At 42.6% G+C, this 288358-nt stretch overlaps 9 protein-coding genes across 16 annotated transcripts; 4 read left to right on the top strand and 5 right to left on the bottom strand.

Annotated features, from left to right (window-relative positions):
* Positions 1-7770: 7770 nt before the first annotated feature.
* LOC139415595 (basic leucine zipper transcription factor, ATF-like 3) lies at positions 7771-11073 on the bottom strand. The gene is made up of 3 exons (XM_071163707.1): positions 10999-11073; positions 10050-10169; positions 7771-7979 (listed from the first exon to the last, which is right to left on the bottom strand). Exons 1-3 carry the CDS (start codon positions 11071-11073, stop codon positions 7785-7787), a joined length of 390 nt encoding a protein of 129 aa, XP_071019808.1. The 3' UTR covers positions 7771-7784.
* A 1014-nt stretch (positions 11074-12087) lies between these two features.
* On the bottom strand, positions 12088-15640 carry LOC139415597 (NSL1 component of MIS12 kinetochore complex). Its single transcript, XM_071163712.1, has 7 exons — positions 15616-15640; positions 14571-14765; positions 14017-14089; positions 13336-13466; positions 13072-13126; positions 12858-12925; positions 12088-12732 (listed from the first exon to the last, which is right to left on the bottom strand). Exons 2-7 carry the CDS (start codon positions 14736-14738, stop codon positions 12490-12492), a joined length of 738 nt encoding a protein of 245 aa, XP_071019813.1. The 5' UTR covers positions 14739-14765; positions 15616-15640; the 3' UTR covers positions 12088-12489.
* On the top strand, positions 14850-20540 carry LOC139415596 (TatD DNase domain containing 3). 3 transcript variants are annotated; one of them, XM_071163708.1, is made up of 10 exons: positions 14850-14965; positions 15235-15267; positions 15396-15469; positions 15767-15851; positions 16039-16101; positions 19164-19273; positions 19505-19560; positions 19664-19776; positions 20146-20226; positions 20316-20540. In XM_071163708.1, the coding sequence occupies exons 1-10, from the start codon at positions 14900-14902 to the stop codon at positions 20451-20453; spliced, it is 819 nt and encodes a 272-aa protein (XP_071019809.1). In that variant the 5' UTR covers positions 14850-14899; the 3' UTR covers positions 20454-20540. The 3 variants fall into 3 exon arrangements, with proteins under 3 accessions (XP_071019809.1, XP_071019810.1, XP_071019811.1); XM_071163709.1 differs by having other exon boundaries at positions 19697-19776; XM_071163710.1 differs by lacking the exon at positions 16039-16101.
* Positions 20541-20639: 99 nt separating this feature from the next.
* LOC139415598 (spermatogenesis associated 45) lies at positions 20640-21341 on the bottom strand. The gene is made up of 2 exons (XM_071163713.1): positions 21104-21341; positions 20640-20659 (listed from the first exon to the last, which is right to left on the bottom strand). Exons 1-2 carry the CDS (start codon positions 21339-21341, stop codon positions 20640-20642), a joined length of 258 nt encoding a protein of 85 aa, XP_071019814.1.
* A 658-nt stretch (positions 21342-21999) lies between these two features.
* On the top strand, positions 22000-33294 carry LOC139415599 (FLVCR choline and heme transporter 1). The gene is made up of 10 exons (XM_071163714.1): positions 22000-22909; positions 23093-23237; positions 25338-25478; positions 26070-26137; positions 28404-28507; positions 28976-29086; positions 29767-29872; positions 30477-30588; positions 30772-30839; positions 31527-33294. The coding sequence occupies exons 1-10, from the start codon at positions 22238-22240 to the stop codon at positions 31611-31613; spliced, it is 1614 nt and encodes a 537-aa protein (XP_071019815.1). The 5' UTR covers positions 22000-22237; the 3' UTR covers positions 31614-33294.
* Positions 33295-34016: 722 nt separating this feature from the next.
* LOC139415152 (vasohibin 2) lies at positions 34017-68780 on the top strand. 3 transcript variants are annotated; one of them, XM_071163018.1, is made up of 8 exons: positions 34017-34313; positions 34557-35007; positions 40654-40742; positions 46240-46296; positions 46838-46912; positions 51485-51866; positions 54710-54828; positions 64375-68780. In XM_071163018.1, the coding sequence occupies exons 2-8, from the start codon at positions 34693-34695 to the stop codon at positions 64442-64444; spliced, it is 1107 nt and encodes a 368-aa protein (XP_071019119.1). In that variant the 5' UTR covers positions 34017-34313; positions 34557-34692; the 3' UTR covers positions 64445-68780. The 3 variants fall into 3 exon arrangements, with proteins under 3 accessions (XP_071019119.1, XP_071019118.1, XP_071019120.1); XM_071163017.1 differs by having other exon boundaries at positions 34043-34351; XM_071163019.1 differs by lacking the exons at positions 34017-34313; positions 46240-46296; positions 46838-46912 and having other exon boundaries at positions 34461-35007; positions 64375-67523.
* A 2788-nt stretch (positions 68781-71568) lies between these two features.
* On the bottom strand, positions 71569-78180 carry LOC139415153 (angel homolog 2 (Drosophila)). Of its 2 annotated transcripts, none has more exons than XM_071163020.1 (9): positions 77393-77572; positions 76657-77138; positions 76265-76494; positions 75940-76009; positions 75117-75538; positions 74681-74789; positions 74484-74553; positions 73766-73923; positions 71569-73303 (listed from the first exon to the last, which is right to left on the bottom strand). In XM_071163020.1, exons 1-9 carry the CDS (start codon positions 77440-77442, stop codon positions 73155-73157), a joined length of 1740 nt encoding a protein of 579 aa, XP_071019121.1. In that variant the 5' UTR covers positions 77443-77572; the 3' UTR covers positions 71569-73154. The 2 variants fall into 2 exon arrangements, with proteins under 2 accessions (XP_071019121.1, XP_071019122.1); XM_071163021.1 differs by lacking the exon at positions 77393-77572 and adding an exon at positions 77959-78180 and having other exon boundaries at positions 72921-73303.
* Positions 78181-79347: 1167 nt separating this feature from the next.
* On the bottom strand, positions 79348-198750 carry LOC139415154 (UDP-N-acetyl-alpha-D-galactosamine:polypeptide N-acetylgalactosaminyltransferase 14 (GalNAc-T14)). The gene is made up of 15 exons (XM_071163022.1): positions 198349-198750; positions 179827-179996; positions 147213-147311; positions 137517-137584; positions 137205-137270; positions 129099-129220; positions 124003-124090; positions 122320-122404; positions 111035-111138; positions 109305-109431; positions 107499-107591; positions 105710-105793; positions 104409-104553; positions 82255-82374; positions 79348-79798 (listed from the first exon to the last, which is right to left on the bottom strand). Exons 1-15 carry the CDS (start codon positions 198478-198480, stop codon positions 79640-79642), a joined length of 1662 nt encoding a protein of 553 aa, XP_071019123.1. The 5' UTR covers positions 198481-198750; the 3' UTR covers positions 79348-79639.
* Positions 198751-201313: 2563 nt separating this feature from the next.
* Positions 201314-236384, top strand: LOC139415155 (EH-domain containing 3). Of its 3 annotated transcripts, XM_071163024.1 has the most exons (7): positions 201314-201499; positions 201920-202117; positions 210741-210917; positions 214078-214175; positions 228657-229069; positions 233422-233586; positions 234171-236384. In XM_071163024.1, coding segments are annotated over exons 1-7 (1584 nt in total). In that variant the 5' UTR covers positions 201314-201497; the 3' UTR covers positions 234702-236384. The 3 variants fall into 3 exon arrangements, with proteins under 3 accessions (XP_071019125.1, XP_071019124.1, XP_071019126.1); XM_071163023.1 differs by lacking the exon at positions 201314-201499 and having other exon boundaries at positions 201742-202117; XM_071163025.1 differs by lacking the exons at positions 201314-201499; positions 233422-233586 and having other exon boundaries at positions 201742-202117.
* Positions 236385-288358: the final 51974 nt, after the last annotated feature.

A 288358-nucleotide genomic window follows, 5' to 3' on the forward strand; every position in this document is an offset into this window, starting at 1 on the left:
ACAGTCTTGAAGGAGTTCCCACATATGCTGAGCACTTGTTGGCTGTTTTTACTTCACTTTACAGTCCAACTCATCCCACACCATCTCAATAAGCTTGAGGTCGGGTGATTTTGGAGGCCAGGTCAGCACTCCATTACACTCCTTCTTTGTCAAATAGCCCTTACACAGCATGGAGGTGTGTTGGGTCATTGTCCTGTTGAAAAACAAATGATAGTCCCACTAACTGCAAACCAGATGGGATGGCATATCGCTGCAGAATGCTGTGGTAGCCATGCTGGTTAAGTGTGCCTTGAATAAAAAAAAAATTCACAAACAGTGTCACAGCAAAGTACCCCCACACCATCACACCTCCTCCTCCATGCTTCACGGTGGGAATAACAAATGCAGAGATCATCCGTTCACCTACTCCGCATCTCACAAAGACACGGCGGTTGAAACCAAAATTCTCACATTTTGAGAATCAGACCAAAGGACAGATTTTCTCCAGTCTAATGTCCATTGCTCATGTTTCTTGGCCCAAGTAACTCTCTTCTTATTATTGGTGTCCTTTAGTAGTGGTTTCGTTGCAGCAATTCGACCATGAAGGCCTGATTCACGCAGTCTCCTCTGAACAGTTGATGTTGAGATGTATCTGTTACTTGAACTCTGTGAAGCATTAATTTGGGCTGAAATCTGAGGTGCAGTTCATTGACGATTTCTGAGGCTGGTACCTCTAATGAACTTATCCTCTGCAGCAGATGTAACTATGGGTCTTCCTTTCCTGTGGCGGTCCTCATGAGAGCGATTGATGGCTTTTGCGACTGCGCTTGAAATGTCCTTGAACATTTTCAGATTGACTGACCTTCATGTCTTAAAGTAATGATGGACTGTCATTTCTCTTTGCTTATTTGAGCTGTTCTTGCCATAATATAGATTTAGTGTTTTACCAAATAGGGATATCTTCTGTATACCACCCTTACCTTGTCACAACACAACTGATTGGCTTAGACGCATTACGAAGGAAAGAAATTCCACAAATTAACTTAACAAGGCACACCTTGTTAATTGAGAGAATGCCAAGAGTGTGCAAAGCTGTCATCAAGGCAAAGGGTGGCTACTTTGAAGAATCTGAAATATAAAATATATGTTGATTTGTTTAACACTTTTTTGGCTACTACATGTTATTTCATAGTTTTGATGTCTTCACTAATCAAATCAAATTTATTTATGAAGCCCTTCTTACATCAGCTGATATCTCAAAGTGCTGTACAGAAACCCAGCCTAAAACCCCAAACAGTAAGCAATGCAGGTGTAAAAGCACCTAGGAAAAACTCACTAGAAAGCCCAAAACCTAGGAAGAAACCTAGAGAGGAACCAGGCTATGAGGGATGGCCAGTCCTCTTCTGACTGTGCCGGGTGGAGATTATAGCAGAACATGGCCAAGATGTTCAAATGTTCATAAATGACCAGCATGGTCAAATAATAATAATCACAGTAGTTGTCGAGGGTGCAACAGATCAGCACCTCAGGAGTAAATGTCAGTTGACTTTTCATAGCCGATCATTGAGAGTATCTCTACCGCTCCTGCTGTCTATACAGAGTTGAAAACAGCAGGTCTGGGACAGGTAGCACGTCCGGTGCTACCTGTCACGTCCAGGGTTCCATAGCCGCAGGCAGAACAATTGAAACTGGAGCAGCAGCACGGCCAGGTGGACTGGGGAAAGCAAGGAGTCATCATTCCAGGTAGTCCTGAGGCATGGTCCTAAGGCTTCAGGTCCCCCGAAAGAGAGAAAGAAAGAGAGAGCATACTTAAATTCACACAGGACACTGGAGAAATACTCCAGACATAACAGACTGACCCTAGCCCCCACTATTATTCTACATGTAGAAAATAGTCAAACATAAAGAAAAACCCTTGAATGAGTAGATGTGTCCAAACTTTTGACTGGTACTGTATAAAAAAAACTACAGAAATATCACATTTACATAAGTATTCAGACCATTTTCTCAGTACTTTGCTGAATCACCCTTGGCAGCGATTACAGCCTGGAGACTTCTTGGGTATGATGCTAAAAGCTTGGCACAACTGTATTTGGGGAGTTTCTCCCATTCTTCTGTGCAGATCCTTTCAAGCTCTGTCAGGTTGTAAAGGGAGCGTCGATGCACAGCTATTTTCAGGTCTCCAGATTGTAATGAATACTCAGGGAGAAAAAGGTGTAGATTCACGCACAGAGCACGGCAGGTGTTTATTTCGCCTTCACAGAAGGCAATGGTCATACACAGGAAGGCAAACAGGCAGGTGAATCAAAACTAGGACTGAAGGCTAACTGGTCCTCACAAACGAGCTAAGAAAAGGCATAGTAGAGTCAAAACGATCAATACCTCACAAAGGCACGAACAGAATGAACTGAACTAAATAAGGAGCTGATGAGACCAGGTGAGACCAGGTGACTAACACAGGTGAAATCAATGAACAAAAAAGAAAGACAGGGCTACGTTCAAGAACACAACGAAACAGAACACAAGGTTGACTAAGAAAATAAAAACAAACACTTACACAGAGATGTTTGATCGGGTTCAAGTCCGGTCTCTGGCTGGGCCACTCAATGACATTATCTTGGCTGTTCGCTTAGGGTCATTGTCCTGTTGGAAGGTGAACCTTCGCCCCAGTTTGAGGTCCTGAGTGCTGTGGAGCAGGTTTTCATCAAGGATCTCTCTGTACATCTTTCTCATCTTTCCCTCGATACTGACTAATCTCCCAGTCCCTGCAGCTGAAAAACATCCCCACAGTATGATGCTGCCACCACCATGCTTTACCGTAGGGATGGTGCCACGGCACTTCTCCCCTGATTGCTCAGTTTGGTCGGGCGGTCAGCTCTAGGAAGGGTCTTGGTGGGTCCAAATTCTTTCATTTAAGAATGATGGAGGCCAGGGCCTCCCGAGTGATGTATCGGTCTAAGACGCTGCATCGCAGTGCTTGAGGTGTCACCAAAGACCCGGGTTCGATCCCAGGCTGTGTCACAACCAGCCGTGATCGGGAGTCCCATAGCGATACACATTTGTCACAATTTTAGAATAAGGCTGTAATGTAATAAAATATGGAAAAAGTCAAGGGGTCTGAATACTTTTCGAATGCACTGTAGATTTATCAATAATGGCCTTGAATGGCCTTTTCTATTCAAAACTTTGGAAGCTTTCAACTTTCCAGCGGAAATAATACATTTTATAAAAATATCATGTAAATGTACTAAAGCAAAAATCTACACAAATAAGACATTCTTCAATGAAATTGCATTAGAAAGGGGCACAAGACAGGGATGTCTCTTCTCTCCCCTCCTGTTTGCACTGGCAATTGAACCACTAGCAGAAAGAATTTGACAGGACCCAATAATGAACAGGTATCAGTATTGGTAAACATGAATATAAACTAAACTTATTTGCAGATGATCTCCTAATAACCTGACCAATATTGAAAACGCAATGCCCCCTTTGCTAAACAATATTAGCAGAATACTCTAAAATCTCAGGATATAAAATGAATGTGGAAAAAAACAAAATGATGTTAATAGGAAAAATAAAATAACTCATGATCTCAACAATCCTTTAAGTGGACCACAAAAATATGAAATCCTTAGGGTGCTTGGTAAGTGACAACAAACAACAAATATATAAAGATACCTTTATTCCATTACTCAACAATATGAAAGCAGATCTATTTAATCAATCTTCCCATATATTTTACAGGTAAAATAAACCTCTTCAGATTGGCATGGCTCCCAAAGTTTATACCAATTACCCCAGAGAAGACATTCTGTAAAAAAGTAGTCGGTCATGATAGACTTTATTGGCATATAACATTCATAGAAAAAAAATGAATGTTTTACATATTTCTAAGTCTGAGGGTGGTTTTAACATTCAAGACTTGGAATTGTATCAACTCGTTACCCAATACTTTTTTATTTGCGGCATATAGTTAAATGCACTAAAGAGGAACAATGGGTACATAATGAAGATGAGCAAGCTCATCCCTAGAATAATTGTACGTGTCTACGCAGTGTGGTAAGTGTTCATATCGTTTTTAATAACAAAAACACTGAACACTATGAAATACAAAAACCATAAACGAATACATGAAATGACAAAACCGAAACAGTACCGTGTGGTGAAAAACACAGACAAGGAAACAAACACCCACAAACCAACAGTGAAACCCAGGCTACCTAAGTATGATTCTCAATCAGAGACAACTAACGACACCTGCCTCTGATTGAGAACCATACTAGGCCGAACACAGAAATAGAAAAACATAGAAACACAAACATAGACTGCCCACCCCAACTCACGCCCTGACCATACTAAAAAAAGACAAAACAAAGGAAAATAAAGGTCAGAATGTGACAAATATGGAAGAAAGTGAAACATTCTACAAAACCAATATCACTCCCTAAAAACACAACTCTATGGAACAATCCTTGGATAGCTTTTCAAAATTCACCTATAAATTGGTCCACATGGAAAACTAAAGGCATAGACAACGTTAATGTTAACAGGAAATACATTTATTTCCATGACAGAATTAAAAAACTATTTTGGACTGACCTATGTACAGTTCCTTCAGAAAGTATTCACACCCCTTGACTTTTTCCAAATGTTCTTGTGTTACAGCCTGAATAAAACGTTTATTAAATTGAAATATTTTGTCACTGGCCTAAACACAATACCCCATAATGTCAATGTGGAATTATGTTTTTCAACATTTTACAAATTCATAAAAAATTCTTATGACAAGCCTAAATAAGTTCATGAGAAATATGTGCTTAACAAGTCACATAATAAATTGCATGGACTCACTCTGTGTGCAATAATAGTGTTTAACATGATTTTAGAATGACAACCTCATCTCTGTACCACACACACACAGGTAATTGTAAGATCCCTCAGTCAAGCAGTGAATTTCAAACACAGATTCAACCACAAACACCAGGGAGGTTTTTTAAAATGCCTTGGAAAGAAGGGCACCTATTGGTAGATTGCTAAAAATAAAAAATCAGACATTTAATATCCCTTTGAGCATGGTGAAGTTACTAACTTTGGCTGTTATATAAAATACACCCAGTCACTACAAAGATACAGGCGTCCTTCCTAACTCAGTTGCCGAAGAGGAAGGAAACTGCTCAGGGATTTCACCGTGAAGCCAATGGTGACTTTACAGAGTTTAATGGCTGTGATAGGAGAAAAATTAGGATGGATCAACAACATTGTAGTTAATCCACAATACTAATTTAATTGACAGAGTGTACAGAATACAAATATTCCAAGACACTAAAGTAATGTGGCACAGCAATTCACTTTTTGTCCTGAATACAAATATTTAGATATTTAAAAAAATATGCAACTTAAAAATTACACATCACAAAATGTATATTTGAAATCTTTTGGACATCAAAGCAACCTTAAGGGAAACGTATTTGAGACAGAAAAGGATGATCATATGATGGGCAAGATATGTAAAACCTTGCAGAGAGCATATCCAATTGACAATTAGAAAAATATATAAAATATTGGAACTAAGACATAAAAAGAACACATCTTGGCACAAGATGGAGGGAATGTCTGAGCATAACTACTGAAATTACAGTAAACGAAAATCTACGCCGAATCCAATACAAACTAATATATCGTTTTTATTATAAATGTCACGCCCTGACCGTAGATTGCATAGTATGTTTCTATGTTTCTATTCTGTTTTGTTTGGTCAGGGTGTGATGTGGGTGGGCATTCTATGTTTGTATGTCTAGGTTTTATATTTCTATGTTTTGGCCGGGTATGGTTCTCAATCAGGGACAGCTGTCTTTCGTTGTCTCTGATTGAGAACCATACTTGGGTAGCCTGTTTTCCCCACTGTTAGTTGTGGGTGGTTATTTTCTGTTTAGTGTTTTCACCTTGCAGGACTGTTTTCGGTTATTCCTATTGTTATTTTGTATTTAGTGTTCAGTTCAGTATATTAAAGATGAACATGTACCCCGCTGCATTTTGGTCTGACGATTCCTCTTCTTCTTCCGATGAATGCCGTGACAATAAAAGACACAAAAATCACAGATTCTACAGCACAACGGCAGAGTCATGTCTTGAGTGTAAAATGAACTATGACTCAATAATCCATGCTTTTTGGGAATGCTATAAAGTCCAAAGTTATGAGTGGAGCTAAAAAAGTTGGCTGTCAGAAGAAGTATTACACTGTAAACGTACATTTAATCTGTCTGTCTGCATATTTCAAGACATTGCATATGGGAGTGTAGTGAGATACCCAATGGGCTGGACGATTCTCTTCTCATCACTCATCTTGAAAAACCGTATACTAAAAACGTGGAACTCAATCAATCCGCCATCACGAACATAATGATTTATCATTGAAATACTGAAATAGCATGGGCGACCAAAAAACCGAATTGGTACAATTGAAGGCCACGTGGCAATAATCCAGGCACTAGGGATGGGGGTGTGAGCATGCGGGTCTGGGCAGATGAGATGTAGTCATTGTTTGTGGGCGTCTGTACAGTAAGTTGTTGTTCGTATGTGTATGTTTGTATCTGGTGTGGGGAAAACATTATTTCTTAAAGAAAAATCAAATATGAATGTGTATACTAATATACTAATGATATACCTCATTATGCCCTAAAATCTACTGGCCTGAAAGTAATATCATCTGTGTTGTGTGGTGGAAGTCCAAGCAGTCTGTGCTCATTTGAAAGTGAGAAGAGAAAGTTCGAAGAGAAAATAACTAAGAAGAAGTGCATACCGGTATGAAGAAGCGATCCACACAAAAGGCTTTATTATAATCACCACAATCCCCCTCAAATGCAGAATGCAGAAGTCTATAAATCCTTTGGTATGAAATGAACTGTCTGTGTGGCTGAAGAGTCTTTCACATTTCTCAGTGGTCAGCCTGCATTTAGTAGAAGCCTTGCCAGTTACTACTGTGAATGTATCCATCCATTCATAATAACATTTTAGAGAAGCCTGCAGTCATGTCATCAAGATAGACCATACATACTGTAGATCATTGATGGGGACAAGAATTCCCAAAATGTTCCCCCTTTTATTGAGTTAGTGAATGATAATGGCTTGCTTCAAACGTATTTAATTTTTTTAAGTTATGAGACGAAGACGTAATGAGGTTAGTGAGTATTTACCCACATTATAGGGAAGAGAGGGTACACTCTATAACAATGTCATAACATGAGCTAACAAACAATAATAATAAAACTGTACATATTATAGTTGGATTAAGTGATTTGATTATTTTATTTTATAAATTAAGCATTGAATTGCATGAATCCATTGGTAATAGCCAGTGTATTAAATGTTTTAGATTAGGGACTAAGAAACCAGAAACCAAAAACCTTTAAATTGTTTCTTTTTTTCTGGTAAAGTATAAGTAAGTTCCCACATGGTCAATCCCAGGTACTGGTAAACCAGTTTGGTTAACCAAAACACACGTGATAAGAGGTGTGGTAACCACATTTATCAGAAGCAAAGGGAAATGGTCTCATTGGGAAAGGGATATGCAATTTATGTTCAATGTATTATACGAAACATTTAAACAGGAAAAGCAACTTGAACATCTGAAACAAAGCTCATTACCTAAGCCTATAATTATTAAATTACAACTTGATTCAAACAGTACAAAAACAATTGACGCCGAGAATAAAAAGGACAGATGAGGACATATAATCTGACCTGTTAACTCTGTTTACAAGTCTCCCACGTTGGTTTGTCTCTGTGGTCCGTGCATGGTATGTTGGCTATCTGGGCAGATAGGAGGGGACCCCTACATCCCTGGGTCCCAACGTCCCTGACCCCAGGTTGGCAACACAGTGCATGATGGGACAGAGAGGCTCATGGGCCTTGAGGGCCTCCGTTAGACGCCTCTGCTCCTCAGACAGAAACTGCACATCCTTCTTCAGCTGTCTGTTCTTCTGCTCCAGACACTCATATGCCTGTATAGGACAAACTGGGCTCAGTTACTTTATAGTCTTACTTTCTGAGTAGAGTACAATATTAATCTACTTCAGGGATGGGCAACTGCCGCATGAAGGTGCTCAGATCTATTACACCCCCCACCTCCCATTTCTTACATATGGCAAAATATGTAGAATTGCAGGAAATTTGCTTTAAAACAGCCAATTTTCCTCTCCCCTCCATGGCAAAATGAGTAGAATTGCATGAAATTACACTGAACAAAATATAAACGCAAAATGTAAAATGTTGGTCCCATGTTTCATGAGCTGAAATATAAGATCCCAGAATTTTTGTATAAGCACAAAAAGCAAATTTGTCTCAGATTTAGTGCACACATTATTTTTACATCCCTGTTAGTGAGCATTTCTCCTTTGCCAAGATAATCCATCCAACTGACAGCTGTGGCATATCAAGAAGCTGATTAAACAGCATGATCATTACACAGGTGAACCTTGTGCTGGGGACAATAAAAGTCCATCCTAAAATGTGCAGTTTTGTCACACAACACAATGCAACAGATGTCTCAAGTTTTGTGGTAATTGGCATGCTGACTGCAGCATTGTCCACCAGAGCTGTTGCCAGAGAACTGAATGCTAATTTTTCTACCATAAGCCGCCTCAAATGTTGTTTTAGAGAATTTGACAGTACATCCAATCGGCCTCACAACCGCAGAGCACGTGTAACCACGCCAGCCCAGGACCTCCACATCCGGCTTATTCACCTGTGGGATCGTCTGACACCAGCCACCCGGACAGCTAATGAAACTGTGGGTTTGTACAACTGAAGAATTTCTGCACAAACTGTTAGAAACCTTCTTACAGAAGCTCATCTGCATGCTAGTAGTCCTCACCAGAGTCTTGACCTGAATGCAGTTCGACTTCGTAACTGACTTCAGTGGGAAAATACTCCCCTTCTATGGCCACTGGCACGTTGGAGAAGTGTGCTCTTCACGGATGAATCCCGGATTCAACTGTACCGGGCAGATGGCAGACAGCTGATGTTGTGAGCAATGTTCCATGGTGGCGGTGGGGTTATGTTATGGGCAGGCATAAGCTACGGATAATGTAGTTTATGGCAATTTGGGATGGCAATTTGAATGCACAGAGATACCATGACAAGATCCATTGTCGCTTGAAACTTGTAATTTGAAAATTGAAAAGATCCTGAGGCCCATTGTCGTGCTATTCATCCGCCGCCATCATCTCATGTTTCGGCATGATAATGCCCCATGTCGCAAGGATCTGTACACAATTCCTGGAAACTTTCCCAGTTCTTCCATGGCCTGCATACTCACCAGACATGTCACCCATTGAGCATGTTTGGAATGCTCTGGATCAACGTGTACAACAGTGTGCTCCTGTTCCCGCCAATATCCAGCAACTTTGCACAGCCATTGAATAGGAGTGGGACAAAATTCCACAGGCCACAATCAACAGCCTATGTGAAGAAGATGTGTTGCGTTGCATGAGGCAAATGGTGGTCACACCAGATACTGACTGGCTTTCTGATCCATGCCCCTACCTTTTTTTAAGGTATCTGTGACTAACAGATTTACTGATTTCCTTATATGAACTGTAACTCTGTAGAAATTGTTGCGTTTATATTTTTGTTCAGTATAGACCTAAAACTGCTAAATCGTCTCTCCGCCCCATGACAAAATGTATAGAATTGCAGCAATCGTGGTTTAAAACGGCAACATTTTCTCTACATCACATGGCAAAATGTGTAGAATTGCACGAAATAAACTCTAAACTTAAAAAATGTATCTCTGCTGTCAAGGGGGAGGGGCACTAAAATTATTTGCTTGCAGTTCGGTGGGTGGGGGGGTACACAGACCCGCAAGCCACTGCGGCCCCTCATGATGAGTTCAGGTTTTTTTGTGGTTCCCACCCACTTCAAAGTTGCCAAAATCCCTGATATACTTGATCAAGAGAATGAGTGTGACATTGATAGCTGTGTCATTACCGTCATATAACAGAAAATGTTAGACTATGCCAAAATAGGAGTTGTGTGATGATGAGGAGTCTGTTGTGCATGCACTGACCCACCTCATGCAGCTCATCTGCTCTTTGTGTCTGCTTTTTTCGGCTGTTCTTCGCTGCCACCCTGTTCTTTTCCCTTCTTTTTAGCCTCCTGTCTTCATCACCATCATCACCAGAGCTCTGCAGCTGAGGTACAGTTGGTCTGTATTACGTTTGTCACTATTAGAATATCACATACAAGCTGTTGCTCTTTAGCTTTGACTGATCTCTGTGTGCACTCAACACAATGTTGCTGGTGTAGATTATATTTTATCATACAAAATATTAAACAATATAAAAATACAAGTGAAAATTAATAAGTGGTAACCAAATAGGCCTAATACCAGTTGTGGAATAGGTTCCCAATTATTATACTTGAGTAAAAGTAAAGATACTTTAATAGAAAATGACTCAAGTAAAAGTGAAAGTCACCCAGTAAAATACTACTTGAGTAAAAGTCTAACAGTATTTGGTTTTAAATATACTTAGGTATCAAAAGTAAATGTAATTGATAAAATATACTACTAAGTAAAGTATAAATCATTTCAAATTCCTTATATTAAGCAAACCAGATTGTATTGTTATTTATGGACAGCCAGGGGCACACTCCAACACTCTGGCATCATTTACAAATGTAGCACATGTGTTTAGTGAGTCGGCCAGATTAGCAGCAGTAGGGATGACCAAGGATGTTTTCTTGATAAGTGTGTGAATTGGGACATTTTCCTATCCTGCTAAGCATTCAAAATGTAACAAGTACTTCTGGGTGTCAGAAAAATGTATGGATTAAAAAGTACATCATTTTTCTTCAGGAATGTAGTGAATTAAATGTTGTCAAAAATCTAAATAGTAAAGTAAATATACCCATAAAAACGACTTAAGTAGTACTTTAAAGTATGTTTACTTAAGTACTTTACACCACTGCCTAATACATTATTAAAGTAATTAAAGTCTATTTACGCTATTTAACACTTACCTCACATATTTCAAGTAATAACATGTTTTGATTCTTGCTGTGTAGAAAGCTGCCAGAAATATCGCTGTCAGACATCACAGATGCGATAACAATGCATTGATAGATTAGTTAAATACAAAACGTCAAAACAAGTCCTCCTCAAATTTTATTTCAGATAGCAAGATCCAAGGTATGTACAAGTGAGACCGGGCGTATGCGAGACAAACAGTTTCACTTGTTCAAACTGCACATGCCGCTTCTTTTCAATATTTATTTTAAGTCACGTGCTAAAAAGCGTCAGATGCCCTTGAGTGTTCAACCAGCAACAGAATAAAGTGCGGTGGTGGTGTGATGGTGCTTTGCTTGTGACACTGTGATTTATTTAGAATTCATGGCTACCACAACATTCTGCAGCGATACACCATCCCATCTGGTTTGCAGTTAGTGGGACTATCATTTGTTTTTCAACAGGACCATGACCTAACACACCTTCAGGCTGCGTAAGGGCTATTTGATCAAGGAGTGAGAGTGCTTTATCTGATGACCTGCTCTCCAAAATCACCCGACCTCAACCCAATTGAGATGAGTTGGACCGCAGAGTGAAGGAAAAGCAGCTAACAAGTGCTCAGCAGATGTGGTAACTTCCAAGACTGTTGGAAAAGCATTCCAGATGAAGCTGGTTGAGAGAATGTCAAGGGTGTACAAAGCTGTCAAGGCAAAGGGTGGCTACTTTTGAAGAATCTGAAATATAAAATATATTTAGATTTGTTTAACACTTTTGTGGTTACTACATGATTCCATGTGGTATTTCATAGTTTTGGTGTCTACACTACTATTCTACAATGTAGAATGAGGTGTCCAAACTTGACAGGTACTGTATATTTCCACACTATGAGGTTGGAATAATACTGTAAAAATGCTTCCCTTTTAGTGTGAGAGCAGTTTGTTTTGGTGGAATGGAGTTTTGGCCTGTCTGATGACATCACCAAGCAGTAAATTGGTTAATAGACCAATAAGATAGTTCCAAACCTCTCTGCCAATTACTCAGACCACCACCAGACAGTCCTAATATTTTAATTGAAAACAATAACACTAAGGTACTGCATTGTTACCCAGTAATTATTTGATATTGAGATAAAAAAAATAAAACAACAGCTGCATTGGACCTTTAAACCTGGCTGTTACAGCTTGTTTAAGTAGCCTTTATTCACATAAGCCTACAACCTGTGCGTTTTCAACTGTGACAAATGCCAAACAGCAAAGGGAAAAAAAGAACACCCAAGCTAAAATATATATTTTTCCTTCTAAAGCCATTTAAATATACAGTATAAAAACAATGTACACTACTATTGGGTGCATTTCCCATTATCCATCATGTGAGGGCAGTATTGTATCACAGACAGCTGCAAACATAGGCCTTATCACTGTGGGGAGTACTACAGTATTGCATCATTCCAATCACAAATAAGAGTACATGTTCCATGATTAGGAAGCATTTATGTGGCATATATTTCACTCAAGTTTGTCATTGCTGTTACAAATGGCTGGCCTCTTTAGACCAGGAGCATAGTTGTTTCTGAGCTCTGTTTGCTCCATGGCTCTCTTAATGGGTGGTCTGGTCCTACTAGCTGTCTTTTCCTCTCCATTGGGCCTGCTGCCCATCACCTCCCTGAACACCTCCTGGGACTCCGCTGTGGGACACATGTTCAGCACCTGTCCCAGGCCCTCGGCCCTCTGCTGCACTACCTGGAGAGACTGGACAGCAGAGAAACATCAGTCATTCAAGACCATGGTCAAAGAATTAAACATAAACTTGTGTTGCATAGAAAAGGGTGTAGTGGGTGGGAAATAACAGAAAGCTACATAGACTGTCCTGTTACCTTCATTACTGCGCTGGCTTGCTTAAACATACGAGGTGCAGCATCCAATAAGGTGGTCATGATGGTGTCTGAACAGGGGAAAGTTCACCGACTATCAATCAAAATCATGGGAACATAACATTTCATGTTCCAGTGTCATGCAAAGCATGACATTTCCAGTACACTATTCTGTAAGCGTTTCAGTTGATTAGATCTGATTGGGCTAAATGCTTGCCTTGTACTGGGTCCTTTCCCATTTCTTGTGGCTTCACTACTTCTTCATACATTCCCTAAAAATAGAGCATACTTTCATTTTGTGAACACATGGTACATGCTATATTTTCAAATGTATAAAATTTCAAACTGCAGTATGAAGTATGAGAGTGACAATCATGGCTATGCAAAAAAGTGAGTGGTCCCATTGAAAATGGAAGCATTAATCAGACATAATCCATAAATTCAGACGTGAAAAACAAAAAAAATAAAACGTGAAACCAACCATGAGTTTACGCTCCGCCTTTAGTGAGCGTACGACATAGGGGAGGATCTCTTTAGGACCTTTACGTCGTTTCCGAGAAGTTCCCACAATGTTCTCATCCAGCAGGTCGTCAAGTGCACTGCATTCATCTTCTAAGAAGTGATATTATACTGTTGTAAAGCAATTTAAAAGTCTTTCTGAATTACATTTCTTTTAATAGCATTAATGTGGGAACTAAACATCTACCTATCGTACCAATAATTGTCATTAGACTGAGCAACAAACTCGCCCAGTTCAATCTTTACTTGATATCAACTCACCGATGACACCAAGTTCCTCCTCCCTCACTGAATAATCTTTACATTGATGTCCTATTGTGCCTTGAGCTGCTTAATAAGAATCAAAACGATCTGTGCTCACATTTACAGCAGGCTACATTTCTAATAGTTTAAAATCACATGCATCTAGCAAGAATAGATGGTTTCCAGAAACAGCCAAATTATGGAGTTAATGGTGCATTTAACAGATATTCTGGTTTACTATAAAACATGTTCACTATCTTCAAAACAACTGATCAAACGGGATAATAACAAACTCATTGCAGTGTGGTTGATAGTACACAGATGTCTTCTTTTCAACTGAAAGGCAATAGATGTATAAAAAAAAAATAATAATGTAATAGGAGACAGGAGAAATGCTCACCCTCTTCATCAGGAGCCTCCTCCCACGTCTGATTATTGATCAACACGTTTTCTTGAACAGCAGTCTCGAAGTTCTAAAAATCAAGATATCAAGTTAAATTGAGACTCCTCCGTATAACGTTGCCACGAGCAGCAGGATGAACTGCACATATTGCAGAATAATATGCATTCTTTTTTTATTTAACATTTAACTAGGCAAGTCATTCACACCAATGATGTGTATAAACCTGGTTGCTGATGCTATGTATTGGCCATTGAGAGGCTTTGAAGTAACCAGTCGGCCATATTGGAATTTCCCAGTCGTCCTCCAAGGGAATGAATTTAATTCTACAGTATTTAAATTAAATGTTTTATGGACAAAGATACATGTATTGAATAAAAAAATATTCAATACACACACATATATATATATATATATATATATATATATATATATATATAGCTAACGCTAAGTATCACATCGCAAGCTGTATTTTGATTTGTCTCCGCAAGTTAGTAGTTATACATCTTACAACAAAAAAAAACTAGACAGACGTAAACAATCGATCGACTCACCGCCAGCAACTCTTCCTGTAACAGTTGCTTGGCTTCCTCGGATAGCTGAGGTTGGCCATTCAATACCTTCTTCAGTAGTTCTTTGTATTTCTTAATTTGTTCGACCACATTTTTTTTCGACGTAAACTTCACCCTATATTCTTCCTCTTCATTCAAGCAGATCTCCATCTTTTGCGCCAAATGTTTGAAATGATTCTGCAATGACCGGAACCGGAAATTAAATGTGTGGTTCTAGGAATAAAGGCGCGTAGGGAAACAAAACGGTGTAAAAAAAAAAAAGTTCCACCTCACATAATTCACTTTGAATTTCAACGCTATTTTTTTTGTCTATGGCTTCAATGGATGGTGGCTTTGTTGATTGCCATTGCCACATCACAGCATGTGAATTTGCCGAGGTATGTGTACACAAATGAGTGGGTATGTAGCAAAAGGTCTGTGGTATGTAGGCTAATGTAACAGAAGCGGTTATTATTCAACTGTTACGCAAGCGTGGGTGCTTATGTGTGCTGCCCACCAAAAGGCAGTCTCGCAACTAGGAAGCGTGAAAAATGGTCGCATCGAGTCCACAGCAATACTTGCAGACAGCTGACTATGCTATGACAATACATTATTCAAGGGTGAATGTTAAAAAGTGACAGTACAAAAGTGTGTGTCTATTCTGCAGGATTTAGAGGATGTGATCAAGAGAACCAGAGAGGTTAGTTATAGCTATTATATAATATATGTAAAATGTTTCATGATATTAAGTTAATATGAATCAAATCTTGATTACTGTATTTATTAACAGTTGTATTGTAGTCTACATCAGATGTTGTGCCATTTCAGGCTGGAGTCAAAACACTTATTTCTGTCACTGAAGAGCCCAGTGAGTTTGAAAGAGTTATCCAGCTGTTTAAAAGGTTAGTATCATACACAACATATCTTATTTGCAGAACATAATAGCCCATATTCAGAAATGTCATAGTTTTATAATAGCAATTTCTGTGCCTTGTGATATCCTGCTCAAAATGCATACATTATAACACAAAATAATAGTTCAACTCACTATCACAATGTTCCATTGGCTTCCAGCAGCTTTTGACTGTGAGTTTTTTTTCTCTCCAAGAGACATTTATCTGTTCTTGTAGTACATTGAGACACTGTGAAACGGTTTTATGAATGTTGTCTTTGAGTTACTCTTACTGTTGCTCTTTCAGCTACCCAGATCTAGTTGCACCATGTTTTGGAATCCACCCAGTCCAAGGCTGTGGGTCCCATGACCAGCGCAGCGTGAAGATTCAGGTACAAACATTCACACACAGTTAGCAGACACACTCAATTAATAGACATCAAACACATGTCAGACAGTCAGCCTTATGTTAGATATTATGGTTATAAACTAAATGTAACTCTATAACATCATGTTGATATTGTCTCAGGATGAGAGGAACAAGCATGCTGACTTTTCCCAAAACATCTCTTATTACAGGACTTGGAGCCTGCCTTGCCCTTGTTCCAGAAGTACAGAGATGACATTGTTGCAGTTGGAGAGGTATGTACTAGAGGTCGACCGATACAACAACAAAAAACGCTGATACCGATTATTGGAGGACCAATAAAAGCCGATACCGATTAATCAGCCGATTTTTGAAATGTATTTGTAATAATGACAATTACAACAATACTGAATGAACACTTATTTTAACTTAATATAATACATCAATAAAATAAATTTAGCCTCAAATAAATAATGAAACATGTTCAATTTGGTTTAAATAATGCAAAAACAAAGTGTCGGAGAAGAAAGTAAAAGTGAAATATGTGCCAAGTAAGAAAGCTAACGTTTCAGTTCCTTGCTCAGAACATGAGAACATATGAAAGCTGGTGGTTCCTTTTAACAAGAGTCTTCAATATTCCCAGGTAAGAAGTTTTAGGTTGTAGTTATTATAGGAATTATAGGACTATTTCTCTCTATACCATTTGTATTTCATTAACCATTGACTATTGGATGTTCTTATAGGCACTATAGTATTGCCAGTGTAACAGTATAGCTTCCGTCCCTCTCCTCGCTCCTACCTGGGCTCGAACCAGGAACACATCGACAACAGCCACCCTCGAAGCAGCGTTACCCATGCAGAGCAAGGGGAACAACCACACCCAAGTCTCAGAGCGAGTGATGTTTGAAACGCTATTAGCGCGCACCCTGCTAACTAGCTAGCCATTTCATAACGGTTACACCAGCCTAATCTCGGGAGTTGATAGGCTTGAAGTCATAAACAGCTGCTGGCAAATGTACGAAAGTGCTGTTTGAATTCATGCTTACGAGCCTGCTGCTGCCTACCATCGCTCAGTCAGACTGCTTTATCAAATCATAGACTTAATTATAACATAATAACACACAGAAATACGAGCTTTAGGTCATTAATATGGTCGAATCCGGAAACTATCATCTCGAAAACAAGACGTTTATTCTTTCAGTGAAATACGGAACCGTTCCGTATTTTATCTAACGGGTGGCATCCATAAGTCTAAATATTCCAGTTACATTGCACAACCTTCAATGTTATGTCATAATTATGTAAAATTCTGGCAAATTAGGTTGCCAAACTGTTGCATATACACTGACTCTGCGTGCAATGAACGCAAGAGAAGTGACACAATTTCACCTGGTTAATATTGCCTGGTAACCTGGATTTCTTTTAGCTAAATATGCAGGTTTAAAAATATATACTTCTGTGTATTGATTTTAAGAAAGGCATTGATGTTTATGGTTAGGTACACATTGGAGCAACGATACGCACCGAATCGATTATATGCAACGCAGGACACGCTAGATAAACTAGTAATATCATCAACCATGTGTAGTTAACTAGTGATTATGATTGATTGATTGTTTTTTATAAGATAAGTTTAATGCTAGCTAGCAACTTACCTTGGCTTACTGCATTCGCGTAACAGGCAGTCTCCTCGTGGAGTGCAATGTAATCAGGTGGTTAGAGCGTTGGACTAGTTAACTGTAAGGTTGCAAGATTGAATCCCCCGTGCTGACAAGGTAAAAATCTGTCGTTCTGCCCCTGAACGAGACAGTTAACCCACCGTTCCTAGGCCGTAATTGAAAATAAGAATGTGTTCTTAACTGACTTGCCTAGTTAAATAAAGATTAAATAAGGTGTAAAATAAAAAATAAAACAATCGGCCAAATCGGTATTTTTGGACATGTTATGAAAACTTGAAATTGTCCCTAATTAATCGGCCATTCCGATTAATCTGTCAACCTCTAGTATGTACTGTACTGTAGGCCTACTCATAGAATTCTATGTAAAAGCCAGTTATAACTTTTCTAGTCCTATGCAGCAGGTCTGTCTGGCCCCGAATCATGCTTAATCTTACGTAAACACACGTGTCATATCCTGGTGTAAAAACTGTGAAATGGTATGACTTCTGTAAAGCAAAAGGATTAGGCTTATTAAGCCTGAGCTCCGACTTGCTAAACTGAAAGTGCACGCTGCAACAATAACTTCTTAAATCACTAACAATTCACCCTGCCGGCTAATACCCTTAATGATCTATATCCTTCGCTAGAGCTTTGGAAGGAATGCATGTCTGGCAGAAGCATTCTTTCACAAAGTTAATTTGGTTGAGCCCAGAGAGGCAGGTATTGGGACTAAGTCAACCATGTCTCCCAGTCAGTAACAGCACAGAGTAAGCTAGTGGGGACAGGGTGCTCTAGCTGGACATTCCCAGCATGTGTTTTGTTTGGAACTGACGGTTGGCCTGGACTGGGAAAGCTTTGACTAACCGCCCACTGTTCAACTGGTTTCCATTAAGCTGCCCAGTGACCATCTCAGATTTGTGCTGAGGGGCAATTCCATGGATAATGGAAAATTTTCACAAACCATAAAACTCTATACACACAATGACTACTTTTAATAATTTCCACTGAACCTTTTAATTTAAAAAAAAATACAGGAAGAACTGTGTACATACAGTGCCTTGTGAAAGTATTCGCAAGTGGGAAATGGGAAAAAATTTCAGTCTCTCGGTGTGCAAAACTGATAGAGATATATCCCAAGCGTCTTACAGCTGTAATCGCAGCAAAAGGTGGCGCTACAAAGTATTAACTTAAGGGGGCTGAATAATTTTGCACGCCCAATTTTTCAGTTTTTGATTTGTTAAAAAAGTTTGAAATATCCAATAAATGTCGTTCCACTTCATGATTGTGTCCCACTTGTTGTTGATTCTTCACAAAAAAAATACAGTTTTATATCTTTATGTTTGAAGCCTGAAATGTGGCAAAAGGTCGCAAAGTTCAAGGGGGCCGAATACTTTCGCAAGGCACTGTACAATGTTTTGTAACGGAATCAAACTGAGGGAGATTTTACCTTAATTCTGTTACCAAACTTTGCATCTGCAAAATGTTTCCAGTAATTTATTTATGTACTGTCTAAATTGTTCAAAGTAGTAATTGTGCATAGAGTTACATGGTTTGTTAAAGATTGAAATCAATGGTTTTTGTTTAGCATACATTCAGTCAATAGACAATCAATGCAATTATAATGTTTTTCTATTGCCCCTCATCCTTTAAACAGTCTCTTTTTCTTCTTTTGATGACAGATTGGTCTTGACTACACACCTTGGTATGCCCCCACTTCTCAGGAGAGAGAGGAACAGCTGACTGTTTTCACCAAGCAATTACAAATATCCAAGGATCTGGATTTGCCAGTGTGAGTTTATCGTGGATAGCCTTGGTGCATAGTACTGTGTGTGCTAGGAGACACGTTACATTCATGTAATCAGACTGCGAGCAACTGCAACAAGCCATGTCCTTGGCAGAGACAAGAACAGGCTTTGCATGGAATGTCTCACTACAACTGGATATTAAGGAGTGTTATTATTTGTTACCACTATATTTCTCCTGACACTTTCTTGTTGTGTGCATTTCCTCTTTGACGCAGGAACATCCATTCCCGATCAGCTGCAAAGGTCACCATAGCTACTCTGAAAGAACAGGGTGGGTGTCTTAAAATCAGGATTACATAAGAGGACAGCCTCATTGCTGAAGTGACTAATTTTTCATTTTTAGGAGGCCTTAACTATTTTGGCTATCCTATCAGGTATCACTTGTGCTTTGCTGCACAACTTTGCAGGGAAACCATCAGTGGCCATGGAAGGAGTGCAGGCAGGGTACTTCTTCTCCTTCCCTCCAGCTGTCTGTAGGAATGACCAGGTGAGCGATACAGTTGTTCATTAACCTGGAGTCATTCAGTAATCTCTCAGTACATTTTCTATAGGTATTGTGGAGTCACCAACAGTACTGTTATGTCCTCATTGTTATGGAAATCCCTTATCTTTTCTATAGAAATACCTTATCTTTTCTAACACCTTGATCTTTGAACAAGCTCGTCTCAAGTTCAAGTTTTAAAGACTGATTAAAGACTGGTGTAAAGGCTTCTTTTACTGGGCCAGAAATGCTCACTATGCATTTCTGCAAAACAACTCTGAAACGGCCATATGGCGTGATAAAACCAGACATGATTTGTGGTGGTTGCTTGTTGAGTCCCCTCATAATGACTGTGTTATTACTGTGTTATAACAGAAAGCCAAGCTGATCAAACAGATTCCATTAGAACACATCTGTCTGGAGACAGACTCTCCTTCCTTAGGACCAGAAAAACATGTGGGTCATCATTTGGAATGCATCATTATGTAAAGCAGAAACCTGATAGTTTTGTATAAGTGTTCATATTCTACGTCTCCCCTCTGCAGGTAAGGAATGAACCCAAGAACATTTCACTGGTCTGTGAGTACATTGCTCATGTCAAAGGAATCACACCTCAAATGGTAATTCATGCCACTACAGATAATGCCCTCAGATTGTTCCCAAAAATTAAGAGACTTGAGTGACGCGTTTTGTAATTAAATTAATGTTGTGTTATCTCATGCTGTGTCTCTGAAAATGAAATGGAATTGTGAAATAAAATGCTCAATCAACAGGTGTTTTTGCATATGTGATGGACACTTCTATATATAATGTAAGTGCCATTTATTTCAGAAATATTCCACTTGGTGCTGAAGAGTTCCTCTGCCTCATTATACCAGATGGGCCTTGTCTGAAAAAAAAAATAAAAAAAATAAACCAATATATGTATCCATAGCTTGTATTATTAACCATTAGGGGCGACATGGTTTCAATTTGAGGAACATTTTTAAAAACCTCAAGTTCATGGACGGGGCGGCTAGTGGTTAGAGCATTGGACTAGTAACTGAATGGTTGTAAGATCGAATCCCCGAGTTGACAAGATAAACATCTTTCATTCCGCCCCTGAACAAGGCAGTTAACCCACTGTTCCTAAGCCGTCATTGAAAATAAGAATTTGATCTTAATTAACTGACTTGCCTGGTTAAATAAAGGTTTAGAAAAAAGGACAAAAGAAAACATGTAATAACATCCAGAAATCCTGTTTCTGTTTGGTCAGGTTCACATCAGCAGACACTAACATCACTATCTATGGACACACTCAGCAGCCATTAGCTATGACGTTGGTAATGCTTACGGCTTTCTTCGAAGTGTTTTCGCCCCGGGTATTTGGTGACATGTCCTGCAGCTGTCCAAGCAGACCGTTGCTCCGGAGTCACTGCCTGGAGCGACTTGAAGTCGCAGGTGTTTTGCAAATGACAGTCAAAATGTCTCTTCTCTGCTCTTTCCCAAAACTTACTGTCAATCTCTACTCGACACCACGTTTCTCGTAGCATGTTTAATTCGAACAGGGCACCCTCTTTATATTTTGACATGTTTGATAGGCTTTACAACACCACAATAGCAAGTAGCAGCCAAATGACTTGGGGCGTAATGAGCGCATTGTTGTCTTTAGCCGAGCCGCGGTTTCCATGGATCTGGAAACCTGAGAATTTCACGCAACAATGCAAACTGTGACAACGTGGAAGTGTAGTGATGTAAGCCTACGTGTGCCAGTGCATCTTGAAACGTATTTAATCGTGGTAAATCTGAAGATCCGCATTTTCAAAAACATAATGAATAAAAGGGTAAATTCACCTCCCATCTACAAATGTAAGGTCTACAATTAGCAGAGAAAATTGACTTGTTAGGCCTATGTCATTGAGGTGGATGATTTTATTACACATTTTATGCATAGATTGTCTCAATCGTTTGTTTTTTCAGTGCGAGTATCCTACTGTACAGTATATGCTAGGCAGGTATATTAGGTTAATCTAAGATTAGGATTAGGGAGAGATAATGAGGAGACCATGTGTCACTAATGAACACATACACCTTTGAACAACCTCAATTCTATTAAGGAAATTATACAGTTTATTTGAATGCATAAAGAGGTCGGTGAGCACTTCTTCTTTGATTGGTCGGAGTCATCATCCGAAGGCCTCTATATTTGAGTTGTCTGATGTAAATGCGCCCTGCCTTACAGTACTCTCCACTCCCATGCACTGAACAAAAGCGGCACGGACATACTAGGCTACAGCAGGACCATGCGAAAGAAGAGAGAGCGAATACAGATAGATAGCCTACAATATTTTAAAATGACTTATTCATAAAACGGTGTGAATAGTTGTATTATCTACTAACTGAATGTTGGATCTGCCCTATTTTGTGTAAACGTGCTTCCTGACTTTAGGGTATAGGCTATAGCGATAGGCGACGTTGGCGCAGCATCATGGTGGCTGGCGAGTTGGTACCGGAGCATCTGCGACGTGACAACGCACCTGACGAAATAGACATCTCATGCAAGCGTTCGGTGCATAACGGGGCAGTCCCAATAGGGGATCAGTACACCGATCTAACGAATGGATCGGCACATCTGACAGAACTGGACTCGAAGGCTTTGGAACAAGAGATCCCTCCAGATGAGAAGCAGGCTATGCTTCCTGGAGAGGAAACATGTATCGAAACGAAACTCTATTGGAGAAGATTCTCCGTTTTAGCTGTGTTCAGCTTTTACTCCCTTGTCAACGCATTTCAATGGATCCAGTACAGCATCATCACCAACATTTTTACCCACTTCTACAATGTATCCAGCGACAAGATCGACTGGCTGTCAATTGTATACATGGTCGCGTATGTGCCTTTGATCTTCCCGGCAACATGGTTACTGGATAAAAAAGGACTGAAACTGACAGCCCTTATGGGCGCGGGTTTGAACTGCGTCGGTGCCTGGGTGAAATGCGCCAGCGTCCGGCCAGATCTGTTCGGTGTGACAATGACCGGACAGATAATATGTTCCATAGCCCAAGTCTTCATCCTCGGGCTGCCCTCTAAGATTGCATCAGTGTGGTTTGGCCCGAAGGAGGTGTCTACTGCATGTGCCACTGCCGTGCTGGGTAACCAGGTGCGTGTTTGTTGAGTCATGATATGGGTGGCACCTATTGAATCCTTTAGCCTAATCATATTGTAAACTGTAGGCCTGCATGCTTATGATGTACATGTTTATGCTGCTGTGTAAAAATAACAATTTATTTCTGTATTTTGATGGAATATGTGACATTGATGTATTTGTCTGATCCCCTTCTAGCTGGGCACTGCCATTGGCTTCCTGCTTCCACCTGTCCTGGTCCCCAACACTGTGGAAGACATAGAGCTGATGGGACACAACATCAGCATTATGTTTTATTGGACAGCTGTAGTCTCCACTGCTCTCTTCATCTTGACTGTAATTGGTAAGTAAGTTGACACAAGCCTCATCATGCCATCTGGAATAGTGTTGTGCAGAAATGGATCCGATGGATAGCACATCATTTAGTCCAGGGCTCTCCAACCCTGTTCCTGGAGAGCTACCGTCCTGTGGGTTTTCATCCCTAATAATTAGCTGGTTATTATTATTATTCTTAACTAGCTTATCAACCAGCTATAATTAGCTGGTTGATAAGCTAGTTACAGCTGGGGTTGGAGCACAAATCTACAGGAGGGAAGCTCTCCAGGAACAGGGTTGGAGAGCCCTGATTTAGTCACTGTAGAAACTAACTCCATAGGTCCAGACGACTGCATTTACAATGCCTTCAGAAAGTATTCATACCCCTTGACTTGTTCCACATCTCTGATGATTCGTTGAAAAGCGGCGAGACAAAAGTACAAAGGTCTTTTATAGCCAAGATCCACCCCCTAGTCGACATATCAAACCACAGATGTTTTGAATGGGTCACAGGGTGAGACTTTTTAAATGAGAAAGGAGTGTCCTGCAGCCAGATAGAATTCGCTATAAATTATCGTTCATCTTGGTCCCTAAGAAGAGGTTCCAATCTCGTTCCTGGTACTTCATAGCACAAAAACACCAACTCATCCAATGGCATAAATCAATTGTCAACTCCAGATACTTCCATCTCAAGTAAAACCCCTTCTTGACCCCACTCCTGGACAAGCTCACTGAGGGGAGTGAGCCTCTAGGTCATACACTAACCCAGGATAAGTGCAACATTAGAGATGACATACAATGGTTCCAGACACTACCACACACATCCCCCAATGCCAAACGAGGAAGTGACTGGTGCACAGACATTGTTGAGACAAGTAATTTGTTCCCCATTAATCACACCATCCCTTCACATGGTTTAAGAATAGGTAAAGACACATTCACATATGAAGACAATGTTCCCTCCTGTCCTCTTCCCTTTCTGATATTCTGCATAGCACCAAGGACATGTGAAAGACAAGCCTGACCTCTCCCCTCTCTGGGCCCCAGGTGACTGAGCCCCAGCTGAGGGAAGAAATGCAACTGCCAACACCAGAGTCCGAAGGGATACATTCTAACAACAAGTATATCACATAAGTATATTATGCAGATAAGACATCTTAATTAGCTATGTTACACAACTAATTCTGATTCTTCCACCACACAACCTATTGCTCGATCTCCCGGACGACGTTACTAGCCTTTTCCCTGCCTGTACTGTTGCCTTTTTGGACCCCCTGTGTTTGACCTTCTGCCTGCCCCTGGACCCAGCCACCTGCCTCCTCCTGTGGTCCTTTTATTCATTTCTAAAATGTTCTACATACAAAATTACACTTTCACATTATGGGGTATTGTGTGTAGAACAGTGACACAAAAATATAAATGTAATCAATTTAAATTCAGGCTGTAACACAACAAAATGTGGAACAATTCAAGGGGTGTGAATACTTTCTGAAGGCATTGTAGATGTTCTATAGGCTACACATTGCATACAACTATGCAAATATACCACAATAAATCTAACCCAGTATCACAGATTATTGTGAAATAGACACAAATTACTTATTGGACATTTTTGACAGGCACAAGAAAATGTGTAATTTTCTGTGTGCAGTACAACATTTTGTAACCAGTGAATTTCAATCACAGATAAAGACAGTAGGTTACTTAATTAAGACAGAAATGATAGGAAGGAGGTTGGTCATTGAGGATGGGTGGGCATATAATGCGAACGTCTAGCAACGTCTTGCCGAGCTATAACGTTAGCCGTCTAGTTAACGTTAGCCACCTAGCTAGCCTAGCTAAAGTTAGCCACAACAAATTGGAATTGGTTTAATGTACACGAATGCATTATGAAGAAAGAAATACACACAAAATGCACTGTGAAGAAAATTGTGCCTGTCACGAATTTCGAGTAAGTAATTTGTGTTTATTTCACAATAAGCTGTGATAGTGTTTTGCAAAATCAGGAATGAGTCATTGCAGTCATAAGCTACTGAGTGCATTTGAAGCAGGAAACAAACACTTCGCCATTATGTTGTAAAGCTGTAAATACAGCGTGTTAGTGTTGACTATGTCTTTTCTCTCCTAGTCATGAAAGACAGACCCTCACTACCTCCCAGCCAAGCTCAGGCGGTCCTACCTAACTGTGCTCCTGAAGACTACTCCTACAGACAGTCCATAATCAACCTGTTCAAGAACAAACCTTTCATCCTACTGCTCATCAGTTATGGTGAGACACCAGATTTATCATAATCGTACCTTATTTTGCTCCTTATGTCGTTACTACACTTACTATAACCATGTTATTACCACTGTAACATAAAGCTACCTTAAAGTTATGGTGAGACACCTGACTAATTGCCAGGTCTGTGCTTTAGCAAACTCATCTGTTGGGTTTGTTGTCATGCCAAACGTGTTTTTACATGACAAGTAAAGTTAGAGGTGTTGGCCGAAGCGCATACAGATCTGGGGCCAGGCCAGTTATCCTGAGTGCGGACCCAAGTCTCTTCTTATTGCATTCTGTTCATTCACTGACTGTTTGCTGGGGGATATTTGTTCCATTATGAGATCCATCTGTCTTTAACCCCATACAAGGCAGATGAGATCTGTCCTTTAACCCCATGCACCCCAAGGCAGACTGACTGCCCAGTGCTCAGTCCAGTTACATATGTTTCTTGGATTTGACCTCTAGAGAGTTTATTTTGTTGGTGTTCAGCAATTTCCATGGTTTTGTGTGTACTACATAAATTATTGGAATTGATATCACTATGTCGGGATGAAACATTGAAAGAAATCATTTTTTCCCCCCATTTTCTTTTAGGTATCATGACTGGTTCTTTCTACTCTGTGTCAACACTTCTCAATCAGATGATTATGGCTTGTTACAAGGTAAGTGGAGTGCAAAAGATGCATGTTTCAATGACTGAAAATTAAGATGATTCGATAAGTTGATTTACTACATGCATAGCTAGATCAAACACAAGCTCTTGAACAGGACAGTAGTAAAGACTTAAGGGAAAGGCTTTCTCTATAAACAGATGGAGTTAAATGAGAGCGGGAACCATGACAGGGCACGAATCCATTGTCTCCCGCTTTGAAGTTCATTATCCGCTTTTTACGCATGCCTGCTACCCATGGAGGAGAGAGTCAATCAGGGTTGGCTAAAAGACTGAAAGACAAGCAACTTTCTGTGAACTCTAGTAGCAGCCTTCTCTCACTTTAACATGTCAGATGACATAAACATCCCTTTCCCACCAGACTTTCCATAAATCCCGGAACTGTACCCCCTAAACCGATTCACCGTGTACAGTACAAGTCAAACGTTTGGACACACCTACTCATTCTAGGGTTTTTCTTTATTTTTACTTTTTTCTACATTGTAGAATAATAGTGGAGACATCAAAACTATGAAATAACACATATGGAATCAAAAAAGGTTTAAACAAATCTAAATATATATTATATTTGAGATTCTTCAAAGTAGCCACCCTTTGCCTTGATGACATCTTTGCACACACTTGGCATTCTCTCAACCAGTTTCATCAGTTTCACCTGGAATGCATTTCAATTAACAGGTGTGCCATGTTAAAAGTACATTTGTGGAATTTCTTTCCTTCTAAATGCGTTTGAGCCAATCAGGTGTGTTGTGACAAGGTATGGGTGGTATACAGATGATAGACGTATTTGTTAAAAGACCATGTCCATATTATGCCAAGAACAGCTCAAATAAGCAAAGAGAAACACAAGTCCATCATTACTTTAAGACATGAGGTCAATCTGGAAAATTTCAAGAACTTTGAAAGTTTCTTCAAGTGCAGTCGCAAAAACCATCAAGAGTTATGATGAAACTGTCTCTCATGAGGACTGCCACATGAAAGGAGGATCCAGAGTTACCTCTGCTGCAGAGGGTAAGTTCATTAGAGTTACTAGCCTCAGAAAATTGCAGCCCAAATAAATACTTCACAGTTCAAGTAACAGACACATCTCAACATCAACTGTTCAGAGGAGACTGCATGAATCAGGCCTTCATGGTCAAATTGCTGCAAAGAAACCACTACTGAAAGACACCAATAAGAAAAAGAGACTTGCTTGGGCCAAGAAACATGAGCACTGGACATTAGACCGGTGGAAATCTATCCTTTGGTCTGGTGAGACCGAATGTAAGATTTTTGGTTCCAACCACTGTCTTTATGAGATTCAGAGTAGGTGAACAGATGATCTTCGCATGTGGGGTTCCCACTAAGAAGCATGGAGGAGGAGGTGTGATGGTGTGGGGGTGCTTTGCTGGTGACACAGTGATTTATTTAGAATTGTAGGCACACTTAAACAGCATGCCTACCACAGCATTCTGCAGCGATACACCATCCCATCTGGTTTGCAGTTAGTGGGACTATCATTTGTTTTTCAACAGGACAATGACCCAACACACATCCAGGCTGTGTAAGGGCTATTTGACCAAGAAGGAGAGTGATGGAGTGCTGCACGAGATGCCCTGGCTTCCACAATCATCCGACCTCAGCGGTTTGGGATGAGTTGGAGTGAAGGAAAAGCAGCCAACAAGTCGGCATATGTGGGAACTCCTTCAAGACGGTTGGAAAAGCATTCGAGGTGAAGTTGGTTGAGAGAATTCCAAGAGTGTGCAAAGCTGTAATCAAAGCAAAAGGTGGCTACTCTGTATACCACCCCTACCTTGTCACAACACAACTGATTGGCTCAAATTAATTAAGAAGGAAAGAAATTCCACAAATGTACTTTTAACAAGGCACACCTGTTAATTGAAATGCATTCTAGGTGACTACCTCATGAAGCTGGTTGAGAGAATGCCAAGAGTGTGCAAAGCTGTCATCAAGGCAAAGGGTGGCTACTTTGAAGAATCTCAAATATAGAATATATTTTGATTTGTTTAAAACTTTTTTTGGTTACTGCATGATTCCATATGTGTTCATAGTTTTGATGTCTTCACTATTATTCTACAAAGTAGAAAATAGTTTTAAAAAATAAAGAAAACCCTTGAATGGTACTGTATGTACCATTCATACATGCATCATACATGCATCCAGACCATGCTCTTAGCCATGGGTCTTCATGTGAATATGGCACATGTCCCTTGAAAAGCCTGCTTTACCCTACACTAACATTAAACTCCTCACCCCAGAACCAGGAACTGAATGCAGGCAGGATTGGTCTCACCCTTGTGGTGGCTGGAATGGTGGGCTCCATCATCTGTGGACTGTGGCTGGATCACACCAAAACCTACAAGTAGGTACTGTCCCCAAGCACAACTGCCAATGACATGAATCACTACATAATTTGTTGACACAGTCATGAATCTATGTTGCACATGATGCAATCTTGAGCTACAGAAGGCAGTTACGTGTATGTCTATTTAAATTGGTATAGTTATTTCTGGAAACTTTGTGCACTGTGGTAGCAGTTTTGCAGACAGATTCTGCTGTTACTAGAAAGGGAAGTTCTGTAAAGACACAAACTCTGACGTTTATGAGTTTTAACTCACCCTTTAAATATGCAGCCTACTGGACATTCCAAGAATTATGTCCTGCCAGTTCAGACCATAATAACGCAGGTTTGTAGTAAATTGCTCTTAATGCATTTAGGGAATTCCCTGCCCATGGTACCTCCCTATTGCCTCTTTAGTTGTGAAACTCTCGGTATTGAATGTATCCACTTGTATTTACATAAATGTTCTGTCCTGTGATTGTTCTTCAGAATGACCACTTTGATGGTCTACATCCTGTCCTTCATTGGTATGCTGGTGTTCACCTTCACTCTGGACCTCAACAATATCTACCTGGTGTTCTTCACTGCCGGCGTGCTGGGGTAAGGCTGGAGATAACCCCTCTGGAACTAGATTTTAAAAAAGACTGTCATCATTGAGAGACGCTTCTCATTTGTAACTGACATCTTTGTAACCGGAAAGGATCCTCTAGCCACAAAGGAAATGGTTTCCTATCAGATTGTAAAGAATTTATTGAAATGATAATTATGAAGTAAAATAGTTATGATAGCCCATGTTGCACATTGTTTTTACATGACAAGGTAGTGAACAGTAGGGTGTCATTCAGGACATTTCAAATGCAAGCCTCTTATTTTATTTTCCATGCCATGGTCTAATGACCTTTTGGACATCAGCTTCTCGTTCTCTTGTATGCTCTGAGGGTAAACAGTCACTCATGCAATGTCTCTATTATTTATGTATTGTTCAGGGGCGGACTGGAACCAGACATCTGCCCTGGCATTTCTAACACACCGGCCCATTTTATTCCTTGAGGCCCCCATTATTAGCCAGATAATGATATTTTTGTGCAAAAAAACCTAAGCTGGACAGGCCCACTGGGCTAAAAATGGACCAGCCCATCTGGCATTTTCCTGAAGTACCATATGGCCAGTCCGGCCCTGGTTATGTTCAAAAACTATAAACGTCAAGGGCATCAAGATAAAGCAGTGTGTTTTCCCTGAGGGCAGGCATGGTTCACTGATATGATATTGTTATTCTGTAGGTTCTTCATGACTGGTTACCTGCCGCTTGGCTTTGAATTTGGGGTTGAAATTACGTATCCTGAATCGGAAGGGACATCTTCTGGTCTTCTTAATGCATTTGCACAGGTAAGCGTCAGACACATGATCATCTAAACAATCATGAATATTTTTATTGTTCGTGGAACCATGCTCGACTGCCTCCAGGGATATTTTCAGGCAAATACATTTGGGTATTCTCGTGTACCACAGCATGTGTCCTCCCCTCAACAGTGTATTATGTAATATTTGCCTACCCCCACAAAGTCTGCATAGTACATTTACTTTCTATTCTAGCTCTTCATAAAATGATTTAGCTTCTTTGCCAAGTGGGCGTCTGAGAAGTTTTTTGTTTGGTGATCTGTTTCGTTAGTCACTATAAATTTGTATATACGCTCTTGGGGAAAAAGGGTGCTATCTAAAACCAATAATGGTTCTTCGGCTGTCCACATAGAAAAATCCTTTTAAGAACCCTTTTTGGTTCCAGGTAGAACTCTTTTGGGTTTTGTGTAGAACCTTTTCCACAGAAGGTTCTACATGTAACCCAAAATAGTTGTACTTGGGACCAAAAATGGTTCTCCTATGAGGACAGCTGAAGAATCCTTTTGGAACTCTTTTTTTCTAAAAGTGTACCCTTGAGGCACTACAGGTGTATAGTGTGTTGCTCACCTCCTATGTCTCCTTCCTCCCTCAGATCTTTGGGATTATTTTCACATTGATCCAGGGAAGACTAACAACAGACTACAACCCTCTGGCTGGGAACCTGTTCCTCTGTGTCTGGATCTTCATGGGCATCTTTCTCACAGGTTGGTTGGCTCTCTGATCTGTTCTGTGGAGTGTGGGGGTCTTCCATATGATCCACTTTCTGCTATGAAAACTGATACAGGCTGATAAAATACAATGCAATACTATGTAGGCTACACCACAATGTTGTATGTTTATATATTTTTGATGAGGCTCTCTTAATTACTTTCACTTGTTTATTTCAGCCTTAATAAAATCAGAACTGAAAAGAAACAACGTCAATATGGGCATGAACCACAGAAATCTTCAAGCAGTAAGTCCCATTCTGTCCATTTACCTCAGAGAGATTTTCTATTTTCCTGTTCTTTCTCCTGAAAGGTCAGCCTCCTCTTAATCACTTTTCCTTGAATGACGCAGATGTCAGGTCACTCGTCCGTTTGTTCTTTCACATTGACAGCCATTGTGAAAGCTGTCTCGTATCTCATGAGATCCCCAACATCAAGGGCCGGGCAAACCTCAAAAGACAGAAAAGTCCTGCTGTGTCTCAGCCACTGACCTCTCTGCTGGGCTCATCTAATGTGAATTTTTATCATGTCGAGAGCTGCGTGCTGGGCAAAGCAAATGAATCCTTTAATACATTTGTTTTCCATGGATTCTTTTTTAATAGTCTTCAGGCAGTCACTAGACAAAATATGTATAGTAGATGTATAGTAGTAGTCATGTTGCATATCTATTGAAAAGATGTATAGTTTTATAGTTCCCAGGAGCATTGCTGACGTCAGTATAGGGCATCTGAAAACTTGTGCTGTAGGATGTTGTTATGGGATACTAGAATACTATTTGGCACTGTGATTATGTACCCCACTATGTTGGTTTAATATACAGCTATTGGCTTATAACATTGTTACAACTAGTTACTTCAGTGATGAGAAGACTCTTTGTCTCATGAAAGGAGAATAGAATACTTTAATTAAAGATATATTTCTCTCTGCTGTCTTAGGTCCCTACCGAGTGCCCTTCAGACAAGCCAACCAATGGCGTCAAGATGGAAACTTCAGGTAGCTTTTCCCATGAGACCTCACTTTAATCCAAAAAGGACAGGGGGGTCAGGTCACTCAACACTACTGAACATTTCAGAGGCCTACAACGCATTCAACAACATTTCCTGAGGTTACTTGAAATCTCCTTTTCTTTGGATTGTAAACTGTAACGTGTTATAATGTTTGTACTGTAGTGGTTTTAGCCAAGCCATGATTTGTTTATACATAGGTAAACTATAAGCACCTAAATACACCTTTTAACTTCCAATAGTCCTCCTTCTTTTGCTTGATGAACCACTTCTGTCTCTACAATTGTCATCATCGCTGGTTCATAAAGTGCTGCTTATTTAAACTTATTTCTAGGCATTATACAAAACCAAAAGGGAAATACAATGTAGGATCTCTGACCTGCCTTAGCCTGTGAGGAAGAACATTGTTGTCATTATGGTGATGTTATTATTGTGACGCTGCATTATTTGCATGACAATGCAGTTTAACAGTGTCAGTTTTGTTCTCTACAACATGTCAGCCATTCATACAAATATGGACCAAATATGACGCACTAAGATGCACAATGCATATGACAAATGTGCAACATGCACAATCTACTTTTCAGTGTATCACTTACATGCATGCTTTTGAAAGTGTTCAAATGTTGACAACTTTGTTGAATACATGGCACACATAACAGTTCTGCCGAGATAGGTAGCTAATGGTATAGCAGCGCCACCCAGAGGGATTTTGTGGAAATACTAAGAAAGCTGTGTGGATGATGAAGCACAAACAGGAGTGATAATGACTGCAGCGTTACAATTAAAATAGCTCCAAACCTTCACAGTGGATTATATAGCTCAAACTGTGGCTATAAAGACTATGCGCAGTAGGTGGTCTAGTGGTTAGAGTGTTGGGACGGTCACTCCCACCTTCAAATCCCCGAATTGACAAGGTAAAAAATATGTTGTTCTGCTCCTGAGCAAGGCAGTTAATCCTCGGGTGCCGAAAATGTGGATTTTGATCAAGGCAGCCCCCCGCACCTCTTTGATTCATAGGGGTTGGGTTAAAAGCAGAAGATACATTTCAGTTGAATACGTTATTTAGCTTCTTATGACCGTAGAAAAAAAACATTTATTTGGTTGCCAGATGTATTCCTCTCTTTTCTAGCGTTTTATGTAGTTCTGAATAATGATGAAATAACATTCGAATATGGACATTCATAACATTTCCTTGCTTTTTTTTCTCGAAATTTGATAGTTCACTTATACCAATGTAGTTATTTGTTTAAATTCTTTATTCATCTTCATTTCAATGTATTGCATTTACCAAGACCACTGAACTGAATCATTGTTCCCAACTGAAAATGAGTACATCCGGACCTTGAACTATACTTACCTATTGTTCAATACAACATATGGCTTTGACACACCACTGTCTAAAGTCTCGACAGCCTGATTTATAATTTCGCACAGTAATCCACAGTATAGTCAATGCCAACACTGTTACAATACAGCTGCTATAGAATGTGTCTGCTAGACAATCCCTTCAAGGTGCCCCAGATTGTACTGTAAAAATGTGGTTTTAGTTTTGCCTCTGTAGTTTGTCTTTGGGCTTTTCTCGGTGGTAAGGAGTCGCATGTGTACTTGCTTATCTGCAGATAATGTAATGTGGCAATCAAAACATAAAACACAGAGTGTAAACAATACAATAAAATGGTTTTTAGCTCAGCTACTATAGTCAGTGGATGTTGTAATTCTGTATATGTTTTATTAATTGTAGTCATGAGGTGTCATAGAATACTTTTAGCTAATGACCTAGATATTGTAATAGTGCCCTCAAATACATTTTCATAAGCATATAGTGTATTATAATAATGGTTTTGTGACAGTATCCTAAGTGATTGAAATGCTAGCATTTAGGTTATCCCAATACTGGAAAACGTGTAGAGAAAGTTAAACCAATAGAGTTGGAATATGCGTTTGTCTAACATTGTCCAGAAGAGGGCATATTTGGCAAACTAACCTGTTACTGGAGTGCTTATTCTCATATTTCTAAATGAGTAACCTTGATATCCCACTTTTGCAATTTGATAAACACATTACATTTATTTGTCCCCTGCATTAATAATTTGGCCCTTGATACCTTGATAATCTTGGACAATATGTAAACATGTACATTGCTTGCTGAAACAAGCCAATATATTTTTTTAAATAGCCACTGACAATTTCACGTCAGACACCACTTGTTAAATTGAATCGGGGGAAGTTGTTACATTGTTTACTGTTATAATAACAGTATAATTTAAAAAATATTCACCTAGACAATACCGGGCGTTGAGAAAAAAAATCAATTTGTTGCAAATTTCACTTGTTGACGCCCTCATCCGCAATCACCACCAATCACAGCAAGGGACTCGTTCCTTATTTGCTATGGCTACTTAAATCCGCTTCTCTTTGTTGGTACAGCCAATGAAATCATTCAGAACACGGCTGGCTGCCGGGGTTACGATAGGCAGAATAAAATAGTGAAATCATTAATCCCAAAATATTAACCATGTGATGGAGGGTTAAATTACCAAAGAGGAGTTTTCATCATGAGGACGAAGCTTTCGAATAGACAGCCTACTCGATATTGGGGAAATATGTAGTAGACTACGAACGGAACGGAATGCATAGCAGAGGTCAGCTGTGGGAGTCAGTCGCCCCCGCAGTTTTCTGAGCAAAGGATGAAGTTACAGAGGAGGAAGCCAAACGGTGAATATTCCACTACGGGCAACTAGCAAACTACATTGGTATGAATGGTCCACACACAATGCGGTATTTTATTCGGCTATGCTTTGGGGTTTGAATTCTTGCTAGCCTATATCTTTCAGACTTTTTAATGGCTAAAGATTATGCTTAGATAAATATATGAAATGCATATTTTTTCTGGTGCATTTCTACCTATAAAGCTTCACACGTGCCCCCCAAAATAATTTCGTTAATATGTGATTTCAGTATCCTTTATATGGATGTACGGGAGTGGATATTGGTACAGCAAGATGTTTGTTTTAGCAAACCTGTGTTATTGACAAAGGCTAAGCAAATCATCACGGGCTGCCATCTGCCAGGACCCCCACTTTTGAATTGAACAATGACTGGACCCAACGCCACTAGCACTAGTTCACCTGCAGCTAAAATGGGGAGGCACCGATCCAAAAGTACCAGTGGCAGTACGTACTGCATCTCGAGCCCGGGTGCTGAATCTGCCTCCCTTAGCACCCCCAACAACGCTGGACGTTCATCGGGAGAGGAAGAGGAGAAAGATGGGGGGGTGCTATTTTACGTGAACAGAACTGGTTTTCCCATTGACGGTGTCACTTGGGAGAGGATGTGGACTCATGTGGCCAAAGTACACCCTGATGGACAAGACATTAGCAAGATAAGGAATGCTGCATACCTTCCTAAAGTAAGTATAGCTTTAAAGCCAGACAAATAAGCAGTTATATTGACATAAAATCCGGGGAAATTACCATGTTATAACCAACAGACATATGCTTCATATTGCAATTCAACAGACATAATTAGAAATTCAATCTATGCAAAGAATCCATCAACAACTGTTGACAGGACAATAGCAGGATGAGTTAAAGTTCCTCCTGAAAGTCTCCTGAAAGTCTCTTTCCTAATTATCCTGAGGAATGAAGAATGAATTTAAGGCATGCAGACTATTTCAGCCTACCCCTGGCCTCCAATAGGACACTACATTGTCTCTGAGTAATTTCATCAGAGGCCAGATATAACTGGGACTGAAATGTCACCAAGCGGGGACCAGTGTTGAGAGCCTTTCTCTTGCTGTCATTGGTGGGAGTGGGAGTGGGCTGAGAAAGGAGACTCTGGAGCATCACTAATTGGTACACTGGAAATTAGTACATGTGATGGCAAAGCCCAAGTTCATAGCACACTGTAGGCAATATAAATAGCAGAGCATATGACAATGCACACAGGAATCTTTGTATTTGCCCCAGACTGTGTCCTTTCTTGATACTGCCTCTGTACTAGTTATTGGAATTATGACCAGAGGCTGCTTTAGTGTTGTATAGTATCACCAAAGGACAGTGTCACTTTCTTTTATGTTCAGGGTGTTTTATCAACTACCTTTTGGCAGTCCACAATAGCAGTCTTTAGCTGATAAACCTGTAGGCCTGCTCAGTGCTGTGGGATTTCACGCATGTCATATCATACCGATGTCCACCACACTGCCTTAATTGGGGCAGCAGGTAGCCTAGTGGTTAGAGTGTTGGGCCGGTAACTGAAAGGTTGCTGGATTGAATCTCTGAGCTGACAAGGTAAAAATCTGTTGTTCTGCCCCTGAACAAGGCAGTTAACCCACTGTCCCCCGGTAGGCTGTCATTGTAAATAACAATTTGTTCTTAACTGATTTACCTGGTTAAATAAAAAATAAAAAACACTATTTATAGACTACAGCTAAGTGAATAGGAGACTGTAGTTGTATTCCACATTACTACGCCATACTACACTGAACAAAAATATTAACGCAACAATTTCAAAGATTTTACTGAGTTACAATTCACATAAGGAATTTAGTCAATTCAAATAAACATATTAGGCCCTAATCTATGGATTTCACATGACTGGGAATACAGATATACATCTGTTGGTCAGAGATACTTTAAAAAAAAAGTAGGGGTGTGGATCAAAAAAACAGTCAGTATCTGGTGTGACCACCGTTAGCTTCATGCAGTGCGACATCTCCTTCGCATAGAGTTGATCAGACTGTTGATTGTTGCCTGTGGAATGTTGTCACTGAAGTGGCTGGATATTGGTGGGAACTGGAACATGTGGTTGTACACGTCGATCCAGAGCATCCCAAACATGCTCAATGGGTGACATGTCTGAGTATGCAGGCCATGGATGAACTGGGACATTTTCAGCTTCCAGGATTTGTGTACAGATCCTTGCACCATGGGGCCGTGCATTATCATGCTGAAACACGATGTAATGGCGGTGGATGAATGACACGACAATGGGCGTCTGGATCTCGTCATGTTGATGTGCATTCAAATTGCCATCGATAAAATACAATTGTGTTCGTTGTCTGTAGCTTATGCCTACCCATACCATAACCCAACTGCCACCATGGGGCACACTGTTCACAACATTGACATCAGAAAACCATTTCACTCACACAACGTCATTCATGTTGTCTACCATCTGCCCGGTACAGTTGAAACCGTGATTCATCCGTGAAGAGCACACTTCTCCAGCGTGCCAGTGGCCACCGAAGGTGAGCATTTTCCCACTGAAGTCGGTTACGATGCCAAACTGCCAGTCAAGACCCTGGCGAGGACAACGTGCACGCAGATGAGCTGCCCTGAGACGGTTTCTGACAGTTTGTGCAGAAATTCTTCAGTTGTGCAAACCCACAGTTTCATCAGCAGTCTGGGCGGCTGGTCATAGATGATCCTGCAGGTGAAGAAGCTGGATGTGGAGGTCCTGCGCTGGCATCGTGACACGTGGTCTGCGGTTGTGAGGTAGGTTAGACATACTGCCAAATGTATATTTTATTTCAGCTCATGAAACATGGGACCAACACTTTACATGTTGCGTTTAAGTTTTTGTTCAGTATATTAGTCTGTAACCCAAAACTGTTTTGAGAAACACAAATGACCTGAAAAGTGTGAAAGGAGAGTGGAGTCATTAATATCCCAGAAGTAACAGTGAACCCTGCCTGACCAGTCTGTGATCTCCAGGTGCAGGTTTTGGGCTACCTAACTCATTAAGGAGATTGGGCAGAGTTACAGCAAGGCAGCTCAGGGACAATCTCAAATCCAGGGCCAGCGTCTGGGTGACTGTGTGGAGGAATGAGCATTGCAGTGCTGTCTGTGGAGCTCACATCTATTCATATAGAGCTATAGGCTACAGAGAGAAACCTGTGAAATCTCAAGCTGTATCTTCCTGCTGCACTGAATGCAAACTAACACACTCTGAGGAGTTGTGATCAAAGTGTGTCTCGTGATCCATTCATTGCATCCATTCATCTTGCATTAAGAAAAGGATAGGATTTAAATGATTTTGTCATTCATTGTTTTGTAAATTTGGTTCCAGTGTCCCATCAAAATGGCATGTTGGTAAGAATTTAGCAGATTTTACTCTCCTGAAATGCTGTATTCCTCTGTTATTCTCTATTGATGTTGTCAGGAATGGTAACACTACTGCTTGAGCTTTGTGCCTGTCCTTTGCCCTGACTATTTGAAGGGGTTGGTTGTGAGTGAACTAATCCACCATCTGGGATTTGAGTCTAGGATAATCTTTATCGCCTAATTGTTTCCATAAAGCTTTGTACAGGAAACTAAACAGGCTTTCAGACCAAAGCCTTCCTTTCTGTTTCAAACGTACATTATATACACCTCACCCTTACCAAAAAACAGGCTTCTGGAAAACAGTTGAGGCAAATCTTTGGCCAATTTGATGCAAATTTGCAGAAAGCTCTTATAACTAAATATAGCAAAACTTTGCGTCAACTTGTGAATTTCTGGCAAATGATTCTGGGAAACTTGTGGCGAACATTCTACTGTGTGCTGCAAATTTGTTGCAAAATTAGATCAGGTTTTTTGTTACTTTGTGTGTTAACAACATTGAAAGGTATTTTCTACAAACACCAAATCACATTGCATCACCACAGGATTTGGTTAGAACTGAACTGATCTCCAAACGTGGTGCTACTGTATGAAGAATCATTTTTATTCTAATTTTATTAAACCTTTATTTAACTAGGCAAGTCAGTTAAGAACAAATTCTTATTTACAATGACGGCCTACCAAAAGGCAAAAAGCCTCCTGCTGGGACCGGGGCTGGGATTAAAAATACATTAAATATAAATATAGGACAAAACACACATCATGACAAGAGAGACAACACAACATTACATAAAGAGAGGTATTTGTTTTTGTTGCATTCCTATGGGAGAAGGTTCAAGCTAATGTTTTCTGGTAACTGTAAATAAGTAGTTACACAGGCTCTGCTTACATGCACACCACATGAAAACCGCAAGCTATCATGCTCTAAAGATAGTCTCTGACCAATGCCCAACTGTCTTCTGGAGAGAGACAAATGACCAGGGTGTTTGGTGCTGCAGTCACATCTCGGCTGTCTCTCTCAAGTTTCACTGATGTGCCCTGGGGATGTAAAGTTAGATTAGATCCACCGCACAGGGGGGCAGGTCGCCCTTTTCACCCACAGAAGACCTCTCTAAAGCTGGGGAAAAGATTCAGAAGGGGTGAGGGACAGCTGGACGGAAAGGGAGAAAGTCCCTCTTTGAACAATCTTTTAATTCCTGCAAGTCCACCTGTGAGGAGCATACAGTACAGCTACAGACAGACCATGAATTGTCAGCCTCAACCTTGCTCAGTGAGTTCACCAGGTGTTATTACTATCCAACTTACTGCAGTGCTGAGGCTGAAATTCAATCTACTTTCAAAGCTTGTGCCACTGCCACAAGCTTTCCATATCCCTCTGCGTGATTGTCCCCCTTTTATAAAAACCTCTTTCACACCGTATAATGAGGAATAAAGATGTGAATCACACACTCGTTCGTTCAGCTCCAGTAGTTCTCTGGGCTCCGCAAGGCGCCCTGCTCTTCTCCAGAGGGAAGGAGAGAAAGAGGAGAAGGATGACAGCTAATTACACAGGGTGATTTGGGACTGTGTGTTGCACTCAACTAAACACTCTAAACAGTAACACTGTGTCTAAATAACTAAATCAATGTTTTCATCAAATGTACATTGTTCTATTAATTATCAATGAAGTGTTATTACATTTCTATAAGTGGTGTGGTAGGCTACACTTTGAGAAAATGGCTGATCCCAAGACACTACGAGGTCCCTTCCTCAGTTAGCACTCATCCTCTCATCCCTCTCTATGCTGTCGAGAGAGAGAGAGAGATAAAGAGAGGGAAAGGAGAAAGGAATCACCCCATATTCCTTCCCTGACCCAGCAGAATTCTGTTCTATTCCAGGCTCTCAGAAATTGAGATAGGTTTGGCGGGGCGATTGTTTGAGGGATTATTGAGAAATAAGACCCAATGCCACTGACTGCTGAATATTCCATACATTTTTCTGCTTTTCATTTCACTTGCACAGCTTGAATGTGATGCTTTTAAAATGGGCCTGTGTGCGGCAGGCAGGTAGCCTAGTGGTTAAGAGCATTGGGCAAGTAACCAAAAGGTTACTGTTTCACATCCCAAGCCGACTAGGTGGAAAATCTGTCAATGTGCCCTTTAGCAAGGCACTGAACCCTAATTGCTCCTGTAAGTCTCTCTGCATGAAAGGGTGTCTATTACTAAGAGAGTTTAGCCCTATCCTTTAGGGGTAGAGTGCTGATGAAGGAAAAACCTAATCTTATTTTCATCTCACCTTGATTGGTTTGGGGTTTATCTTTTCCTCTCACATTTGCTATCTCTCACTCTCTCTTTGCTTATCAGCCCTTTGATCCAGTGGCTGTACTGACTCAGATACCACATAAACCTGATTGGTAGGATCAGTGTGTATGTGTGTGTGCCATTGACTCACTAGAGAAATAGACCAAAAAAGGACTACCTAGAAAGCCTAATACCCTGGAAAGGAAATGTATTGACTCTGGATTGAGGGCATGGTACTCGCTCATTAGTTTGATCTATCACCTCAGGCTTTGCAAATATAACGTAGTAGAGTTGTGTGACTGAGCCAGAGGGCTAAACTGTTTGTCTTGAGCATGAGACCAGACTCTTCAGATAAGCTAATTCTAGCTCTTGTTAAGAGAAACAACCCAGAGGAAATGACATGGCTTTATGTCTATTGTGTCCCCTGGCCTCCTTCCTGTACACACACACCACATATACAGTACATGTGTTTTTCTGGTTCTGACTGAGTCAATGAATGTACAATAAAAAGGAAGCCAAACATTTTATGAGCCAAATTCTAGGACATGTCAGAGGAAGCACAGTATTAGTCATAGCAGCTGTTTTACAGTTTCTCCCAAGACCTTCAATATTGCCACATGTTTATGTATCCACCACCAAGATAAACTCTAACAGTCTTTTTTTGTCAACCTACAGCACCCTGTGCCATCGGTCCCCAACTTCAAGCCCACCATGTCTGTCCCTGATTGGCTGCTGGCCATCCAGAACTATATGAAGACACTGCAGTATCCTTTCCCTGCTGAGCCCGCAACCTGCCACCAACCCTCCCTTCCACCCCTCTCTCATCCCCTGTTCACAAAACACTATGAGAAGAGCAGCCTGGCCTCAGAGTCATATGAAACATACTGTACGTAGTTCTGAGCACCTCCAAGATGTATGACACCTACTAATGGTCTAGTTGCTTTAGACAGAAACAAAAGTAGGGAAGTTAGTCGGGGAAGATGGGTGGGTGTAATCCGTGACCATCTAGTAATCCAAAGGTTGGGGACAACTGTAGTATTTTAGCTAAGCCTTAACCCTTATTCTAAACTTAACCCAATTCACCTAACCTTTGTCGTTTTAGTTCTCATAACCTTTGTCGATAGTTCGCCTAAGCACCAACATAAATTATCTCCGTAATTCTCCTCTGTTGTTATGATGCAACAAGCAACCTGGTCACAGACAAAGATGTATAATGCTATATGCCCTCCAGGATGTAAGTTAAACTATCCAACTCGTATGCTGTTGTATGACCGGATAAGGTGTATGAAACTATACATTCTCCTCTAATTTGTATGATATTGTATGACCGCAATACCATTCATCATTTAACATAACATACTAATTGGAGTGTCACAGATTTACATACAGAATAATACGAATTGTCCTGAGACCACGTTGCACCTGTTAGCACACATTGTCCTCCTATAGTTCATTACAGATTCATGTGCACCGCTGCTCTTTTCACACTGTTTTAATTCACAGTGGAGCCCTGGGGGGTTGTACTGTATGCATGCAGTGTGTTAGCTAGCTAACACTTTCAAGGTTTTCAGATGGGCTTAATTTGTTGTCATTATAGCCAGGGGAGTGCAGTTGCACCAACTGCCATAACAACAGGGGCTCCCTGGGTCTGTAAACAATGTCACAGTACCTTTAATGCCCATAGTAAATATGATCCAAGATGCACCACTGTGGGGTCAAGAAGAGGGTCAGCACTTTACAAAAAAACATCTGCTGCCTCTCTTAAAATGTTTTTTAAAACCAATTAACTGTCAACTCTGTTAACTAGAGTAGACACAATCAGGTGGAGCTTGGACATAGTCTTCAAATTCATTTCAGTTCATCTTGACACACATCAGTGAGTAAATACATCAACTAATTAGGTCTTCAAGGTACAGTTACATTTCTCTCAAACATTGATAGCCTACATTACATGAACCTGATCTCAGAAACGTCCACCATTCCCCTCTCATCCACACTTATATAATCTTCCAGACCCCTATAAAGGCCCCTTAGGGAGCAGTCGAAATGTGCACAATTGTTACCCGGAGGAAAATGGGGGAAGGTCATGCTTTTTCAATTTCAGTCCAGGGGAGGGTTATGTCATTTGTATTTGATTAAATGTCATATTGCTCAGGGTTGGAGAATGAGTTGCTTATTGTAGTATCTCGATGTGTGCCCGATGATGCCCCTCATCCCTGATTCTCTGCTGGGCGCGCAATATCAAGTGCATCTAGTGTGGTCTCAATAAAATGATCCATAGCCTATACTGTAGACCTAGGCTGTATGAAGAGCATGCTCGGAAAAGCACAAGGCAAAGTAATATTTGAAGAAAATATACTTCCTTCTTGAGTTTTTGCGCTGCTGGAATTGTGTATATAAAACCAGGCTGCACTGCATTACACACTGCAATAGATAGGCTATCCTAATCTGAAGCCCTGGCCTGCCCTGCTCATGCTGAGGTGAACCCTTTTGTGCTGCCTAACCAATGACTGTGCTGTGTACGGTGGCACTTTAGGAGGCGAGTCAAAGGCGTCTTCAGATTTTATATATATATATTTATATATATATATATATATATATATATATATATATATATATATATATATATATATATACAGTTGAAGTCGGAAGTTTACATACACTTAGGTTGGAGTCATTAAAACTTGTTTTTCAACCACTCCACAAATCAGTAAGGACATCTATTAATTGTTTACAGACAGATTATTTCACTTATAATTCACTGTATCACAATTCCAGTGGGTCAGACGTTTACATACACAAAGTTGAATGTGCCTTTAAACAGCTTGGAAAATTTCAGAAAATGATGTCATGGCTTTAGAAGCTTCTGATAGACTAATTGTTATAGTCTGAGTCAATTGGAGCTGTACCTGTGGATGTATTTCAAGGCCTACCTTCAAACTCAGTGCCTCTTTGCTTGACATCATGGGAAAATCAATGGAAATTAGCCAAGACCTCAGAAAAAGAATTGTAGACCTCCACAAGTCTGGTTCATTCTTAGGAGCAATTTCCAAACGCCTGAAGGTACCACATTCATCTATACAAACAATAGTACGCAAGTATAAACACCATGGGACCACGCAGCCATCATACCGCTCAGGAAGGAGATCCGTTCTGTCTCCTAGAGATGAACGTACTTTGGTGCGAAAAGTGCAAATCAATCCCAGAACAACAGCAAAGGACCTTGTGAAGAAGCTGGAGGAATCAGGTACAAAGTATCTATATCCACAGTAAAACAAGTCCTATATCGACATAACCTGAAATACCACTCAGCAAGGAAGAAGCCACTGCTCCAAAATCGCCATAAAAAAGCCAGACTACGGTTTGCAACTGCACATGGGGACAAAGATCGTACCTTTTTGGATAAATGTCCTCTGGTTGGATGAAATACAAATAGAACTCTTTGGCCATAATGACCATTGTTATGTTTGGAGGAAAAGGGGAGGCTTGCAAGCCGAAGAACACCATCCCAACCGTGAAGCACAGGGGTGGCAGCATCATGTTGTGGGGGTGCTTCGCTGCGGGAGGGACTGGTGCACTTCACAAAATAGATGAAATCATGAAGGAAAATGATGTGGATATATTTAAGCAACATCTCAAGACATCAGTCAGGAAGTTAAAGCTTGGTCGCAAATGGGTCTTCCAAATGGACAATGACCCCAAGCAAACTTCCAAAGTTGAGGCAAAATGGCCTAAGGACAACAAAGTCAAGGTATTGGAGCTGTCACGTTCGTCATAACGAGGAGACCAAGGTGCAGCATGAGATTAATACATTCTTCTTTATTTAAACAAAGACCACTAAACAAACTAACAAAACAACCGTGACGCTATAAACACAAGTGCTGACATGCAACTACACATAGACATAACAACCCACAAAATAACCAAGAAATATGGCTACCTAAATATGGTTCCGAATCAGAGACAATGATAAACTGCTGCCTTTGATTGAGAACCAATCTAGGCAACCATAGACATATAAACCCCTAGACTAGAAAAACCCCTAGACAATACAAAAGCTAAACACACCACCCTTGTCACACCCTGAGTTTGCGGACGACACAACAGTGGTAGGCTTGATTACCAACAACGACGAGACGGCCTACAGGGAGGAGGTGAGGGCCCTCGGAGTGTGGTGTCAGGAAAATAACCTCACACTCAACGTCAACAAAACTAAGGAGATGATTGTGGACTTCAGGAAACAGCAGAGGGAACACCCCCCTATCCACATCGATGGAACAGTAGTGGAGAGGGTAGCAAGTTTTAAGTTCCTCGGCATACACATCACAGACAAACTGAATTGGTCCACTCACACAGACAGCATTGTGAAGAAGGCGCAGCAGCGCCTCTTCAACCTCAGGAGGCTGAAGAAATTTGGCTTGTCACCAAAAGCACTCACAAACTTCTACAGATGCACAATCGAGAGCATCCTGGCGGGCTGTATCACCGCCTGGTACGGCAACTGCTTCGCCCTCAACCGTAAGGCCCTCCAGAGGGTAGTGAGGTCTGCACAACGCATCACCGGGGGCAAACTACCTGCCCTCCAGGACACCTACACCACCCGATGTCACAGGAAGGCCATAAAGATCATCAAGGACATCAACCACCCAAGCCACTGCCTGTTCACCCCGCTATCATCCAGAAGGCGAGGTCAGTACAGGTGCATCAAAGCTGGGACCGAGAGACTGAAAAACAGCTTCTATCTCAAGGCTATCAGACTGTTAAACAGCCACCACTAACATTGAGTGGCTGCTGCCAACACACTGACACTGACTCAACTCCAGCCACTTTAATAATGGGAATTGATGGGAAATGATGTAAATATATCACTAGCCACTTTAAACAATGCTACCTTATATAATGTTACTTACCCTACATTATTCATCTCATAGGCATACGTATATACTGTACTCTATATCATCGACTGTATCCTTATGTAATACATGTATCACTAGCCACTTTAACTATGCCACTTTGTTTACATACTCATCTCATATGTATATACTGTACTCGATACAATCTACTGTATCTGCCTATGCTGCTCTGTACCATCACTCATTCATATATCCTTATGTACATATTCTTTATCCCCTCACACTGTGTACAAGACAGTAGTTTTGGAATTGTTAGTTAGATTACTTGTTGGTTATTACTGCATTGTCGGAACTAGAAGCACAAGCATTTCGCTACACTCGCATTAACATCTGCTAACCATGTGTATGTGACAAATAAAATTTGATTTGATTTGATTTGATTTTGATTTGACCTAACCAAATAATAAAGAAAACAAAGATAACTAAGGTCAGGGCGTGACAGGAGTGGCCATCATAAAGCCCTGACCTCAATCTTATATAACATTTGTGTGCAGAACTGAAAAAGCGTGTGCGAGCAAGGAGGCCTACAAACCTGAGTCAGTTACACCAGCTCTGTCAGAAGGAATGGGACAAAATTCACCCAACTCATTGTGGGAAGCTTGTGGAATGCTACCCGAAACGTTTGACCCAAGGTAAACATATAAAGGCAATGCTACCAAATACTAATTGAGCGTATGTAAACTTCTGACCCACCGGGAATGTAATGAAAGAATTAAAAGCTGAAATAAATCATTCTCTCTACTATTATTCTGACATTTCACATTCTTAAAATAAAGTGGTGATCCTATCTGACCTAAGACAGGGAATCTTTACTAGGATTAAATGTCAGGAATTATGTGAAACTGAGTTTAAATGTATTTGGCGAGGGGGAAGGAAACTTCCGACTTCAACTGTATGTTTTTGTGCGCGCGGACTAGGCCTCCTGATTTCCTGTTCAGTTTGAGAAGGAGAGCGCGAAGATGAGAAGGAAGCTTGCTGCTGCTATAATTGATTTTAATAAGAACAATATGTTTAGTTGCCCATAATAAAGCTATTTAGCAGAGTTATTGACCTCACAAAAAAGCCATATTCAAGTAATTCATTTAAACAGTCTTCATTTTAATTTGACTTTAGGCTACTGACAACAAAAGGGCTTTGTTGGAGTTAGTGTCTGTTCTCTACTATCCACTTTCTGTTTTAAATATTATTTTGGGTATAATGGAGGGTCACCTGTTTTTTTTTTTCATGCATTCAGGGAGGGTTGGGTAAAAATATATTTCACTGAAGGGAGGGCCATCCATTTAAATTTCAGAGGTTCTCCAGGTATCCCTCATTATAAATAACGTACATTCCCTTAACTGTCTGTTAGATACAATCACACAGGAACTCAGTTCTTTGAGATAAGGAAAACTAGACCATTGTGTGGGTAAGTGAGGCTGTGAGGCCATTTCTGTGTTTTTTTCCCATTGGCTTGTCTTTGTGTGTCTTTACTGTCTGCTGCCGTAACTTTACAGAGCCAGGAGAGAGGTCCCACTACTCTGGGAATCCACATGTGTCTGTATTTATTTTGTTTTTATTCAACCTTTATTTAACTTGGCAAGTCAGTTAAGAGCAAATTCTTATTTACAATGGCGGCCTACCCCCCTGTAGAAGAATATAGGCCAGTTCAGAGGTTGTAAATAGCCGTCCTCTGTCTGTGTTCTTCACCCTGAGTACACATGCTAGGTACGGCATGTACTGCAAAAACAACCAGAACATTTGACATTGTATAGAAAATAAGTAAAAGGGGTCATTGTCTTTAGAAGATGGTGCTTTCATTAATGTGCTTGGCTTGTCCTTGACACTATTTGTTTGTTGTAATCCTGTTTGATGAGATTATACCATTGTGTCACTTTCTGCATAAAGCACCGAAGAGGACTTGGTATGAAACAATAATATTCACAACAAACATCTCTGTTCCCTTTTAGGTTGATGGAGACTGCGAGGGAAATGATCAGGGAATCTCTTCCAATCAAATGCCTTGAAGCTGTCATCCTTGGAATGTATCCTTTCATCGTCTGTAGGCACATTCAGAGATACACATTAACCAGTGGGAGTTGGAGCCGATCTGTTTCAGGTCACGATGTGCCCGATGAAACTCTTGAAATCAATGAGATATGTAGTCTAATGTTCCCGCTTAGGCTCAATAAGGCTCACAGATTTCCCTGTTGCTAGGAAACAAGAGTCTAAAAGTTCAAAGCATGTAGTCAGACAGGCAGAGCAAAGTTTCTGCAGTGTCTCACACATTGCCATTTAGAGCAGCTTGGCTGCTGGGCCTTTTCACAAACGGTTACTGTCAAGCTTAGGGGCACACAGGTTTATCCTCGGTCAAGGTTGTAGGCAGCCTGGACATTCACACTGCAGGCTCGTCTCACTCATGAAGAAAGACCGGCTTTTCTCTAGGTTTATGTCATAGGCTTAAAGTTGTAATCCTTAATGGTGAAACTGCCACGTCCGTTTGCAAAGTTACTGCAAACAACGAAAACAGTTTTCTCCCTTGTACATCATAGCACACGTGACAGAACAGCAGCGTATGTAATACAATTTGTTTTGACACGGCAACAGCGCTCCTCCTAACCTCTGCTTCATAAAAAAAACAAAAAAACAAAACAATAATGGCCGTGGAACGGACAGTGGCCCTGTTTCCCCCCCACTGCGGATTCCATCTTTATGTCCCAGTCTGTCATGTGGGACCAAACCTGTTAACCCTCATTGACGAAGATGATGAGCTCAACTTGCAACCGACAGGGTCTCATCTCCGAGATCGGAGTCAGCCAAGCTGTATGCTAAGATAAAAAACGAGTTGATATGTTCAGATACTCACTGACTCACTCTGTTCATGCATCATTAACAGGTAGATAAAGACATCCTCAACTGTTACAGCATGGCTCGTAGTTCTGTTCTGTTAATGGCTGAGTAAATGGAGCGTAGTATACTCATGTTATCTTATGATACAACCTCTGTTGTCGCTCAAATTCAACCACCACAGCCGTTTCTTTGTGTTGAGCTTAAACCACCAGTAGCATTAAACCACCAGTAGCATTAAACCACCAGTAGCATTAAACCACCAGTAGCATGCTGCATTATTAGGACCCACCAAGGCAGGTTCCTCTACTACCGATAAGAGATTCCGAGTATCACAGAGAGAAGAAACAGAGTTTATGATTTTTTTAAATTACAATAATCTAACTGTTTCATTAGGTCTTGGACATGTATTCTTCAACCTTTTGAAGCAGCACCATTAACCAGAGCCTGGATTTAGAAGACATGAAATCATGTGATTTAGTACATGGAAAGAGGAGTTCCCTTTAAAAGTTCCCTTTAATTCAACTCTGGATGCTCTTATCATTGTCACAAATGTTATACCTATTCTTTAGGCCAGGGTTTCCCAAACTGGGTCCTGGGGCCCCACCTGGGTGCTCATTTTGGTTGTTGCCATAACACTTCAAATAATCAAAGCTTGATTATGTGTAGTACTAAAGCAACAACAAAAAACGTGCACCCGGGGGGGGGGGGGGGGGGGGCAGGAAACCCTGCTTTAAGCTGTCAGGAGGATTGTCGGAACATCAAAGAATTAGGGCAAGTGAGGGGGGATTAGTTTAATACTTTAGAAAACAGTGAAAGTAATGGATCGGGGTTAATGTCCGTTTTAATTCGGACTGCAGACGGTTTTACTATCGTAAAGCGCTGACCCTCTTTTGGATCCCACAGTGGTGCATCATGGATCATATTTACTGTGGGCCATCTCCCAGAGCATCATGGCGACAGTGCAAGCGGTTGTCTTAATCTTCTAAACACTGACAGTGTTTGTCGTTTAACTGGAAATATGCTGTTCGGTTGGAGAAGGGCTCGGTGGGCAGTTAACAGGCATGTAATTAATAATTGCAACGTCTCCCTGGAGTTCACCCAGCTCAGTGCTCAGGTGTCAAAGCAGCAGAGAGCTGCTAGAGCTAGTAAACACAAGCCTTATAGAGTCATACGTCTCTTAGCTTGGTTTCCATGGTAACATTAATCTTACCCAGGTGACGGAAAGAGTGCTTGCCTGGTGGCAGATAAGAGGACTGGAAGTATGCTACTATTGGGGTGGATCACATGCCTTGCATCATGGGTAATGTGATCTTTTTGTAGTTAATAGCCCATTAATTATAGAGAAGCAGTGTGTGTGTGTGTGGACCCAGCTGCCACAGGGAGGACTGAGATTCTTTCTTTCTTTTTCAGAGTGGCTGCGGTTCCAGATTTTCTGGGACCTGCAGAGATTTCTGCACTCCGGGTCCTTCCAGCTCCTGCTCAGTGTTCACTCATGCCGTGACTCCGCTGCCGCTTGTTCTAACAATTTGAGTTATTTTTCTGTTGTAACAGTAATCAATGCAAACATAAGCACGACATAGTTCATGTTCTTTTTCTGGAGGGGAGTTAGCCTACATGCAGCTACAGTATTTAGGTAAGCTATATGTACACAGCATACAGTATCAACAAGCAAGACACACAGGCGGTAAATCGTTTTGAGAAAGAGGTTTCCAGGGGGGTGGCGCGGGGTTGAAAACTCCTCATTCGTAGCCTCTGGCTTCTTTTTTTCTTCTCTAACTGCCACCTCAATGAATAATCACACCAACATTCTGCAACAGACGCCGCGCTGCGCTTGCTACTCTGTGAAGAAACAAGGTGTCAGAACAAAGTCTTCTTTCTGAGGGAGATTATTTCTGCTGCCTGGCTGTATTCTCCCAGTGCAGGTTATTTCTCATGTGGAAACACAATGTGTGACTCATCAACATGTTCATGTCAACCATAACCTCTACTCATGGTGCTTACTGTCCTGTGGGGATATTAAATAATACCTGTCACCCTTCTCTCGAACCTCAAGAGCTATGTTCACTTGATTTACTTGAGGCATTCTCTGTGAATATCGCTATCCAAGAATCTTGCTTGTGAAACACGACTCATAAACGTACACGAGCGCTACAGAGATGCCTTTTTTAAATGATGAATGTTGTGTTCATTGTCATTGCGGCAGGAAAAAGAGAATCCCCAAAGCAGCCATCAAACTGGTGGTGAGGCTCTGTCGGCTGGCCTCTATGATTATCTAATGAGAGGACTGTACTGTGCTGTGGCTGGTGGGGTGTTGAGATGACGGACAGGCGCTCAAGCCATTGAGAGGGCTCGGTGTGTGAGAGCTTGAAACAGATGGTTGCTGGTAGCTGAGGAGAGACAGAGCCAAACCACAAACCAGTCAGTGTGTCCTGAAATGTGCTCCATCTCTCAGATTCATTGTGTTCTCTCACCCACAGTAGCAGCTTGTGATGATACTGCACAACACTGCAGAGTGTTGAGTGCAGCTTAAACGGCCTGCTTACTGAAAACATGAAGCATCAATAAAAAGGATGGTGATACGGATGATTAGATCATAGATGCATGATAGATGTATGGACAACAGTGATATAAACATCAGAGTGCTGCTCAGGCTAGAAGGTCTCAAAGTCTTGTGTAAAGGGTTCACACTCCAGTATCTGTAATTGACCTAGTCAGTCGGGTTGAATTCGCCAGTCGCTCGTTACTGGTCCTTAGGTCACTGACACGCACAGTGGAGTTTCCTGTTCCTGTGTGTGTCACCATATAGTGCCTCTCCTGGTCCTAGATAACCCAGTTCCACCATCCACCAAGTCCCCTTCCGCCCCCTTCTTCCCTGGGCAGGACAGATTAGTCCAGTCTGCCTCATCGTGTGTCATCCAGACATGCTGTAATGGGTCCACAGGCCAGTTACATAAAGGTTCTGGGGAGCCACTACCACAAATAGAGTATATGTCCCAGGGAGAATGAGGCTAGCCTGGTGTGCTGTGTGAGAGTCCACGTTAGGACACCACAGCAATGTATTCCTGGGACTTTTAGGAAAAGCAGTCTTTGAGCTTGATTTATGAGTCTGGTTGCTTAATAAAAGTCCCCACTTTTATTGGAAATGGGCCTTAGTCTTTTTGTAATGGTATCCTGTCCTATGATGCGCTGATTTGGAAGGAATTCATGTTAAGAATGCGAATGTCTTGTGAAAGATGTATTGTTTCTGCAGAGATATTCTATAGTCTGTACTGGGTCTGTTATAATGAAAACGCCTCCTCTCAGCTTTGAGCCCTCTCATTGACTCCCTCCATTAGCTGATTGATTTAGAGATAGTGTGGGTGTGTTTTTGCGTTCAAAGCAAATGCCAGATAGCTAATGAGTTTATGGAAATATAATGAATTTCTGAGAGAGGCTTAAAACTGGCCTCCATACGCCCTTCTCTCTCTCTGATGCTGCTTGTCAACAGCAGTAAACATCAAGTAATCACGATTTAGGAGATAATTAGAAAGTATTAAATCTCTGAAAACTTTTAAGTTATTGTTGATGATGCTAATGATGCTAACACCATTGACCATGGGGCTTAAGCTCTGTCCTCGCTCCCTCTTTCTCTTTCTCGCTCCATCATGCTCTCTCCGTCTCTCTCTCTCTGTCTAAATAATAACCATTTAGTAGACTGTGTTAAATTCCATGAAACTGTATTTTTTGCTAATGATCTCAGTTAACGTCCTTGACCCAAGCTGCGTCAGCTACCTGACCAATGGGCTGACCTCGGTGGAGCGTTTTCCCATCAGCTTCAAGACCCAGTTCTCAGGTAACCACTTCCACCATGTGGTGCTGGGCGTCTACTGCAACGGACGTTATGGCACACTGGGCATGAGTCGCCGCCAAGACCTCATGGACAAGGCCCTGACCTTCCGCACGCTCAGCGACCTGGTGTTGGAGTTCGAGGACTCGTACCGCCGCTACCAGCACACCCTGAAGAAGGTGAAGATCGGCCTGTACGTGCCCCACGACCCGCACGTCTTCCAGCCTATCGAGTGGAAGTACCTGGTGCTCAATGCCGCCCGTCTGGGGAGAGAGGACATGAGGAAGGAGCTGGAGAAGCATGGCCGAGACATGAGGATGAAGGTGACATGTTGTCGTACTTTCTCACATGGGCAGACATGAGAGGTCACGTGTCAAATTTGATTGATTACTTGACGCCTCACTGCCATCCGTTCATACATTTCCTGGGCTTAGTATCTACAATACTGTAACTTTGAAAAATACTATGACGTTTAGGGTACAATATTCAGTTGAAGTCGGAAGTTTACATACACCTTGGCCAAATACATTTAAACTCCGTTTTTCACAATTCCTGACATTTAATCCTAGTAAAGATTACCTGTCTTTGGTCAGAAATGTCAGAATAATAGTGGAGAATTATTTATTTAAGCTTTTACTTCTTTCATCACATTCCCAGTGGGTCAGAAGTTTACATGCACTCAATTAGTATTTGGTAGCATTGCCTTTAAATTGTTTATCTTGGGTCAAACGTTTCAGGTAGCCTTTCACAAGCTTCCTACAATAAGTTGCGTGAATTATGGCCCATTCCTCCTGACAGAGCTGGTGTAACTGAGTCAGGTTTGTAGGCCTCCTTGCTCGCACACGCTTTTTTAGTTCTGCCCGTAACTTTTCTATAAGATTGAGGTCAGGGCTTTATGATGGCCACTCCAATCAATACCTTGACTTTGTTGTCCTTAAGCCATTTTGCCCCAACTTTGGACGTATGCTTGGGGTCATTGTCCATTTGGAAGACCCATTTGCGACCAAGCTTTAAATTCCTGACGGATGTCTTGAGATGTTGCTTCAATATATCCACATAATTTCCACCCTCATGATGCCATCTATTTTGTAAAGGGCGCCAGTCCCTCCTGCAGCGAAGCACCCCCACAACATGATGCTGCCAGCCCCATGCTTCACGATTAGGATGGTGTTCTTCGGCTTGCAAGCCTCCCCCTTTTTCCTCCAAACATAAAGATGGAACCGTAGTCTGTTTTTTTTATGCCGGTTTTGGAGCCGTGGTTTCTTCCTTGCTGAGTGCGCTTTCAGGTTAAGTCGATATAGGAATTGTTTTACTGTGGATATAGATACTTTTTTACCTGTTTCCTTCAGCATCTTCACAAGGTCCTTTGCTGTTGTTCTGGGATTGATTTGCACTTTTTGCACCAAAGTACGTTCATCTCTAGGAGACAGAACACGTCTCCTTCCTGAGCGGTATGACGGCTGCGTGGTCCCATGGTGTTTATACTTGCGTACTATTGTTTGTACAGATGGACGTGGTACCTTCAGGTCTTTGGAAATTGCTCCCAAGGATGAACCAGACTTGGGGAGCTCCCAAGTATGAACCAGACTTGCGGAGGTCTTAACAAGAAATTTGTGGAGTGGTTGAAAAACAAGTTTTAATGACTCCAACCTAAGTGTATGTAAACTTCCGACTTCAACTGTACATTTTGAACTCTGTTGGGGTGAAAAAGTTTTCCACAGTAAATTAACTCTCTAGTCTACTGTCCCTGGGTCATCCCCGAGGGAACGTTTAACTTGTTAGCGTTGCTTTGGCTTGACATCCGTCTGGAACGGCGTCATGTCATAAACCCCCCCCCCCCCCCCCCCCCCCCCCCTCCCCCCCCACAATTCAGGTCTGAAAGCAGAGCAGCCGCCACAGAGAGGCGAAAGGTGTAATATGAATCTTCAGGGATAATTAAGGCTGGAGTTACCCTCAGTGGAGCAGAGAGCGAAAGAGAGAACGAGAGAGACAGAGATTAGGGAGATAAAGAGAAATGGATAGAGAGCAAGAAGCTGGTTGGACTGTGTATCCCAGACTCCCTTGCATCAGCTGTTGCATGGTGGTGATAGCTAGTGGTGCTGGGGGATGGTCATAGGATGGTGCGTCTGGAGCTGACTATAACAGCAGCAGTAAATGTAGGTCAGTTCCCAGCTGCCCAGTGCTGGAGACACAGCCTTGACCTCTGTGTTTCACCCTCGTTAGCCGTACATAGTTCATGTCAGTCATGTGAATACTGTAGAAATTTTACATTCTTACAGTGCATACCAAAAATGTGCCAGTGTATAAATAGATATCACTGTATTTCTGGAAGGTGAAAAACTCACAACCACCTTTTCACTTGCTCAAAAACCAGTTGGGAAATTCCTGTAGAGTGTTTCCTATGCACAACTCAGACAGAGCTTGCATTTCATATAGGAGATCATTGGCTGTGCTTATAACCCTCCTCCACTACAGCACATACTGTATATCCTTACATGTATCACCAACCTTATGACTAACATCCTGCCTATGCTTTCAGCTGCATGTGGTTACTGGAGCACGGAATATGAGCTACTTCCTGTGTGTTCATTCCAGGAATTCATGATCCCTCTCCTGTCTCTCCTCCAAATGTCGGTCAGGAGTGAGCTCTTATTAGGTGACCATGAAACTCAAATTCTGCTAATCGAGTGGCGGACGTCAGTAGTATTCCAGTACAAGTCCTGCGTGTCTCTTAGTGTGCGTGCCTGTGAGACAGATGGGTGCTGCGTAATTGAGTTTGCAGAGGGAGTTGACTAGTGGGCTGATTGGGTTAATGGGGTACCATTGTGTTGCCTGGGAGGCTGGCTTCATTACTATCTTGTTAGTCTCTTCTCCCTACATTGGCTCACAGTCGACTCTTTTACACTCTTTGTCTCTGAGATCCAACTGTGTCATTAAAAGTGAACGTCTTCGACTGCTCTTTTTATTGAAGTGGAACCTTTCATTTCCCCAGCACATGGCCTGCGGCAAATGGGCCCACTGAATGATGAACATGTCTGCAGCGCCTCCTCTGAAGCTTGCAGCTGTAAACAAAATCACTTAAATATCAGTGCAGTAAAAAAACTGCAGCTCAAACCGTCTCTTATCATGTAGACTCCCTATCTGTTCTTTTTTTGTTTTCTCTCAGATCCTGAAGTCGTCTAGTGCCCAGTCTCCCATCAAAGAACGGAGCAGAGGCAAGTCTCTCTCCCCCCGCCGCCGACAGAGCAGCCCCCAAAGACGCCACATCCACCGGAGAGACAAGTCGTAAGTATCCCTGGGAATCAATCTCGAGTTATTAGCATCACTTAGACAGAAGCTGGAAGATGGAATGGCCTTTCTTAGGTAGTTTTATATTGACATCTCAACACTTCCTAACAATTAGGGAGAGTTCACATCAGGTTACTTTAAAATATAATTTGTTTCATGTTCATTGGTCACAAATTGTAATATATATAATACAGATCTGATTGGATATGCATGAGTAAAATGTATAATTCATAGAAATCAACTGTTGATCAACTATAAAAGCTCTCAATGCCCCATCTTGATTACTTGGCTTGATGCTATTATGTTAGAGAGAGATGAATTGGCTGGAATGTTTTCCATCTTGTTTTTGTATTAACGAGGGCTGGCACACTTTCTGAAGTCGCTGAACTCTAAGGCGTTAACAGAGTCTTTGTTTTCTGTAGATTATTGCAGTTCTCTTCTTCTATCAACCCCCTTTCCCTGTCTTGCTTCCCGGCTAAGGAACCCAGTTCATGTAGAGTTCAGTCTATCACACTCTTGTCAGCTCCAGTTAGAGGAAACTGTGAGGACTAAGAAGCAGGACTAGATCAGATACTGACATTAGCTAATCTGGGTGAACTTGGAGTACAGAGTTAACTTTAACTTTAACTTTTAAGCACACTGGCTTCAGTGTGTAGGCGAGGGAGTGAATGTGTGCAATGTGCATGCCTATGGTATGTAGCCTACTCGTGAGTGTATACTGGGTTGATGGTCCATTCTGACAGCACAGCAGCAGAATCACAGGGAAAAGTATTTGTTTTCTGAAAGCCCCAGCCAGGCCAGCATAGTGTCTCTTATAGAAGGAATGTGTTCACTCCTATTATCACTCACCAGCACACTGGGAGGATTCAGGAAGACCCTGCCCTAACAAAGAGGCTGCTGGGATATGTGCACTGTTGAGTGGAGTTGGAAGATGTTGCCCCTCCCCACAAACCACTGATACAGAGTCAGATCTTGTCTCATCCTCTATTGGTTAAGTTTAGGAATGGGGCTAGTGTAATCCTAGATCTGTGTTGAAGGGCAACTTCTACCTCAATTCTGTGCAGAAGGCATCCTGGGATTTATGCATGGACTCTTAGGTCATTTCCCATAATTTCTCTGGGCTATGCTTAAGTCTGCTGTTGACTGAGCATGTCACACAGAGATAGACAGAGTAACTGGACTGGAAGTGTTGTCAAGGCGGTTTCTCTGACAAGATGGAGGCTCGGAGAGAAACTCTGGAGAGTCACCTGTCTCCCACTCTCACTGATACTTTATTTAAAAACAAACGCAATTTTTTTTTAGCACACACACACACACACACACACAAGCACACACACACAGAGTGCCCTGTTGCTATCTTGCGAGATGAGAGCCCTCTTTTCCCATCCTCCTGGCCTGGTTTGGTCTCCTCTCAGCTGGCAGAGGGCAGGCAGAGGCTCTGGGGCTGACTCAGTGCAGCAGCTGCAGCGTCGCTCAGGGAACACACACGGAGAGGAGGATCCACATGCATGAGACAGATGCCTTCTGGTAATCCCCAGCCTATCTCCGACAGAGAAGATAGGCTTGATACTTGGTTTTTATCATAGTACCAATCATCTCAGCAACCCAAAGCCTAATGATGTAACCCACGCCCCTGTAGGAATGGACACCTGGGGATTTCTGTCATGCCTGCATTACGGATATGTGTGATGTGATTTGACATGATAGGAAACCTTTTATCCTTTGGCATCTGGTGTGTGTGTGTGCGTGGTTTTGTGTGTGTGCACGCTTGTTTGTGTGTGTGCGTGCATGCTTACGTACATTTATATGTGTGTATGCGTTTGTGAATGTGTGTCCGTGCGTGTGCGTAATCACCACTTGAAGTGGCTTCTACACCGTAGTAATTGAGAACAATGAAGTACATTGTCTATCCTGACAGACCAAAGGAGTGGGAGGGGGCTCTTCTAAGAGAACAACAGTGACATTTAAAGAGGGGCTTCAGGCCAAGGTCTATGTGTTCAGCACCACCCCCCAATCTGACAGAGTTATTTCGGGCCTGTTCTTAGACACCCACTTCTCTGCCTGTCGCCTCCTGTGAGATGTTAATTATTGAGGAAGAGTCTTTTCCACCCCCTGATATGTCCTCGTGTCCCATGTCTTACCATGTCGCCCCCTAGGGAGCAGTGTCCCTCTGTCACAACATATTCAATAATTCACCTCAAATCCAGACGCAACCGACATAGTCTATCCATGTTATAGAAATGTTTATTCAGCCAGCGCCTCAGAAAATGTCATCAGCAGTCAGAGTTTGTGTACAAAGAGTGGAGAGTAACTCTAACAGATCTCTGGAAGCCTGCTAATGCCCTCCCTCCATCCACTGCCTGCTCATCGAGTGGCGCCGCTCGGAGATTTGTAGATATGGGGTTTGTTTAATGGGGCGAATGTGCGCTGCCAAATAACATTGATTTGTGAAGACTGGATGTTTATTCCCACAGTGGTTTATGAACGTATTAAATCTAATTGGTTAAATGGTGAATAAAAGCTACACTGAGAGCGTGATGTATCCCTGAATAGCTTGGAAAATCCCCTCTGTTGTGGATGAATGCTTCAGTAGATGAACCCATAGATGTGTTAGCAGTGCCGTTAAAAAGACTGAATCAGGAGGTAATGCACTCTATGCAGTTATCCAGAGCTCTGCTCAGCAGGTGGTTTCAGCTCATAGGGATCCTTCTCATACACACAGACATGTAAAGCTGAGAGAAAGGCTGAAATGAACTTCACTTAATAGACAAAGACTTTGCAGGAGATGCAAGTTGAAGATAGAGGTGAACTAGTCTCCATGGCGATGAAGGTATATGATGGGGTATGTATGAATATTGTATTCTTCCTTGGGATCTTCCTCTCAGGCAAAGGAAAGCAGCAGTCAGACAGGGAGACAGAATGCTCCAGGGCAGCGCTCTACTCTATCACTCTGTGTCACTGTCATCTGGCTTTATCAATTAGAGGTTTAGCCCACTCTCCAAGAAACCTTTGCTTTTGAAGGAAATACATTTTAGAGTCTCTAGACACACCCGGTTTCTTAATATCAAATGCAAGGTCATTCTAATGGACTACAATACTGCATGTAAACCTGTTTTCGGAGAAGTTAAATATTCAGTGATGTTGTTGAGGCAAGGAAAGCTAAGAGTGGTCAGACCAAGGGCCTTGTCATTGTCATTACTGTTTGTATCTCCTACTATCTTTCCTCTGTAGCTGTACATTGTAGCGGCAGCCTGTACAGTAGATTGGCTGGCTGTTGTCGGTTCTGCATGGGCTGTGGTGGGCTGGGTGTTGTCTATTCTGTGGTGGGCTAGGTGTTGTCTATTCTGTGGTGGGCTAGGTGTTGTCTATTCTGTGGTGGGCTGGGTGTTGTCTATTCTGTGGTGGGCTAGGTGTTGTCTATTCAATTCAAATTGTATTTGTCACATGCGCCGGATACAACAGGTGTAGGTAGACCTTACAGTGAAATTACTTACGAGCCCCTAACCAACAATGCAGTTAAAAAATATATATGAATAAGAATAAGAAATAAAAGTTACAAGTAATTAAAGAGCAGCAGTAAAATATCAATAGCGAGAGTATATACAGGGGGGGTACCGGTACAGAGTCAATGTGCGGGGACACCGGTTAGTTGCGGTAATATGTTCATGTAGGTAGAGTTGACTATGCACAGTTGATAACAACAGAGTAGCAACGGTGTAAAAAAAGGGGGGGGGGGGCAATGCAAATAGTCTGCATGTCCATTTGATTAGATGTTCAGGAGTCTTATGGCTTGGGGGTAGAAGCTGTTTAGAAACCTCTTGGATCTAGACTTGGCGTTCCGGTTCCGCTTGCCATGCGGTATCAGAGAGAACAGTCTATGACAATTTTTAGGGCTTTCCTCTGACACCGCCTGATATAGAGGCAGAGAGCTTGGCCCCAGTGATGTACAGTACTGGGCCGTTCGCATTACCCTCTGTAGTGCGTTGCGGTAGTAGGCCGAGCAGTTGCCATACCAGGCAGTAATGCAACCAGTCAGGATGCTCTCGATGGTGCAGCTGTAGAACCTTTTGAGGATCTGAGAACCCATGCCAAAACTTTTCAGTCTCCTGAGGGGGAATAGGTATTATCGTGCCCTCTTCACAGCTGTCTTGGTGTGCTTGGACCATGTTAGTTTGTTGGTAATGTGGACACCAAGGAACTTGAAACTCTCAACCTGCTCCACTACAGCCCCGTCGATGAGAATCTTTTTCCTGTATTCCACAATCATCTCCTTTGTCTTGATCACGCTGAGGGAGAGATTGTTGTCCTGGCACCACACGACCAGGTCTCTGACCTCCTCCCTATAGGCTGTGTCGTCGTTGTCGGTGATCATGCCTACCACTGTTGCGTCATTGGCAAACTTAATGATGGTGTTGGAGTCGTGCCTGCCCGTGCAGTCATGAGTGAACAGGGAGTACAGGAGGGGACTGAGCACGCACCCCTGAGGGGCCCCTGTGTTGAGGATCAGTGTGGCGGATGTGTTGTTACCTAACCTTACCACCTGGGGCGGCCCGCCAGGAAGTCCAGGATCCAATTGCAGAGGGAGGTTTTTAGTCCCAGGGTCCTTAGCTTATTGATGTGCTTTGAGGGCACTATGGTGTTGATCTCTGAGCTGTAGTCAATGAATAGCATTCTCAAATAGGTGTTCATTTTGTCCAGGTGTGAAAGGGCAGTGTGGAGTGCAATAGAGATTGCATAATCTGTGGATCTGTTGTGGCGGTATGCAAATTGGAGTGGGTCTTGGGTTTCTGGGATAATGGTGTTGATGTGAGCCATAACCAGCCTTTCAAAGCACTTCATGGCTACAGATGTGAGTTCTACGGGTCGGTAGTCATTTAGGCAGATTACCTTAGTGTTCTTGGACACAGGGACTATGGTGGTCTGCTTGAAACATGTTGGTATTACAGACTCGGACAGGGAGAGGTTGAAAAATGTGAGAGAAGACACTTGCCAGTTCACATACTCGCAGTACTCGTCCTGCTAATCCGTCTGGCCCTGCGGCCTTGTGAATGTTGACCTGTTTAAAGGTCTTACTCACATCGGCTGCGGAGAGCGTGATTACACAGTCTTCCGGAACAGCTGGTGCTCTCATGCATGTTTCAGTGTTATTTGCCTCAAAGCGAGCATATAAGTAGTTTTGCTCGTCTGGTAGGCTTGTGTCACTGGGCAGCTCTCGGCTGTGCTTTCCTTTGTAGTCTGTAATAGTTTGCAAGCCCTGCCACATCCGACGAGCGTCAGAGCTGGTGAAGTATGATTCGATCTTAGTCCTGTATTGACGCTTTGCCTGTTTGATGGTTCGTCGGAGGGCATAGCGGGATTTCTTATAAGCTTCTGGGTTAGTCCCACTCCTTGAAAGCAGCAGCTCTAGCCTTTAGCGCAGTGCGGATGTTGCCTGTAATCCATGGCTTCTGGTTGGGGTATGTACGTGCGGTCACTGTGGGGACGATGTCATCGATGCACTTATTGATGAGCCAATGACTGATGTGGTGTACTCCTCAATGCCATCGGAGGAATCCCTGAACATATTCCAGTCTCTGCTAGCAAAACAGTCCTGTAGCTTAGCATCTGCTTCATCTGACCATTTTTTTATTGATTGAGTCACTGGTGCTTCCTGCTTTAGTTTTGCTTGTAAGCAGGAATCAAGAAGATATAATTATGGTCAGATTTGCCAATTGGAGGGAGAGCTTTGTATGGGTCTCTGTGTGTGGAGTAAAGGTGGTCCAGAGTTTTTTTCCCCCTCTGGTTGCACATTTAACATGCTGATAGAAATTTGGTAAAACAGATTTAAGTTTCTCTGCATTCAAGTCCCTGGCTACTAGGATCGCTGTCTCTGGGTGAGCGTTTTCCTGTTTGCTTATGGAGGAATACAGCTCATTGAGTGTGTTCTTCATGCCAGCATCAGTCTGTGGTGGTATGTAGACAGCTACAAAATATACAGATGAAATCTCTCTAGGTAGATAGTGTAGTCTACAGCTTATCTTATACAGCATACTCTACTTCCTTAGATATCGTGCACCAGCTGTTATTTACAAAAATACATAGTCCGCCGCCCCTTGTCTTACCAGACGCCGCTGTTGTATCCTGCCGGTACAGCGTATAACCAGCCAGCTGTATGTTGATAATGTTGTCGTTCAGCCACGATTCCGTGAAACATAAGATATTACAGTTTTGAATGTCCCTTTGGTAGTTTAATCTTCTGCGTTTGCTAGCAGAATGAAAGGAAGTGGTGCTTTATTCAATCGCCTACGAAATCTCAGAAGGCAGCCCCGCCCTCTGGACCATTTTTCTCTGCCTTCTCTTCAAGCAAATGACAGGGATCTGGGCCTGTTCCCGGGAAAGCAGTATATCATTCACGATGTGCTCGTCGGACTTGTTAAAGGAAAAAAAGGATTCTGCCAGTCCGTATTGAGTAATTGCAGTTCTAGTGTCCAGAAGCTATTTTCAATCATAAGAGACGGTAGCAGTAACATTATGTACAAGATAAGTAAAAAAATACATTGCAAATAATGCAAAGAAACAAATAAAAAACACAATTAGTTAGGAATACTTAAAACGTCAGCCTTGTTCTCAGGCTTCATCTTAGTTCGGCATTATCTTTATTCTGTGGTGGGCTGGGTGTTGTCTATTCTGTGGTGGGATGGGTGTTGTCTATTCTGTGGTGGGCTGGTTGTTGTCTATTCTGTGGTGGGCTGGGTGTTGTCTATTCTGTGGTGGGCTGGGTGTTGTCTATTCTGTGGTGGGCTGGATGTTGTCTATTTTGTGGTGGGCTGGTTGTTGTCTATTCTGTGGTGGGCTGGGTGTTGTCTATTCTGTGGTGGGCTGGGTGTTGTCTATTCTGTGGTGGGCTGGTTGTTGTCTATTCTGTGGTGGGCTGGGTGTTGTCTATTCTGTGGTGGGCTGGTTGTTGTCTATTCTGTGGTGGGCTGGGTGTTGTCTATTCTGTGGTGGGCTGGGTGTTGTCTCTTCTGTGGTGGGCTGGGTGTTGTCTATTCTGTGGTGGGCTGGGTGTTGTCTATTCTGTGGTGGGCTGGGTGTTGTCTATTCTGTGATGGGCTGGGTGTTGTCTATTCTGTGGTGGGCTGGGTGTTGTCTATTCTGTGGTGGGCTGGGTGTTGTCTATTCCGTGGTGGGCTGGGTGTTGTCTATTCCGTGGTGGGCTGGGTGTTGTCTATTCTGTGGTGGTATGGGTGTTGTCTATTCTGTGGTGGGCTGGATGTGGTTTATTCTGTAGTGTGCTGGATGTGGTCTATTTTGTAGTGGAATGGGTGTTGTCTATTCTGCGGTGGGATGGGTGTTGTCTATTCTGCGGTGGGCTGGGTGTTGTCTATTCTGCGGTGGGATGGGTGTTGTCTATTCTGCGGTGGGATGGGTGTTGTCTATTCTGCGGTGGGCTGGGTGTTGACTGCTGTGTCTGTCCTTCTGCTGCCCCTAGATTCTCCTCTTCAGTCCAGCCCTCTCTCCTCTCCTCTTCTCTCATCTCCTCTTCTCTTATCTCATCTCCTCTCCTCTTCTCTCATCTCCTCTCCTCTTCTCTCATCTCCTCTTCTCTTATCTCATCTCCTCTCCTCTTCTCTCATCTCCTCTCCTCTTCTCTCATCTCCTCTCCTCTTCTCTCCTCTCCTCTCCTCTATTATTCTTTAACAAAGCTCTTTGTTCAACAGTGTGTAATCAGCTGTGAAAGCCATGCATAGGCTGTGATCCTTACAGGGGCTCAATCAACACAGTTGTAATTGTTTTGATCAGCACTGAAACAAAGCCTACCAACAGGTAATTTGTGCCCTCCCAGAGGACTTAGTGAAGTCTACAGGCTTTAGTCTGAATAGTTAAGCAGAGTGGTGTTTCTCTGTGTTGAGGAATGATGTTAATTCTGTGGCCTGTGGTGAAGGATGGGCTGTTAAGCAGAGCTGCTTGGAAGCCACTGTGTGAGAATGGTGTACTCAGAGAAATTTGACGCCTTTCTGGCTGACTGATCGACTGACTGGGTGCGCTGGGTGTTGAAATCCTGGGCTCTGTGCTCCCCCTCTCCCTGGAAGACAGAATGCTGTTGATTGGATCACCAGGGGAGGGAGTAGGTGTGCTGTCCAGGGCACTGAGGAAGTAGTCTTAGATACACATATACCAGCATACACACACACACGCACACGCTTACACCGCCTGCATTGTTGGACTGGTTTGATGTTGAGATGAGTTCTTCTCGCGCTCTCTCTGGCAGAGGGAGCTGGGGGAGATGGAAATCAATGAGAAAGGATGGTGAGCAGGAAATACACTCTGAGGGAGGGAATGGAGTGAGAGGATCACAGGCAGGAGAAGTGCTTTCAGGGCTTCATGTCAAGCAGAATATTGAACACCGAAGACATTCGAAGGGAAATAGGAAACCTTTGTTACTTTGGAGAGAGCTTATTTATGAAGGTCTAACCCATAAGCCTCTATAGAAATACCTCTTCTCTTTGATCTCTGGACTGAAAAGTATTTTTGTCAGAGGGAAGGTGCTGTGTGTGTGGTTATTTAGGGCTTGAGAATGCAGGTGTGTGTGTCTGTGTGTAAGCATGATAGCAGTGACAGGGGAAGTGGAGCAGTGCGGGGCTGAGCTGACGGGACACCACCATCACAAAGCAGGATTAAAAAGAGATGACTGGCTGACTGAGACTACCCCGCTGCTTCACACTTCAAACCCTTCTCTTCTTTCTCTCTCCCTCTACTCCCTTTCTATCTGCCCCCTGCCTCTCTTTATTCCACTCCATCTTCCTCCATGAAGTTATTGAGTGGGTCTGAGGTGTCCAATACTGTAATCACTTCAATATGAAGTTATAGAGTGGGTCTGAGGTGTCCAATACTGTAATCACTTCAATATGAAGTTATAGAGTGGATCTGAGGTGTCCAATACTGTAATCACTTCAATATGAAGTTATAGAGTGGGTCTGAGGTGTCCAATACTGTAATCACTTCAATATGAAGTTATTGAGTGGGTCTGAGGTGTCCAATACTGTAATCACTTCAATATGAAGTTATAGAGTGTGTCTGAGGTGTCCAATACTGTAATCATTTCAATATGAAGATATAGAGTGGGTCAGAGGTGTCCAATACTGTAATCACTTCAATATGAAGTTATAGAGTGTGTCCAGTGGTGGAATAAGTACCCAATTGTCATACTTGAGTAAAAGTAAAGATGCCTTAATAGAAAGTGACTCAAGTAAAAATGAAATTCACCCAGTAAAATACTACTTGAGTAAAGGTCTAAAAGTATTTGGTTTTAAATATACTTAAGTATCAAAAGTAAAAGTTTAAATCACTTCACATTCCTTATATTAAACAAACTAGATGGAATATATATATATATTTTTTAAGGATACTGTAATCACTTCAATAGGAAGTTATTGAGTGTGTCTGATGTGCCCATACAGTTCCTCAACTGAAGTGACTGGGTCTTACTTTGATTGTCTTCTTGTCTTTTACTGCTCTACATGATGACACTACATTTGTCTTGTCCCTCTCTCTCTCTCTCAGTCCTGCGGCTCTGGATCGAAAGCCTGCAGAACTCAGCACTTTGACCGACGGCTACCAGATCCGCATCTGAGACTCCTTGGAACTGGACTACATTCTCCTGGTCTCCACTCTGACCACCCAGTCCACCTCCCTCAAATATATTCACCTGACATTGTGTATATCATAATTATAAAGTATTTATAGGGTTTTGCCAGCCTCTTCTGTAGGGGGAAGATGATGACATTATGCTCAGTGCTAAACTGGAGGCTGACATCCAGTAGGAACAAATACATTGAATATATCAAAGGTATATATTTCCTGTCCTTCATGACCAGACGAACAAAAGCCTGAACAAGAGGTGTGTTTCATTATACACCTCCACACATGCATTAGCCACATTATACATTTGCATACATATCTATTATGTTTTTAATGAAGGACTGATGCCTAAATTGCATGAAGACATCATATCAAGACCTCTCATGCGTTTAGAGAAGTACATATGTTGGATTCTCTACATCGTTTTTAAAAAAATCTGTTTTTGAATAGCCTGTGTGCTTTTGTGTAGGAGAGCAACAGTCACATTTCGTTTACTTTTACAATGTGAAGATTCGTTTTTAAAAACAGAGTCTGTGGGTTAAAAAAATAGCCGACAGTATGTTGACATTATGTAAAAAGGATCAAATAGTGTGACTGATCATCTATTTTTGTTTTCTATATAATTCATATATAGACTGAACGGTTGTTGTAATGCCTAAGCCTGTAGAGGATGTTAAATAGTTATCTGCTGGGCTGAGCTGTAGTCCGTGTGATGATGTGGGAAGTGAAAGGGTGAGAGAAGAGTTGGAGGAAACAGGAGGTACTGTAGGCTTGAGGTGAGGGGAACAGAGAGGGGCCAAAGACCAGGGCAGTCAAGCAGAGAGCCTGCTGAGTACTCTGCTAAACCCCAGCCCTGACGCTGACTCTCGGTTAGATTATCCCCCCTGTCTCTGTCTCTATAGACCCTCCTCTCTCACAGATACAGTGCTGGGCCCGGTTTCCCAAAAGCATTTTAAGGCTAAGTTCAACGTTAGAACCATCGCTTATGATGCTTTTGGGAAACCTGTCCCAGATCAATTCATCTTTTAAGGAAATCAAAGCTTGTGACAATGATGCTTTGGAGCTTAGCCAGAACATTACCTTTTTAATCCCAAGACAATTTGACCGTGACGTGTTGCTTCAAAATGTCAACTCTGTTACACCTCAGCATACAGACGTATACGAAAACATGTCTGATAATATTATGTAGCTCCTAACCTGAGGCCTTTCTGAATCCTATCACAGAATCTTGAAGTTAAGAATGCAAATACTGAACTGAACACCACAAGACAGACACATCAGTCAAATCAAGGCTTCTATGCCATCTCAACTGCCATGATGCGGTGTTGAAGATTGTTTCCATTTTTTTTGTAGTATTCAAAAGTCATCAGATATCCAGGAGGGTGCCAACTGAACAATATAACATTTTATAGCTTTTGGTTAAACAAGCTATGCACATCAAAGGGAAATGATAAATCATTGTATGTCTTCCTCAATCTAAATAGTTTCGAGATTGCAGCAGAATTGAAATCCAGTCTCATTTTCTTGAATCCTGAACGAGCTGAGAACATATCAGTTCTTATGTTTCTAATTAACATTTTTTATTCTAACGATCAAATTGTGAATGGTGCTGCTAGTCTGAGAGTATACCATCAAGGCCAACACTATTGGCACCAGCCGTCTGAAAGACTATAAGCACAAAATAACCAGCTTAATATACATGGCCAAAAGTATATGTATTGGTGAATTCGGCTGTTTCAGTCACACCCGTTGCTGACAGGTGTATAAAATCGAGCACACGGCCAAGCAATCTCCATAGACAAACATTGTCAGTAGAATGACCAATACTGAAGAGCTCAGTGACTTCAATGTGGCACTGTCATAGGATGCCACCTTTCCAACAAGACAGTTTATCAAATTTCTGCCGTGCTAGTGCTGCTCCGGTCAACTGTTAGTGCTGTTATTGGGAAGTGGAAATGTGCTGAAGCGCGTAGCACGTGAAAACCGTCTGTCCTCGGTTGCAACACTCACTACCGAGTTCCAAACTGACTCTGGAAGAGGCATACAGTATACAATGACATTCTAGACGATTCTGTGCTTCCAACTTTGTGGCAACAGTTTGGGGAAGCCCCTTTCCTGTTTCAGCATGACAAAGCGAGGTCCATACAGAAATGGTTTGTCAGTGTGGAAGAACTTAACTGGCCTACACAGAGCCCTGACCTCAACCCCATCGAACACCTTGTGGATGAATTGGAACGCCGACTGTGAGCCAGGCTTAATCGCCCAACATCAGTGCCGACCTCACTAATGCTCGTGGCTGAATGGAAGCAAGTCCCCACAGCAATGTTCCAACATCTGACGGAAAGCGTTCCCAGAAGAGTGGAGGCTGTTATAGCAACAAAGGGGGACCAACTTCATAGTAATCGCCGTGATTTCGGAATGAGATGACGAGCAGGTGTCCACATACTTTTGGCCATGTAGTGTATGACTTTGGTTTTGCAATCCTCTATAGAAGCACAATGTGCTTCACTTTTACACAATACAATTGTTTGTCTAATCTATACGGGCTAGGTTTAACATTCTTACTGTTAAGCACTTACTGTTAAACACTCTTTTCAATATGCATTGCGGAAGTTCAGCTTTACAGCGTGACTGAAATTTGAAGGCAATGTCAGCTTTAGTGGAGACTGCATTTACCATACCCACTGCATATCTAACGCTTCAGCTTTCCTGGGAGGAAAGACTGCTTTCACTGCTGCAAATCTGGGAACTGAAAGATAATACTCTTAAGTGATGTAGCTAGATTAGAGTTGTGCTCTTAACTGTTTAGTGTTGAGCTAAATTGTGTTGTGGCTGAGTTCTATTGGTGATTATTCGTTGTTTCTTGAACACATCTGTTACTGAGTGCAGTGTTTAATCGTGCTGGTTGTTGTTTTTATGACGTGGTGAAAACACTTTGTTGTGACGATGATGATGACGATATTCTTTGGACGAGGTGTGCTTTTTAAAGAAGCACACCACATTGTAGCAGTATCATTTTTCAAAGGTCTTGCTATGTTTGTGCTGTTTGACCACTGAATAGGCTTGAAAAATGAAGTACCATCCAATGGGATAATGGTTAAAGAAAAACAGTACCACTCATGACTGTAGATTTCTTTTATCCATTTTGTATTTACCAAATGGTGTTTAAAAAAAAAGAAAAGAAAAACAGAATCAAGTTATCTGAATAACGAGTAACATGAGTAATATGAGTAACCTAAACCAGCTACCACCACTATAATATACCACCACCTTCTGCATTTAGTGGTTGATAACTTGAAAGGCAATGATGTGCTGTTGGGACTAAGTGTTACTGAATATTTAGCTGTTTTCAAAGCAAGCTTTTTAGATGAGACTGCTTTTCCTGTATTAAGGTACGTTTCGTGAGGAGTGTTCTCTTGGCCTCTTCTCGTAAATGGGAGTGTACTAGGACTCTGGGTGTTAAGAGTGTTCTCTTGGCCTCTTCTCGTAAATGGGAGTGTACTAGGACTCTGGGTGTTAAGAGTGTTCTCTTGGCCTCTTCTCGTAAATGGGAGTGTACTAGGACTCTGGGTGTTAAGAGTGTTCACTTGGCCTCTTCTCGTAAATGGGAATGTACTAGGACTCTGGGTGTTAAGAGTGTTCTCTTGGCCTCTTCTCGTAAATGGGAGTGTACTAGGACTCTGGGTGTTAAGAGTGTTCACTTGGCCTCTTCTCGTAAATGGGAATGTACTAGGACTCTGGGTGTTAAGAGTGTTCACTTGGCCTCTTCTCGTAAATGGGAATGTACTAGGACTCTGGGTGTTAAGAGTGTTCTCTTGGCCTCTTCTCGTAAATGGGAATGTACTAGGACTCTGGGTGTTAAGAGTGTTCTCTTGGCCTTTTCTCGTAAATGGGAATGTACTAGGACTCTGGGTGTTAAGAGTGTTCTCTTGGCCTCTTCTCGTAAATGGGAATGTACTAGGACTCTGAGTGTTAAGAGTGTTATTTTTTATACTCATGCCACTGGTGCTGCCAGTTGGCTGGTATTATTCTCATATCTTTCTGGAAAGGGCTGATCTATTTGTCCCATTGGCTGAAAAGGAAAAGTACTGATGGAAGATCAATAGCAGAACAAATGGTAGCATTTCTTACAGCACCACTATTCTATTGAAATGAGACTTTAGAATCCGCCCCTGGTTTTCTCCATGTATGATGATGACAGGGTGATTTTTGTATTTTGACCGCGGGTGGAAGATAATGTCCTCCCAACTCCTACTGTTACACTGATCGGTTGACAATGGTTTTTATCAACTCTACCATGTGTTGTAATAAAAAATGATTTATGTTTCTATTCGGTCTTTGCTGTAATTTCTTACTCAACAGGTAGGACAGAAAGTAGGTAATGAAATAATGTGAAAATACATTTCTTCATGGGGCACAGGCATAATGGATGTACAATTATGGTATTCAATCAAATCATTCCAGATTTGAATATATCACACAACTAGACCAGGTAGATTTGACCCCATCGGAGTAAATATAAATTAATAATGTCATAACATTCCCTAGTAGGCTATGGTCTTACTAGTTCTTTGGGATAGTGCTGTACTGATATCGCTCTGTATATAGTCCGGTACAGGATTCCATATCTCTATTAATCTGTTTTACAGCAGCTGTGACATGCAACGACACAGAGAGCAGATTTATACTGAACAAAAATATAAATGCAACAGGCAACAATTTCAAAGATATTATTGTGTTACAGTTCATATGAGGAAATCAGTCAATTGAAATAAGTGTATTAGGCCCTAATCTATGGATTTCACATGACTGGGAATACAGATATGCAACTGTTGGTCAAAGATATCTTACAAAAAATGGGCCTCTGGATCTCTTCACGGTATGTCCATGCATTCAAATTGCCATCAATAAAATGCAATTGTGTTTGTTGTCTGTAGCGTATTCCTGCCCATAAAATAACCCCACCGCCACCATGGGTCACTGTTCACATGATGCCATACATGTGGTCTGCGGTTGTGAGGACGGTTGGACGTACTGCCAAATTCTCTAAAATGACATTGGAGGCGGTTTATGGTAGAGAAATTAAAGCTTCTTGATATGGCACATCTGTCAGGTGGATGGATTATCTTGGCAAAGGAGAAATGCTCACTAACAGGGAAGTAAACAAATTTGTGCACAAAGTAAGCTTTTTGTGCGTATGGAAAATTTCTGGGATCTTTTATTCAGCTCATGAAACATGGGAGCAACACTTTACATGTTGCGTTTATGTTTTTGTTCAGTGTATAAAATTAATCCCTCATTTCTCATCTCTCAAGCAGCTCAGGGAATGCCTCCCTCTCTCAACTCAGAAATTAAACTGTAGTAGATTTCAAAACATTCTCACCTTGTTTACTATCCCTCATTCCAACTGATCTAAATTACACAATAGGCAATAACTAACAGGAAATTAGGGTAAAGGACAAGAGCTAAGGAAAGGAAGCATCTTCAAAGTATTGGGATTCATCCAATATCTAAGCAAGATCCCCAATGAGGCTGGATCTCACCAACCATCAAATGATAAGCCTGTAAACGCTCTCATCCCAGAAATCCCACAAAGCAGCAGTAGCAGCAGAGACTTTGCAGATGTCAGCAGAACATCACTTAACTCTAAGACCAGAGACTTGAGTCCTAATGGCTTTCATTCACACCATCAGCCAGACATGTCAGCCAGGAGTAGGTGGTGAGGAACCAAATGAAATGAATACTTTTGGCACACAAAAAAGACAAAAGTCAAGAACAGCATCATCTTAGAGATTCAAATTTAAAATGAGTCAAAGGAGATGCAATAAATCAAGTCCAGAGAACATATTTGAATGGGACGTGTGTATGAAAGGGCTCATCTTTTTATTTACAACCGTTGGCATGTCACTGGCAAGGCATCATAGGCTAATTCAATTTGGCTTCAGACTTTATCATATTTTATCGAGAATGTGAGCAATGTCAAAACAGAAGCAGGGCCAATTAGTGAAACAAGACTAACCACTTGATATTCACTACATCTAATTCAATGGTCTTCACAGCAGCGGTTTGTGTGCTTGAGAATGGCAGTTTATAGCACTAATGTTGCCATTATATAAGGCAACCAAAATAATACACATTAGAGAGCTGATTCTATGCCTAAGGAAATCCAAATTCAATGTCCTTAAACTCTGACTTAGTTTCGGTCTAAAGAAAAAGATTGATGTGCAATATTGGGAAGAGGCTTGAGGAATCTGCAGTGTGGTCTTAGAGAAGTGTGTAAAATATTAAAAACACGACTACATGTTGAGAGAAGTTGTCTTGTCAGGGACTGACTCCAATGGTTCCTCATCTAAAGGCAGAGATGGCTGTTCTTATCAATGAGCTGTTCATACTCCCAAGGTTCTGCACCCTGGTTTCACCTTCATTCCTCTTCAGGGGCCTCGTTTATCAAAGGTGCGTGCACGCAAAAAGGTGTGCCTATCTCTAAGCCTATCTCAAACCATGTGTGCACACAACTTCTGGAAGCTTGATCAACTGTGTTGCAAGCAAATAGGCGTATTGTTCATTTGAGGGAAATGGGAGGTGTTTGAGCCACACATCTATAGAAATGTGATTAAATTTGCCATTGCGCTTTCTTTTTGGAACTATTAAGGCCCAATTACATCTCCAAATCATACAGCAAATTAGGGCACTTTTCTTAGCATAAAAGATGAATGGTGTGCGTTGTCCGGGCGGGGTTGTATCGTTCACGACTGCACAAATAGAATATGGCTGTGATTTATCAATGAAGACATCAATGTTGCAAATCCCAGAATCTCCATGTACCCCAGAATTGAGTATGAAATTGACACACAGTTGATAAATGAGGCCCCAAGTGAGAAAGATACATTTTCTCTGATCATCTCTCCATGCTTCTACATCTGCGTCGCTTGCCGTTTGGGATTTTAGGCTGGGTTTCTGTACAGCACTTTGTGACATCGGGTGATGTAAAAAGGGCTTCATAAATACATTTGACTGATTGATTCTCTGTCCACCAGTGTGCCTTAATCTCTGAGAGGTACTGTTCATACAATCCCTGGAACTCATTCAATGTAATGTGACATTATTACAGAGAGCTGAACAGGTACAGTGTGTCTTTAATTGCAGGTCTATTATTGTGTTACATGCAGTACAATAGCTGTGACGGACATAGCCCTCATTTTCAATACTAACATTATTTGATTTGAATCTCCTTTAGCTCAAAGGCTAGTCTTCCAAGAGTCCTTAAGAAATGTAAAAAAAAACGTCCAGAAATTAGAAAAAAAAAAAGCTAAGTAAAAGCACAAAGATCCACATTCCTATTACGAGTTACACCCCCCAGCCCGTGTGCATATATGAATTGAAATACAACATAGCATACAGTGTTACAATAACCTTAGACCGACTCTAGTTGTTCAAGATTTTTTATGAATTCTCGTAAATCTCGTAAAACAACTATTTGGCAAGTTTTTTAAAACTTTCTGCCAAGGAGTTCCGGACTTCACTGCTCTGAAACTAAAAGCTATTTTGCCCTGCTCTAATTTGGGTTTTGGTGGTCTTGGTTCTGCTTCATGTGTTTACGTCTTTGACCATATCCATTTATATAGTGGTTGGTCTACCAGAGTGGTGAATTTCTTAAAAAAGGCTCTTACATTACTCCAGACGACAGAGCAGTAGTTCATTTGACAATGGATGATTTTCTTTATTTAACCAGGCAAGTCAGTTAAGAACAAATTCTTATTTACAATGACGGCCTACCCCGGGCCAAACCCTAACAACGTGGGCCATTTGTGCACCGCCCTATGGTACTCACAATCACCGGTTGTGATACAGGAATCGAACCAGGGTCTGTAGTGACGCCTCAAGCACCGAGATGCAGTGCCTTAGACCGCTGCTCCACTCGGGAGCCCGATGATAGCTTGTGAGATTTATCTGAGAATTTGCGCTGGCATATATTTTGCAATCCTTCTGAGATTACAGGAGGTGCCGATGATTTTGTTGCAGAGCTGTGAAATGTATGATGACAAAGAGACTGTTGTCTAACAGTACACTTAACAGCCTAGTCTATAAAACCTCTTCTATGGTGTCCCGCCAGCTGCAAGGTAGTTTCTTCCTTCTCTTCGTATATATATATATATATATATATATATATATATATATATATATATATATATATATATATATAAATACTTCCTTGGTAAGTACTTTGCATTCATTTTTGCTAATTATCAAACCCAATAGTACTGTATGCATGACATAATTAAGATATATATATATTTTTTTTAAATGAATTTATCAACATTTATAAAATCATTCAAATCTAAAAATGTCTATTTTCATATCTTCAACCAATGTAAAAATAACACGAAAAAGTTAAAATGTGTAAACATCTTGATGCAGTAGCCTAGATCTACACACTAGAGTCAGGCCACTGCAAAGCTCCAAATTCATCAATAATGTCTTTGAAATTAAAGTTCAACATCTACCAGTGTCAGTGTTTGTACCTTTCCAACATTTCCTGGGGATATGAGATCTTGAGAGATGAGAAACAAAAGCCATGGTGAGCTTGTGTACAATTGGTGTTTGGCTGCTGGTGAGCGGTATGGATGGATTTATGGGTCTCCCCAGGTCTTTGACCCCCAGTTCTGTCCAAGGCGCTAACCCCTGAACCTTAACATCCAGCCTCAGGGGCAGAGGCGGAAGCAGGCCAATATGGGCAGGTGGTCGGAGGAGTTGTGCTCATTGGGCAGCCCGTTGACGGCCTCCAGGTCTGTCTGTCCCACCAGGGCCAGTCTGGCCAGCAGCTGCAACCCGTGTCTTGGCAATGGACCCTCTGGGAGGAAAACAGACATGGCTAAAGGGATACTTAGCATGATAGCAGATACCCATAGACTTCCAGTCATCGCGCTAACACTAGTTAGTTTTGTAAGCTAATGCTAACTAACTTCCTTTATACTGGAGACATAAAAATGGTATCCACTAGTTCATCTGACTATGGGGAAGTAGATAAAGGGTCTCTTTGCTAAAATCCCCAAGTATCCTTTAATTCCCTGAGTTTTTCCAGATGCGATCTTGATCAGGGAAAATGTAGTCATAGTTCCATTATGCAGCCTGGAAGTCTCACTTCACAGCACACTGCACTGCAGCATCTACAGAAGTCACATTGCAGGATCGATCTTATTATAAACATTGATTATCAGATGCCACCCTGCTCCAAGATCCGTGTAACAATCAATCAACAAATCATATGTGATGTATATAGTGTGTGTGATGTTATGTGGTATACTGTGTGTACCTGGCTGAGTGGAAATGTCCCCAGTTCCTGCAGAGTAAAAGATGTAGTCCACAGTGATGGCTGTCCTGGAGTGACAGGTGGTGATCTCAGGCCTGCTGTCCTCTGTCAGGTAGTGGGAGTAAGCTGACGTCAGCCTCAGACTGTGCTCTATACTGGGTCTGGACATGGGGAGAGACAGTCACACAAGGCACTGGCGTCACTTCAACCGCTAATTAAGACAGACAGTTGCTGCTTGTAGTTCGGACTACACTGGACAAACAACAAATCATCCAGACATAGACTTGTCACTTCTCCCTATGAGCAGTTCCACTTGCTTCAAATTAACATTGTAGGGGAATGATGTAGCTAACTGCTGTCTCCTCCATTCTCCAAGGCATGCAAACGAGAGAGCGAGAGAAGGGGGGGGGAGAGAAGAAGGTGAGAGACGGGGAGACAGAGGTGGAAATAAAATCAGCCTCAGCTGTCAGATGTGCAGACGCCAGTCAAAACAGATTACAGTGCTGTTGAACGGCAGAGACTCAACTGTTTGAAAAGCATTAATATTGAAGGCTGTTAGTCAGAGGAACTCCTGATGTAGCACCTCTGACAGGATCAGATCTCTTACAGTTACGTGACAGAATTAAGAACTAACTGACTGTAAAACAGCAGAGACTGGAGAAATCAAACTGTCTCAACTAAATGATTATTTAACCCAGAAATCCAACCGGAGATAACGGACCTGTTCATAGCTGCCATAGGTGGTGCTGCAAAGTCCTGCACAGACAGGTTGGTGATTCCCCTGTCAACATCTGGGAGGAAAGAAGAGTATTAACGTCATATGCAGATCAGAAGAAAGAAAGGTGCATTTCCTCAGTGTTGGTAACAGCCAGAGGCCCTTCACTGAGCCAGTGTGGTGGATGGACTGTGATAGGTCACCTGTAGGGGCAGTCGCATACTGGCACTGCTGGGTGACGCCCAGGCTAAGGGGCCAAATGGGCACGGTCAGGATCCGCTGGCCTCTGGGATTCTCCTCCTGCCCTGACACCTGCACACACACGGTTGCTTTAAAATAGGTTCACACCGTTTTGTCTAGCGCAGTAAATCAACTTGCTGTACACTAATGTGGTTATTTGGTGGTAAGCATAAAAATCATACTGAACGGGCATTCAAACCGGGTTGAAAATGAATGAGAAATACTAGAGCATGTCTGACAGAGAAGAGCGCAAGGAACATTTCATAGCAGCTCACATTTTATAGCAGCTCTCTCTGAACATTATGTTCCCTCTGCAGTAATCAGGTTCAGCCACTGAGCTTCTTATCTCACTGCAGAAAGTGACAGAAAGAGGCTGGGTTTGTAGATGATGGCCCTCACCTTGCCTATGGGAATACCGTCGTACTCCAGCCTGCTCTCCCTAACAAAGCTGTACAGGGGAGACCAGGGCACAGAGTTAAAGTCCCCACAGAGGATGATGGGACAGGAGCTGCCGTCAGGGAGGCGGGACACTGTACTGATCTCTGCCAGCAGCATGGCCAACTGGGCCAGCTTAATGTCCCCGCGCCGGGGGTTGTACAGGAGGTGTGTATTGGCCACACAAACGCAGTCCTCCGGCCTGGAGGATCCTGTGGGGCGCAGTAACAGCACCAAGCCCACGTTATCCCGGTCTAGCAGGGGGATGCCCCGGCGGAAGTACTCCACTGGGTGACTGGACAGCAGGGAGAAGCGGTCCTTCTTATAGACCACGGCACAGCCGTCAGGCTTCCTGCCTGTCCTCCTCTTGTACTCACACTGGTAACCTGGGGAAAGAAATGTGAAATTAATCACCACATCAAAGAAAATAGGACACATTTCTCAAACTGTGATGAAAAAAATGTAGATTTTTTATGTTTTTTAATTATTGAAAGAGGAAATATGTTTTGGAATACCTGAAGCGCTGGTGCTACTTAATTTTCTTCAGGAAAACTAAGTGGTTTGAGAAAATATTAATTATCTATGCCCGTGGCTCCCTCTAGTGGTCATATCATATGTAACCTCCAAAAGGCAATATCACTTGCAGTATTGTTGTTGTATTATTTGACAGGCTTTCAAATTTCAATAGGCAGAGCTACAGCTCTGTTTACTAAGAATAGGCTTAGTAAACAAAACAATATGGGCACCACCGAATACAAAACAGTAAGGGACCAACAGGGTGAATTACCTAATGCTTCTAGAGAGGGTTTGATCTGTTTTTCATAGTGGTCCTCTTGAACCTCCTGCAGACACATTATCTATAGAGACAAAGTTTGACTTCATTTCACAGTACACATCTAACATTAAAACAATCGGTGTCATCACTACTTTGACTTGCTCTAAGGGAAACAGACTTAAACTAGTCAAAACAGGGCCACTATGTTGTGTTTTCTGTTCCTTGTGATGATAATCAATGTTGGTAAATCTGAATCGATCACAAGCCAATAGATCATGTAAATGGTGGGAGATACTTTCTGGTACCATCAGTAATGATTCATAAACCATTCACTTACATCTGCGTTGTGCTCTTTGAGCTCTTTCAGGATGTTGGAGAGCCTGTGATTCCAGTTGAGGATGGAGGAGCTACAGTGTTTGTACAGGTAGTTATTGTCATGTAGTAGGTCCTGGGAGAGGATGTTATACGACATCACAGAAAACTCAAAGGGTGGTTCTCGCCTCCCACCACCAGACTGGGGTCTGGACTTATAGCAGTGTGAAAAGTCCTCCCATTGTCTCTTCAGCACTGCAAAAGCACAAACAGCACAAAACAATATGGTTAGAAAGTTAATGACACTGCTTGACAGGGCCCATATTGGACTAAATCTAATCCACCTCAGGTTCATTCCAGATCAAAGAATAACGGTGTTCTCAAGAAAAGCGGCAGTTTCTGAAACTGAAGTATTACCCAATGCCTGTCTTGGTGGACTTGTCCCAGGAGGCGGTGGTTTCCCGTCTTTGAACCAGCAGTTGGGGCTGGTTGTGGCACTGCGAGCCTGTCTTGGTGCGTACTCTCGTTTGGGGGAGCCCTTGGATCTATCCCCTGGAGCCCTCTCATCTGAACTCCTCCTCCGCTTGTATGGAGGCTCCTTGTCTGAGCACTCCATCAGTCCAAGTTGGAAGTGTCGATGAGGAAAACTGTGAAAAGGGAACCCTGGTGGGAGGTGTTGTTTGGACTGTAGTCTTGCCCAGTTGGTGTTATGGGTATCTTGAGGTTGGAAGGCCCCTGAGAGGTGCCTGGTGGGATGGGAGAGTTGAGGTGGAGGGGGCACACCCGGCCGACATGGATAACTGGGGAAATGTACGTTCCTCCAGCCGCCCAATGGGGCCTGAGTTGGGGGCAACCAGTGAGAGCCAAACGCGGTCAGGTGTCGAGAAAACATGGGTTGACTGCGGGAGAGAAATTATATGCACTCAGATCAAGCAAGCAGCAACGCATAGCGTTTTCTTTACAAAAGCATATCCTGTCATTCAATAGCATCCTGTCATTCAATAGCAAGGATTTGCATAGGCTAACGAACTACCTGTGTTAGTGATTATGACCACCAACCATACTAGCTGGCTAAGCTAGGTAACTAGCAAGATAGTTAGCATAATCACAACAGATAGCTCTTTAGTTGTCTGAAATGAGCGTTACAACTTACTTTTGTTGGGCGTTTGGATAGACATGGTTTAGGTTTTGATGTCGAGACATGGAATATTATCTGCAAACATCACAGTGTATTCTACAACACAGCGAACAAGTGTTTCTGCCCAAAACAAATCTGAATCTAGTGCTTCAGCGAATTTCAGTAGGCCATCTTCGAGTCCTCAAATTATGACGTATGTAAACATGACGCAATAATAAAGCGCTCCGTTCATTGTCATGGGATATGTAGTGTTTTTCATTATGAATCTCCAATCCAACATAATAAAATGTTCCGGAAAAAACTACATCTACCATTATGTTCCAATACGATGCAGACAAAAATGTCATAACGGAGGACATCGAAAACTCAACAAATGTCACTTTCAAATTGTAAAGAATTCAGTCGACTATACAATTATATTATTGGACAGATTTCAGAGCAACTAATCGTAATTGATTAGCAAAATATGCTCGACAAAGACTAGTTTATTTAGAAAATGTCTTACCCAAATAACAAGGGCACTAGATAGCTATTGCTAACATTACACCGGCCGGTATATCTGATAGCGTGACATAACATACCTGCGAATGATCGTTTACCCATAGAAGTTAGCCAGGCATTTCCTTTGAGTGAGTGGTTATTAGGCTATTTATTCTCAAATCCTTCCCTTTAAGCCGTGTTGTGGTCAACACCTCTTGACGTTCGTCTGTCTTTGTAAATCCATTGATATGTGGTACATTGTGGTCAATTCCTCACTGGGCTGATGTGTCGCTGCACCGCACTGGAAGATGCTGGTAATGCCGACCGAGCTGCCAGTGCTGTGCTGGAAACAGTAGCATCATACAATATTTATATAGTTGAATAATTGAAGAACATTTATACTAATTATACTGAAACTGTAATTCATCAGGTAAGGGGCCATTCCACCTTCATCATTATAAAATGTTATCAATATTCTTACATAGTTTACATGTATCACTGACGAACACAAAAATAATAACAAATGTTCTGCATTTCTTTTATTTCCAGGTTTGACATCGCAGCACTGGCTATTACAGTCTCTCTGTGTGTGTCTGTGTGTTTTCAGGATCATAGACATTTTGTGTAAAGATCATCTCCATTTCAATGAAAAAGAAATGGGAATCATTAAATGTTTTTCACAAATCCTAAATTAGGATATAAAAATATTGTCATTTGACATGTGCATTAAATTTGCTGTCACAAATTCCACCATAGCTGCAAACCATCCCATATTAGATCACCGTTGAAATGTCATTACGAAGACAGGATTTCTACATTTGAAGTAGCAGTTAGAAAAATAGTTGTGAGTGACAGACCACATGTGTTTCAATGACAACAGCAATGAAAAATTGTTTCCATTGTATTTCCATCTACAGTATATTAGCCCACAATACATGACTTCAGCCCTGCTGAGTAGTGGTGTAAAGTACTTAAGTAAAAATACCTTAAAGTCCTACTTAAGTCGTTTTTTGGGGTATATGTACTTTACTTTACTATTTATATTTTGGACAACTTTTACTTTTACTTCACTACATTCCTAAAGAAAATCATGTCCTTTTTACTCCATACATTTTCCCTGACACCCAAACGTACTTGTTACATTTCGAATGCTTAGCAGGACAGGAAATTGTCAAGAGAACATCCATACTGCCTCTGATCTGACGGACTCACTAAACACAAATGCTTCATTTGTAAATTATGTCTGAGTGTTGAGTGTGACCATGGCTATCCTTAAATATATATATATATATATATATATATATATATATATATGTTTTAAACAGTGCCATCTGGTTTGCTTAATATAAGGAATGTGCAATGATTTCTACTTTTACTTTGGATACTTAAGCATATTTTAGCAATTGCATTTACTTTTGATACTTACGTACATTTAAAACCCAATGCTTTTAGACTTTTACTCAAGTAGTATTTTACTGGGTGACTTTCACTTTTATTTGAGTCATTTTCTCTTTCTTCTTTACTTTTACTGAAGTATGACAATTGAGTACATTTTCCACCACTGCTGCTGAGTGTCTTGTTGAACCATTGAATGTGCTGACGTCAGTCCAAGTCCATGCCATCTTATAAAGACTAATCTCAGTGACCAAAAATACCCCTTACGCCGGTGTCCAACCTCCTCCATCTCTTTCTAAAAGCTCTTGGCTACAGTAAGCACTGCGGTAGGTCGTGAGTGCTCGTAGGGTAGTCCTCCTCTACAGGAAGGCTTGTGTTGTGGATGGATCATGAGAAGGGCATCTCCCATCTCTGGGTGTAGGCTGTCAGTTCACAGGGGCTGATCACCAGCATCTTGCTGCTCTCGATGCCTTCCAGGGCCATCTCACTGTCCAGGCAGAAGTGGGAGACCAGGTGCTCCAGGTGGGTGCCTGACTTCTGCCATCGCTGGAACACAACAGGTCATACAAAGATCAAGAAACTATACTGTACACAGAGACAGGCATTCTAATGTAATGAAACTGTTATTGTCCATTAATTGTTTCTGAACGCCATCGGTTCAAATAAATACTGTAAAGAAAAGGAGTTTGGGCAACTATTGTCCAATATTGACCCTGTAATGTTGACTTCTTATTTAGCTAATGATCTTTATTGCATGGCATGTGCATGGATGGCACTGTTATAGTATGGGATGCCATTATCTATCGTTGCTACTTCCCACTACTCACCACTAGATGTCCCTCTTGACTTAATTTCTGCCGAGTTACAATAATCGTTCAGAGCAGGGAATTAAGCTACTCTTTGCTCAGAATTGCTGATACCGTTGAACTAATTAGCATATAAACAAAACTACAGGATATTAACAAACATGCAAGGAATTTGTCATTGTCTCACGCATCCATCACTGGTTAGATAACTGACAGGCAAAGTCTGTTGCCAAGACTAGTGGGGCATATCAGGATCATGTATCCCTCCTGAGTGGTAGAAAACAATACATTGAATATGTGACACTGAGATACAGCTGTCTTTGTTCCACTGTATTTAGACTCAGTGAACAGAAACAAGCGCTGTTCCATTGTACCCCTGATCAAAGCAGCAAAGACTCAAATTGCCATGACACATTTTTTCCTTTTTTTTATGAAGCAAAGGGAGACTACACTTTTTAATTAAAAAAGAAAATAATTCAAACTAAATCAATTAGTATTCAGTGCCTGTGGTGCCTTGAAGTCATTGTTCTTGTTACTGGCTGTTGAAGCACAATTGATAGTAAAGCACATTCGTGGGATGCTGAGAGCCTCTCTGCTGTAGCCTGCAGTGGCCTGAGGGAACACATGAGCACGGTTGTAATTATCTATCTTCATTGCACAGTTTCCGTCTTGTGCGCCAGGGGTGGAACATGCTGCTCTGGGAGCCTTCTTAGCAGGAGGAAGTAGTTTATACCTGAGCAACTTCTGATAGCGTGAGGGCTGGGGCTACTGTTAACAGAGCACTGTTAATATACTGAACAAAAATATAAACGTAACATGTAAAATGTTGGTCCCATGTTTCATAAGCTGAAATAAAAGATCCCAGAAATGTTCTATATGCATAAAACGCTTATTTCTGTCCAATTTTGTGCACAAATTTGTTTATATCCCTGTTATTGAGCATTTTTCCTTTGCCAAGATCATCCGTCCACCTGACAGGTGTGGCATATCAAGAAGCTGATTAAACAGCGTGACCATTACACAGGTTCACTTTATGCTGGGGACAACAAAAGTACACTAACATTTGCGGTTTTGTCACACAACACAATGCAAAAGATGTCTCAAGTTTTGTGGGAATTGGCATAATGACTGCAGGAATGTCCAACTGAATGTACATTTCTCTACCATAAGCCACCTCCAACGTCGTTTTAGAGAATTTGGCAGTACATCCTACCGGCCTCACAACTGGTTACACAACTGTGTAACCACGCCAGCCCAGGACCTCCACATCCGGCTTATTCACCTGCGGGATCGTCTGAGGAGTTTTTCTGTCTGTAATAAAGCCCATTTGTGGAGAAAAACTAATTCTGATTGGCTGGGCCTGGCTTCCCAGTCAGTGAGCCTAGCTCCCAAGTGGGTGGGTCTGTGTTCTCCCAGGCTCACCCATGGCAGGACCCCTGCCCAGTCATGTGAAATCCATAGATTAGGGCCTAATGAATTTATTTCAATTGACTGATTTCCTTATATGAATTGAAATTGTTGCATGATACGTTTATAGTTTTGTTCAGTATAAAATCTACCTGCAGATATAGAGCTCTAGAATGTATCTATCTATACAACACTCACTTGACTCTGACGGAGCTGTGTATAATGTTTTAAGCATTATATGTATCATCTAATTCCCTCTCACGATCCCAGACACTAATCATTATCACCACATATTCATGATTCATCTGTCCCTGCAGTCTCGACCCAAACATCAATGTTAACACATTTTACAGTCATGCATGCTGCTCAAAACACCCTCCAACTCATAAACAGTATCTGAAGACATTCTGCACAAACCAACTCCTCTGTTTCTTGTTTTGTTTTCCTTATTGTTTACCATGAATGTCATAAAGCATGTATGACCTTTTCAGACAGCCTCAAACCATGTAAACAGCATCGCCAGCGTACTGTTAGATAAGCCGAAATAGACTGAGGACCTTGCCTCTGTCTTAGGGTGCAGCAGCAGGCTGGTGATACAGCCAGAACTCAGAGCTCTAAGGTAGCTCTGCTGGGCCCTCTACACTGTGTGAAAGCCTAAGTGAAAGATGATTTATGGCTTTCAGAAGTGTCTTTGCTCGTTTACGGCAGGGGGCTGCGGTGGCAGTGGCGGGCCAGCATGGTGTGGCATGCTGGGTGTTCAGGAGAGGACGGTGCCCTCTGGGCTCTTACTTGTTTCCCGTCGCTGATGTTGCAGGGCATGAGCATGACCTGGGAGGCAGGGAAGGTGGTGGAGAGAGAGAGGCAGTGCTGCTGCTGACGGATCTGCTGCCCGTGGGTGTAAATCCACTCCTGAGGAGAGAGATACACTGCTATTACAAACAAATACCACAACAACAACACACTATTCATTCAGTCTAATACACTCTCACTACACAAAAAGCACAATGTACACCTAGTGTACAAAACAGAATCCAGGTGAAGGCTATGATTGATCCCTTATTGATGTCACTTGTTAAATTAACTTCAATCAGTGTAAAACAGGAATGGGCAACTAGCATGCGGCCCGCAGCCCAATAAAAAAAGTTTTGGTCTCAATTTACTGTTGAGAGTTAGAATAATAAAATACACAAGGTGCAATTTTGAAATTTGGTTGTGCATCATCAATCACTCAATTAACCCATGTCAGCTTAATTTATTTTAGATTGGTAAATTAGGCTAGCGGCTAATTTACTACATTGGTAAATAGTGGCCCTGGGCCACTGCGACCCCTCATTAATTTTGTGGGCCCCACCCTCTTCAAAGTTGCCCATCCTTGGAGTAGATGAAGGTGAGGAGACATGCTAAAAAATGATTTTTAAGCCTTGAGACAATTGAGACATGGATTGTGTATGTGTGCCATTCAGAGGGTGAATGGGCAAGACAAAATATTGAAGTGCCTTTGAACAGGGTATGGTAGTAGGTGCCAGGTGCACTGGTTTGTGTCAACAACTGCAACGCTTCTGGGTTTTTCACGTTCAATAGTTTCCTGTGTGTATCAAGAATGGTCCACCACCCAAAGGACATCCAGCCAACTTGACACAACTGTGGGAAGCATTAGAGTCAACATGGGCCAGCATCCCTGTGGAATGCTTTTAACACCTTGTATAGTTCATCCCCCGACGAATTGAGGATATTCTAAGGGCAAAAGGGTGTGCAAATCAATATTTGGAAGGTGTTCCTAATGTTTTGTACACTCAGTTTATATGCGTGTGGACACATTTACACACAATCATGAGATACTGATAATACAAAATGACATATTTTTTTTCCCATTATTAAAACACCCTCAGATGACAGACTGGGTATGTATGTGTGTAGGCTACATCCAATCATGAGGCAACCCAATCCCTCTACCCGGGCAGAATGTGTGTCCCCAGTCCAGCACACACCACTACCCACGCCTCCAGTGCATCTGTTTCTGGTAGTGGGTTCACTCTACAGGAACATTCCATACATCATGAAATAATAAGAGTCTGTCTCTGTAGGTCCAGCCCGGGGAAATGTTACTGAAATGGCATGCTGGAGATTGACACACACACACACACACACACACACACATGTGCGCGCCAACAGTTGAGACAGTCGAGTCTCAACAATGGCAAAAACCCCAAATGAAAAACAATAAATACTTTATGTCCCATGTCCCAGACCGAGACATTCTAATTTCATTGACCACTTAAACTCGTAAACGATGTAGAAGCAATGCTGCTAAGCCTGTCTGTGTATGGTGGTGCATGCACATCCAGACACTTTCCATGGTCTAGCTAGCTTGCAGAGGATTTGATATTGATCCAAGGATCAAATTATTCACACATATTAAGTCATGAATCCTAGTGTTTTATGGTAGAATGTCAGACAGAAAGCCTATTTTTAAATGCAGTTGTTAAAGTCCCTCCTGGTACCAGCTGCCAGGTGACATCTCTGTACCCATATGTCCTATACAGGCCAGATGCACTCCACAACAAACTGTAGTTTCATTTGATTTTATAGTTGTGGCTAGGTCTTCATCCCCTGAGCCCTAAAAATAAACAATAAAGCATCTGTGTCCTTGTCTGGTGGAAAGCTTGTATTCTTGTAACAGTTGTCATGTTCTTGGATTTGACTTTTGTACACTTCCTTGGTTCCATTACATAGAACCATGTGTTTTGAAAATATGTTGAACATGGTTAGTCTGTGTAAGTTGTCTAAATATGGCCGTTCCTCACCAAGCTATACAATTGACCACTTATGTATGCTTGCTTTGATTGATTTCCCAACAGCAAGAGCAAATTGAGAGCTACTGATTTCACTCAAGGGACTCATATACATTGAATTACATGTTGAAACGGTAGATCCTGTCAACGGTTTTGTTTGGTATTAAAGAAACTTGAGTTGTTAGCAAGCGACATCTGAGGGCCAATGCCAAGACATGAAGAGGATTCTGGCTATTCGTAAAGTATTCAGACCCCTTGACTTTTTCCAGAATTTGTTAAGTTACAGCCTTATTCTAAAATGGATTAAAATAAATAAAAAAATGTTATGAGACTCAAAACTGAGATGCATCCTGTTTTCAATGGAGTCCACCTGTAGTAAATGTAATTGATTGGACATGATTTGGAAAGGCACACACCTGTCTACAGTACCAGTCATAAGTTTGGACACATCTACTCATTCCAAGGTTTTTCTTTACTTTTACTATGAGAAACAAGATTCTCTGGTCAGATGAAACCAATATTGAACTCTTTGGCCTGAATGCGAAGCGTCACGTCTGCAGGAAACCTGGCACCATCCCTACGGTGAAGCATGTTGGTGGCATCATCATGCTGTGGGGATGTTTTTCAGCGGCAAGGACTGGGAGACTAGTCAGGATTGAGGGAAAGATGAACGGAGCAAAATACGGAGAGATCCTTGATGAAAACCTGCTCCAGAGCGCTCAGGACTGGAGTGAAGGTTCACCTTCCAACAGGACAACGACCCTAAGCTAACAGCCAAGACAACGCAGGAGTGGCTTCGGGACAAATCTCTGAATGTCCTTGAGTGGCCCAGCCAGAGCCCGGACTTGAACCTGATCGAACATCTCTGGAGAGACCTGAAAATAGCTGTGCACTGACACTCCCCGTCCAACCTGACAGAGCTTGAGAGGATCAGCAGAGAAAAATGGGATAAACTCCCCAAAAACAGGTGTGCCAAGCTTGTAGCGCCATACCCAAGACTCGAGGCTGAAATCGCTGGCAAAGGTGCTTCAACAAAGTACTAAGTAAAGGGTCTGAATACTTATGTAAATGTAATATTTCAGTTTTTTATTTTCAATACATTTTCAAAAATGGCGAAAAACCTGTTTCTGCTTTGTCCTTTGTATTGTGTGTCAATTGACGAAAAAACGATTGAATCCATTTTAGAATAAGGCTGTAACATAATGTGGAAAAAGTTAAGGGGTGTGAATACTTTTCTAATGCACTGTAATTGAAGTCAATTAGGAAGACATGTAGTGAGTGAGCACTGAGCAGCAGCAGTAATGACAACCTTTCCAACTGGTGATTCCTATTCTAGATGTTTATCAAGGGCACACAGCAGGAAGTGTAGGTGTGTGTGACAACACAAGAGCGGTCCCATGGTGATCACTACATGGGCATGCTATGAAGCACAAAGTGGCTATAGTCATACTTGATGAGCAACATGACCTATTTGCTTTCGACCACAGTGCTGACCAGGTGCCGTTGATATTGTACCAATCTCTGATCACTAGATATATTAACCAATGGAGTGTTTGAAAAGTAATGCCATTTTCTGAAGTGGCGATCTTAGTGGTGGAGGTGTCAGAGATGAGAAGGCCCAGAGGATTGAGTGGGTCCAGAGTGAGGATTCATAATGAATGCTAAGAAATAAAGACATGACCCTAAATAAACATATTCAGGTTACACATTCTCAAATACCATAAATAAATACACATTACAATTACTACTGGAGAATCCTGCATTAAGAAGAAATAAACTAGGGTACACATTATTCTACCATTTGGGATTTAGCAATCATTGCGCATGCGTTAATCCTGTAGCATGCTTCCTACATGAAACAGTTTGCTCATATTTTATGATGACGTTTTTGTTCGTTTTGGTCTAGGCCACTTCGTCGGTGATTGGTCAACAGTACTACTGCTAGTAAGAGTGGGATCTATGGAGGGATTCTTCAATTAAGTGTTTTTGTCATTCAACGAGAGACAACTAGTTTTCATGCACATTTTTACATTGAGAAATACTGCATCAAACATATTAGTTAGATGTAAAATTGCACTACTAAGACCTCGCAAAAACGTAGAAATGAATGACAGATTTCTTCATTTATCTTAGATCACTTCAGACTATTTTGAGGACGTGTACTGGCTATATTGTAGCTACAGCGTCTCAAGTGGGACAAACAATAATATTGCCGCTTTTTTCTAGTTTTTCAAGTGAATGTCTTTTAAGGTAGTATGCAAGGCACAGACGTTCACTTTGTGTAGCTGGGTTCTGCTAAAAGCAAACCGAACCTAGTATGCTGGCGCCTTTAACCAAACCATAGGATAATTGGCGCTCTCGAACACAGAAGGAAGAAGGAGCACTGCTGAAGGAACAAACATTTCACCTAATCAATAACGAGGAATCAAAGGTAAGTTCTTACCATTACTTAATTTAGAAATAGCAATCTTATTACCAAGGCATGTGCACTTTGTAGTGGTCACATTTATACACAAAAAAACATGATTCATTTAGAGTGAAACGTTCTATCATCCGTTTCTTTCTCTTTACAGGTAATTATAAACATACCGGAGGACACCCCAGGCAAACATCAAGCTGTGTAACTGACATGAAGAGAGAGGAGCAGCTGAGGTAGGCCTAGAAAGTGGGTCAAAGGAGTTCGCGCTACGTTCAGCCCGTCTATTGTGTGGACCACGTTTCCAAGGGCTTTCCTTCCCCAAGGACAGGCAGAAATAAAAAAGGTCACACAAAAACAAAGTCCCATCCAGTCTCCCAGCCACAAACGTTAACACTTGGCCTATATGGATATGGCCAAATTGAATTGATTCTTACAGAAGATACACTACCAGTCAAAAGTTTGGACACACCTACTCATTCAAGGGTTTTCCTTTATTTAGAATTCTTTCTACATTGTAGAATAATAGTGAAGACATCAAAACTATGAAATAACACATATGGAATCATGTAGTAACCAAAAAATAGTTCAACAAGTCAAAATATATTTCAGATTTTAGATTCTTCAAAGTAGCCACCCTTTGCCTTGATGACAACTTTGCACTCTCTTGGCATTCTCTCATCCAGCTTCACCTTGAATGCTTTTCTAACAGTCATGAAGGAGTTCCAACATACGCTGAGCACTTGTTGGCTGCTTTTCCTTCCATCTGCTTTCCAACTCATCCCAAACCATCTCATTTGGGTTGAGTTTGGGTGATTGTGGAGGCCAGGTCATCTGATGCAGCACTCCATCACTCTCCTTCTTTGTCAAATAGCCCTTACACAGCCTGGAGGTGTGTTGCGTCATTGTCCTGTTAAAAAACAAATTATAGTCCCACTAAACGCAAACCAGATGGGATGGAGTATCACTGCAGAATGCTGTGGTAGCCATGCTGGTTAAGTGTGCCTTGAATTCTAAATAAATCACAGAGTGTCACCAGCAAAGCACCCCCACAACATCACACCTCCTCCTCCATGCTTCATGGCAGGAACCATAAATGAGGAGATCATCTGTTCACCTACTCTGCGTCTCACAAAGACACAGCGACTGGAACCAAAAATCTCAAATTTGGATTCATCAGACCAAAGGACAGTTTTTCACCAGTCTAATGTCCATTGCTCGTGTTTCTTGAACCAAGCAAGTCTCTTCTTCTTATTAGTGTCCTTTAGTAGTGGTTTCTTTGCAGCAATTAAACCATGAAGGCCTGATTCACACAGTCTCCTCTGAACAGCTGATGTTGACGTGTCTTTTACTTAATCATTTATTTGGGCTGCAATTTCTGAGGCTGGTAACTCTAATGAACTTATCCTCTGCTGGAGAGGTAACTCTGGGTCTTCCTTTATTGTGGCGGTCCTCATGAGAGCCAGTTTCAACATAGCGCTTGATGGTTTTTGTGACTGCACTTGAAGAAACTTTTAAAGTTCTTGACATTTTTTCAGATTGACTGACCTTCATGTCTTAAAGTAATAAGGGCTGCCGTTTATCTTTGCTTATTTGAGCTGTTCTTGATAATATGGACCTGGTCTTTTACCATAATATGGACATGGTCTTTTACCAAATGCTATCTACTGTATACCACCCCTACCATGTCACAACACAACTGAAGCGGCTAAAACTCATTAAGAAGGAAAGAAATTCCATAAATGAACTTTTAACAAGGTACACCTGTCACGACTTCCACTGAAGTCGTTTCCTCTCCTTGTTCGGGCGGTGTTCGGCGAGCGATGATCGGCGGTCGGCGTCACCGGTCTTCTAGCCATCGTCGATCCACTTTTCATTTTCCATTTGTTTTGTCTTGTTTTCCTACACACCTGGTTTCCATTTCCCTCATTAAGTGATGTGTATTTAACCCTCTGTTCCCCCCATGTCCTTGTGTGGAATTGTTTGTTTGTAAGTGCTTGTGCACTATGTTACTGGTGCGCATCGGGTTTTGTACCCATGTAGGTACAAAACCCGATGTACCCATATAAGCATGTAGGTTGAGAGAATGCCAAGAGTGTACCTAGCTGTCATCAAAGCAAAGGTTGGTTACTTTGAAGAATCTCAAATATAACAAATATTTTGATTTGTTTAACACTTTTCGGTTACTACATGATTCCATATGTGTTATTTCATAGTTTTGATGTCTTCACTACTATTCTACAATGTAGAAAATAGTACAAATAAAGAACAACCCTGGAATGAGTACAACCCTGTAATGAGTCCAAAATATTTAACAGGTACTGTATATGAAAAGCATATGGTAACCATAGTAGCAAGCAATTGAAAGGGAACTATATGGAGATAATGGGAAAATTTGTTAGACCACACTTCGATTGTTGCAAGACTGGACCCAAACCATTACACTGTTGACTTTATTTGCATTTTACATTTACTGTACTTTTCGCCGCAACCATTCTGGATAAATTATGTAACATGATTAGACTATTCATGGAAAATGTGGGGTAGGTGCAACATGAGACAAAAAAAATACAATGGTTTGAGTAAGAGGACTAACTGGTGTCCACACACCTCTCCAAAGTGTGCACAGTTCCTAAGCACTTTTATGACTCAGAATCTTCAACTACAAGGTACTTTTTCAGCTATCCTAGCTGTGCTGTTGAGGAACTAGAGCAAGCAGACTTGTCGCTGTTTCGTTTGGAACACACCCCTGTATACCCACCATCACACAATGACGGTTGTTTTCGGAATCCAAAGCCGGTCGATTATAACTCGTAATCTGGGTCAGGTGGACATGATTTGAAGGCTTGTTAAATTGCCAAGATGACTAGCTAAGTTATAAAATACGATCTTACAGTGTTACGCTTTCACAAGGCAATTCAGAAAATCGGAAAATGTTGGTGCGCATAGAAAGGAGTTATAAGTGGATTCAGGCATGTGTGCCGCTGCAAATTTTCTTCACAATAAACAAAGATAAGCTCGCTCTGACATCATTTATAGCATGTTACTCTACCGCCACTATGTTCCAATTTAGGCGCTTGTTAGAGCCCAAGTCGGCCATTTTCAACCTGTATACAGGTACAAGTGTAAAGGGCTAACAAGCTCTGCAGTAGCATACACTAACAAGTGTACAATATCACAGCTAGCATTTCATGATTTTTAAGGCTCTTTTTTGTACATAGGCCTACATCAACATGAAATGTTGATATGCTATTTTACACCCCATTTCTTATGAAATACACTGCTCTACCTTGAGAATACAGCCCATATTGTTTATATGTCATAAACAATATGGGCTGTATTCTCAAGGTAGAGCTGGTCCACATGGATCATCAGTGATTATCTTTCCCTGCAGCAGTCACATCATTAGATTACAGCACTGCTCCAATAAGAATCACATCACCTGGAAACACATCACAGAGGATAGGGCCTAGTGTGTGTGTGTGTGTATGAGTGTGTGCACATACGTTATTTGTGGCAATGTGCGCACAAGTGTGTTTGCGAGCTCGTGCCTATGTCTATCAGTAACAGCAGCCTCGCCAAAGGCCTGTGTGGAGGCACTGTGTTTCGCTGTGGAGGTGACACCAGTAGGCCAGTACAGCCCAGTACAGTAGGTCTCTCTCTGGGCAGAACAGAGCGGAGGTCTGTAATAAGAAGGCCCAGCTGGGCTGTGTGTGTTAAACGGCAGGTGGGTGGAGATGAGGCCTGCTAGCAGATGAACAGGTCAGAAGGCAGAGGGTATGCACATATCACTGCTTAATAGGATAAACTGCACTGTGTAAATGTGCTCTGTATTAAATCTAATTACCCTGCGGTAATGGCACAGCTTTTTTACGATGTCCGTTGTGGCACGCCGATGTTCATTTAATATTAATCTAGCGTGGCTCGAAGTCTAGGGGAAGAAGCTGTGCACTACTTCTGGAGGCAGACGCACAGTTGCTTTTAGAAGCTTTACACTAGAGCAGACAGACTGGTTGAATAAAGGCTGAGTGAAAACCTCACTTGAGTCCTTCATAGTGGAAGCTGTGTTTTTGTCTGAATCTCCTTCCACTTCCCTGTTTTAATCAGAACACCTGACAACCACCAGTCTGGATCATAAGGAACAGCTGTGGCCATACTAAATGTACTTTGAGTGAAGCCTAGCTAACAATTCTAGGGAAATAAATGTTTTTGTAATGTTACCCATAATGTTCACCGAATGTTTGAGTGTCCACTTTTCTGTTATTTAGTGGAACATTCTATCTATTTTAGAAAAAACCTTCTGAGAAACTTTTAAAGCATGTTTTTGTGTTAAAGTTAGGGGAACCCATAATGTCTAACAGACCTTATTTACAACGTTCTTATTTACAATATTCTCAGAATATACAACACTGAAGTTCTAGACGCGTTTTATGGGACGTTGCAAGAACATTCATGTGTCCAGTTTTCTGAGGGTTCGGAGAATATTACATCAGTATCACCAAACATACACAGAACATGGTTGCCATGTTCTCATAATACACTGCTCAAACAAATAAAGTGAACACTAAAATAACACATCCTAGAACTGGATGAATGAAATATTCTTATTAAATACTTTTTTCTTTACATAGTTGAATGTGCTGACAATAAAATCACACAAAAATTATCAATGGAAATCAAATTTTCTCAACCCATGGAGGTCTGGATTTGGAGTCACACTCAAAATTAAAGTGGAAAACCACACTACAGGCTAATCCAACTTTGATGTAATGTCCTTAAAACAAGTCAAAATGAGGCTCAGTAGTGTGTGTAGCCTCCACGTGCCTGTATGACCTCCCTACAACGCCTGGGCATGCTCCTGATGAGGTGGCGGATGGTCTCCTGAGGGATCTCCTCCCAGACCTGGGCTAAAGCATCCGCCAACTCCTGGACAGTCTGTGGTGCAACGTGGCGTTGGTGGATGGAGCGAGACATGATGTCCCAGATGTGCTCAATTGGATTCAGGTCAGGGGAACGGGCGGGCCAGTCCATAGCGTCAATGCCTTCCTCTTGCAGGAACTGCTGACACACTCCAGCCACATGAGGTCTAGCATTGTCTTGCATTAGGAGGAACCCAGGGCCAACCGCACCAGCATATGGTCTCACAAGGGGTCTGAGGATCTCATCTCGGTACCTAATGGCAGTCAGGCTACCTCTGGCGAGCACATGGAGGGCTGTGCGGCCCCCCAAAGAAATGCCACCCCACACTATGACTGACCCACCGCCAAACCGGTCATGCAGGAGGATGTTGCAGGCAGCAAAACGTTCTCCACGGCGTCTCCAGACTCTGTCACGTCTGTCACATGCTCAGTGTGAACCTGCTTTCATCTGTGATGAGCACAGGGCGCCAGTGGCGAATTTGCCAATCTTGGTGTCCTGCACGGTGTTGGGCTGTAAGCACAACCCCCGCCTGTGGACGTCGGGCCCTCATACCACCCTCATGGAGTCTGTTTCTGACCGTTTGAGCAGACACATGCACATTTGTGGCCTGCTGGAGGTCATTTTGCAGGGCTCTGGCAGTGCCCCTCCTGCTCCTCCGTGCACAAAGGCGGAGGTAGCGGTCCTGCTGCTGGGTTGTTGCCCTCCTACGGCCTCCTCCACGTCTCCTGATGTACTGGCCTGTCTCCAGGTAGCGCCTCCATGCTCTGGACACTACGCTGACAGACACAGCAAACCTTCTTGCCACAGATCGCATTGATGTGCCATCCTGGATGAGCTGCACTACCTGACCCACTTGTGTGGGTTGTAGACTCCGTCTCATGCTACCACTAGAGTGAAAGCACCACCAGCATTCAAAAGTGACCAAAACATCAGCCAGAAAGCATAGGAACTGAGAAGTGGTCTGTGGTCACCACCTGCAGAACCACTCCTTTATTGGGGGTGTCTTGCTAATTGCCTATAATTTCCACCTGTTGTCTATTCCATTTGCACAACAGCATGTGAAATTTATTGTCAATCAGTGTTGCTTCCTAAGTGGACAGTTTGATTTCACAGAAGTGCGATTGACTTGGAGTTACATTGTGTTGTTTAAGTGTTCCCTTTATTTTTTTGAGCAGTGAATATATACAATATATAATATATATACAATATTAATGTTTTAGAGCTCTGATCTTCCTGTTACTCCACCATGTCCATGTCAGAGATCATTTAGTCTGACTATTCTCTCATCGTTGATTTGATTGACTTTTTTCATGAATTTAAGGGCTTTCTGTGTATTTATCTAATTGTGGGGCATAGTAACCTGTTTTAACTTATAATCCTGAATCACTATGATCAATAAAACATTATGAGTGTACTTTTATCACATTTACATCCAAATGCATTCCTCCTATTGCTTACACCTATCAAGTTGTTTCAGTTCTACTCAAAGGCCTAGGGAGGAGGGGTTAGGGTTTCTTCTGGACAGGGCCTAATTATACTGTCCCTACGGATATCCATTTTTGGGACAGTGATTACGGTGTTGTGCTTATTGGGCCGGTATAGTTAGGCCCTGTCCAGAAAAAACCTTAACCCCTCCTCCCTAGGCACTTGTGTAGATCTGAAACAAATTGATAGGTGTAAGCAATAGGGTGAATTCACTTTGAAGTAAATTTCAGCTCTGTTAAAAGTACACTCAAGAAAAACTTATATTGATCATAGTGATTCAGGAGTAAAATTAACAGGTTAATATGCCCCACCAACACCAGCTATACAGAAAACCCTTATATTTTTGAAATACGTAAATCAAATCTATGGTGAAAGAACAGTCCATTTAACTTCTTATGGCTGGAGGCAGTATTGAGTAGCTTGGATGAATAAGGTGTCCAGAGGTGCCCAGAGTAAACTGCCTGCAACTCAGTCCCAGTTGCTAATATATGCATATTATTAGTATATTTGGATAGAAAACACTCTGAAGTTTCTAAAACTGTTTGAATTATGTATAACAGAACTCATATGGCAGGCAAAAACCTGAGAAAAAATCCAACCGGCAAGTGGGAAATCTGAGGTTGGTCGTTTTTCAACTCATTCCCTATTGAAGATACAATGGGATGTTGCTCATGTTGCACTTCCTAAGGCGTCCACTAGTCTTTAGAACCTTGTTTGATGCTTCTACTGTGGGGGCAAATGAGAGGGGAATGAGTCAGAGGTCTGCCAGAATGCCTTGAGCTCGTGACGCTCGTTCACATGAGAGCGAGCTCTGTTCCATCGCAATTCTACAGACAAAGGAATTCTCCGGTTGGAACATTATTGAAGATTTATGTTAAAAACATCCTAAAGATTGATTCTATACTTCGTTTGACATGTTTCTACGGAATGTAACCGAACTTTTGGACTTTTCGTCTGCTCGTGCGTCATGAAGTTTGATTCCTGGGAGTGCATTCTGATGAAGATCATCAAAAGTAAGTGAATATTTATAATGTTATTTCTGACTTCTGTTGACTGCACGATATGGCGGATATCTTTTTGGATTGTTTGGGCTCTGTGCGCCGTACTCAGATTATTGCACGGTTTGCTTTTTCCGTAAAGCTTTTTTGAAATCTGACACAGCTGTTGCATTAAGGAGATGTTTATCTAAAGTTCCATGTATAACACTTGTATTTTCATCACCCTTTATTATGAGTATTTCTGTAAATTGATGTGGCTCTCTGCAAAATCACTGGATGTTTTTGGAACTACTGAACATAATTCGCCAATGTATACTGAGATTTTTTAATATAAATATTAACTTTATTGAACAAAACATACATGTATTGTGTAACATGAAGTCCTATGAGTGTCATCTGATGAAGATCATCAAGGGTTAGTGATTAATTCTATCTCTATTTCTGATTTTTGTGACTCCTCTCTTTGGCTGGAAAAATGGCTGTGTTTTTCTGTGACTTGGCTCTGACCTAACATAATCATTTGTGGTGCTTTCGCCGTAAAGCCTATTTGAAATCGGACACTGTGGTGGGATTAACAAGAAGTGTATGTTTAAAATGGTGTGAAATACTTATATGTCTGAGGAATTTTAATTATGGGATTTCTGTTGTTTTGAATTTGGCACCCTGCACTTTCAATGGCTGTAGTCATATCGATCCCATTAGCAGGATCTCAGCCATAAGAAGTTTAACTGATAACTGAAACAGACATGGTGATGTAGCAGGAAGATCTGAATGCCATGAATCAAGAGGCTGTGAGTTCAAATCCCAGGTAAGGACACGTTGAATAATAATGGATGCATAAATTAACATGCACAATGTAATCATGTACAGTATGTCAAAGTGTGTCAAATATGTAAGTTGAAAACACTATGTTAAAACCACTGCATGTGAGTATCTCAAGATGGTGCCAATTTATTGTGTTTTTTTGTTTGTTTCTTTCCGTTGTTTGTAACTTATTTTTTAAACTTATTTTGTACACAATGTTGCTGCTACCATCTCTTACGACCGAAAATAGCTTCTGGACATCAGAACCGCGATTACTCACCACGGACTGGCAGAATCTTTTTTTCCTTTAACGAGTCCGACTAGCATGACATGAATGATATACTGCTTTCCCGGGAACAGGCCCAGATCCCCATCATTTGCGTGAAGAGAAGGCTGAGAAAAAGGGGCCAGAGAGCGGGCTGCCTTCTGAGAATTCGTAGGTGATCGAATAAACCCCCACTTCCTTTCATTCTGCTAGCAAACGTGCAGTCTTTGGAAAATAAAATTGATGACCTACGGAAGATTGAACTACCAACGGGACATTCAAAACTGTAATATTTTATGCTTCACGGAGTCGTGGCTGAACGAAGACATTATCAACATACAGCTGGCTGGTTATACGCTGTATCGGCAGGATAGACCAGCGGCGTCTGATAAGACAAGGGGCGGCGGACTATGTATTTTTGTAAATAACAGCTGGTGCACAATATCTAAGGAAGTCTCAAGGTTTTGCTCGCCTGAGGTAGAGTATATCATGATAAGCTGTCGACCACACTATTTACCAAGAGAGTTGTCATCTATATTCTTTGTAGCTGTCTATTTACCACAACAAACCGATGCTGGCTCTGAGACCGCACTCAATGAGCTGTTTACCAGAGGGACAAAAACTATAGACCACCTTTACTCCACACACAGAGACACGTACAAAGCTCTCCATCGCCCTCCATTTGGCAAATGTGACCATAATTCCATCCTCCTGATTCCTGCTTACAAGCAAAAATTAAAGCAGGAAGCACCAGTGACTAGATCAATAAAAAAAAGCGGTCAGATGAAGCAGATGCTAAGCTACAGGACTGTTTTGCTAGCACAGACTGGAATATGTTCAGGGATTCCTTCGATGGCATTGAGGAGTACACCACATCCGTCATTGGCCTCATCAATAAGTGCATCGATGACGTCGTCCCCACAGTGACCGTACGTGCATACCCTAACCAGAAGCCATGGATTACGGGCAATATCTGCACTGAGCTAAAGGCTAGAGCTGCCGCTTTCAAGGAGTGGGATTCTAACCCAGAAGCTTATAAGAAATCCCGCTATGCCCTCCGACGAACCATCAAACAGGCAAAGCGTCAATACAGGACGAAGATCGAATCGTACTACACCGGCTCTGACTCTCGTCAGATGTGGCAGGGCTTGCAAACCATTACAGACTACAAATGGAAGCACAGCCAAGAGCTGCCCAGTGACATGAGCCTACCAGACGAGCTAAACTACTTCTGTGCTCGCTTCGAGGCAAATAACACTGAAATAGAGAGCACCAGCTGTTCCGGAAGACTGTGTGATCACGCTCTCTGCAGCCGATGTGAGTAAGATCTTTAAATGGGTCAACATGTATGGACTAATGAATGTTCTTGCAACGTTCCCATAAAACATGCAGAGAACATGCCTTGCACATCCTTGCACATCACAGCAACATTCTTAGGAAAATGTTGGTTAAGGTCGCAGGGCCAGACGGATTACCAGGACGGGTACTGCGAGCATGCGCTGACCAACTGGCAAGTGTCTTCACTGATATTTTCAACCTCTCCCTGTCCGAGTCTGTAATACCAACATGTTTCAAGCAGACCACCATAGTCCCTGTTCCCAAGAACACTAAGGTAACCTGCCTAAATGACTACCGACCCGTGGCACTCACGTCTGTAGTCATGAAGTGCTTTGAAAGGCTGGTCATGGCTCACATCAACACCATTATCCCAGAAACCCTAGACCCACTCCAATTTGCATACCGCCACAACAGATCCACAGATGATGCAATCCCTATTGCACTTCACACTGCCCTTTCACACCTGGACAAAAGGGACACCTATGTGAGAATGCTATTCATTGACTACAGCTCAGCGTTCAACACCATAGTGCCCTCAAAGCTCATCAATAAGCTAAGGACCCTGGGACTAAACACCTCCCTTTGCAACTGGATCCTGGACTTCCTGACGCCCCCCCCCCCCCCCCCCCCCAGGTGGTAAGGGTAGGTAAAAACACATCTGCCATGCTGATCCTCAACACAGGGGCCCCCCAGGGGTGCGTGCTCAGTCCCCTCCTGTACTCCCTGTTCAATCATGACTGCACGGCCAGGCACGACTCCAACACCATCATTAAGTTTGCCGATGACACAACAGTGGTAGGTCTGATCACCGACAACGACAAGACAGCCTATAGGGAGGAGGTGCCTGGACAACAACCTCTCCCTCAACGTGATCAAGACAAAGGAGATGATTGTGGACTACAGGAAAAGGAGGACCGAGCACACCCATTGACGGGGCTGCAGTGGAGCAGGTTGAGAGCTTCAAGTTCCTTGGTGTCCACATCACCAACAAACTAACATGGTCCAAACACACCAAGACAGTCGTGAAGTGGGCACAACAAAACCTATTCCCCCTTAGGAGACTGAAAAGATTTGGCATGGGTCCTCAGATCCTCAAAAGATTCTACAGCTGCAGCATCGAGAGCATCCTGACTGGTTGCACCACTGCCTGTATGGTAACTGCTCAGCCGTGCGGTAGCAGACATACAGTAACAGATATAAGACACTATAGAGGGTAGTGTGTACGGCCCAGTACATCATTGGGGCCAAGCTTCCAGGACCTCCATACCAGGCGGTGTCAGAGGAAGGCCCTAAGAATTGTTAAAGACTCTAGCCACCCTAGTCATAGACTGTTATGTCTGCTACCGCACGGCAAGCGGTACCGGAGCGTCAAGTCTAAGTCCAAGAGGCTTCTAAACAGCTTCTCTCCCCAAGCCATAAGACTTCTGAACATCTAATCAAATGGCCACCCAGACTATTTGCACTGCCGCCCTCCTCTTTTACACCACTGCTACTCTCTGTTGTTATCATCTATGCATAGTCACTTTAATAACTCTACCTACATCTACATATTACCTTAACTAACCGGTGTCCCCGCACAGTGACTCTGTACTGGTACCCCCACGCATATCGTCTCGCTATTGTTATTTTACTGCTGCTCTTTAATTACTTGTTACTTTTATTTCTTATTCGTGTTTTTTAAAACTGCATTGATGATTAGGGGCTCGTAAGTAAGCATTTCACTGTAAGGTCTACCTGTTGTATTCGGTGCATGTGACTAATACAATTTGATTTGATATCCCTAACATTGCCACAGACAAAAAGAGCTGTGATTGGATCAGTGGTTCACCAATCAGGGCTTGAACAAGGCGTGATGTGTAATTAAACATTTATTTTTTTGAGAATACTTCTTTGGGACCATCAGGCGACGTCCCGTCAATTCATACACAGAAATGTTCTTGCAACATTCCCATTAAACCCATCTAGAACACAATATCTTACATTCTGAGAACATGGCAAACATGTTCTGTGTATGTTTGGTTGGACATTGTTGGAATATTCTCCTAACCCACAGACAATGGATACAGGAATGTTCTTTCAGGAATGCCCTGACCCTCAGAAAACTGAACACGAATGTGCTTGCAACGTTCCCCTGAAACGTGTGTAGAACATTAATATCTTATATTCTCAGAACATGGCAACCATTTTCTGTGTATGTTTGGTGGGACGTTGATGGAATATTTTCCTAAACCACAGAGAAATGGACTAATGAATTGCAACGTTCCCATAAAACATGCATAGAACATTAATATCTTATATCCTGAGAACATTCCTTGCACATCAAAGCAACATTCTTATGAAAATGTTGGTTAATAACCTAATAAGACTCTTAAGGGAACCTTCTCTAAAGTTGTGGGGACATTTGTTGTTAGCTGGGAGTGTCCTACCTAGATCTAGACATGTCTGCTATTCTTATACACTGTAATAATAAAATATAACTCTTGGGCTACTACAGTACTGCACACGCATAATAGGCCAAGACTTAATTACTGCTGACACAATCATTATACAGTACCTTGTTTTAGCATGTCTCAGCACTGAATTAAATCTAAATAAAGCACAATGAGCTTCCTAGGGAAATGAATTTGGAGAGAGAAAACACCCTCCTCCTATCCAAAACAAGTCTGATACTTTATTCACTAATTGGTCTGTTGAACAATCAGATGTGAAACATTTCTGATGTGAAAAGATCTGGTCAAAATATCTGATGTGATTGGTCAAAAGACCAATTAGTGGAAAAAAGATCAGAGTTGGCTGCCTGTGTAAACGCAGCATAAGTTCCTTCCTGCCTTTTGCATAAGACATCTAGCTTTGTGATATCATCTGATTTACATCAACTATATGACACGTCAACAGGTAACACTTGGTCTTAGACAAATCTTGACCACTGTGGGGAAAGGTCTTACAGTTTTTCTCAATTGCTAAAACAAAATTTCTGAAACCTTGTTCCATTTCCTGAAAACATTAAACACAAAACCTCATCTTCAAGCACATAACCTCTGACTCCTCTTGCAAAATGAAACATTCGCCTCAAAACAGTTTTACCTGTGTTCAAAATCAAACACTGCTCTCAAATCATAAACAAAGTGATCAAAATGATATACACTCTCAAGCAGTCAGTAAACAATACACCGAAAAATAGGAAACACATTGTTCAAAACATACAATTCTCAGGGAGAAGTCCATTTTTAATCAAAAAAAATATTCATATTTTTCCGTCATTGTCTTTTGATGAACGAAAACATGTTCTATCATAGTAGCTCAAAATTTATCAGAAATTACTACTCGGCTTTGCTCTTTGCAATTTTGTTTTTTGTTCTTCCTCCTCCTTGTACCGCTATTTTTACAGTACTGTACCCTGCATCTCACAAACTTGTCCTTTGTCTCTGTGATACTGTAATTCTTGTTATTTGTTGATGTGAACCTGCAACCAGTCAAAATCTATTGAGCTTTCAGTACTGTTACAGTTTTTTCCAATTGCTAACACACAAATGACATGCACAGCACAATTATTTAAACTGACACACAGAGAGAAAAACCTCTTCTCAAGTCTCCAAAAGTCTAAACACATTTTCTGCTTTACACACATTTTGCAATTCAAAATGGGACTTATTAAATGCACTGCACACGGTTCTCTGCATAAGACACAACAATCTGACATAAAGTCACATGTGTGCCATTTCAAAACACTGCCATTCAAAATGAGCTAATTGGCCAATAGATGTGCCACCTGGCCACACACTTCAATGGTTAATTGTTACCACTTCAATCAGGAAGTAAGCATTATGAAAAGACCACAGGTGAGCACCTTTTGTTTTACAACAACAATGGAAGCCGTTGCAGAGAGAGAAAGAGGAAGAGGAAGAGAAAGAGGGAGGGTGAGAATGAGAGGGGGAGGAAGAGTGAGAGGTAGGGGTAGAACTGGTAGAGGAGTTCATGGCCAAAGAAGACAACAACTTTCAAATGAAATCAGAGCAACCTTAGTTGATCATGTCATCAACCATGGGCTGACAATGCGAGAGGCTGGACAGAGAGTGCAGCCCAACTTGAGCCGTTTTACTGTCGCCTGTGTCATCCAGACATTTAGACTGGAGTACAGGTATGTAAACCAACATTTCTTTCACACTATGTAGTACACCCCATGCCATAGTGTATCAGTTGGGTGACACCTGTTTACTTCATGAATGGTTGATGTCATACACTAACTTCACAAATTTCCTGTAGAATTTACTCTACTGTGGGGGAAATATATTTAGGCTGCATTGTCCAAGCCCTATATTTTTATTTTTTATAAAGGGCTGAGAGAGGCAACCATGGTGGAGGAAGGGGCCAAATGTTCACCGGGGTACAGGAAGCTGCAATTGTAAACTTGGTTTTGGAAAATATTGGATTCAGATTATGAGAAATTCAAAGCCACATCATCCAAGACAACACCATATTCAACAACATTCAACGAGTCAGTCCGTCCACATTGGCTCGCATTCTCAAGCGAAACCAAATCAGAATGAAACAACTTTATAAGGTGCCGTTTGAGAGAAACTCTCAAAGAAACAAAGAGGTCAGACGAACATATGTGGATGTAAGTACAATATTGACTGCAGTACACTACACAACATTGTTTCCCAGTGTACTGGATAACACCATATTGACTGCAGTACACTACACAACATTGTTTCCCAGTGTACTGGATAACACCATATTGACTGCAGTACACTACACAACATTGTTTCCCAGTGTACTGGATAACACCATATTGACTGCAGTACACTACACACAACATTGTTTCCCAGTGTACTGGATAACACCATATTGACTGCAGTACACTACACAACATTGTTTCCCAGTGTACTGGATAACACCATATTGACTGCAGTACACTACACACAACATTGTTTCCCAGTGTACTGGATAACACCATATTGACTGCAGTACACTACACACAACATTGTTTCCCAGTGTACTGGATAACACCATATTGACTGCAGTACACTACACACAACATTGTTTCCCAGTGTACTGGATAACACCATATTGACTGCAGTACACTACACACAACATTGTTTCCCAGTGTACTGGATAACACCATATTGACTGCAGTACACTACACACAACATTGTTTCCCAGTGAACTGGATAACACCATATTGACTGCAGTACACTACACAACATTGTTTCCCAGTGTACTGGATAACACCATATTGACTGCAGTACACTACACAACATTGTTTCCCAGTGTACTGGATAACACCATATTGACTGCAGTACACTACACACAACATTGTTTCCCAGTGTACTGGATAACACCATATTGACTGCAGTACACTACACAACATTGTTTCCCAGTGTACTGGATAACACCATATTGACTGCAGTACACTACACACAACATTGTTTCCCAGTGTACTGGATAACACCATATTGACTGCAGTACACTACACAACATTGTTTCCCAGTGTACTGGATAACACCATATTGACTGCAGTACACTACACACAACATTGTTTCCCAGTGAACTGGATAACACCATATTGACTGCAGTACACTACACAACATTGTTTCCCAGTGTACTGGATAACACCATATTGACTGCAGTACACTACACACAACATTGTTTCCCAGTGTACTGGATAACACCATATTGACTGCAGTACACTACACAACATTGTTTCCCAGTGTACTGGATAACACCATATTGACTACAGTACACTACACACAACATTGTTTCCCAGTGTACTGGATAACACCATATTGACTACAGTACACTACACACAACATTGTTTCCCAGTGTACTGGATAACACCATATTGACTGCTTTTGTTCTTTGTTTTCAGGGAGTACTGGAAATGGATGCTCATGCAATTCCACATGAGTTCATCTTTATAGATGAGGCTGGGTTCAACCTAGCAAAGACCAGAAGAAGGGGGAGAAACGTCATTGGCCACAGAGCCATTATAGATGTTCCTGGCCGACGTGGTGGGAACATCACAATGTGCGCTGCCATCTCCAATACGCATGGTGTCCTCCACCGTCATGCCAACCTTGGACCATACAACACAGCCCATATTCTCACATTTCTGGACAGACTCCACAACATTCTCATACCACCAGAGCATCAAAGAACCCGGTACGTTGTAGTATGGGACAACGTGAGCTTTTATCGTGCAGCCCCAGTCCAAAACTGGTTTGCTGACCACCCACCATTTCTTGTGCAAACCCTCCCACCATACTCACCATTTCTGAACCCCATAGAAGAGTTATTTTCGGCATGGCGGTGGAAGGTGTACGACCGGCAGCCCTTTGTGCGCAGGCCTCTTTGTGCAGGCTATGGAAGAGGCATGTGATGAGATTGATGTGGGCGCGATTCAGGGATGGATAAGGCACTCAAGGCGCTTCTTCCCTGGCAAGGGAAGATATTGCCTGTGATGTGGACGAGGCGTTGTGGCCAGACCCAGCTGTGCGGCAAGATGCTGCCTAATTATTTTTCTTGCCTCTTTTTTTCTCTATATTTTTTCTGCACATTTTTTCTGCAATTTTCTTTTTCAGTTTACTGTTTTTTTGTGAGCATATTTTTGTCAGTCCAATGTAAATATATCTGCTGTGCATATTCTGCACTGACTTGTTTGGTGAAAAATAAAGAAATACATTTTTCAACAGCATGTGTGTGTATCTGCAAATATTTCTGTGCATCTGAAGAATTTTCTACAATTTGAACTATTTTAGTATTATGGCAAAGCATCCTAAAGATGAGAGTGATTTTCATTATGCCCATCAGTGTGTAGTTGGTTAGACAAAAATCTGGTAATATGAATGAAGTTTGTGCCATTTCGGGCAAACGTTTGATTTTGATAATGCTATATGTAGTTTTGGTTGCAGTGCTTCATTTTGTAGGATATATGAGGTATTTTGCAGTTTGGGGGTGTGGTTTTGTGAGTTGTGTTAAGTATTTTGATAAAACCAGCCCAGTTTGCAAAAATGTGTTTTAGCAATTGGGAAAAACTGTAATAAATGGAAAGCACAATGTTCAGGGCCATACAATTTGCCCATTATACAGTATACAGCCTACAATGCACTGTACTACAGTATCCATTCTCAGACTTTCTCCTTCACCTTCAACAACCTGTGCTCTCTGAACTGGCTTATATTGGTTGTGTCGCATCATTTGAAACAGGTTAAATCAATTTTGAGTGGTTGTGTTCAATCAATGACATATGTTCTCTATTTGTATTTGATTGTTGCCACTTGTGTTTACCAGTATGGATGACATGTGCATTAGAGTGCAGAATGTGTTTTGAGAATGAGAATGTGTTTAGAGTTTTGCTGAAAAGTCTAAGTGAGATCTGCAAATTGTGTTTTACCATGTGAAATGGTTTAAGGTATTGACAACAGACTGCATAATTAGCTAAATGAGTCCAGGCAACTGAGAACTTTGTTCAGCCAATGGTTTTTAGTGTTTTAGCAATTGAGAAAAACTGTAATGATTTTTATGATCAATAAAACATTTTGAGTGTACTTTTAGCACAGGGTGTTTGTGTTTTTGTGTGTGTGTGTGTGTGTGTGTGTGTGTGTGTGAGAGAGAGAGAGAGGTAAGTCAATCAAATCAATCTATCTAACTTACAGTACATCAGTTAATTGTCACAAAGTGCTGTACAGAAACCCAGCCTAAAACCCCAAACAGCAAGCAATGCAGGTGTAGAAGAACATAAGTGTAGGGAGAGGTGCTATGTTAGCCTGTCACAGCAGTGACAATGAGCAAAGAGAGGGAGAGAGAGAGAGAGAGCGAGCTGCATTGGCCTGTAGCTCTGTTTATGAGTGTAGAGTCTTGCGCGGGGCATAGGTCTCCCTGTTGGAGATTGAGTGTAGGCCGTCTGAATGTTGTTTAGGCCGTACCTGGTTGAGTGCTGGCACAGCTTTTGTTCCGATGCAGGGTGCTAGTGTGAGAGAGGAGAGGTTCTGTCCCTCCACCCTACGGGACTCCAGACAATTCTGTCTTTGACGAATCACCCCTGACTTAGAGTCCGAATCATCTGGCACTCTGAAAATACACAACGTACACTTTTTACATGTATTTTATTGCTTTCTTGTATATTCACCAATGCAGACAAGTCTGGATACGAGGTAGATGTATCATCTCTGACTGTTATGTTTTGATACTCACGCGAGGGATAGATTCATGGTGGCATTTATAAATGCAAATGAATAATGATTTATTGTAGAGATTAACGTTGAGGCTATTTAGAGTGTCATGTTCTGTGGCCTGGTATAAATGCTTCCTCAAACAACGTCTGAACGGAATTACAATCAATTTTCAAATGTACAAAAATAAATAGCTCATCACATGGCCATTCATCAGAGGTAGGAAGAACCCACTTCTCTGGGTGGGGGGCTGTGTGTGTGTGTGTGTGTGTGTGTGTGTGTGTGTGTGTGTGTGTGTGTGTGTGTGTGTGTGTGTGTGTGCGTGCGTGCGTGCGTGCGTGCGTGCGTGCGTGCGTGCGTGCATGAGAGTGTGTATGTGAGAGTGAGTGAGAGAGAGAGGTAAGTAATGGGATATGCTGCCAGTGTGGGTCTGTGGAGGCTTTACAGCCCAGTTCATTCACTTTGTCAGCAAACGGAAACCTGGAACCAGCAGTAGTGAATCCATCACACACACACACAGCCCCCCATAGGTAACATCACTCATATCCCTCATATCCTGCTAGCAATTTGTAATAGCCTATGACTGTACTTCTCTCTGTATATTGCTCTCGTATGGCTTTACCATTATCTGTGTATACTCTCTCTCACGAGACATGTCTCCACCCTATAAACTTTTTCAAATCAAATTTTATTTGTCACATGCACTTAATATTAGCTATTTCTCAACTTGTGTCAATTCACCTGTTCTTCAACTATCTTTTTAAAGTTGTTTCTTCTTAGTATGCAATTAACAGTCGATCCAAGTCATCTAAAGGTCAGACCATGCCCTCTCCTCTCTCCCCTGAGTCCACATTGTTAGTTTCAGTCCATGGGATTAACCTAAACTCCATCACGCCTGGCTGTTGTTGTATCAGTCAGATTGAGCTGCAAGCCTGGGCCTTGGACCAATCAAGGGGCAAAAAAAGAGAAGCCTGAGTAATAAAAAAAATGATCATGAATCTATTCTGAATTAAGCATAATGGGATGTGTGTGATTAGCCGGCCACACACACTCACTTGAGCTCTGGGTAGACGTTGTCCAGATACCACTTGAAGGATTTGCACTTGAGACTCTTGCGGAGCTCTTCCCTGCTATGAATGCTGATAAGAGAGAGAGAAAGAAAGGGAAATGAATGTTAGAGAGAGGAACCTTTTTTTATAATGCAGTCTTGCTCTTATCACAGAAAAGACAGTGCTACACACTCACACACACACACACACACACACACACACACACACACACACACACACACACACACACACACACACACACACACACACACACACACACAGGGAGGCACACTCACACACAGGGAGGCACACTCACACACAGGGAGGCACACTCACACACAGGGAGGCACACACACACACCTTATGGTGAACCATGTGGAATCCATTGGTGCAATATGTAATGCGGGGAGACGAAAAACACTTTTAAATAACCTAAAGAATATGGTTTGAACTGAATCGGCTATCCAGGTTATTCATGCTATTCTAGGTGCAATATGGGTTTGTATTCTCTAATCTGTCTCTTTATCAGCCTTTGCTTTTCTCTATTTGTGCATATTTTTGATACTGAATGTTGAATCAGATCTTCAACCAAAACCTAATATTAGATAACGGGAACCTAAGTTTACAAATTATTTTATTTATTTAATTGACAAAGTTAAGCAACACCCCAATACCCCCTGTGTGAAAAAGGAATTGCCCCCTCACACTTAATAACTGGTTGTGCCACTTTTAGCTTCAATGACTGCAACCAACCGCTTCTTGTAGTTGTTGATCAGTCTCTCACATCGCTGTGGAGGATTTTTTGTCCCACTCTTCCATGCAGAACTGCTTTAGCTCAGCGACATTTGTAGATTTTCAAGCATGAACTGCTTGTTTCAAGTCCTGCCATAACACCTCAATTGGGATTAAGACTAGGCCATGTCGTCCAAAAAGCTATACTTTTGAGTCATCTGTCCATAGAACCTTCTGTCCATCCAGGTGCTTTCAGGTGCTTTTTGGCAAACTTGAGGCAACTTTTTGGATGACATGGATCCCATTATGTCTGGTGAAAACCAAACACTGCATTCCACAGTAAGAACCTCATACCAACGGTCAAGCATGGTGTGATGGTTTGGGGATGCTTTGCTGCCTCAGGACCTGGATAACTTGCCTTAATAGAAGGAACCATGAATTCTGCTCTGTATCAGAGAATTCTACAGTAGATTGACAGGCCATCCGTTTGTGAGCTGAAGCGGAAGTGCTGCTGGGTCATGCAGTAAAACAATGATCCAAAACACACAATCAAGTCTACATGAAAATGGCTATAAAGCAACAAATTTGAAGTTTTGGAATGGCCTAGTGAAAGTCCAGGCCTAACCCCAATTGAGATGTTGTGGCAGGACTTGAAACGAGCAGTTCATGCTTGAAAACCCACAAATGTTATGGCAGCTCTGCATGGAAGAGTGGGCCAAAATTCCTCCACAGCGATGTGAGAGACTGATCAACAACTACAGGAAGCGTTTGGTTGGAGTCATTTCAGCTAAAGTTGGCGCATCCAGTTGTGTAAGGGGGCAATTCATTTTTTACACAGGGGGCATAACTTTGTTTATGAAATCAATGAAATAAGTATTGGTCATTGTTGTGTTATTTGTTCACTCAGGTTTATCTAATATTATATTTTGGTTGAAGATCTGATAACGTTCAGTATAAAAAATATGCAAAAGTAGAGAAAATTAGAAAGGGGCAAATACTTTTTACGGCACTGTATAGCAGTAGAAATATATGGTGTAGAAATGTATGGTGGTGTTTCACTCACTCTCCGTAGGACTTGCCCCGTGCTGCAGGGCGAGCAGAGTAGTAGAAGAGCTTGAACTCATCCATCCACACCTCCGCCGTCCGTCTGGTGTTCCTGCAACACAGCCAGTACAGCACACAGTAGGAGTCGGTAGGCGTTTTACATTAAAACACTTCATCTCAGGGTGGGCCAGACTGATAGTGTGAAAACACCTAGCACGTATGTGACCAAAATAACCATAAGCCAAGCCTGCCCTCACATACTGGTCTCAAACACATTCCAAGAAAATGAATCATCTCGTTTGCTGGAAGAAAGCAGAGAAACAATACATGTTCTGAGAGTCAAATGTACATATCATATTCTATGCATGTCTAGCTCACACTTTTAAAAACTCTACTAATGTGATTCCGCTGACACTGCTGCTGCGTACGTACTATGGCCCTCCTCCCGATAGATATGTATATATCTTGATTAAGACTTTCATACACCTCTTTTGACATTTGAAAGCCTCTGGCAAACTTTGGATTTGGGGTGAAGACACATTTACACGTACATTTCAGTGCATCTCTAGCGTTCCACACTGTCCTGTTCAGCTCATTAAGCTAGTCTACACCACTATCCTATGCTATCCACTTGACCCTCACAGGCAGGAATAAGACAGCCTACTGTCAGAACTCACATCGCTCCTTTCCACCTTACACGGTCTCAGAAGGAACACTACTGCGACACAGCCTGGCTTCTGAGCAGCAGCAGAAGATTTTGGGACAGAAAAGGGAGTAGCAGCTTGTAACACAAATTACAGTGATATTGTGCAGAGAGCGGAGCACGGAGAGTGCAGGTGAATAAATTACATCAGAGAGCATGCTGAGCCACCAGCTGCCATTAGAAGCCTGGCTTTCTTTTCAGGACATGAAATCAAACATCATACTTGGAGTAATTATTCATTAACTTGGCTGAACTATGCTACACATACAAATTTTGTTGACAGGATTCATTAATTATTCATTGGGGGGGGCCTAATGTGTTTTGTGTTGTAGGTAAAGAGGGAAAGCTCATCAGTGAATGAACAGTGAACACACACTGCCAGTCAGTCAAAGGAGAGGCAGCCAAGTCAAGGGGGGATTTTTGCACAACACATTTTCTGAAAACGGCTCTGTAATCAAATCAAATAGTGCGTTGTTCACTTTACATATGCAGTCCATGCCGTGACTTTCCTGAAGGCTAAATGCAAATGAGAAATACAAATGAAGAAAACTGATTCTATCGATAATTGCATTGTTAACCAAGGGCAGCATTTCTGATTCATGCCAAAGTTGAACATTTGATAAAGAATGACATTATATGTAGACAAAACTTTTCAGAAAGAATAACAGAAATTGGGTGCACTCGTACGATCAGCTAACTAAAGCCCTGCCAAACACAGCAAGAACATGATTCTAATCCCCAATATGGAAAGAGAGCCAAACTACTCTGATGTACAGAAGATAATAGAGCTTAGCATAATGCATTCAAAAGACAATGTTTGGCAAAGCTTTAGAGAAAACTACAGCAATGTCTTCAATTTGTATTTGCCACGTTCGCTGCAAATCCTATCCCACTATTGGGTTGCATTGCACGAATACCGGCCTACAGCTCAACAACTCACACAGTACATATCGAGTGGTACAGCGCAGCACTTATTTTGGTTGTTGTAGGCTGCCTTTTTATATTGGAGCATACGGATAGATACAGTAAGATATAGGTCTTACTTGATGTAGGTGTTGGGTGCCTTTGTATTTTGGAGCAGGCTGTGAGATAGGATACAGTACAAATGGAGTCAAGTCTTACTTGATGTAGGTGTTGGCGTTGCCCTCAGGGAAGATGTAGGGGTGTTTCTTGCGGAAGACGTGGCCGACCCTGCTGCAGGGGATAATCTCTAGGCTCCCTCCACACATCCACACCCGGAACGAGATCTCTATAGGGTTTCACACACACAACACAACACACAAAACACAGCTACCATTAGTTATCATTGTCCCATGGAATTACTGTATTGTATGTTGTATGTTCAGTGCTTGTGGACTGTATGAGTTATGGGTGAGAGGAGGTGCAGTGGGACAACAAGGAGTCCTAAGGAGAGAGCGCTCATATACTGTCAGATGGAGAATGGTTACAGGGGATAGGAGAGGTTAAATTCTAACACACAAAGTTTCGCATACAATGTCTTGATCATCTACAAGGGAAACCAAATTAAGCTATACTCCTGTTAAGACGTCATACTATTTATCATCCCAATACAATACATACACATTACTCATCATCTTTATCAGCATCAGCATCTGTATATGGGGCTCTGATACCTTGAATATTAGATAACATGCTTGCCACCTCATATCTCATGTTTAAATCTGCCATGTCCAATGCTCACTTAAAGAAGCCACAAGAATGTAAATGAAGTCCTTCCATTGCCTGGTCTAATTTAGCCCAGACTAATATACTAGCCTAAAGACATCCGGCTGTTGCTACACACCTGTCTTTCAAACCCAACAAAGTTGAAGTTTCATAGCCTCATTATCATTGTATATGCTGTGTTTTTCTTTTTCAGAGTAACATCTTCAACACTTCCCCAACAAGCCTATGAGTTTTTTCTGCATTTCAAAGTGTCAAAGGGAGCAGCGTAGGGAATATTTTCCATCTAGGAGAGAAAGCGCAAAAGAGAAAAATAAAAGAGAGATGTGAAAGAGAGATGGAGAGAGAGAGAAAATAAAAAAGACTGGGGAGAGAGATAAAGAGAAAGTGTGAGAGAGAGAGCATCCTATTCAAGTCTTACTGTACCCCTGTCTCTGCTTTGTTCTCTAATGGTCTGAAGCCTCAGCAGCAGTACAGACAGTGGAACCTGTCTGTCTAATATATGAACCCCAGCATCCTTCTGCCAGAGATACATGGGAGAGTACTCGTCAGCCTCCTGGCCTTTTTAGAATCTGGAACACACTATGAATCATCCCCACCACTACCACGGTTAGCTCGGGCTGCTGTGCACAACTCGCCTGCAGATGTACCTGACAGGAGCAAACATGAAGCAGGGAAGAGAACTACTAATGCAACCTATTGCTCCAGGCTATGACTGGAATAGCTGAAATGTTTACACTCTCTCTAGCTTATTTGACAGTGGTGTGGTGTTATGCTGGACACTGATTGGTCATAGAAATTCTGCTTAATATTTGTGTCTTCTTGACCATTGACACTTTATAGTCAACTAAACAGTAAGTGTTACAAGTCCAACATATGGAGTGGATTTGATTGATTTGAAAAATTATCATTTTGGGGATTTGGGACTGTGGTAAAATAACCATTACAAACCCAGAGAGTATCCTTCAAAAACTTCCAACACAATACATCAACTGTCCCACTTTAGTAAGGAAAGTTCTCATGAAGGCAACGCCCTTGAGCAGACAGAAGGACTGGTGTCAGCTATAGAGGCAGGCTATAAGAGCTGACAGACTGACACGCTGCTGCCACTCGGGTGCTCTCAGGCAGCCTAATCCCCCAGCTCCAGCCCAGTCAGCTGACTCACTCACCAAAGTTCTCCCCGCCCCAGATGTCCATGGCTGTGTCATACTTCCCCAGGTGGTTGAACCATGACTTGTCAATCACAAACAGCCCTCCGGCAATGATGGGAGTCCTGAGAAAGAGAAGGCGAGAGAGAGAGTACTCAGGGGATATTATTTTATGAAATATTGACCAAATAGGATATGATGGCTTCTCCCACCAAAATGTCAGTCAGACATGAGGTAGTTTGGTGATGTTTTTGGCGATACTAAGAACACATTATTATAAATCCAAGTCGCTGGTAGAAGAGTCCAACCTATCTAAATCCGTCTCCACACAGTTGAGTCTTGCTGATGTGAATAATGATACTGGCCCGGCCCGGCAAGTCTCAGTGAGTGTGTGTGAGCCGCTGAGTAAAATGTAAATTGATTGAGTGATACAGGAGCCAGCCGGCGACAAACCCGGGCTGGACTGGCTGACAAGCAGAGTTTAAGCGGATACCTTCTCATTATCAGGCGGAAGCTGCACCCAGGCTCTCCACGGTGTGCCAACTGGGGCCTATCTAACACAATAGACTCACAGCACATGACCAGACAGTGCAGAGGGAGAGAGAGCTGAGAGAGAAAGGGGAGGGAGAGAGAGTGGTAGAGAGAGAGAGCTCTCATGTTGCTGACTTCAAGGCAAGCCATTTTAAAAGATTTTTGATTCTTTCATTTTGAAAGACGAGGAGCATCGTCTTGTCTCTAGAATAGACACACTGTGATGCTCTCTGGCGTCAACAACATATTCTCCACATTAATTTTCTCACAGCGGTTTCTCATTCCCTGTCTCTGTCTGAAGAACCTGAGTAATTTACACTGAACAAAAATAGAAACGCAACATGCAACAATTTCAAAGATACAGTTCATAGGAAATAAATCCATTGAAATAAATAAATTAGGCCCTATGGATTTCACATGACTGGGAATATCTGTTGGTCACAGATGCCTTAAAAAAAAGTATGGGCGTGGATCAGAAAACCAGTCAGTGTCTGGTATGACCACCATTTGCCTAATGCAGCGTAGAGTTGATCAGGCTGCTGATTGTGGCCTGTGGAATGTTGTCCCTCTCCTCTTCAATGGCTGTGCGAAGTTGCTGGATACTGGCAGGAACTGGAACACGCTGTCATACATGTCAATCCAGAGTAGAGGTCGACCGATTATGATTTTTCAACGCCGATACCGATATCGATTATTGGAGGACCAAAAAAGCCAATACCGATTAATCGGCCAATTTTTATTTATTTATTTGTAATAATGACAATTACAACAATACTGAATGATCACTTATTTTAACTTAATATAATACATCAATAAAATCAATTTAGCCTCAAGTAAATAATGAAACATGTTCAATTTGGTTTAAATAATGCAAAAACAAAGTGTTGGAGAAGAAAGTAAAAGTGAAATATGTGCTATGTAAGAAAGCTAACGTTTCAGTTCCTTGCTCAGAACATGAGAACATATGAAAGCTGGTGGTTCCTTTTAACATGAGTCTTCAATATTCCCAGGTAAGAAGTTTTAGGTTGTAGTAATTATAGGAATTATAGGACTATTTCCCTCTATACCATTTGTACTCCATTAACCTTTGGATGTTCTTATAGGCACTTTAGTATTGCCAGTGTAACAGTATAGCTTCCATCCCACTCCTCGCTCCTCCCTGGCTCGAACCAGCAACACAACGACAACAGACACCATCGAAGCAGCGTTATCCATGCTGAGCAAGGGGAACAACTACTCGAAGGCTCAGAGCGAGTGACGTTTGAAATGCTATTAGCACGCGCTAACTAGTTAGCTAGTCATTTTACTTCGGTTACACCAGCCTCATCTCGTGAGTTGATAGGCTTGTAGTCATAAACAGTGCAATGCTTAACACACAACGAAGAGCTGCTGGCAAAACGCATGAAAGTGCTGTTTGAATGAATGTTTACGTGCCTGCTTCTGCCTACCACCGCTCAGTCAGATACTTAGATACTTGTATGCTTGTATGCTCAGTCAGATTATATGCAACGCAGGACACGCTAGATAATATCTAGTAATATCATCAACCATGTGTAGTTAACTAGTGATTATGATTGATTGATTGTTTTTTATAAGATACGTTTAATGCTAGCTAGCAACTTACCTTGGCTTACTGCATTCGCGTAACAGGCAGTCTCCTTGTGGAGTGCAACGAGAGAGAGGCAGGTCGTTATTGCATTGGACTAGTTAACTGTAAGGTTGCAAGATTGATTCCCCCAAGCTGACAAGGTGAAAATCTGTCGTTCTGCCCCTGAACAAGGCAGTTAACCCACCGTTCCTAGGCCGTCATTGAAAATAAGAATGTGTTCTTAACTGACTTGCCTAGTTAAATAAAGGTACACTTAAAAAAATAAATAATAATAATTTAAATTGGCAAATCAGCGCCCAAAAATACAGATTTCCGATTGTTATGAAAACTTGAAATCGGCCCTAATTAAATCGGCCATTCCAATTAATTAGTCGACCTCTAATCCAGAGCATCCCAAACATGCTCAATGGGTGGCATGTCTGGTGAGTATGCAGGCCATGGAAGAACTGGGACATTTTCAGCTTCCAGGAGTTGTGTACAGATCCTTTTTGATATGGGGCCGTGCATTATCATGCTGAAACACAATATAATGCCGGCGGATGAAGGGCACGGCAATGGGCCTCAGGATCTTGTCACGGTATCTCCGTGCATTCAAATTGCCATTGATTAAATGCAATTGTGTTCATTGTCCGTAGCTTTGCCTGCCCATACCATAACCCTACCGCCACCATGGGGCCCTCTGTTTACAACATTGACATCAGCAAACTGCTCACTCACACGACACCATACACACTGTCTGCCATCTGCCCATTACAATTGAAACTGGGATTAATCTGTGTGGAGTACGCTTCTCCAGAGTGCAAGTGGCCATTGAAAGTGAGCATTTGCCCACTGAAGTCTGATGTCAGTTAAGACGCCAAACTGCAGTCAGGTCAAGACCCTGGCGAGGATGACGAGCACGCAGATGAGCTTCCCTGAGAAGGTTTCTGACAGTTTGTGCAGAAATTCTTTGGTTGTGCAAACCCCCGGTCTCTGACAATGCCGCAGGTGAAGTAGCCAGATGTGGAGGTCCTGGGTTGGTGTAGTTACACATGGTCTGCGGTTGTGAGGCCGGTTGGACGTACTGCCAAATTCTCTCAAATGAAGGTGGAGGTGGCTTATGGTAGAGAAATTATTATTACATTCTCCTGCAATAGTTCCGGTGGACATTTCTGCAGTCAGCATGTTAATTGCCTGCTCCCTCAAAACTTGAGACATCTGTTTTGATGTCCCCATATACAAAACCTATGTACAGTAATGATCATGCTGTTTAATCAGCCTGTTGATATGCCACACCTGTCAGGTGGATGAATTATCTTGACAAAGGAGAAATGCTCACTAACAGGAATGTAAACAAATTTGTGCTAAAATGTACGAGAAATGATATGTTGTGCGTATGAAACAATTCTGGGATCTATTATTTCAGCTCATGAAACATGGGACCAACACTTTAAATGCTGCATTCATATTTTTGTTCAGTGTAGTTTGACCAATATTCTTGAGGCGATCCTACCTTCTCTGGTAATTTATAATGTCTCCAGAGTGCACTCGAGGCTACGTCTTAAAAAGTTAGCACCAAAATAGATACATTGACATCTGACAAAATACAACTCTCGACAGCGAGAACCTTGGCTGCACCCTGAAAACAGTCTGCCATTAACTTGATGCTTCTCTATTTTCCAGAAAGAGACATCCTTTGTTGTATATTTCCCCATTGACCAGTACTTCTTACGAAGCAGCCAGTCAAATCAGTCGAATGAAGCACAGCGACGGGACGCAAACCAAAGTTCGCAGAGCATCAGCACCCCTGTAACCGAGGAGGATAACACAAGCACAGAAATGCCGGTGGGTGAACTCACCCAACCACAGAGACCTCTAAAAGAGGAAAAGATCAAAGGGCACAGACCGAGTGTGAAGTGGCCCAAAGCTGTTGAAAAGAGAGAGTGGGAAACAATCAACAACAACCTGACAAAAATCTTGGAACAACAGGTAGCAGAGAAAAAGCTTGAAAGGATGGGAGACATTATCTACCACTACGGAGAAGAGCGCTTTGGAGTAAACGAAAGGAGAAGTGGCAAGACACCACCCGCGCCAGCCAAATCTAGGAGGCAGCAGGAGATCGAGATACTTGTCAGAGAGAGAAGGCAGCTGAGGAAGCAGTGGAAGAAGGCCTCTGATGCAGAGAGAGAAGGTCTCATGCTACTCCAAGCAGACATTAAATGTCGGCTGGCAACCTTGCGAAGAGCGGAAAACTTAAGGAAACTTCGTAGGAAGAAGGAACACTCAAGAACACGGTTCTATAAAAACCCCTATAAGTTTGTCAAAGATCTCTTTGCAAAGGAAAAGTGCGGAATCCTAAAAACTCCAAAGCCTGAACTGGAAGAAGATCTGGAAAAGGTCCACCAGGACATGAAAAGGCATGAGCAGATAATCATCCCACATGACATCCCACCTATTCAATCACCAGAATTCAATCTGGACACTGACCCTCCAAAATGGAGGGAAGTAGAGAACGTTGTCCGAAGAGCAAGAGCGGCCTCGGCTCCTGGGCCTAATGAAGTACCATACAAGCTCTACAAGAACGCCCCGGATGTTCTACGCTTTCTTTGGAGGCTCATGAGGATAGTGTGGCAGAAGGAAATAATACCAAAGGCATGGCGAAGGGCTGGTGGTGTGCTAATCCCGAAAGAGAAGGATGCGACAGACATCAGTCAATTCCGACCAATCTCCCTTCTCAACGTCGAAGGGAAGATCTTTTTCAGTATAATAGCACAGAGGCTGTCCACTTATCTTGAAAGGAACAAGTACATTGATACATCTGTACAGAAAGCAGGCATTCCTGGTTTCTCTGGTTGCCTGGAACATACTAGTATGATTTGGCACCAGATCCAAACAGCTAAGAAAGACAAGAGAGACCTCTATGTCATCTTCCTCGACCTGGCCAATGCCTTTGGCTCAGTTCCCCATGAACTCCTCTGGGAATCCTTCAACATTTTCCACGTACCAGAACCCATCACTACACTGGTAAAGGCCTATTTCCAAGACCTGCAATTGTGTTTCACAACACCTGACTTCACAACAACATGGCAGCGCTTGGAAGTAGGCATAATGGCAGGCTGTACAATTTCTCCTCTGGCCTTCACTATGGCCATGGAGGTCATCATCAGGGCATCGAGATGGGTGGTCGGCGGTGAGAGAACTAAGGAAGGGCTCCGTCTCCCACCTATCCGAGCATACATGGATGACATGACTACACTGACCACCACTGCAGCATGCACCAGGCGGCTACTTGCAAAACTGCAGGATAACATCAAGTGGGCCCGGATGAAAATCAAGCCAAGCAAATCTCGAAGCATCTCCATAGTCAAGGGACAGCTTAAAGATGTGAGGTTCTGCATTGGAGATGACCCGATACCATCTGAGCAACCCATCAAGAGCCTGGGTAGATGGTACAACGAAAGCCTCCGGGATAAAGATCAAGTTCAGCAAGTAAGGCAGGACATCGCCGACGGTCTTGAGAACATCAACAAGACCCTACTGCCTGGGAAGCTTAAGCTTTGGTGCCTACAGTTTGGACTTCTCCCCCGGGTAATGTGGTCACTCACCGTCTATGAGGTCCCAATAACAACAGTGGAGAAGATGGAGCGAACCATTACCTCATACGTGAATAAATGGCTGGGTGTCCCACGATGCCTGAGTAACATCGGCCTCTATGGCAAAGGGGTCCTTGAACTACCTCTTACAAGTCTAACGGAGGAGTACAAGTGCTCTAAAGTAAGACTTCAGATGACATTGAAGGACTCCAAAGACCAGACCATTAGCAAGGCTGCACCTCCCCTACAAACTGGACGGAAATGGACATCATACAAGGCTGTGCAGCAAGCAACATCAGCCCTGAGACACCAAGACATTTTGGGGAATATCCAGCATGGAAGAGGAGGCTTTGGCCTGGCAGCAAGTAAACCAACGTTCCATAAGGCAACAACATCTGAACGCAGGAAGCTGGTGGTCGAGGAGGTGCGCAGACAGGAGGAGACTGCAAGAAGTGCAAAGGCTGTCTCTCTTGCTAAACAAGGGCAATGGACGCGGTGGGAAGGCCTGGAGAGGAGAAAGATCAACTGGAGTGAGCTTTGGCAAATGGAGGCAAGCAACATCAGCTTCATCATAAGAGCTGTTTATGATGTGCTTCCATCACCAAAAAATCTACATCAATGGTATGGCGAGGACTCGACTTGCCCCCTCTGCCCAGTTCCAGCGACTCTCAGGCATATAATGACAGGTTGCAAGACCAGCCTCTTACAAGGCCGCTACACCTGGAGGCACAATCAGGTCCTCAAGAGCCTGGCTGCAGCACTTGAGACCAAGAGGAGTGCAACCAATTCATTACCTCCAAAAACAAGCAATCCCGTCAAAACAACAACATTCATCCGGGAGGGACAGAAAAGGCCCAAGTATCCTCCTACAAAGCCAGAAACTGGACACCTAGCCATGGCCCGGGACTGGAAGATGCTTGTCGATATTGGCCAGCAACTAATTTTTCCATCTGAGATTGCTTCTACCAACTTTAGGCCAGACATGGTACTCTGGTCCCCTTCACGAAAGGCTGTGTACATCATAGAGCTCACAGTCCCGTGGGAAAACTCTGTTGAAGAGGCCTACGAGCGTAAGAAACTGCGTTACACAGAGTTGGCATCAGACTCAACTCAGTGTGGCTGGAATGCAAAAGTCTGGCCAGTTGAAGTGGGATGCAGAGGATTTGTGGCTTCTTCCACCATCAGGTTGCTGAAAGAACTTGGAATCCATGGACAGGCTCTGTGACAGACCGTCAGAGCAATTTCTCAAGCAGCTGAAAGAGGCAGCCAGTGGATCTGGATCAAACGGAAGGACCCTTGCTGGGCTATAACTTCATGACCCCCCACCCCCACCCCCACCTGAGAACCCAATTCAGATCCCTCCAACTTGAGGAGGGCATATGAGGTATGCGGTCAGCTGTAGGGCTGGCTCAGGGAAGAGGACGCCCCTGCCTTGCATAGTCCCGTGGGACATCTTAATTGGGCATGGGACACAAGCTAAGGCTTGATCACCCTTTAGCTGGCCACCTTTGATGAGGGTGTTTAGTGATTAAAGGCCGAAACACCCACTGATTCGAAGGCACACTACTGAGGATGTGTCCCAAAATTGACATCTTAACCCAGTCTAAGAAATAAACCTCCCATGCCACTCTGTCAACATCACGGCAAATCTCATGTGAGTGCATTCCATCTATTGGCACAATGGACAGTTTTTAACATCTCGTCCCGTGTTTTATGATTCTGCTGCAACACAAGTACAGTACATGCCAGACCTGAAGGAAGTATTATAAGAGGAAAACCTAATTTGACAATGCTGTAAAACCCTGAGGTACATGCATCACCAAATCCTCCCTAGTTATTGGTGTCTGCCATTAACTACTGCTGCTGCTTCCATTTTCAGATCCCACTTTTTTTCAGACACTGTCCATAAATAGACACCCCCTCCCACTGGAGAGAAGAAATGACAGAAAATGACATGCCTATGACAAACAGATGATGATGATGATGATGGGATTGAATGACTGGGTGATGATGTGCCGGCAGCGACAGGAGAGCAACAGGCTAGTAAGAGATGGAAGATGGGGGATAATGACACATTTGTGACTCAACATGCCCTACGGAGTCTTGTTAGCAGTGCTCTTTAAGTGATGTGTATTATTGGATGGATGCAATGAAGAAGAGTGATTGGAAAAGCATAATCTGTCTCCATTGACCTTCTCTCTAACACTGTGCACGCACACACACGCACGCACGCACGCACACACACACACACACACACACAGACACACACAGACACACACGCACGCACACACACACACACACACACACACACACACACACACACACACACAAACACACACACACACACACACACACACACACACACACACACACACACACACACACACACACACACACACACACACACACACACACACACACACACACACAGGAACCCCATGCTCCAACCATCTGTGCCTCTTTAGCTCACCGCCTCTTCCAACACCCTCTCAGTTTCAGTCCCACCACTCCTGGTAGGTCTCTGCTAAAAAGTGTGTGTGTGTGTGCGTGTGCCCGAAACCACACGTCTCTATCTGTGTGTCTATCTCTACCAGTGTGAGGAGCAGACTCCATGTGACACTGCACCAGTCTGGGCACTTGGCCCATGCTGCCAGGCTGTGTGATGTGGGATCGGCTTCCCACCAGGCCTGGGTCTGTGCCTGGGCTATTAGAGGGCCTTATTATTCTAACACCCCCCAGGGGCTGGGTGCTGGGGTGGGCACAGAGGGATGTAGGGTATTATACAACGGGTGGGTCTAATCCTGAATGCTGATTGGTTAAAAAACCTATTCCACAAGTTGCCACAGGCTAAATTTATGACGTTAAAATGCCCATTTACTCTGTTCCATCTGACTGTGCAATTCACTGTCTAATCAGCCCAGGCAGGCAACTTATGAACTTGATAACTTGAACGCTATAAGAAACATCATCTAGACATTATCTCACATTTCTTTTAGAATAACGTACCGTTTTCAACAGCGGATATTTGAATAAACCTTACTGTCTGTCTCTCTAACATTTGCAACATTGTTTCAATATTCAAATTCGATCTCCTGCTGTCCCATAGTAATGAACATGTCGGGAGTCGGGACGAGACAGACAGACAGCTTTTCTCAGCCAGTTGAAATCATGAATCAGCTGGCATAATTTGTATTGACATATACAAAGAAATGTCAATTGAAAAAAGGTAAAATGGAACACAGCTAATTTGCAGTCTTTCTAGCTTCAGTTTGAAGTGATTCTGTTACTGTAGCTGTGTTGTTGGTTAGCTCCTCTGAACAAGTGTCCTGACGAGAGAGTATATTTTCTATGTCAGGCAAAATCGCGCCTCATTGGCTAATTGTTATGGATGTATCTAAATAAATGTCACTAGAAAACAAAAGCAAATGCAGCTACTTTGGTGTTATTCTGGCTGCATTTTGATGTGACTGTACATTAGCCGTAGATGGCTAGCTAGTAAGCAAGGGGTAAGAACGTTGCCAGCCAGTATGGCAATGCAACATTTAGAACGAACGACTGGGTCGAGTCTCTAGCAACCCTAGATTTGTGTCGGGACTATATCTTGTGGAAGGATGAAATAGTATGAACACATTTATCACAATAAGAGAGGAATGAAAGATGGAAGTACAGACAGAGAGCTGAGTAAAGAAGTATGAAGAGGAAACTTAGACGAGGGGAGGAAAAAAAAGAAAACAGAAAGAGAAGAGGAGGGAAGATGAGAGACAGATTGCCCTGAGCAGGACTGAGGGACGCATCTTACTCATTCCCTCATTTCTCAAGTGGAGGGAAGATGGCAGCCCACAGCCCAGCATCTCTGACACTCTCACCAGCGCTCACTGGCAGGAGCCAAGGCTCTCAATCCCCGCACAGCACAGTGAATATTCATGATGGAAACACATGTGTGACCGACCGGCTCGATTTGGTCATATGTAGCAATTTTTTTTAAAACATTGGATAAAAGTAGAGACTCAGAGCTAGAAACACTACATTGGAGGAACAACGAGAAAGTATTGCTGCTTTGAAAGTTGATAAACTTGTAAGCTCACTTTTGAGAAAATGGCCCTTGAATGTTTTGGTACACTTTTTGTCCACATCCACTCAGCATTGTTCACACCCTCTTAAGCTTTAGCTCCACCCATCTCATTAAGGGTTCACATCTGAGGCTAAACATAGTGAGTACGGTAATATACTTAACAACCAATGATTTCAAGACTAAATACTGGTTTATATTACGTCTATCGACATGATAAACATTCTATTGTCGTCCGACATCAAACTTGTTGTAATTTTGTAAAAGTATAAACAGACAGTGGCCTGGTGGTCCAAAATAGTATAACTGGTGTATTTTAACACCAATAAACCCATCCGCTAACAAATTAATTTAGTATATGTCAATCTAGCAAACCAGGTAACTAAAAGCAACTTTCTAAACAATATTATGGTTAGTTTCTAGCTTGTTAAGTTAGCCGGCAATGTTTTAAATTGGGGCTAATTTGTATTCGTTATTACAGAAACAGAAAGATGACCTACGAGTTAATGGCGAGCTAATTACAGAAAATAGCTCACGGTTGTGAGTGTGACAAAATAAAAGCAGGGCATTCTACCATGGAATTTTAGAACTGAGACACTCGTTGGCCTAACGTTATATCCTAATTTGACTTTAGTGCAGGTCATGTTGTTCTCCACATTACCGTCTCTGGTAAACACACCCTATATCAAATAAAAGTTTATTTGTCACATGCACAGGATACAGAAGGTGAAACGGTACAGTGAAGTGGTCGCTTGCATAGTGGAGTCTTTTGTTTAGACATGTAGCTAGATAGCTAAACAATTTACCATCATTCCAACTCATAATGTTACTACCCTGCCTTAATTTTGACAACAGTTTCAAGTATTTTCTTAGAAAATATGTTCCTTCATAGAAATGTGTGCTAGTGTTTTGAATATAAAAGTTGTTTATCTCTGTACCTGGAGAATAATTATTACCGGAAATGAACAGAGAGACTGAAAGGGAGAGAGAGAGATGTATGAGAGAGATCAATCCATCATTCTAGCCGAGCATTAAAATTACCTGCCCTGGATACAGAGCCATCCCGGGCCAGGATGATCAACTATTTTTGGCTAAAATAATGCAAAGGTGCTTTAACTGGCTGTGGTCCGGTCCCCTCTCTGATCTTCTCTGGGCTGCATCCTCATTAGCTGTGCTGCTGCTATCTCTGCAGAGATCACTGGTTTAACTGCCTCTTCCAGCTGCTGCTGCTGCCTAGTCCCCCTCTCCCTCTCTCCTCCCTGATGGACTGTTCAGATCACAGTGCAGTGAAAGGCCACAGGGAGAGACTTCATTCCACTGTTCCTCCACTCTGCTCCATCAGATGAAAAAGAACAAAGAACATGGCTGCATGCTGCCAGCCACTGGACTTAGGAACGGAGGGATGAGCTGTCAGGCAGGCACCCCCTACTCCCCTCCTCTATCCCTCTGTCCCTCTACTCTCTTCTCTTCTGCAGCCAGGCCAGACCGTCCCGTAATATCCGTCTTCATGCCTCCCTTCACTTACTTAATGGGTTCGGTGGGGTCAGCTCTCCTGGCTTTCTGCTCAGCAGACAACTGCTCCCACTTGAAATGTAGACTCCAGTCGAAGCCTGCAGCAGAGAGAGAGAGAGATAATCACAACATGAACTGGGAATGTGGGAGGGTGAGGGAGAGAAAGAGCGGGAGAGAGAGGGTAAGTCAGGGGAGGATCAGGAGGAGAGCATTGCAGGTCAGAGAGAAGGGGACCAAACGACTAACAACAAAAGGATGATGGGAGGAAGGGGGTGAGAAGGAGGGTGGACTATGAACTATAAAGGCGGGGTTGATTATAAAAACGCTGCAGCAGCCTCTTCCTTCATCACACGCTTTATTAATCTCTGGCAGAACACTGTCAATAATTACAACCACCATTCCTGCAACCATCTCCTATTTAATTACTCTAATGATTAATTATGGGCCCCAGCCCATTGGCTAATAGCTGATCTGGGCTGAACCTTGGGAATGACCTTTATCAGGCTTTACACAAGAGCTTTTAAATAGCCCTTCCCCATCCTGTCCTGAGACAGACGCAGCGCCCTTGATGTCTTCAAATATATGCATGAGAGAGCCAATGAATATTTGTTCTATTAATAAAGTACGTGGGTGTGTGTCTGTTTGTGCACGTGAACATGTGTGTCCGTGTGCACGTCTTAGTGTGTCTGTGTACGTGTCACAGTATGTGTGTGTGTCACGCCCTGATCTGTTTCACCTTTCTTGTGCTGGTCTCCACCCCCACCAAGTGTCTCACATTTTTTCCCCATTATCCCCTGTGTATTTATACCTGCGTGTTCCATTTCTCTGTTGCCAGTTCATCTTGTATTGTCAGGTCGTACCAGCGTGTTTCCCGTTTCTTTTTGTTCTCAAGTTTTTGTTTCTAGTCTTCCCGGTTCTGACCTTTCTGCCTGCCCTGACCCTGAGCCTGCCTGCCATCCTGTACCTGCTCCACTCTGACCTGTTTTACCAACTTCTGCCTGCCCTCGACCTGCCCTTTGCCTGCCCCCTGTGTTATAATAAATTATCTTAGAATCAAACTATCCGCCTCTTGTGTCTGCATCTGGGTCTTATCCTGAGTTGTGATAGTGTGTGTGTGTATGTGTGTGTGTGTGTGTGTGTGTGTGTGTGCAGGGGAGAGAGAGAGGGTCTGATTTGGAGCAGACCCAGGAGTGCTGGCGCAGCAGTCTGCAGGCAGGCAGGGCTGGCTCTCAGTGGATCCATACGGCTCTATTGACACCACATCTTTTTCCTGTTATGAGCGATGGCTACATCAATAATTAAAACGTCCAATCTGAGAAGGCCTTGGACTATTATCCCCATTGGCTGTCGTATCCAGTTCTCTGGGAACACTGATTGGAGCTGTTCATCTGGCTGTGTGTGTGTGTGTGTGTGTGTGTGTGTGTGTGTGTGTGTGTGTGTGTGTGTGTGTGTGTGTGTGTGTGTGTGTGTGTGTGTGTGGCCTCTACTATCCAGGTAATGGAGACCTAGAAGCCTGGGGGAGGAAATGAAAAGAAGGAAGGGATGGGGTCAGGGATAAGGGATTAAAAGAGGGATGGAGAAAGGGAGGGTTGGACAGAGAGCTGGACAGATACAGAGATGGATAGAGACAGAGAGAAGGACATGGGTGTGGTGATAGCGTTGAGGACGGGGAGGTCAAGTCCCTGTCGCTCCATACCTCCACGGAGGTCAGAGGAGGCTGCTACGTAGGCGAAGGTATCCATGTTGATGATGTCGATCACTGGGCTCACCACACAGGTCGGGTCCTGGTGAGACGAGAGAGAGAGAGAGACGGGAGTCAGAGACCATGTTCAAAACTCACAGTAAGAGCCAATGGCACGATTCCTTATTTACAGTTCAGAAGCTGAAGTTAATGAAAAAGGTATGGGAGTAATGGGAGGCATTGATGTGCTACAGGGTACTGATTAAACATACATTATGTTCATACAGTAGGTCGCCCAGTAGAGTGAATGATGTTTCAGTTAATGCTCTGGTGCTCATTCAGTCGTCATAGCCTTGTAGTTCTGAAGTCAAGGAAATAACCAGGGAAAATGTCCACCTTTAGGACATGTGATACATCTGTTGGGATGTGCTGATTAATTGCTGTTAGGGTCACTTGAAAGACATGATAGTGGCTTGGGGTCATTGTCTTGTCTTTCCTTCTTCCAGCTAAAGGAAAGTACATCGATCAGTGTCTGATCAGATCAGACAGAGTGAAGAGGAGGTTAACAGGCGGTGTGTGTGAAAGTCATGTCTTGAAATAGTCTGCTCACACACCCATGCATGCCATGCACACACACACCTGTCAGAACTCACAGACACAAACACACACACACACACACACACACACACACACACACACACACACACACACACACACACACACACACACTAAGTCTCAGTCAAAGGCCATGACAGAGTCATCTTTAGGAGCTGACGCACGCACGCACGCACACACACACCCACACACACACACTAAGTCTCAGTCAAAGGCCATGACAGAGTCATCTTTAGGAGCTGACGCACGCACGCACGCACGCACGCACACACACACACACACACACACACACACACACACACACACACACACACACACACACTCACTGTCCCTCTCTCTCACTCACTGTCCCTCACTCACTGTCCCTCTCTCTCTCTCTCTCTCTCTCTCTCTCTCTCACGCACGCATGCACACACGCACACACACACACACACACACACACACAGTGACAGGCAGCATCCTGGGCGGTCTGACCACATTATCTCACATTTGATTGGGTCGTCTGCTCTTCTTCAGACATTCACTTTCTCTCATCCCTCTATTCCCCTCTTCTCCCTCTTATATTTTCTCTCTGCCAAGGTGATTTACCTTGACCAGCACCCATGCTTCACAAGACTGCTTGGGTACGTTTTCCATTTTCCATGAGACTGCTGAGTTTTCGATCCCTTTCAACCATTTCAATTGCAAATTATCTTCTGTTCTCAGACATTATGCGGCTCTGAGAGGAATGCCCCTTTACAGCGGCGTGGTGTGTCATGAATGTTATACATGCGTCTTTGTGCCTGCATTTACATAAATTAATAAGTAATACATTTAGAAATAGATATGTATATATGTGGATAGTGATGGATGACTCCCTCAGAACAAAATCAATTCTGTTTATTTTAATATATTGATTGTTTGTAGACAAGAGCTTCCTGTATTAGTACATATATTACAAAACATTATGCTATGCCTCGCAGCCCCAAATCCAAAATAATGATGGGACGTTGAGAACTTAACGCTAGATATCGGCAGCCGCACCAGGGAATTAAGATGCAGACAGCACTTTGAAATCAGACATGCATGAAGGTTAGTATATAATTGAATATAACATGTAAGCTCCCCAGTATTAGGGGGGGGGGGGGGGGGGGTGGTGAGTCAACCCTCTGTCTTAGCCTGGGGGAGAGGAAGAGTGAGGAAGAGTGCTGTTGGTGTAAGTTGAGGGAGGCACTTCTTCCAGATTAGGGGCAATCAGAGGAACAGCAGAAGGTAAACTGCCATTTTCTCCCCAGTCACAACACACTGAGAGCTCTGAGAGCTGCTGGAGGGGTGGTGGTGGTCCCGGAGACAGTTCACAATGCTACAGTTACACACCAGCTAGGAGGGAGTTTTTCATTCATTCCTGGAGATATAGACATATACTGTATCAAAAAGAGAGAGTATGTGTAGGAGTCCGAGAGTAGGGTGGGGGGTTCTGTTGATTGAAGTTCACAAAAAAACGGACAGTTAAGTCACCTGATAGAAATATGTTGTAAGAACAAATATGCATCAGAGTTCATTTTTCGTCATGAATCTTGTTCTTGAGGCAGTTCTGCAGAGTGGTCACTAACTGGCACAGTCACAAAGTAACCCTAATGCCTAGCTGAATTTTTACAATATCCAAAATGTTGACTTTGCAGATGGCCTATCTAAGGGGAAATCGCTTAGTTCTGCCTCCATGAAAAGACTCATGACAATAAACATCAACCTGCATTTTAAGGTTGGACTTATTCTCTCTGAAGTTTGCAAGTAGCTAGCTTTATTCTGTCTAGGAAAAATAATAGCAAATGAGTATACGAGAATGGGGTGTATTTTCTTTCTATTCTGGGAGATGTATCAGAAGGTGCAGATTAGATGTTGGAGGTGTGTGTCACTGCATGTACTGAACAGTACTGTTACTGTAGATGTAGGACCTTTATTTACTTTGTTTTGTCTTTATTTAGTATGGTCAGGGCGTCAGTTCGGGTGGGCAGTCTATGTTTGTTTTTCTATGTTTGGTTTCTATTTCGGCCTAGTATGGTTCTCAATCAGGCAGGTGTCGTTAGTTGTCTCTGAGAATCATACTTAGGTAGCCTGGGTTTCACTGTTGGTTTGTGGGTGTTTGTTTCCGTGTGAGTGTTTGTCGCCACACGATACTGTTTCATTTTTTTGTAGATTTCACGTTATCGTTTATTGTTTTTGTTCGAGTGTTCATTTGTCTTTATCAAAAACATTATGGAAACTTACCACGCTGCATCTTGGTCCGATCCTTACTCCTCTTCAGACGAAGAGGAGATCTGCCGTTACAGAAACACCCACCAACTGAGGACCAAGCAGCGTGGTAACAGGCAGCAGCAGCAGGAGAGGCAGAGATATTTGGAGAAATGGACTTGGGAGGAGATTTTGGACGGTAAAGGACCCTGGGAACAGCCAGGGGAATATCGCCGCCCCAAAGCAGAGCTGGAGGCAGTGAAAGCAGAGAGGCGGCATTATGAGGAGCTAGCACGGCAGCGCGGCTGGAAGCCCGAGAGGCAGCCCCAAAAATGTCTTGGGGGAGGCACACGGGGAGTGTGGCAAAGCCAGGTAAGAGACCTGCGCCAACTCCCCGTGCTTACCAGAGAGAGAGGGGGACCGGGCAGGCACCGTGTTATGCGGTGGAGCGCACAGTCTCCCCAGTGCGTGTGCATAGCCCGGTGTGGTACATTCCAGCTCCTCGTATCGGCCGGGCTAGAGTGGGCATCGAGCCAGGTGCCATGAAGCCGGCTATACGCATCTGGTCTCCAGTGCGTCTCCTCGGGTACATGGCACCAGCCTTATGCATGGTTTCCCCGGTTCGCCAGCACAGCCCAGTGCGGGCTATTCCACCTCGCCGCACTGGCCTGGCTACCGGGAGTATTCAACCAGGTAAGGTTGGGCAGGCTCGGTGCTCAAGAGCTCCAGTGTGCCTGCACGGTCCGGTCTATCCAGTGCCACCTCCACGCACCAGCCCTCCGGTGGCAGCCCCCCGCACCAGGCTGTCTCTCTGTCTTCTGCCTAGAGGTGTTCCCGCCTGTCCAGCGCTGCTAGAGCTTCCTCCTCTCCAGTGCTGCCAGAGTCTCCCGTCTGTCCTGAGCTGCTAGCGTCTCCCGTCTGTCCTGAGCCGCTAGAGTCTCCCGTCTGTCCTGAGCCGCCAGAGTCTCCCGTCTGTCCTGAGCCGCCAGAGTCTCCCGTCTGTCCTGAGCCGCCAGTCTGTCCTGAGCCGCCAGTCAGCCAGGAGCTGCCAGAGTCGCCAGTCAGCCAGGAGCCGCCAGAGCCATCAGTCAGCCAGGAGCCGCCAGAGCCGTCAGTCAGCCAGGAGCCGCTAGAGCCGTCAGTCGGCCAGGAGCCGCCAGCCAACCAGGATCCGCCAGAGCCGCCAGTCAGCCAGGAGCTGCCAGAGCCGCCAGTCAGCCAGGAGCTGCCAGAGCCGTCAGTCAGCCAGGAGCTGCCAGAGCCGTTAGCCAGCCAGGAGCTGCCAGAGCCGTCAGTCAGCCAGGCGATGCCAGAATTGCCCTTCACTCCGGAACTGCCGGAGTCTCCCGCCTGTCCGGCGCTGCCGGAGTCTCCCGCCTGTCCGGCGCTGCCGGAGTCTACCGTCCGTCCGGCGCTGCTGGAATCTCCCGTCCATTTGGGACCCATGGCTAGGGTTCCCAGTCGGAGGTCGGCGGCGAGGGCCGCCGCTCATAAGAGGCTACGGGGCCGGTTGAGGAGTTGCACAAAAACTGTGGTGAAGTGGGGTCCATGTCCCGCTCCAGAGCCGCCACCGCGGACAGACGCCCACCCAGACCCTCCCCTATAGGTTCAGGTTTTGCGGCCGGAGTCCGCACCTTTGTGGGGGTGGGGGTACTGTCACGTTCTGACCTTTATTTCCTTTGTTTTGTCTTTATTTAGTATGGTCAGGGCGTGAGTTGGGGTGGGAAGTCTGTGTTTGTTTTTCTATGTTTGGTTTCTGTTTCGGCCTAGTATGGTTCTCAATCAGAGGCAGGTGTCGTTAGTTGTCTCTGATTGAGAATCATACTTAGGTAGCCTGGGTTTCACTGTTGGTTTGTGGGGGTTTATTTTCGTGTGAGTGTTTGTCGCCACACGGTACTGTTTCGGTTTTTGTAGATTTCACGTTATCGTTTATTGTTTTTGTTCGAGTGTTCATTTGTCTTTATCAAAAACATTATGGACACTTACCACGCTGCATCTTGGTCCGATCCTTACTCCTCTTCAGACGAAGAGGATATCTGCCGTTACATGTACCTGTACTGTTACTGTAGATGTAGGAGGTGTCAGTGCCTGTACTGTTACTGTAGATGTAGGAGGTGTCAGTGCCTGTACTGTTACTGTAGATGTAGGAGGTGTCAGTGCCTGTACTGTTACTGTAGATGTAGGAGGTGTCAGTGCCTGTACTGTTACTGTAGATGTAGGAGGTGTCAGTGCCTGTACTGTTACTGTAGATGTAGGAGGTGTCAGTGCCTGTACTGTTACTGTACCTCCTTGATCCTCCGGAGCAGTGGGGGCAGCCAGTCTTTGTTGACCTCACAGTGACTGTCCAGGAAGGTCAGGACCCCAGCCTTCGCTGCATCTGCCCCACGTACCCTGGAGCGGATCAGACCTGGAGAGAGAGAGATCAGAGACTGTCTGTCTGTCTGTCTGTCTGTCTGTCTGTCTGTCTGTCTGTCTCCAAACCCAACCACTGTATCTAAACCCAAACACCAATACTATCTGATCTCTAGATGATGTTGCTGAAATATACTCTCAAATACTCTGAACACAATGTCCCTTTATTGTCCACCACATGCGTGGAGACAAGGGAGGTCTTAAAAAGGCCATTTGTGTCTGTTTATGACGCAATTACGGCCCTTAGACATGATGGTTTGAATGGGACATCACACTGTTAAGAGGTCTCAATGATTGAAGGACATTCTTTCCGGCTAAATAGCGAAATCAATAGTCTCTGACATAGGACAGAATGTCATTGTATGAAATTGTAGGACTCTGTAAGTTTCGCACTGCGCCGCGACTCCAGCCAATTAAAAATCCCATTTCATCCTCAATAACGCTTTATTTTCTGGATGGGTGAGCTCACCCTCCCCCCTCAACAGTTGCTAGTTGAAGGCTGACTGTGTAGCTGCCAGAGAGAGAGAGAGAGAGAGAGAGAGAGAGAGAGAGAGAGAGAGAGAGAGAGAGAGAGAGAGAGAGAGAGAGAGAGAGAGAGAGAGAGAGAGAGAGAGAGAGAGAGAGAGAGAGAGAGAGAGAGAGAAAATTTACTACTAAAGCCTGATAGAGACGACATGGCATGACAGCTTCTGCTGTTTGTAGCATTAAAAAGACAATCAAGTCTAAATGCCTCAAACCATTTACAATTTAGAGTGTGAGTTGAGGCCCCGGGGACTGTTAACTACACCCAGGCCCCTATACACATACAAGTTCATCAACACTGTAGTGGAACACTGAGGCTGGGTAATGAAACCTCCGGCTCCAGGAATAAACAGAGGACTGCCTAACAACAGCCTAACGATACCATTTGTTACAATCTAATTGTGGTTGTAATGATTTTTACACTTGATTAGGTATTGTCAGAGAGTCATTTCTTAGTTTTGTAGATGGAACCTTGGAAGTTGTCGTCTTGAGATTAGAGGTCTCTGCTTTTCATTAGCAGAGCAGGAATCTAATTACACACAATGCCTCACACACCTGTCTCACCACTACAACGTGCACAAGAACAGCTATTTCAAGGCTATTGATTTCAAATCATCATCCTATTCCATTAAAATGTGCTCCATCGTTAAAAATCAGATCTGACTGCAGAGTGCATAAGAGACTAGCATGTTTATAACTTGCCAGCAAAAGCCTATCAGTCCCAGGGTCTGAAACAAAATGATAGCAAGACATAGCAGGACCTGGCAGCCAGACCTGTGATTGCAGAGCTCTAAAAATCCTCACCACTGCACGCGCAAAACGGCCTGGAGGACTATCCATCAGTACAACGGCCAACCTGATGAGTAATCACAGCATGACAGAGGCCCGTCAAAATGGGTTCTATTAAACTGTAACACTGTCGTATATAAAAACCAGAACTCCCTTCACACCTCGCCCCCCCTCAGCTCATCCTCCTCGTCCGCACCCTTCTCACCCCTACATCCATCCCCACAACCCCTCCAACCTTCTCAAATTCACGCACTTGTCAAGAGAACATCTCTGGTCATCCCTACCGCCTCTGATCTGGCAAACTCAGGAAACACAAATGCTTTGCTTGTAAATTATGTAAATGAGTGTGCCCCTGGCTCCCCCATTTCCTGGTTGCTAAAAGTCTAATAGTTTGCCTAATTTCAGTTTATGTGACAAAACAAGCAAGTATAGTGTAGAGGATCATTGTACCGTCTAAACCGCTGTGAAATATATTTTACATAACCAAAAATATTGTATTTTCAGCTATTTGAAGATGGTGTACTAAACCGACAGTAAAAGACCAAAAACGAAACTTAAGAATTGGGAAGCATAGATATAGCGAGCATAGAACAGATCTACCGTTTCTTAGACTTGCTTTCAATGAGAATGACTGATATATAACGCGCATATCTATGTGCATTTGGTAGGGTCGCCCAAAAGGCTACATATTGCAGCTTTAAGGAATTGGAAATTATTTTTACTTTTGGTACTTAAGTATATTTTACCAATTACATTTACTTTTTATACTTAATTATATTTAAAAGCAAACACTTTTAGGCTTTTACTCAAGTAGTATTTTACTGGGTGACTTCACTTTTACTTAAGTCATTTTCTATTAAGGCATCTTTACTTTTACTGAAGTATGACAAGTACTTTTTCCAACACTGCCAGTACCGAGTTAATGTGCAGGGGTTTGATATAGTTGAGGTAATTCAGGTTATACAGTATGTACATGTGGGTAGGGGTTAAAGTAACTAGGCAATCAGGAGGATATAATAAACAGAGTAGCAGCAGCTTATGTGAAGTGTAAAAGTGTGTGTGTGTGTGTGTGTGTGTGTGTGTGTGTGTGTGTGTGTGTGTGTGTGTGTGTGTGTGAGAGAGAGAGTGTGTGGGTGGAGTCTAGTGAGTGTGCATAGAGTCAGTGCAAGGCAAAACCTTAAAGATAAAGAAATAATTCATAAAGGAGGGGTCAATGTAAATAGTCTGTGTAGCCATTTGTTTAACTGTTCAGCAGTCTTATGGCTTGGGGGTTAAAGCTGTACAGGTACCTTTCGGTCCCAGACTTGGCGCTCTGGTACCGCTTGCAATGCAGTAGCAGAGAGAAAAATCTATGACTTGGGTGTCTGGAGTCTTTGACAATTTTGTTCATAGAGGGCCAATGTCAACATTATGCATGTCCATTTATCTGGGCTCAAAGTGGAGGAGAGATTGACTGCATCAATTCTTGTTTTTGTGAGAAATTCTCATGTTGAAAATGACAAATGTTCTGTATAATCAACTTACATATACTGAGTGTATAAAGAAAACAGGAACACCTTCCTAATATTGAGTCGCACCTCTTTTGCCCTCAGAACAACCTTAATTAGATGTGCTTTGGGTGGTGGACCATTCTTGATACACACAAGAAACTTTTGAGCATGAAAGACCCAGCAGTGTGGCAGTTCTTCACACACTCAAACCGGTGCCCATGGCACCTAATACCATAACTTGTTCAAAGGATCTTAAACCTTTGTCTTGCACATTCACTTTCTGAATTGCACACATACACAATCCATATCTCAATTGTCACAAGGCTTAAAAATCATTATTTAACCTGTCTCCTCCCCTTCTTCTATACTGATTGAAGTGGATTTAACAAGTGACATAAATAAGAGATCAGAGTTTTCACCTGCATTCACCTGGTCAGATTATGTCATAGAAAGAGCAGGTATTCCTAATGTTTTGTACACTCAGTGTAGCTGTCACACCCTGACCATAGTTTGCTTTGTATGTTCTGTGTTTTATTTGGTCAGGGTGTGATCTGAGTGGGCATTCTATGTTGGATGTCTTGTTTGTCTGTTTCTGTGTTTGGGCCTGATATGGTTCTCAATCAGAGGCAGGTGTTAGTCATTGTCTCTGATTGGGAGCCATATTTAGGTAGCCTGTTTTGTGTTGGGTTTTGTGGGTGATTGTTCCTGTCTTTGTGTTTGTTACACCAGATAGGACTGTTTTCGGTTTTTCAAGTTTCTTGTTTTTGTATATTGTTCTATTTTCATCTTTATTAAAGATGTATCAAAATAACCACGCTGCGTTTTGGTCCGCCTCTCCTTCAACAGAAGAATGAAGAATCCCGTGACAGTAGCTCTAACAGACACACTTACCCCACCAGACATGTCACTAGGGGGTTTCTTCACAGACCCCAAAAAAACAGAAAATGTACAGTATTATATAGAGCCATGATTGCATGGAACTCCCATCTCGTAGAGTGCAAATCTGGTTTCAAAAAACAAATAAAGTAACACCTCACGGCACAATGCCTCTCCCCCATGTGACCTACCTTTTGTGTGTATGTACTGACATGTATGTGTAACTGATAGATGCACACACACACACAAACACACATTAACACACACTGCACACTCACATGTTATTATTTTGGATTGCCTTGGCTTGTTATTTAAAGCAGGTAAACAGGCAATGGAGGTATTCAGTTATTGGTCGATTGAACGTTAGAACGGCCAAAACGAGTGACCTAAGCAACTTTGAGATGGTATGATCGTCGGTGCAAGGCGCGCCGGATCCAGGATCTCAGATCCAGTATGTCCGCCCTCCTGGGCTTTTCACTCACGATAGTGTCTAAGGTTTACCGAGAATGGTGCGACAAATAAAAAACATCCATCCTTTGGCGGGCCACAAACAGACAAATAGCGGCACAGTACAACAATGGTGTGCAGAACGGCATCTCGGAACGCACAACTCATTGATCTTTATCACGGATGTGCTATTGCAGCAGACGACCACACTGGGTTCCACTCCTATCAGCTAAAAACAAGAACAAGTGGCTCCATTGGGCACGCGATTACCAACACTGGACAATTTGAGGGTATTTTTTGGGGGGTATTTTATTAGCATCCCATTAGCTGTTGCAAAAGTAGCAGCTACTCTTTCTGAGATCCACACAAAACATGAAACATGACATAATACAGAACAATAATAGACAAGAACAGCTCAAAGACAGAAGCACATACATTTTCAAAAGGCACACGTAACCTACATATCAATACATACACACAAACTATCTAGGTCAAATAGGGGAGTGGCGTTGTGCCGCTAGGTGTTGCTTTATCTGTTTTTTGAAACCAGGTTTGCTGTTCATTTGAGCAATATGAGATGGAACGGAGGTCCATACAATAATGGCTCTATATAATACTGTACACTTTCTTGAATTTGTTCTGGATTTGGGGACTGTGAAAAGCCCCCTGGTGGCATGTCTGGTGGGGTAAGTGTGTATGTCAGAGCTGTGTGGAAGTTGACTACGGAAGCAATATGGGATTTAAAGAGTGGAAAAACATTGCTTGCAACATGACAGCGAGTTCAGTTTACTTGAGTGGCCTGCGCAGTCCCAAGACGTCAACCCAATAGATTATCTTTGAGATGGAACGGGCTGTTCGTACAGTAGCATGAATGCACTGCCGTCCAATCTGCAGCAACTGCGTGATGCCATTGCGTCAGCATGGACCAACATCCCTGTGGAACATTTCCGACACATTGTAGCATGTCCCAAATAATTCAGGAGGCAAAGGGGGGTCCGACTCAGTACAAATACCTAACAACCTGGCCGGTGAGTGTGTATATACAGTACAACATTGTAGAATAATAGTGAAGACATCAAAACTATGCAATAACACAAATTGAATCATGTAGTAACCAAAAAAGTGTTAATCAAAATATTTTTTATATTTGAGATTCATCAAAGTAGCCACCCTTTGCCTTGATGACAGCTTTGCCAACCCTTGGCATTCTCTCAACCAGCTTCACCTGGAATGCTTTGCCAACTGTCTTGAAGGAGTTCCCACATAGGTTTATTTAGAATTCAAGGCACACCTAACCAGCAAGGCTCCCACAGCATTCTGCAGTGATACACCATCCCATTTGGTTTGTGCTTAGTGGGACTATCATTGGTTTTTCAACAGGACAATGACCCAACACACCTCCAGGCTGTGTAAGGGCTATTTGACCAAGAAGGAGAGTGATGGAGTGCTGCATCAGATGACCAAGCCTCCACAATCACCCGACCTCAGCCCAATTGAGTTGGTTTGGGATGAGTTGGACCGCAGAGTGAAGGAAAAGCAGCGAACAAGTGCTCAGTATATGTGGGAACTCCTTCAAGGCTGTTGGAAAAGCATTCCAGGGGATGCTGGTTGAGAGAATGCAAAGAGTGTGCAAAGCTGTCATCAAGGCAAAGGGTGGCTACATTGAAGAATCTCAAATATAAAATGCACACTACCAGTCAAATGTTTTAGAGCACCTACTCAGTCCAGGGTTTTTCTTTATTTTTACTATTTTCTACATTGTAAAATAATAGTGAAAACATCAAAACTATGAAATAACACATGGAATCATGTGCTAACCAAAAAGGTTTTAAACAAATCAAAATATGTTTTGTATTTTAGATTTGTCAAATAGCCACCCTTTGCCTTGATGACAGCTTTGCACACTCTTTTGTGTATTTAGATTTGTTTAACACTTTGTTGGTTACTACATGATTCCATATGTGTTATTTCATAAATGTGATGTCTTCAGTATTATTCGACAATGTAAAAAATAGTCAAAATAAAGAAAACCCTGGAATGAGTAGGTGTGTCCAAACCTTTAACTGGTGCTGTATAGACACACAGACAGATATTTAAAAGTCTGTGATGTCTATGCTAATGTTTTAAAAGTGTGTAAGTTGTAAAGTATTTTCCGACAATTCGTTGCCATTGGCAGCAACCACTCATATCTATCCCAGGCTGAGAACAAGTCAAGAAGGTACACTAGATTGTAGGTTTGTTTGCAAGAGGAGGTTTAAGATCTTTCAGGCATACTTGCACTGAATACAATGACAACTATTTATTTGTTATTTTACCAGGTAAGTTGACTGAGAACACGTTCTCATTTGCAGCAACGACCAGGGCAATAGTTACAGGGGAGAGGAGGGGAATGAATGAGCCAATTGTAAACTGGGGATTATTAGGTGACTGTGATGGTTTGAGAGCCAGATTGGGAATTTAGCCAGGACACCGGGGTTAACACCCCTACACTTATGATAAGTGCCATGGGATCTTTAATGACCTCAGAGAGTCAGGACACCCGTTAAACGTCCCATCTGAAAGACGGCACCCTACACAGGGCAGTGTCCCAATGTGGGATATTGTTTTTAGACCAAAGGAAAGAGTGCCTCCTACTGGCCCTCCAACACCACTTCCAGCAGCATCTGGTCTCCCATCCAGGGACTGACTAGGACCAACCCTGCTTAGCTTCAGAAGCAAGCCAGCAGTGGTATGCAGGGTGGAATGCTGCTGGCATAGTAGTGAACTACAACTAGTGAATACAACTAGTGAATAAACATAAACATATTTTGCAATAGCCTAGAATGACATACTTCAAGATACTGAAGACTTCAACAATGATCAAAACTGCACCCTGTCTTTTGTTATACAGTAAAGTGAGGTGGATGCTGTAAGATAGTATCCATATGCCTTGGTGTTATTAGGTGAAACTGGCTGCTTTTGGAGTCTTTTGGAGGTAAGATTGTCAGCCTGTGAGGTGAGATGGGGTTCATCTCCATTACCTCTATGCTGAACCCTCTGATCAGGGGAACTTCAAACGCCTGTGAGAGCTGCTCTGCATCTCGTTACTGTCTGAGTTCACATCTCAGCATTTCAACATATATTTCACCTCAGACTGTATAATGTGCTGAAGCAGAGGCAGATAGCGTAGAGGGGTTTTAACTAGCAATCAGCACACGCTGCTTTTTAGTATTCCATTTTTTGGGGTATAAACTGTAGTCTATTACAACAGTGCTGTATGGCATCGTAGAAAAGTCCTCTGTGGAGTTATATAAAGGTGAAACAGGAAGCATCAACATGATAACCATGATAAATACGTTTCCTGAGCACCATGACTCATAGATGCAATATAATAGTGTTGCATTTGTGCTCAGACTATGTTCCAGTCAACCTTTTGATGTCTTGCTATAATCAAATCAATCTATTTATATAGATACACAGACAATTCCCACGTTGTCTAGATGGGATCACGGTGTGTCTGACACAAAAAGATCCAACCCTCTCGAGTCAACACATCCCTGAATCTGCTCTCTTGTCTCACAGCTGGTGCTTGAGCTTCTCCCTGTGGTCTAACCTGAAATCATCTACTGTGGGATACTAGCGGGGAAACATCCTCCTCACAAAAACACTTGCATGAGGCTCTAACGCTGATCTTCCCTCTTAGGCTTGGCAAAGGCAAGTGGTGGTGGGCTCTAAGGTGTGTGTTCAAGTGGAGGACACAATTGTATATTGCACGGATGAAATACTCTCCACACACACACACACACACACACACACACACACACACACACACACACACACACACACACACACACACACACACACAAACTAGGTTACCTTCTCTCCTGTCATTCCGAAGACACTTTACTTTGGGCAACTTGGTGAGTAGAAGGCAGTCATTTGCTGAAAGGGAACATTTGATGCAGGGTGAGATGCAATGTTCATAAAACCGTCACCCACACAGTGCATGGAATTGGAATTCAATTGTAAAAAACACATTGACAGAGACAGGGGAAATCTTTTCAATCACTGATCCTTTTTCTCCGGCAGCTGAGCCAGAATGGGAGAGCTCATCACATCCATCTCCAATCCATTTCCTCCTGGAATCAGATCTATCTCTGCTCACAGCTGCTCTTCTGTTCTACCCACCATCCCCACTGTAGTCATCTACCAGGATGATCTCGTGAATCAGGTGGACTGGCGTCCTGTTCAGCACACTGCAAATGAAAAAGAGGGCAGCAGTAGTGTTAGAAACTATTGTATTTCTTTTAGACGACAATCTTTATAGAGCAGCAACCACTGAAATCTACATTTCCCCCCGTGTTATGTGAAATGTTCTATTGGAAAAATGGAGAATGACATTATCGTTCTGAGAATGTATTACGGCTTAAATAAAATAACAATATTTCATTAGTTCTGGAGATGACTTGTTTTTTTTTATAACTATAGCCCCCAAAATGTAATTTGGATGATTTTCTATTACAAGGGTATGAGAAAATACAGGACCACTCATTTTGGCACCATCCTCTGACATTAGAATCTCTCACTATAAGAACCACACATAAATCTCCCTCTAATATTCTCTCCTCTCCTGGGGTACATGGCTGAACAGCTGGTGATGAGGCGAGGAGATATGGAGGGAGAGGTACACCACCTCCCTCAGATTACTTCACCTTTAATCCCAGTCTGAATCAAGGCATCTACCCTCTCCTCCTCCCTCACACCGTATCTCTCTCTCTCTCTCTCTCTCTCTCTCTCTCTCTCTCTCTCTCTCTCTCTCTCTCTCTCTCTCTCTCTCTCCTGTCTGGGTGAGTAATTGGAGCGCTGTCAGGCTCGTAGGTCTGTTCTTCCATCGTCGCTGTGCATGCTGGACCCATTCATCACTCCATTCCCCCCTCCTCCTTTCCCCCTCCTCCTCCCTCTCTCTCTATCCCGCTCCATCCCGCTCCATCCACTGCCCCTGGATCCTCATGCCTTTATTAAGGCCCCTGACAGAAATCCGTTCCTGGTCGTAACAGGTAAAGCTTTACAGCAAGACAGAGAGTCCTGATTCAGCCTCTAAGTGCAGCCTAATCAGGGGACGTGGATGACTATTGCCCTGTTGGTTATATCTAGAACAGCAGCAAAACGAATGATTGCTATAGACTTCTAGACTGTATTTCTTCTAGACTGCATTTACAACCTCTTTTTGTTATAAACAGTCTGTTTCATAGAAAGATATTGAAGTTAAAGTTGTCTTGAAAACATGTGAAGTACGTCATATAGCGTGTGAGTCAGTGGTACAAACACAATAGAGTTGAGTCTCATGTGGGAGTTCCAAGGCTGGGTCCAGCCCATCACTGATGTAGGATCAAAATCAATTCAAATCAAATCGTATGGGCCTCTCCGTATGGGTGGCGCAGTGGTTAAGGGCGCTGTACTGCAGCGCCAGCTGTGCCATCAGAGTCCCTGGATTCGCGCCCAGGCTCTGTCGTAACCGGCCGCGACCGGGAGGTCCGTGGGGCGACGCACAATTGGCCTAGCGTCGTCCGGGTTAGGGAGGGATTGGTCGGTAGGGATCTCCTTGTCTCATCGCGCACCAGCGACTCCTGTGGCGGGCCGGGCGCAGTGCACGCTAACCAAGGTTGCCAGGTGCACGGTGTTTCCTCCGACACATTGGTGCGGCTGGCTTCCGGGTTGGATGCGCGCTGTGTTAAGAAGCAGTATGGCTGGTTGGGTTGTGTATCGGAGGACGCATGACTTTCAACCTTCGTCTCTCCCGAGCCCGTACGGGAGTTGTAGCAATGAGACAAGATAGTAGCTACTACAACAATTGGATACCACGAAATTGGGGAGAAAAAGGGGTAAAATTAAAAATAAAAAAAAACAATTCCAATCGTATGTGCTGAATACAACAGGTGTAGTAGACACTACAGTGAAATGCTCACTTACAAGCCCTTAACCAGTAAAAATAACAATAGCGGGGCTATTTACAGGGGATACCGGTACAGAGTACATGTGCGGGTGCACCAGTGTCGAGGTAATTGAGGAAATGTGTACATGTAGGTGGAGTAGCCTTAAGTGGTGATCTTTTACTAGGATTAAATGTCAGGAATTGTGAAAAACTGAGATTAAATGTAGAGTTGAAGTCAGAAGTCAGCCAAATACATTTAAATTCAGTTTTTCACAATTCCTGATATTTAATCCTAGTGAAAATTCCCTGTTTAATGTCAGTTAGGATACCACTTTATTTTAAGAATGTGAAATGTCAGAATAATAGTTGAGAGAATGATTTATTTCAGTTTTAATTTCTTTCATCACATTCCCAGACTTCCACAAGCTTCCCACAATAAGTTGGGTGAATTTTGGCCCATTCCTCTTGACAGAGCTGGTGTAACTGAGTCAGGTTTGTAGGCCCCCTTGCTCGCACACAATTGTTCAGTTCTGCCCGCATATTTTCTATAGGATTGAGGTCAGGGCTTTGTGATGGCCACTCCAATACCTTGACTTTGTTGTCCTTAAGGCATTTTGCCACAACTTTGGAAGTTTGCTTGGGGTCATTGTCCATTAGGAAGACCAAGCTTTAACTTCCTGACTGGTGTCTTGAGATGTTGCTTCAATATATCCACATAATTTTCCTGCCTCATGAAGCCATCTATTTTGTGAAGTGCACCAGTCCCTCCTGCAGCAAAGCACCCCCACAACATGATGCTGCCACCCCCGTTGTTCCCGGTTGGGATGGTGTTCTTCGGTTTGCAAGCCTCACCCTTTTCCCTACAAACATAACAATGGTCAATACGGCCAAACAGTTCTATTTTTGTTTCATCAGACCAGAGGACATTTCTCCAAAAAGTACGATCTTTCTCCGCATGTGCAGTTGCAAACCGTAGTCGGGCTTTTTTATGGCGGTTTTGAAACAGTGGCTTCTTCCTTGCTGAGCGGCCTTTCAGGTTATGTCGATATAGGACTCATTTTACTGTGGATATAGATACTTTTGTATCTGTTTCCTACAGAATCTTCACACGGTCCTTTGCTGTTGGTCTGGGATTGATTTGCACTTCTCGCACCAAAGTATGTTCATCTCTAGGAGACAGAACGCGTCTACTTCCTGATCGGTAGGACGGCTGCGTGGTCCCATGGTGTTTATACTTGTGTACTATTGTTTGTACAGATGAACGTGGTACCTTCAGGCGTTTGGAAATTGCTGCCAAGGATGAACCAGACTTTTGGAGGTATACATTATTTTCTGAGGTCTTGACTGATTTATTTTTATTTTCCCAAGATGTCAAGCAAAGAGGCACTGAGTTTGAAGGTAGGCCTTGGAATACATCCACAGGTACACCTCCAATTGATTCATATTATGTAAATTAGCCTATCAGAAGCTTTTAAAGCCATGACATAATTTTCTGGAATTTTCCAAGCTGTTTAAAGGCACAGTCAACTTAGTGCATGTTAACTTCTGACCCACTTGAATTGTGATACAGTGAATTATAAGTGAAATAATCTGTCTGTAAACAATTGTTGGAAAAATAACTTGTGTCATGCACAAAGTAGATGTCCTTACTGATTTGTGGAGTGGTTGAAAAACAAGTTTTAATGACTCCAACCTAAGTGTATGTAAACTTCCGACTTCAACTGTAAGTGTATGTAAACTTTCGGCTTCAACTGTCCCTGGCCACCATGAGCGTAAGCGTTCTCCTGTTTGCTTATGGCGGTATACAGCTCATAGAGTGCGGTCTCAGTGCCAGCATCGGTCTGTGGTGGTATGTTGACAGCTTCAAAAAAGATGAAAAGTCTCTCGGTGGATAGTGTGGTCTACAGCTTATCATGAATTACTCTCCCTCAGGCGAGCTAAACCTCGAGTTCCTTAGATATTGTGCACCAGCTGCTGTTTACAAATATACATAGGCCGCCGCCCCATGTCTTACCAGAGGCTGCTGTTCTATCCTGCCGATAGAGTGTATAACCCGCCAGCTGTATGTTATTAATGTCGACGTTCAGACACGACTCTGTGAAGCATAAGATATTACAGTTTTTAATGTCCCATTGGTTGGATATACTTGCTTTCATTTCGTCCCATTTATTTTTCAGCGATTGAACATTGGCTAACAGTACGGATGGCAAAGACAGATTAGCCACTAGTCACCTGATCCTCTCAAGACACCCCGATCTCCCTCCTCAAAATCTCAGTTTCGGGGACGAGGGCCTGTTCGGGGGTTTGGAGTAGATCCTTCCCGTCAGACTCATTAAATAAAAATTATTTGTCCAATATGAGGTGAGTAATCGCTGTTCTGATGTTCAGAAGCTCTTTTCGGTCATAAGAGACGGTAGCAGCAACATTATGTACAAAATAAGTTACAAACAATTCGGGAAAAACAGACAAAATCGTACGGTTGGTTAAAAGCCAATAAAACATCAGCCATCCTCTCCAGCACCATCATTACACTGGGCATTAACTATGAAACACTGACAGTCACAAAAACATCAAACCCACTGAGAAAACAAAGTGTGTCCTTGAAAGTTAGTTTGTGAATATACTGTACTTGAATACTGTGTAAAATATATTATTGATTGTCGGATAACCTCAAAATTAAATATTGACAGACTTATATTTCTAAACCATTTTTTTTTTAAACAGCCCAAAATTGACAAATATTGGGCAATTAACAATTTCCAATAGCATACAAATGAGATGAATTGGTATCAATCCAAAACAAGGTTGTGTAATCGTTCCTTTCAGAACTAAGGGTACACAAATGATGTAGAATTACTACCCACAATCAAAAGGCCTGAGTTAGTAGAGCAGTGGAAATGTGTTTAATGTACATTGCGCTCTTAGAATGTCATTATATTGATTCCTGCGGTGTTTATGAGGCGGCTCTGCACTTTGAGCACAGCGACTTTGAAGCCCACACTCACCAACCAAACACAGGAGAGAAGCCCTTTGACTGCCTAATGCATTTCTGTTTCTCCTGATGCATTCCAAAATGCTTTTCATTTGGGGGGAAAAACGATGAGTAGGAGGAATACATTACGACCAAACACAGCATCAATGAAATCCATTGTGGCACATGCAGGAACAGGTGAGATTTGAAAAATAGCCTAATCTACACCATTTTCTCATTTATGCGATTTGTTTAGTACTGATTGTCATGAGTTTGTATTGCGGACGCAAGCCATTTACACAAGTTATGATGACCTACTTCTGCTCTTGTACTGTTTGGAACTCAGAGTGCCCCGCTCTCCAAACATGACTAGAATATAGCATCCCAGTGCAATATGTGGCCAGTGACTGTTTCCCCTGTAGTTTTCTCTACCTGCTGGGGCTATGAAAACACAGACAGATCTGTCCTTCCTACTACTCTTTCATATTGTTCCCCTCATTTCTTCTCCTCTACTTTCCCCTCTCCTCCTCTGTATTCATTCCCTCTACTTCTCCTCCCCTAACCTACCCTCTTCTCACATCCATATTATCCTCCCCTTCCCCTTTCCTCATCTCTCCTCTTCATCTCCTCTCCTGAACTATCGCTCCCAGCTCTGTCTGGAAGAGCAAGCTCCCAGCCTATTCCCCCTCCACCTCAGAGGGTTCTGAGGGCTGGATTGTGGTAATAGCCTCTGTCAGCACTAACACAAATCAAAGAGAGAGGCCCACGGCCTGCTTTTGAAACCCGCTCTGTATCAATGTTTGGTTCTGGCACAAACTGAGGTAAGAGAGAGGGGGGGGGGGGGGGATAGGCTAATAGACAGACAGGCTGAGGAGCCCTTGGTGGGCTATGCGTCAGGGGGTATAACTGGGTCTAACCAGCCCATGAACCCCAGCCAGCCTCAGTTTACAGGAAGGTGCCAGAACACACAGACAACCTTATTAATGTACAGAAACCTCAGAAGATTAGTGTTGTTGTTGTTTTTCCTATTATCTACATCACTGGTGGCGACGGCATGTGGCAGAGGGCTGAGTGAGGCTGAGGCTGTGTAATTACAGACAGGCAGGCCACCATGATGACACAAACATGCTGGCAGCCATGAAACACTGTGCTAATTAAACCCCACCCTGACGTCCCTGAGGGCCACGGGGAGGGTGTTGGTACTGTACCCCCTCAGGATGTCTTTAACAGCGTGATATGTGACTCTGAGTGCTACAGTACACTACCCTGGACAAAGATGTTCTGTAATGAGGAAGGCACACTCGTAGAGAGAGAGACGGTGTGTTCTGTAGATTAATTCATTATCAGGAAAGCAAACTTCCATTGGTGTTCTTCCATTGCTATTGTAAGGGACGGAGCCTGGAGCTAGAGACCATTATTTCCTGAGCCTGCAGAGTGGCTATAGGCACAATTACAAACTTTTTTTGCAGGAGAAATGAGTAATTGTGAAAAAGTTGCAAACAGACAAGTCGGCCAAAAAACCAAAGGGACGGGCAGGCTGAAACCTACTGGGAGGGATTGTCTTTTAATTGGTTGAAACTGCAGCGCTTTGAAAAAGGTTTGGGGCGGACACATAAACAGGACAGTTTTTTCCCCGGTGGAGTGGTGGTCAGGACTCAGGAGTCTTCTCTGTGTGATCATTAAGAGACTCTGCTGACTACTCAGCTGTAATGAGCTGAACCGGCTCCAGGAGACATTGGCAGGAGAGGGGAGGCCTGCATTGTGCTAAGGCAAGCTGCCGAGGCAAGCTGCTGACACCCAGGGACAGGTGGGGTGGCGGTGAGGCAGCTATGGGAAAGGTCAAGGGTCAGGCTGGGAAGACAATAGAGGGGTTTGGCACTTGGGCATCAGGATTAAATGGAGAGTCCTTATGAGTCAGGCACAGGTCTGAGAGCAAACGGACAGTGACCTAGTCCAGGGTCAGTAACAGGCAGTGGTTACGCGTCATTCAGGGAAGGTGGGGCAGAGCTTTTTTTTGTGTGCCTGTTTTGTATGTTATTTTTGTGGCCTTTGTACCATTGTTGCCTTTGTACCAGATACAGTCTCTTACGACGTTTGTTTGATCTCCCTTGGAAATTGGTAATTGAGACCGAATTTGGTCCCTTTAAGCTCCATTCCCCTGCTTTTGATCAGCTCCTTTTGTTGGTAGTGTTCAAATTTTGCGATGATCGGTAGGGGACCCTTGGTCTTGTCGCTCCGAACTCCAAGTGTGTACTCGGTGGAAAGCTACTTTGTTCACAGTCTCTATAGAAAGTTTCAAGGCGGATTGCATGAATTCTGTGATCGCGCCCTCTGGATTATTGGATGCGTCCTTAGGAATCCCAGAAAAAATATGATTTTCACACATGCTACGATTTTGTATGTCTAGTTGCGACTCCTTCATCACCCTGTTTTCCCTGAGTAGACAATACATGTGGATTTTTTATCTTGGCTGTGAGTGCCTTGTTTTCTCCTTGGAGTGTGAGAATTTCACTCTGGCTTAACTCCAAACTCCCCCTCAGCCCTGCTACCTTCTCACACAACTATTCCAGTGTTGCATGGATTCCAGCCAGAACACTAGCCTCTACTTCAACGGTAAGTAAATCATCCATGTCTGTAGATTAATCTGCCAAGCCGCACTGTTTCTTGACACACTGCTCGCTTAACCCGGAAGCCAGCCGCACCAATGTGTCGGAGGAAACACCGTCAAGCTGTTGACCGAAGTCAGCGTGCATTCGCCCGGCCCGCCACAAGGAGTCGCTAGAGCGCGATGAGACACGGACATGTCGGTCAAAACCTCCCCTTACCCGGATGACGATGGGCCAATTGTGCACCGCCTCATGGGTCTCCCAGTCGCGGCAGCCAGGGATCGAACCCGGGTCTGTAGTGACACCTCTAGGACTACGATGCAGTGTCTTAGACTGCTGCGCCACTCGGGAGGCCCTTTATTTTTTTACCCCCTTTTTTTACCTAATTTTGTGATATCCAATTGGTAAAGTTGGAATACATTGGCCAAATCTCAGACTTCAGTAAGTTCAAGACAACTGGGAACTTGGGAAAAAAACTAGGATCGACTGGGAAATTCCTGAATATAACAACTCATCCAACTCGGAATCCAAAAGTTGGGAACTTGGGCCCCTTTCTAGAGCCCACAAGAAGGACGGCCGTGCCACCTTCCTATTCAAGTGAGCACAGCACAACAAGGTGAGTCCAAAAATATATTGTATGCTGCTGCATAAATGATGTAATATGCCAGTGTCACGTCTACTCCCCCTCTCTGGCACTCGATGTCACCGGTCTACTAACCACCGGTCCTGGCAACCCATCATTACGTACACCTGCGCCCCATCATAAGGCACACCTGGACTCCATCACTACCCTGATTACTCCCCCTTTATCTAGCATCACTCTTCAGGCAGTATTGGTTATGTTTCACTGTCAGACATGTCTCTTGTTTTGTATTGTTCATTATTAGTAAACTCACTAACTGCACCTGCTTTCTGACTCCCTGCGTTGATGTAACAGCCAGGGAGATCTTTTAAAAAAAAAATGTATAAGGAAAGTCAATGAAAAACAAATTCTTATTTACAATGACGGCCTACCCCATCCAAACCTGGACGACGCTGGACCAATTGTGCACCGCCCTATGGGACTCCCAATCACAGCCAGATGTGGTACAGCCTGGATTCAAACCAGGGACTATAGTGATGCCTCTTGCACTGAGATGCAGTGCCTTAGACCGCTGCACCACTCGGGAGCCAAGTATACTGTAGCCAAGAATGTAATACTAAGCGTATCTTGTGTAGTAAGTTGTTAGTAGCCCATGTGCCTCACCCTAATAATTTGGTACCTTTTCTCCTCATAACTTAGCCTACTGTTCTGACTTGGTGGTGCACATGTTTTAAAGAAATTAAATCATAGAATATTGTAAGAGCTTTCATTGTCTGCATATAAACCCCCTTTATTTATCCTACGGTTCTGACTTGGAGTACAGGAAGAATACTGTAAGAACGGCTCATGTTCTGAATTCTGTCGCTGTACATTTCAAAAGTGCTGAACAAATTTTTATATTGACTACGTCCGTCCTAGCTCGCTCATTAATGTCTTAATTGAAATTATGGATTGCCTCTGTTGGAGTCTAGCTTGAAATACTTACCATACTAGAAGTAAATGATTACATGTATGAGGAATGTATATGGTGGGGTTAATGGAGGGTGGATAAGAACGAGGGGTTTGGAAAGTTACTGAGTGAGGGAAAAGGCAATCACTTGGTTGTGGTCATTGATAAGGGTTGCTGTGGATTAGTGAGGAATGTGGGCTGAGTTCAGGTCAGGTTAGATGAAGGCAGAAGGAAGAGTTTTATTACACACATCACTTAACTTTCTGCCTAGCAACAAATATGCAGTGCTTAGATGTGCAAGGAGGAGACTCCGCCTAAAGGAGGGTATAAATGCTTGTGCTGGTGGAAACAAGTCTGTCTTTTTCAGCTGTTTGGCCCAGTGGGTGAATAAACTTGGTTTGAGCTTCACTAGTCGTCCCTGAATTTTACTCTGTCAGAACACCTCTTATCCGGTCATCGTTCCCTTATGCCATAGTTGGTACATCTCAATTGTCAGTAGAAACCATGTTTGTTTAAGCAAGTCAGCCATATCAGCTCTGTTTAAAAAAATAGTAAATGAGGCTGAATGAACTGTTTTGCTGCCAGGCAAGGCTCCGCTGATGTCCAGTTGTAGCAGTGGTAAGGATTCACTCCATGGTGCCCGAAAAGAAAGCTCTGCTGTTGGGACAGCTTTATGTAGGCCCTAACAGTTTGTGGGCATCATTTGCCATCGTTATAGTGCAATGAATGTATTGCTTAGTGTTGTGTCGTGGCTTTCTTGGCATTCATCACAGTTTTTTGTTTGTCCCACCAAGATTTACATGCTAGAATTGCCACTGGTAACAGGGCAGAGGGATCTCTTACCTCCTGATGGTCCGTAGCAGAGTGGAGCGGGCCTCGTTGTGGAAAGTGATGACGATGGAGGTGGAGGGCAGATCTGGGTTATAATGCAATGTGGTGCATCTGATGGAGAGAGACACAAAACAATTCAGGAGACATCAGCCAGCAGGTCAACTCAGAACTACTCAAAACAGTTCATGTTGGCTTCAAAGCCAAAGTTGTGCAGCTATTGACTTTGTCTTTCTTTTTGATGGCTTCACAGACTGTAAAACCAAGTGTCTCTTCTCCATCTTATCAGTCTCTGGTTGATATTCCAAAGTCAAAGACGAATAACAAAGCCAAGGACAGATAGACAGATTGTCCTGTACCTCCTGTAAACCGTTCAAAACCGCTTCATAATTAAGAGAACAGTGTTGCTAAGGGTAACTAGACAAAAGCTTGTTGTTGTGGGAGGAAGGACAGTACTATGAATATGTGATGAGAATGATAATGACAGCCATGCCAGGACAGAAACTTGAGGAGGTGCAGTTCTATAAATGATAGATGAGCAGAAGATGTCATTATTAAAACAGCATCCAACACCACAGCTACCTCTGACCAGACAAGGTGTGGGAGTAGCTCACACTGAGGTGGATGGCTGGTCATGGCTGGTGTAGTAGAAAATGTCTCAGAGGACACACACACACACACACACACACACACACATACACACGGCTGAAGAGAGGGTAAGTGTGTGTGTGTGTGTGTGTTTACGTGGAGACAGAAGATGCTAATCCATCTGTGGCCAATGTGGAGAACATCAACACTTCTGTTCAAATGACACCAACAACCAACACAGTAAACATTCTATCGCTCTCTTGCTCACTCTCTCTCTCTCGCTCTCTCTCTCTGTCTTTAGCTCAAGGTGATTTGTTCAGTATTTCCAGCGGAGTGATAAGATAACAAGTCTGGCTTGTGCTGAAAGACAGGCGATGGGGACGATGATAAAGTTACTATTGTTTTCTGCTGTCGTCAACACTACTGTTTTTGAGTCATTAAGCCATGAGTTTGATGTGCTTTCTCCTCAGCAGTCTGCTCTGTGTGTGCTGAGATGCACAGAGAAACATCAAGGGAGCTGTGTGCCAGACAGATAAGCACAGGAAAGAACAGCAAACAAACACAAACTGTAATTTCATATTTATTTTCAACTTGGCTTAAATCAAATTAGCCATTGTGTTCAACAACTTTCCTGTTGCTTTAATAAAAAGTGCTTTTATAAAAAATTGAGTGCCCAATGACAAACACTGGATGTTTTTTCTCATCCTTTCAGAGCCTGGCAAGCAGATATTTTCTGTAGATCTTTTCTTTCTTTCTGGGGTGGCAGGTAGCCTAGTGGTTAGAGTGTTGGGCCAGTAACCAAGAGGTTGCAAAATCAAATCCCTGAGATGACAAGGTAAAAATCTGTTGTTCTGCCCCCGAACAAGGCAGTTAACCAACTGTTCTCAGGCTGTCATTGTAAGTAAGAAGATGTTCTTATATGACTTGTCTAGTTACATTTAAAAAATAAAGTTTCAAATCCTGGGTGGATGAAGAGAGACGTTGTCCAGATTAGCATGCATATGGTGCTGGAATCAATTAATATTTTATCACTGCTGTTTGAGAGACCACTTGACCAGTCTGTGTGTATACAGCCTCTATTATTGAAGCCTTCTAAAAGTTTCATATGAGGCTGAGAGAAGCAGGAGTGTGGTGGGGTGGTCAGGCTGACACATGGACACCTGATGCCCATTGACCCCTGTCTGTATTTATGTCTGCGCCTTAAGGTCCTTCTGTACCTGTTCCCCTATCCCCCCTCCAGTGTTATTCTGAGGGTGGTACCGACTTGGCGCAGCCGACTGCAACACCTGTCACCACATTTGCTTCGGGCAGAAAAACACTGATCGGTTGAGATGTACCTCGCAGATACTGTCAAGTCTGTGCTGTTCCTCTGGCACAAGGAGGCAGAGAGTGATTCTCAATAAGCTTTTCCCAGCCAGCCGAGCATGATTCATCCCCAATGCTGCCGCTCCTCTCCTATCTCTAGCTAAAGCCTACATCTATTCAAAGCTTTCTGCTTTCTTAACTCGTTTCAAGAGAGCGTTATCTCAGGAGGTATATTCAGCAGTGCAGAGCCACAACAACAGTTTACCTCAGACACACACCTCTCAACACTGGGCCTTGAGAATCTCTTAAAATCTCTGGTCTCCTCTAGTTCACTTAAATGGAGCACAATGGATGTTCATATCACTTTGTGGGAAGCCTCCAGTAAACTAAACACTAGATACAGTCATGATGTAGGAAATGGCAATGTACAACAGAATCGCATTTAGTTCTGGCATATTAATAGACAGAGAGAGACAGAGAGAGAGAGATGTCGTCATGACCCTAACATCAAGCCATTTGCAATTTGCCTGCTCCTAACAACAACAGTAAGTAACAAGTAGCGCAGGTACCCACATTAGAGAAGCTGTTGTTTAGATGTTGGCCGGGCAGGTGGGCGGGCAGGGAGCAGGGTGTGGTCAAAGAACATCCATCTCCTCTAACAGAGAATGCCTAAGTATCAGAATCTGCAGTCTCTACCACAGACAGCTGGCAGGCACTGGACACACACACATATAAACGCCTCTAACCTCAAAGGTCAGCCTCAGGTTCGGTTGTTCCGTTCCATGTCCTGTAATATAGACAAGACTCTTTAGAGGGACTATCTGGGTGAGAATATTGGGCGTAGTGAGGCAGCCTGGGTCAAAAAGCAACACTAGCCACAGAGGAGAAGAGGAGGAGACAGTGGGGGCTGTAGCAGAGCTCTCTGTGTGTGGATCCCTTCAAAGGAGAAGAGAGAGACAATCCTTGAGTGTGGATTAGTAACTGAAGGACAGAGGGACCCTGTAAGTAGTGAATAATCGATTATTGTACTGGTTGTGTGTTTCTTGTAGTGCTGAACGATTAACTGAAATGCTGGTTATTTTTGTTTTTTTTGACCAATGGGTAAATTATTTAAACATTATTGAAAAAATGTCTGTGAGCTTAATGCACACATTACGCAGTTTCTCTAGCAATAAATCAGATCAAGCCCGAACTGTGCGATGTAGTAGGGAGTTATAGTTTCCAACAGGCCAATATTCTACATAGTTTAGCGAGGAAAACATGGTAATTAATTACAATGACCAGTGACGACCCGTCATTTAGGGCAGGTGGGGCAGAGCCTGTCACTCATGGGGACACTACGTCACCTCCAAGTCTAAGGGTAGACCTCGAGAATTCAAGCCCCTTGGGTGCTGCCATATACTGTAGTTACATTAGAAGTGCCCGTCCAAGAAGGCTCAAGGTCATTGGACAGATAAGAATGACGTCAAATCACGTTATATCTACAGTAGCTTTGATTGGACTGATCATGTCAACATCATACTTTCAAAATCTTAGCTAGTAGTCATCATCATCAATCAAGTCGACAATCCCTTGGCAAATCATTTTAAATCCTTCTCAAATGAAGATAAATAATGGAGAGAAATTATATATAAAACGCATCAGTGCTCATCGGCCATTGGACATAAATATTACAAAACAAGTTGGAAATCGCAAATTCAACAATGAGTGGTTTGGAAGGAATCAATGGCTAACTGCAAGCATTGCAAAGCAATCATTAGCCTGCTATTCAGTGGAGTGGCTGTGTGGTCCCAAGTCTAAGATTAATGGTATCTTTTCCTAGTTTAAAATTACAAACATTCAACATTGGCCATGCTGTCAATGAAGCATGACTTGTGCCGCACTCAAAACAACTATAAACTCGGAACTGCAAAATCTGACAAGATAAATGGGAACTCGGGAAAAACGAGTTCCGACTGGGAAAATGCGTTTTTAACTTTCATCCAACTCGGCATTGGAAATCGGGAACTCGGGCCTCTTTCTAGAGCTACGACCTGAAGATCACTGACGTCATCATGATTCAACCTTTTTTCACCCCATGTTCCCAGTTGTCTTGAAAGCACCATAAATCCAGAGATTGCCAAGCTTTGATGACAAAGTTTGAATTTGCCCACGAAGGACCGCCACACCACCTTCCTGTTCAAGTGAGTACAGCACAACAAGGTCAGTCACAAAAATGTATTGTATGCTTCTGCATAAATTATGTAATATGCCATGGAGATATGTATACTGTATCTAAAAACATAATACTAAGTGTTTGTTGTGTAGTAAGCTGTTAGTAGCCCATGTGCCTCAGCCTTATAATTTGGTCTATTTACCCCTCTTGTTTTCACCTACTGTTCTGACTTGGTGGTGCACATGTAGCCTATAACATGTTTTAGAGAAATGTAATCATCAAATTTTTTAAGAGCTTTCATTGTCTGCTTATATGCCCTTTATTTATCCTACGGTTCTGACTTGGTATACAGGGAGAACACTGTAAGAACGGCCCATGTTCTGAATTCTGTCGCAGTACATTTCAAAAGTGCTAAACAAATAGTTATATTGACTATGTACGTCCTAGCTCGCTCATTAATGTCTTAATCGAAATTACGTATTGCCTCTTATCCGCTTGTTGTCCCCTTATGCCATAGTTTGTACATCTCAATTGTCATTAGAAACCACATTTGTTTAAGCAAGTGAGTCATATCAGCTATGTTTTTTTAAAGGCAGTAAATGAGGCTGAATGAACTGTTTTGCTGCAAGACAAGGCTCCACTGATAGCCAGGTGTAGCAGTGGTAAGATGTTGGAACAGCTTTACGTAGGCCCTAACAGTTTTTGCCCCACCAAGATTTACATTCTAAAATCACCACTGACATTGACCATAATCCATTGTGTTCCTACTTACCCAGTCTGTGTGTTTATTTTATGCCTGCTACCTTACATTAGTGCGGGCCAGACACAGAGAGGGAGAGAAGAGAGTAGAATGCGTGATTTAGAGGGATAGAGAGCAGTTGCTTCATGAGGTATCTCTACCTGAAAATAAAGGATCTAACTGGTTGATAGTTGCTATTCAGCAGTTGTAAAAGGATGCCTTATTTACTTTGAAGCACTACTAATATAGGGATTATATCAGACAGCATAGGCAGCAGCTCTATAGAGATGAGATGAAGACTTGGAAAGAAATTATAAAGTTATCAAATAGAAGAAAAAAAACTGAATATTTTATTAAAGTAATGTGAATAAATGATGGTAATAATGGGCAGTCACTACCATCATGGGAACTTTTATTCATTGTTTTATTCTGTGTTACAGCATCCAACCCACATAATGCATAGTGCATTTAAGGTTCAGAAAAATAATTGAAAACGAAATCGAAAACCGTGATTATTTTTTTATAATCAAACCGAAACCGAACCGATGTCAGAAAGCACTAATCGCTCAGCACTAGTTTCTTGTTCAATGTTAATACAGCAGGCACATTTAAACTGTCATTATGTACTGTAAGACTGTATTTTCTGCTTACTTAGAGTTGCTGATCCAGAGAAATTAATCTTCAAATGACATTCAAAAATCATCTTTCACAAAATCTACGATGCATTACACCACCTGCCCCAAGACTCTCAAAGTGCCATCGAAGATCCATAGAATTGTCTTTCTCATCATCATCATCACAAATGTACAGTATACCTGAATACCATTGTTTATGGGACTTTTCCTAAAATATGTATGAATTAGTTGAAAAGATCCAGGGAAGCTAGGGTTAATCAAGGATATTAAAAGCCTTCAGTCATGAATCCAGGCCACCAGGTCTGAGAGTACCAGGCAGCTCAACCCACTGCTCTCCCTTCCTGACATCAAAGCCGCTCATCAGGATTTATTTTTGTTCAGGCGCATATGTGCGACATCCTCTCTCTGATAAGATTTGAGGATAGGAGAGCTCTCCTCTTCTAATCATCTCCTCTCCCTATCATCTCCTCTCGTCTCCCCATCATCTCATCTCCTCTCCCCATCATCCCATCTCATCTCTCTCCATCATCTCCTACGTGCGACATCCTCTCTCTGATGAGATTTGAGGATAGGAGATAGAGCTCTCCTCTCCTAATCATCTCCTCTCCCCATCATCCCATCTCATCTCTCTCCATCATCTCATCTCTCCCCATCATCTCATCTCCTCTTCTCATCATCTCATCTCCTCTTCCCATCATCTCCTCTCCTCTCCTCTCCCCATCATCTCCTCTCCCCATCATCTCATCTCCCCATCTTCTCTCCTCTCCTCTCCCCTCCTCTCCTCTCCCCATCATCTCCTCTCCTCTCCCCATCATCTCCTCTCCTCTCCCCATCATCTCATCTCCTCTCCCAATCATCTCATCTCCTCTCCCCATCATCTCCTCTCCTCTCCCCATCATCTCCTCTTCTCTCCCCATCATCTCCTCTCCTCTCCCCATCATCTCCTCTCCTCTCCCCATCATCTCCTCTCCTCTCCCCATCAACTAATCTCCTCTCACCATCATCTCATCTCCTCTCCCCATCATCTCCTCTCCTCTCCCTATCATCTCATTTCCTCATCATCTCCTCTCCCTATCATCTCATCTCCTCTCCCTATCATCTCATCTCCTCTCCCCAACATCTCATCTCATCTCTCCCCATCATCTCCTCATCATCTCATCTCCTCTTCTCTCCCCATCATCTCCTCTCCTTTCCTCAGCAGCATTCATTCTCAGGAAATGCTGAATGTTTTGGGACGGGATATTTTATCCACCGTGTCTGGTCTGCACATCTATCACATACAACACAGTCCTGGTACACAGAGGCAGCCCAATAATAAGTATTCTCATCTCCCTTTCTACTTGAATGGGATTTTAAACATTCATTCAAATTCACAGCTGCTCTGTGGAGACTGGATATAGTGATTTATTAACGGAGACAAGTACCGAGGAATGCCTGTCTCGAGGGCGGATAGTACCTAGGCCATGGTCTCTTTTGAAAAAAGCGCTCCCCTGAGTAATGTTATCGTATTCATCTGTTAACGTCTTGGTGACAGGGGGGCAGTATTGAGTAGCTTGGATGAATAAAGTGCCCAGTTAACTGCCTGCTACTCTGTCCCAGATGCTAATATATTTATATTATTAGTAGTATTGGATAGAAAACACTCTGAAGTTTCTAAAACTGTTTGAATGATGTCTGTGAGTATAACAGAACTCATATGGCAGCCGAAAACCTGAGAAAAATCCAACCAGGAAGTGGGAAATCTGAGGTTTGTATTTTTTCAACTCTTCGCCATTCCAATATACAGTGTAAATCGGGTAATATTGCACTTCCTATGGCTTCCACTAAGATGTCAACAATCTTTAGAACTTTGTTTGAGGCTTCTACTGTGAAGTGGGGGCGAATGAGAGGGGATTGAGCCAGGTGTCTGGCAGAGTACCGTTCCATTGCTTTTCTACAGACATAGGAATTCTCCAGTTGGAACATAATTGAAGATTTATGATAAAAACATCCTAAAGATTGATTCTATACTTAGTTTGACAAGTTTCTACAGGCTGTAATGGAACTTTTTGAACTTTTCGTCCGACGTTCGGCTGGACCTGCATGCGCGTTTGGATTTGTTTACCAAACGCCCTAACAAAAGAAGCTGTTTGGACATAAATTATAAACTTTATCAAACAAATCAAACATTTATTGTGGAACTGGGTTTCCTGTGAGTGCATTCTGCTGAAGATCATCAAAGGTAAGTGAATATTTATAATGCTATTTCTGACTAATGTTGAGTACACAATATGGCGGATATCTTTTTGGCTGCTTTGTTGTCTGAACGCTGTACTCAGATTATTGCATGGTTTGCTTTTTCCGTAAAGTTTCTTTGAAATCTGACACAGCGGTTGCATTAAGGAGAAGTATATCTCTAAATTCATGTATAACACTTGTATTTTCATCAACATTTATGATGAGTATTTCTGTAAATTGATGTGGCTCTCTGCAAAATCAATGCATGTTTTATAACTACTGAACGTAACGTGCCAATGTAAAATTAGATTTTTTGATATAAATATGCACTTTATCGAACAAAACATACATGTATTGTGTAACATGAAGTCCTATGAGTGTCATCTGATGAAGATCATCAAAGGTTAGTGATTAATTTTATCTCTATTTGTGCTTTTTGTGACTCCTCTCTTTGGCTGGAAAAATGGCTGTGTTTTTCTGTGAGTTTGTGGTGACCTAACATAATAATTTGTGGTACTTTCAATCTAAAGCCTTTTTGAAATCAGACACTGTGACTGGATTAACGAGAATTTTAAAATGGTGTAAAATACTTGTATGCTTGAGGAATTTTAATTATGAGATTTTTGTTGTATTGAATTTGGCGCTACCGTCCCACATATCCCAGAGAGGTTAAGTCACAGTTCGTTAAATGACCAGCAAGAGTTCTTCCTCGGTTTGAAAAACACGAGCCAGGGATATTATCAATACAGCACTAATACTATATTTACAAATATTTATAATAGGAGAGTTTAAAACTATGCTTTCAGTGACACAGCAAAATGGAGTCTGTAGCATGGTATTTTTCCTTTCATTATTGTCCCAACTAAACTACCATATATGCCAATTATATTCCAACAGAGAATTATGAATTCAAAATCTACTGTAGCAAAGCCTGATTCGTTCTGCAAACACTGATCTTCATTCTGCTCTTTGAGTCTGACTATAGCAATAGAGTGATTGACAGGTTTTCACAGGTCTCTGCAGTGCTTTGTGTATGAGGTCCCCCAGTCAGTGCACCACTTGAAAGCCAGATTGAAATGAATATTACCATGCATTTCCCCAGCCTTGGAGTATGACTCTCTCTGTAACTCCTACCTACCTGCCATGCAAAGAAGTGATTAAAATCTGCCAAATCAAAGAAGCTTTGAACAATAGCAGCCCTGGTGCGCTTCCTGGCTGTGAGGCCCACGTTAAATCTCTCCTCTGTGAGAGAGGAGAGAAAAACCAGCTTATGAAAATGCAGGCCTACCCCCGGAACGACACTACCTCAGTAAACCCGCGCCAACAGGACTCCAACAGTCTGCTGCTGCAGTATAGTAAGCTCAGTGAAGAGGACTGCATCTAATTATCATGAGGAGAGAGACCATCCTGTTGAAGTGATGGCACACTGGTACAGGGCAGCAGAGAATGAGACCCATAGTTTCAGGCACAAGTATTAGTCCTATTAGTGCTGGTGTGAGCAACATTAGATGAGATGTACAGATCATGGTAGAAGAACCCGTCAGTGACGTTGAAAAACGAGGGCATAGGCAATGTCCAGTAGGCAATATTTCTATATACTGTATAACAGCAACGTGAGAATAATCTGATACGGCTTGTGGAGGAGGAGGAGGAGGAGGAATATATAAACTAGTGTAGCTGCTGTGTATGCCTCTGGCTTTCTGGGATAGCAGCCGCATCTTGGTGCGCTGCACAGAAACCATCAGTCACTTCAGCCATAGCCCGGAGTGTACTTTACATACAAGGCTTTCTTAAATAGCATGCACACAGCATATTACTAGGCACTCTGTCAGACACAACAGCTGTGAGGGGACTGGGAAGGGAAGCAGCGTATTGCTGCTGGTGGACTTGGTGAATTTTCTGTAGGGAAGATAAATGTGTCCTTGCGAAGCGGAGAGAGAGTTTTTCTGGTTGGGGGGTTCCATAAAATGAATCTCTGGTCCCTCCTGCGTTCTTACTTAAAACGGTTTCTGCTGAGGTGATGATTTAAGCAATATGTGGGTATGATATGTTGGGCTACAGTACATTCAGCCCATATGTTGTTGAGGAGCGGAGGGAACCCATATGTTGTTGAGGAGCAGAGGGAACCCATATGTATTTGAGGAGAGGATGGAACCCATATGTTGTTGAGGAGAGGAGGGAACCCATATGTTGTTGAGGCGAGGAGGGAACCCATATGTTGTTGAGGAGAGGAGGGAACCCATATGTTGTTGAGGAGTGGAGGGAACTCATATGTTGTTGAGGAGCGGAGGGAACCCATATGTTGTTGAGGAGCAGAGGGAACCCATATGTGAGATTATTATTAGTGAACCAGATGGCCAAACAGAGAGAGAAGACAACAAGTTGTGGACTCAGGGCAAATATCAATATACATATGAGGCTGGCAATGAACATCAAAATCTCACATTCCAGATTACACACATACACTGTGTCTGAGCTTCTGAAAAATAAAATCTAATGCAAAAAGGCAGGGAATGAATATAAGCTATTACACATTTATATTACTGTCATTAATTAATGTAATTAATATGCAATTAATAAATGGGTGTGGACCAGTGTGCAGTAGTAAATATGTACCTGTCTGGCAGTGTCTCTTGGTGGATCAGTGAATGAGTGTATAGAATCCCATGAGTGTATAGAATCCCGAAAGTTCCAGCTAGGGGAGAGGAGCTGTGATGCACTATGGGGTTGAACAGAGGAACTCACATTCTGTTTGGATTACCACTGACTGTTGGAGGGGTCTGTCTTCAGCCCTGCTGCTGCCATGGATAGACTCATCCTCTCTCTGTGGACCCACACAGCAAACATGAAACATAATCCAATGAGAAAGGCTAGTACACCGAGACAAAGCACAGGAATAATGGGGAAAGAGACTTTGCTTTCTGAAAGCTGCCATAGCTTTCCAATGTGATTGCAATGAATCTCCTCCTCACACCAGCTTGCTGTTTACAGGCTCCAGGTTGTGTGTGGTTAGGCTACAGCCAGCTTGTTGTTTACAGGCTCCAGGTTGTGAGTGGTTAGGCTACAGCCAGCTTGATGTTTACAGGCTCCAGGTTGTAAGTGGGTAGGCTACAGCCAGCTTGATGTTTACAGGCTCCAGGTTGTGAGTGGGTAGGCTACAGCCAGCTTGTTGTTTACAGGCTCCAGGTTGTGTGTGGGTAGGCTACAGCCAGCTTGTTGTTTACAGGCTCCAGGTTGTGAGTGGTTAGGCTACAGCCAGCTTGTTGTTTACAGGCTCCAGGTTGTGAGTGGTTAGGCTACAGCCAGCTTGTTGTTTACAGGCTCCAGGTTGTAAGTGGGTAGGCTACAGCCAGCTTGTTGTTTACAGGCTCCAGGTTGTGTGTGGGTAGGCTACAGCCAGCTTGTTGTTTACAGGCTCCAGGTTGTGAGTGGTTAGGCTACAGCCAGCTTGATGTTTACAGGCTCCAGGTTGTGAGTGGGTAGGCTACAGCCAGCTTGTTGTTTACAGGCTCCAGGTTGTGTGTGGGCAGGCTACAGCCAGCTTATTGTTTACAGGCTCCAGGTTGTGAGTGGTTAGGTTACAGCCAGCTTGTTGTTTACAGGCTCCAGGTTGTGTGTGGTTAGGCTACAGCCAGCTTGATGTTTACAGGCTCCAGGTTGTGAGTGGGTAGGCTACAGCCAGCTTGTTGTTTACAGGCTCCAGGTTGTGTGTGGGTAGGCTACAGCCAGCTTGTTGTTTACAGGCTCCAGGTTGTGAGTGGTTAGGCTACAGCCAGCTTGTTGTTTACAGGCTCCAGGTTGTAAGTGGGTAGGCTACAGCCAGCTTGTTGTTTACAGGCTCCAGGTTGTGTGTGGGTAGTTTACAGGCTCCAGGTTGTGAGTGGTTAGGTTACAGCCAGCTTGTTGTTTACAGGCTCCAGGTTGTGTGTGGTTAGGCTACAGCCAGCTTGATGTTTACAGGCTCCAGGTTGTGAGTGGGTAGGCTACAGCCAGCTTGGGGCAACGGCTACCTACAGTACCAACCTCCACTCACCATCCCCCCTTCATTCAGCCTCCCTCACCCTCTCACCTCACAAACAACCCCATCTGAGTGTGTTAGCTAGGCCATAGCCCCCGGGTCAGATAAAGTGTGCCAGTCTACCATCCTAACGTTACTGTACCACACTGTCATATTAACCTAAAATAGGCCCTGGCATGTGATGCCAGCCTGGGATAAGGCACCGTTTTTTTATAGCTGGCCCACAGGTATTGTGACACAGTTTACTTGTCCTATTTGCTAAATTCATATTGGATGCTTTGATTTCTCAGTCCAGAAATAGGTCCTAAATGTAGAATATACAGTTCTATAAACGACTTTGCCATAAAGGGAAATATCGTTCAGAGAGGAGGAACATGTTGGGCTGGGTTGAGACAGGCTAAGGATTCAATGGCACACCATTGGCGATGAAACATGCCTGTATAGTACATTTAAGGAAGTAATAATGAAATGATCATGTATCATTTGAACTGATACACACGTCTCTGATGCTGGTTTGTCCAGTCTTGTCTTTAAACATTAGTTATCTCATCGTATCCCTCAGGAAGAGATGGTGTGGAGAGCTGTGTTCAGCCTGCAGGTTGCTTCCCTAGTTTGTTTCCCACATGAGAATCAGCTGCAGGGAACACTGAGGCATTATGGGTACTTCCACTGACATGACTGAAGGTCAATTGGGAAGTGTGTACTCGCCTCTAGCCACTGATCTAAAGTCCGTTTTGCCCTTCTACTCCGTAATGGTTTTGGTTAGGGTTTGGGAGGGTTTGCTGATCCTAAATCTGTATTTAAGGGCAACTGCTACTTCGTTAACTGTCAGGAGCTAACCTCCAACTAAAAAAGTAATCCTCTAATACAGCATGCAAAACCATACCAGAGACCAGGTGGTTATGCTTTCTCATTAAAAATATAAAGAGGACTCTCAAACGTGCTCTGCTTGTGTCACAATGTGCTTGTTTCGAATCCTTTGAACTTAAAATCTGTCTCTCGGGTGCATATTTTAACATCAAATATCTAACATTAAACATTGAATGCATTGTCAAGGTTCTGGCACATCTTCGCGTGGCAAGCAACCACTTCACAATAACACTCATGACTATTCACTCTCGGTGGTTGTTTGTTGAAGAATTTCCCCAGGTGTTTTTCAACCATACAGTAGGTATTTTACAGTGGCTTGTGTGTGTGTGTGTGTGTGTGTGTGTGTGTGTGTGTGTGTGTGTGTGTGTGTGTGTGTGTGTGTGTGTGTGTGTGTGTGTGTGTGTGAGTGAGAGAGAGCCATCACACTGAGGTTTCTCTGAGAGTTGCTTCTTAGTTTGGGGTGTTTCATTGCCTGTGCTGATTTAGTGGGCAGCCAGTCGTAGCGCTCTCTGCCTGTTCCTTAATTGGATCCTGTCACCAATCTCAGGCCTCTCTCCTCCAGCCTCCAGCCACCCTCCACAGATCCCTCCACATTGGCAATCGTTATTGATAACCAAATGTGATGCCTGTAATATCCGGTAAGAGGGATGGAAATGGCGGCTAGATGAGTAGGCGAAGGACAGCAGTGATTGGAGATAATTGCCCTGTTGAAAAACGGGTCCTGACAGCTATGTGCTATCTGAGTTAAACATCTGGCTGAATCAATGCTTTGATTCGTTATTGGAGGAGTTCCCAGTTGGAGACAGATGCCTGTGGGCCGCAGTTAGAGAGGCACGGTGGGACTGAGCCTGAGGACCACCCCTCCTACTCTCCTGGGTCTGATATTACACTCACACACACACACACACACACACACACACACACACACACACACACACACACACACACACACACACACACACACACACACACACACACACACACACACACACACACACACACACACACACACACACACACACACACACACCAGCTGTGGAGCCTGCCGCACCTATCCAAGGTCTGGGAGAGAAGTGCAAACACTACCCGTGTGCTCAGTAAACCTGCCCCCATCTCTTTTACACATTAGAGGTGAAGTCAAAGTGAGCCCAGGGCATGATATGTGGCAGGCTTATTAAGAACAGTTCAACCATCTCTCTATGGACCCATTAGCACCTCTCCCAGCCATTGATCCACACATCATTCTCATCATGACAACCCACTGCTGTCACATGATACCCATAGGAACAACAGGAACATTTATGAGCCGGAGTAAGGCAAGCATAATACTCCAGTTCAAGCATGATCTGAGCTTAATGTGCAATGTAAACTGTGACCGAACATATCTCAGTGGTTTCATGAAGGGTAATGGGAGGTGCACATGCTAGTAGTGATGTATGACAGCTGATGCATGGGAAGAAGATTAGCCAGATGGTATTTGAAGTAGCTCTTGTCCCTATGGAGCAGCTGTCCAATGCAGAACACCCCAGAAAAGACAGCCTCTTCACCAGGACTGCTCGACGTTAGTTACTAAGAGGGGAGGGGTTATATTACTGTTCTGACACACTCAAGGTTTCAGGTGAGCTAAGTTCATCTTTATTCTATGAGCAACAGCTGTTTCATTGTCAAATGAGGTTCTCTTAACTTAGTGTGTCAACGTGGGTTTGCTTTCTGACACAGGTGTCAAACTCATTCCACGGAGGGCAGAGTGGCTGTGGGTTCTCTCCTCCCTTGTACTTGATTGATGAATTAAGGTCACTAATTAGTAAGGAACACCTCACACTTGGTTTTCTGGGGTTTAATTGAAAGTAAAAAACAAAAACCTGCAGACACTAGGCCCTCCATGGAATGAGCTTGACACCCCTGCTTTGACTTCATTTATCTATGTCCTTGACAGACAGAAAGGGGAATGAAGCAATAATATCTCCTGAGATGAATCTAGCAGTTGATGAATGATAATCTAAAAGTATGGCCTCCTCTTGGATTACTGCCTCATCAACATTGAAACATTGAACAGGCTGTTCCAAACACCAGAGACCGACTGACTTCTCTTTGCCCGTAACTGTGACCCCAGTGCTAATGCTATTGGTGAGTCTGTGTCTGTTATAGAGTTAATTTCTCCCCCTCAGTGAGCTCTGATTGCACTAATTGCTCAGCTAAGAGGCACCAGAGGTTGAAGTGATAAACACAGAGACAGGAGCCATCCTTCCTGATGTAACCCGCTCTGACCGCTCAGTGTCCAGCTCAAAATAATACATCTCAAAGCGCTGGCAGAAGTGATGGGCATGACAGGTTCAGGTAACTAAAGTAGAAGACATCTGCATGGAAATCTGCCATCTCCTGAACTACTTTCTGCTATGTTTAGCATAAGAAACACAAGCTGTGATGTAGAGGTGGAATGGCCAGTGACTGTTTATAATTGCTTTTGTATGAAACAGTAACTTCTGTCCTACATTGATCTGTCCTACATTGATCTGTCCTACATTGATCTATCCTACATTGATGTATTTCATCAGTATTGAAATAGAAAATCCTGTAATAGAAATAGAGAAGCCTCAAAACGAACTTCTCCCGTTTCCAGTAACAGAATATATATATATATTTTTTTTTATGGTGCTCTTAGGAATATGTGCTAACCATGTCTAGAGTTCTAAATATTAAGAAAGGTATATTGCACTAGTAAAGAGCTGTGATTGCTCCTCTGTGAGGCAATGCCCTAGGACTGTCACGCCCTGACCTTAGTTCCTTTTTTATGTCTCTATTTTGGTTTGGTCGGGCGTGAGTTGGGGTGGGCATTCTATGTTGGTTTTCTATGTTTTCTTTTCTATGTGTTTGGCCTGGTATGGTTCCCAATCAGAGGCAGCTGTCTATCGTTGTCTCTGATTGAGAACCATACTTAGGTAGCCTTTTCCCACCTGGTGTTTGTGGGTAGTTGTTTCCTGCTTTGACCGTTCAGGACTGTTGCGATTTTTCATTTTTTACATTCATGTTGTTATTTTGTGTGTTCGGTGTTAATAAATGATCATGGACACTTACCACGCTGCGTTTTGGTTCAATCCTTCCTACTCTTCATCCGATGAAGACGAAGATTGTTACAAGGACTGCCCGCATGGCCCTGCATTTAACCACATATTGGGAAATGTCATGACCTGTAATTGATATGTACGCTTCAATAAATTACATCAATTTGGTTTTTCATTGCGGCCGTCCTCACAACGTTAAAAATGGCCCCAGAGCTCAGCGTAATGGTTTCCTATCATTAACGACATCTATTGGTTGTAGGCGCCCCGGTTTCTGTATTGATTTACAAATGTAGAGTTTCACTACAGCTGTGTAGGCCATTTGGATGTCATTAAGTCGACCAGTCATAACTTACAACATAATTGGTTCAAGGTACAATTTCACTCACAAATAGCCTTCCAGGAGCTTCAATCAGTGAAAGAGAGAGAAAAATCTTTCCGTGCTGACACTAAAGATTTAGAGCAAGACAAAACTGCAATTATCTGAGTAGCTAAAACTCTGAATGATGGCTCTCTCCAATCCAACGAACTTTGGAAATCAGGGTTCAGAGTGAGATCCGTCTTTATGCAATACTTACTTCCTTAATGATTCAGTAACTGAGATCCATACATTGTTAATTTTCTAAGAGCTATTTCAATGAGGTGTACAGTAGAGTCAGTGTAATCACTACAGGGCCTGTGGCTGTGGGGAGAAAATCTGAACTACAGTAGAATGGGGAGGGAGTTTTGGTCTAATGGTGTAGAGCAGAGATTCCCAACCTGTGGTCTGTGGACCAATGGGGGTCCTCTGGGTACAGTAGCTACTGCCATGTGTTTGTCCTGTGGGCCATGGGAGAAAATGTTTGAGAAGCACTGGTGTGGTGTTTATTAAGTTGCCATGTTATACAATACAGTACATGTTGGTGTACCAACCTAGTGAGAACCAAACACTCCTGTTGATTCTGTGACATGGCAGTGAGTAGAGCAAGGCACCCAGTGAGCGCTTATCAGTTAATAGCCCTGGGGAAATTCTCTAGTATGCATAGAATCTCTCGGAAATTCTAGCTACTCTGCCTAATGTGTGAGCTGTGTGTACTTTACCTATTACAGCAACAGAGAGACGAGGTGGTGGAGTGAGAGAGAGAGATGGGGGGAGTGAGAGAGAGAGAGATGGGGGAGTGAGAGAGAGAGAGATGGGGGAGTGAGAGAGAGAGAGACGGGTGGAAGCGAGAGTGAGGGAGGGGGAGGCCTAGCGACAGATGTTTGTGTGAGTCTAATTTTACATGTGATTTAATGCTCTGCTAGCTCACCCAGATGAGTCCACCTTCTCATTATCTGTCCCCCTCAGATGGCCACACACACTGACCTGAAGACACCTAAAGAATGGGCCTGCCCGCAGCCCACAGCTAATGATCTCTGTGGATTTATCACCTTGACACCAGCTCTGCTCTGTCATCGTTCCACATTCATCTCTATGCAGACTTCAGAATGGCTTGGAATTAACCTTCTTAATCTCTGGACAATGTCATAAAAATCTCTCATGCAAAGCCAACTCTTTAAGTATATTCAAACATTTGGATTATATGCAACCAGGGAAAGGATTAAGCGAATGCTGCGTTCATGTAAAACTGCAGCAGTCTCAATATCATTGAGTCCCCTTTGCTGTCTCAATATATATTGGTTTCTCTGGCTGCCCTGGCTGGACATTGGGGGAATTTCATTCCAGAGAGCAGAGGATGTCAGTACCAGTGGTGCTCCACATTTGGCCTCTTATTTTAGCATGGGGAATCATCTACAATATCCCTCCATTTCCTCCTGAGTTAGAGTCAACATTAGCCAAGTTCATTTACATATCTTTATCTCCTCAGAAAATGTTAATCCCACAGCACTAAAATAATCAATCAGGCCAGTTCGTTTTCAACTTCTCAGGCCTAGATATGCAAGCGTGGGGCGACCAATATTCTCGAAAGCGATTTAATCTAGCAGATCATTTTGTATCAAAGCCAGCTTCCAAATAGGGCTGGGCTGTAGTCCCCAGCAGAATGGGGCTGTTCTACTCTACCTCTCGCTCAGAGCAACGGGAGGGGATGATAAGGATAGGAAGAACATGCTGATATCTGACATCCCCCTGTCGACATGCCTCTCAGTCTGCTCCTCCTGGAAACAGAAGAAATGGGCCTGAAAGAGGCTGTTCATATCTGACAATTGTACATCATATGTGAGGATTCACATCAAACAGACAATAATATTGAGCTGGGCACTACTAAACACACACACGCAACACACGTACACACAAACGCACACACACACACGCACAGAATCTGACTTGGATTTTCCTTGCCTCTGTTTTCCCTGTTATTCTCACTGTCACACCCTGACCTTAGAGATCCTGTTTATGTTTCTATTTTGGTTTGGTCAGGGTGTGAGTTGGGGTGGGTATTCTATATTCTATTATTTGTATTTCTATGTTCTCAGCTGTCTATCGTTGTCTCTGATTGAGAACCATACTTAGGTAGCCCCTTTTTTCATTTTCCACTTTGTTTTTGGCACATAGCCTTTAGCTTCATGGTTTGTTCTGTAGTGTTTATTGTTTTGTTCGGCGTCTTTTCTAAATAAAATAATATGTACGCTCACAACGCTGCACCTTGGTCCTCTTCATTTAATGGCCGTGACACACTCAAGCAGATGAAACCTTGTTTCTGAGTGTAAAATATGTGACAATGAGCCTCCAACAGTCAACTTCTTGAAGCAGCTCGTTTAATGAAAAATATACATGTTTGTGGTATATGTACATACTGTAAGTATGGCTTGAAGAATATCTTCATTTAACTGCAGCCATTTCAGTTTAAGTGAAACAAAATCTATACCTTTATGTACACTTTGATGGCCTTTTGTTCAATGCAGACAGCTGTGGGCAGCTAACTGTTAAAGGCTTTTTCTGTAGCCTTAGAGAGTCTAGACACTACACCCACACCTTCTCTCTAGCTCACCTCAGACAAAAAACACATTATAGCAAATTAAAGGCACACGCTACAGCAAGAGAGGGCAATCCTATAGTGTTAAGTGTTCAAGTGTATGATCAGATTCCACTAATCCGGGAATGTAAGGGTGGTTCAGAAGCCATTCCTGGTGAAACGAGGGAGGGGGACACTGACAGTCATGGGACACATCGATGCACTTTAACACAGAGAAAATATAGGTGCAGGGAGTAAAATATATCGTCTGTAGAAGCCTGCAACAGCCACTGAAAGGAAGCACAGAAAAGAGTCAAAACAAGAAAAAGCAACTGAACCAAAACCACAGAGCCATCCAGAGAGTAAGAGAAAAAGACTATGGTGTAGCCATGAGGTCTTCTATCCGACAATGGTAATCAGTGGCCCAAACACACCCACAGTACCAGTCTGTCTGTCATCTGTATCTCCCGCTGGTCACAATGACAGCTCCATACAGGGCTACCACAGAGCTTACTAGGTACTTTACTGCTCCTCTCCCTCTCTTTCTCTCTCCCTCTCTTTCTCCCTCTTCCTCCCTTACCCACCCCACCTGCGCTACAGGGCCCGGCCCAGCGCATCATGACAAGGCTGGGGAATGGGTTACCGGTGAGGAACCAGAGGGTAATATAACCCTGATACACAGACAGCAGCGGAAGGAAATGAGGTTTGAAGGAGGTTTCTACAGGAGCAGATGGGTGAGTAGAGAGCATCTGGGCGGAACAAGGAGAGTGTGTAGCAGGAAGAAAACAGTGTTACCTGGTGGATGTGATAGTGGCTATGAAGAGGTGAACAAGGTAAGAGATGTTGGTTGTTATTATTCTCAAACTAACATCATTCAATTTGTCCTACATGGCACTGTAGGGGTATTGACTGGGGAAACCAGCGCTCATACAGTGGGGCAAAAAAGTATTTAGTCAGCCACCAATTGTGCAAGTTCTCCCACTTAAAAAGATGAGAGAGGCCTGTAATTTTCATCATAGGTACACTTCAACTATGACAGACAAAAGGAGAAAAGAAAATCCAGAAAATCACGTTGTAGGATTTTTAATTAATTTATTTGCAAATTATGGTGGAAAATAAGTATTTGGTCAATAACAAAAGTTTATCTAAATACTTTGTTATATACCCTTTGTTGGCAATGACAGAGGTCAAATGTTTTCTGTAAGTCTTCACAAGGTTTTCACACACTGTTGCTGGTATTTTGGCCCATTCCTACATTCAGATCACTTCTAGAGCAGTGATGTTTTGGGGCTGTTGCTGGGCAACACGGACTTTCAACTCCCTCCAAAGATTTTCTATGGGGTTGAGATCTGGAGACTGGCTAGGCCACTCCAGGACCTTGAAATGCTTCTTACGAAGCCACTCCTTTGTTGCCCGGGCGGTGTGTTTGGGATCATTGTCATGCTGAAAGACCCAGCCACGTTTCACCTTCAATGCCCTCAAAATCTCACGATACATGGCCCCATTCATTCTTTCCTTTACACAGATCAGTCGTCCTGGTCCCTTTGCAGAAAAACATCCCCAAAGCATGATGTTTCCACCCCCATGCTTCACAGTAGGTATGGTGTTCTTTGGATGCAACTCAGCATTCTTTGTTCTCCAAAAACGACAAGTTGAGTTTTTACCAAAAAGTTATATTTTGGTTTCATCTGACCATATGACATTCTCCCAATCTTCTTCTGGATCATCCAAATGCTCTCTAGCAAACTTCAGACGGGCCTGGACATGTACTGGCTTAAGCAGGGGGACACGTCTGGCACTGCAGGATTTGAGTCCCTGACGGCGTAGTGTGTTACTGATGGTAGGCTTTGTTACTTTGGTCCCAGCTCTCTGCAGGTCATTCACTAGGTCCCCCCGTGTGGTTCTGGGATTTTTGCTCACTGTTCTTGTGATCATTTTGACCCCACCGGGTGAGATCTTGCGTGGAGCCCCAGATCGAGGGAGATTATCAGTGGTCTTGTATGTCTTCCATTTCCTAATAATTGCTCCCACAGTTGATTTCTTCAAACCAAGCGGCTTACCTATTGCAGATTCAGTCTTCCCAGCCTTGTGCAGGTCTACAATTTTGTTTCTGGTGTCCTTTGACAGCTCTTTGGTCTTGACCATAGTGGAGTTTGGAGTGTGACTGTTTGAGGTTGTGGACAGGTGTCTTTTATACTGATAACAAGTTCGAACAGGTGCCATTAATACAGGTAACAAGTGGAGGACAGAGGAGCCTCTTAAAGAAGAAGTTACTGTGAGAGCCAGAAATCTTGCTTGTTTGTAGGTGACCAAATACTTATTTTCCACCATAATTTGCAAATAAATTCATTAAAAATCCTACAATGTGATTTTCTGGATTTTTTTTTCTCATTTTGTCTGTCATAGTTGAAGTGTACCTATGATGGAAATTACAGGCCTCTTCTCATCTTTTTAAGTGGGAGAACTTGCACAATTGGTGGCTGACTAAATACTTTTTTGCCCCACTGTATCATGTTGGTAAAAAAGTAGTAGGTCTAAATAGTAGGTCTACACTAAAAAACATTTTCAGGTGTTGAAACTGACTTCCTTTAATGTACTTCAGATCGGCCCCTTTCTGAGAGTAATGCAATACTGTTAATCAGGTAATGAAAGCCTGAAGAGGCCAAAGCTGGCATAGCTACAGCACTCATGAATAGCAGGGGGTCTATATTAGGTGCATGACAACATACATTAGCAGTAACCTGATAGACCCCACTGGCACTTTAACAGTTTCTCCTTATGATGTCAGAGGGCACTGGATCAGTCTTATGAGATACCACCAGTCCTATTAAGCAACTCAGACCACAATCAGGAAGTGTAGAACATTCTTACCTCTAACAAGTGTATCAATATGCACCGCCAGCCACACACACACACACACACACACACACACACACACACACACACACACACACACACACACACACACACACACACACACACACACACACACACACACACACACACACACACACACACACAGGATTATTCAGCTGTGACTAGCCCAGAGAGAAGCGTCTGCTAACCAGCTGATTTGAACCTAGACTGAGAGGCCAGATCTTATCAGAAGTTCACTGTGGTATTTTATGTCAATCATCCAGCCAAGGACCATCCCTCTCTGCAGCCGAGGCACCTGAGAAAGTAGCTGTCAGTGGAGACATGCCGAGGAGGAGTGAGCTGAAATAGAACACCAAGGTGAGACGGGGTGAAACAGACATGACTGACACAGACAGAACCTACAAACTCTCCATCTCTGTGTACAAGACAAGAACTGAGGAAGAGATTTCTGTTACACCGTGAAAATGTCATTAGTCCCACAGCTAAAAATAAGGCACTGACTATTACGTGTGTAATAGAGGACTCCTTTGTTTTTCCCATTTTTGAGATAATTCAATCGAAGAGTTGAAGCTGGCGTTGATTGCGTATGCCTGGCTGCTCCCTAGAACAACAACAACAGTCCAGAGACAGCAATGTGAACCTAAATCCTGATGAGAGAGAGAGAGAGAGAGAGACAGAGAGAGAGCGAGAGAGAGAGAGAGGACTTACGGCAGCGCATTGGGTGTTCTTTGGGGGGGGGTGATTGTGAACTAGAAGTCAAAATCATTTTCATTTTCGGTTCTGAATGAAAGTTGAAAATACATCACCTATTTTTGGAACAGAGTAGGTGAGCGGAGTTGAACGGGATTTAAATCCAACAGCTCCTCTAAAAACCGCTTCTCACTCACAGGAAAAAACACTGCAACTTCAAATTTTCTCTATTCATTAAAATCACAATTTAACCACAATTCGGTGACTATTTTATTCTACCATTTCGTTTTGAAGTATTGAAACCAAACTATATTTGAATGAAAATTATTATAATAAACATGAAAAGGTGAATGTAAGAAACGCTCCTCATTTCAAATAGGCTACATGTCATATTAAACAGCATATAAACACTCTAAATAGGTCAGGACACAGACAGGGAGCCTAAGAAGGAACGTAAATGAATTATTTAGGCTATATTATTTCAATTATTTCAAGGCTATAGCCTACAAAGAAATACATTGTGAAACATTTGCTTGTGCAACATACTAGGCTGGTAGGGAGTCAGGGACATTAAGCAATCAGCATTTAAACAACATCACGTTGTATTAAATCATTATAGTCTATACATTGCACATATACTGTAGGCTGTGACTTACTTAGAATGAATGACAAATTAAACAAAAAATGCCTTATTAGGCTCAGTCTTTGAATTCATGTTTAGAAATATCAGTTTGGTCAGAGTCTGTGGCTTCGGGCTCATGCGATGGTTCCTGGAGAGCAGGCCAGCAGAGGAGAATATCCTCTCCACGCCTGCAGAGCCACTGGAGATGCTAAAACCCTTTCGGACACTCTTGCCAGGCTGGGCAGGGATGCAGAGTTTTTTTTCTATAGGAAGGCCTGAAGGTTTTTAGGCAAAATAACCCAATCAAAACAGAAAGCTTCTTGAAAGTTGCAATATGCCAGGCCTATTGGGCCAAGACTTTTAAGTGATCAGATTTTTGTTTATAAATGCTTTTCTACTTTTCTGACACACTTACTTAGCGATCTACCTCAATCCTTTCTTTTAGCATTTGCACATAGTAAGTACACCACCATGCTTTCGGGATATGCGTCTTTGCAGATTCCAAAAATGATTCTTTAGTTGTGGACATTACATTACCACACTCCCTCTCATGCTCTTGGTCCTCCTCCTCTTTGTAAGTCACCTTGATTTTGCACCTGTGTGTTTTATCAGACTGGACCAAAAATCTATGTCCGTGGACGTGAAAATCAAGGCCGGTGCGGACTATACCAAAAAATGACGTCCGGACAGACGTGCTTACTGAGGTGTAGCCTACAGTGTTGGCCCGAAATGGAATTTTATGATTGCCCGTCTATGTGATAGGCCTAACGTTTGTAAAACACCACAAAAAACAAGAAAGGACAAGAAAAAGATGTCCAAAAGACATCGGTGTCAGTCCCTGCTTACTGGGGTGTAGTTTACAGTATCGTTCCCCAATGGAATCCTGTGAATGCCCATCCATGTGGTAGGCCTACCGTTTGTAAAATAGGCAGTTGCATTGGCTTTACTAGTCCTGATTCCTGTGACTAATCAATTTGGCTATTTAAGCTCTGAATATCCATCCCAACTTTATCAGGAGTTTTCCTGAGCCTATTTGCAATGAGAATCAATGTGTTTACAGTGGGAAATGCAGAAATATGTTATTTTTCACTATGATCAGCTCATCGAAAATGTACAGATAGAAACTTGACACTACTGATAATGACAATTTAGCCCATGGGGTGAAACTTCTTTGTTTTGTTTTTACCAGTCAAGAACAAATTCTTATGTACAATGACGGCCTAACCCGGCCAAACCCTAACCCGGACAACGCTGGGCCAATTGTGCACTGTCCTATGGGATTCCCAATCACGGCCGGTTGTGATACAGCCTAGAATCGAACCAGGGTCTGTAGGGATGCCCCTAGCACTGAGATGCAGTGCCTTAGACCGCTGCGCCACTCGGGAGCCCCTCCTGGACTGCAGTTATGAGTAGCCTGATTTTCCATTCCATATTGCCATTTCACTTTGACTGCATGGGAATGGACAAGTGAAATATTTTGCACCCCTGCCTTTAACATAGTTGGCACTGCTTATCATAGTACAGCATTAGCACTCACCTAAAATGCCCATACGCCTGGCCCGGCTGATCAGCCTCCTCCTCGTCTTTCATCTGCCCTCCACTCGGCTCTATTAGCCCACACCATTTGCATGAATTATTTCATTAGGCAGCAGGACAAGAAATAAGATTAAAAAAGAGAGACAAAAGAGATGGGACACGACAGTGAAACGGCCCTGGAGGATAATACCAGACCTCTCAGGCTTCTGACAGCCCAATTTCCTCTCTTTCACATCACAGGACCGGAGAAAGCAGCCAGGGGGCCCTGCTGGCGTTAATCAGGGGCCCCTCTCTCTTTCACTTTAGTCTTTGATGAGACTGCCATAAAGAGGGAAACACTGATCCATCTCTCTGTGCCTGTCTCTGTCTTTGTCTCTCTGCCCCCCTCTCTCTCGCTCTCTCCTGCTCTCCCTCGCTCTCTCCTTTCTTTCTTTCTTTCTTTCTTTCTTTCTTTCTTTCTTTCTTTCTTTCTTTATGCAGAGTGCAGTCCGAAGTCCACCACAGTGCAGGGGGTGTATGGTGCAGCAGGATGCTGGAGAGGGAAAAAGAGGGCATTCTGCTCAGCCACTCTGTAACCTGAGTCACGGGTCACTGGCTGGGACTGAACAGACCATGGCTGAACCCCAGTCCCAGCCACATGATCACAGGTCCTGGTTAAACTAGCTCCAGTTAAGGAATGGTAGAGTTGTTGTGTGTACTAGTGCAACAGCAGAGGTAGAGATTGTGTAATGTCTATGTAAAAAAATACATTTTGGTAGCCAGCATTGTATTATATTTCAATACTCAATACAGACCCCTTTTTTAAATCAAAGGTGAAGAATTCCCCTTCTTAGAAGAGAACTCACCCTGTCGAATAGCCTTCCCTGGCATCTTAATCAAGCCTGTGGAGCTGTGTGAGCTGCAACAATGTTTTACTAGGAGACTGACAGGAGTTGAATGATTCATGTTGGATTTAGGTAGAGTGGATTGCAGGCTCTACACACAACAAGAGGTGGAGGACATTATTGTATATAGATGATGGTAGTTTATTTTTAGAGTCAACATTGAGCTGTTCAGGTATAAACAGGCCGGCCATAAGTGAGTCAGTAAAGACTGCTATATTTTCAGGACACATTTAGACCGAGCTACAACAACAACCCAGGTGGTAGCAGAGAGAGCAATTAACTTATTTTCTGCACTGTGTTTTCTGTGTAATTACTAAAGCACCGCGCAGCAATGGAGATCGATGGCTGACTGACAGGCGGAGGGAGGGGAGTCTGTGGGGAAATATGGAGAGCAAACTTCCTCCCTAAGCACAGCTGCCTTCCTACACCACCGCCCGCACTGAGCCACCCTGCACAACATACCAAATGTCACAGCAACGTTTCCCCCCACTCTCAAAGCAGCCTAGCTACCAGGAAGAAAGGCACTGTGACTGCTATGAAAGGCTTTGCTCTAGGAACGTCACTCTGGGTTGAAGGCAGGCAGGCAGCTCGTAACACAATATACTGGGTTAGTGTCTGTCTGCAGGGAGGAATGACAGTGGTGAATATTCACTGGCATCAATTCAACATAAATATTACAGTGAAATGAGACGTGTCAGACATCGTGAGGAAATACAGTATTTTCAGACCTGCTGAAACGGCATAATGCGGCTGAGGTTTCTGTTTTAGAGTAAATATGAATCCCTAAACAAAGGCTGGATGCCAGTCCCAGTTTTTTAAACTGTTTTGATGTGTGTCCCAGAAGGTGGCGAGGCTGCTTGTGTAATAGCAAAGGTCCCGGTGACCGGCTGACCGTAGATCTGGTGTCAGCCAAATACAGAGGAGCAATCAATACCTGACTCATTTCTACCGCACACACACAGTCACACACACACACACACAGTCACACACACACACACACACACACACACACATTTCCTCCTCTCTCCGCAGGGGGACCTGAAAGAAGCGAGAGGGAGTGAGACAAGTGGTTGTCTTGTAAGCGATGGAGCGATACGATGGCTGACAGACAGGTTGAAGCCAGGTAAATGTGTGGACAAGCCTGAGGCTCCCTGTGACTGACCTGATCAATGACACAGGAAGGAAGGGCTTTCTACCCTAAGCTCAAAAGCAACAACCAACCTCCATTCAAAAAGCTCCAGTGTCATACCTGGAGAAAAGCTTTAACTCGCAATTTGGCTTTTCAAACTGGATCATTGTGGTTAGATTTGTGCTCAAAGTACATGTTTGTAGATCACGAAATGCAAATAACTGTTTCTGTGGAAAGCTTTTCCATGTATCCTCACGTATCCTCAATGTAAGAAATAAAAAGAATTGATATTTCTTCTCTCTGTGTTTCGTAATTTTCCTTCAATTCGCAAGAGGATAAATGTATCTCACAGGAGAAAGCATACGAGCGAGCAAAAAAACGTCCCTATGTCTCTCCATGTGGTAGCCATCTATCTGATGCTGTCTGGTCCAAACGAGTATGACATTGTTGCCGTCCGTAGCATTGAAGGCAAGGGAAGCCAGCAAGCATCTGGCCTCCCTTGATAAAAAAAAGTATAAAAAATGTGTCAATCAACATTGAGCGAGCTCACCAAAAATAAAAAATTAAAAGTGTCAAAGGAAGCCAGCTTGGACTTTGTCACTCATATCAAATCCCATTGAGAGCCTACGTCAGTGACAGAAAAACTTGAATTGTTGCATCTCGTTGTGTTGTTGTCCTAGCTAGCTAAAATTGACTCTTTCCTAAATTAGCCATGGATGGAGATGGGGATTTGGACTTGTGGTTTTACTTAATTCTCCATACTGGCCAATGATTATAACAGCGATTCTGATCCAACCATTAGTTCGTACATTGTTGTGCCCCTGGCCTGAGACGATGGAAGTTCAATATGTAGCTAGATGTAGAAGGCTAATATTAACCAGCTAACGTTGCCCATGAATGGAAGATAGGCTAGCCAGCAAGCATTTCAGCCAGGTAGCCTAGGACAACAAAAAATACAAGTGTTTGCTGTATGACAGAGTCATAGACAGGTTCGTCAACTTGAAAGAAATGAAGATGGAATTGACGTTTCTCTACAAGTAGGGTGAGTCAACATGATTTTTCTACTTACACGACGTCCGCGCGAGACACACACACACACAAAGATATCCGATCCATGGACAGCCAAGTCATATTTAGCCTACATTGATTGAACTAAATCGTTTTTGGTATACTTTAGTTGCCACTGTATTAGACTAAGCATAGAAGATTTGATTATGTTTGTCATGTCTACTCCAGCTCCTCTGCTCCGGCGTTCGATGTCACCGGTTTACTAACCACCAGTCCTGGCAAACCATCATTACGCACACCTGGCAACCCTCATTACGCACACCTGGCAACCTTCATTATGCACACCTGCGCCCCATCATGAGGCCACCTGGACTCCATCAACTACCCTGATTACTCGCCCTTTATCTAGCACTCCCTAGCATCACTCTTCAGGCAGTATTGTTTCTGTCCAGACATGCTCTTGTTTTGAATCACTCTATGTTCATTATTATTATTAAACTCACCACCTTCACCTGCTTTTTGACTCCCAGCGTCACCGTTACAATGTTGAAATGTTGAAGTTGAGTGGTACTGGAATAGTGGAGGCAGCTCCTGTTTTCTTTGCGACTTGCGGTAACTCTCCATGGTTCTAAATCAATAGTTGTTTAGTGGTCCGAAAATATCGTAAACATTAACTTGCTTGACCATGTTGATAGTCATGTTTGTTACATGCAATACGCTTTGTGGAATTCACTGGACAGATGTTGCTCTCAAGTTTTGGGATGAAACAAATGTGTGGTTGAATTTATTCTACCAGTGTGTCTTCTTATTGTCATTGGCCTTAGGCCTATATATCACGGTCACAAGGCATATGAACTAAGAGGTTATCGAGGAAACAACGCAATTATCACAACACATAGGTTGCAATGGCTTTTTGTCTGGCTTCCACTGCTACTTCCTCTCTTGTGTATCCAAAAGATACTAACTCATAACGCAGTTTCCTTGTTTAAACTTTCATGGTTTTACAGTAAACTGGGCCTTCAAATAAAGCTAGCTGACCCAGATTGGGGTGTTCAGTTGTTCATATGAAAATATCCCATAGCTGTAAGCAATTTAAAGAAATGTTACAAATCGGTAATTGACCCATTTTTATCAACATTGCAGCAGCCATCTCCCCACCAGTGAAAATGCATAAAACAGATGTGAGGATCAGCACATGTCCAACCAGATAACTAAACTAAAAAAAAATCCTCTCACTGTCAACGGCGTTTATTTTCAGCAAACTTAACATGTGTAAATATTTGTATGAAGATAACAAGATTCAACAACTGAGACATAACCTGAACAAGTTCCACAGACATTGGACTAACAGAAATTGAATAATGTGTCCCTGAACAAAGGGGGGGGGGGGGTCAAAATCAAAAGTAACAGTCAGTATGTGGTGTGGCCACCAGCTGCATTAAGTACTGCAGTGCATCTCCTCCTCATGGACTGCACCAGATTTGCCAGTTCTTGCTGGCAATGTTACCCCACTCTTCCACCATGGCATCCGCAAGTACCAGGACATTTCTGGGGGGAATGGCCCTAGCCCTCACCCTCCTATCCAACAGGTCCCAGACTTGCTCAATGGGATTGAGATATGGGCTCTTCGCTGGCCATGGCCGAACACTGACATTCTTGTCTTGCAGGAAATCACGCACAGAACGACAAGTATGGCTGGTGGCATTGTCATGCTGAAGGGTCATGTCAGGATGTTCCGCAGGTGTGATGTTCGGATGTATCGATCCTGTTCAGGTGTTGTTACACGTGGTCTGCCACTGCGAGGACGATCAGCTGTCCATCCTGTCTCCCTGTAGTGCTGTCTTAAGCATCTCACAGTATGGACATTGCAATTTATTGCCCTGGCCACATCTGCAGTCCTAATCAAATCAAAATCAAATCAAATTTATTTATACAGCCCTTCGTACATCAGCTGATATCTCAAAGTGCTGTACAGAAACCCAGCCTAAAACCCCAAACAGCAAGCAATGCAGGTGTAGAACCACGCCTCCTTGCAGCATGCCTAAGGTAAGTTCACGCAAATGAGCAGGGATCCTGGGAATCTTTCTTTTTATGTTTTCCATAGTCAGTAGAAAGGCCTCTATAGTGTCCTAAGTTTTCATAACTGTGACCTTAATTGCCTACCGTCTTTAAGCTGTTAGTGTCTTAACGACCGTTCCACGGGGGCATGTTCATTAATTGTTTATGGTTCATTGAACAAGCATGGGAAACTGTGTTTAACCCTTTACAATGAAGAACTGTGAAGTTATTTGGATTTTTATGAATTATCCTTCAAAGACAGGGTTCTGAAAAAGGGACGTTTCTTTTTTTGCTGAGTTTATAATGAAGGGCAAAAAAATCTAAAATGAAATTAAAACTTCTAACATTACAATATAATGTTTGTGATGAAGACAAACATCTCTCTTTCTCCTTGGTTTGGTCTGAGCAGTTCAGATGGATAAAATAAGCAGCGTTTGCTGCTGAGGCTAACAAGCAGACGGCTCCTGAGTGCTGGAGACAAACGCACCGCTCATTATGAAAATCAATAGAGGTCCTTCGATTCTCACCCTTCAGTCCAGGGTGGATGGGAGAAACCGTGGGAGATGGGAGTATGGCTGAGAGGCGCGTCAGTGTCCTTAACTGTCTACCAAAGTCAAGAAGAACTGAGTGGGCCTAGAGCCAGAACCATACTGAGCCTGAGATCTCTACACACAGCAGGGTCATACACTGTACTGTAGGCATTGGAAACAATTGCTTGTTATACACACGGGCACACACACATGCAACAAAACAACATCCACAGAATACACACACACACACAGCTTAAGCAGCTAATAGTCCTAAAAACACACTGGAAAAGAAGCTTAACATCACTGTCAAATTAGGTTGAAATAGCATTGTGCTCTAAAAATGAACATTTCATGCCAGCAGATTAGTCTGTGTAAAGTAACATGATTTTCTCGCCTCCTACGGGTTTTAGTATGTAAGTTAAATATTTAGAGGGTAGGCTGTGTCAGCATAATGTTAAACTGGTTTCATTAATGAAAACATCACATCAGTGAGTAGGTCATTGCCAAGTCTGTGTTTATACTGTATGGTCAAAAATCATCCTATGATATTTGCAAACAGGGTGTTTGATATCTGCAGGTTTTCCACTTATAGTAGCATGCAGGGCGGTCCTGGCCGTTCTGCCGCCCTAAATACGTATTTTGTAGACGTTGAAGTTAGGTTTAATTTAGGTTCTGAATACTTACAGTATTTTCTGGACGTTGAAATCAGGTTCATTTTCAGTTCTGAATGAAAGTTGAAAATACGTACAGTACCAGTCAAAAGTTTGGACACATCTACTCATTCCAGGACTTTATGTTTTACTATTTTCTACACCGTATAATAATAGTGAAGACATCAAAACTGCTTGTAATAAATGTACGGATAGAAACTTGAAACTACTGATCATGATATTTTACCCTATGGGATGAAACTAGGGGACAGTAGTTGTGAGTAACCTGATTGTCCATTCCATATTGTCCATTTTACTCTGACCTGTCCTGTTGTTTGTTAACATGTCAGCACATTTTACTCTGACCTGTCCTGTTGTTTGTTAACATGTCAGCACATTTTACTCTGACCTGTCCTGTTGTTTGTTAACATGTCAGCACATTTTACTCTGACCTGTCCTGTTGTTTGTTAACATGTCAGCACATTTTACTCTGACCTGTCCTGTTGTTTGTTAACATGTCAGCACATTTTACTCTGACCTGTCCTGTTGTTTGTTAACATGTCAGCACATTTTACTCTGACCTGTCTCCTGTTGTTTGTTAACATGTCAGCACATTTTACTCTGACCTGTCCTGTTGTTTGTTAACATGTCAGCACATTTTACTCTGACCTGTCCTGTTGTTTGTTAACATGTCAGCACATTTTACTCTGACCTGTCCTGTTGTTTGTTAACATGTCAGCACATTTTACTCTGACCTGTCCTGTTGTTTGTTAACATGTCAGCACATTTTACTCTGACCTGTCCTGTTGTTTGTTAACATGTCAGCACATTTTACTCTGACCTGTCTCCTGTTGTTTGTTAACATGTCAGCACATTTTACTCTGACCTGTCCTGTTGTTTGTTAACATGTCAGCACATTTTACTCTGACCTGTCCTGTTGTTTGTTAACATGTCAGCACATTTTACTCTGACCTGTCCTGTTGTTTGTTAACATGTCAGCACATTTTACTCTGACCTGTCCTGTTGTTTGTTAACATGTCAGCACATTTTACTCTGACCTGTCCTGTTGTTTGTTAACATGTCAGCGCATTTTATTTTGATTGGGCGCAATTTAGGTTAGGCTATTTGATCGGAGAAACCTGCATGATGTAAAAGGTTTCCGTCTCATTACATTGTCAAACATTTTATCTCCAGCCTGTAGGCTACAGAAAAGGCCACCCTCTTTCTACAATATCCTCTATCTGTTACATGATTTATGTTAGATACTCTTTTTTTGACAAAATGTTGGTGGAGCGCCGCAGTGATGAGTCTCTCCAACAGCACCCTGGAGAGGCGCGCTGGGAATGGACAAGATAAATATTTTGTGTCCCGGACTATGACAAAGTGGGCACTGCTTATCACCGGGTGTCATAAGCGCCCACCTATAAAGCCCATATGCCATTGGTTGAGAGAAATTTACATTGTTTTTGGGCAAAATTATGTGAGATTTTATGGGTTGTTGGAGGTGCGTGTTGGTCAGTTTAGCTCAGATAATGCCGCCCTCGTCAATCTGCTGCCACAGGCGGCCACCTAATCCTGCCTTATGAGCAGGCCGGCCCTGGTAGCATACTCTGTGTTCTTTTCATTCTCGTGGAAATCAGTGTAAAAGCAGAGGCTTTCTTTGATGGATTCATGTAGGATTAGTTGGTTAATGGTATTTGAGACATCAGCAGTGCAGTGAGGATTTGAATAATATCCACTTTAAGACTAAAGGCCTTAGTCTTATTGGAAGCATACAAATGAAGGCAATGTTATGGGAGCAATGAAGTAGGAGTGTTTTCACACAAACTGCTAAAGCGCATGTGGCAATTATCTCTTTCTATGCAGCTTGTAGCTGCCACTACACAGCCTTCCCTCTGACACGTCAACTACCTCTCATCTGCTAAAAACCATGTCCTCCTCCCCAGGAGGAGCAGAGCCACAACGTGGGGAAACAAGCCATCATTAGCTTACACAGAAGTAGATACATGCAGCCCTGTCACAGCCAGTGATCTGGTATAATATGGGCTATTTAGACGGATATTATTCATCCTCGCAAATGCCTTCTTGCATACATGCATGTAAGTGTACTGTGCTGTGTAGGTTACCTGTAATGTCGTGTGTCTCTGAGAACTCTGTTGCTGGGTATCCTCTCACTCTCTCTTTGGTTGAAGGCATACAGTTTGTAAGGGTCCTGTCCTGGTTTCCATCGCCTGGCGTTAAGGTAGTTCTTCTCTTCAAACTCTTCTAGGAGGTCGTCCCATTCTGCCTCTGAGATCTGAAACATAAAAACATTCAACTCATCACACAAACACTGTAGAAACTCAACAACTTGCTGGGGTAGAATTCACTTTCAAACATGCAATAAAACCCCAGTTTCCAACTGTGGAAGTTGTGCTGTAAGCTCATGTGCAGGTTTTTGGCTTGGTATGATATTAAATTAAGTCTACACTGTCATAAATATAACAATTGATGGCAGCATTTTGGCAAGTCCTCATCCTCGAAAGAACTCCTCAACATAACGACGACAATTCGACAACCATGGAGACAAACAGGCAGACGATGCACACACACTTCCGCATTTGCTGGTGCAGAATCTGGAGGGCGTATCAATTATAGTCTAATAAAACCAGCCTATTTTGTGAAGCAGCAGCAGCTTGAAATCACCCATAAACCGGAGCCTCATATTTCCTGTTATCATTTTATTTTTGTTGTTGCTGATGTGCCAGATTCGGCAGCTCCAGCCATTAGGACTGAAGGTAGCCAGAGGTATATGTTCCACTCAGCCTGGATGATGCTGGTGATTAGCAAGCTAGCAGGTTGCTAGTTTCTTCCGATTACAGTTTGAATGGAGTCTACTGAAAAATCCCCAGCACAGGCTCATAAACACACGCACGCAAACACACAAACACTTATCCTACTGCAAGCCCAGAGTAGTGGCAGGCAGGCAGCAGGGGAGGGCTCTGGGTGAAGCTGTCATGTCCCCCATGGCCTGGGGTAACAAAAGGCAGCCGACTTTGTGACTGAAGGATTACAAGGCTCATGAATCACTGCCTGCTGATGCTGAGTGATTAAATCTGATTTCCATGCAATGCAGCGCAGGGGTAATTGTTGGTCATTGAGAGAATAATAAAGCCTACTAATATGTTCCCTGGCCAAGGGCTTTTTGCATCAATGCACCAGAAACTTAATCCACCTTCAGGAAGAACCTGCTGGAGGTCTTGGCAAGGAGTTGGCTCTCTGTTTTGCATACAAAACGCAGCAAATGCAATGTAATCTTTTTAAGCAGAATGACATAGCCTAGAGTCCTCAGGCAAAACTCAGGGGAGATGCAGGTAGCCCGAGGGAGCTATTCCAGAATTCCATATTTTATTTCATTGTGCTTTTGTTTGTGGCCTATACACCTGGAACGGAGAATCTGCTCAAGGTCCTGTGGATTCATTATATTTACCAGACTTGTCTCCCGGCGCCATCGTTATGACGCCTAGCCAGCCGTCTCAATGCCTCTTCCCATTACACAAACAGACATTAAATAAATGACCTCCAGAAACAGGAATCATGTAATAATGTCAAAACGCAGCATTATCTTATTGAACACTACAAAACAACTAAAGATCCCATTACTTTCCCTGACATGACTGCTTCCATTTAAATCACAATGGGAAGGGCAGTATTAATTTCATACACAGGTGATGAAATGGTGATGCTATTTATTGCTTGCTCGTAAGAAGGATCATTTCACGAGACAAAGCCATTGAGGAGACGATGCAGTAGATAGAAGGTGATGGGGTTCGAACCTAAATGAGGCGATACAAGCACAAGGGCAGTTGGCAATGACCACAGAGCCATAGGGGGGTAGCTCACATCAGCTCCTCTGTCGTAACTGGCCAAGCCCATTATTCCCAGAGGACACTGCTGGCCTGTGACTGTGAGAAGAGACTGAGAAGAGAGGGGAGAGAACAGGAAAGAGACAGGGAGGAAACAAAGGAGAGGAGGAGAGAGAACAGGGGAAAGACTAGGGTAAACAAGTTGGGAGATAAGTGGGGCATCCTACCCACATTAGGAGGACAGTAATGAGTCGTTAGGGTCTTTAAAGCCGGCTATCTGTCCGTCCGTGCGGTGGGTCAATTCCCTCGTTAGCATGCTGCCGATATCTTTCACGGCCTTGTCAGTCTGGCGGGAGATGTCATGCTCTGCCACTTTACAAGACTTACAACAGCATCCTACAAGCCTGTAATAGAGGTGGATAAGATGTCTGCTTTCTGCATTAGTTAGACCAAATGGCTGGGGGGCGCAAACTGGCAAAATACAAGATAATATATTTTCATTAAGGCATATCTTTCTGTTATATATTTCCCATAATAAAAGTTGATGTAGTAAAAGGGAGTTATGTGTACAGAATATTTGAGGATGAAATCTGTTTTCTTCATTTAATGATCTCTACAGAATGAAGTTATCTGAATGCAGACAAATTCAACTCCCCAAAAAGCTTGAGAACAACATTGACACGTCACCAATGAATGTTTTGCCTTCAGAGGTTTTCTCAGAGTTACGATGGTTGACAGCTGAATCCACAGAGGGAATGCTAAACTGGTGCTCACCTATTCACTTTGTCATCTCCAGCAGTATCAATCTCACCCCATGATGCCACCCACCAATCTGGGCAAAGTGGTTGTGTTTTATTGGCCCAGGCAGCAAACAGAATTCAATTCTAATTGGACAACACAGACAATCTGCCTGCAAATCGATCTGTCACAACAAAGTTCAGCGGCTTGAGCAAATTCCAACAGTCCCTAGCAGCCGACCAAGGATCCATTTCTCAAGAAAGAACCGGGTGAGCCTCAAGATTGGAATTCCCCCGGGCTGCCAGGCAAGGCAAGGCCTCCAGAAATACCCCTGTCTTTGGTGCAGTCATCATCCTGCCTTTGCCTCTCCTCTGTTGTTGAGGCAGGAGCGAGGCAGGCAGCTCAGCCACCAGAGAGCCAGGTTTCATGTAGAGGATACTGCAGCCTAATTGGATGTGATGCCTTGGTGGAGGGAGAGAGGGAGGGAGGGAGGGAGTGAGGGAAGGAGGGAACAAGTGAGACAGAGCAACGCAACATTTCAACCTCCAGCAGTTAGCGGGCTCGCCTGGCTCCCTCCTCAGACAGAGATGTGTGTCCTAATGAGTTGTGGATGACAGAGGGAGCTGTAATGGGATCCTAGCCCCCCCCTCAACCCCTCTACTCCTCCCTGTGTCTGGTATGTGTGTTTGTGTATGTCAGTCCTATTTCTACACCCCTGAACTCCACCGCAACCCTTCTTACCCAACAGAGATAACTAAAGGAAAACTATAACAGGGGGAATCTCTTCATAGTCTGTCTATATAGTCTTGGTGGTACGATAGGAGGTGCACATCCGTATAGCTCCAGTATCAAAGCTATGCAGTAATAATTGCACAGCCTCCTGTGACTCACAGCCAGGTAATGAGAGATGAACCCTAGCAGCTCATTTACAGATCTCTGTCTGGCTCGTCTTATCTCAGATGTGATGTTCAGGACTGCACAGTGCACGCACGCACGCACACACACCCACTGACACACACTGACACACACACACACACATATATTATTAGGAGGCCACGTGGTGGTATTATTTAGTGCTGGGGGTCATAGCTCATAAACCAGCGGATGATAAAGTACAAATGAGAGCCAAGGCCGAGCTGACAGCCCAGACACCAATAACATTAAGAGGGCGTGGAGAGTCCAGCACAATAACACACATCCTGTCTGGTTGATTTATCCCTGAGACCTACAGGCTCATTCATCATCCTACTGGTCACATTAGGACTAATGCCTCAGCCTTTTACACCACTATCATCATAATGTGTCATCTCTATTTTTTGTTGCGTCTCTGATGTCATCAGAGCAATAGAGATATCGAAGTTCCTGGGCATGGTGCATGGTGGGTAAATTATAGATGCGTGTCTGGTCCACTGCAGGAATAGTTTCCACCTGCCCCAGGTACCACAGAAACAGTCAGTCATTATGGCGGGCAGAGGCAGCCCTGACCTATAGAATGTTAACACATCCTCTTGCTGATGACAGCCAATTCCTTTTTCAACTTTCAGGGTTAGCACAATGTGCAGAGGTGATTGCTTAGGGAGGGAAAATTCCCCTCTGTGATGCATTCTCCTCCCTGCATTGGAGGGTAAACAGAGAAATACAGAGACTAGGAGTATGGACAGAAATGTTAATCGCAACACAAAATACAATTCATTGGATGTTTCATACAGTCGGTGTCACCTGAAAGACTCATCTGTACCTGGTGTGTGGGCCAAAGTAATCCTCCTTCTCATAGTCATTGCCATTATCCCTGCCCTTTGTCGAGGGCCACATTGATTCAAGGTGGAAAAGCAGGATACATAGAAATAGTATCATTGCATCATCGTCATTCATTTTTCAAATCAGTTTTACTTAGTTTGACTTGTTTTTCTGCTTTCCTGAGCTAGTCCTTATTTAGCTTGGTTTCTGCCCAACATTGCAGAGCAGGGGTGTGTCAATATTGGTGACAGGACTATCTTAAAGGAACACAATCAAGTAAACCAGCACAGTCATCAATTAAGAGCCTGGGGAAATCTATTGCCGCACAACCAAAGACCATTTTTACATTGTTTTCTGTTTGCACCAATCTATCTCTGTCTAATGCTATCTTTATTTTTCAATGGGTACTGTTGGAGTGGTGCCTGGCGCTATACAGGATGGAGAAAACACAGTCAGTCATATGAATCATTGCAGGAGGATAAGAGGGTGTGATATTGGTCTAGCAGCTGTTATGTGGAATGTGCTGTTTTCTGCGACTCTGCGTGTGTGTGTATGTGTGCGTGTCTGTATGTGTACAAGTATGAGTCAAAAGCATGTCTAAATGTGGGAGGCGTGGTCAAGTATAAGTAAAATACAAACAGAAATAGGCTATCCTCCTGAGATCCAGCAAAAAAAAAGGGTTTCAATTATTATAATTGTTTACATCGCGGTGAAACAAATATTTTACAAAGAAAACATAATTTTCTTATTTAATTTATGTATTTGTATTTTATGTGCACTGTAGCGCACATAAGGAATCGATTGAGAGTAAATATGAAAAATGTAACCTTACAGTAGATAGGTAGTCGGTAAACACATAGTTACCGCATCCACTACAAAGGACATTTATAAACAAGCTCTTTAAATAAGAAAAAAAATATTACACTGCTCTGAAAACTCACCAAACTATTCCTGAGATATTTTCTCAATAATAATCCATTTGAAAAGCACAACTTTTCTTCTTATCATATAATATGCTGATTGGGCTGGCAGACATTGAAAAATCAGTAAGAGAAAGTTATCCAGGTCACACCCCCACACATGTGATATCATTGAAAAGCCCAGAATGTCCTGTCAAATGTACAATAGGACGTATCACAGTGGCATGTATGGCCTCAAAGATGAAGACCAAAAACCAATGTCCCTTAGAGTGGACAAAAATCAATTGCTGGGTCTCTTTGAGTGCTTTTCCCTGAGCAGGCCTCCATTCTGGGAACAGACAAGTGTTTTTTTTATTATCAACACATTATAGCTATATTTACTTATCCATCATACCTTGTACTAAAGAATAACGACATTAAAAGATCTAATGTTTCCCTACAAATACTATAAATGGCTCTCAGTCTCATATCTAAAATCCCATGCAAATCAAATGGGTGTGTATAAAGTTGATCATTCACTGGTCATTTTATTTAGCCAGAGTAGCAGTGGAAACTGGGCATAGTGGGTCTAGTTCAAACATGAAGAAGTGGATCTAAAATAATCAACAATAGAATTTGAGCTACACAGCACTGGAACCAATTGTGATTAATCAAGACTCAATCATACTGTATGAGAGCTGAGCCGGCTGTTGTTTCTATTAAATATTCCCATTGATTCCAAAAAGAGATGTTCTATTTCATTAAGCTATTTTTTGCTTTCCTGCTTTTGGCATCTGAGATAAGCAACTTCTCAATTTTTGAACTAGCATAAACACAGCAAAATTGTTTATAGAAGAGTTTGCCTCTTGCCTCTTTTGATCACTAATGTACTGGGTTATAGCAGGCTTACTAAAGTTCTGCGTTCTGGTTGACAACTTGTTGACTTTGCCATGATTGGCTGCTGCATGTGGACCACTTAAAATGAATGGAAATTGGATGCATGGATTGTTAATTTCTCACGGAACTACCATACTAAGTGAGTCATTTTTAATTGGTAACCCTGTGGATGACTCCACTCCAGGGTGGGGATATGTAATGGACCCTATGCTGTATTTCAAGTTTACTAAAGCACATAATATGCCACCTGAATCTAATTTTGTTTACTTAATCAAATCTATTCAGGGCTTTTCTCCATCCCCCCTCCCCTAAACTGCTTTCCTTCAATTTTATCACTGAATATGTATGACCCATTGCTACTTATTACTAGGCGGGGGGGGGGGGGGGGGGGCATTGCAATCATGGCTGCATACGTGATCTGCAAGCAAGATATATGCAACATTTTCTCATTTTGCTAAGGTCATGAAATAGAAAAAAAATCTAAATAAAAGAGCATCAAGGTTTCTATGGTTGAAATGGTCCTCCTGTTGCCGTCCGTGCTGCTGCTTCCCGGGTTCCATATTGAATTAGAGAGCATGTCTTTCAAGCTGGGGAAACAATAAAGCAACAGAAAATGTCAGGTGACCCTTCCACTCTCTCCCTCTTCTCCCTCTTCCAGTAGGCTTCAGAAGAACATCAGTGGAGAGGTTATCAAAGCGACAGCGGCCAACAGACAGAACAACTAATAACTGGAACGCTTCCTCTGTGGACAGGTCTGGAAGTGTTATTTTCGTAGCTGGGAAAGTAATTGGCTGAAAGGCAATAAGCTGAATAGCCCCCATATTAACTGAATTCACAGAAATGTGCCAGAACCCATGCATCAAGGTGTATAGACATTGTGCACCTCTAAATCTCAGATTCAGGCTGTGTTTGAGCAGAGATAAATCGTCTGGGCTTTCATAAACTGGATAAAGTTAGAAGAAATTCCCATATTTATTCTGTCTTGAAAAATAAACTGTTGATCACATGACAGTAACATGTTCATATTCAGTAATTGGTAACACTTTTTAACATGGCATAAACTGCAACTTTATTACATGGTTATAAATCTATCCTTAATTATCAGACAAACAACAACAATCCATGAAAGTGGATTTCATTTGAACTTATCTTATCATTCTCTATAGAACCTCTTTGAGGTTTGATTCATATGTGAGACCTTCTACATGAATCATCTATGATCTAATTCTGCTTACAGTACAGACACACTATGAAAGCTCAATGTGTACAGATGTCGGATCTTAAAATAGTCCTACAGCAACAGGAATGTGAATTATTATGTGGATTATAATTCATGGATATTTTTGTAGGGGTTGATACGTTTTTCGTAACGGAAAACTAAGTGTGAAAGATTACAAACTTCAGAAGCCTTTTTTAACCTCAAATACACTACAAGTTTAAAATGTCATGCATTTTCCTGCAACAGGGTGATCAAATTAAGATCCTACATCTGTAGCAGCTAGGGCTGTAGCGGTCACAAAATTTTGTTAGCCGGTGATTGTCAAGCAAATAACTGTTGGAATTCAGTATCATTGAACGCGAAGCCCGACAACCGCCGAAACATCTATTCTATAACGATATGAATGAATGTCACTCTGAACTATCCATTCTAACCACGACAGAGAGAGGGCGGACAGACACTCCAACAGAAACAAACTTTTCAACAGAGATCCCGATGACACACTGAGCATAAATATATATATTTATATTGATTGCAATTATTCCCGAATGAGTGAGCGTTCATGTGCAAAGGATTAGCATTTCAATTGTTATAATTATCAACTCTGTAGTGACTTCTCAGCTGACCCCCACTCCCCTTTTGTCTAACAAGCCGCCATGCCGGTTTAGCCCACTAGGGCACATTCCCCTGTCATTTCTTGTAACCAAATTTACTTTGTTTGTTTGTGTGTGCACTTCTGTGATTGTTTAGTTAGTTAATAAATAAATGATTGAGACAATTGATGTATGGATGACTCATAGTAAAGGCTGGGTTCATGCAGATCAACAATTTACGACATTCGGAATGAGACTAACGTGAGGTAAAATAAATAATTCATTAATTAAGAAGACTAATTGATCAGATATTAAAATATCTGAAAGTTGTATTAGGAAAATTATAACTTTGTAATATTTTCCTTGGTGCCCTGACTTCCTAGCTAATTACATTTGCGTGATTAGTTAATCACGAAATGCTAATTACAGAGAATCTTTGATAAAAACTAAAAGTCTTCAGTTAATGATAGTAAAGACACGACAATACTCTGAGTTGTCCTGATCTGGCTATGCCAAATGGCTTTGGGATATACTAGTTCATTTAGCAGAAAAGATTTGCTTAGAAATCCGTGGCATTATTTTATAATATGAAGAATACAATTGAACAAAGCCGAATAAAATAGAAAGGGTATTTTCTCTAAACGATCTGAGGGAGTGCACTGTAATGAGTGGTTAACACAAAATATGTTTTCCTATATGCATCATTTAGAGTTATTAATGTAACTTTTGTTGTTCTACAAACAATGTTTTGATTGTAAGACATTGTAAGGCTGCATGATGAGACTCTAATGATGATTTGAAAAAAGTTGCTTGAAAGGCATGAGCTCTGCTTAGTTTTTTTGCGCAGGCTGTACACACTACATTAGTCACTAGAGGTCGACCGATTATGATATTTCAATGCCGATACCGATACCGATTATCAGAGGATCAGAGGACTATTTGTAATAATAACAATTACAACAATACTGAATGAACACTTTTATTTTAACTTAATATAATACATGAATAAAATCAATTTAGTCTCAAACACATAATGAAAGATGTTCATTTTGGTTTAAATAATGCAAAAACAAAGTGTTGGAGAAGAAAGTAAAAGTGCAATATTTGCCATGTAAAAAAGATAACATTTAAGTTCCTTGCTCAGAACATGAGAACATATGAAAGCTGGTGGTATTGGATGTTCTTATAGGCACTATAGTATTGTCAGCCTAATCTCGGGAGTTGACAGGCTTGAAGTCATAAACAGCGCAATGCTTGAAGCACAGCGAAGAGCTGCTTGCAAATACAGGAAAGTGCTGTTTGAATGAATGCTTATGAGCCTACTGCTGCCTACCACCGCTCAGTCAGATTGCTCTATCAAATATCAAATCATAGACTTAATTATAATATAATAACACACAGAAATACAAGCCTTACGTCATTAATATGGTAAAAAAAAAAACGATCATTTCGAAAACAAAACGTTTATTCTTTTAGTGAAATACGGAACCGTTCCGTATTTTATCTAACGGGTGGCATCCATAAGTCTAAATATTCCTGTTACATTGCACAACCTTCAATGTTATGTCATAATTATATACAATTCTGGAAAATTAATTAGTCTTTGTTAGGAAGAAATGATCTTCACAAAGTTCGCAACGAGCCAGGCAGCCCAAACTGCTGCATATACCTTGACTATGCTTGCACAGAACACAAGAGAAGTGACACAATTTCCATAGTTAAAATAAATTCATGTTAGCAGGCAATATTAAATAAATATGCCGGTTTAAAAATATATACTTGTGTATTGATTTTAAGAAAGGCATTGATGTTTATGGTTAGGTACCCATTGGTGCAACGACAGTGCTTTTTTCGCGAATGCGCTTCTTAAATCATCACCTGTTTGGCGAAGTAGGCTGTGATTCGATGATAAATTAACAGGCACCGCAGAGATTATATGCAACGCAGGACAAGCTAGATAAACTAGTAATATCATCAACCATGAGTAGTTAACTAGTGATTATGTTAAGATTGATTGTTTTTTATAAGATAAGTTTAATGCTAGCTAGCAACTTACCTTGGCTCCTTGCTGCACTCCCGTAACACGTAGTCAGCCTGCCACGCAGTCTCCTCATGGTGTGCAATGTAATCAGTCATAATCGGTGTCCAAAAATGCTGATTACCGATTGTTATGAAAACATGAAATCGGCCCTAATTAATCGGCCATTCCGATTAATCGGTCGACCTCTATTAGTCACTTGACAAACACTTGATAATGCCTAGAATTTCAAGGCGGCATCCCTTTTGTGCGGCCAAAATGCACCCTAAAAAAAATCCATGCCTTTATTGCCAGTGGCCAGTGTGCCGTTCTCCCTGTGTGTTGTGCGCTCCATCACATGGTCGGGTCTTTCTCACAGGCTACAAGTGAAGACAGACACATCGGGGATACAACTGCGCGCGTCCTTATCCAATTCCGAGGTGCGTGCATATCGAAGAAAATGGAAGAACTGTCTACATTTACTTTTCGTCAGCCAACAAGAGTAGGCTTAACGAACAGCAAAATCACTAGCCTATGTCAATCTACTATCCCCATAGTACCATGGTCAACCTATTCTATTAAATCAACCTATTCTAATAAATATTTCAAACATAGTCTGAGACAGTTGTGGGATGCGATAGATCCCAAATTAATACAACCACTACCATCAAAAAAACGTCTTTACGCAATTTGGCTGACAAAACAGATCAGAACGTTTAGCTTAAGATGTTGATAAACTATTAGGCTATTTTTTCACATTATAAGCGCAGCAATGAGGAAATGGTAGTAGGCTATAAGCGCAAATGTTCCATTAGCAGAAAACATAATTCTCAAATGTGACCACAAATGTATTTTTATTGGGAAAATTATCTTCCCAAAACTTGAAACTCCCACGCTGCTTATGTGTGCCAGTTAGGCTCTACACCCCTTGTAAAGCTAATTAATGTGCTTAATTTTAAGAAGTTATTTGGCCACTTTAGTTGTGATTACAAACCTTATCAAAACATTTAGGACTATGGGCTAGGCTACATGAGGTGTGCAACTTTGATTCGAAAATGTCACCAAAAAAAGCATGTTTTTCTTATGCTGGGTATCATTCACATGTGATAATATATAATTCACAAGTAATAGGCTAATATTGTCACCCATCAGACTATTCTTGATTTAATATTTACATATACTAAATAATATATGTGTGAAATTTGTTTGGATTTATAATGGATCATTATCATGCACCTATATTGAAACTGGGGCAGTGGAAAAAATACATGTCATCTATGCACTTAAATAGCGAATGGAAAACAATTTAGTTTCACGCCAGCCAGGTAGGCTATACTCCTGTTGTAAATATAAGCAATGTGCTTATTATTAGGAAAAATCAGGAATACATATAGTAAGCCTATAGAAAGCTGATGGGATCCTCCTCTTTTTATTAGTGGCCGTCACTCTGTTTTCTCGCGCAATTGCATAGCCTATTGAAATGTTGCGCAACGTGAGCTCATGGTTGATTGATGTCAGAGTGATTAGCGGGACAATAAAGTGCAGGGTCCCAGGCAGTTCCCAGATCTAAAGCCATCCATTCAACACCCCCAATTTATCATGTAAATACCAACGGTGACAAGTTAGAGTTTATTCCTTTCACTCAAGTATGTGATCCCTCTGCACTGTCTTCCTCACTGACTCCTGATGAAATCAGATGCTTTCGCATAAATGACTACATAAAATATAAATGGTTATATTTGTTCTCTGTCACTACTCTTTGGAACTTAGCTTGCTCTGTCTGTCTAGCGCACTGAGGAAAAACCCTAATAGCAGAACTGACTAAATAAGATTGATAGCTCAATTCTTGGGAGATAAAGGTGAAAATGACAAATGAGCAGTAAAACCGACCTTTTTGTAGCATTATAGAAAAACACATTGGTTACAATTGACAGCCCATTTAGAATTCATGTATATCATTTTTAAATAGTCTAGATAGAATCCCATCAGTCCTGTTTGAATGTTTCAGCATTTCAGCAGCAATATGTTTTTGTGCCATTGCAATGCTATATGGGTGTGAAGGTTATCATCATGCAGGCAATGTGTGTGTGTGTGTGTCTGTGCGCATGAGGATGGTCTGATTTATTGATCTGCTCCTCATAATAGGGGGAATTACTCCTCAGGGCTGGGTAATCACTGCAAAACAGCCCGATCACAGCACTTAGCTAAGAGTAACAGTCTAATAGTGTCTGCTAAAGCAATTTCTTTCAATATCATACTGGGAATAGCAAAATGATTAACTAACACGTATTAAATGAGGCGTGCTACTGTTTTTCTCTTAGCAGGAGACGGGTTTTGTGGAACACTCTGAGAGTAAATGATAAAAAGGACACTGCATATTTTGCTAAGTGTTTAAGTGTTTTCATAGTTCCTTCAGTAGCTTCCATTCGGGAGGCCTGAGGAGCCATAGAAAAACACAAGCTGCTGTTGATCCTTAGAAGCTACATTAACCTTTAGGTCTTTCACTGGGTGTACTGTGATCACATGTTATCCACAGTACACAAGGCTTACAATAACACTCACGTTTTACTCTTACTGTCCAAATGTCACGTCAGAGAAAATGAAAGACCTTGTGCACAAAGACAGGCATGTAATATGTTTCAGCCCAAAATGATGTTCAGACACAAGCCAAGCGTTGTCTTTACACAAACACGTGTTAAGACAACTAGTGCATCTTCTCTTCAGCTACTGTGTAATCACAAACACTCGCTCTCTCTCTCCAAGATGACTCAATATCACACAGTTAGAGTCCCTCCACAGTAATCCTTGCACATTCTTATAACACCTACTGTACCAATCTTGAAGATCTTTTGGAGCAATCCTTATGTGTAAAACATCTTCATTCCAACCCTCAGTTTCAGTTATTTTTATCCTCAGAACTAATTTTCTTTCTCCCTCGTTGCTTTATCAGAGATGGGAAAAAGTACAAAAATTACTTTTCATACAGGGCAGAAAACTCAGAATTCCAAACGTGTAGACTAGAGCATTTGGGGGTCATTGGCATTGTGAGACACAAGCTGAACACAGTGATTGGAACATCTATCTTGTTTGCTCACCAGGCGGGAGCTCCATTGGAAACAGACACGATTTATGAAAATAACTCAGATGTTGAGAGCTGAAAGAATGGGAATGAGCTGGTAAGTTTTTTTTTGTTGTTGACAAAAATAGAAGCCAGTAAGAATAATAAAAATAAAAACAGACATAAAAACTACCCAATTATCCTATGGCTACATACAGGATATTATTCTCCATCCACAGCTCCAGGCGAGTCTCAACCACATTCAAAGCACTGTACAGAATAGTGTGCTGCTGAAATGACACACATAACGAGGTCAAATTAATAATAAAAGCCTGCCGGCACACAGCTGGTTCAGAGAAAGAGTACATTGTTGGGGATGGAAAGACTTAGCTAGACACCCTATTGGATGCGTGCTTCGTGCTGCAACAGCTCCCAATCTGGAGTTGAAAAAACTGCATCAGGAATAGCTCAAAGACCCCCAAAAGACAGAGCTTGAGGGGGGGAGAAACTGCTGTGTTCTTCAAAGGAAGGATGAATCCATGTTCTTCTACGGATATAGGCAGTCTGTAGCTTTTATTGATCACAAAGCAGCTAGGTAAACAAACCTACATGGTGAAAGTACACTGAGTGGGACTATTGCATTTGTATTTGAATGACAGATACACACAATATCCAGTACCAGTCCAAAGTTTGGACACACCTACCCAGGTGACTACCTCATGAAGCTGGTTGAGAGGATGCCAAAAGTGTGCAAAGCTGTCATCAAGACAAAGGGTGACTACTTTGAAGAATCTAAAATCTAAAATATATTTAGATTTGTTTAACACTTTTTTGGTTACTACATGATTCCATATGCGTTAATTCATAGTTTTGATGTCTTTGCTATTATTATACAATGTAGAAAATAGTAAACATAGAGAAAAACCCTAGAATGAGTAGGTGTGTCCAAACTTTTGACTGGTACTGCATGTTTTATATCTGTGCAGCAGCATTTGCCACATTACCCCTTTTTCTTCCCTGTTCACTCCATGTAGCTTCCTCCAGTAACCACGAGCACAACTGTTCCTTGATTTAAACTGGCGGCTTTATTCTGTAGTTTTAGTCAGAATTATCACCTTCCGTGAGAACTATAAAGTAAATGAAAATACAGTTAAGCACACTCTTACAACCTTCTTGTCTTACGAGTGACTTATTAGCTTGGTATAACTCTGAAGTGCTTACATACATAAACAGTTTAGCCGTAGCTATAACAGTATCAGATTAAACACATGAATAAAGGAAAAATACCTCATTGGCTGCTTATTACAGAAGGGTAGGAAATCAAATCTTCACACTTATTATTACTGGGATGATTTCACGCTTCATCCTTAATTATTATAAAGTTACCATTCTAACATACAAACTTCAACCTTCACGAACTACACCCGAAGATATGAAAACTTAGCTAACACAGCGTGGGATTGCCTTCACTCCAGAGGTGTGCTGCTACGATAATAATACCCGTTACAACAGTTCTTAGCCATGTTGTTCCGCTTGTCTTGTCATTTCCCCCGCATAGCGAACACGTAAACAATTCCAACAAAAAAACAATGACATAGACTTACAGGTTAATTGTCAGTTACACTCCACAAATCATTTTTTACAACCCTTCAACCCATACCTCAGCTTCTTGAAAATAGAATTATTGAATTTATTTCAATATTTTCCCCCACATTGACACTGCTCTGCATGAGCATTCCAACTCCAGAACCCCAAACAACCCTCTCAGGCTAGTTCTTCTTCAGTTGATAGAGGCCCCTCTAGCATTTTGACACTGAATCAATCAAGCCAGACTTGAGTGCCTACTTCACATGTCTAATTCCACCATTCAGCTCCTCCACTGAAAAGCACTCACTTGCTCATTGACCCTAAGCATTTGCATTGGACAACTTTACAAAACCCAGCATATATACCAGAATAACTGGCCAACAAAATATAATGAAATCTGTCTTCTGCACTCCAACAAAACAAATTTTGAAGTCAAGGGGAAAAGTGAAAATAGTTTCATTAAAGCTGACTTTGTATAATGAACGAAAATATAAACGCAACATGAAAAGTATTGGTCCCATGTTTCATGACCTGAAATAAAAGATCCCAGAAATGTTCCATATGCACAAAAAGCTTATTTCTCTCAAATGTTGTGCACAAATTTGTTTACATCCCTGTTAGTGAACATTTCTCCTTCGCCAAAATAATCCATCCACCTGACAGGTGTAGCATATAAAGAAGCTGATTAAACAGCATGATCTTTACACAGGTGCGCCTTGTGCTGGGGACAATAAAAGGCCACTCTAAAATAGAGGTGGACCGATTAATCGGAATGGCCGATTAATTAGGGCCGATTTCAAGTTTTCATAACAATCGGAAATTGGTATTTTTGGGAGCCGATTTTTTAAATGTTTTTAACAATATTTTTTAAATACCTTTATTTAACTAGGCAAGTCAGTTAAGAACACATTCTTATTTTCAATGACAGCCTAGGAACGGTGGGTTAACTGCCTTGTTCAGGGGCAGAACAACAGATTTTCACCTTGTCAGCTCGGGGGATCCAATCTTGCAACCTTATAGTTAACTAGTCCAACGCAATAACGACCTGCCTCTCTCTCGTTGCACTCCACAAGGAGACTGCCTGTTACGCGAATGCAGTAAGCCAAGGTAAGTTGTTAGCTAGCATTAAACTTATCTTAGAAAAAACAATCAATCATAATCACTAGTTAACTACACATGGTTGAGGATATTACTAGATATTATCTAGCGTGTCCTGCATTGCATATAATCTGACTGAGCATACAAGTATCCAAGTATCTGACTGAGCGGTGGTAGGCAGAAGCAGGCGCGTTAACATTCATTCAAACAGCACTTTTGTGCGTTTTGCCAGCAGCTCTTCGTTGTGCATCAAGCATTGCGCTGTTTATGACTTCAAGCCTATCAACTCCCGAGATGAGGCTGGTGTAACCGAAGTGAAATGGCTAGCTAGTTAGCGCGCGCTAATAGCGTTTCAAACGTCACTCGCTCTGAGCCTTCTAGTAGTTGTTCCCCTTGCTCTGCATGGGTAACGCTGCTTCGATGGTGGCTGTTGTCGTTGTGTTGCTGGTTCGAGCCAGGGCGGAGTGAGGAGAGGGACGGAAGCTATACTGTTACACTGGCAATACTAAAGTGCCTATAAGAACATCCAATAGTCAAAGGTTAATGAAATACAAATGGTATAGAGGGAAATAGTCCTATAATTCCTATAATAACTACAACCTAAAACTTCTTACCTGGGAATATTGAAGACTCATGTTAAAAGGAACCACCAGCTTTCATATGTTCTCATGTTCTGAGCAAGGAACTGAAACGTTAGCTTTCTTACATAGCACATATTGCACTTTTACTTTCTTCTCCAACACTTTGTTTTTGCATTATTTAAACCAAATTAAACATGTTCCATTATTTACTTAAGGCTAAATTGATTTTATTGATGTATTATATTAAGTTAAAATAAGTGTTCATTCAGTATTGTTAGAATTGTCATTTTTACAAATAAAAAAATACAAAAATAGACCGATTAATCGGTATCGGCTTTTTTGGTCCTCCAATAATCAGTATCGGCGTTGAAAAATCATAATCGGTCGACCTCTACTCTAAAAGGTGCTGTTTTGTTACACAACACAATGCCACAGATGTCTCAAGTTTTGAGGGAGCATACAATTGACATTCTGACTGCAGGAATGAACACCAGAGCTGTTGCCAAATAATTTAGTGTTCATTTCTCTACCACAAGCCACCGCCAATGTCGTTTTAGAGAATTTGGCAGTACGTCGAACTGGCCTAACATCCGCAGACCACGTGTAACCACGCCAGCCCAGTACCTCCACATCCAGCTTCTTCACTTGCAAGATCGTCTGAGACCAGCCATCTGGACAGCTGATGAAACTGAGGAGAACTTCTGTCTGGGGAAAAACTCATTCTGATTGGCTGGGCCTGGCTCCCCAGTGGGTGGACCAGGTGCCCAAGTCAAATCAAATCAAACTTTATTTGTCACATGCGCCGAATACAACATGTGTAGACCTTACTGTGAAATGCTTACTTACAAGCCCTTAACCAACAATGCAGTTCAAGAAAGAGATAAGAAATTATTTACCAAATAAACTAAAGTAAAAAAACACAATTCATAACAATAACGAGGCTATATACAAGGGGTACCGATACCGATTCAATATGCAGGGGTACAGGTTAGTCGAGGTAATTTGTACATTGAAGTGACTATGCATAGATAATAAACAGTGAGTAGCAGCAGTGTACAAAACAAATGGAGGGGGGGGTTGGTCAATGTAAATAGTCCAGTGGCCATATGATTAATTGTTCAGCAGTCTTATGGCTTGGGGGTAGAAGCTGTTAAGGAGCCTTTTGGTCCTAGACTTGGTGCTCCGGTACTACTTGCCGTGCGGTAGCAGAGAAAACAGTTTATGACTTGGGTGACTGGAGTCTCTGACAATTTTTTGGGCTTTCCTCTGGCACCGCCTAGTATATAGCTCCTGGATGGCAGGAAGCTTGGCCCCAGTGGTGTACTGGGCCATATGCACTACCCTCTGCAGCGCCTTACGGTCAGATGCCATATCAGGCAGTGACACATCCTATGCCCAGGCTGTGCCCCTTCCCAGTCATGTGAAATCCATAGATTAGGGTCTAATGAATTAATTTCAATTGAACTGCAACTAAGTAAAATCGTTAAAATTGTTGCATGTTGTGTTTATTTTTTTGTTCAGTATAAAATAGGAGTAATAAGCACAGAAATGTGTGCGCTGTAAAAGGTTTCACCTTTTATGGCTATAATTGGTAGATATATTATTATTCCATCACATTATGTTCATCAGTTCACACAGGGACCACATATTACAAGTCAATTACTGAACCTCTTGAATGGTTAATGCTGAATTTTCAGACAAGAGTAGGTTACAGAACAGAAAGACTAATAGGCATAAATCTTTAGTTATGCTTTAAATTATTTTATCGAGGCTTTAAGAAATGCAAGTATTTGAGGAATTCATTATATCAGTGTTTAATAAATTATGTAGTAGCCTACACTTTAGTGAAACTTTTGTTCATACCAATTTAGTGAGCGTCTGACTGTTCTTTGTGAACGTGGCATTACATATATCAGATGTTTATGCAGTTATATATTCTAGGATTATTTATACAGTATCTTCGTTTCTGTTCGGAATGTAGAAAGCGCAATTTGCAAACTCATTATAACCAATTGAAACTGCACTTTGTAATACATACTGTATGGTATGGGATGGACACATTCAGTCAACCCGAATAAAAAAAGTTAGAAACAACTGGTTGTTGGCTAATGTGCAAACTTCTAGAAAGCGATGTAGAGCAGAAGCCGTGATACACTGTAAGACGGCACCTGAGTGGAAATTCTGACACCCTCTCGAGCCTAAACATTTTGTTTTACAGAGACACACGCAAACATAGCCTACATGTTACCTGCGCGCACTCATGCACTTGGTCCGAGTTTAGCCTGCACTATTGCTAAATGCATAGGAACTTATCTTACCTGCATGTGGGATATAGCTTAGATGCGATGATACATGATAAGGAATGATAGTGCTGCTTACCTGTCTGTACTGTGCGTCTTTGGTGCCCAGGTCTGATACTTGCTGCCTACTTAGGAGTATCAAATACAGTAGTGCAGCAGTCCAACAAAGCACCACCAGAGCCAAAGTCAGTTTTCGAGAAAGCCGTTTCATTTTCCTATGAGTTCCTGGAGCAGATATCGCCCCTTTATTGGCGGGGCAACCTACGAGAAGCACATTTCTAGGAAAGTAGGTTCTGGAGACGTGCTTTTGCGCTCTACCCTCATTCTCTGGTTCGTCTTTTCGAACGCTGCACGTCCGCTTGCTCCAGACGCGTGCACAATGACTGCCCTGGTTGCGAGATTCTCTATGACCGAACTGATAGCTAGGCTGTGCGCTATGACTCGCTGGAGCTACGAGGTACGACACTTGATGCCGTCCAGTTTGAACAAAATCAGAGGTTGGCGGGGTACCTATAATATCCGAATTGGTTTAGCACCACCTACCGAGCAAATCATAATGTACATGGATTTGTAGTATATTCTACTTGCAATGCTTATATCAATAGAACTTGATTCCACCCAATTTAACGAATATAGTCTTTAATGAATTATGTAGCCTAGTTCAGCTCCAGTTTGTGTTTTTCCAGAGTTATACGGAAGCCTATTATAATACTGGTGATAACACAGGGGAGGTGAGGTGTGGTTACAGAAGACTAATAGAATAGAATATAATAGAAAATAGAATCGATCTTTATCGACAATTCAGTGGGTTTGGGCATAGGCTAGGACCTACTTCTTTAGTCTTCAGTTACACATGCATTCGCCACTCTGCATTTTAAACTTGTACATATTATACTGTACTTTTGATATTGTCTAATCACACTAAGATGTACTTCTAGAGGGAACTTCTAGACTTAAATAATAAAACGCTTATGGATCACAAAAATATTGTCTTGTTACACCATCTAGTTACACCATCTAGTGGTAGTCAGTCCTCGAATAATCCTTAAACCATTATATAAACTAGTGTAGGCCTAAATGTAGTCCAGCAGGTGTCATACTGGTATGTAAAATAGACTGTAAGAAGGATAGACACTTAGTTTACAAACATCGGGTCACCTTCCTAATATTGAGTTTCTCCCCCTTTTGCCATCAGAACAGCTTCAATTCATCGAGGCATGGATTCTACAAGGAGTCGAAAGCGTTCCACAGGGATGCTGGCCAATGTTGACTCCTATGCTTCCCACAGTTGTGTCAAGTTGGCTAGTTATGCCTTGTGAGGTGGACCATTTTTGATACACAGGGGAAACTGTTGAACGTGAAAATCCCAGCAGCATTGCTGTTATTTACACACACAAACTGCCATACCCTGTTCAAAGGCACTTAATATTTTATCTTGCCCATTCACCATCTGAAGTGGAGAAGGTGGAAAGTTTTAAGTTCCTCAGCGTACACATCATGGACAAACTGAAATGGCCACCCACACAGACAGCTTGGTGAAGAAGGCGCAACAGCGCCTTTTCAACCTCAGGAAGCTGAAGAAATTTGGCTTGTCACCAAAAACACTCACAAACCTTTACATATGCACAATCGAGAGCATCCTGTCGGGCTGTATCACCGCCTGCTCCAGCAACTGCTCCGACCCACAACCGCAAGGGCAAACTACCTGCCCTCCAGGACACCTATAGCACCCAATGTCAAAGGAAGGTCAAAAAGATCATCAAGGACAACAACCACTGCCTGTTCACCCCACAATCATCCAGAAGGCCAGGTCAGTACAGTTGCATCAAAGCTGCGACTGAGAGACTGAAAAACAGCTTCTATCTCAAGGCCATCAGACTGTTTAACAGCCATCACTAACATAGTGGCTGCTGCCAACATACAGACTCAAATCTCTTGCCACTTTAATACATTTTATAAACGGAGGTATCACTAGTCACTTTAAATAACGCCACTTTAACAATGTCTACATATCCTACATTACTCATCTCATATGTATATATTGTATTCTATACCATCTACTGCATCTTGCCTATGCTGCACGGCCATCGCTCATCCATATATTTATATGTACATATTTTTATTCATCCCTTTACATTTGTGTGTATAAGGTAGTCGTTATGAATTTGTTAGAATTCTTGTTAGATATTACTGCACTGTCGGAACTAGAAGCACAAGCCTTTCGCTACACTCGCATTAACATCTGCTAACCATATGTATGTGACCAATAAAATGTGATTTGTTTTGATTTGAATGGCACACATACACAATCCATGTCTCAATTGTCTCAGGGCTTAACCTTCCTTCTATAACCTGTCTCATTCCCTTCATCTACACTGATTGAATTGTATTTAACAAGTGACATCAACAATGGATCATAGCTTTCACCTGTCAGTCTATGTCATGGAAAGAGCAGGTGTTCCTAATGTTTTGTACACTCAGTGTATGTCCTACTATGGCGCTGGCCTTCTACCCCCTCTCTCCAAATTTGGACAAAGCTACGACTTTTGACATCACTGGAGGCTACATTCTACACTGTAGACCTACCATACACTTGAGACAAATTGTTGTATCCTCTCTTCAATTTGTACTTCCGTCATACCCTCCATCATTTGTGGACTGCATCATCAGTACACCTTTTGTAGCACTTTTGTGAACATTTTATTAAAACATTGTTTTAAGTTTTTTATAAAAAATATCTAAATACATCAAATGACATAAGCAATATAATGTATGCGTAGGCATATGAACATTTTTACATAGTACTTTTCTATTTTTCTTAGTAATGTACGATGTAGCTGATGACTGATACAATGTAGCGATTTCGATGTAATTACGCCTTGCTGGTTACTCTGTATTACCGCAAGAGGAGCACCAACAATGAGATGGATAGATTCAACTTGTCCCTCATCCGCCAATATGGCGCTGCCATCACTGCCTTCAGTCGTTGTAATACTGGGAGGGGCTTTGCCAGTAGTTGGGCATTTCCTTTCGGATCAGGTTTCGTTGTCAGACAGGCATTTAAATCTGCTGCAGTAACGAAGCCGGGGAAGCCAGTGACCGCACAACATTCTACGCAGCAGTAGGAATAGTGCTTTATTATAGCTATTTTGTTGTTTCTTCATTTGACTCGAGAAAGGTCTATTATTTAGGACAGTATTTTGAAGCTTCAACCGCTTCAGTATTCAAATGTAAGACGATATCACAATTTGACAGCTAAGCTTGATACGTGCATCATTTTTGGAATTCCTCTACAGCTTGAATGAAAATCGTGCATTATAGCTGTGATATGAAAATATGCATTTAGAAATGATTTAGCATCGCTAGTATGTGTCTAGTTAATTAGCTGGCTTATAGTCGTCTGAATGCATCTGTGTCTCGTGTTTGGCTTGTAAGGACTTGAGGAACGAACGCTTCCGTTGAAGGATGTGTCTGCATATAGTTTGATTGAAAGGAAAAACAAACCATCTACTAAATCAATGACAAAGAGATCCTCCGAATTATTTGAATAGAAGACTAGAATAGAAATAGAAAAATAGAGATCTCTATACAGTATAAGGTTGTCCATTATCGAATTGCATCATGTTCAGCTGGTTGGGTACCGATGACAGGAGGAAGAAGGATCCTGAGGTCTTTCAGACAGTCAGCGATGGCCTCAAGAAGCTCTACAAAACCAAATTGTTGCCATTGGAGGAGCACTACAAATTCCACGAGTTCCACTCGCCCGCCTTAGAGGATGCCGACTTTGACAACAAACCCATGGTTCTCCTTGTCGGGCAGTATTCCACTGGAAAGACCAGCTTCATACGGTAGGTCTGTGTTTGAAATGTCACTGGTAGGTGCTTTGCTTGCCGGTCAGTGGGCCAAAACACTAGTGAGTTATGGTCTGATATGCAAACAGAGGGGACATGAAATGCATGGCAGACACACTGCATATTCACAGCTTGATGCAAAAATGAGCTATTATTGAACAACAAAAATGATCCAAGGGAGATAAATGTGTTAGTTTTTGGGTTGACTGGATGGTTGTCTGGGTTGCAGTTCAACCTTGGGCAGACACAGGTCAAATATTGACACAGTACTCTGACTTGAGAAGAGGGATAACACATTCCAACAGACAAAAAGGCTTTCCTGGTTATATGGCATTCACCTGGTACTGTATAGATGATTTTACAAAAATATATAAGTCGATTATGGGAATCTAGTGTTATCATATGTTATTATCATTGGTGTAAAGTACTTAAGAAAAAAGTACTATTTAAGTATTCTTTTTTTTTGTATCTGTACTTTTCTTTAGTATTTTATATTTTTGACAACTTTTACTTCACTACATTCCTGAAGAAAAGAATGTTCTTTTTCCTCCTTACATTTTCCCTGACACCCAAAAGTACTCGTTACATTTTGAATGCTTAGCAGGACATGAAAATTATCCAATGTTCAAGAGAACATCCCTAGTCATCCCTACTGCCTCTGATCTGGTGGACTCAGTAAACACAAATGCGTTGTTTGTAAATGATGTCTGACTATTGGAGTGTGCCCCTGGCTATCCGTAAATAAAGAAAAAACTAGAAAATGGTGCCGCCTGGGTTGCTTAATGTAATGAATTTGAAATGATTTATGTTTACTTTGACTTTTGATACTTAAGTATATTTTTGCAATTACATTTACTTTTGATACTGAAGTATATTTGTAACCAAATACTTTTAGACATTTACTCAAGTAGTATTTTACTGGGTGACTTTCACTTTTACTTTAGTCATTTTCTATTAAGGTACTTTAACTGAAGTATGACAATTGTGAGCTTTTTCCACCACTTGTTATTATATGGTTATAGATATCATCCCATAATTCTCATTTTAGCCTCTCCAACCTCATGTGTGTTTGTATATGGGAGGGGTTGGGAAAATAATCAGAGGACACATTTCCATCTCATATGGACTAACGCTTCGAACACACCGACAGCGTCGTTGCGCAAAACAGTACGCAGCATCATCTGGATATGTGTGCAACAAAGTTCAACATTCACCTTCTGCTACCATTTCTGTCAAGCTGTCAAAGCATACAGTTTGACGAATACGTTCTATAAATCCAATGTATGCACCACACCGAATGCATTGAAACTGCCTCTGCAACACAATGCTGCAAGGCAAACGCAGCGTTTCATTGGAAATTAATGTAATTCTGGTGTACCAAAATGCAATGCCGCTGTCGGTGTGTTCAAAATACACTACATGACCAAAAGTTTGTGGACACCTGCTCGTTGAACATCTCATTCCAAAATCATGGGCATTAATATGGAGTTGGTCCCCCATTAGCTTCTATAACAGCCTCCTCTCTTCTGGGAAGGATTTCCACTAGATGATGGAATATTGCTGCAGGGACTTGCTTCCATTCGGCCACAAGAGCATTATTGAGGTCGGACACTAATGTTGGGCGATTAGGCCTGGCTCGCAGTCGGTTTTCCAATTCATCCTAAAGGTGTTCTATGGGGTTGAGGTCAGGGCTCTATGTAGGCCAGTCAAGTTATTTCACACCGATCTCGAAAAACGATTTCTGTATGGACCTCCCTTTGTGCATGGGGGCATTGTCATGCTGAAACAAGAAAGGGTCATCCCCAAACTGTTGTCACAATGTTGGAAGCACAGACTCTTCTAGACTGTCATTGTATGCTGTAGCGTTAAGATTTCCCTTCACTGGAATTAAGGGGCCTAGCCCAAACCATGTAAAACAGCCCCAGACCATTATTCCTCTTCCACCAAACATTACAGTTGGCACTATGCATTGGGGCAGGTAGTGTTTCTCCTGGAATCTGCCAAACCCAGATTAATCCGTCGGACTGCCAGATGGTGAAGCGTGATTCATCACCCCCAGAGAACGCGTTTCCACTGCTCCAGAGTCCAATGGCAGTGAGCTTTACACCACTCCAGCCGACACTTGGCATTGTGCATGGTGATCTTAGGCTTGTATGCAGCTGCTCGGCCATGGAAACCCATTTCATGTTGCTCCTGGTGAATAGTTATTGCGCTAACTGCTTCCAGAGACAATTTGGAACTCGGTAGTGAGTGTTGCGACTTAGGACATATGATTTTTACCCGCTACCCACTTCAGCACTCGTGGTCCCATCCTGTGAGCTCGTGTGGCCTACCACTTCGCGGCTGAGCCGCTGATGCTCCTAGACGTTTCCACTTCACAATACAGCACTTACAGTTGACTGAGGCTGCTCTAGCAGGACATCCATTTTGCAAACGGACTTGTTGGAAAGGTGGCATCCTATGACACATTAAAAGCTCTTCAGTAAGGCCATTCTACTGCCAATGTTTGTCTATGGAGATTGCATGGCTGTGTGCTCGATTTTATACACCTGTCAGCAACGGGTGTGGCTGAAATAGCCGAATCCACTAATTTTAAGTGGTGTCCACATAATTGTGGTATATATAGTGTATATCTTCTCTTATCTTACACTAATTAGCTGCATCAATTTTACCTTGTAGTCACAGCCCAAACACAGGAATGTCAGCTACTCCAATGATTTGTCTGAAAACTTGTCCATGACCATCAAACAGATCATGTTTCCATGCTAAATTCCAACATTTCCCTATGGACTGCTTAATGGTATTCCGACCATCCCACTTAGTGCTCATCAAAGGATTACAAGGGCAGATGCAAAAACATTGGACCTAAAAGCAAGTGTTATGGTCTCTCTGAGCCTATGACAAAGCACACTTTGTTTTGAAGATGGGAGGCTAGAATTCAATCGAACTCTATGCATGTCTAGACTTTAACCACTGAACATTTTTCTTTCCTAACATGCAACAATATCAAAAACTTTACTGTTACAGTCCATGTAAGGAAATCAGTCAATTGAAATAAATTCATTAGGCCCAAATCTATGGATTTCACATATGCATCTGTTGGTCACAGATACCCAGAGCATGGGTCAGAAAATCAGTCAGTATCTGGTGTGACCACCATTTGCCTCATGCAGCGTGACACATCTACTTTGCATAGAGTTGATCAGGCTGTTGACTCTGGCCTGTGTAATGTTGTCCCACTCCTCTTCAATGGCTGTGCGAAGTTGCTGGATATTGGCGGGAACTGGAACATGCTGTCGTACATATCGATCCAGAGCATCCCAAACATAATCAAGGGTGACATGTCTGGTAAGTATGCAGGCCATGGAAGAACTGGGACATTTTCAGCTTCCAGAAATTGTGTACAGATCCTTACGACCGCGGATTATCATGCTGGAACATGAGGTGATGGCGGCGGATGAATGGCACGACAACAGGGCTCAGGATCTTGTCACGGTATCTCTGTGCATTCAAATTGCCAACGATAAAATGCAATTGTGTTCGTTGTCTGTTGCTTATGGTTGCCCATTCCATAATGAGCACGCAGATGAGCTTCCCTGAGACGGTTTCTGACAGGTTGTGCAGGAATCATCTGTCTGGGTGGCTGGTCACAGATGATCCCGCAGGTGAAGAAGCCAGATGTGGAAGTTCTGGGCTGATGTGTTTATACGTGGTCACCGGTTGTGAGGCGTTGGACGTACTGAGCGACTAGTCCAGGAGTTATAGAGAGGCAAGTGTGAGACATCAGTCTGGAATCATGTAGAGAATGCCCCTGGCCACGGAAAGCACTTGCTGTGTAGGATCAGGTTGTAAGGTCTGAAAAGCTTTGGGGCACTTCCTAAATGAGCTATTAGCTTTAGGTTGTAGTACTTATTTGCAATCAAGTAATCATATTGCGGTTATGTAATTGAATAGCAGGAGATGAGTAGAGCTTTGTTCTCATGCTTTTGCATATGTGGGTGAGAATGACAGCTGGCTGTGGGTTTGTTGGTAGGGTTCTGTCTCAATCTGGCAAAATGAGTGATCATAATTAGGCAGTCCTTTGAAATCCACAGTGAAACTAAAACAAATCAAAATCAAATCTAAAGTTATTTGTCACATGCCCTAACGAATACAACAGGTGTAGTAGACCTTATAGTGAAATGCTGTAAGTGTTAATTAAGTAAAAACAATTTTTTGAGTAATTAAACAACAGCAGTAAAATAACAATAGCGATGCTGCAGTATATACAGGGGGTACCGGTACAGAGTCAATGGGCGGGGGCACCGGTTAGTCGAGGTAATTTAGGTAATGTGTACATGTAGGTAGAGTTAAAGTGACCATCAATAGATAATAAACAGAGAGTAGCAGCAGTGTAAAAGAGGGGTCTGGGTAGCCCTTTTATTAGCTGTTTAGGAGTCTCAAGGCTTGGGGGTAGAAGCTGTTAAGAAGCCTTTTGGGCCTAGACTTGGCTTGCCGTGCGGTTGCAGAGAGAACAGTCTATGACTAGGGTGGCTAGAGTCTTTGACAATTTTTAGGCCCTTCGTCTGACTCCGCCTGGTATGGAGGTCCTGGATTGGCAGGAAGCTTGGCCCCAGTAAAGTACTTGGCTGTACACACTACCCTCTGTAGTGCCTGCGGTCGGAGGGCGAGCAGTTTCCACACCAGGCAGTGATGCATCCAGTCGGGATGCTCTCGATGGTGCAGCTGTAGAACCTGAGGACCCATGCCAAATCTTTTCAGTCGTCTGAGGGGGACCATGATAGTTTGTTGGTGATGTGGACACCAAGGAACTTGAAGCACTCAACCTGCTCCACTATAGCCCCGTCGATGAGAATGGGGGCGTGCTCGGTCCTCCTTTTCCTGTAGTCCACAATCATCTCCTTTTGTCTTGATCACGTAGAGGATGTTGTCCTGGCACTACATGGCCAGGTCTCTGATCTCCTCCCTATAGGCTGTCTCATCGCTGTCGGTGATCAGGCCTACCACTGTTGTGTCATCCGCAAACTTGATGATGGTGTTGGAGTTGTGCCTGGCCATGCAGTCATGAGTGAACAGGGAGTACAGGAGGGGACTGAGCACGCACCCCTGAGGGGCGCCTGTGTTGAGGATCAGCATGGCGGATGTGTTGTTACCTACCCTTACCACTATCGTGTTGAACGCTGAGCTGTAGTCAATGAATAGCATTCTCACATAGGTGTTCCTTTTGTCCAGGTGGGAAAGGGCAGTGTTGAGTTCAATAGAGATTGCATCATCTGTGCATCTGTTGGGGCAGTATGCAAATTGGAGTGAGTCTAGGGTTTCTGGGATAATGGTGTTGATGTGAGCCATGCCCAGCCTTTTAAAGCACTTCATGGCTACTGACATGAGTGCTATGGGTCAGTAGTCATTTAGGAAGGTTACCTTAGTGTTCTGGGCGCAGGGAAAATGGTGGTCTGCTTGAAACATATTGGTATTACAGACTCAGTCAGGGACAGGTTGAAAATGTCAGTGAAGACACTTTCCAGTTGGTCAACGCATGCTCTGAGTACACGTCCTAGTAATCCGTCTGGCCCTGTGGCCTTGTGAATGTTGGCCTGTTTAAAGGTCTTACTCACGAAGTCGTCCGGAACAGCTGATGCGCTCATGCATGTTTCAGTGTTACTTGCCTCGTGTTTCAGTGTTACTTGCCACAGCTCGCGGCTGTGCTTCCCTTTGTAGTCTGTAATAGTTTGCAAGCCCTGTCACATCCAACGAGCATTGGAGGCGTTGTAGTATGATTCAATCTTAGTCCTGTATTGACGCTTTGCCTGTATGATCATTTGTCGGAGGGCATAGTGGGATTTCTTATAAGCTTCTGGGTTAGAGTCCCGCTCCTTGAAAGCGGCAGCTCTACCCTTTAGCTCTGTGCGATGTTTCCTGTAATCCATGGCTTCTGGTTGAGGTGTGTACGTACGGTCACTGTGGGGACGACGTCATCAATGCACTTATTGATGAAGCTAGTGACTGATGTGGTGTACTCCTCATTGCCATCGGAAGAATCATATTCCAGTCTATTCTAGTAAAACAGTCCTGTAGCTGAGCATCTGCTTCATCTGACCACTTTTTTGTATTGACCGAGTCGATGGTGCTTCCTGCTTTAGTTTTTGTTTGTAAGCAGATATCAGGAGGATAGAATTATGGTCAGATTTGCCAAATGGAGGGCGAGGGAGAGATATTACAGTTTTTAATGTCCCGTTGGTAGGATATACACGTGATCGTAGTTTGTCTATTTTTTTTCTATTGATTGTACATTTGCTAATAGGACCGATGGTAAAGGGAGATTACACACTCACCATCGAATCCTTACAAGGCACCCAGACCTTCGTCCCTGATATCTCTGTCTCTTTCCCCTACGAATGACAGGGAAGAGGGCCTTGTCGGATGTCTGAAGTAAATTCTTACCATTCCTCGGTAAAGAAAAAGTATTCCTCCAGTACGGGGTGAGGTAATCGCTGTCCTGGTATCTAGAAGCTCTTTTCAGTCATAAGACACAGTGGCAGAAACATTATGTACAAAATAAGTTACAAATAACGCGAAACAACACACAATATCACAATTGTTTAGGGGATCGTAAAACAGCATCCATCTCCTCTGGCGCTATTATAACATTCTGTAACCAGACGTGATCGTGGTCCCTTGGTACAGACAGAGAGAGAAATCCCTGAAATGTCCCTCTGGTTGCGATTGTACCAGGCTTACGCTGAATTCCAGGTATACCAATCCCTGGACAAGACTGGATTGGATATGGATCACAGTTCCCCGGATAAAAATCTTTCTCATCTCTGGAAGCTTTTAATATAATTATACTGATTATTTTTGTTGCTTGTGCACTCTATAGTTTACTTTGCTAAATCATATTTTGAAGCATCATAAAGCACTGACAAATCATTTATGCTGAATCCCGGCCATATATGTCAGTTTCAAAAGTTGGAAATGTTTGAATATTTAATCAGCTACGGTTCAGCACTGACCAAGTGAGGTGATGGCTTTGTGTTGGTTTCCTATTCTGCCTCTGACGGTCATGGTTCAGTCCATTGTCAAGAGTTTCCAGAGCTAGCCTCTCTAATGGCTTGGGGATAGAGGAAACTGAGAGGTGGACTGGGCTAGTGTGGCTACTCTCCATTTCTCTGTGGTTTGTGCCGTACGTGAGGCCACTGTCCTGCAGGATAGGGCCATAGGCAGCGTCTTCAGTTTCCTGTGCTGTGGTGCATTATTCATAGAGGATGCGCCTATGTGGTGGCAGCAAGTAGCAGCGGCTGCAGTAGGAAAAGTGGCAGTGAAAGAGCTAGGCCTGTGTTTGTGTGTGTGTGTGTGTGCTGACTCCTCAGTCCTAAGTGTTATGAAAGCACACAGGCTTAGCTCTTTCCTCTCTAGTCTGTTTCCAAACACACACGCGTGCACACACACATACACACTTGCACACACACAAGGTCATTCATTAACGTTGCCATCATGATGGACATAACACAGTCCCTCTGCCTCCCTTCATCTCACCGAAGCCTCAGTGGCAGAGCTGTGGGAAGTAGGCTTGGGCGGTATACCGTTTATACCGCACGCCGGGGTATTTCGAAATACCGAGGTACCGTATGATTTTAAATGCCATAAATAACAATAACAATAATATATATTTTTTTTTAATGCGGGGGGTTGGGGGCACCAACGTCTCACGGGGGCTGCGGGGGTGCATGCTACGCCACTCCTTATAACTTATAAGTTAAGAATAACTGGAACAATTCTAAGATGTGTCAAATAAAGGATATGCAGCTCAGGGCTCCAGCTATTCATTTGGTTTGCTAACTATCTAGCAAAGTAGCTAGATGTCAAGACCAAGCTTCTTGGTTATAGTAAAGACATTTAATCCCCACTTGGATCAAAATCCTTTTGGGGGGGTATAGCGCCCCTTGTGTGCACTTCCGGTAATACCGTATACCCCGGTATGGTACAGAAACGGTATGACGGTATGGAAATCTAGATACCGCCCAACCCTAGTGGGAAGGATAAACATCTGGGTCTGGAAAGTAAGACAATATATTCTGGTTTGTGTCAGTGCTCCTCACATCTATCATTGCAATGGCACTGTGTTATGGAGTTAAACAGTGTATACAGAGAAACTGTACTAGCCAGCACTGTTGACCCCTATGACAGGGTGTGTGTAGAGTGGATACATAGAGTATCAGCTGGATGACCTCACATCTGTTAGTGCTTTAAGTGTTGAAAGTGGTTTAAAATGACAATTTATTGCCATGAGTAATGAATCACCAGAGAAATCTAGTATTTACGATTCAATGCATTTGTAGGATTCTGCACATTCTATAGAATTATGCTAAATCTTTACAATATTACACACAAATCTCTATTTAGAAGAGATTTGACATCTGTGATATCAATTCAGACTCATTCAAGTATAAACTCTTGGACCGTGACCCTATAATTCAACATTGCTAATATTTTAATTGAAAAGGTGTACAAGTTTGCCATGTAAAGGGCAGATGTATAGGGGTTGTAAAGTAACAGGTCAACTAAGATAGTGGACAATAAAGAAAAGCGTAACCAGAGATCCATGTCTCCTGTTACTCCCCAGATACCTGTTGGAGCAGGATTTCCCTGGAATGCGGATCGGGCCAGAGCCCACCACAGACTCCTTCATTGCAGTGATGCATGGAGACACGGAGGGGCTGATCCCTGGCAATGCCCTGGTGGTCGACCCCAAGAAACCCTTCAGGAAGCTCAACGCCTTCGGAAATGCATTTCTCAACAGGTGAGACTATAACAATCCACATGTAGTGTTTTTTATTCATCTATAGCAGTGGTTCCCTTTTTATAGTCCTGTACAACTTCAAACATTCAACCTCCAGCTGCGTACCCCCTCTAGCACCAGGGTCAGCAAACTCTCAAATGTTGTTTGTGGCCATCTTTGTAAGCCTGCCACACACACACTAAACAATATGTTTATTAAACATAAGAATGAGTGGGAGTTTTCGTCATAACCCGCCTCATAGGAAGTGACAAAGAGCTCTTATAGGAGGACCAGGGCACAAATAATAATATAATAATAATCAATAATTTTGCTCTTTATTTGACCATCTTATTTGTTAATTGAAAATTGTGAATAACTTTCCACAGGTTAATGACAAGGGTGTGCTTGAAAGGATGCACATAACTCTGCAATGTTGGGTTGTATTGGAAAGAGTCTGTCTTAAATAATTTTCCACACACAGTCTGTGCCTGTATTTAGTTTTCATGCTAGTGAGGGCCGAGAATCCACTCTCACATAGGTACGTGGTTGCAAAGGGCATCAGTGTCTTAACAGCGCGATATGCCAAGGCAGGATACTCTGAGCACAGCCCAATCCAGAAATCTGCCAGTGGCTTATGATTAAATTCAATTTTCACAGAACTGCTTGTTGCAATTTCGATAAGACTCTTGTTCAGATATCGGTAAGTGTACTGGAGGCAGGGCATAAAAGGGATAACGAATCCAGTTGTTTGTGTCATCCGTTTCGGGAATGTAGCTGCGTAATTGCACACGCAACTCACTCAGGTGCTTTGCTATATCACATTTGACATTGTCCGTAAGCTTGAGTTCATTTGCACACAAACAATCATACAATGATGGAAAGACCTGTGTGTTGTCCTTGTTAATGTAGACAGAAATGAGCTCCAATTCTTAATCATAGCCTGAATTTTGTCCCGCACATTGAATATAGTTGCGGAGAGTCCCTGTAATCCTAGATTCAGATCATTCAGGCGAGAAAAAATATCTCCCAAATAGGCCAGTCGTGTGAGAAACTCCTCATCATGCAAGCGGTCAGACAAGTGAAAATCAGTTAAGACAACTTTAAGCTCATCTCTCAATTTAAAAAAAAAACGTGTCCATACTTTGCCCCTTGATAACCAGCGCACTTCTGTCTGATGTAAAAGCATTACATGGTCGCTGCCCATATCATTGCATAGTGCAGAAAAGAGCGAGAGTTCAGGGTCCTTGCTTTAACATAGTAAACCATTTTCACTGTAGTGTTAAAAACATCTTTCAAGCTGTCAGGCATTCCCTTGGCAGCAAGAGCCTCTCGGTGGATGCTGCAGTGTACCCAAGTGACGTCTGGAGCAACTGCTTGCACGAGCGTTACCACTCCATCTCCCTGTCATGGCTTTTGCGCCATCAGTACAGATACCAATATGAGCAGCAGCTACGTTTGGCTACATATGGACCGTTAGTGGAGAGAGTATTGGTTCATGTAATTGGATGTTAATTATTTGACTAGGCTACCTGTATTTGACATTGAATTGTTTTTTCACTAAACACTAGATGGTTTAAGTTTATTTTTGACAGTGAAACGAGGCTACTCAGGCGAGAAAAAAACCTCATCCAAATGTATAGCCCTGTTGGAAAGTATAAATGGACTGTTTTTAAATGTGAATCACATTTTTATTTGGCTTACTCCGACGGCGTTGCAGGTATCCCAATTTGAGAATACCTGCTCTATATAGTTAGATGACTCATGTTTGTATACAGCAAATGAAAAGTGCACTGTTACAGGTTGTTTTTAGATGCCTTATCAAAGATAGAATGGTGAATGTTCAGTAACTAATTAGCATTCAATATCAATACTGTGCATCAGTTTTTTGAATTCCACATTCTAAAGGCCCCTGAGAGAAGAAGTTTTTCAAACTTGCTTTGAGCTCAAATGGCCAAAAGATTTCTCTGGAACTCTACTAGTTAGTCATGTGAGTGTTTCTCTGTGCTCCTGCTGAGTTTCCAATAAGTTTCAGATTACAATTTAATTAGAAATTCCAATTTGTTTGAGAATACCCCCACACTTTGATTTATGTATGGAAGCAATGTAAGTTGCTTAGCTTACTGATGCCAAAGTATTAAATATTTCTCAGTTGGCATGAAACTCACAGTCCTTGAGAGAAGGAAAGGGAGGGAGGCGGACTGAGTGCAGGAGCGAGAGTGAAAGTTAAGTTTAGCCTGCCTCAACGGTAGCTGTGTTTACTATGTCACAGGATGATATCATGTCACAGGATGATATCATGCCACGAGGAGAGACCTGCTACACAAGCTCTACATTCCACCTCTGATTGAATTTCCCTCTGCTCACCGTCCAGGGGTTTCCCCTTTTAGTGGCAGACCGTCAGTGGGTCTGTTAACCTTTATCATCTGATGTGCGCGTGTCATACATACCTCACACCTCGCTCTGGGTAAGGGCTCGCTGCTTATTGCCTTATTACCTATTAAGTGTTTCTTAAATATGCTATTCATACTTTGGATCACGAGAGGTTGAGGGAGCAATCAACGTAGGGCTTCCAATGTCAGCACAAGGCTGTGGTCTAATAGCGTGTGTCCTAAGGGAGATGATATGAACACATGGTTTGTGATGGTTTCAGTAGGTGGCTCTGATGTTAAGTAGCAGAACAAATGTGTGGAGTAAGGTTTGTTAGGGTTCTTGGCTTACGGCCGCTCTTTGTCGTACCACAGTAAGTATACAGAAATTTGTCTTGGCTCAGAAAACAGTTTAAACAGATAAACGTGTATAATGCACGTTCCCTAAGCAGTGAAGACTCCAAGAGTAAAGGGTAGAGTTCAGCTCAACTATGTATCTAACATTCTGATTTATTATCAGTTGCATTTCCGACATCAGTGTGAACAAGTTTCCATAGATAAGAAAAAGCCAATGTCACAGTTGGAACATAATTGAATGTTGAATCCTAAGACAAACTGTGTCCAAAGTGGTCAATACTTTGTTTTACATGAAGAAAACCCAACTATCTGTCTGTGTGTCTATGTGTCAGTCTGGGAGTGTTTGTCTTATGTCCGTCCAACTCTTTTTCTGTGTCAGATTTGATCATGTAGGCTCTGTAATTCTTCAGTGTTGGTCTATCTATAGTGTTTCTTAAATCTTGTCTTATGTCCTGTAGGTTTGTGTGTGCCCAGCTGCCCAACCCTGTACTGGAGAGCATCAGTGTGATTGATACTCCTGGTATCCTGTCTGGAGAGAAGCAGAGGATCAGCAGAGGTACGGCTCTCAACCTCTCCACCCCTCTCTCAACCTCTCCACCCCTCTCTCAACCTCTCCACCCCTCTCTCAACCTCTCCACCATTCTCTCAACCTCTCCACCCATCTCTTTACCTCTCCACCCCTCTCTCAACCTCTCTACCCATCTCTCTACCTCTCTACCCCTCTCTCAACCTCTCCACCCTTCTCTCAACCTCTCTACCCATCTCTTTACCTCTCCACCCCTCTCTCAATCTCTCCACCCCTCTCTCAACCTCTCCACCCCTCTCTCAACCTCTCCACGCCTCTCTCAATCTCTCCACCCATCTCTTTACCACTCTACCCCTCTCTCAACCTCTCCACCCCTCTCTCAATCTCTCTACCCATCTCTTTACCTCTCCACCCCTCTCTCAACCTCCCCACCCTTCTCTCAACCTCTCCACCCCTCTCTTTACCTCTCCACCCATCTCTTTACCACTCTACCTCTCTCTCAACCTCTCCACCCCTCTCTCAATCTCTCTACCCATCTCTTTACCTCTCCACCCCTCTCTCAACCTCCCCACCCTTCTCTCAACCTCTCCACCCCTCTCTTTACCTCTCCACCCCTCTCTTTACCTCTCCACCCATCTCTTTACCACTCTACCCCTCTCTCAACCTCTCCACCCCTCTCTCAATCTCTCTACCCATCTCTTTACCTCTCCACCCCTCTCTCAACCTCCCCACCCTTCTCTCAACCTCTCCACCCCTCTCTTTACCTCTCCACCCATCTCTTTACCACTCTACCCCTCTCTCAACCTCTCCACCCCTCTCTCAATCTCTCTACCCATCTCTTTACCTCTCCACCCCTCTCTCAACCTCTCTACCCCTCTCTCAACCTCTCCACCCTTCTCTCAACCTCTCCACCCCTCTCTTTACCTCTCCACGCCTCTCTTTACCTCTCCACGCCTCTCTTTACCTCTCCAAGCCTCTCTTTACCTCTCCACCCCTCTCTTTACCTCTCCACCCCTCTCTTTACCTCTCCACCCCTCTCTTTACCTCTCCACCCCTCTTTCAACCCACCACCCATGTCTCCACCCCTATACCCTTCTCTCAACCCCTCTACCCCTCCCTCCACCACTCCACCCCTATCTCTACCCCTCTTTCAACCTCTCCATCCCTTACAATCCCTCTACCCCTCTCTTCACCCCTCTCTCAACCCCTCTACCCCTCTCTCCACTCCTCTACCCATATCTCCACCCCTCTCTCAACCCCTCATCCCATACAACCTCCTCTCCTCTCTCCACCTGTGCTGCTGAACCCACTGAGACATTTGCATAGCCAGTTCTGGATCAAAACCTTCCGTGTGATTGTGTCTACCACACTGAAACCACTTCTGGAATTACTCTATTAGCATTTTCTGGGACATGTTTGAACCTTTAATTCCCAATATTTGTGGTGAAAATAGCAAGCAACCTTCAGATATCCTGCTTCTCTGTGACTGACCTTTTTTTTCCCTCTGACCCTTTGACCCTTTAAAACCACATACTGTATGGGAAGTCAGGGAAACGTGTAGCTGTGGCATTGTTTAAATCTGCATTCAATCATGATGTGTTGAAAGACACCAGAGATCAGCGTGAGATACTCTATGCAACACCCCTATGTTTATAGGACTGTGTAACATGGTCCAGCAGCTCTTTCCACATGAATTCCAGTAAACAGTAAAGACCATTGTCTATTAGTCTCTGAGTACACTCTGCTTAATCCTAATAAGAAATCTGTGTTTTATTTCAGTGATGACTCTCATAGGGGTTTCAAAGCTGCAAAGTATGTAAATACACCTTCCTTTATGCCCTCTGGTATTCTGAATGCATCTGTGGCTCTGCGAATGGCAAAGGGGACAGGAGTACTGATCAATGTCACCATGATGTCACAGTGTTCCAGCCCTCTTATCATTAAGGACATCAAGACTCTGCAGTAGACATATATGGTACTTATCACTTAGCCTAGCAGGCCGCCATAGGCTGACCCCATAAACACTCTCTGGAAGTACCTGGCTAGAATGGATTGTCAACATTGTATGTACATGGTGCATTACTTTTTATTTTAGTGTGTGCCAATGTTTCCCTCACTCTTGTGTCTTTTCACTGATGATAGATGTCACAGTGAGAGATGCAAATACAATTCTTAGAATCCTCAGAGGTGATTGAACGGAAGTATGTCTTGGCACACGCGACACACCAATATTCTGGGAAAAAGGGTATCTTTGTTCCTTGTCAGGGAGAGAAAAGAGAGAGTAACTCTGGCTTCCTGTGAACCAGTCCAGTCTCATTCCTCACCACAGGGCCAGAGTTACCTCCAGCTGATAGCAACCTGCTGAGAACTCCTACCCTACTGTACCTTAGCTCTCATCTCACCTTGCCGCTACACCTCTACTCTTCTACTGTACCTTAGTTATCATCTCACCTTACCACTACACCTCTACTCTTCTACTGTACCTTAGTTATCATCTCACCTTACCGCTACACCTCTACTCTTATACTGTATCTTAGTTCTCATCTCCCCTTACCGCTACACCTCTACTCTTCTACTGTACCTTAGTTATCATCTCATCTCCCCTTACCACTACACCTCTACTCTTCTACTGTACCTTAGTTATCATCTCACCTTACCACTACACCTCTACTCTTCTACTGTACCTTAGCTCTCATCTCACCTTACCACTGCACCTCTACTCTTCTACTGTACCTTAGCTCTCATCTCACCTTACCACTACACCTCTACTCTTCTACTGTACCTTAGCTCTCATCTCACCTTACCACTACACATCTACTCTTCTACTGTATTCTGCCATATCACACTGTGCTGTGCTTTTCTTCTCTTCTCTATGAACTGTCTGAGACCCAAAAAACCTTACCTCACCACTGTATACTCTACTGAAGCCAAGTCTATAGGACATGTGGTGTGGCAGATAGATGTGTGCCTCTGTCTTTGCATCAGGCTCAACTAGGTTGTAATCTCCCCCTGAGATCAGCCAGGAATCTCTGCTGGGGTCCGTGTCCTCCTGTTTGTTTTGTGCATGGTTAGTTACTTCATTCCACATTTAGCAAAAGTCCATCACCCACCCGATAGCCCACAGTAATCACCCAGCACGGCCCACCCCGGCCGTCAGCACTTTCCTTTGGGCTGCCTGTGTGTGTGTGTGTTGCAGTGGTGTGGTGGCTTGTGTGTCTGTGGCTCTGTGTTTGGTGAGCTCACGGTCCAGTCGGATTAGGGCTCATTCAGGGGAGCAGAGAGGAGAGAGGAAGCAGAGAGAGAACCCAGCTTTAGAGCTATACACAGGGAACATGGAGTAGTCAGAACCAGAGCCCCTACATACAGAGCAACTCCAATGTCGTCACATAAGCACAAATGTCCAGTAAACTGTGTAACATCATTTGTGCCACAACCAAACTCAAAAGAGCTTATGGAGACAAATTGTATGCAGCAGTTTATGCAGAGTAGGCCTATGTTGTCATTGAATGTGTATTCAAATGTAAAGCTTAGCATTTACTAGTGAAATCCATCCCTGTTTTGGGACTACTGGAAATGCTTGAATGACTAATATGCTGAGGATCTTACTTTGTATAGTCAAGTAGTTCCCATTTTATTAGACCAGAGGCACAAAATTGTGCCTACATGTACTTTCAAATTCACACTGCTGGTCGTGTATCTAGATTCTAGAGTTAAAGTATAGGGACTCTAACGTGGCATCATCAAAAGCCTGTGATTGCAGGTTACTACTTGTTTGTCCGCGTATTCTCCCTATAATTTGGCCCGGTTGTTATTGGTGATGCACTTGTGCCTTTCATGCCCCTAAAGCATTCATAACAGGAAGTGAGCGTGTCCCAAAGCCGATGTTAACCAAGTGGCCCCTAAAAACCACTCTCGTGTGTTATAGTGGGTATTCATAAAATGTACTCTTGGACTCAGTTTGAGTTTCCTGGGGATCTCAGGGTGTTTTCACATATGCAGTAGTCCTCTTTAAAAGAAACAATCTCAGTCCTCTTTAAAGTGAAGTCTGTGATTAAAAAAAGGTATATAACTCAGTTCTCTTTGCATTCACATTTGCTATCTTTAGAAAGGAAGGCTCGTGCTATCCGGGATATTTGGGACGTCCCTATGCTAAATCCTAACCCTAACTGTAACTCCTACCCTTACCTTAACCTTAACCCTTACCGTAACCATTTTAAATGACAACTTCAATGGGGTACCGTCAGAGTTGTGACGTCCCAAGGCTTCTGGATTGCACGGACCTTGATTTTGTACCTTCCCTATGTTGTGATTCTCACCAAATGTCTTTGTCTTCTCACCCTATTCAAACCCCATAATCAAATAAACAGCGTATGAAGCTTTCTTAGCTTATACTAATTATCAGAAATTCGTGTCAGTACAAAACTCCACACATATTTTGGCATTTCTGTGCATCCTTGACAATCGCTTATCAATATCCAAAAACATTTATTTTCCACGAACCTGCACATCATCATGTTCTTGATTTAGTGGCACCAATGTGAGGGGTTATGGCAGGGGAAATAGTGTTGCGGTAGTCTAGTCTGTCGTGCGGGAATAATGACAAGTGGACCTGGGGAGCTTTGTGTTCACATTGCCTTAAAGAGCACTGGACCGCGGAATTCAAAAGAACTGAACCCACCTCTCGAGACGGTCTCAGTTCGGTACGCTTCGAGGGATCTTTTGAGGGGTCTGAGTTCTTTGGCGTGTTCACACTGAATAACAAAATAAGCGAACCACATTGAGTTCACCAAAAATATCTGAAAAAGACCAAGTGTGGAAACACCCTCAGAGAGTTGGATAACTTTGAAGCTCTTTTCCAGGTACAGTTTAGGCATACACTGTACATCAGAAGCTCTCCTCCCAATACAATTAATATATTACATCACTGATAATGTCTAAATGTTCTATCCATAGCATCAGTGAAGGCTGTGGTCTTCCTGCCCCTGTACATTCCCATTAGGAGCAGAGAAGTCATTAGGGCAGGCTGGGCCTTAGGCCCTGCTCTCTCATTAGCCTCTTCCTGTCGGTCTCGCGTGTAAAGCTGCCCGTGTCTCGGCCCTGCAGCCTGAAGCCCTGGTCTGGAATCCCTGGACTGCTGCCTCCCTCTGGCTGACTGTGTGCGACGCTTATAATCTTATCTCTTGCCCTCTCATTCTCTTGCTCTATCTCTCTCTCTATTTGTCACTCACGTGCACACACACTAATGTGAGCACACAAACACACTGTGTTACAGTATGTGTGATGGTAGTTCATGGCAAGCTGTGCTCTCTCCCATGCTCTGGGTCAGGCTGCTCTCTCCCTCTCGTTAGTGTGTTAGTGTGATGTTCAGATTTAGCACTCCTAATGAGAATGGCTGCCTGGCCGTGTGAGGAGCCTTAACACTGCACACCAGGTTGGGTTGCACTGTGAAATACTTGCCTTTTACAATCGGGTGTTACAAGATAGCAAGATAAGCCCTCAGTGTTTGTCTCTGTAGAGACTACTTTAAAACCCAGGAACATTGTTTATAACAGGTATATGAACCTTTCTGTTAAACAGCTGACCCGCTGTAAGCTTAATGTGGTTTGGAGATGTGGGTTGTAGTCTTGTTGAAAAGATGCTTAACAAGTGTAATCCTTTTAGAGCAGACAGGTACATGTGTGTGAGTGTCTAACATGCCTGTATGTGTGTGTACTGCGTGTACTTGCTGCTGTTTTGTCTCCTCTCCCACTGCGCTGCGTGTTGGCCTGACAGGGCCTGTTGGATTAATGGTGCTGAATAATGTGTGTAGTACAGCTTAGGATCATACGTACAGCACTGTAGTGGACAGAACTGAGGATACTTTTCACAGCTTGTTTTTGTCTTAGGATTCCTGGATCAGTGGACAAATTAACATAACATCACTCATGACCATGTTTATGTTGTAGTCATCCACTGAATAAGATGGCTTGTGTCAAACATTTAAGAAAGAGTGGTGGGTTTGAAACGGGTTAAAGTTGAGGGACAATTACTGCTTGATACTTTCAAGTACCTCACAGAATGTATTACCCTTTAGTACCAGTCGTAGCTAAGTAGCAAACAGGGCATATCTCTGTTAACTACTTCAGTCCCAGAGGCCTGACGACAGTTGGCCAGGGACAAGTACTCATGTATGGGGACTGGAGAGGGTTGGCACAATAAGTAATTGTATTACTTTGAACAGAGATTTGGCACACCTTCCCCCTTCATGGCAGCACGAGTACAAGGCGGGTGACCATCTGTGTATGATTAGAACTGAACCATAGGATAGAGAGACGAGAGAGAAGCAGGTTTCTTAAAAACACAGACTTACCTGGCAGATGGGCAGGATAATGACCTCAGTAAGGATGCCCAGAAGGGACAATTATAAAAAAAAGTCTCTAAGCCCCCACACTGTGTGTCCTATCCTTGTAGTTATAGAGAAATGGAGAGCTGGTTTGTTTATGGGCAGCCATCGCTAATATCCCTGTTGTTTTTATCCTTTGGTAAAAAAAATGAAAAAAGCAGTATAATAAAAGTTCGTTAAGAGTAATTCAGAAAATGACTTGGAGCTTTTTAACCATGTATCTCCAGTATTATTATTTTTCAGGAACTCAGTCGGGGTCTCAACTTACAGTTGCGAGTTAGAATAGTAGAATAAACAAGGTGCCATTTCGAAATTTGTTTGCATGTCATCAGTTTTTCTTGTGTTATGTCAGTCACTGATAGTCAGTTAATTGATAGTCAGTTAGTGAGCAACTGCGGCCCCTCATGATGAGGTGAACTGAGTTTATGAAGTCTTAATAAACCATTTGATCATGCATTTTCAGCTTGCTGAATTTGAATCTAACAAAGAGATCCACAGTCTCTTCTTAATTTATTTATTTACTAAGTGGTTTCCACCCTTTTAAGTTAAACAATCGTCATCTTCGACAGGGTGCATGCCTGCCCGAAGTAGATCGTTGTCTGATTACAGTGTTTTCACAGCCAAGGGCCAAAACTGAGTTCCCATGTCAACCAGTAACACAGTTAAACTTCTGATGGCCAAGGAGTCAGAAGTACAGCACTAAGAAAGATATGAAGACTATCCCTTACTTTTGTACTGTCATTGAACTGTGGAAAATGACAGATTCCTGGATCTGATATTCCATTCCAATCACTCCCTATGGCTTCTAAAGCCCAAGTGTAGGCAAAGTCATAGAGCTAGCTGATTGTGTGTTCAGTTCGGTTCCAAGTCAGTGATGTGAAGAAAGTGGGAGTTTTGATATATAATAGTTCTGACACTTGTTACCTTTGGATTGACTTTGGACCTTATAAAACATAGTCACTCTTTCCATCTGATTTGGAAGCAGAGCATACAGAACATTGGCTCCAGGTTTGTTAACTATTGTATGTCAAGGTATACAATTCTTTATTAACGCAGGTCCACTTTTATGATGCTTCCAATATTGATAGATTACATATAGTCGTCACTTTTCATTTTTACTTAAACTACTTAAAATATGGTAATGTCTTAAAATGTTATTCTACCATGGCTGTTCACCCACTTAAAATCAATGTGTAGAACAAAGTCCCCCACTCCAATGTGTTCCCATAGCAAATAAATGGAGGCTAAATTTACCTTACTCACAGTCAGCACAGCTATGTGTTTGTGTGTTTGTGTGTGTTTGTGTGTGTTTGTGTGTGTTTGTGTGTGTTTGTGGAGCCTGTCCTTGCCAACTGGACTCAGGGGTAGATGTAACATAGAGGAAATAAAATCTGGGACACTCCAATTAGTATGATATCTTAAGTTTCGTATGATATGAATTCATTTGTGGATGTCCATCATCCATTTCGTATGATATGTCACAAATTACAATTCATGTGATATTTTTAGACTTGCAGTTCTTTCAATATGTTATCAATTGCAATTGATACAATATGTAACACATTTGCAAAATGTATGATATGCTACAAATTACAATTTGTTGTGGCTAGGTGGCTATAATGTTAGCTAGGTAGCCAACGTTAGTTAGGCCTTGGGTTAGGGGTTAAGGATAGGGTAGGGGTTAGGTTAAAGGAAGGGTTAGCTAACATTATAAAAAGTAGTAAGTACTTGCAATGTTGCTAATTAGTTAAAATTTTCTGTGATGGTTCTTGACGGTCTGTCTGAGGCTTGCCCTATAGTGTGAATGGTATGAGTATGCATATATTTGCCATCTCTGTCTCGTTCCCCTCCTCTCTGGTTTCTCTCGTTGCTGTGGTAACCCCACAGAATATATGTTTTCAATCAAAATGGTCAAAAATGAAGAGAAATATCTGTCTGGGAGTGGTCTGAGTGGGGAGGGGGGAACTGGAAACTAGCTGTTATTGGCAGAGAGGTTTGGAACTCTCGTATTGGTCTATTAACTCATTTACCACCTGGTGATGTCACCAGGCAGGACAGAACTACATCCCAGCAAAACAGGCAGACATTTCAGGCGGTCTTTTCAAACAGCTCTTACACTAAAAGGGCATCAATTTCACAATTTCACAGTGTTATTCCAACATCATAGTGTGGAAATATATATAAAAGACAGGAAAATCTCATTTTTGACTGCACTAGGTCTTTAAACATTTTGCCTTCTATTCTACCAGGACCCTGACTGTGTTTCAGTACTGGAGAGGTGCATTACTAGACTGTATTGTGTTTATCATAATGTACACCCATACGTCTCTATCTCCACTTGAAGCACTGAACCCCAATTTTCTTTTCCTTAATTTCATTTTCACCTCTGTTTGTGTCTCTCCCCATGTACAGCTGCGAATGAACATGGACCCGGCTATAGCGAGTATCGTAAATGCCCATATGGAGGTATTGTAGTGAAAGCACAGTGTTAACCAATGCAGCTTGCCTATACTACTACACTATAAACCCTATGGAGTTTCTGCAGTGCTGCGTCAAGCCAGACCTGCCATGAAATAACTGGGTTCCCTGACATTAACCTCTATTGTTCCCACATCGTTTTATAATCCCTGCCAACCAGTTTCACTGCTCTTATTGTCCTGCCCATTATTCACGTATGGTCTCTTACCTCCTGTGCGGCTGCCTATATGTATCAAAGTCCCTGCTGAGGTGAAGGAGCAATGAGACGTAGTGTTTAGTTCATTTTAAGCCCTTACAGTAAATGTTGATCCACAATATCTTTCGGGTAAGTCTAGTCAATAAACATGAGAGAAACACTAGAACAGGCGTATGAAGTAGTAAGTAGGTAATGAACACCACCACCTCATAAGAAAAGGTAAGAGAGATATATTGTCCATCCCTACCGCAGGTAACAATAAAGCCCCATAGTGAAACTGCCAAATCATCAGGGATGAGGCCTATGCGTCTCTATCCCCTGTGTCGGCATGGGATAACATCCTTCCCTGGAAACATGGCCATGGCTGCCATATTCCATGCCTGTGATTTGAGCAACATTAACACACTAATCCCAACTTCTGGTACGGTCTTCAATTCTGGGAATTCTGTGGAACTCTTCCCCTTCGCTGTAAGTGCTCCAAGGTAAGGAGGAGCTCTGCCTAGCACCCCTGGAGTTGGAAAGATTGAAGAAGAGATGTTTGGTGCTTCAGGAGGCAGGTGAAAGATGGTAGGCATATGTGTCTTGATATTGAAATATTCAGTGTCTCTGCAAAAACACAGTTGTAGGTTGTGTTGTTGTGTCTATGATGTGTCTATGCACAAACAATCAACCTGAAATGGAAGTCCTGGGTGGTCATCTTAGTATTTTTTCAACACTGAACAAAAATATAAGCACAACATGTGAAGTGTTGGTCCCATGTTTCATGAGCTGAAAAAGCTTTATTATCTCACAGATGTCTGAAGTTTTGAGGGAGCGTGCAATTGGCATGCTGATTGCAGGAATGTCCACCAGAGCAGTTGTCAGGCAATTGAATGTTTATTTCTCTACCATAAGCCACCTCCAACGTTGTTTTAGAGAATTTGGCAGACCACGTGTAACCACGCCAGCCCTTCACATCTATCTTCTTCACGTGTGGGATCGTCTGAGACAAGCCATCCAGACAGCTGTGGGTTTCCACAACCGAATAATTTCTGCACAAACTGTCAGAAACCAACTCAGGGAAGCTCATCTGCATTCTCATCATCCTCACCAGGGTCTTGACCTGACTGCAGTTCAGCGTCGTAACCGACTTCAGTAGTTAAATGTTCACATTCGATGGCCAATGGCACACTGTAGAAGTGTGCTCTACACGAAGGAATCTCAATTTCAACTGTATGGGGCAGATGGCAGACAGCGTCGTGTGGGTGAGCGGTTTGCTGATGTCAACGTTGTGAACAGAATGCCCATCGTGGCGGTGGGGTTATGGTATTGGCAGGCATAAGCTATGGACAACGAACACAACTGCATTTTATCGATCGCAATTTGAATGCACAGAGATACCGTGATGAGATCCTGAGGCCCATTGTTGTACCATTCATCTGCCGCCGTTAGCCTGATAATGCACGGCCCCATGTCGCAAGGGTCTCTACACAATTCCTGGAAGCTGAAAATGTCCCAGTTCTTCCCAGACATTGATGAGGAGTGGGAATACATTCCACAAGCCACAATCAACAGCCTGATTAACTCTATGCAAAGGTGATGTGTGAGGCAAATGGTGGTCACATTAGATACTCATTGGGTTTTTTAAATCCACGCCCCTACCTTTTTTTAAGGTATCTGTGACCAACAGATGCATATCTGTATTCCCAGTCATGTGAAATCCATAGATTAGGGCCCAATTCATTTATTTCAATTGACTGATTACCTTATAAAAACTGTAATTCTGTAGAATCTTTGAAATTGTTGCATTTATGTTTTTGTTCAGTGTATTTCATAGTCCTTTCAATTGTCTCTCTTCTTTCAACTCAATTGTGTGTTCCTCACAGATGCTTTATCTCTCTCAAGGTACCTATAACCTGTATGTTTATGTATTGTCCTCATAATGCTATAGCACGTACAGTGGCAAGAAAAAGTATGTGAACCCTTTGGAATTACCTGGATTTCTGCATAAATTGGTCATAAAATTGTATCTGATCTTCATCTAAGACATAACAATAGACAGTCTGCTTAAACGAATAACAAGCAAACAATTATACGTTTTCATCTTCATTGAATACACTGTGTAAACATTCACAGTGTAGGTTGGGAAAAGTATGTGAACCCCTCGGCTAATGACTTCTCCAAAAGCTAAGTGGAGTCAGGTCTCAGCTAACCTGGAGTCCAATCAACGATACAGTGAAATACCATCACCATCCAATGGGAACTCCTCTGTCATTTCAATGGCATTCAAATAAGCTGTCATACTTATTGATGTCTACCACTGACATCTTGTCAGTGGGAGACTTAGCTACCTTCTTCACTACGAATACATGCTTTGGGTATGGACTACTCATCATCTGAGAGTAGAGTACATTTTCATTTCTCTGCGGGGGAAATCTGTTTTCCCCCGACGGCTCTCTTTGTCTCCTGGCTTCTGGGATCACTGCCTTCAGATTAGACAGCTAATTGCTCCATTAGATTAGCCATCATTTGGGGGATTCTCTTTATCTGTGCTGAAACACCTCTGTCTCTATCTATTTGCTGCTGGCAGGAGGAGAGTAAAGTGGTTCAGTTACCCACTTAGTGTAAAGCACAGGAGGTTGGTGGCACATTAATTGTGGAGGACGGGCTCATGGCAAAGGCTGGAGCGGAACCAATAGAATGGTATCAAATAGTGTTTTCGCTGATTTTTCAACCTCTCCCTGTCTGAGTCTGTAATACCAACATGTCTCAAGCAGACCACCATAGTTCATGTGCCCAAGAACACTAAGGTAACCTGCCTAAATGATTACCGACACGTAGCACTCACGTCTGTAGCCATGGCTCACATCAACATCATTATCCCAGAAACCCTAAACCCACTCCAATTTGCATACCGCCCCAACAGATGCACAGATGATGAAATCTCTATTGCACTCAACACTGCCCTTTCCGACCTGGGCAAAAGGAACACCTACAGTATGTGAGAATGCTATTTATTGACTTCAGCTCAGCATTCAACATCATAGTGCCCTCATAGCTCCTCACTAAGCTAAGGGCCCTGGGACTAAACAACTCCCTCTGCAACTGGATCCTAGACTTCCTGACGGGCCGCCCCCAGGTGGTAAGGGTAGGTAACAACACATCCGCCACGCTGATCCTCAACACAGGGACACCTCAGGGGTGCGTGCTCAGTCCCCTCCTGTACTCCCTGTTCAATCATGACTGCACGGCCAGGCACGACTCCAACACCATCATTAAGTTTGCCGATGACACAACAGTGGTAAGCCTGATCACCGAAAAATGAGATATCCTATAGGGAGGAGGCCAGAGACCTGACCGTGTGGTGCAAGGACAACCTCTCCCTCAACGTGATCAAGACAAAGGAGATGATTGTGGACAACAGGGAAAGGATGACCAAGCACACCCCCATTCTCATTGACAGGGCTGTAGTGGAGCAGGTTGAGAGCTTCAAGTTCCTTGGCGTCCACATCACTAACAAACTAACATGGTCCAAGCACACCAAGACAGTTGTGAAGAGTGCTCGACAAAACCTTTTCCCCCTCAGGAGACTGAAAAGATTTGGCAAAAGGTTTTACATCTGCACCATCGAGAGCATCCTGACGGGTTGCATCATTGCCTGGTATGGCAACTGCTCGGCCTCTGACCGCAAGGCACTACAGAGGGTAGTGCGTACGGCTCAGTACATCACCGGGGCGAAGCTTCCTACCATACAAGACCTCTATACCAGGCGGTGTCAGAGGAAGGCCCTAGAAATCGTCAAAAGACTTCAGCCACCCTAATCATAGACTGTTCTGTCTGCTATCGGTACCGGAGCGCCAAATCTAGGTCTAAGAGGCTTCTAAACAGTTTCTACCACCAAGCCATAAGACTGCTGAACATCTACTCAAAGGGCTACCCCCCCCCACCCCCCCCCCACACACACTTCTACGCTGCTGCTACTCTCTGTTATTATCTATGCATAGCCACTTTAACAACTCTACCTAAATGTACATTTTACCTCAATTACCTCGACATCGGTGCCCCCGCACATTGACTCTGTACCGGTACCCCCTGTATATAGCCCCACTATTGTTATTTACTGATGCTCTTTAATTATTTGTTCATCTTATCTCTTACTTTTTTTGTATTTTCTTAAAACTGCGTTGTTGGTTAACGGCTTGTAAGTAAGCATTTCACTGTAAGGTCTGTTGTATTCAGCGCATGTGACAAATATAATTTGATTTGATTTGAAATACATCAAACACATGGTTTCCAGGTGTTGTATGCCATTCCATTAGCTCCGTTCCAGCCATTATAATGAGCCGTCCTCCCCTCAGCAGCCTCCTTTGGTGTAAAGCCTGTTATCCAGCCAGTGAGGCCGAGGGTAGGTTAGGAGAGCCCCTTGAGGTCAGGCGGCTAATGCTTCGAGGAGAGGAGAAGAGGGTCGTGAAGCTATATGCTGAGTCACACTGTCGTGTCCTGTCCTGTCCTGTCATGTCAAGTTGATGAGAACTAAGTGCAAATCAAGCAGTGAGTTCAAGATATATTAGCACGGGTTTAAGTAAATAATGTCATCATGTTATGTTCTCACTGGTAAGTGGTAAGATACCAAATGATCAACCATTACCTCATTGTGTTCAAATGCCTTTCAGCCTCTATCTTAACAAGTGGTTCTGTTCTCTTTTGTAATTGATGACTTGTCATACTCTTGAGCAATAGGCCTACCAAGCTCACAACACTCTTCTGGTTACTTAGCTGGACACCACTGGGCCTCCCTGGTCTTCCAACAGTCTGTTGTTCTGCTGGTTGTTGACCCTGCCTCTCTCCTGCCTCTCTCCCACCCCTGACTCTCTCCCACCCCTGCCTCTCTCCTGCTTCTCTCCTGCCTCGCCCCTGCCTCTCTCCTGCCTCTCTCCCACCCCTGGCTCTCTCCCACCCCTGCCTCTCTCCTGCCTCTCCCCTGCCTCTCTCCCACACCTGCCTCTCCCCTGCCTCTCTCCCGCTTCTCTCCCCTGCCTCTTTCCACTTCTCTCCCACACCTGCCTCTCGCCTGCCTCTCTCTTTTCTCACTCCTACTTTTCCCCTGCCATTCCCCTGCCTCTCTCCTGCCTCTCGCCTGCCTCTCCCCTGCCTCTCACCTGCCTCTCTTCCACTTCTCTCCCACACCTGCCTCTCTCCTGCCTCTCCCCTGCCTCTCTCCCACTTCTCTCCCACACCTGCCTCTCTCCTGCCTCTCGCCTGCCTCTCTCTTGCCTCACTCCTGCTTCTCCCCTGCCATTCCCCTGCCTCTCTCCTGCCTCTCGCCTGCCTCTCTCTTGCCTCACTCCTGCTTCTCCCCTGCCACTCCCCTGCCTCTACCCTGCCTCTCTCTTGGCTCTCCTCCATCCTTGCCTTTCTCTTGCCTCTCTCCCACCTCTCCCACCCTTGCTTCCCCTCACCCCCTACGTGTCTAAAGGCTACGACTTCGCCGCCGTGCTGGAGTGGTTTGCAGAGCGCGTGGACCGAATCATCCTCCTCTTCGACGCCCACAAGCTGGACATATCAGACGAGTTCTCGGAGGTCATCAAGGCCCTGAAGAATCACGAAGACAAGATCCGGGTGGTTCTAAACAAGGCAGACCAGATTGAGACGCAGCAGCTGATGAGGGTCTACGGTGCACTCATGTGGTCGCTGGGGAAGATCGTCAACACACCCGAGGTGATCCGTGTCTATATAGGGTCATTCTGGTCGCACCCGCTGCTCATCCCCGACAACCGTAAGCTGTTTGAGGCGGAGGAGCAGGACCTGTTCAAGGACATCCAGTCACTGCCCCGCAACGCTGCCCTCAGGAAGCTCAATGACCTCATCAAGAGGGCACGCCTCGCCAAGGTAAGCTCTAACCTCACATACTGTATGCATGGACCAACACACGCGTGCAAACATACATTCTCTCACAAAAGTACGATTGGCTAGTACTCCTAAGCACTATGTTATGTCATTTTGGCCTAACTAGGAAGTTCTCTTTTATTAGTTATTAAGTCTTTTTTCGAAAGAGAAGAAAAGTAATTGTTAAATAGGTATTTTGAATGGAACAGAATCTCCATACAGGAGTTGCTACTGAACTTAATAAGCTACCAATCCTGACTGATGAGTAATGAAGAGTAATGACTGCAATTACATCCACTTTGTCAGGGCAAGATAACCTTTCCCTACTGAGCGAAGCTGCAATCCCTGGACATTGTGTGACTGCGTGGTGTGATGAGGGCTGGTACAGTGGCGGTACCAGGGTGCCTTCCCAACTGAGCTACACATTAATAGAGTCCTAAAGCATTGGTGGCACTAAGAACAGTCACACCAAATCAATTATCAGTCACAGGTCACTACTGTTCATTTGGCATAGAGCGTTGATTGCAATTGGATGTAAACAAGGTATGGTAGATGGAGTTAGTCATGGGACAAAACTTGACCTCAGATTGACCATGTTTTTCAAATAATGAGGTGACAAAGTAGCATTGGTATGCTTTTATTGTCTTATGGCGATAAGAAAAATGTGTTACTATATTGATCATATTATTATATTGATGAATAATTTATTCCAAACTAGATTGCAAGGTCAGTGGTTCTGTGATCAAGGCCTACAATCTTAGAATAAAAGGTTCTATCTAGAACCTTAAAGGGTTATATGGCTGTCCCCATAGGAGAACCCTTTGAAGAGCCCTTTTTGGTTCCAGCTTGAACCCTTTTGGTTCCAGGTAGAAACCTTTTGTAGAGGATTCTACATAGAACCCAAAAAGGTTTTACCTGGAACCAAAAATGTTTTTCCTATGGGGACAGCCGAAGAACCCTTTTGGAACCCATTTCTAAGAGTGTACTGGGTGACCGATAGATGAGCATCCTGGGATCCAAGCAGTGATCAGGATAAAGACAGGTCAATCAACACAGTACAGAGTGTCTGTGTTCATACAATCATCCTCACAGCCACTGATGATTAACAATCCGCCTCACATGAAGAATCTTTCTCCCCAAGGCTGTATTTATGGTATCAGCCTCCCAGACAGCCAGGGAATCCCTCAACCCCTTCTGTCTTTCTGTCTCTTTCTGTCTCTCTCTCCATCTGGTATCTTATTAAGTTCTAGGTAGCACCGTAAGCATTTCACTGTAAGGTCTACCTGTTGTATTTGGCGCACTTGACAAATAAACTTTGATTTGATTTGATCGCCTGTGGATTGGTCTGAGTTCAGGAGATGGAGAAAAGGGGTTTTTCTCCATCTCCTGAACTCAGACCAATCCACAGGCCCTAACACCACTCTGTCTCTTTGGGGGCCTAGCCGTGACTATATGGTGTTGTCACCAGTTACTGTGACGTCTCAGGCAAATTTGATTTGCAGTACAATCTTCTCAGCCCATAGCTAAATGATAGTGTGTGTGTGTGATCAGGAATAGTGGGGAGTGTTTAATTGATGAGGTTGTCAGAATTCCTGGGATGAACTTGGTCTTATCATGTGGTTCCAACTGGATATTTAAACATAAATATCAGCTTCTTGTCCAGTTAGTGTGGAATGGAACTTCATGAGATAATCATCAGAGAGCAGTGAGACAGAGGAGAGACCGTTCTGATGTAAAATAGAGAGAGAGAGAGAGAGAGAGATTGGGTAGCATTGATTTGACATGCCACCTGAGCTCAGGAGGTTATTATGTCATAGCCTATACAGCGGCTTAACTGTGGGCTTCCTCTCCTATTAGCCCCATACCAGTCTATGTGATTGTTGACCAGGTCCTCTGTTGCCATACAATACAGGCACCACCTCATCTCAACACTTCAGATGGCTGTTCTGGAGATCACACAGCCACAGCAGGATTTCCTGAGGAGGGAGTGTGTGTGTGTGTGTGCCCGTGTGTGCGTGTTTTGGGGGCTTCCCTGGCCACAGTCCAAGGAATCACCCCCAAACAGGTGGTCACCTTGAGAGGAAATGGTAACACACCTCCGGCCTCCTCCTGTCCCCTGTCCCCCTATTCCTGGTCCATGGAACCTGGTCCATGTCCTGTCCTATGCCTCTGTCCTGACCAGACCAGAGAAGTGGGCTTCCTCTGCTGTCAGCAGCAGTGTGCTCATCCATACGCCAAAGGGAAACAGAGGCAGAGGATACAGAGGTTCCACTGAAGGAGCTGGTTACTCAAGTAGTGCCAGCCTGTGCACACACACACACACACACACACACACACACACATACACACACACTATTAAATTGTTTTTTCCTTATCAATCTCCACACAATACTCCATTATCATGAACCAAAACCTGTTTTTTTAGAACATTTTTGCAAATGTATACAAATTTAAAAACTTTAATATTACATTTGCATAAGTATTCAGACCTTTTACTCAGTACTTTGTTGAAGCACCTTTGGCAGTGATTACAACCTCAAGTCGTCTTGGGTATGACGCTACAAGCTTGGCACACCTGTACTTGGAAAGTTTCTCCCATTCTTCTCTGCAGATCCTCTCAAGCTCTGTCAGGTTGGATGGGGAGCATCACTGCACAGATATTTTCACGTCTGCCCAGAGATGTTCGATCAGGCTGGGCCACTCAAGGACACTCAGAGACTTGTCCCGAAGCCAGTCCTGCGTTGCCTTGGCTGTGTGCTTAGGGTCGTTGTCCTGTTGGAAGGTGAACCTTCACTCCAGTCTGAGGACCTGAGTGCTCTGAAGAAGGTTTTCATCAAGGATCTCTCTGTACTTTGCTCCATTAATCTTTGCCTTGAACCTGACTAGTCTCCCAGTCCCTGCCACTGAAAAACATCCCCACACAGGTTGCTCTCACCACCATGATTCACCGTAGGGATGGTGCCAGGTTTCCTCCAGACGTGACACTTGGCATTCATGCCAAAGAGTTCAATCTTGGTTTCATCAGACCAGAGTATCTTGTTTATCATGGTCTGAGAGTCCTTTAGGTGCCCTTTGGCAAAATCCAAGCGGGCTGTCATGTGCCTTGCACTGATGAATGGCTTCTGTCTGGCCACTCTACCATAAAGGCCTGATTGGTGGAGGGCTGCAGAGATGATTGTCCTTCTGGAAGGTTCTCCCATCTCCACAGAGGAACTCTGGAGCTCTGTCAGAGTGATCATCGGGTTCTTGGTCACCTCCCTGACAAAGGCCCTTCTCCCCCGATTGCTCAGTTTGGCCGGGCGGCCAGCTCTAGGAAGAGTCTTGGTACTTTCAAACTTCTTCCAATTAAGAGTGATGGAGGCCACTGTGTTCTTGGGGACATTCAATACTGTAGAAATATTTTGGTAACCATCCCCAGATCTGTGCCTCAACACAATCCTGTCTCGGAGCTCTAAGGACAATTCCTTCGACCTCATGGCTTGGTTTTTGCTCTGACATGCACTGTCAACTCTGGGATCTTATATACACAGGTGTGTGCCTTTACCACAGGTGGACTCCAAACAAGTTGTAGAAACATCTCAACGATGATCAATGGAAACAGGATGCAACTGAGATCAATTTCGCATCTCATAGCAAATGGTCTGAATACTTTTGTTAATAAGGTATTTCTGTTTTTAAGGTTGAATAAATTAGCAAACATTTCTAAAAGCCTGTTTTCACTTTGTCATTATGGGTTATTGTGTGTAGATTGGTAAGGATTTTATTTAATTTGATCAATTTTAGAATAAGGCTGTAATGTAACAAAATGTGGAAAAAGTCAAGGTGTCTGAATACTTTCCGAATGCACTGTATGTAATCTGTGTTCTCTACACATACCATGTTCAGTTCTGCGTTCTGATATAGCACATGCATAACATGTTCTGGTGAAATATCTCTCAGAAATCTCAAGGGGAGTCAGTCGTGTGATGAGGTTATTTTCCCCTTCCCTCTCAGTTCTAGGAAACCCTAAGGAAGGGAAACCTCTTGTGTAGCTGGGTGTGATACCCGCCACATGCTCTCTCATAAAACTGCTTTAAGTGCTTCCTTCCTGTTTGAATGTTCATAATGTTCATTATTTTCAGTTTCAAGGACATCTGAGATATTAGGAGGAACATTGAAGAGCCCTTGGTGGCACAATAGACACATAAACAAAACTATCTTTCTAGCTATGACCCAATAGAAGCTGGCTGCAACACCTGTATGGGTCCCAATCCAGTATTTGAGGAAGCACTATATGAGTGATTTTTCTCTGCCCTACTCAGTCTTAACAGACAGTCCACACTGAGTAGACTGTGTACTGCTCTGTGCCCTGCTAGGTCCATGCCTATATCATCAGCTCTCTGAAAAAGGAGATGCCCAGTGTGTTTGGGAAGGAGGGCAAGAAGAAGGAGCTGATTAACAGTCTGGGAGAGATCTACAGCCGCATTGAGAGAGAACACCAGATCTCCCCTGGAGACTTCCCCAACCTCAAGAAGATGCAGGTGAGATAGAAAGATTGGGCTTCTCTTGAGTAAAGCTAAGGGTAGGTGTCAAATATGGGCTGGACAGATGACATCATACCATAAATACCAAAAAACCTTGAAATATAAAATGACTACGAACATGACTCATGACTCAATGCCATGTTTACCAAGGGAGTGATGGATAAAGCCCACAGTCTGTGCTCTTTTCCTCTGATTACTGAGCTAACTCACAAACATGTCCTACTGGGACTACTTTGAGCCATGGTGACAAAACAAGCTCCTTTCTGATTGGCTGTAATCAGGAATTAGATCTGAACCACCCCCAGTCCATCTGGGCCTGATGAGCACTTTGTTTTCCTCACTGAGAGAAGCACCAACATGACTTGGCTCAGAAAGTAAGCAGTAGTCATGTTGATCCTTTCTGACATACTGTATCTCTGATGCACAGACCAGGACAGTCATGTATCTTGTTCCGACTCCCTCTCACACAAAATAGAATGTAGAGATGCATCAACTAAGATCAGCTTGACCCCAAACTGTTTGTAGTGAGTAAGACACTGCTCTTTTGACCACTTACCTCTGCCCTCTCTTCCCTCCTATAGGAGCAACTTAATGCCCACGACCTGAACAAGTTCCAGCCCCTGAAGATAAAGCTGCTGGACACGGTGGACGACATGCTGGCCCACGACATCGCCGGTCTCATGGTGCTGGTCAGACAGGAGGAGACCAACCGACCCCAGCAGGTGGTGAAGGGAGGGGCCTTCGACGGCACCCTCAACGGGCCCTTCGGCCACGGCTATGGCGAGGGCGCCGGGGAGGGTATCGATGAGGCAGAGTGGGTGGTGGCCCGCGACAAGCCCATGTACGATGAGATCTTCTACACGCTGTCGCCGGTCAACGGGAAGGTGACTGGTGCCAACGCCAAGAAAGAGATGGTGAAGTCCAAGCTTCCCAACACGGTGCTGGGGAAGATCTGGAAGCTGGCTGACATCGATAAGGATGGGATGCTGGATGACGAGGAGTTTGCCCTGGCCAATCACCTGATCAAAGTCAAACTGGAGGGGCACGAGCTACCCGCCGACCTCCCCGGTCATCTCATCCCCCCTTCCAAGAGGAAAATCACTGCTGAGTAGACCCCCCCCCCCCCCCGCACGCTCACCTCCTCAGGGCGCTGAACAAGAGAGGGAGTGAGTAAGAGGGAAGAAGAGAGGGAGTGGGTAAGAGGAAGGACAGTGAAGGATCTATGGTGGGTGTGGGGGTAAATTTATCAAGGTTGGACAACCACGCTTCAACAAGAAACAAAGAAGAGCAGAAACTTTGTGTTTATGCTTAGTGGGAGCAAAGGGATTGGTTTGGTCTTCTGGGAGATTTCTGATTTATTTTTTTTATTTTTTATTGAACCGGGTTGAAGGGGGTAAAGGTCATGGTTCAAAGTTCAGAGTCGAGGGAACTGATATTGGACTCTGCACCGCCCACATGCCCTATTGTTATACACCACTGAGAGTGTGCTATCTGTGATACAATAACCTGCATTATCATTGGATACATGAACACTGTCTGTTTCTCTTCAGCATAAATGATTTGTAATTCATTTGTATTTTATTTGAGCCTGTTTTGTAGTCTGCTTCATATCTCCCCAGAAAATGGGCATGTTTCAAAAGGATAAACTAATATCAATACTAAATCTTAATAATCCTTCTAGTTATCACTTTAAAACACAATAACGGTCAAATGTAGTGACAGGAATCCTTTTTATAAAAAAATAGTGTAGGCATATGATATTTTCTTCTTGTGAACAGGCAGCATCCTAACACATGCAGGCCCTTCATAGCCTGACCAAGAGACTGTTACAACTGTATAGCTGGGATATCGGAAATCTAAGAGTTGGTAGACCTTTAAATGTATAGTGTTTGAAATTGCCTTCTAGTAACTAGTATCCTTGTCAAACGTCTGTATGTTTAATTCCTATTTGATCTATTATTTAGCATACTTATGTAATTCTAATCACTGTTGAGAGAAAGAGACTTCAATCTTTCCATAGATATAAGGAGGTGAACTGACAATGGAGATGATGTTTATGTCCTGTTCTGGCGTTTCCAATTGGACACAGTACAGTATACATACAAATATTCCCTTGTTCATCTGTGCTCATTGGATGCATAACCCATTAAAAAGCAAAGGTTTCAAATCACTACTCACATCCACTTATCTTCGATTGCTTCCCTCGATAAATAGCACCAAAAAATACAATAGTTATAGTCTTGCTATACTCTGACGTTCAATATTCTATCGGCATACAGTGTATATCTATCATAGAGACTGTTCTACGCTCTATATTCTATGATATCCCGTGTTGTAGTTGAGACCACTTCTGGATATTATCCACCATAAATATTATGAAGTCATAATCCAAATACCCTGTGTTCTTGTACCTGATTATTCAGAAACTGAACGGTGGAATAGGTCAGAAATACATGAGAATTGCATGTAGAAAAGGTCCAGGGCAAGTTTAATTTTGTAGCTATAGTTATACAGTGACAGTTATTATTGGGATCATAGTGAGGGAACACTCATCTGAAAGTAGTTCCCAGGGGAAATTGAAATGTTGATAGACTATACTGTACAGTATCTAAGGGAGTTTATTCCACTCACACTGTACACAAGTGGTAGGTTTCTTTCCCTGACTGATATGACTGATACTTGCTCTACTTCTCTTCTGCTGTGTATTCATCTGTTGCTGCTGATAGTACCCTAAGTATCCTGTCTTCATCAAATTGAGTGGATCTTGCAACTAATAAAGGTGACAGAGCCAAGCATTTCTCATTCTGGTTCCTGCTTTTGTTTAGACTAATTACGGTAAGAGTCCTGAATTATGAATCTACAAGATTACTTTTTTCATGCACACCCGTTAGAGATATACAGTACCAGAGATGCACAGTACTATTATACTACATTGTAGAATAATAGTGACATCCAAACTTTGAAATGCATATGGAATCATGTAGTGACCCAAAAAGTGTTAAATCAAAATATATTTTATATTTGAGATTCTTCAAAATAGCCACCCTTTTTGCCTTGATGACAGCTTTGCACACTCTTGGCATTCTCTCAACCAGCTTCATGAGGTAATCACCTGGAATGCATTTCGGTTAGCAGGTGTACCTTGTTAAAAGTTCATTTGTGGAATTTCTTTCCTTCTTAATGTGTTTGAGCCAATCAGTTGTGTTTTGACAAGGTAGGGGTGGTATACAGAAGATAGCCCTATTTGGTAAAAGACAAAGTCCATATTATGGCAAAAGCTCAAATATCCGAATAGAAATGACAGTCCATCATTACTTTAATTAAGACAAGAAGGTCAGTCAGTGGAAAATTTCAAGAACTTTGATAGTTTCTTCAAGTGCAGTTGCAAAAACCATCAAGCGCTATGATGAAACTGGCTATTATGAGGACCATCACAGGAAAGGAAGACCCAGAGTTACCTCTGCTGCATAGTATAAGTTCATTAGAGTTACCAGCCTCAAAAATTGCAGCCCAAATTGTAGCCCAAATAAATGCTTCACAGAGTAAAATCTCAACATCAACTGTTCAGAGGAGACTGCGTGAATCAGGCCTTCATGGTCGAATTGCAAAGAAACCACTACTAAAATACACCAATAAGAAGAGACTTGCTTGGGCCAAGAAACATGAGCAATGGACATTAGACCGGTGGAAATTGGTCCTTTGGTCTGATGAGTCCAAATTTGACATTTTTGGTGTCTTTGGAAAACGCAGAGTAGGTGAACGGATGATCTCAGCATGTATGGTTCCCACCGTGAAGCATGGAGGTGGGGGTGCTTTGCTGGTGACATTGTCAGTGATTTATTTTTTAATTCAAGGCACATTTAACAAGCCTCAAATCAAATGTATTTATAAAGCCCTTATTACGTCAGCCGATGTCACAAAGTGCTATACAGAAACCCAGCCTAAAACCGCAAACAGCAAGCAATGCAGATGTAGAAGCACGGTGGCTAGGAAAAACTCCCTAGAAAGGCAGGAAGGAACCTAGAGAGGAACAAGTCTCTGAGGGGTGGCCAGTCCTCTTCTGGCCATGCCGGGTGGAGATTATAACAGTACATGGCCAAGATGTTCAAACGTTCGTAGATGACCAGCATGGTCAAATAATAATAATCACAGTGGTTGTAGAGGGTGCAAGAGGTCAGCACCTCGGGAGTAAATGTCAGTTAGCTTTTCATAGCCGAGCATTCAGAGTTAGAGACAGCAGGTGCGGACGAGAGAGATTTGAAAAAAACAGCAGGTCCGGGACAAGGTAGCATGTCCGGTGAACAGATCAAGGTTCCATATCCGCAGGCAGAACAGATGAAACTGGAGCAGCAGTATGACCAGGTGGACTGGGGACAGCAAGGAGTCATCAGGCCAGGTAGTCCTGAGGCAAAGTCCCAGGGCTCAGGTCCTCCGGGAGGGGAGGGAGAGGGAGAGAGAGAAGTAGAGGGAACATACTTAAATTCACACAGGACACCAGATAATACAGGAGAAATACTCAGATATAATAGACTGACCCTAGCCCCCCGACACAAACTATTGCAGCATAAATACTGGAGGCTGAGACAGGAGGGGTCGGGAGACACTGTGGCCCCTTACGAAAACAGTGCCACTAGGCAGGATGTAACCCCACCCACTTTTCCAAAGCACAGCCCCCACACCACTAGAAGGATATCTTCAAACCACCAACTTACTACCCTGAGACAAGGCTGAGTATAGCCCATGAAGATCTCCCCCACGGCACAAACCCGAGGGGGGCGCCAACCCGGACAGGATGATCACTTCAGTGACTCAACCCACTCAAGTGACGCACCCCTCCTAGGGACAGCATGGAAGAGCACCAGTAAGCTAGTGACTCAGCCTCCGTAATAGGGTTAGAGGCAGAGAATCCCAGTGGAGAGAGGGGAACCGGTCAGGCAGAGACAGCATGGCTACCACATTATTCTGCAGCGATACGCCATCCCATCTGGTTTGCGCTTAGTAGGACTATAATTCGTTTTTCAACAGAACAATGACCCAAAACACACCTCCAGGCTGTGTAAGGGCTATTTGACCAATACGGATAGTGATGGAGTTCTGCGTCAGATGACCTGGCCTCCACAATCCCCCAACCTCAACCCAATTGAGAATGTTTGGGATTAGTTGGACCGCAGAGTGAAGGAAAAGCAGCCAACAAGTGCTCAACATATGTGGGAACTCCTTCAAGACTGTTGGAAAATCATTCCAGTTGAAGCTGGTTGAGAGAATGCCAAGAAAGTGCAAAGCTGTCACCAAGGCAAATATAACATACATTTTGATTTGTTTAACACCTTTTGGTTACTACATGATACCATATGTGTTATTTCATACTTTTGATGTTTTCACTACGTATTATTCTACAATATAGTACAAATAAAGAAAAACCCTTGAATGAGTAGGTGTGTCCAAACTTTTGACTATATTGTATTTTCAGTTAGATTGCAGCTCCTGATTGTATCTCATGTCACCTGTGTTCAACAGCTACGCTTCACATGTACACAACCAGTTCAATGATAACTCGATACAAACACTGGATGCCTGCTCTGTGTTCATCATCACAACTAAATCCATTACACAGCCACTTGTAAATAAGATCACACATTCTTCCCTATCTGCTAGTGCAGAATACTCAGACAGATGTTGTGGAGACACTCTCTGAGCTAATGGCTAATGGGATGTATCACAAGTGGGAGTGTTGGTGTAGTTTGTGCAGTCTATTTTCTGGGTCATTGATATAGAGAGATAGAAACAGTGTGTACCACGGGCAAATGGAGAGTGGGGTTCTGGGATATGGATCTGTTTTGCCAGTTGGATTTTTAATGACTAACAATGAGAGGTCTCCTTGGTAAACCACTCTCAGTCTCTCAGAATTCTCCATGTTTGTGATTAACCGACTTACAGAAAGCTAGTGTCCATTTTCAAGTGTTTGTTGTTCTATGTAACTGTTCTCTAATTGGTCTGAAGTTGGATGGTAAAACATTCCTCATAGTACGCTCTGCTAGGAAAACGAAATAAAGACCTCATTACTTTACAGTATTACAAAGTGTATTGTGCTGTTTGCTTGTGTCCCTGCCTCTCTTCTTTAGTAAGTCCACATGGAGTAGTACCATGTCCCCACTATAACCTTTTTCCCTAATGTCATGTGTTTATTTTCAGAAACTGTGTGGAGAGGGAAGGGAAGATATGTTTTAGTGGTTGGAGTTTTGTTGTTGTGGTTTCCCTACCAGAGATGTGGGTCACGATTGGTTGTTATGACTATAGGTAGAGAGCAGTGGGGAGGCCAAGAGGCTTAAATACAGCAACCAAAATGTTGGCATGTTATGGTTTTCAACCTTCTTCTGGACTGGACCATAGATGAGACGTTTGTAAAGTGGATGTCTCTTTCCATTTCTCTGTACTTTGGATACAGTAACCAACAGACATGAATCAAACAGAATATTTATTGGAAGGACTGGAAAGATGATACAGGTAGTTAACTTTTATTTGGGAAATTCTTACAATGCATATTTTCGATCATATCCTCTCAATGTTAGTATCTGCAGAATAAATCCTTGGTTACTGTCATGAAGTTAATCATAAGTGTCACCAATTCCGTGATTGATGTTTTCCTGTTTGTTGCATCACACTCTGCTCTTTCCCACACACTCACATGGCCGGTACATCCACATTTGTCAGCTGTGTTGGACACCATGATGTTGCCTGCATCCACCTTCCTTCCCACAGTCCCCCTCCCCTCCCCCTTCTATAGAGTCAGGGGCAAGCTATCCAGACTGTGTTGTTTATGTATACTTGGAGGGCAGAGAGTGGCTCCATCCTGGACCAGAGCAGGGAGACGGGACATGGGCTGGAGGGCTCCAGTGTGTTTCCCTCTTTCCTGGCCCTGCCCTGTGCCTCTTGGCCATGGGGAGGTGAGTCACCTCAGATACTGCCCCTGGTCTGCACAACATCCCAGCTACACACACACGCTAGGGTTGCAAAATTACGATAACTTTCCTTAAATTCCCCGGTTTTCTATAAATCCTGTTTGGAGGATTCCGGATTTCCTGCTTATTCCCTCTTTATTCCGGGAATCCTTCAAGTCACCAGAATTGTGCAAGCCTAACACACGCACACAAACTGCCAGATTACTGTTACAACTGGGAGCCAAAAGAGTCATGGTCACAAGAAGAGACATGGCGCCATGTGTCCCCTTGATGAGAACCCACCCAAATGACAAATTGGATGACATTACTGATTAATACTGAAGGTTCATATAATGACATGAAGATGAAGATGTCTTCAGTTCAGACCAAACTATTCCACTTTGACTTTGACTGTATTGACTCAGGGCGCATTATATAGCAGCGACGATGCACCTTTTAGAAGGCATTTTGACCGGCGTTCGTGGAGATTGCATCCATAGTAAATGCTGAGCATGCATGCCTGCTTTACTTGTAGAAGTCAGTTATAGTGCGCTGCGCTATATTATTCCTTGCATTGAATCCCGACTCTCAGTATCAGCTGACTCCATAGGGTGTCATAACGTTGAGGAAAAGGGAAAGCTGAATGTTGCATGTTGTCACGGGAAATTTTGTAAGTGTGCGTGGGAGATATTTTGGGGAGATGTGGGGGTTTAAGGGAACAGGGGGAGGCCCAGCCCAGAATCCAGGGCTGGCCAAGAGCAGGCCACTGGCCTTGACATACACACACGGACCTGCGGAGGTAGATGAGAAGTACAACATACGTTGCAAACATCCGGCACTCTCTCCACTTCCTACAGGAAATGCTGCCCCCGTCACAGCTGTGCTCTCTGTCCGTGTCCCGCTCCAACCCCTGTCCCCTGACTGAGAATACAGCCGACTACTCCTCACTGCAGTTCCCCCTACAGCCATCCACTATGTGGCTTGTGTTTTCACCCAGTACCAAATCCATAACTATGTCCACAATAATTGTATGTAAAGCTATGGTATACTATCTCTACTGAATAGAAAATCATGAGATCAAATGAGAGATCTGCTTTTGAACTCTTAATGTTGTCTGTGATATGAAAGTAGTAACCATCAGTGACGTTATGCTCATAGTGGGCACAAAGGCTCATGCCCCCTCAGATAGGTCCTGCTTTTACTCAACTTTATTTTTTAAATTGAACCTTTATTTAACTAGGCATGTCAGTTAAGAACAAGTTTTTATTTTACTATGACAGTCTACCCAGGCAAACATTCCCCTAATGACGCTGGGCCAATTGTGCGCCGATCACGGCCGGTTGTGATACAGCCCGGGATCGAACATGGGTCTGTAGTGACGCCTCTAGCACTGAGATGCAGTGCCTTACTCCGCTGCCCCACTCGGAAGCCCAATTTTTATCATAATTATTTATAACAAATATCTGTCAGCTGTATTTTGCGAAGGGGTCAGGCAAAGAGTTAGCCCCCTATTCCCCCTAGTAAGTGGTCCCTCCCAAGGTGCACGGATCAAAGAGATGCCAAGACAGGACACTAGATATTCTGGTGAATGCAGTATCGTCAGTGGAGGAGGAGAGAGAGTGTAGTGACACACAGCGTTTGATTTGATGTTAGTTGCCGGTGGTGGGCAGGAGGTATGTTTGTAAATTGATTTGATCAAGCTACAGTGCATTCAGAAAGTATTCAGAACCCTTGACTTTTTGAAAATGTTGGTACAACCTTATTCTAAAATTGATTAAATTATTTATTTCCCTCATCAATCTACACACAATAACCCATAATGAAAAAAAGCGAAAAGAGGTTTTTAGAAATTTTAGCAAATTTATGAAATAAAAAAACCTGAAATACCTTATTTACCTAAGTATTCAGGCCCTTTGCTATGAGACTCGAAATTGACCTCAGATGCATCCTGTTTACAATGATCATCATTGACATGTTTCTACAACATGATTGGAGTCCACCTGTGGTAAATTCAATTGATTGGACATGATTTGGAAAGGGACACACCTGTCTATATAAGGTCCCACAGTTGCATGCACTGCATGCATGCACTGCATGTCAGAGCAAAAACCAAGCCATGAGGTCGAAGGAATTGTCCTTAGAGCTCCAAGACAGGATTACGTCGAGGCATAGATCTGGGGAAGGGTACCAAAACATTTCTGCAGCATTGAAGGTCCCCAAGAACACGGTGTCCTCCATCATTCTTAAATGGAACAAATTTGGAACCTTCAAGACTCTTCCTAGAGCTGGCCGCCTCTGCCAAACTGAGCAATCGGTGGAGAAGGGCCTTGGTCAGAGAGGTGACCCAGAACCCAATGGTCACTCTGACAGAGCTCCAGAGTTCCTCTGTGGAGATGGGAGAACCATCTCTGCAGCACTCCACCAATCAGGCTTTATGGTAGAGTGGCCAGTAAAAGGCACATGACAGCCCGCATGGAGTTTGCCAAAAGGCACCTCAAGGACTCTCAGACCAAGCAAGATTTTCTGGTCTGATGAAACCAAGATTGAACTCTTTAGCCTGAATGACAAGCGTCACATCTGGAGGACACCTGACACCATCCCAATGGTGAAGCATGGAGGTGGCAGCATCATACTGTGGGGATGTTTTTCAGCCGCAGGGACTGGGAGACTTGTCAGGATAAAGAGAAAAATGAATGGAGCAAAGCACAGAAAGATCCTTGATGAAAACCCGGTCCAAATCATTCAGGACCTCAGACTGGGGCAAAGGTTTGCCTTCCAACAAGACAATGACCCTAACCACACAGCCAAGACAACGCAGGAGTGGCTTGAGTGGCCCAGCCAGAGCCCGAACTTGAACCCGATCGAACATCTCTGGAGAGACCAGAAAATAGCTGTGCAGCGACGCTCTCCATCCAACCTGACAGAACTTGTAAGGATCTGCAGAGAAGCTTCCAAAGGTGCTTCAATAAGGTACTGAGTTAAGGGTCTGAATACTTCTGTAAATATAATATTTCAGTTTTCTTTTTTTTAAAACATTTACAAATTTCTATTAATCTGTTATTGCTTTGTTATTAAGGGGTATTGTGTGTAGATTGATCAAGGGGGAAAAAACAATTTAATTAGAATTATAGAATAAGGCTTTAATGGTAACAAAACGTGAAACATTTCATAGGGTCTGAATACTTTCCGAATGCAGTGTATGTAGCCTATTGATTACTTCTTGGTGAATAGATAAAAGTACAATGTTGTGTTGTTTCTCTAATACTAGCCACCTTGAAATGTTATGATGTTGGAAATTCATAGACGATGAATTCAAATTCATTGTCTATGAATTCAGACTTTTTCTACTTTGAAATTCATAGCAACGGGTTAGAATGCAAAGATTATTTTCAAAACTCCTTATTACAATAATAAGACACAATTTACTAAGACCTTTAATTCTTGAGCTATGATAATACACTGCTAAAAAAAATAAAGGGAACAGTAAAATAACACATCCTAGATCTGAATGAATGAAATATTCTTATTAAATACTTTTTTTTTACATAGTTGAATGTGCTGACAACAAAATCACACAAAAATTATCAATGGAAATCAAATTTATCAACCCATGGAAGTCTGGATTTGGAGTCACACTCAAAATTAAAGTGGAAAACCACACTACAGGTTGATCCAACGTTGATGTAATGTCCTTAAAACAAGTCAAAATGAGGCTCAGTAGTGTGTGTGGCCTCCACGTGCCTGTATTACCTCCCTACAACGCCTGGGCATGCTCCTGATGAGGTGGCGGATGGTCTCCTGAGGGATCTCCTCCTAGACCTGGACTAAAGCATCCGCCAACTCCTGGACAGTCTGTGGTGCAACGTGGCATTGGTGGATGGAGCGAGACATGATGTCCCAGATGTGCTCAATTGGATTCAGGTCTGGGGAACGGGCGGGCCAGTCCATAGCATCAATGCCTTCCTCTTGCAGGAACTGCTGACACACTCCAGCCACATGAGGTCTAGCATTGTCTTGCATTAGGAGGAACCCAGGGCCAACCAGCATATGGTCTCACAAGGGGTCTGAGGATCTCATTTCGGTACCTAATGGCAGTCAGGCTACCTCTGGCGAGCACATGGAGGGCTGTGCGATCCCCCAAAGAAATGCCACCCCACATCATGACTGACCCACTGCCAAACCGGTCATGCTGGAGGATGTTGCAGGCAGTAGAACATTCTCCACGGCGTCTCCAGACTCTGGCACGTCTGTCACATGTGCTCAGTGTGAACCTGCTTTCATCTGTGAAGAGCACAGGGCGCCAGTGGCGAATTTGCCAATCTTGGTGTTCTCTGGCAAATGCCAAACGTCCTGCACGGTGTTGGGCTGTAAGCACAACCCCCACCTGTGGACGTCGGGCCCTCATATCACCCTCATGAAGTCTGTTTCTGACCGTTTGAGCAGACACATGCACATTTGTGGCCTGCTGGAGGTCATTTTGCAGGGCTCTGGCAGTGCTCTTCCTGCTCCTCCTTGCACAAAGGCGGAGGTAGCGGTCCTGCTGCTGGGTTATTGCCCTCCTACGGCCACCTCCACATCTCCTGATGTACTGGCCTGTCTCCTGGTAGGGCCTCCATGCTCTGGACACTACGCTGACAGACACAGCAAACCTTCTTGCCATATCTCGCATTGATGTGCCATCCTGGATGAGCTGCACTACCTGAGCCATTTGTGTGGGTTGTAGACTCCGTCTCATGCTACCACTAGAGTGAAAGCACCGCCATCATTCAAAAGTGACCAAAACATCAGCCAGGAAGCATAGGAACAGAGAAGTGGTCTGTGGTCACCACCTGCAGAACCACATCTTTATTTGGGGTGTCTTGCTAATTGCCTATAATTTCCACCTGTTGTCTATTTGCACAACAGCATGTGAAATTTATTGTCAATCAGTGTTGCTTCCTAAGTGGACAGTTTGATTTCACACCAGTGTGATTGACTTGGAGTTACATTGTTGTTTAAGTGTTCCCTTTATTTTTTTGAGCAGTGTATATAACAGTGTGGCCGTTGTACTAAACTCCTAAGGCATACAAGTTCTTAAATAATCAATGTGGATCATTAATTAAAATGACATTTGAACAGGTAAAGAGGCATGCTCAAAAAAGACGGCATAATAATCACCTGTCTGGTGATGTCTTATCTTTGTTTGTGTATAATTGTGTATCATTTTAGAAACCAGTGTTTTTACAGCTCCTGTGGGGGTGGGAGGGAGAGGTGGACTTCCAGAAACTCCACAGAGAAGGAGAGACAATGTATGATATTTTAAAATACTATATGTTTCCTGGAATCCGTTCAGCAGCGGACACATCGTTCAACAATAGGAATCTTTTATCACCAAGGATGTTCTTGTCATATCACAGTATTTCAAAATGTCTGATTGAGTTTAACGTCTATATCTTCTTAAGAGCCAGGACAATAAAGAGGGTTCATTGACCTCAGACCCCAGGTTGACGCAGACACAAAGCTATGAACTACAGGCTGACTTGCATTGTCTGTGAATTAGACTAGATACCATGGTATATGAGATACTGTACAATCGGTTACAAGTGGTTAACCTGTACATATATGCACGTCCTTTTCATCAAAATACACATCTACAGGGATTTATCAAATACTGTATAAGAACATACACTTGCGTTTCTATTTTTTGAAATATTTGCTAGATGGAAGTCAACTGCTTAACAGCAGCTCTGCACCAGGCCCCTTGTCTATTCATCTTTACCCAGGCCGTCAGACCCTACCACAGTCCTTTGAATTACTTCAGCCAGAGTCATTGCAGTGCCTTCACTTTAACCAAAAATAACACCTCTGCTGTGAATCTAAAAATCTAATCAAATTTGGTCCCATACACTTGTTTAGCAGATGTTATTGCGGGTGTAGCGAAATGCTTGTACTTGTATTACTACAGTGCAGTAATATCTAACAAGTAATATCTAACACAACATATACCCAATACACACAAATCTAGTAAAGGAATGGAATTAAGAATATAAAAATATATGGACAAGCAACGTCAGAGCGGCATAGAATAAGATACATTAGAATAGTATATACAGTATATACAGTACATGTGAGATGGGTAATGCAAGATACAGTATGTAGACATTATTAAAGTGACTAGTGTTCCATTTATTGAAGTGGCCAATGATTTCAAATCTATGTATATAGGCAGCAGCCTCTGTGCTAGTGATGGCTATTTAAAAGTCTGATGGCTTTGATATAGAAGCTGTTTTTCAGTCTCTTGGTCCCTGCTTTGATGCACCTGTACTGAACTCTCCTTCTGGATGATAACGGGGTGAACAGGCAGTGGCTCGGGTGGTTGTTGTCCTTGATGATCTTTTTGGCCTCCTGTGACATCGGTGCTGTAGGAGTCCTGGAGGGCAGGTAGTTTGCCCCCGGTGATGCGTTGGGCTGGCCGCACCACTCTCTGGAGAGTCCTGCGGTTGCGGGCAGTGCAGTTCCCGTACCAAACGGGAACTTGCAAAAGTTTGTTAGGGTTTTAGGTGACAAGCCAAATTTCTGGCCACACACCTATGGGTGAACAGGAAGTACAGGAGGGGACTGTTCACCCATGGAGATTTTAACAAAGCAAATTTGAGAAAAAGGATGCCGAAATTCTATCAACATATTGACTGTACAGCGCCAGCTGTGCCATCAGAGTCCCTGGGTTCGCGCCCAGGCTCTGTCGTAACCGGCCGCGACCGGGAGGTCCGTGGGGCGACGCACAATTGGCCTAGCGTCGTCCGGGTTAGGGAGGGATTGGTCGGTAGGGATCTCCTTGTCTCATCGCGCACCAGCGACTCCTGTGGCGGGCCGGGCGCAGTGCGCGCTAGACAAGGTTGCCAGGTGCACGGTGTTTCCTCCGACACATTGGTGCGGCTGGCTTCCGGGTTGGATGCGCGCTGTGTTAACGCATGACATTCAACCTTCGTCTCTCCCGAGCCCGTACGGGAGTTGTAGCAATGAGACAAGATAATAGCTACTACAACAATTGGATACCACAAAATTTGGGAGAAAAAGGGGTAAAAATTCAAAAAAACAAAAACAAAAACATATTGACTGTAGTACTCACGCTGCCAAAACTCTCCACCCCCCTTACTCCAACTTCCGGGATGCCTATAAGGCCCTCCCCCGCCCTCCTTTTGGCAAATCTGACCATGACTCCATTTTGCTCCTCACTTCCTATAGACAGAAACTCAAACAGGAAGTACCCATGCTAAGAACTATTCAACGTTGGTCTGACCAATCGGAATCCACACTTCAAGATTGTTTTGATCACGTGGACTGGGATATGTTCCGGGTAGCTTCCGAGAATGACATTGATGAATACACTGATTCGGTGACTGAGCTTATCAGGAAGTGTATAGGAGATGTAATACCTACTGTGACTATTAAAACCTACCCCAATCAGAAACCGTGGATAGATGGCAGCATTTGCGCAAAACTGAAAGTGCGAACCACCGCATTTTACCATGGCAAGGTCACTGGGAATATGGAGAGGGTAGTTATTCCCTCTGCAAGGCAATCAAACAGGCAAACGTCAGTATAGAGACAAAGTGGAGTCGCAATTCAACGGCTCAGATACGAGACGTATGTAGCAGGGTCTACAGATAATCACTGACTACAAAAGGAAAACCAGCCATGTCACGGACACCGACATCTTGCTGCCAGACAAGCTAAACACCTTCTTTGCTCGCTTTGAGAACAATACAGTGTCACCGACGCGACCCACTACCAAGGACTGTGGGCTCTATTTCTCTGTGGCCGATGTGAGTAAGACGTTTAAGCGTGTAAATCCTCGCAAGACTGCTGGCCCAGACGGCATCCCTAGCCGGGATGTGTTGGCTGGTGTGTTTACGGACATGTTCAATCTCTCCCTATCCCAGTCTGCTTTCCCCACATGCTTCAAGATGGCTACCATTGTTCCTGTATCCAAGTGTAACAGTCCCCTCGTCCCCTCGCCCATACCTGGGCGCGAACCAGGGACCCTCTGCACACATCAACAACAGTCACCCATGAAGCATCGTTACCCATCGCTCCACAAAAGCCGCGGTCCTTGCAGAGCAAGGAGAACCACTACTTCAGGTCTCAGAGCAAGTGACGTCATCGATTGAAACGCTATTTAGCGCGCACCACCGCTAACTAGCTAGCCATTTCACATCCATTACACAAGCAAGCAAAGGCAACTGAACTAAATGACTATTGCCCCATAGCACTCACTTCTGCCATCATGAAGTGCTTTGAGGGACTAGTCAAGGATCATATCACCTCCACCTTACCTATCACCCTAGACCCACTTCAATTTGTTTACTGCCCCAATAGATACACAGACGATGCAATCGCCATCACACGGCACACTGCCCTATCCCATCTAGACAAGAGGAATACATATGTACTGTAAGAATGCTGTTCATTGACTATAGCTCAGCATTCAACACCATGTACCCTTCAAGCTCATCATTAAACTTGAGGACCCTGGGACTGAATCCCGCCCTGTGCAACTGGGTCCTGGACTTCCTGACGGGCCACCCCCAGGTGGTGAAGGAAGAAAACAACAACTCCACTTTGCTCATCCTCAACACTGGGGCCCCACAAGGTCTGTTATAAACTGGGTGGTTCGAGCCCTGAATGCTGATTGTCTGACAGCCGTGGTATATCAGATCGTATACCACGGGTATGACAAAATAGTTATTTTTACTGCTCTAATTATGTTGGTAACCAGTTTATAATAGCAATAAGGCACCTCAGGGGTTTGTGATATATGGTCAATATACCATGGCTAAGGACTGTGTCCAGGCACTCCGCATTGCATCATGCATACGAACAGCCCTAGCCTTGGTATATTGGTATATTGGTATATTGGCCGTATTGCTTAAATATACCACGGCTATCAGCCAATCAGCATTCAGGGCTCGAACCACCCAGTTTCTAATGCTGATTGGATGATAATAATTCCTCTTCTTAGACATTTGAGACAATTGATTGTACATTTGGTTCTCTTTTTGATGCAATTAAAGAAATTGAATGGGATCTTAAGCATTTTTGTTTTAGTTATTTTTTGCAGGACGTAACATATCATACAAAATGGATGACGTTGTATGCATTTGTGCAACATTTTCTGGGATTTGTTTTGGCTTGTGAGCGCTACTCAAAACTACGGCCTTAAATTATACAAAATCTTTAACACATCTTTAAGAGTTTAACACCCAGAAATCTTAGAATTGAGTACAAAAGCATTTTGGAATACAGAATCCCCATTCTTGTCTGGTACCAATGTGAATAATCTGGATATGGGCTTCAAGAGTTGGAATGATGCTGGTATTCTCAAGACGAATGATGCTGGTATTCTCAAGACGAATGCTCTTTTTGATAATGGCGAGACATAGCCTTCATAAGGCACAAGTGTGACTAGTTTAAGTGTCATAGTGACTGTAAATACTGATGTGACTCCTATTAGTGCTGTCTTAAAGGAGGGGCACAGCCCCCTCTAGTGACTGCTGTTACTTTGCTAATATATACATATATATTTTTAAAATATATGTATTTGTTGTATTATCTTACATATTGTATTTGTTCTGTTCTCTCCAATAAAAAAAGAAAATGACATTTTATATGAATTATTTGAAATTAACCTGTATATCTTTGAAAATGAAAATAAAACATAGAAAATAAACCCCCACAGCCTTCTAAAGTTTAGATTTGAGATTGTTCTTGATCTTGGGGGGGCAGCAGGGGTCGATGGTTAGCAGGGGTGAGGTCTGAGACAGAGTCACATTATGATGGGGTGGAGGGTAGAGGGTGGAGTGAGTTGTGCCCGTGGTCCTGAGTCGTCACCAGGAAGGTTACCTCACCAACCTGGCAGTATGGGGAAGTCACGTGGCCGGCCCCGACCCTGGAACCATACCACCTCACACCCTGGTGCTAATTGACAGTCTCCAACAGTAAGTGTTTACATGGCATTAATGAGGATGAGCAGGACCACAGTAATGTGGAATGACTGTGTGGATCATTGAACCCAGGGCAAGTAGCCTTGTGAGAGGAGATGAAGAGTGGGACGCTGGTTGTCGTGTACATGCCAGAAATGTTCACAAGACCAAAGCTATACCGTTACTGTTGACCTCTATCTGCAAGCTGCAGAGCTGATGACATTTTACAATTCATTAAATAAAATCTCCCTTTTTCAGTGTAAAACATGGTACTGCATAATATCCGATTATGCACACTCTAAAAATGTGTTTTTATGTCTATGGCCATACAACAGCTCCTTTCAGAGAAAACATTGTGGTTTACATGTGAGAATGTATTTCTCCTGTCATCACTGTGCACCAAAAAGCCACAACACAGTCATAGCTCTATCATCAATTTAGGATGAAGTAAGCTTCAGCTCTTGAATGGCTTTGAGTAGTTGACGCCCCCTGTTGCATGCACAGTGCTAGACAACTACATAGCACTAGTACCTCAAGGCTATTGACCAACAACAGAGCAGTCAAACAAACATTCATTGCAGTACAGTGGGGGGTAGTGGGGTTGACAGCAGGCCAGGCAGGGTGAGAGTGGACACATCTGACTGCAGTGTGTTTAGCTGTGTCATTGGAGAAGCCCTGATAGCCCCCACACTCTCCCCTGTGGCTGGTGTAAGTATTCTGGGTAAGTATGTACTCCAGACTGTTGTCTCAGCAGTGGGGGTGGGGTGGGGGGTGCATGTACTCAGATACAGGAAAAGACTGTAGGCTAGAACAACCAATACTCCTAACATAATTGTATATTATAGATATAGAATATCCCTATGAATTGAGTTCCTATCAGAACACTAAGACCAGAGGTGAATGAGTCTATTTCCAATGCGTTTATTAACTATTCCCTAGAAGGTCAGCCAGAGAACATCAAAACAGCCACTGAACATCTACAGCATTGGCCATAATCATACCCAACATGTATATAGGAATTATACAGTGCTGACACAAATCTTAAACAGAAAATTATAAACTATGTATTAGATTCCTTGAATAACATGTGGATTATGGTCTTGTATCATTGACAGGGTGAATGACGGAACTCATGTTCCTGTGATTGAAGTGACCGACCTTATGTCATGTACATTTTCCTTGAGCTCTTCCTCTGTTAATGTTAGAGGGCACAAACAAGGACAGTGCCCACCCTTCCCTAGGCCTGGCCCAAACTTCCACCACTAGCACAACCACTCAAATATTAAGCACAATGGCCCATTCATATCTGTCAATGCCTCTGCATTACTGCCTATTGCTTAGAGGAGGGTGGATGGAGGCTAGAGAGGGGGACTTTCCTTGACCATAGCAAATGACAAGAACACTGGACTAGACTAATGATCTGCTGTTTAGGATTAGGAAAGTTAAGATTTCATCATTTGAGATACAGCACATAATGTACTTTATACAGGAAAATGGAAGAGCGTGCCTCTTCTGCAGAAAGACCATTACATAATCCACCACATTTCATCAACATAGTAATTGATTAAAGAGAGCTTTCAGGGAATACTCTGTACACTTCTTGAATTGCTGAATTCTTATTTTATCAGATGTTTCATCTTAACCGATGGAAAAGGTATGGGCATTAGCAACATAGCAAGATAGGCCTTTGACTCCTCATACCTCCCTGGAATGGATGGAGGTATTTGCTATAAGTGTGGGAGCAACCACAAGCATCTCTCATAGGTGCCAGGCCAGTGTCTACTGGCAGCAGAGAGAATTAATGAACTGACCCAGCCTTCAGTCTGGGTGTGTTTGAGATGCCTGAGGAGGGAGAGGTGCTTGGGTGATACTGGCTCAGGGGTGTGGGAAGAGAGGATATGGCCATTTAAACTATCTGATAGGATTGGGTAATGAAGTGCGGAGTCTCCCGGAGTTTGGAGTCTGGAGATTGAGTACCACAGTATGAGTCATAACCAGTGGCGACCCCACCTCAAAACAGGGTTGCTTGTTTTGCATGTTATTTTGACATTAATACATGTCACATATCAGTTTCCAAACAATGTAAAAAATCAAAGCTTTTCCAGGCCAAAAGCATCCGTTTGCTCCACCAATAGAAGCCAAGAACTAGAAGAGGCAAGTGGATGTCATTGGTCATTGGTCCTCCTTGGAGAGTCACTCACGTGCCAAGAACAACAAGCACGTGCATGGTCCACTGTCAAAGGAGGAAATCTAACCAGCTGGAGAGCTCAACATTCCATTCTCTGATACTGTACGACAGATCTGGGAACCATCTCTTGTGCTGCTATCAAAAGCACCTAAGTAAATATGAGCTCTTCCTCTGGAGTTTTATATCTAAGTTATATTAATATAATATTTGTGTATATTACACATGAATCTACTTGCATCTAAAACACAAATGCAAGACATGTACAGTATTATTGGGCTGTTACAAAGCTGATTAAAAGTTAACACTCACCTATTTTGTCATCCACATTTCCATAACATTGTAGAGTTATTAACATGCTGCATAGTGCTTGTAACACAGTCTGTGTCACCTGTTTGGTGAGAATGTTGTGAAAATGTTATAGTCCCAACCCAAACACTGACCCCTGTGCTCTGAGTATAAGTGTCTGTTTGATTTATACTGCTCTAAGACACAGCCACGGGCCCCTCAGAGGCCCCATCATATCATAACAACTCCATATACATTCAATTCTGCACCTGTTTTATTACATCAAACACAGTGCATTACTCAGCTACAGCTGTTCAAATCATTGGCATGTTTGTGGTCATATATGCCATACTGGGCCTGCTCTACCCATGAGGAGTCTGGGTTGTGTACATGTAGTTCTAGTAATACTACTCGTTAATGTACTGAATGTCTGGTTGTTCAGTTTGAGACAATTGTTTACTCTTCTCTAAAGCTGGGTGTCAGCAGTAAAGCATGAAGGCTTTTATTAAATATCAGGGATGTATACCTAGAGAGCTGCTCTTGATAATAGGCCTAGACCTGGAAAGAATGTTGTGCTATTAATCATTTGGGTTTATTCTGATGAAGGAAACCATATTTTAGATAAGGTATCTCCATGTTTTATTTAGACATTATAGAATTGTTCTTTTGTCTTATATAAGAGCTAGCCTATGGGAAACCATAGATATCCTATCTGTAAACCTATAATAGATCTAGAAATGATCCGGTGGTATACTGGCCAAGCCTGTCGAAGACGATAACAGTGAATGACAGGGAGATTGTGACCGTTTTATGCTGAACTTCCTACAGAAAAGAGACCTTTCTCTCCCACGGGTGACTGATAGTGATGATGAATGACATCCACTAAAACGGATACAATGATTGGGACACATTCCACACCCCTGACAGGTCATATAGCTGTTTGTTACATACAATGTTTGCTTTGTGGACTTCACAGGACAGATGTTGCTCTCCGGTTTTGTGATCAAACAAACGTATGTGTAGTTTAATTTATTCCGCCACTGTGTGACTGTTGTTCTTTTGTTGTCATGGCTGGCAAATGAAGGAATGGGTTGTAGAGCAAACATCAACATTATCACAACATGGGCTTTAATATGTATTTTTTACTGACTTGGATTGGCTTCCTCAGTGATTTTACCCATACACCACTAGTGCCTGACACCTCCATTAGCTTGGCACTAAACACTACAGAAATAGCCAAGTTGGGAATAGACCGAGACAAAACACAGAAAAGACGAGTGACAGACATCATGCCCTTTCCCAAGCAGCATCTTCCTGTTTTCATCAGTCTCCTATCTCCAGCTCCCATCCTGTGAGGAAAGGAATATTGCTCTGAGAGATCATGGCAGGATGTTTGGCTTTTGACAAGAGACTTCTTTCGTCATGAGTGGAGGCGCCGTGAATAAAAGGGATGTGGTCATAGAGCCTTGGGTTGACGTTGAGCTTCAGTATGCCAATGTGGCAGTATGACACAAGCAAAGAATGAGGTGTCTTCAATGACAGTCATGTTGCTTAAAATAGTGCCTTGGGTTGAGTTTCAGTATGACATTATGTCACTATGACAGAGGCCCTACTGTATAGACAGAGCAGTGATGCAGTTTACATCCTGTAGTGATTCCAAAGGAGGATTAACATGTTATACATCTTAATGGGTCCCACAGGCCTCCGTAGTGAGATATTATCCAGTCTGGAGAAGGGATTGTCTGCTGAGATGGGTGTGGGAGAGGGTCCAGGCAGTCTGTGGTACTGCTTACTCTCAGGCAGTTTTATTAGTTCAGAAGTAAGATGTGTGGCTGAGGATTTATGTTGGTGTCAGACTACAAGTTCATCAGAGCTGAGTTAAACATTTATAATTTCAAATATTGACTATACGCCGGAGTCAATTCCCCTGCCAATCACTGGCTGTTGAATTCATTGGTTATTTCAAATTCAAGTAATTTGCATGCCTTTCCAGCAGCAGGCTATCAACACTGGTAATGTTAACCAATGGCACCACATAGTGGCCAATCAACTGAAGTTCTTTGGACTACTGTACTGTATGTCTGAAATTATCCTAAATTATCAGTGTGTTTAATGTCCCTGACAGTACAAAATAGCCAATGACAACAGACAACCTTTTAACAGTTTTCTTCCTGGGAAGGAGAGGCGGACCAAAACGCAGCGTGGTTATAGTTCATGGTTCTTTAATAAGAGAACTCAAACATGAACAAACTACAAAACAATAAACATGAAAACCATAACAGTCCTAACTGGTGCATAAAACACAAAGACAGGAAACAATCACCCACAAAATACCCAAAGAATATGGATGCCTAAATATGGTTCCCAATCAGAGACAACAATAAACACCTGCCTCTGATTGAGAACCAATCTAGGCAACCATAGACTTACCTAGACACTTAAACTGAACACAACCCCATAAATCTACAAAAAACCCCTAGACAAGAAAACACATAAATCACCCATGTCACACCCTGGCCTAACCAAAATAATAAAGAAAACAAAGGTAACTAAGGCCAGGCCATGACAACAGTATGCTATTTAAAGAACAACTCCTCCAATTCTGATCTTGAGGTTATAATCAGATGAAAAATGTCAGGGGCGGACTGGGACAAAAATTCAGCCCTGGCAATTTAGCCACACCAGCCCACATCACTGCGCAACTTTGACTGTACCAGTGACCGTTTAAGACAAATACAACATGTAAAAACCCCACTGGAGATAAAACTCACCACTATAACTGTGCCTCTGTTACCTCCCTGTTGTGCAGTCTGTCTCTGCATCTTCTCTGCTGTTTGCTTGTCTATCACTCTGTCAGTTTGTGCTTCTCCTTGTCCTCCTCTTTTGTCACTTCATCTGTCTGCATGTCACCCTGTCTGTCACTCCTAAGTGTTAATTGCTATTACATAATAGAACCAACATAAAAGGGATGGCAGTACATCTGTGTCTCTCTGTTTTCTACCTTCACTGCACTCACCTCTGAGCCGTCTCTGCTAAGCCTAGCATCCTTTCCCACAGCACTTGTACCAGAAGACCAGGGGACCCCACTGCCTGTGCTGGGCACAGCAACATGATAGTTGTGAATGAATGAACATGTTTTTTTAGATAAAGAAGAAAAATGACTGAGTACATGCCTCATAGATGACTATTGGTTCATAATAAATGGTAAAAGCCTAACTATTTATATTGCAAATATAAGTGCCTGGATTTCGTACATGTCCCCCCTATCCTAAGGGTTAATTACAATTATATACAGTGCCAGTATTCAGACCTCTTGAATATCTTCACAATTTTATGTGTTACAAAATGGATTTAATTATACTTTTTTTGTAAACAATCTACACAAAACACTCTGTAATGTTAAACTGGAAGAAAAATCATTCTTATTTTTGATAAATAAAACAATTCATAACTCAAATATAGTCTTTGCATAAGTATTCTGACACTTTGTTTAGGCAAACCTAAATTAGTTCAGTGGTAAAATGTGGCTTAACAAATCACAAAGTAAGTTACATGGGCTCACTCTGTGTGAAATAAAATCCAATCAAATCACATTTTATTGATCACATACACATGGTTAGCAGATGTTAATGCAAGTGTTGGGAAATGCTTATGCTTCTAGTTCTGACAGTGCAGTAATATCTAACAATTAATCTAACAAATTCACAACGAATAAGAATATGTACATATAAATATATGGATGAGTGATGGCCATGTGGCATAGGCAAGATGCAGTAGATGGTATAGAGTACAGTATATACATATGAGATGAGTAATGTAGGATATGTAAACATTATTAAAGTGCCGTTATTTAAAGTGACTGGTGATAACTTTTTTTATTTTGTATTTTTTTTTAAGTGGCCAGAGATTCGGTCTGTATGTTGGCAGCAGCCTCTATGTTAGTGATGGCTGTTTAACAGTCTGATGGCCTTGAGATAGAAGCTATTTTTCAGTCTCTCTGTCCCAGCTTTGATGCACCTATACTGACCTTGCCGTCTGGATGATAGCAGGGTGAACAGGCAGTGGCTCGAGTGGTTGTTGTCCTTGATGATCTTTTTGGCCTCCTGTGACATCGGTGCTGTAGGTGTCCTACTCTGTCTGTGTGAGTGAAACATTTCAGTTTGTCCGTGATTAAATTATTTCAGGGGACATCGAGGTATCTGCTTTGGGGGAGGGGGGGGGGGGGGGTGTACACAGCTGTGACTATAATCGAAGAGAATTCTCTTGGAGGATAATGCAGCCGGCATCTGATTGCAAGGAATTCTCGGTCAGGTGAACAAAAGGACTTGAGTTCCTGTATGTTGTTATGATTACACCATGAGTCATTAATCATACCAGAGAGATGTTTGTTTCTGTTGGCGCGATGCATGAGGAAACCGGGTGGCTGTACCGACTCAGACAACATATCCCGAATGAGCCATGTTTCCGTGAAACATATAGCGTTACAATCTCTGATGTCTCTCTGGAAGGCAACTCGTGCCCTGATTTCGTCCACCTTGTTGTCTAGAGATTGGACATTGGGGAGTAATATGCTCAGAAGCGGTTGATGGTGTGCTCGCCTTCTGAGTCTAGCCAGTAGGCCGCTCCATCTGCCTTTCCTGCGGCGACCACATTGTTTTGGGTCGGCCTCTGGGATTAGATCCCATGTTCAGGGTGGAGGTCCGTACAAAGGATTTGCTTCAGGAAAGTCGTATTCCTGGTCGTAATGTTGGTAAGTTGACGTCACTTTTATATCCAATAGTTCTTATATAATAACACTTGATATTTTCTGGGCTAACGATGTAAAAAAAATACTGCATAGTTTCCTAAAGACCTGACGCGAGGCGACCATCTCTGTCGGCGTCATCTTGCTGAAATAATGTCTGTAAGGTCTTTTTGCAAACAGGATACATGTTTTGGAATATTTTAACTCTGTACAGGCTTCCTTCTTTTCACTTTGTCAATGATGTTAGTATTGTGGAGTAACTACAATGTTGTTTATCCATCCTCAGTTATCTCCTATCACATCCATTAAACTCTGTAACTGTTTTAAAATCACCATTGGCCTCATGGTGAAATCCCTGAGCGATTTCCTTCCTTTCTAGCAACTGAGTTAGGAAGGGTGCCTGTGTATTTGTAAGTGACTGGATGTATTGCTGCACCATCCAAATAACTGCACCATACTCAAAGGGATCTTCAATGTCAGTGTTTTTTTGTTGTTGCCCCATCTACCAACAGGCACCCTTCTTCGTGAATCATTGGAAAAACCTTCCTTGTCTTTGTGGTTGTATGTGTGGGGTACTGAGATGGATGAGGTCATTTAAAAATCATGTTAAACACTATTTTTGCTAAGATGTCGAATGCTTCCCCAGTCTGGACGACCTGCAATGATACAGAGAAGATTTCTAATGCTCACTAGCTTCGTCCTTCTTCTCAGGATCATGCCCATACTCTAAATAACTCAACCTTCTAGTTTGCCTGTCTGTAAAGAGAAGGGTGTGTTGTATATTGATCCTGCTGCTCTGATTGGATAGAGCGAAGCCATCTCCATTCACTCGCTTTATATTTCACCCAATCACTTCTCATCACACTGCTTTCAGTTTTCAAACAGTTTTTAACTGTAGTTTAAACACTGACAACAACCACCCAACTATTGACCAAACAACTACTGAACGACACAACTACTAACCACAACCACACAACTACTGAACACAATTGCTGACCACAACCACACAACTACTGACCACAACCACCCAACTACTGACAACTATTGACAACAACTACTGTCCACAACAACACAAATACAGACCATAACTACTGACCAGTACTGACCACAACACCACAGCTACTGACCACAGCTCGTGACCCCAACTCGTGACCACAACCATACAACGACTGACCACAACCACACAACTGACCACATCTACTGACCACAACTACTGACCACATACTACTGAACCACACAACTACTGACCACAAATACGGAACAAAACTACTGACAACAAATAATGAAGAAAACACCAACCACAACCACACAACTACTGACCACAAATACTGAACAATACTACTGACCACAAGCACACAATTACTGAACACAACTACTGACCACAACCACACAACTACTGATCATAAGCACACAATTGCTGACCACACAACTACTGACCACAATTACTAACCACAATCAAACAACTGCTGGCCACAACCACACAATTACTGAACATACAACTGCTGACCACACACTTACTGAACACAACTACTGACCACAACCACACAACTACTGACCACAACTACACAATTTCTGACCACACAACTACTGACCACAACTACTGACTACAACCACACCACTAATGACCGCAGCTACCGAACCATACAACAACTGACCATAACAACTGACCACATCTACTGACAAAAACTACTGACTACAACCACACAACTATTGACCACAACTATTGACCACAACCACACATTTGCTGACCACACAACTACTGACCACAACTACTGACAACAACTACTGACTACAACCACACAACTACTGATATAAAGGAAAGTTTCAAAAAACATAATGCGCGAGCAGCATTAGGGGAAAATGGATGAGAAATAGACAGACGGAAATAAAAACTTTCTGGAAAATGTACCAAATCCTGACAGCATTTAGCAAATCCTAACAGCAAGTTAATGTCATTTATTCTTTGCATCTGTGATGCAGCGTTGATAGCTTTTGATGTAGCTGCTGTCAAACAACCTCACATTTCATGAAGCAGCATCAGCTGAAAACCACGTTGACTAAAAACCACGTTGACTAAATACCATAGCAGAGACTCAACTGTGATGCTACTTTCTATAACCTGGCTGTCCCCTAACTCTTTTTCCATGGTGCATCATAGACATCCAATTAATTACTGCACCAGCAGGGTCAAATAATAACAATCACAGTGGTTGTAGAAGGGGCAACAGGTCAGCACCTCAGGAGTAAATGTCAATTGGCTTTTCATAGCCGATGAACTGACTACAACGGTTCGCAAAGAAGGGTGCCTATTGGTAGATGGGGGAGAAAAAAATTACTGCACCATGCACTAATGCTCACTGGCTTCGTCCTTCTGCTCTGATTGGATAGAGCGAAGCCATCTCCATTCACTTGCTTCATATTTCACCCAATCATTTCTACTGAACACACAACTACTGACCACAACCACACAACAACTGACCACAACCACACAACTACTGACCACAACCACACAATGCTGACCACTGCTACTGAACCACAACACTACTGACCACAACTACTGAACCACAACACTACTGACCCACACAACTGCTGGTAACAACTACTGGCAACAACTACTGACCTAACCTACTGACCACAACCACATAACTACTGACCACAACTACTGACCACTATCAATGATATGAAAGTAAAGTTAAACTCTTTTTCCATGGTGCATTATAGACCGTTCGGTAGTTTCACACTTAGCTTTTTTCCCTAAGCTCTGACCTCGAGCACTCCTAAGCAGAGAGTAATGGTTAGATAGATGTGGTTTTACTCATGGAAAATGCCACGTCCCACGCATCTGTGTTAACTGAGAAAAGGGGACAGGGTATGAGAGAGGGATACCAGAGATCTAAAGATAAGCTACTGCTCAACACCTCAACCTGACTAGGAAGACAGACAGCCATGAATCCCACCAGCCTGATCGCCACTACTCTCCTCTTCTATGCATTGTGTGTTCTGGCTCTCTGTGAATGTAAGTTGTCATCTATTTGGTTCTCTTTGTCATCTCTTTGTGACCTTACTGTGTAATCTTTAGTGTGGTTTATGCTGATCCAGTGGTACTACAGTAATGTAGTTCTGTTATAGTATAGGAGTATGCCACGCTCAAGCTTTTCTTGATTTAAGTCAAATATATGTTTCACAGCATCCATTGATTCCAGTGTGCATGTAAATGAGAAGGGTAACGACACAAATCTTTACATTCACTTCACAGCCAGCTTTGGGGCAAGTGAATGCTGCTTTAAATACTACCCCAAAATGCTCCCAAAAGATCGAGTGGTGAAAGGACTATTCTAGTCTATGCTCTATGGATGGTGTCAGGTGAGTAGGCTATTTACTATTTACTACATAATCTCCTTTATATAGTATATTTGAAGAGAATCTCAATTAACCATTCAGCCAGTATGGGCCTTATGTGATACTCATAATTAGTATTTCAGATTTGCCATTAATAATGGTGATGTGCCAACCCGGATCAGGAGTGGGTGCATGATTTGATGCGTAGAGTTGTGCCTGTAATACAGGAGGGGTCTCGGACCCTGGAAAACAGAATCAAATCATCATCTATTGTATTACCTGGAAATCATGCCTGTACGCTTTTGTCAAGTCAAACCACAACCTGTAAGATTTACAGTCATTTCAACAAATTATTTTTTATTTCAACTTAGAGTACATAAAATATTGTTGGATATGACTGACGAGAGCGATAATATTTGTTTTGGGATGGTATGCAAATCTGTATTTGTTTTGCTTTGTTATTGTGGGATGTACATTGAAGTTGTATAAGCTTATTAATTTGGAAAATAAAATATATCTAATTTTATACATGGCTTAATCCTGTAAAGATAATTTTCATAAAGAACCACTGATGTGTAATGTCATGTAGGTGTTAGACTGTGCTGTACCACAGAGGGCAATAGATGTCCCTGTTTTCTCACAGTCCCGCAGCTGAGCTGACACTAAACATCTGCAATGCAATGTTCTAAAGATTGCATCCCATTGAATATGCATCTTTATGGTACGCTCGTTACGCTATTAGGCCTAACAATAACCACATGATGAACTGATTGAGGTTGAATGGAAATAATACATCCTATTTGGATATGATCAGATGTTATTTCTGTTCTTGTCAGTTTTGCCACCCACTGTAATATAAGGTCTAAAGACCTCAGAATAAATGACCATATTGTTATTATCTACATGCACTTAATGTCAGGGGTACATTGACCTTGGTAATTGGCCTTGATGAAGGAAATTAAGAGGTCAGTCGTGGTGGAACAACATCATATTAACATTAGCATTATTTGTTTCTCTGTGTGAGTAACATCCTGTTGCAGACTGTGGCTCTCTCAGCGCCTAATACTGGTCTCTTTCTCAGAACAAGATAAAAAAAAAATGGAGGTCTCAGAACAAGATAAAAAATGGAGGGCTACTTTCTAAATAAACGAACATGGACGCGATCAAATCAAATATTATTTTATTTGTCACATGCTTCGTAAACAACAGGTGAAATGCTTACTTTACGGGTCTTTTTCCAATGATATAGAGTTAAAGACAAAGATACAAATAATACAATAAAAGTATAAATAGTGACACGAGGAATAAATACACAGTGAATAACGAATAAAAATAACAAGTAAAAATAACATGGCTAGATACAGGGAGTACCAGTACTGAGTCAATGTGCAGGGGTACGAGTTAATAACATGGTTATATACAGGAAGTACCAGTACCGAGTCAATGTGCAGGGGTACGAGTTAATAACATGGTCATATACAGGGAGTACCAGTACTGAGTCAATGTGCAGGGGTACAAGGTAATTGAGGTAGCTATGTACATATAGGTAGGGTCAAAATGACTAGGCCAAAGGATAGATTTGTATTTTATTTTTTATTTCACCTTTGTTTAACCAGGTAGGCCAGTCAACAGGTATATTCTCTGATCTTGGGTTCAACATTACCATGTCACAATCCAAGATTCAGTTGCAGAGGGAGGTATTCAGTTCCAGGGTCCTAAACTTGGTGATGAGCTCAGAGGAGACTATGGTGTTAGTCAATGAACAGCATTCTTACATATGTATTCCTTTTTTCCATGTGGATGAGGGCAGTGTGCAGTGGGTCCAGGGTGTCTGGGATGATGGTGTTGATGTGAGCCATGAACAGCCTTTCAAAGTATTTCATTGCTATAGATGTGAGTGCTACGGGTCGATAGTCATTTAGGCAGGTTACCTTGGAGTTCTTGGGCAAGGGGATTATGGTGGTCTGCTTGAAACAAGTTGGAATTACAGACCAAACTAACATGCAAACTCGTCAAGTAAAAATGGACACCCTCTAAAATATGACTCATGATTCTGACAAGGAAGCATGTTGACTTCTTCTCAAGTGTCTCAACTCTCAAGTATGACTCATGCCATATAGCTCCTGAAATAGAACACATGATATGATGGGAACACAGTACTGAGCTCCTGTTAACTCAAGCCATACTGTGTTCAGCTGCTGTAGCTTTGGTGTAGCAGCAGAAAGAAAAACACACAGACGAGCTCCAGCAACAGTTGCCTTTCATGGTCTTCAGCCATGGCCTGTCTTAGAATGTTTACACTCTGTCATTCTTTCCATTTTAAGTTGCACGTTTGAACATCTCAGGTTTTGCCTAAGACAAATGTGTTGAAGTTAACTCTTCTTGCACGCCTCTTTAACAACTGCTTATGCTCGACTTACGTGCTGTGATCATTGCAGCTGGTTACCTGACTAAAATCACAATCTAAACACTTTATATACACAGCCTCATTGCTCATATAGACTGTTCTATAATGAGCCCTTTCTAGGCTTTCTGGGCATGTGAGAAGGGTTAGTAGAACATGGGTCATGCCATGTGAGCACGTAATCCACATGGCTTATTAAGAGGACATGATCCATTTGTGAAACAAAGATGCAACAGGGTTGAGTCTCTCCAAAGAGAATCCTTGTACCTGAAAAGGTAGCAAGAGCCAGAATCCAATTCCACTAATTGCCCTGTTTTCTTCTGTGAATGTGATGATATGTATAGTGGATTGCTGCACAATCACCACAGTAATGATCCAGTTACAGCCTTCTGCACAATAGGGTACCAGGGGCTTCAAACAAACCCTGGGGTCTCAGCCAAAACTCTGTGATGTCAGCTTTCACTGACAGATGGAACAAAGTCAATTAGCATCATGGTATTAAAGAGGGAGAGAGAAAGAGGGAGAGAGAAAAAGGGAAGGAGAGGGGGAACAGGGAGAGAGAGGGGGGGGGTGTATTTAATTGCACATGGATCCTTTCGTGCACTCCAAAGTGTGGGCAGGGCGTATTTTCTGACAGCTTGAGCAAACAGCTCGTGCCGACAGTGCGGGCCGACAGCGCATGCCAACGCCAAAGCCATGGAGGAGAATGCCAGCTCCAGCTTCAACTCTATCCACACACTGGGGCATATTTCTGTGCTGGAGACACAAAGGAACAGGCTTCATTATGCCGGTGTCTACTCCTAATTGCTGCTCATCGCTGAGAGACAATATCTCTGTCCAATCCCAGGTGTTAAGACCGTAACAATTAAACATTAGAATTTTACCATCATTAAGAGAAGTGTTGGCAGGGGAGAAGCAACGAAGCCCATAAATGTTGTGAGGTTTAAACTGTATCTAATGATGCAGTATCTATTATCCTTGTGTGCAAATGTCATGGTATGAATATATGAATTTGCAGTGTTGGGGAAGATACTGTGAAAATATAGTTTGCCAAGCTACCAATTGCTTCACACTGGAAGAAGTTAAGCTACACTAATGCTACCCTTCAGAAATATGTAGTTTTCTTCACTGAAGCTACTTTGAAAAAGTAGTTCACTACATCCAAACTACTTTGTGAAGAATTATCATATCTTAATCTGAAATGTCATTGAATACAAATGGCAAGAATAGATCCCTCTGTAGTCAGATGTTAACAGAATGTGTAATTAATCCTTTTAATCACAAAAAGGATGTTTCAGGTGAAAATTAGGCAGGTCTGATGCTGAAAAGAAAGGACATTCTTGCCTACTTCACCCATATTTTATTTTTGCAAAGAAAAGTAGTTAGCTACACCCCTACATGGCAAAAAAAAGTAATGAACAAGTGAAAACACTACCAAGATTTGTATTTAGTTCAACTAACACCAAAATACTGAAAAATGAAGTTTCATTACTAATTAAACTACATGCACTACACTGCTACCCAACACTGTGAATTTATAAAGTAATTTATAATCTACAGAACGCCAATAACGCTTTACTCTACTTAATGGAATTTTGAGTCAAATAGAAACTATTTTTAAAACCGGTATAAGTTGATTTTGAAGCATAAACTGTAGATTTGATATTTTAGACCAATATTATGACTATCTCTTTGTTTCATCGCTGCGAAGTAGTTAAAACAGTGTCTGTTCCACTTTAAGGTTAGGGTCAAACAATGCACTTGTAGAGAGCACAGTGCAGCTCGATTCAGGAGGTGGGTATAATGGAAAGAGAGACATGGGGTGAGAAATTAAGGACATTCCTTTGTTACATTTGGCCTATTGCGAAGCAAACCACCAAGACTAAAGTTTCTGAATCACTATGTTGGCTTGATTTAGAGAGTGCACCCTGGATGTTAACTAACCTATGTGGTACTTTTAGATTAGGGTAATATACAGGAACCTGCACTTTACTGTAATCTCATCAACAAACCTGTTGAGAAACGTAATTGTGTTTCCTTGTCGTGAGTGGCATCTCGGTCCCCCACACACTGAGGCATTAACACAATATTATTCCCTGCCTGCTAGACAAACTGGACTCGTTTAGCATTGGGAAGCATTTAGACAGTACTTCTCTGTTGTTCTGTTGAATTGTAATCGAAATTTCCAGTTCAGTTGGCAATGTATTGAACCTGTGATCAGTATGCACTTGCCCTACACCCTTAGAAAAAAGGGTTCCAAAAGGGTTCTTCAGTTGTCCCCATAAGAGCACCCTATTTGGTTCCAGGTAGAAACCTATTGGGTTCCATGTAGAACCCTCGAAAGGGTTCTACATGGAACACAAAAAGGTTATACCAGGAACAAAAACGGTATTTTCAAAGGGTTCTCCTATGGGGACAGCCAAATAACCTTTTTAGATTCTAGATAGCAATTTTTTTTCTTAGAGTGTATAGGTGTGGAGGGGCACTCTGCCTTCCCAGAAACAACAGGAGAAGGCTTACATTATTAGAGTAGGGGTGTAAAACAATTAAAACGGTGAACTATATGACCCTGTGATGCATGCGTGTCTTTGCATTTTGAAAATTGAACTGAAGCTTGACAACCGCTGAATATAAGATGTTTTGCTGTCTGGGGTTGAAAGCACCTGTTGGTTGCGCCCAGTCGTGCTCACAAACACACTGGCATAGATGTGAATGCATGACAAGCCGATGAATGTTTCTCATGCAACACATGCAAAGACGGTCCTTAGTTGACAGTTGTCAGTGATGAGGAATTTGGAAAGCCACTATTTTTGGGACAACATATACACACTGAAGGATATCACTTACTGTTTTCAATACATCACAAATCAGACAGGCAATATGATTGAGGGACGTAAGCAGAAAGTAGTCCTGTCCCTCTTGCAGTGCTTCCAAGGCTCTCTCTCTCTCAGTGAGTGACAGGAAGACTAAATTGTAGGCTTTTGAAGTTCACCCCAACCCTGCCTTGGGGTCCCAGCTCAGCTGGATCCTCCCCACCTCACCTTTCCAGCTCCCCCTGCCCTAGCCCCGCCCCAGCCTCAGATCTGACTAGGGATTATCCATTATTTACAGTAGCATTATGCACAGTAACTGCTGCTCAGAACCAGAGGCGGACTTAATGATTTGGAGGCCCCAGGCAGAGGCCAGTCCAAGGCCCTCCCATGTCTCTTCCACACAGTCATGGCTACTGGATGAAGGGCTGTTCAGAGCTGGCTCTTTTAGGTGAACGAACCAGAATGAAAATGCTAACAGATAAGACTTGAAAAGCCCTTCACTACTAAAGGTCTTTGCAACACCACATAGAACAGGATTGGGCAACAATTCTTGCTCAAATTTAATGGAGGGTCTAACATTTTGGGAGGGGGGGCGATTTGTTTGTCAAAAGCAATTTGTGGGCCAGAAAAAAGGCAGCTATTTAAAAATATAGACTATAGGTGCATTATCATTTATAGATAATTGCTATCTGCTATTAGTTAGTGAGGGATGCACTGATGTAGAAACTCTGGGCTGATATTTTTCATTGCAATATCGACCTTCCTGTTCATAAAACTAATAAACTTGAAACTGAATAGTACTTTGCCTTTAGAAAGTATTCACACACCTTGACTTTTTCCACATTTAGTTGTATTACAGCCTGAATTTAAAATCTATCAAAATTAGATTTTTGGGGGCACTAGCCTACACACAGGACCCCAAAATATAAAAGTGGAATTATGTTTTTCAAAATGTTTACAAGTTAATAAAAAATGAAAAGCAGATATGAAATAAACAGACAATCATAATATAAGTCCAAAATATACAATCCCCAGTTGATGCTACAAGGTTATATTTGACTCAACATTCCATGACGTACAGAAAGGCATTGTTGGCAGAATAGATGGATGAAGTTCACTGCATGATTAATATAGTTCACCACTACATTACTTGGTAGTCCAAAAAACAGGTTGTAAATCACAGCTGGCCTGGTACATTGTTTGCTGCCTCCATTCGGGATGCACTGTTTCAGTTTCAATGAGTCAATATTTTGGACAAAAACAGACGAATGTAACTAAGGCTGGGAATGTCAATACAATCAAATTAGCAAGGACAATGATCACAAAGCAGTCATAACGTGGCTAATCGGCTAGTGTATTTATTTATGTAGCAAGCTAAAAACAAGGAGCCTAACATTAACTAGATAGCTAGCTGCTAGGATGTCATGTCATGTCATTGGAGGAATAGGTGAGTGACTGACTTTTTCCCTCCTATCATATTTTGGTGGCAATACACAGCTAGAGATGCAAGTGTCATTTCGTTAGCTAGCAATAACTTGAATAACTGCTATCCAGTTAGCATCTCTCTTGCGTTCGCAAATTCACTCTGGCTATCTATTCCGATTTCAAAGCACTCTAGTCTGAGTGTGCCAGATTGCAGAATAACTGATTTATGAACGCGCAACACCCGGTCAGTAAATGTAGATAACATGTAAACAGCCTAACCAGCTCTGCTACCATGAGTAAAATGGTCAGAGTGAGGTGTTCTCTCATTTGTGTCTGGAAGTAGCTAGCTAGTGATGGAGTCAAATTGGGGTCATGATAGGGGCTGTACCAAGTGTTTGATGTATTCTAATAATTGATTATGCTTATGTTGTATTAATAGAAGGGGAAGGGTTATAAGACCCCTCCCCACTACATTTCTAGGATCCTAGACTACAGATTAACAATATTTATTCATTATAAGATTTTAAAATTGTTCCACAGTATTTTCTAAGTTTCTGCCTCTTATGAAGAAATGGTCTGCGAAATGTGTGAGTTATTGCATGGGGTCTGTGAGAAAGCACTTCAAAGATAAACATAGAGCCCTGGGGAGTAAAAGAGATAAGAGGCTAGTCAGACATACCTCTCTCTATAAATCAACTTGGGGGAGTGGACATTTACTGCTGAGGCTTTAGAAAACACTGGAACTATTGTATCGCTTTTGCAAGTTTGTGTAGCTGTGTATGTATGGACTTGGTCTGAGGAGTAGCAGGTAATGATGTATGCAGTGACATCACAGGGGGGGGGGGGGGGTTGACTACAAGCATGATAAAAGTAACTTGGACTTTTCCTATTTTGCAGAACTCAGGAGAAACATTAATTGTATGTGTGATGTTTGATCTTTGACTTCTGTCTACAGCTGTATTTGATTTAAATTGTTATGATTTATAAGTGCATATTTTGAGTGTCCTTATTTGTTAAGTAATTAAAATGGAGCACAGAACAACGGAACCAACACTAGCAAGCAAGCCAACTTTAGCCAGTTAGCTTGGGTGCTTGGTTGGGACAAGAATGAATGCATTGGTTGCGGCAGGTAGCCTAGTGGTTAGAGCGTTGGGCCAGTAACCAAAAGGTTGCTCGATTGAATCCCTGATTGTAAAAAATAATTTGTTCTTAACTGACTTACCTAGTTAAATAAAAATTAAAAAAAATTGAAATGGTAGGCAAGCTGCAGAAGGACAAGTAGGCTACAATTCCCCATCGTTTTTCAGTGCAATTTTGATGGGCATCTAGCTGAAAAGGTTTGAGAGGGTTTATCTAATGTTCCTTTGTTAGATTTTAGCTAATCTTTCTCTGGCTAGCATTAGTGCTTGATCTTGTTGTTATTGATGTGCATAACTGAGGGAGAGAGAGCCTACTTTTTCATGGTTGTTTGATCAATAGGACTGTAATGTCACCAAATGTAAGAGGACTCCTGTGGTATTTACATATTGAAATCCATTCAGGTGTATTTTGTGGCTTTTGGCGAATGCGTTCTAATGATCTAAAATTGCGCTGTTGCAACTGCCTGCAAACACACAGTCCAGTTCAAAGTGAATGATGACAGGCCTGTGTGACAAATGGCTTGTTTGTATAAAGGCCTACTGTAGCTCTGATTGGCTATGGCGCACCGGTCTGCGTAGACGAGACACATGTTTTTATTAGGTTTTATTTCCTGCAGTGTCTAATGATTGTCCAAATGAACGGCCGCTTTCCCACTCTATATTGCTATAGACTTTCACAAATTCCTTAGTATACTTCATTCCCAGACATTCTAAGAGTTGTTGAAAACGTGAAAATGACCATATCTAAGTGCTTGCTTGTCAGAAAATGTTTAATATTATATTCTTCATGGCGGTGTATATGAACAGATTTGAATAAGATTTCATGTTGCTAAAATGCTGTTGGTTCCTCTTTACGTCAATAAGTATTCAACCCCTTTATTATGGCAAGCCTAAATAAATCCAGGAGTAAAAATACCTAGTCTGTACTCATACAATACAATTATCTGTAAGGACCCTCAGTCAAGCAGTGCATTTCAAACACAGATTCAACCACAAAGACCAGGGAAGGTTCCTTGTTTGCAACAAGGCACTAAAGTAATACTGCAAAGAATGTGGCAAAGCAATTAACTGTTGTCCTGAATACAAAGTGTTATGTTGGGGCAATTCCAATACAACACTTTACTGAGTGCAAATGTCCATATTTTCAAGCTTAGTGGTGGCTGCATCATGTTATGGGTTGTAATTGATAAGGGAGTTTTTCACAATAAAAAAATAAACGGAATGGTGCTAAGCACAGGCAAAATCCTAGAGGAAAACTTTGTTCAGTCTGCTTTCCACCAGACACTGGGAGATTAATTCATCTTTCAGCAGGACAACAATTTTAAAAAACAAGGCCAAATCTACACAGGAATTGCTTACCAAGAAAGGGAAAGGAAAGATACCTCATCAGTTGTACAACTGAATGCCTTCAACTGAAATGTGTCTTCCACATTTAGCAACGATCAACAACAAATTTGACAGAGCTTGAAGAATTTTGAAAAGAATAATGGGCAAATGTTGCACAATCCAGGTGTGGAAAGCTGTTTGAGACTTACCCAGAAAGAGTCACAGCTGTAATTACTGATAAACGTGATTCTGAATACTTATCTAATCAAGACGTATTAATATTTTATTTTTCATTAATATTTTTTACAAATGTGAGAATTGTTCTTCCACTTTGACATTACAGAGTAATTTGTGTAGATCGTTGACAAAAAAATGGCAATTACATCCATTTTAATCCCACTTTGTAAAACAACCAAATGTGGAAAAGGTCCTGAGGTGTGAATACTTTCTCAAGGTACTATTTACAAAGTACCAGTCAACCTTTTGGAAACACCTACTCATTCAAGGGTTTTTCTTTATTTTACTATTTTCTACAATGTAGAATAGTAGTGAAGACATCAAAACTATGAAATAGCACATATAGAATCATGTAGTAACCAAAAAAGTGTTAAATATTTTAGATTCTTTGCCTTGATGACAGTTTTGCACACTCTTGGCATTCTCTCAACAGGCTTCACCTGGAATGCTTTTCCAACAGTCTTGAAGGAGTTCCCACATATGCTGAGCACTTGTTGTCTGCTTTTCCTTCACTCTGCGGTCCAACTCATCCCAAAGCATCTCAATTGGGTTGAGGTTGGATGATTGTGGAGGCCAGGTCATCTGATTCAGCACTCCATCACTCTGCTTCTTGGGCAAATGTATGTATATACTGTATATATATTTTATTTAACTAGGCAAGTCAGTTAAGAACAAATTCATATTAACAATGACGGCCTACCGGAGAACAGTGCCTTGTTCAGGGGCAGAATGACAGATTTTTACCTTGTCAGCTCGGGGATTCGATCCAGCAACCTTTCGGTTACTGGCCCAACGATCTAACCACTAACCTGCCGCCCCAAATAGCCCTTACACAGCGGTGTAAGGTGTGTTGGGTCATTGTTCTGTTGAAAGGTAAATGATATTGGGACTAACTACAAACCAGATGGGATGGCGTATCACTGCAGAATGCTGTGGTAGCCATGCTGGTTAAATGTGCCTTGAATTCTAAATAAATCACAGACAGTGTCACCAGCAAGCACCCCCACACCATCACACCTCCTTCTCCATGCTTCACGGTGGGAACCACACATGCAGAGATCATTCATTCACCTACTCTGCATCTCACAAAGACACGGCGGTTAGAACCAAAAATCTCAAATTTGGACTCAAAGGACAGATTTCCACCGGTCTAATGTCCATTGCTCATGCTTCTTAGCCCAAGCAAGTCTCTTCTTATTATTGATGTCCTTTATAATGGTTTCTCTGCAGCAATTTGACCATGAAGGCCTCATTCACACAGTCTCTTCTGAACAGTTGATGTTGAGATGTGTCTGTTACTTGAACTGTGAAGTATTTATTTGGGCTGCAATTTCTGAGGGTGGTAACACAAATTAACTTAACCTCTGCAGCAGCAGTAACTCTGGGTCTTCCTTTCCTGTGGCGGTCTTCATGAGAGCCAGTTTAATCGTAGTGCTTGATGGTTTTTGAGGCTGCACTTGAAGAAACTTTCAAAGTTCTTGACATTTTCTGGATTAACTGACCTTCATGTATTCAAGTAAAGATAGACTGTCGTTTGTCTTTGCTTTTTAAAGCTGTTCTTGCCAGGTGACTGACTACCTCATGAAGCTGGTTGAGAGAATGTCAAGAGTGTGCAAAGCTGTCATCAAGGCAAAGGGTGGCTACTTTGAAGAATGTCAAATATAAAATATATTTTTATTTGTTTAACACTTTTATGGTTACTACTTGATTTCATGTGCTATTTCATGGTTTTGAAGTCTTCACTATTATTGTACAACGTAGAAAATAGTAAAAATAAAGAAAAACCCTTGGATGAGTAGGTGTTCTAAACCTTTTGACTGGTACTGTACTGTATATACAGTGCATTCGAAAAGTATTCAGACCTCTTGACTTTTTCCACATTTTGGATAATTGCTATGTTATTCTTTTTTTTTAATGGATGAAATTGTTTTTTCTCCATAATTCTCCACACAATACACCACAACCAAAAAAGCTAAAACATTTTTGTGTTTTTTTGGCAAATGTATAAAAAAATGTAAACTGGAATTTCACATTTACGTAAGTATTCAGAAACTTTAATCAGTACTTTGTTGAAGCACCTTTAGTAACGATTACAGCCTCAAGTCTTCTACAAGCATGGCACACCTGTATTTGGGGAGTTTCTACCATTCTTCTCTGGAGATCCTGGCAAGCTGCACAGCTATTTTCAGGTCTGTCCAGAGATGTTCGATCGGGTTCAAGTCCGGGTTCTGGCTGGGCCACTCAAGGACAGTCATAGACTTGTCCCGAAGCCACTCCTGCGTTGTCTTGGCTGTGTGCTTAAGGTCGTTGTCCTTTTGGAAGGTGAACCTTTCCCCAGTCTGAGGTCCTGAGCACTCTGGAGCAGATTTTCATCAAGGATCTCGCTGTACTTTGCTCTGTTCATCTTTCCCTCAATTTCTTAGACCTCATGGCTTGGTTTTTGCACTGATATTCACTGTCAACTCTGGGACCTTAAATAGACAGGTGTGTGCCTTTCCAAAATCTTCCTCCAACCAATTGAATTTACCACTGGTGGACTCCAATCAAGTTGTAGAAACATCTCAAGTATGATCAATGGAAATATGATGCACCTGAGCTCAGTTTCTAGATTCATAGCAAAGGGTCTGAATACTTTTATCAATAAGGAATTTCTGTTTTTTTTTTTTAAACAAATGTGCAAACATTTCTAAAAACCTGTATTCACTTAGTCATTATGGGGTATTGTGTGTAGATTCATGAATCAAACAAATAATTTCATACATTTTCGAATAAGGCTGTAACAAAATGTTTTGGGGAAAAAGTCCAGGGGTCTGAATACTTTCCGAATGCACTGTATTTTCCTCAATGTTGATTTATGAGTCGAGGATGGATTCATCTTTAAATATTTTCATCAGTATTCTTAAAAGAATCCTGCAGCATTGAGTCGGCCTCCTCTGTCCAGCACCTCACTATTCTCTGTGTTGGTAGCTCCCTCGAGTTTCTGCATGTAGGCGGGGAGTAGGAACAGAGAGACATGATCTGATTGGCCGATTGAAGGCGGGGGATGGCTTTGTATGTGTCACGGATATTTGTATAAACATGTTCTAGCAAGTTGTTTCCTCTCTCGTGGGGCAGGATACATGTTGGTGATACTTTGGAAGAATTTGTTTTAAAATTGCTTGGTTAAAATCTCCCACGACAATAAAGACTGCTTCCGGGTGAGAGGATTATTTCTGGCTTATGTTCTTGTACAGTATGCTGAGTGCTGCCTTGATGTTTGCTTGTGAAAGTATGTACAGAGCTGTGATAATAACCCACGTGAATTCCCTCGACACATAGTGAGGTCGGCATTTTAGCATTAGAAACTCCAGTTCAGGTGAACAGGAACTCTTAGCAGAAGGCGCCATTCAGTACATACGGAAAATGGAAAAGCCGTGTATATACTGTATCAGCTATATTTTATTTTATTTTAGCACAGAGATAAACTGCAACCAAGTTTCTATGTTTATAAGGGTCATTTGAAAATATGTAATATGACTTGAGTATGGGAAAGGTGTATTACTCAATCAAAACTGAATCAAAAAATGAGTAATGCATAAGAAATATTGTAAAGTTCGGGAAAACATCAGGAAACATCATCAGGTAATACTTGTAAGCATAGAAAAACAAAAGATAGCGCCAAATTCAGAGAAAGAAAACAAAAATCACTCCATTTGTCACAACCTGAGACGGTCACAACCGCTATATAGCACACATTGGAGGAGTGACTTCAGCACACATCAGAAAAATGATGTATTATTAAACAAAATTATGCAAAGTTCACGAGGCTTCTGATGATGTGAGGCCCCAGCCAATTGCCTGAATTGCCTAATGGTAAGTCCACCACTGCTCAGAACAGGGGGTATAGAGAATACAGTGGAGCGTAGAGAAAAGCTTTCCCCTCCCATCAGTCCTGCCGATAAAGACCCTTCATTGAAAGGTCACTCTGACACGAACAGAGAGGAAACAGAGCAGCCCAACAACAGCCTAAATATGAGGAGCTGCTATCTCGGAAGTCTCACATACTGTGGAAAATATGAGAGAATAATCAACGCTGCTGTGCTCATTGAGAGAATCAAATGAAATATACAATTAATTGATTGTGCATCTCCTTGATGCAATGAGCCTTTGTGAATAAAGTCACAGTGCTGAATAGCGAGCTACTTCAAAGGGAGTGTTATGCTCTCCTGAGGTGACGAGACACATTCGATGGAATAAGATAGTCTTTATTACATTAGAAGGGTTGCTCTTACTCCTCTCACACTGAGGCAGAATAGGAAGGCTAATGAACCACTGTTCATCTATTACTGTATCTAACCATGTTATTAAGCAAATGGCATTGCCCTGTGAGAGGAGAGATTCTCACCAATCAGAAGGTTGTGCTTTGAAAGGCTGCCGTTTCCTCCCGTACACCACATGTATTTTTCAAAGTCAGGTATAGTTATTCTGTGTGAAATGCTACATCAAGTCAGGTTCTCTTATTCAGAACTGTAAAATCAGACTCTGGATCAGTGGTATTCAACGTCGGGGTCGCAACCCTTAGAGGGACGCGGGGGAACTGCAGTGGGGTCGCGAATATATATATTATATATAAAATAATCTTTTTCAAATGATCTTTCTCAAAAAATGTTGTCTATTATCCCATACAATAATTACAACAAATAATTAAGAGTTCAGATTATTGTATGGGATAATATACAAACATTTTTGAGAAAGATAATTAGAAAAGTATTATTTTCATGAGTAAATATATTTCTTGGTTTCGCATTGATGGTGAACACTTACGTCGTTTTAACGTGGCATCCGGTTTAATCTGCCTGATACACAAGCTAGCATCGAGGCTAACCAGAAAACACATAACATGTCACTTATCTCAGAACATAATTCAGGAAAGGGGAAATACATCCTAGCAAACTTTGCAAAGTACACTGAACAAAAATATAAACACAACATGCAACAATTTCAAATATTTTACTGAGTTACAGTTCACATAAGGAAATCAGTCAATTGAAATAAATTCAGTAGGCCATAATCTATGGATTTCACATGACTGGGAATACAGATATGTATCTGCTCGTCACAGATACCTTAAAAAAAATAGTTTGGGACGTGGATCAGAAAACCAGTCTGTATCTGGTGTGACCACCACTTACCTAATGCAGCGCGACACATCTCCTTCACATAGAGTTGATCAGGCTGTTGATTGTGGTCTGTGGAATGTTGTTCCACTCCTCTTTAATGTTTGTGTGAAGTTACTGGATATTGGCGGGAACTGGAACACGCTGTCATACACCTTTGATACAGAGCATCCCAAACATGGTCAATGTGTGAAATGTCTGGTGAGTGTGCAGGCCATGGAATAACTGGGACTTTTTCAGCTTCCAGGAAATGTGTACAGATCCTTGCAATATGGGGCCGTGCATTATCATGCTGAAACATGAGGTTATGGTGGCAGATGAATGGCACGACAATGGGTCTCAGGATCTCGTGTACGGTATCTCTGTGCATTCAAATTGCCATCAATAAAATGCAATTGTGTTCATTGTCTGTAGCTTATGCCTGCGCATACCATAACCCCACCGCCACCATAGGACACTCTGTTCACTTTGTTGACATCCACAAACATCACCATACATGCTGTCTGCCTGGAACAGTTGAAACTGGGAGTCACACTTCTCCAGCGTGCCAGTGGCCAAGTCGGTTACGACGCCGAACTACAGTCAGGTCAAGACCCCGGTGAAGATGACGAGCACGCAGATGAGCTTCCCTGAGACGGTATCTGATGGTTTGCACAGAAATTCTTCAGTTCTGCAAACCCACAGTTTCATCAGCTGTCCTGGTGTCTGGTCTCAGACGATCCCGCAGGTGAAGAAGGAGATCCTGGGCTGGTTTGGTTACACATGGTCTACGGTTGTGAGGCCGGTTGGACGTACTGCCAAATTCTCTAAAATGACTTTGGATCATTTAACATTCAATTCTCTGGCAACAGCACTGGTGGATAGTTCAGCAGTCAGCAGGCCAATTGCATGCTCCCTCAAAACCTGTGACATCTGTGGCATTGTGTTGTGTGACAAAATGGTATATATTTGATTGTCCCCAGCACAAGGTGCATCTGTGTAAGGATCATACTGTTGAATCAGCTTATTGACATGCCACATCTGTCACGTGGATTGCTTTAAACAAAATCGCACATCATTTTCAGACAAATAAGCTTTTTGTGCATATTTCTGGGGTCTTTTATTTCAGGTCATGAAACATGGGACCAACACTTTACATGGGTTTATATTTTTGTTCATTGCAAGTAATTGGGAGGATGACATGAGGAATTGGCCGCCAGTAGATGACTTGTGAGGATATTTACTTGGTGTGGATGGCTCAATACAAAACTACAGTAGGCTTACAACTGAAGAGGAATATCAGTACTTGCAGCGGCAAGGGACTGCACGTTATTTATAATAAGGGACACCAGGAGAAAATCTGACCTCTCTTAAATGAAAATGGATGGCCCTCCCTTCAGTAAAATATACCCTAACTGAATGCTTGAAAAAAAGTGACCCTCCCCTTGAAGTCAGAAGTTTACATAAACCTTAGCCAAATACATTTAAATTCAGTTTTATATAATTCCTGACATTTAATCCTAGTAAAAATGATCCGTCTTAGGTCAGTTAGGATCACCACTTTATTTTAAGAATGTGAAATGTCAGAATAATAGTAGAGAATGATTAATTTTGGCTTTTATTTCTTTCATCACATTCCCAGTGGGCCAGAAGTTTACATACACTCAATTAGTATTTGACAGCATTACCTTGCCTTCCACAAGCTTCCCACAACAAGTTGGGTGAATTTTGGCCCGTTCCTCCTGACAGAGCTGATGCAACTGAGTCAGGTTTGTAGGCCTCCTTGCTTCCACACACTTTTTCAGTTCTGCCCACAAATTTTCTATAGGATTGTGGTCAGTGCTTTGTGATGGCCACTCCAATACCTTGACTGTTGTCCTTAAGCCATTTTGCCACAACTTTGGAGGTATGCTTTGGGGTCATTGTCCATTTGGAAGACCCATTTGCGACCAAGCTTTTCTGGAATTTTCAACTTAGTGTATGTAAACTTCTGACCCACTGGAATTGTGATACAGTGAAATGACCCACTGGAATTATGAATTATAAGTGAAATGATCTGTCTGTAAACGATTGTTGAAAAATTACTTGTGTCATGCACAAAGTAGATGTCCTAACCGACTTGCCAAGACATTTTTGGAGTGGTTGAAAAACGAGTTAATGATTCCAACCTAAGTGTATGTAAACGTCCGACTTCAAATCAAATCAAATGTATTTATAAAGCCCTTCTTACATCAGCTGATATCTCAAAGTGCTGTACAGAAACCCATCCTAAAACCCCAAACAGCAAGCAATGCAGATGTAGAAGCACAGTGGCTAGGAAAAACTCCCTAGAAAGGCCAGAACCTAGGAAGAAACCTAGAGAGGAACCAGGCTATGTGGGGTGGCCAGTCCTCTTCTGGCTGTGCCGGGTGGAGATTATAACAGAACATGGCCAAGATGTTCAAATGTTCATAGATGACCAGCAGGGTCAAATAATAATAATCACAGTGGTTGTCGAGGGTGCAACAGATCACCACCTCAGGAGTAAATGGCAGTTGGCTTTTCATAGCCGATCATTCAGAGTATCTCTACCGCTCCTGCGGTCTCTAGTGAGTTGAAAACAGCAGGTCTGGGACAGGTAGCACATCAGGTGAACAGGTCAGGGTTCCATAGCCGTAGGCAGACCAGTTGAAACTGAAGCAGCAGCATGGCCAGGTGGACTGGGGACAGCAAGGAGTCATCAGGCCAGGTAGTCCTGAGGCATGGTCCTAGGGCTCAGGTCCTTCGAGAGAGAAAGAATTAGAGAGCATACTTAAATTCACACAGGACACCCGATAAGACAGGAGAAATACTCCAGATATAACAGGCTGACCCTAGCCCCCCAACACAAACTACTGCAGCATAAATACTGGAGGCTGAGACAGGACGGGTCGTGAGACACTGTGGCCACGTCCGACAACACCACCGGACAGGGCCAAACAAGCAGGTTATAACTCCACCCACTTTGCCAAAGCACAGCCCCCACACCACTAGAGGGACATCTTCAACCACCAACTTACCATCCTGAGACAAGGCCGAGTATAGCCCACAAAGATCTCCGCCACGGCACAACCCAAGGGCGGGGCGCCAACCCAGACAGTAAGATCATGTCAGTGACTCAACCCACTCAAGTGACCCCTCCTAGGGACGGCATGGAAGAGCACCAGTAAGCCAGTGACTCAGCCCCTGTAATAGGATTAGAGGCAGAGACAACAAGGGCGGTTCGTTGCTCCAATGCCTTTCTGTTCACCTTCACTTCTAGACAAGACTACACTCAATCATAGGACCTACTGAAGAGATGAGTCTTCAATAAAGCCTTATAAGTTGAGTCTGCATCTCTCAAATGGGTAGGCAGACCATTCCATACAAATTTAGCTCTATAGGAGAAAGCCCTGCCTCCAGCTGTTTGCTTAGAAATTCTAGGGACAGTTAGGAGGCCTGCGTCTTGTGACTGTAGCATACGTGTAGGTATGTACGGCATGACCAAATCGGAAAGATAGGTAGGAGCAAGCCCATGTAATGCTTTGTAGGTTAGCAGTAAAACCTTGAAATCAGCCCTTGCCTTAACAGGAAGCCAGTGTAGAGGCTAGCACTGGAGTAATATGATCACCTTTTCGGTTCTAGTCAAGATTCTAGCAGTCATGTTTAGCACTAACTGAAGTTTATTTAGTGCTTTATCCAGGTAGCCGGAAAGTAGAGCATTGCAGTAGTCTAACCTAGACGTGACAAAAACACGGATACATTTTTTTGCATAATATTTTGAACAGAAAGTTTCAGATTTTTGCAATGTTACGTAGATGGAAAAAAGCTGTCCTTGATATGTTCGTCAAAAGAGAGATCAGGGTCCAGAGTAACGCCGAGGTCCTTCACAGTTTTATTTGATACGACTATACAATCATCAAGATGAATTGTCAGATTCGTTTCGATTGTCGTTTCGATTGTTTCATCGAAATGTTAAGCTGTGTGTCATCTGCATAGCAGTGAAAGTTAACATTATGTTTCCGAATTACATCACCAAGAGGTAAAATATATAGTGAAAACAATAGGGGTCCTAAAACGGAACCTGTAGGAACACCGACATTTACAGTTGATTTGTCAGAGGACAAACCATCCACAGAGACAAACATATCTTTCCAACAGATAAGATATAAACCAGGCCAGACCTTGTAGACCAATTTGGGTTTCCAATCTCTCCAAAAGAATGTGGTGATCGATGGTATCAAAAGCAGCCCTAAGGTCTAGCAGCACGAGGAAAGATGCAGAGCCTCGGTCTGACGCCATTAAAAGGTCATTTACCACTTTCACAAGTGCAGTCTCAGTGCTATGATGGGGTCTAAAACCAGACTGAAGCTTTTCGTATACATTGTTCGTCTTCAGGAATGCAATGAGTCGCTGCGCAACAGCTTTTTCCAAATTTTTTGAGAGGAATGGGAGATTCGATATAGGCCGATTAGTTTTTTATATTTTCTGGGTCAGGTTTTGGCTTTTTTAAAAGAGGCTTTTTTGGTACACATCCGGTGGATAGAGAGTAATTTATTATGTTCAACATAGGAGGGCCAAGAACAGGAAGCAGATCTTTCAGTAGTTTAGTTGGAATAGGGTCCAGTATGCAGCTTGAAGGTTGAGGCCATGATTATTTTCATCATTTTGTCAAGAGATATAGTACTAAAACACTTGAGTGTCTCCCTTGATCCTAGGTCCTGGCAGAAATGTGCAGACTCAGGAAAACGGAGCTTTGGAGGAATACAAAGATTTAAATAGTCCGTAATTTGCTTTCTAATGATCATGATCTTTTCCTCAAGAAGTTTGTGAATTTATCACTGCTGAAGTGAAAGCCATCCTCTTGGGGAATGCTGCTTTTTAGTTAGCTTTGCGACAGTATCAAAAATACATTTTGTATTGTTCTTATTTTCCTCAATTAAGTTGGAGAAAAAGGATGATCAAGCAGCAGTGCATGGTACTGTCTTTCCAGGCTTGTCAGAAGACTTCCAGTTTGGTGTGGCGCCATTTCCGTTCCAATTTTCTGGAAGCTTGCTTCAGAGCTCAGGTATTTTCTGTATACCAGGGAGCTAGTTTCTTATGACAAATATTTTGGGTTTTTATGGGTGCGACTGCATCTAGGGTATTGTGCAAGGTTAAATTGTGTTCCTCAGTTAGGTGGTTAACTGATTTTGTACTCTGACGTCCTTGGGTAGGCGGAGGGAGTCTGGAAGGGCATCTAGGAATCTTTGGGTTGTCCGAGAATTTATAGCACGACTTTTGATGATCCTTAGTCAGGGTCTGAGCAGATTACTTGTTGCAATTGCAAACATAATAAAATGGTGGTCCGATAGTCCAGGATTGAGGAAAAACATTAAGATCCACAACATTTATTCCACTGAACAAAACTAGGTCCAGAGTATGACTGTGGCAGTGAGTAGGTCCAGAGACATGTTGGACGAAACCCACTGAGTCGATGATGACGCCGAAAGCCTATTGGAGTGGGTCTGTGGACTTATCCATGTGAATATTAAAGTCACCAAAAATGTGAATATTATCTGCCATGACTACAAGGTCCGATAGGAATTCAGGGAACTCAGTGAGGAATGTTGTATATGGCCCAGGAGGCCTGTAAACAGTAGCTATAAAACGTGATTGAGTAGGCTGCATAAATTTCATGACTAGAAGCTCAAAAGACGAAAAAAAACAATTTTTTTGTAAATTGAAATTTGCTATCATAAATGTTAGCAACACCTCCGCCTTTGCGGGATGCACAGGGGATATGGTCACTAGTGTAACCAGGAGGTGAGGCATCAGACTTCAACTGTATAAGTGGATAGCAGAGAACATGCCGACCATTTACCCTCACTCATAGGAGAGACCAGAGCCTTAGTTATGCGGTTCTAGAAACTGTACTTCGTTTTTTTAAGAAGCATTCAGAAGGTTGTGATTCACAGACCACCGCAGACAAGGGTAGGTGTGAAAAGAGCTCCATTATAATAAAGCAGTGCATGAATCCATTATCTTATTTGCGGTCCTAATTTTTTTTATTTTTTATAAACGCATTTCATGCAATTCTACGTAATTTTACATGACTGGAGACAAGTGGAATCTTTTTAAATTTTGCAACAGAGCATGACCACGAATGAGCGAATGCTGCATAACCTGGAACAGTGCTAAAGTTGTCTGTCAACTGTACAAATTTAGCACAACAGAACCAGTTACAACTGATCATCAATGAATTCGAGAAAAAGTCATTTGTTTTTTAACACAGCAGCCACATATAATCAGGTCGGCCTGCATGCACTTGTAACTTTTTGTTCATTTGGGAAACTATAATTTTCTAATTTATTCTATTTTATTACATGATATGGTTGTTACAAAACAGATGTATTTACTATGACTAGGGCATGGGAATATAACAGCATCTTAAATGGCAAGCTATAGCCTTGAAATAATTATAATAATAATATAGCCTAAATAATCTATTTTAATGTATTTCTCAGGCTACCTGGCTTGCTCCTGACTGAGTTAGAGTTCATATTCGGGTTAATAGCCTGATGAAATGTTGAACGTCAATTAATAGTGACAGAATCACACATTTCTTCCCAGCAAAGTACATTTTGTCTTCTCAGCTATAGAAGGTTGTAGAGCAGCCTCTGAATGTCAATGGCCCAGACAATGGCCCACATCAACACCATTATCCCAGAAACCCTAGACCCATTGTCACGCCCTGACCTTTGACAAACCAAATATATCCCATATGCATCGGAGTCATGTCTTTCCCCGGCATCTTACACCTTATTTCTAGGCTAACAAGAGGCAAGACAATGCTTGTAGTCATTAACAAAACCTTCAATACCCTCACATACCCACTCAATTCGATCCCTGGTTTTAACTTAGCACACCAAGCCCTTCACTGAATCAGATATTTAAGGAGTGCATGGAGGAATTGGCTGACAATCTATGGATAGACTATAATTTCATCGGAAGAAATATGCTCCAACACAAAGCCCTAATGTTGTTAGTAGCCTAAAGTCTAATTAAAATTAGGACTGTTTAAATGAATTACTTGAATATGGCTTATTGCGAGGTCAATAACTCTGATAAATAGCTTCATTACGGGCAACAAAACATTGCTATTGCTATAATTGATTTTAATAAAAACAAACTTACCTCATGTCCTCATCTTCACACTATCCCTCTCAAACTGAACAGGACCTCAGACCTAGCGCACAGATTTAGCATTTTTTGGACAAATGAATGAAACAAATTCATAAGACTGACTCGCCTCCTAATGTGCCACTGTACACAGCACAGTCATTGGTTAGGCAGCACAAAAGGGTTCACCTCAGCAAGAGCAGGGCAGTCCTGGGCTCATGATTGGAATAGCCTATCTGTAACGAATGTCGTGGGGAGAAGGAGAAGAGGACCAAGGTGCAGCGTGGTAAGTATTCATAATGCGTTTAATAAATACAAACAAAAACAGTTCTGCAAGGTGCAATACACAAAACAACTACCCACAAACACAGGTGGGAACAGGCTACCTAAGTATGGTTTTCAATCAGAGGCAACGATTGACAGCTGCCTCTGATTGGGAACCATACCAGGCCAAACACATAGAAATACAACACACAGAACAAAACAGAATGAAAAACATAGAATGCCCACCCCAACTCACATCCCCTGACCAAACCAAAATAGTGACTTAAAAAAGGAACTAAGTGTCACGTCCTGACCTATCTATTGCAGTGTGTAATGCAGTGTAGCCTAGTTTTATATACACCATCTCAGCAGCACAAACTCGGGAAGTAAGCACATTTGATTAGAAATAACTTTTCCCTGTGCTACTCAGAGCATGTTCTTCAGATAGCCTAGGCCTTTAGCCTATAGTATAGGCTATGGATAATTTTATTGAGACCACACTATTACAAGCCCAGCAGAGAATCCAGGATGAGGGCCAGCATCGGGCACCTCGAGATAGAATAAGCAACGAATTCTCAAACACTGAGCAATATGACATTTAATTGATTACAAATGATATGACCCTCCACTGTGTCACGTCGTATAACTGATTGGAGACAGGTGCAGGAATACGTAATAGGGAGGTTTAATACTCCACCCAGATTATAACATGTCATGAAAAGGCATGGGGACGAAGCCCAATACAAACACGTATACAAAACACAGGGATGTAACCCAAACAAGAGAGTGAGGTTAAACCTCTAAATACACAGGACGAGACCCGTAATGACAATACCCGGGACGAGACCCGTAATAACAAGTGCATAATACACGCAGCACGAAAACCGAAACAACAAAGCACAGGTACTCACAAGACCAACAGACATGGGGACAATAAACAACCAGGACAATGGGGAACAGAGGGCACATATATACAATTACTAATCAGGGGAAATGGGAATCAGGTGTGGGTAATGAGACAGTTCAGTGACGCCTAGAGGCCGGTGACGTAGACCTCCAGGACTGGTGCACAGAATGAGCAGCAGTACCGGGGGAATCCGTGACACACTGGACTGACTAAAAAAATAGTAAACCGTCATGCTGACTGAAATTGAAAAAGCATGAACCTCCCCTATTTAAAAATGGTTTACACGGTTGTCGTCTGGAGATAGAGACCAAGATGCGGCGTGGTAAGTGTGCGTCATTTTAATGAAAAAAAAACTGATCACTAGAAAACAACAAAGTGACAACCGTCACGGTTGCTAATCAAACACTGTGCTAACAAGCAACATAACATAGACAATCACTCACAATGACAAAACAGGCTACCTAAATATGGTTCCCAATCAGAGACAATGACTAACACCTGCCTCTGATTGAGAACCATATCAGGCCAAACACAGAAACAGACAAACTAGACATACAACATAGAATACCCACTCAGATCACACCCTGACCAAACCAAACATATAAACATACAAAGCAAACTATGGTCAGGGCGTGACAATGGTGTACATTTTGACTGCTCCCTAATAATAATAATAATAACGATAATAATAACAATAATAAATAATAATAACTTATTACATTTCTATAGCGCTTTTCATAAGAATCTCAAAGCACTTTAAAAGCAAAAAACAAACAACCAGTACATCATCATGAGTAGTCTAGCTATAGCTAAGCTACTCATGATGGTGTACTGGTCGACCTAACTATAGTTAGGTCAACCAATAGAGGCCAAGTCTTTGAGTGCATACATCCTCCAAAGATGAAGAGGGAGGGTTCATGGCTTAATCAGAGGAAGATGGTCAGGGAGATGGTTGATGAAGAATCTAGTGGCGATCATGTAGAGGGCTGCTCCTGGGTCCAGCCTGTTGTGTAGCTACTGGACTTCTCCTCCTTCAATCTGTGTATCACCACTTGGGTGATGCCTCAGCAGTTCTGGGCGCCAGAAAGCTCACCACACACAGTTCAGAGTGGTAGCCAGTCGTCCTCACTATGAGTCCTCTGCCTCAGCACTGCATTCCTTTACTGCATCTCCCATTCCTCTCAAGCTTCAGGTGACTCTTCAATTGATGTTTTCAAAAGATCAGGAAATAGCAACCAGGTGAAACAAAAAAGCTGGTACAGGGCCCAGATGCATCATTCAAACAAAAACAATTAGCCGGCTATCTAGCTAACTAGCCAAGCCAGTCCATCTGCAAATCTGTGGGTCAAAACCACCCGAAATATGCAATAAAACTAAATGTTATCAAAAACAAAATACATGATTAAAAAACACAATTAAAAACACTTACAAATAATAAAATATGTGCATATTTAGATTTTATAAAGTGAGACCCATAGAAATATAATTATTTCTAACTCTATGGTGAGACCAACCAATCTTCATAAAATCCAAATTAGCGCCTCTTAAATGGATGCAATGCATCTTTGAAATGCTTTAGGGCTGTGTTGCAGGGATTTCAGCATATTCCCTTATTATAGTTTTAATGACACAAATCCCTCATACAGGACAGGATGCGAGACAAGAAATCCCCTAGACACAATAAGCCCCCTTCTATCTACAGTTTTCACTGTTGCTAGGCGACCTCGTTGTGATGAAGAGTGACTTAATGGTTGGAGGGTTAGGTTATGATTATTTATTGACAATTACATTTCCCGGTCCACTCCTTGTGAAACACTATCTGTTTGACCTCTACCGTCTCACCACACAGTATCAAGGTCCCATTTCTGCCAACAATTCTACACTCACAAATGGTTTAAATTGTTCAAAATCCCCAATTTTTATACAGCATGTTATATAGTACCATAATGGAATAATACCACTCGTACTTTACTGGAAGAATCAAATTTAGATTGCCAGAAAAGATTTCTCAAATTCTTATTAGGGGATTTCTTATTTCTGTCATAAAGACATTACAAAGCAATCATGTTCACAAAACAAGGACAACATAATTAGGCCTGCGCATGGAGAAAGGAACCAATATTACACCAACCCTAAAGAAAAAAAACACTTCAGGCATAATAATAATAATAATTATAACCCTCTTACAACATGAACATAGAGGATCATGCTCAATAAACCAGTCGATCAGAGAGAAATGTCTAAGTGGTGACTTCCAATAAGGCAGAGAGGCACTATACTAAGGTCAGAGTAAAAGGTCCTCCTGTCATATCCAGTGACAGTCCTTGTGTATCTCTGGGACGGTGCCCTTGATTTGGACCCATACGGCCCTTTTGAGAGTGTCCTCCAATGAATTATAGCGTAAACCCAGCTACGAGGAACTCTGATAGGATATCTCTGTGATTTTGAGTCCCAGTGATGTCAGTTCTGATCTGTGGGCCCACTGGAGACATCAGGCATGATGGCACAGCAGCAGCCAGGGAGCAGGAGCAGGGCTAAGAGACCAGTGGATCATTTAAAAGGCTCAGGACAGCCTTAATCTATAACATGTCAAGCTGTCTCACCTTTTTCTCACTCTCTGTTTTCTCTCTCTTTCTCTCACTTAGCCAAATATTTTATTAAGTAATGAGACAAGGTATAAGGGCAATCCATTACAGCTACGTTCGAGCTGAGATTACTCATGGTCCAATAAATGTACCTGTAGCATCTAAAAATTGGATTTAATAGTTTAATAGCCTGTGACGTATTCAACATTCATCAATAATTTTAGGTGTTGGACCAACGCCAGTGGACCAACAACAGTGAAGTTGTTATATCGAGGGAGGAGCATTTTTTTGTATATGATTTTTCTGTATATGAAAATATATAGGATTATTTGTATAGGATTTTTTTTTATATAGGATTTTTTGTATATGGCAATGAAATATTCTTCTGAATACCGTAAAACTACTTGGCACCTTCAAATCTTTCTCAGAAAAAGTCTCTTTTAACACTGTCCACTCAGGCAAAATGTTGAACTTGGAACCAATCAGAACTCCCGTGCTGCTTCTATCGAAAACGTAAACACAGCCTCACATGATATCGTGATCTGCTGTTAGTGTGTTAAGAGGAACTAAAATAGCTCCCAAAGACTGATATAAGATAAATATTTGTTTTCGAGTGCACTTGAAGTATGCAGCATGCAATACGAATGGTCTTGATCATATGAAGAGGTAACTTCATTGACCATTTAGACAATTTATTGAATGTGCCTGCTCAGGAAGCTAGTGTTTTATTAGCTATCGGTGAATTCAATTTTGAGTCATGATTGTCTCATTTCAAGCAACTTGCTGCAGACTTAAAGAAACATGCAATTATACAATTTGCATACAAACTCAAATAAAAGCAAATAGATAGAAAGATGTGTGTGTCATGTATGCTAGAATGGAGGTAAAAAATGACAGATGCATAGCCTACACATATAGCATACCTTGCAAAACAATATTATCTTAAATAAAATTTCAATTTAAATTGTGTTTGTCACATGCACCGAATACAACAGTTGTAGACAAAGTGAAATGCTTACTTGGAAGCTCTTAACCAACAATGCAGTTTTAAGAAAAATTTGAAAAGTGTTTAGTAAAAAATAGATAAGTAAAAAGAAAAAGAACAAATAATTCAAGAGCAGCAGTAAAATAAAAGTAGCGAGGCTATATACAGGTGATACCGGTACAGAGTCAATGTGCGGGGGCACAGGTTAGTCGAGGTAATGAGGTAATATGTACATGTAGGTAGAGTTAAAGTCACTTAAGACAGTTGTACAATGTCTTCTGCAATAAGATAACCAGAGTTTGATTTCAAAACCAGATGAGTTCTCAAATAGCAGCTAACCAGCACAATGATGGGCACACATAATGTTAGATCTATTTACAGTGCATTTGGAAAGTATTCAGACCATTTAACTTTTTCCACATTTTGTTACATTTTGTTATAAAATTGATTCAATTGTTTATTTTTTTGCAAATCTGTTAAAAATAAAGAACTAAAATATCAAATTTACATAAATATTCAGACCCTTCACTCAGTACTTGGTTGAAGCACCTTTGGCAGTGATTACAGCCGAGTCTTCTTGGCTGGCGACGCTACATGCTTGGCACACCTGTATTTGGGGAGTTTCTCCCATTCTCTGCAGATCCTCTCAAGCTCTGTTAATTGGATCGCTGCTATTTTCAGGTCTCTCCAGAGATGTTCGATCGGCTTCAAGTCCGAGCTCTGGCTGGGCCACTCAAAGACATTGAGAGGCCACTCCTGCGTAGTCTTGGCTGTGTGTTTAGGGTCGTTGTCATGTTAGAAGGTGAACCTTCACCCCAGTCTGAGGTTCTGAGGCTCTGGAGCAGGTTTTCATCAAGGATCACTCTGTACTTTGCTCCGTTCATCTTTCCCTCGATCATGACTAGTCTCCTAGTCCCCTCCGATGAAAAACATCC

The sequence above is a fragment of the Oncorhynchus clarkii genome, chromosome 8 (genome assembly GCF_045791955.1).
Source record: "Oncorhynchus clarkii lewisi isolate Uvic-CL-2024 chromosome 8, UVic_Ocla_1.0, whole genome shotgun sequence".
Classification (NCBI taxonomy): Eukaryota; Metazoa; Chordata; class Actinopteri; order Salmoniformes; family Salmonidae; genus Oncorhynchus; species Oncorhynchus clarkii.

Coding starts and splice junctions, on each gene's coding strand:
- LOC139415595 (XM_071163707.1), bottom strand. CDS start 11,073: ATGTCTGACAGCGATATTTCTGGCAGCTTTCTACACAGCAAGAATCAA. Junction 10,170..10,998: donor TATTACTTGAAATATGTGAG/GTAAGTGTTAAA, acceptor ACTGTACCTCAG/CTGCAGAGCTCTGGTGATGA. Junction 7,980..10,049: donor GAGCAGATGAGCTGCATGAG/GTGGGTCAGTGC, acceptor TGTCCTATACAG/GCATATGAGTGTCTGGAGCA.
- LOC139415597 (XM_071163712.1), bottom strand. CDS start 14,738: ATGGAGATCTGCTTGAATGAAGAGGAAGAATATAGGGTGAAGTTTACG. Junction 12,926..13,071: donor GGGAAAGGACCCAGTACAAG/GCAAGCATTTAG, acceptor TCCCCTGTTCAG/ACACCATCATGACCACCTTA. Junction 12,733..12,857: donor AAGCCAGCGCAGTAATGAAG/GTAACAGGACAG, acceptor TCTGCTGTCCAG/TCTCTCCAGGTAGTGCAGCA.
- LOC139415596 (XM_071163708.1), top strand. CDS start 14,900: ATGGCTTCAATGGATGGTGGCTTTGTTGATTGCCATTGCCACATCACA. Junction 14,966..15,234: donor CAGCATGTGAATTTGCCGAG/GTATGTGTACAC, acceptor TCTATTCTGCAG/GATTTAGAGGATGTGATCAA. Junction 19,777..20,145: donor CTGTCTGTAGGAATGACCAG/GTGAGCGATACA, acceptor GTGTTATAACAG/AAAGCCAAGCTGATCAAACA.
- LOC139415598 (XM_071163713.1), bottom strand. CDS start 21,341: ATGTCAAAATATAAAGAGGGTGCCCTGTTCGAATTAAACATGCTACGA. Junction 20,660..21,103: donor AAAACACTTCGAAGAAAGCC/GTAAGCATTACC, acceptor TTTTTTTTTCAG/ACAAGGCCCATCTGGTATAA.
- LOC139415599 (XM_071163714.1), top strand. CDS start 22,238: ATGGTGGCTGGCGAGTTGGTACCGGAGCATCTGCGACGTGACAACGCA. Junction 23,238..25,337: donor CTTCATCTTGACTGTAATTG/GTAAGTAAGTTG, acceptor TTTCTCTCCTAG/TCATGAAAGACAGACCCTCA. Junction 29,087..29,766: donor TTCACTGCCGGCGTGCTGGG/GTAAGGCTGGAG, acceptor GTTATTCTGTAG/GTTCTTCATGACTGGTTACC.
- LOC139415152 (XM_071163018.1), top strand. CDS start 34,693: ATGACTGGACCCAACGCCACTAGCACTAGTTCACCTGCAGCTAAAATG. Junction 35,008..40,653: donor ATGCTGCATACCTTCCTAAA/GTAAGTATAGCT, acceptor GTCAACCTACAG/CACCCTGTGCCATCGGTCCC. Junction 54,829..64,374: donor ATCCACCGGAGAGACAAGTC/GTAAGTATCCCT, acceptor TCTCTCTCTCAG/TCCTGCGGCTCTGGATCGAA.
- LOC139415153 (XM_071163020.1), bottom strand. CDS start 77,442: ATGTCTCGACATCAAAACCTAAACCATGTCTATCCAAACGCCCAACAA. Junction 77,139..77,392: donor TATCCAAACGCCCAACAAAA/GTAAGTTGTAAC, acceptor TCTCTCCCGCAG/TCAACCCATGTTTTCTCGAC. Junction 74,554..74,680: donor GTATGCGACTGCCCCTACAG/GTGACCTATCAC, acceptor CTTTCCTCCCAG/ATGTTGACAGGGGAATCACC.
- LOC139415154 (XM_071163022.1), bottom strand. CDS start 198,480: ATGAAACGGCTTTCTCGAAAACTGACTTTGGCTCTGGTGGTGCTTTGT. Junction 105,794..107,498: donor CGGGGCAAGTCCTACGGAGA/GTGAGTGAAACA, acceptor CTCTCTTATCAG/CATTCATAGCAGGGAAGAGC. Junction 79,799..82,254: donor ACATCAGCGACGGGAAACAA/GTAAGAGCCCAG, acceptor GTTGTGTTCCAG/CGATGGCAGAAGTCAGGCAC.
- LOC139415155 (XM_071163023.1), top strand. CDS start 201,891: ATGTTCAGCTGGTTGGGTACCGATGACAGGAGGAAGAAGGATCCTGAG. Junction 210,918..214,077: donor GGAAATGCATTTCTCAACAG/GTGAGACTATAA, acceptor TATGTCCTGTAG/GTTTGTGTGTGCCCAGCTGC. Junction 233,587..234,170: donor CCAACCTCAAGAAGATGCAG/GTGAGATAGAAA, acceptor TCCCTCCTATAG/GAGCAACTTAATGCCCACGA.